The sequence below is a fragment of the Gymnogyps californianus genome, chromosome 1, assembly GCF_018139145.2.
Source record: "Gymnogyps californianus isolate 813 chromosome 1, ASM1813914v2, whole genome shotgun sequence".
Classification (NCBI taxonomy): Eukaryota; Metazoa; Chordata; class Aves; order Accipitriformes; family Cathartidae; genus Gymnogyps; species Gymnogyps californianus.
The window spans coordinates 168,711,141-168,999,498 of record NC_059471.1 but is presented as its reverse complement, the minus strand read 5'-3'; the positions used below and the strand labels follow the sequence as shown (position 1 = coordinate 168,999,498).

The window sequence follows — 288,358 nt, the reverse complement described above, 5'->3', positions numbered from 1 at the left end:
GAGACTTAAGTGGTAACTAATCTAAACAATGTATGTACCACTGATTTACTCATCTAATTTTATGTTAATTCAAGTGAAAAATGACCTTAGCAAGTGTGTCAGATGAAGCAGGTCTGATTAGTATTCTGTAAAAACTAGAAATAAGTTGTCTTAATTTAAACACTGATCTAATTTGTTGGTTCTTCTTATTGTTTTATACTTACAGACTCCATCCAGGGTAGAATAAAAGGAACATATGGATAATCAAAGCACAAAAAGCTGAAAAAGCCTGGTTTTATACATATATATATATATTTATATCTATATTCTCCTACTGGGAGATGCAAAATCACAAATTAAATTATGTATGTGATACAATTCTGCAACTTCATCATTTGTTTATAATAATGCAGAAGGCTTTACTGAACACGAAAAAAGAAACCCCAAGTCAATCACAGAAGTGTACTGAGCGAGGAAATGCTCTTGATCAGAGCAGTGGCACACAGAGACTGTTTCCTGCTGTAGCGTGTGCTACTAAGCACTAATCTGTTCCTGTGGAGATGAAAACTGAGGATGAAGGGCAAAGCCGATCCTGCCTAGATTTTGACCTATGGCTCTAGGGAGATTAGTCATTTTAAACAGGAAAAGCACCCAAACAATACTACTATTCAGTATCTTTTTTCTGTGTTTATGTGTAAAATCTTTTTTCCCCCCTGAATAAAATGCTTATTCACCAATTTACCCCATGTCTGGTGTTCATGGGGAAACATTCTTGTCTTTCAAAAATCAAAGAGCGTCTTGCTGTGTAAGTGCAGTATTTTGAGTATGTACTTAAAAATTTATTTAACCTGTTTGCACCCACAGCATGAGAGTTAACTCTTATTCCTACTACCCAGTTTTCTTATACCTACCCTACGCTACATTAATCCTATTGCTTAAGACCAAGGTGGGAACAGAGAGGAGGACTCAATTGTTTGTTGCATCTTTCAGATTATACAGACCTATATCCGATTTTTGTGATGCGCAGACAGGCACGTCCTCTCTACCACTTTACATACAGTCCTCTCCCTCCTCATCCAGTCTTTCTTGACAAAAAACTGGCTCCAGCAACTGAGCTAGGGAGGAATATGGGCCTGTTGCTCTAATAAGGCAGTGGACCTACTTACATTTGATGTGATGAACCTCAGTTTACCCAGACGCAGAAACAGGCGCTGGAGTGCTAGCCTTAAGCGCCACCCAAAACCCATCACTGCCAAAGTCCTTTATCAGCAGAGGTAGAACCAGCCGAGCACTTCCCCTGCTTCTCTTGGCTTGTTACTGAGTCTGTAAACATGGGTCAGCTGGACGTACCAGTGCCCTGCAAAATGTCATACAGGGCAGCTGCTCCAGTTCAGGCTTGCTGGAGCCTGTGCCCAAACCTCAGTGATGTTATTTGTCTTTCTGAAGGCTCATGGGGATGTTTTGGGGAGCTTGTAGCTACCTGGTGGAAAGTGCCCAAGTCATGACACAGTACAACCCTATCTCAATGAGAACCTCACTTGGCCACAGCCTTACCCCCCAAATTCTTGTAGTCTGCCAAAGGTGCAAGCTGCTGCTAAGGTCCAGGGCAGAGAATAAATGCAAAGCTGTTCCAGGCAAAGCCGCAACAGATTAGGGTGAGCTACGGAACAGTGTTTTCCAATGGAAATCCCTCATATTTTTAACCCTCCGTTCTTGCAAATGCCTTCTTCATTTTGCCTTAAGCTTTCTGGAAAAAATAGAATCAGATCTGTGAAATTCAGCAGATTTTGTTAGTTAGCTAGAAGTGAAGGATGAGCCAAAATCAGGCATGAAATTGAAAACTGTTCTCTCAGTGATAAGGAAATAAGCTGTCAGAAGCCTTGAATGGAATACTTGACCTAGCAGCCTTTCCATCTCTAATTTCATTGATTAAAGTGATCATTAGCAGTTTTCTTAATTATGCATAACATTTCCAGTTTTCTGTAGTCCTTGTTTTGTCCCCATCAAGTTCTTGCAGATCGATTTCATCTTTCCTTAGTTTATTGCTAGGTTTTAATATAAGAGATTAAAGAGTTAATTAACTTCATTGCATGTCTGTAGAGCACCAGCCTCCAAATTTGCCTTCAATCCACATGAAACTAACTGTAATTTTTTTATAGTATCTCCAACTTCACCTCCACTAATTGTTTCATTCAACATCACAGCATTTGAAAAGACACATTAATATAAGTAATATTATTGGCAAATGCAGAGGATGAGTGAACTGATCCTGCTAGATTTTTCTGACCTTGGTAGCCCGAAAGGATTGGACAGGTGTACAGCTCATAAATGTTCTTTTTACAGTTACTGGTCAGGGAAGACAAGGGCTGAACAACCATGGCTATCAAGACCAGGGAAGACGGTGTGGTGCAGAGATCCCCAAGCCAACACTGACCTGAGTCCTTAGGCTCATGCACAATGGCCACTGATACTCAAAGCTATTATTCTTCCTACAGTCTACAAGCCTCAAGCCAATGCTGCACTGCCTCGGTTGCAGGGGTCTCTCCAGGCCTCTGCTTCTGCGGCATGGTCTCTTCAAAAGTTGCAAGGACAGGTAGGGCAGAGGGCAGGAAGGAAGGGCAACTAAACTCAGCTGAAAACTGGGGCCAAGCATTAAGAAGCAGTCTTTCCTAGAGAACAGATAAAATAAATAGCATTTTTTAAATAAATAAAATTAATAAATTAACTGGTAGTGTGGGGAAGTTTGCCATACCCAATTTATAAATTTCCACAGGGTTAACAGACTTTTGCATCAAGGCCATCCTTTGTTAGCCTTTGTATTTGCCTAGATAAAGTAATGGGACTTCTTCTGACCCACCTACTCAATTAAAATTAATTTTAGATATGTTTTAGACCTGAATGCATTTTAGTCCTCAAAATCCCCACAGTGGGTATATAGCATGAATCCCATGTGCCATGCTTGTTTTACCTAGAACAGCTGGTCTGCTATATAGGGATATGTTTCTTAAGGTGGATGCTAGTGCTGAGCCACATTGTTTTTATAATTAAACAAGGTATAAACTAATCACTGTGCAGTCAACTCCCTATGAGATAAAATCCATTAACAGCTCTCTACTCACAGTTCAGAAAACTGTGAACTGGCACCTGAAATCAATGCATGTATCCTGGTACAAAGATCATTCTTCTGCCTACATTTCTCCATTCTACCCACAGTTTTACCTCTACTTTCAGGTGGAATTCCACCTTATTACATCTTACTTTTCTTAGCACAGTGATAAGTGTCAGTGTTAAGATATGAGGATTTTCCACATACAAATCAAAAGCAACATTAAAATCCCTAGGGAATTTCAGGGTCACTGCCACTTTGCCATCTTTGAGGCTGAAATTCTGCTTGGACTAGGGATTTTTGGAAAATATAGATTTAGGAATAAATGTGAGATTATGACTGTCATATAGGACATAAATGATTTACAATGCATGCTAAAATGTGATCAGCATTTGGATTTGCATGATCTCCAAGGCCAGGCCATTCCATAGTGAACCATTCTTTCTCCACCCCCTTCTTCTTCCAAACAGATAAGTCTTTATATTTGGGATTTGTAATCTCCTGAGCTGTCACAGAAATTTGGTCTTTTATGTAGGTGAGACTCAATCCATTAATTGCTTTGTAAGCTAGGACAAGAGCTGTAAACTGGCATCAACAGCTGACCTAAGTAGCTGGAAGACTTCTCTAAAGACCTGTTATGTTCACACTGGGCTGAGCCGTCGGATACATGCCATCAGCCTTCCACCTAACATTTTTTGCTCAGCTTTGGTGATTCCTTTGGGGAAGTTTATATTCATGGATGGATACAATGATGCCTTAAATGTATGTTTGCTAGACTTCTGTTCACTCTTATCTTGCTATTTAGAAAACAACGTTAGCTGTTCATACCAATTTCATCAGCAGATAAACACAACTCCCTCATCTTCCCAAGGCTTTGTCACATGTTGACAAACAGGTATATACCTTCAACGGGGAGGCTGAGATGATATTCAACCAACATTTTATTTCAGTTCACTGACAGCATCACTTCAGTTTTGCCCAGCTATTTTTCATCCAAAATCTGCATAATCATGTTCATCCTGCCATTTTCCTGATGTGAAGACATTGGTTTTAGCAAAATGCCTTCCCCATTCTCTTGGCAGCTAAGCCTATAACATGACATCGTTTCCTCCCGGATCATAAACAAAGACCATATTTTATCCTATGACCTCCTCATTTATCCTATGACATCCTCATATCCTATGACATCCTAATTTTTGATCTGAACTTTTAGTTGATATTTTGAGCAATATTATTAAAATATTAAACACCACAATGAAGGGTGTGGCTTCCCTTTTCATGGTATTGCTCCCCTCTGAATACTGCTACTGTACCTGCAGTGGAAAAGAATTACTTGTCCTTGGGCCGCCTTAAGATACAATGTTAGTAAGAAAATAAGTGACATGAAATTTAATACAAAGATTTGAAAGTGTTTCTGGGTAAATATTTTGCTTTTAAAATGTGCCAGATTGCACCAGCTGTCAGGAATTTCGATATAATTTTCTAAGGAAGGACCTCCTAGCCTCTCTAGTTCTTCACAGGCCATCTGACATAGTAAAAATTGACACTGTACTGTTCCACCAATACATTAGGTTTAACTTTCAGGAGCAAAGTATAAGTCATCCCAGAAAAATCTACATTTTGAAAGTCTATTTGCAGAGTGGCATCACCCTGTAGAGCAGATGTGAAAAAGAGAAAGATTTTGCGTAATGAAGATTCCTCTTCTTCCTCTTTTTGCAAGTGTAAGGCCTGTGGGGTACAGAACACCTTAAGGACCTTGAACTGCAGAAATATATGCCTGTGCTGCTGAGTAAAGGTCCTAAACACTTCAAGACTGGGATCTCAGAAGAAAACCTTTGGGGGAATCCTTTATTAACTTAGTATGTCAGTATTTTCTGCTTGATCTGCAGTTCTTTGTAGTTTTATCCCCCCCCCCCCCCCCCTTCTCTGTTGCTAGTAATGAAGAGAAATATAGATGATAATAAGGAGAATGGATGCTGGCACTACAATAAAGACAAAACTGGAAATGCTGCAAGAATGGCAGCTATAGCAAGGATTTTTTTAATGTAATTGCCATGCTATAATTGCCTATTCACCTTTTCTTTTAACCTGGTCTTAAAAAGTACTAAAAAATTCCATCCATTCCATCATAAAGCAGAAATCAGATATGAGAAAGTAAATGAAAATGAAAAAGTAGCTTGCCACTCTTGAGTTAACCTCTCATAGAAATAAATAGGTGCATTCTCAGGTTCAGCAAAGAGGAAGATAATGGGCAAGGGAAAACCATTCTTTTTCATTGTGCTTCTTGGTATCAAAGCCTAAGTTTCTTGTCAAAGAAGAATAAAGATGGAGACTACCTAAGGAGAAAAATGGTAATCTCCCAGCATACTCAATATGCTTCTAAAATAAGACCCTCCCTACAAGCCACTCTGCACTGGTACATCACTTTGCTCACAAATAGCCTGGGAGACATCAATCATGCAGAAGTCTAACATGGTGGAGGCAAGGGGTACGGTTTGCCTTGTCCTGGCCCACTGAATCCCAGATGAGGTAAATCCAGGGGAAAGGATGTTTTTCTCCACTTTTCAGAGAAAAAAAAACCCACTAAGACTGTTATCACTAGCCTACTTTATAAGACATCCCTGAAATCCATGATCTCTTACATTCAGTTGCTTACTTGGACCTGAGACACATCAGTTATTTGTATTTAAACATTTTTGTGGTTATTTGCCACTGAATCAAACACATTAATCAACATGGCTGACCAACTCCAGTTTCAAATGGTAATGTCTTTCCGAAAGTGTCAGCTATAGAGTCATAGATACGGTGTAAGACCCTAGCTTAACACTGCTCACCTCAGTAACTGTGGAAGTCAAAACCCGTATTTTAGTCTCATCTCAATCATTTACTCATTGAGTGGCCTTGGCAACTGATTATCTCCTTTTCTTATGGTGTCCATCCTTGAAGGAAATAACAAACAGCCAAACTTCAAAATAAACAGCTCAGCTTTATAAAACAAGAAAAAAATAAGCCAAGTATTAAATGCTACCATGCTCTACTGAGGTGTTGCTAAGCCTCCTTCTCAATCTGTTCTGATACACACCAAACAGCACTTATCTTCACTATCATCTACCACGTACTTGCTTAGTAATAGTGCATCTTTATCACCATTTACAACTGTAACCTGTAGAAATGTTACTGAGAACAAACCTAATTGCTCATCAGTAGTAACAGAAAAAGGCAGCTTAATTTTCAAGGTTTTATTTATGCTATTTGGGGATTTACTGAGACTTAAATGCATATCTGCATTTAAGCTTAGCACTCCAATTTCTACACACAAACAACTGTGCAGCAGAAGAGGGAAGCTAGGACACTGCATCAGCTTGTTTGCTAAGAAGCAAAAATTTCCAGGGACTTCAACTGGGAAAAGAACTGTAAATGACAGCCATGAGAGACAGCTAGAGCAGTAGCTCCCTGCCTCCCTCATTTCAGCTGGAGCAGCTGAGATTGAACTGCCCTTGGAGAAACCTGTGTGAGCATGTGCTGTAAGACTGAGATTATCAGGAGAAAAACAGAAACTGAATGCACTCAGCACTAAAAGAAATTCAGAGACCACTTGTGAAATGGCTACTTCAGAGTGGCATGTGCTGCTCTCTGCTGAATTTAATGGAGCCACCCTACAAAAAGACTGAGGCTGGGAAATCTGCCAAGTGAGGCTTGAAGAAGACTAAACTATTATTATGAAAGAAACTAAGAAAAGGGCTATCATAAAGGGATTCAAATTTTACTTATAGTTAGTTTACAACTCGCATGTTGCAAGTAGATATTGCAAATTATCCTACATAGAGAATAATCAAAGTAGGATTTTTTTCTCAGCTTTTCAGACTAGAGGTTTTCTACATTAGGAAAGCGTAATGTCAGACAATTCAGCACTCTTATTTCTTTCATCAGCTATTTTTCTCTTGATGCTCTGTTCCTCGGGCATATGTAGCCTAATGTGGGCTTTTCCTGCAAGGATGCATCACACGTTAACTGGTCAAATCTGTTATGGAAGAGGCAATTCTCCACAAAGGAACAGGAGCACCAAGACAAGGAAACCTCTCAAAATTTATCAGTCTCTTCCCATGAACACGTGAACACATAATTTAAAACAGGTGATAAACCAGAATTTAAATGGGTAAACAAAACATATACGGAGCTTCATTGATAGTGGATATTGGAGAAACATAGATGTTTACAATGAGATATATGCTTAAGAGTGTTTCTGAATCAAAGAGGTGCCTGGAAGTGGGCTCAAGAGTAAGTGAAATTACTCTGTCTTTTCTAAACCAGGGAAAAAGCAAGATTACGCAGCTGCCAAACCTGGACTATATTAGAAGCAAGGCTATTTACATCTGATTAATCAACACTTCAGAGTTCACTGAAGGAGCATTTGTCTACCTTTGGCTGCAGTCTATTGTTCTTCATCAATTGTTTTGCATTTATTTTTGGATTGGGTTGAAAAAATTTCTAATTTCCTGTAATTTGGGAAAAAGCGCATCTTGCAAAGGATCATAAGCTTGATGGGAAGGACAGGATGCATTATTTATTCTCTTTCTTCCTCCCTGTCACTGTGATCTCAGGTCACATACATAGGCATCTGAGAAGATAATTCATAGGCTTCCCTGTATCCAAGCCTTCCAACCATGGGGCTGTCGGCCGCACTTTCTCCCAACAGGCAGTGTAACTGCTGTCACTTTTACATCCGTAGCATCTCACAAATGCCTCTCTACTTTTGTCACACTATTCTCCATGTTTTCATAACCTTCCTCCTGTTTCATTAGTAATTTCATACCTCCTGACCTGCCTTCCTTGTCAGTGCAGCCAAGATGCTGCCTTGACACTGCTTGGCTTCTTTTTCCAATCTACCCAGGTGACTCACATAAATCCACAATCTTTTCCTTAGAAATCAGCACAATGGCTTCACTCCTGTTGCATCACTTGCAAATCTCTTGCTTTTAAATCTCCACAGAATTTATGTTACCTCCTGCCATTCCTGTGTGGAGACCCTTAACTTGTTCATTCCTTTCATACACACTTCAGACCTTTCTCCCACAAATCCTGGTGTGACCAAGGTGTGCTTGAAATGAGACCCCAGTTCTGCAAACAAGGTGGCTTCCCCTGTCCATGTCTCACCAAGGAACCCATTCCTTTCAACTGTTACCTTATTCTTTCACCTCCATTCCTGTACTATTTCACTTTTATCTCATGAGATGTTTAGTAGATAAATTCATTGAAGAAAAGAAAGCATGCAAAATAAAAATTAGATCACTGTGGAAAAATCAGACTTCAGTAAAATTTCTCCAAAAATCCTGTAGAAGTTCCACCAGGCATTGTTCCACATATGTGATAATCTCTTCAGCACAAGTGTTGGTTCTTTTAGATGATTAGTATATACCAAAAAATCCTCAGCCTCTGTATAAACATAAATCAACAGCATTATAAAACATAAATTATAGGTATTAGAGGAAGGAAAAGTTGCAGCCTAAGTAATGGTCTGAGATTCAAGGGGTTTCAAATCAATTCAGGTTTTACCTGGATGTAAAACCCTCTATATTTCATGTTTCCATGGCTCTCTGTAGAACAACAACATTGAGTTTCCCTGGGACCTCTGTTCTGCCATCTCTACCATTAGCACTGTAAACTCCTCAGGGCAGAGTCCCCCTTGCTACACATACAAATGATGCCTGCAGCAAAGAAACCCCAAACTCATCTGGGCTTCTAGGTTTTAACATGTTATAAACACTTCATTAAGAGTTTATTATTAATATAGCAGTTACTGGTAATGCTGAAAAATGCTTTTCTCTATTTTTTTCTCTCTCACAAAGACACAGGCACACACACACCATTCACACAGGCTTTCTTTGGCTGCTATCACCACCACACACTGACCTTTGAAATATGGAAATAAAAGTGCTCAGAAATAAAGCTGGCAGCAACAGCAGCCCGACTGTCGTCATTTAGAATCTGAAACAAGTGGGGCCATAGTTTGCAAGCTGTCTTCATAATTACTTGAAGCAGTTGTCACTCTGGCTCTAGTTTGTTCATTACACCCCAAACAAACAGCTGATATTTGTTAAAGCACATAAGCCACTTTGTTGAGGCAGGGTTCTTTATTGTGAGGAACCTTGCAGCTGCGAGTCACATGCAGTTCATAGTATTTCCTGATTTCCTTTGCTTTATTTGCTTCCCTGCATTCCCTTTACAGCAATGTCTTTTTTACCAGAGAGAGAGAGAGTAAAAAAAAATACAATAAGGTAAACATTAGCTAACATAAAGCTTGATAGGCTTAAGGTTTATGACCCAAATCTGGTTACCATTAAACAAATACTTTTGCTGTGGTAAAGAATGCTTAGCAATAAGAAAGTCATGGATGGAATTTGAGGCTGCTGCACTCCAGTGAAACGACTGCTGCTTACAGTTCAGCGCCTTCCCTCTGCAGTAGCCTGAAGGGGAAGCGAATGGACGGCATCAATCTGAGCCGAGTCAGGAGGTTTCTGGGAAGGTCCTTTCTTTGCTCCCTTACGTCCTGAAAATTGAGAGTTTGGCAAGTGTTCTGTAGTATTCCACGTAAGAATGGTCAACTGGCTGATGGTTGTGGTCTTCTCTGATGAACCACTGGGTGGTTGCATAGGAAAAGATCCCCTTTCAGTCTGCAGTTGGCAGGTCTCCATGACTGCTGGTGGAGATGAAGGAAGGAATGGAGAAGGTTTGCAGAAAGCAGAGCTGGTTTCATCTGGGCTATACGAGGGGAAAAAATCCTGTTTGATGAGACTTTTTTCAAGCCTACTCTGGCAACATGAGTTTGAAAGAATAAAGACAAAAAAAGAGCTCAGTAGGCCAAAGAAGTTGACACAGTCTTGTACAAGACTAAACTGTTAAATAAGCTCTAGATGTGTGAACAGAGATCTCAGCCTGATCAGCTTCACAGCAACAATCGCTGAAAGAAATAATGTAATTTCTTTTAAAGTAAAGATACAGAAGAAAAAAACACAATGAAAGCATTTAAAATGTAGCGTATTTCATTTTGATAGCATCCCTTATTCCCTTTCCCATTACAAAATGCAGGGAATTTTTATGTGTGAAAAACCCTGTTTGGCAATCTTTCAGATGATATGAAAGATGTTACTGGTTGTCCTTGTTGGAGGGGAAGAATCAACTGAGGTGTTGTTACTGCAACTCTTTAAAATGTGCATAAGGCAAACAGTCAAGGTGAGAAAAGACCAGTAAAGGGAGAAAATGTGGTTTATTTCTATCCTGTTGAGTTGTAGCTCCAAGCTCATTGTTGTGGAAACATGAGTCCAGCACATTGTCTTGTCTGACATCTGCACATCCAGCAAACTTGTACCAGTGCTGAGCTATTTGAGATAATGGTTTTATATACAGCAACGGACAAAAGATACACTCCTAGACTGCTAATCAGTCTTCCCGTTAAACATGAAACAGTGAGAAAGAAAGAAGGAAAGTGAGATGCAGTACAGGGAGATACCGGGCGGTCTCACAGGTGGGGATGGTAAGGCCATGTATTATTTAAGAACTTCAGGAAATCCAGGGAAGGAGGTAAAAACTTGTGGGTTCTTCTCTCAGGAAAGGGGTCAAAAAAGGAAAGCCCAATGGCATGAAAGCGGGTAGGAGGTGAAACCCATTACATGCAGTTCACTCTTTTCCATTCAGTCACTTCCAGTCTTCTGCAGAAAATCTATAAAACTGCAGTATGTAGAACAAGTTACCTTTTCATTATTCATAATTTAGGCCTTTAATTTCTCATTCTCTTTCCTACATGGTGGCATCTATAGCTTGCTCTTGATAGACCTACCTTGTCTTTCTGCTCTTGTCTGTGTCTGACTTTTATACTTTGCATGTAAGAGGCCAAGTTAGACCTCTGCTATTTTGTGAAGCACAGGAGAAACCAAGGGTCCAGAGAAAAAGGGAATGGACAATCCATAATCTCAGCACAGAGTATTTGCCACACCGATCTCAGTTGAGGTATGTCTATAATACATCCTTACAGGAGGAGGTAGGAGAACTTCCCAGGTCACAGCTCTCGGCTCTGACCTGTATTCTGGTCACTTCCTTACTCCGTACTGAGATGAGTGCCAAGATGTGAAATCCCATCCTTCCATGCCTGCACTTTCAGGGGAAGAAAAGGGAAGCATGAGGCAAGAAGAGAAGCTGCGAGGTGTACAGCCAATTCCCAGTCTAAACCATCAGGGACAGGACTGCAGGGAGTGTCCTTGTGTGCGCCTGGTCCACAGGCTGGACATAGTCACTGTGACCTTGTCCCTCTGATGGCACCAAGCCAGTGCTGCTGTGGGTTATCTGCCAGTACAGTCAGAGACAAATTGCTTTTGTCCTGATGGCAGTTTGCTGTGATTCTGGCTCAGCTGAAAGAGTTTTTTTCCATTTTTATATGTAAAACCATGCCCAACACTAACCACACTGTAAGGATGCAGAATTAGCAATAACATCATGGGGCAAACTTGCAAAACTATTTTATTTGTTTGCTGATTTCCTCCCAAACAGACGTGAATTGTTTGCATGAAGGCTGAGGTAGAAACGTGATGCTTCAGTATATAACCCAAGTTGGGTCATTTATACAGGGCATGTGCCTCCACCTGCATCCACCCTGTGCTTCCTGGTTTACCTATGTGCATAAATAAAGCAAGTTTCACTGGAGCTTTGGCAAGCCTGGCTTTCCCAGCAGAAGCTTTTCATATTATTTTCCCTGGCACCCCTGCCAGTAAGTGCACCCACTGAAAAGATAACAGAATGTTTATAAGGAAAGGGTGACAGCAGAGTAGCAGTCTCCTAATATACCTCTCCAAACATGCACTTCAATGACCAGAAAACTTTTTATGCTGGGAAATTTTAAAAGAAGAGGATGCAGCTAACAAAGATCAGAGGCGACATGCCAGTGTAAAGGACTGTCAGAGCAGAGAGGTACTGGGCGTTGAACTGATGACCAAGCTGAATCTTCTATAGAAAGTTTAAGATTTATTGATTAAAAAACTCTGAGGCAGTACTAGGATGATATAGAAATAAATGTTAAAAGGTAATGCTGAGCAGTGTAAAAGGCTATATATCTCAGCTGGGAAGTAATCTTTCTAGTAAAGGCTGTCAAATTTCTTTCCTTTCAGTAGGTGTTTCCTTTGTCTCATTTACTGAGCAGAAATGTCTGCCCATACGGAGACAAGCACCATCAAGCGTGTTGCTACTGCTAGATGGACTGGGGTTAGTCAAAACCCAAAGTGGAAAGCATCTTAATAAAACAATAATGCAACCAGTATGTATTGAACTCTTAGTATCTGGTTTGTTGTACCACAAAATATATTTTAGGAGGCCAAGTTTGAAAAGCAAGTATCTAACAAGGGATTTTTTTTTTCCCTCCTTTTCTCACTTTCCTTCTGTTTCCTGAATGTATTCTATTATTTAAATATTTTACAAGATAGGCAGCGTTCTCCCTCAATTTAAACCCTGGTGAAAGAGCATTAGAAAAAGTGACAAGACTATCATTCAAAGGAGAGGGTCACACTAGTGGCTTGTTACTTCATTTTCATGACAAAGATTGCATCTGACATTTAATACCCAACATCTTTCAAGAAATATAGTGAAGTGCTCCACCATTTTGACCTTTTCTTGGATCTTTATTTCTGATTGGCCCATCCATTCCACTCTTTCCTAGGCATTATAGCCCTATCAATCAAGGGAATAGAGATTACAGTCCACTGTGATACAATACACATTTAAAGGAGGCACCATTAAGGTTTTTAGGCCCCACATCTTCTGCAGCTTAGAATTGTTACAAATGGATCACTAGAAACTATTTTCCTTTTTTTATTATTCTCCAGCCTCTTGCAACGAATTAAGAAAATAATAAAGCCTTCAGGATTGGCAAAGATACTGTGACCACAGCACCTAACAACATCCCTAGGCAACGGGTTTGCATGAGGAACAGATTTGGCACGACTAACTGAGGATGCTCATTGAGAGGCAGAGGGTTTTGCTCACTTCCAGATCAACCTTTGTGCTAAAGCAGCTTTGTTTCTCTCTCTCTTGTTCTCACTCTCTTTCTGCCCTCTCTGTGTATATTTTGGGGGGAGGGCAGGTGAAATTTAATAACACTTTAAAAGTGTCCACCTGTAAAAAACATTAATCAGTAACACCCAGTTCTTCAGTGGCACATTTCAACTGCAGATCTCCAAGCACTTCCCAGAAGTGGGAAGGGGTTTTTTTAGGAATGCCCTGTGTTTGATCCAGAGGCCACTGTGGAGCCAGGAGTGGAATCCAGTGTTCCCCATTCCCCATGCTGAGTGCTCCTCCCTAGGAACCAAAAGCATTACTGAAAATGCACGGGTAAAGACACACTTTTGGGCTTGCAGGAAGGTAACAGAAAGAAAAGGGGAACACTATAGGGCACCATCGGCATGTCCTTTATTTACTGTTGCTGTATTTTCTCACAAAAGAAACAGTGATTTGTATACTGCAATTCACAGCAATGACAAATAGATCAAGGAGTTTATGGCCACTAGTGACTGACATCAGCTCTGAATTATGTCCTGCAGTGACCAAACTCTTAGCCATGTTACTGAAGATATAGTGAAGCACTATTGAAGTTGCCATATAGCTAATGCAACAGCAGACAGTACACTGTTCAAGCAGCTCAGCAAACGAAATGGATTACATTCATACATGGAAGGAAAGTAAAATAACGAAGATACAAAATAGACAAATAAGAACTTCAGGGAAGGTGTTTTCAAAAATGCACAGACAGCTATAGAGAGAGCCTGACTGAAAAACATCAATCTGAAATGGAAAAAAAAAGAAACCCCATGCTTTTCATTGTTGCTGACACAGAGTCAGTAGCATGTACATGCCATGGATACAGTTTTGCAGTGAGGGCTTTATTTGCTCTGAAGTGTAATCATCTATTACATGTTCCATTCAAACATCTTGTGAGGTTTAAGGAAGCAGAGTAAGTTGTATGAGCAGACTGCAACATTGCATTAGAATTGGATGCAGTCATGATGAGGGGAGGACTGAGTGAGTGAAGGGGGAGTTATTTCTCCTCAGCACTCCCCATGTCAGTAAGTCTTTGCGAGTCTCGTAACACAATAGTCACAAGCTCTTCCAGAAAAGGCCAATACTGCTTATTGTATCTGTTTTCCTATTGAGCTAGGGTGAAAGTTCATTAAGAATTATTTTTAAAACTTGAATTTTATTAGAAATCTAGTTCTTCAAAACTGATCTGTTTATGGAAACTTATTGGTGTGGATGAAATTTTCAGCAGGAAAAAAATTGTAGAGTTCAAGTTTTTGAGAGTTCAAGAGTTTCAAGTGTTCAACAGCCACAATATTCTGCATAGAGCACTCAGCTGAGATCTTGGAGATATTAGCTCAAGGGTGTTAGCCCTGCTCCAAAAATAGAGTCTTTAACTTAAATTATGGAGTACAGGCTAATCCACGGTGATATGTTCTGCTCCCCTTATCCTTCTCCACCAAAAAAATAAACAACCAAACCCCAAGAAATCAAACCCAAAAATAATTGTACAAAAAACTTGATTTCGTCTCTGTGAGGAATGGAAGGAAAAAACAAATGTGCAAAAAATGTTATGGGATGAGAATTCCCAGGCCCATTTTGTAGAGGAGGAAATCGAAGCAGGTGAGAAAAGCAGCTTTGCCAGAGCTGCAGTGCAAGCTCCTGACAGATGGAGGGTTAAAAAACTAGGAGCTTTTACTAATACTCACAGCACAGGGCTCATTTTTCTGGGGAATGTATTTACTGTCAGTCAGCCCAGTGTTTGCACCAGAGCTTTTCTCACAGAACATTTATACAGATAAACCTCCCATTTCCCCTAGAGCTCCCTCTGACCCCTCTGCCTGTGGTGGGAGTCCCACTGGGAACGGGATGTCAGAGGGACACTAGGCTCCCAGCCCCAAGCAATGAGGACAGGGAGTAGACACAGTACTTGTGTACCCTCTTCAAGCTGTGCACATTGGCAGGAACAAATGGGGTGGCACTCTGGCTGGGATGTGACAGGACCTCAACGCATGCTCTGGCCAGGCCCCACAGATGAGGGTTGTGTAGGCTGCTGAAGTTCCCTCTGCCCCCTCTTTCTGCCTGGTGCTTTCTGCTGCTGTTCTCCCTCCTGACATTTCACAGGGCTTTTTTTAATCAATTGCTTTGCATTTCATTATGCCAGAAACACATATTCCTGGAAATTTGTCTTGCCATCTACCAACTGGAGAACTGCTCATATGCTAGTACTCGCTCCTGCTCATGTCCCCAGTTTGTAATTGGAGCTAACAGTCTCCAATTTTAATGTCAGATTTATGCTGATTTTCTCTGTCTTTCTGACTCCCACCTTCTTTCTCTCTCTTTGGCGTCTGTGGGTTTCCCTCCCCTTCCAGCTTGGACTTGTGGTACTGGTGGCTTAAACCTGAAGGGATCTTGTCCTGACTGAAAGGCATCCCTTTGAAATTCATATGACCCAGGAAGAACTGAGACATTTCAAAAAATTTATTCATTGAGCAACACCTTTACTCTGATCTGGAGTGAATTTTGAAGCTTTAAGAAGTATTGGTAATTAGATGGGAAAATGTGCTTGAAAGGCTCGTCTTACGGAGTAGCTTTGTTTTAAGTTGGTGGTGTCAGGAAAACCTCTGTAGGTTCTAGGCTTTGTCAAAAGCTATACGTTATTCACATTAACTTTGTGTGAACTAAATATATTGGCAAATGTAGGCAGTTTGGGGAGTGCTTGCTTTGTTTCTAGATTCTTTTGCTTCAGCATTAGAAAGAAAAAGATACTTAATCTGTATTTGATGAGAATTTTAAATGTTGTTTGGGAGGGCTATTTCATTAAGATCAGATTCTGATACATTCGGTGCTGCTCAATGGCACCTTATTCTCCATTCGTTTCAGTCCTACCATGTGGCTATTGTTGCTGTCTGATTTTCATGGCCATTAAGGGAACTTTTTTGTGCACGTTCTGATTGTTTACTCGCTCCTCAAAGTGAGGGCAAATGTCTTCTGAAGTTCCAAAAAACATCACAACCTTCAACTCCCAACCCTTTCTGTCTTCTCTCTCTCTCGCTGCTTTACCTCCAAGGGCTAACTTTTTATTATTATATTGCTTACTGTTCCCCAGGGTAATAATATCTTAGTCCCTTCCATGTAAAATCAGAAGAGATGTTAAAACTTCTCTTGACCTTTAGAAAGGTCTGCCTCTTTCTTTTTCAATTAAAATTCTGCCCAAGCGATGCTTTGTTTTCTGTGGTATATTTGTTTGTTCATTGTTGCTTTTGTATTTTCTGTGTTTCTTTGTTTGGTTGAGTTGTTTGCTGTAGGTGGTTTTCAGAGCGTTTTTTTCAGAGTGGGTAAAGAAAGTAATAGATGTTGTGAGTGACATCCTTGTCATGAAAAGGTTTTTCTCAGAGGAAGGTTTATGTGGCCTTCACTAGAGATGGGACTTAGTCTAACAGTGAGATGCAAGTTAGTCACAAACTTTGGTTAGAAACTCAGGTAATCTCTATGGGAATTTATTCAGTAACTGCATCCCCTCACCCAAGCGTGTTTGTTATCAGCTATCATCTGTTTCACTCTGTGCTTTTTGAACCGCAGCTATAGTGAGCTCAAATATCCCAGCATTCACCCTGCAGCCAAGTTCAAGTCCATGATTCAGCCTTTTTAGGCCTCATGCTCCCTGCATCTTGGGTACCATAGCTCCTGGAGAAGTGTCCTGGGCAAGGGAAAGGCTTGGCATTGGGAAGCAGCAGTGTGCCTAGCCACCCCCGGAGCAGGGACAGTGGGAGCTTTTCCCAAAACACCATACAGGAACAGATGCTGAACCTCCTCTGACGACTCCAACAGCCACTACTAACCCATCAAGTCCCAAGGGAGGATGCTGCCTGAGCTTTCAGGTGGTGGTCTCTGTAGAGCACAGACCGACATTTTTTTTCTTTCCCCTAGTTTGGGTTTTGGTTTGGGGGGTTGTTTTTTTTTTTTTCTTTTTTTTTTTAAAACTACAACGTAATTTATGTGAAATGCTCTGGGACTTGATAACACTCAGCCTTCAGGCTCATGCCTGAGAATGCACCTAAGCATAAATTATTGCACAATAATTCAAGCCCTGTCTGGTCTTATTGCTTAATAAAATTAACATTGTGATATGAACCAAAATGTCTTGAAGTGAAATTGCACTTTTTCAAGAGTTCAATTGAAAGGAAAAAAAAAACACCCAACAAAGGAACAAACAGGTTTTTATAAGTGAGGTAAAATAGAACTCTCTTTCATCTCAAGACTTTCTTTTTCCTTTTTACAAGCCAGCAACTTAGTTGCTTTTTGTTCTCTAAGTAATGTGAGATGCCTTTTTATACATACTCTGAGTTGTTTCATCATTCAGAAGCAAAGCAAAACCAGAAAGTTGCATGTGTTCCTGGATTTTATCTTTAATGAAAAATACCTTTTCTCCATTTTTTTGTCATGCCAGCAGTAAAAGGAATAGTACAGTGCTCTGAAGAAAATACCTAGGAGACAGGAACTTCTCTGTCACTCTCTTCTTAAAAAGTTCACAAAGTAAAAGTGATGCAGGAGTTCCTCAGTGCTGTCTTGGTGACAAATCAGGGCATCTCTGCTCTTCTTACTTTAAAATGTGTAAAAATACACACCAGCACATAAGGAAACACTAAGCTTAAGATCGTAGTGACAAGGAGCGTGAGGAAGACTGACCGAAGATACAGAGCCATGCAATATCAGTTAGACTGACAGGAAAGCTTGAGAATTAAAGGTGGTAAAGCACTTGTGGCAGACAGCTTATTTGCTCTTTTATGTCTGTAGGAATGTGGACAAGCTGGCCTTTTACTGGAGAAGTCAGCCTGTCACAGGGTCCAAGTATACAGCCTTCTGCAGCTCAAGAAATTGTATTGGCTACACAGAGACAAGCCACAGATCAAGCAAACACTTTTCCATATGTATAACTTGCAACTGAAGTTACAGAACTTAATTTCTGTATAACTTGCAGTTAGTTTTAGGTCTTTGCCTATGCTATGGAAAAGATGCAATTTATTCCTAGCCTAAAACTCCAAATGCATGTTCATAGTTTTGGGTGTTTTTATTTCTTGAATGGAATGATCCTCTCTCTCCCCCAGACAAACAGTGATTACACTGCTCATACCAATTCTTGTCAAGACAGGAAGATTGTTTAAAACAGTCTATGTGATGGTTAGTACACCAAGCCCATGAGTGGTGCCATGGAGATTATTTTGCAAATGCACAAAATCTCCTTACAAGAAAAAGTCTGAGTCTGAAAGCAGATATTTATTAAGGTAGTCCCAAGGAACCACAATGTAGTAACTGCTGGGAAACACAGAACAAAAAAGAGATAGAGGTCTAGAAGTGCAACTGAATGAAACAAAAACCAAGGGTAGCCTTTTGTCAACCTCCTATATGTGCTGGAATGAAAAAAGTGAATTTGAATCAAAATCAAAGACAGAGAAACTGCTGGGTCTGCTCTCTACATGCCTTTGAACTGGCCTAAGCATGCCTCAGTCTAGGCTGGGAAACGTGCATGCACTAGTTTGAGGATTTCACAATTATGAAAACTAAGGAGTCTTTTGTTTTTATATTTTGTTTAGTTAAATATAGCACCATACACATCTTGTCAAAAAGGGTTTTGAGCAAGTCTTTATGTGCTTTTAAAAGGCAAGTAAACAGACAGAGAGACACTGACTGGTTTATCTCTCCAGCCAACATGCTAGGAAAGCAAACTTACTTTCTTCTAGGTACTACTTTTTAACTGGGTTCTTCCCAGTGTAAACTCTACAAGAAGATCTTCATGTGGGCTTGCAAGAACTCCCTTAGGTGGGTCCAGTAGAAGGTCTTGGTCACCATCTGTGGGAGATGCCATGCTACAGAAGTCATCTGCTGTACGTTCTCCTTTCTGCATTATCAGTAGCCACCCTCAGGCCTGGGGACAGAGGAGCAACAGGGCAGTCAATGCAACTATCCCAGAGTGCTAGTACAAAGTGGAAATAAAAGGCACAATTTCCACAATGGGGAAGAATAGCTTGGAAAAAATCAAAAACCTCGGACAGAATGAAGAAAAGAATTAGGTCACTGACTCTGAGCCAGGAAAAAATACATACAAAAGGAAATTAGAACAGCAGAAGTATTTCATATTAGCTCACCCAAAGATTTAACGTGCATGGGCAGCAGTATGTTCTGTCTTCTGGAAAACTATTATGGGCAGGAAAGATTGTTAGGAATTTCTATGCCATCTCCACAATATAACCAGTCCTACCCAACAAATTACATATGTGGCAGTATACATATGATATGAGATATCCCTTAAGCCTGAAAGACAAATGCTGGACTCACCCTAATGAGAAACAGCACAAAGCCTGCTTGTTAACCCTTTTGTACTGTACATTACACACACATTGCCAGAATATCATCAAGGTTGCAAAGAAGCACCCTACATTGTTATTCTCCGCACTGCACATGTGGATATTTAATTACATGTTAACATTTTTTCACATTAAAGTCACTGCCTCAGAGGCTGGAAGGAAGCTACTGTTGTTTCCAAGGCTTCATTTTTTGCAGAAGGTGGATACAGTGTAGGACATGATAAGTAACAGCTTGTAGAAACCATTCCCTGGTGCATGAAGGGTAATAAATGATTGGAAACAATCTGCACAGAATTACCAAAGGAGAACTGTGTTTGTCCAACCCGATTGCCGTCCACAATGGAAGACTGTGGATAAGGGGACAGCAGTAAAGATCATTTACCTTGATTTCAGTAAGGCTTTTGACATACTCTGCCACAGTGTCCTCATAACTGAGGATATGTGAACTAGATGGATGGACACAAGGTTGGTGGGAAAAACTGCTGGACTCTTGGGCTTGAAGGGTTGTACTCAATGGTCTGAAGTCCAGCTGGTGGCCAGTTATGAGTGTGTTCCTTGAGTCAATACTGGGGTAATATGTCTAACATCTTTATCAGGAACCCAAGCGATGGGAGGAAAGGCACCCTTAGCAACCTCGTGGATGACACCAAACTGGAGGAAGCAGCTGACACACTGGAGGGCAGGCCTGTCATTCAAAGGGACCCAAAGTCTGGAGAAATGAGCCAGACGGAAAGTCATGAAGCTGAATAAAGGCAAACACAAAGTCCTGCACCTGGGATGGAATAACCTCATGCAATAACAGAGGTCGGGAACTGTTTGGTTGGATAGCAGCTCTGCAGAAAATATTCTGGAGGGTCATGGTGGACAAGCTGAACATGAATGAGCAGATTATTATTGCAGCGATGAAGGCTAACCATATATAGCAAGAAGATAACCAGCAAATCAAAAGCAGTGTTTATTTCCCTTTACTTATCACTCATGAGCTCTTATCTGGAATATTCTGTACAGTTTGGGACCCTTCCATACAAGGCAAAGTGGAGAGAGTCCTCTGGAGGGCCAATGAGAGGATAACGGGTCTAAAGCATAGAAGAGGAGAGGCTAAAGGAACTGCATTTATTTAGCTGGAGAAAAGAGGCCTAAGGGGACCATCCTCCACTGCCTGAAGGGGATCATAGAGAGCAGTTCTCAGAGGTGCACAGTAAAAGGACAAAATGCAGTGAGCAATCACACACTTCAGAAAGGGACATTTCAATAAGGGTAGTGAAGGATTGGAAGAGGGGCCCTGAGAAGTAGTGGGATCTCCTTCCTTTGAGATCCAAAGAACTCACCTGTACAAGGCCCTGAGCAACCTGACCTAACTTAGGATGTTGGCCCTACCCTGAGTGGGGATATGGACTAGGTGATTGCCTTCTGACTTAAATTTTTCTGTGGTTCTGTGATTCAAAATACCATGTGCCTGAAGAGCCTAAAGTCCATATCCTATATGAATTCAGCCTCTCTGGCCTGATAGGTGTGGGACACAGTAGATGATAGCCTCTGCCTACAGCTAGTATCTGGTGATCACTGGAATGTCCATGCTTTTGGAAAAAGCAACACCTACGAAGTGGTTGTAGCATTTCAAAGGCACTTTGAATTCACAACTCTTATCTTGCAGGAAATATTCTAGCCCCTGAGCAACTCACCCCAGTTCAAAAGAGAGTTGTTCTGCAATTCATTTTCTGAAGCCTGTGTTGGAACAAGCGAACGTACAGGAAAAAAAGTAAGAATTGTATGGTCAAGAGAACAAGCAAGTAGGGACTGACTCTACAGTCAATTGATTAAGGCATTGAAGTAAGTGCAAAAGAACTGGTGACAATTAGAAAAGGGGAAGATCAGAAGGTCTCTGCTCCCCAGCATATTCACATGTTTTACATGTGAGAATCATCAACTAAATTATCCAGGGAGAACAGAAAAATACCTATGTCTCCTCTTCTAGTTGAGATCATTTTTGCATCTGCTCCCCAGTCAATAATACAGGAAAGAATAAGAGAAAGAAAGTGAGAACTTACACTGAAGAGACTGGAGAATTGAATTCTGTCCCTTTTTCAGCCATAGACTGTCAATGTGATACAAGGCCAGTCCCTCAAACCACCATTTCACAGGCAGTAAGCCATAACAGCAGTCCTTTGCTTGACACTCTGAGATCTAATACAGAGAACACTGGTACACTTCCAAGTGTAATTGGAGCCAGTGTGAGCTGTGGTATGAATATACAGGCTACACTATTTAATGTTCCCAGGACCACTCACTGCTCCCAGGACCAACTGCATGGAGCGCCTCTGCCCATATTGTTCAGCTCAGCTTCCAAAACAGCATGGACATCTCCACAGTGTCTGCTGAGACTAGTTCCTGGCCTGGCTCGACTCCTATGCTCAGGAATTGTCAGAGGAGAATTGGAATGAGCCAAAAGCATGTCAGGAACTGTTCTAACAATTCAGAACAGGGTTTGAGTGATCACCAGAGCATAAGGCTTACGGCTACACGTGGAACAATGAGAAAAAGTAAGATATTGAATAAATGGTTGTGACGCAAATGCTGTCCTCCTCACTTAGTAAACATAGCTTTCCTGTGCTACCCTTCCAAATTAGCCCTTCAAATCTTGCCTCTTTCCTTTCTTTTCTGGGCTGTTGAGTAGGCATGCAAGATAAGATCTCAGTGTGCTACTGATCAAAATCAGCAAGATCCCCCATTAATCCTCCTGCCTGTCTTTATCTGTTGTGGCATTTTAAACTGCTATTCCAAACTCTATGTGTAAGGAAGGGCTCACTTCATCTCATATTTTATAGCATGAAATCCAGTCAGGACCCAACCCAGGCTAGAACTGCTTTGTAATAAATAATAAAGATTGTCAAAAATGATAACAATGTTTTTGAACAACTGTGTTTGTTTTTAAGATATGTGTGTTGCTTTAAATTATTCCATTCTTTAATTTACACTTGGCTTTGTCTCTCAGTTCAGGAAGTCTAAGTTAAATATTTTTAATGCTGATTTAGATCATCAAATAGGAAAAATCTTGCAGTTCCCTAGTTGAGGGGATTTAGGTCTGAATAGTGATTGAGGTATCTCTAAGAAGTCTCTAATTTGTACCATTTTAGAAACAATTCCTTGAGGCAAAAGGAGAGGTCCAGAAACACCAGCTTCTGAGTGTCAGGCTAACAGACCTCAAGCCTTTATACTGCCTCCAGTTTTTCCTAGAACATACTCTTGGAGTTGGCACAGGCCCTGGTACAATGGACTACTTTATGACTGCGTTACATCTCCTTTGTGCTAACCTGCAATGAGTAAGCTGATAGGTTAAACGTATGTTGAATAAAGGGGTGTCATTTCTTTGTAAAAGTCATATTTTGACTGTAACTGTAGACCTGTCAAAACTCCGACATTGAGCATCCTTGGTCATGCTCCACAATTTCACACACCAACTAGGAGGCCTAAGAGACCAGTGACACAGATTCCCAGTGCCTGGTGTACCACAATGGAAGTGCATTCTTCACTCAGTCAGAAATGCCCCATTCTGAAAGAAGAATCTTGCATGTGGATGGCATAATGGAAAATCCTTTAGTCATGAAAAAATGCCAACCTTTTGCCGAAAGGAATTTTCAAAAAATGTTTTTGGGAAAATAGAAGTAAATCTCTACAAAATCTTAATCATCCAGGCTGCCAGCTGCTGGGGAGCCAAAGGCGTTGCGAGCCAAGTAGCTGGGGAGCCATCAATTCAGAGAGATAGGAATGTGTCAGCCTCAGAAGCTGGGCATACCAGGGAGCCCTTGAGCAGGAGAAGCCAGGCAGCTCAGCAGGTCTAGCTGGCAGAAAGCATCGGCTTCTTTATCATCAACATTTTTTTCAGTAGAAAATACCTTTCAGCATATTTTCAACAGAATCTAATTCTCAGAAACCCCAACAGTGACACTACTAAATCACCATAACTCTGCCAGATGTGAACGTCAGTCAGAGGATGGTATTCAACTTCATAAATAAAGGGGCAGCAGAAGGCTGGGGGAACTCCCGTGTCTCTAAGAAAGCAAGGTACCGCGTCTTTGCTACTTATACTATAGCAGAGAAATCACTTCTCAGTAGCAGATAATTTTTTCACAGGGACTAAAAGGACCACAATAGAACAAGGGATGACCTACCCTGTTCTATTTGGCAGCCCAGGCCAGAACGGTCCCCTCCAGGAGGAGCGAAGCCAGCACCTCCTACGAGGTCAGAGGCACTTTGCAGATCATGCTGCACTGATCTGTGAGGTGGCCTCACTGCAGAAGTTTAGGGCATTCACAACTCAGGGTAGAGCTGAATGAACTGGTGCAGAACAGCTGAGTAATTGTAGCTTTATTCAGATTATATCCTGTTGCCGAGCTTGTGAGTTCCTATGTCCTTCTTTCCTTAATAGAAGTTCCCTTGCTTTACATGTTGACTCAGAGCTGTTACAAGGTCAAAGCACTCTTTAGGCCTATGGACAGTGAGTGCCTGATAAGAGTGACTGCAGGAGGGTATTTTTTTCTCAGCTCGGACAGAGGCCAAACCAGTTTTGTTGGAATCCTAGACCCACTGAATCCAAACTTTGTTGTTATCATAAATTGCCAAGACGACAGACTACTCATGGCATTGCTTCAGTGGGATAGGACACAGATTTACCACATATGACCACAACATGAGCAAGTCCTTTGAGGCTTGACCTCACATCCCTTCCTTCTATTTGACCCTTCATCCTGCTTTCTCCTCTCTCCCTGGCCCCTGATTCTCTCTAGACATCATCTTCTACTCCAAGAACAGATCTTTATCTCCATCTCACACTGTCTCTGTTCTTTCTATGGTTGCAATCTCTCTGAATTCACATTATCCCCCATTTTAGGCCAAAGGAAGGCCTGAAGCTCAAAAATCAATAGGGAAGTGCAAGAAAAGTGGCACAATCCAGACCTAGCCACAGGCAGCTCCTTTTATCTTCCTGAGATGAAATGTCATTTCTGTAGCAAGTGCCTTTTCATGTGGAATCCATCTTTTCAATGATGAAATAACACTTCTGAAAGCACCACATCAGAAAGGATGGTTCTTTGGGGATACAGTGATAATAAGCATAGCAAGTGACAGAGGATAATCTCAGCAAGCATTTAGTAAGGTAGGAAGCACAATACCTATTCAACCTTTGATTAGGTAGAAAACTTCAAACTGGGATTAAGCCAAATCTCTAGTATCCATGACATCTCTGAAAAAGGCAACCAGCTGCTGGGGCAAAGAGCTACCATCAGAAATTCAGAGACTCCAAAAGGCTCTGGACTTTTTTGCTCCAAAAAGACTTATCCAGGACAAAATATTAGTATGCAATCAATTTTAATTATTTTCCTCAGAGTTAGTAGCTTCCCATTTCCAAATCCAAGTCAAAAAGATCTCTATTCTTTCAATCAGTAAGATCTCACTCTTGGCCTTTCATCTTTCTGAAGGATCCCATGACAGTACTGCCGTCCACAGACTTAAATTCTTTGAATTCAAGTGGCTTTGCCCCAAAGGGCATATAATCCTGCAGTTGTCATTAACACGATGAGTCACAATAAGGACCTAAAATTTTGGAAAACCAAAATTCCACTTTTTTGACCTTTCTTAAATAAATAGGAGGAGCACAGCTAAAAATAAAAGGAATTAAAAAGAGTTTTACTGTAAAAGAGCAGTTCTGCCTCAGCTACCATCAAGCATTATGTTTCATTGCCAGAGTCATGTAGCACACCTGGGTGACTTATGTTTCCTTTTAATTTGTGCAATTCCTGGAAAATAAAATGCCTCATTATGTTCTGCAATACCGTAGCATTTCTGTAAGGTGCCCCAAAGTATCTAATTATCACAATACTTTCATTTTATTTCACTAAAATGAACAGACAGGCTCAGAAGATATTTAGCTTTTGGCTTTTAAAGGAACAGTTGGCATTCACAATTTAAAGTATTTCTATTATTTCAGCTAAGATGATTAATAGAAAACAACTGTTGTCTGGCAGATTGCATTTAAAACTGTACTATTGAACACATCCCAAATTACTATGAAACAAGCAATGTACAAAGAATATATCATTAAATACATTTCAGGCAGGGAAACAGCTGCTAAAATTTAAGACAGGTAATTGTGTAAAGTTCAAATAATACTGGCAGAAAATCCACCCATTTTGCTAAATCCATCACTTTTTGAAAATAGAAATGCTTTTCTCTCATAGTAGAATAGATCTAAAAGTAAAATAAAAAATACACTTAGCCTTTCTTTGTGTGCTGTGGAAAAAAGATATGCTTTGAGATCAAGTTTGGAAAACAACAGGAAAACTGTTTAAATACTGGTTTAACCATCAGAAAGACAAATTACAGATATGAATATGAATATGATTGTATCCATTGTTCTTGGATTTATAGTTTCATTTACCATGAACACAACTTACACTGAAACAGAATGCAAGCACAATTTACGCCTTTATTTAAAACGAGGTCTGGAGTGCCGCAGACTTGTCAGCTGCTCCCACATGGAAAGAGCGGGGGTCCTGTGAATGGGGAACCAAGCCAGGAGATTTGCAAAGCAGAGGTGGTCAGTGCTGCATTACATTCTCTGTTTGTGTCCGGTGTCGTGTGTCTTAATTTTATCATTTGCACCTCCCTCGGCCCCATGACCTCCTACTTTCAATACGTAAAAGCAGGTGAAAATGTAAAGAACGGGTGCAGCCTGCTGCTCCCTGTGGGTCTGGGGAAAGCTGGCTCTGGGCAGTCATTGCACCGTGTGTATTTCAGCTGCACCTAGGGACAAGCAGCATCATGGAGCCATGTTGTGGGGCTGTGCTGTACATTATTATGTAAGAGAGGCCTTCAGCTTCAAATGCACCGCAATTAGCATGAATTTAAATAAGACACTGAAGAGAATTAGCTGCAGAAAATTAATGCCAGGCGAGCCCATTCTAAACACAACATGCCCAAACCCCTTGTCTGAAAAACAATAAAGCTGAAAGTGGATATTCATAATGTTAAATTACATGCTTGCATGCATGGTTTCTGCACTCAGCACATGCAAGCTGTCTCTAGTCATCACACACAGGCATGCATACACTCACATGCACACATACACACACACAGAGTCATGCAGTTCAAACGAACACGTAAAAGCATTCTGCTCACTTTTCCCTCATCACACATGTTAAATAGGTCAAAATAATGAAAGCACAGACATGAGAATGCACATGAACAGCTGTGCGTGCCAGATATAGAACAAGCATATGAGTGTGAAGATGAAGCACGAGTCTGGATTACCACAAAACCAAACAAAAATGCAAAGAAATTGCACTTAGGATTTCACAATTTATCAATTGATATTCCAGCTCCATAAGCTCATTCTTCTTTTTTTCGTGTGGTTAGAGACATTTTTAAATACCCCAGATCATATTTGCCCCATAGATATCATATTTTAGTGATCTTCTACTCAATCTATATTTCGATTTATAGTGATACTTCTTTAACAAGAAAAGCAATGTATGTCACTGCTAGCATTAGTAAGGTAGTCTGTACAAAATCTAGTTGCCCATATAATAAACAAAATTTCTAAGTCAAAAGTTTCTGTTGTTGCATTGCAATCAAGGTGAAAACTAATGCACTACGATAGGTATAAGAGGTGTAACCAGAATCACTAGGTATGCATACTGATTGACAAGCTATGGTAAGAAAAGCTGTGCTTTGCATAGGTTTATAAGGAATTTAAGAATTGGAATTTCAATCCAGAAAATGGGAATTCTTAACTGGGATTACTTGTGACAATTTTATAGCCCCAGGTGTAGTGCTAGAACATTAGAACTGACAGAGAAATAATCACCATATTCAAAATCAGTTGAACTTTCTTAGTTTGTTCCTGCTTACCATTTGTGAGCACATCTTCGTAGCTACTCAGTATCCAAACATATTGGAAGAATATCACAGGAGCACAAAGGGCAGATGCTATGATTTATAAACAAAGTATTGAATGTGTGCATGTAGACTCCAAGTTTGAAGATGCATCACTCAAGAATTTTTGTGGGTAGAATTCATGTATACCTCTTAATGTTAAAGCTCAGTACCTGCCATTAGCCAGATTGTGTGTTCAATATATGCTTAGATCAAATTGTGCAGACAAATTCAGCTTTTTGAATTCACCATAAAAGACATGTGTAAGTACAAATAAAATAATGCTCTAGAATTTTAAAATGGTAATTTAATTTCAGGGGTTTTATCATTTTGGCAGAGGACAGAAGGAATGGGTGAGATAGCATTTGATGACAGAATTATTACCCAGATCTACAGTTAAGCTATGTAAATAATTCATCTCCACACCAGATATGTCTTTCTGAAAATCTACTGAATGTCTTCCCTCTGTGACGAATGTGTTACACATCATTATTTCAATGTTAATTGCAGTGGAGACCAGATAGAGGAGCTCAGAGTGCCTACTGTGCAAGTGAAAATTGTTTGCCCTATTCAAAATCAGTAGTGCTTGACGTGGTAAAGGCTAAATACCATGAAGAACAGTGAATGGCTTTCAGTCTTTAGTGCTGATAAACACATTTATTGTTTCTATTGTTTATTTTTAGAATTAAAGCTAACCCATTCCTGTTAAACCTAGATATACGTCAATCAGTTGCTATAGGTAAAGGAAGAAACTGTATGTCAGTTAGACCCACAGGAGAAAAAGACCAAAGAGTATTTAATCCATTTGGCCCTGAAAAGAAGTTGTTCGTTGGACAGGAAAATTATTGAGCAAGCTTAAGGAGCATATCTGAATCTTGTTCGTGATTTTTCCTCTGAGGCAAAGACAAAGAAGAGATTTTGAAATTATTTATTACACTAGAGATTTATTTGGGATTGCTGAAAGCAAAGTGCTAAGTAAGAGCTGGAGAGACAGGCCTCCTTTCATCTAGGTACAGAAGAGACCTGGAGAGCAGCACTTCATATTTGCTGTCAGCTGTATAAGGACAATAAACCAGATCTGCAGGCAGACTGAAATGAAAAAGCCACAGTCTTTGGTTTGACACAACCCAAGAATGGAGACTCAAATGTAACACAGAACCCACAGTGAATGAGAGTGATGGTCAGATGCCTCTGCCTTTCTGAAGGAAACACATTACTGTATTGCTTAAGAATTAAGCAAGAAAAAAATTATTTTTATGATCTTGGTCTATCTGTTGTAGTCCAGTTACAAAATCAAGTGGGCACCAAATTTGTACAGCCCTGTAGACAACTTCGGAAAGACACAAGACACATTTGAGAGGTATAAAGCTAAATGAATTCACCACTTGAAGATCAGGACTGCTGTTTAGCAAAACCACTCATTTTTAATCAACCCTTGAATACTCCTATACCGGTATCCCAGCCCCAGCTTCACCATTTCTCAAAGGAGTCCTGGAGCCTTTCTCTGCCCTTGCCTCTCTGCTCCTGATTTCTGCTCCAGAACACACAGATGAATACACATACACAGGCATGTTCCTTTTCCAAATACTATTCAATGAAATTTATTTCTTTCTGGTCACCCTAATAGACTACTAAATACCCTTTTCCCCGCCTCAAAACCTCCCATCTTTTTTTCTGTGTGACACCCTAATCAGCATCGTCACACAATTAAAGTCTTTTGTCCACAGCCCATCGTTGCTGGAGATGCTGGTTTGGGCGCTGGTTTGTCATCCAGGTTGCCATCTCTTTGTACACATGGGCTGCCACGTGAGTTGGTGATCATCCCCCCCCTTTGAATTTCCGTCCCCTCTTAATGTGAAAAGCAGAGAAGGCAAATGATACTCAGAGCTGAAAAGGAGGCTGCAACTTGCAGCAGCTGCACACAATAGAGATCCTAATAGCAAATAGAAATCATAGAAATAACCATCATCTCATCATTGCTACAGTACAACAATAGGGAGCGATTCAGTTTGGGATACATTAACAGAATGTGAATAGCGCTGTTACAGCAGTGTCATACACACTGTTCCTGCCTCAGCTATGTTATGAAAATACTGTCATGCTTGTGAAGCCCCTGTGAGGTGTTAGCTAATTTTCTCAGTGCAAAGGAAGAACTAACTGATCTCCAGAGGTATTTGCTAGGGTTATCCTCCCCACAAAAATATATTAGAGGAGGCAGGTTATTTTTCAGTCTATGCGTCACTACAAATCCGAAGACAAAACCAACCAGCCTAACTGGGGCCAGAACACAAAATCTGGATTTCAGGGAATTTGAAACTTGAAGTTCTAAAACCCCAGGAAATTCTGAATTCTGGGCAAGTCCCTTTTCAGTTCTTAGATGTGGGGATTTCACAGCAGCGGCAAGAAATAGCCAGGCCTGTTATTTATATGTACAGTTCCCTCTGAGCTAGGATGGGTGCTTTCGGACCGAGTTTGCATCCATCAGTTGCATATTAAAACTGGGGGATTTTCCTGAATTACCACCAGTATGTTATGTGTATTCATAGGTGACTCCCATAAAGTCACTGCTTACTTTTAAATTACATACTGTGTTCAAGATTGTAATCAAGGCCTCATACTCCTGCCATTCCTGTCTTACAGGTCATTAGGAAGGTCTTTCGCTCACCCCCACACACTAGCTTCTGTGTTATGAGTCTTATGCTTCCTTACCACTTACATACTTCATTTCAAATTCTACAGGGACCCTTTAATACACGGTTTGTATTCCATAACGTTACAGGACATTTCTTTTCAACTTTTATTTTCCAGCTGGAGAGCATTTTCAATAGGATTGTTTGTAATTTTGTTTTCAGTTTACACATATCAAGACATCATGACACATCTGCACTTCATACTTCTCAGCAAGTGTTTTAATGGAAATAAACATGATATCCTACAAGTGAAAGTCCTAGGGAAATGAGACAACAAAGAACAGCTGTGTCCTGGATGAAAAACTTCTCATCCAAAGGATGGAATTCTTTCTGCAGCCTGCTGTCTCCTTTAACAGTCTTTGGGCAACTCCCCTCAACTGGACCCCTAGGCTTTGTTTCTCTAATACCTCAACTCTAACGCTAGGTGTGGACTGGGCCTTACCAAAGGACCTCCAGCTCTGGCCAAGATGAACAACAGGCCAGGCGAAAATTCTTTTCATTGCCCAAACCTTCCCTCTACAGGCCCTTTACAACCCCACCACAACCAGACCCCTTGGCTTTGCACCTCTGCTAACCCTAACTGTAAACGTGTCCCAAAGAGTGATCAGGCTTCTCAGGGGAGAATACCTTTGGTTGCCCAAACCTTCTCTTGGCAGCCCCTTTGCAGCACTTCTTAACTGGATTCATAGGCTTTGTCATTCTCCTAACCCTAAAAGTGGCCAAAGCTTTAAACCCAGACAACCCTTGCCCTGGCCAAAACAAAAAATTCTTAGGGGAGATTAATTTCTGTTGCCCAAACCTTCTGTGGGTAGCCCCTTGGCAGCCCGTCTCCAACTGGATCCCTTAGGTCTATCTTCCTCCTAACCATCATATCCCAATCCTAAACCTAGACATTCACTAAGCCTTAGACCAAGATCCCAAGCCACAAAAAAACATGAATTGGTTTGGCAGCCTAATCGCTATTGTCCTTCTGGGGCAGACCTAGGTATTTTCTCTCTCCTAACTTCAGTCCCAACCATAACCACAACCCAGACAAGGGCTAAGCTGCAAATTCTCCCCTGAGATGGTCTTCACCCTGGGCTACACCTGGGTTTATTTTCTAATACACAGGACACACCTATGGTAGGCTTGAGGTTAGGAGAGAGATAAAGCCCAGGGCTTCAGCTGTGTTGGCATTGCAGGGAGGCTACCAAGGAAAGGCTTGGACAACAAAAATAAGTCTCTTCTGAGAAATTTTCTGTCTGGGATGTCACTTGGAGTCTTGGACTAATGCTTAGCCCTAACGCCTAGGGTTAGGGTAAGAAGAGGGACAAAGCCTAGGGGTCCAGTTGGAGTACAGCTGCGAAGGGGCTGCCTAGGGGAAATTTGGGCAACAAAAGAATTCTCTCATGATTTTTTTTGTTTGTTTTGGCCACAGCTAGGTTTGTCTGGGGTTAGTTCTGTGGCCACTTCTAGGGAAGAGAGTTAGGAAAGACACAAAACCTTGTGATACAGTTGGGATGGGGTTGCAAAGAGGGTGCCAAGGGAAAGTTTGGGCAACAAAAACAATTTTCGCCTTTTCATTTTGTCAGTGGGAAGGGTGGTCTGGGGTAAAGGCTTCAGCCACTTTTAGGGTTACAGCTAATGCAAGATGTGAGACAAAGCCTAAAGGTCCAGTTGGAGCAGGGGGCTGCAAAGGGGCTGCCTACAGAAGGTTTGGGTAAAGAAAGGGCTAAGGCTGGAGGTCCTTATGTAAAGCTTAGCCCTTGGCTACGGATAGGGTTAGGATTAGGGTTAGGCTTAGGAGAAAGACAAACACTCAGGTCCCGTTGTGGTGGGGTCACAAAGACGTTGCCAAGGGGAGAGCTGAGCAACAGAAAGACTTCTCGCCTGAGAGCTTTTCCACCTGGGCCATTGCTTGGGGTCTTGTGCTAGATCTCAGCCAATAGCAAGGTTTAGCTTTTATGTTATATGTTTAGAAGTGTGAAAACTAAAAAGAAAGATGTGTGACAAAAAAGTGACAAAAAGACTCAGCAGATCTTAACATAAATACATCAAAATAACTATCCATCTTCAAGAGAAATATAAACCTTGTAGCATCTTCCCTGTGGTTAAAAAATAAAAGTTACTTCCAAGATATCCATATTATGGCTAGAGCTGGTAGTGCACTTCAGGGTAATTTCACTGACTTAGGAAGGATCAGGACCATCCTTGCAAGGGTTCGTTTGAGGCCTTCTCTTATAGACAGCTCTCACTGAGAAAACTAACTTAGGGAAAACTTCAGTCTCAAATGATTTTGCTCCGCAGGGGCTGAAAATCAGCATTTTTACACTCTGGGTGCCACCAGATGAGACTGACCTCGGTGCTCAACAAAGCTTGCTGCCACGGAATGGAGATGGCCCCATCGCTTCGCTCTCCACATCTCCTGGCAGCACTGACCTACCTACTGCTCTCCAGTACTCCTTCTGCTGCCTTTCCAGTCCTCCCCTGAGTTGGACCAACTCAAAGACCCAGCAGAAATGCAGCCCAGCAAAAAACAGTGTAGGACTTTCTGCTGGATAAGTCAGTTGAACTGGCTCACGTGGGGTGAAACAAGAGACGAAGCTGAGGAGCAGGAGGGAGATTTGGTATTGCAGCCGTGACAGCAGGGAGGAAAGAGAGACAAGCACAGAGAGAAGGGCAGCATGGAGGAGCAGAACCGTTACTTTAGGATAGAGCAAACAATTTCAGCCACCTCATCCAGCTGCACATTAGGGGTGGCCTGTGCCAGTCCAAGAACAGCCCCGCTCTCCTCCCAGCTCCTGATACCCCCTTCCTATGCTTCTATCACTTCTGGGCCATTGCAGCCTCCTAACAACAAAAAGGGAGAGTTGTTTTCTACAGGTTAGAGAGTGAGACAGCATAGTGCAAGGCCAGAGTAAAACTGACGTGTCCCATGGAAGAGGGCAGCACGGCGAGGCCCAGGATACAGGATCATGGCTGTTTTCCGTCAGCTCAGCACAGTGGTGTGTGAGGCCAGAGATCCCGACCCAGGAACTCCCGTAGCAGTCCGCCTGCTACTCATGCCATTTCTCACTCTCCGTTCTGTCAGCTGGAGAGATTACTAATTGCTGGGTTGTTTTGGAGTCCTCTAGCAGAGCTGAGCTCTTCTTGGGCTGCACAGCGACTTCATAAGCCTCCACCTGATAAAAGACCCCAGAGCCTCAGCCAGAAGCAGTTATAGCTAGGGCTGGAAAGAAGATGACTGGAAAATGTGATTTCTATCTCCTGAAAATGTCATGTTTGAGGAAAAAGGATCATCTGGGCAAGGCACACAAGGCAAAAACAAAATTATGTCATGGGGAAAGAATTCTGAAAAAAAAATCAATTTGGGAATTGGAGCCCTTCTCCTTGCTGAGAGGGGTATTTGCATGTTCGCTTTCCCCTTCTTGGCAATGTCTTTTCAGACCAGCTACAGGGATCTATCCATCTGTCATCTCCATTTTCCTGGAGGAAAATAGGGTTTGCTTTTTCCCTTGGGGAAACTCCCACTTTCACCTTTGCACAGAGGACAGTTTCTGCCGAAGGACCACTGCCATGGGCAGCCATGCGTCTCTGCCCTTAGAGGGGGCTGCCCTGGCACACAGCTGTCTCTGGCCATGCTGCCGCTGCTCTGCACCGCTGGCCCACCCCCAGGTTCCTTGCTGCAGGGAACAGCTTATATAGGGGAAAAAGGGGAGAAGAGGGGGATGAGGAGAAAGAGGAATAAGAAAGCTTGCCTGCTTAAGTTTTAACCTGGTACAAAGTTGCGACCATGGGGCTAGAAACTCTTCTCGGATCCAGCAATACAGACCTAGGCAAAAAGTATTAACAACTTCGATGGTGAGGCTCCCATGTTAATAGACTGACTGCCTCCTGAACTGCACTCTGCCTCTCTCCACAGCTCTCACCACCTGATGACGACAGCCTTGACCCCTTTCATCTGAAGTTGTTTACAAGGAGCAATGATATTTGGACAGTATTTATATACTTCTTGTAGAGTATCTCAGCAGCTGGCAATAAGGGGCCACAACATGTGACCAATGAATCCATAATAAATACTCCCTTGGACAACGGTTAAAAAATTCTGGTTTATGGCATTTTGGAAGCAACTTTATCTAGTAAGAAAAACATTAAAGGTGACTTAAACAGTTCACAGTTCTCTGGAACATCTGGGCTTGTAGTCATTTAGCACATAAACTATGAATAAGGCCAAATGAACTAAAAGACCTTCTGTTTTCCTTTAGCTTTATATATAGCTTTTTCCACTGGAAGAATACACTGCAGGCCCTTAATCACTTCTACAATATCACAGGGTGTCAGCTTTATTTAGCAAAGCAATACATATTTCAGCAACAAGGCTATGTGGACACATTTACATTTTATTTTTCTGTTTAACTAGGTGGGTTTTTTTAATCCTGAGGGTTTCTTGATGGATGAAGATTTTTTATTTGGAGGCTAATACTGATTTTTTGGGTAGTGACCAGCTAGCTCTGCTGGAATGCATTTTTAAACTTATCTCTTTTTATAGAAGTTACTTTTTGTTTGTTAACAGCTGTTTATGCATTGTAATGATTATCCTGTGCACTGAATCCTGTGGACAAAGACCACACTGCTATGTAACTAAAAAACTGTATCATAACACATACAAGCAAAGGGTTGATTACAGCTTCAGGGGAAGCGATTGTTTTGACATTTCCTAGCTTCTCACTTCCTCTGTTTGCAATCTTGAATAACATCTCTGTTAACAGAGGAGTTTTTAATATAATTTCCTAAATTTGCCTTTTCTGTTCAATTGGAAGGTAGAACAAGTTGTACTGCATGCAATGATCTCTTCTTCCCAATGTATATTGCCATCAGAGATGAAATCCTGTTTTTCAGCCCTGCAAGCAGAGACCTCCACCACTTCATCTACAGGACTAAGTATGTCGCTGGGTATCCTGGCCTCAGGGTGAACTGTGCCTTTCCCTTCCTTTTGTGCACACCCTTGAGACATGACAGGCTGAGTTTCCTTTACATCTATAGCTGTGGCAACCAGCACTTTAGACTGGATCTCTGGATGAATATATTACAACCTCTGATGAAACCTTCCTGTGTTTTACAGTGACTGATGTGGCAGGGCCAGCTGTGTTTGCCACACAGAAGAAATTTTCCTTTTGCCATCCCAGACCAGCAACAGCCTAGCACATGGAGAAAATCTGGGAATTAGAGCCACTCCTCTGCTGCACCAAAAGCTCCCCAGACTCTCAAGTGCTGCTCCCAGGTCTCCACATGCACCAGTGACCTGCTGGGACCTACACAGTCCCCCACCCTGCTCACAAGCCAGTTGGGACTGACCTGCTCTCTCCAGAAGTGAACTGAGATCCCACCAACTAACCAAACCCCGCTTCCACCAGTGACCTGGGAATCTATTGCATCTCCCCACACCACCCCTTGCCCCTTTCAGAAAACTCTGCCTATAGATGTGATCACAAGCTGCTGATTTAAACAACTCAACTTCTTACAGAGAAACTCAGTAGTAATTCTGCCACAGGCACATGGAGAGCAGAACAAAAAAGCCGTGCAAGCTTGGTACTCATATTCAGTTTGCTATTCCTCGCACCCCTTGGGGCAGCCTAGCTGTCGACCCACTATGTAAGGCCCGTTTTGATCACCTCTACTGTATGAAGCTGCTGCCTCCCAAGCTCTCCCTCTCCCCGACTCTTCTCCAGACTTTCTAAAGTGAAAGTTTTAACTGATAAATGTTTGGTTTTGATCTTTAGCCTTAGCAAGTAGCCTATGCAACTCTGCTTAGAACCTAGAATTAACATTTCCCCAGTCAATTGCTTGACCATTGTTTAACTTTTTGACGTTATACCCAAAGATGCCTTATCTCCTTGCCATTGTTTCACTTCCTCCTTGACAGTACTTGCAGTTCCTTTTGATTCAAGTCCATTTTGGCAGGCAGAATTACATCCCAAAAGTGAAATGAGGCATGCAATCCAACTCACCTAACCAAACTGTTTAAGTTCCATATTCAGTCAGCAAAGAAAGCAAGATGCCTTTGGAGGTGTGCTGAAGGGTATCGAGGTCCATCTTATTCAGGCACATCTAAAGGGCAGTGTAGTTCACCAAATCATACATGGACTGGTAGGAAAGTGGCAAGCGCCTCTATGTAGCTGCCTAGTCCACTTCTGAAGTGGGACACCGAGAGGTACAGAGAAGGAGATGCCACTTACTTACCCCTTACCAGATAGGGCAGTGTGAGGACAGTCACTCAGGAAGCAGGAGGCCTCTGCCCTAGCTTCTGCTCTGCTTGCACATCATATCATGTGCCTGACGGCAGTGTTTTAGTGATAAGCTATTGCACGGACACCACGTAAAGGCAATTTTTTTACACTCCTGTGTAAAGAGATTTTAATTTCTTCTTTACAAGCCGAGCCACCATGAAGCCAGACACGTAGGAGTCCTGCAGCCAGCTGGAAAACACGTACAAGTGATCTTAGTTTTATGCTAGTAACTAGGACAGTCTTCAGGCTGATATGGATAACGCTGAACCTTGACAGAAAAGCAGCTAAATCCTTTAACCTTAGATTTCCTTTCTAAATGTTAAAACCATAGGTAAGACCATTATACAAAAAACTGGACTGCCACCACTGCCTGCGGTGTGGTTTGTTACACTGCTGACCACACCTCATCTCCTTCAGGCTTCCTCTGGGATCTTAGGAAGACTTTGTGTGCCCATCTACACTTACACCTGGATCACAGCAGGGCACACACAGCGAGACTGACTTCCATCTTTGCAATGTGCGCTTCACAGCACATAGGGACAGGCACAATGAAGTGCCAAGGGAAAGAGGCAGGCACCTGACGAATTTAGGTGCCTACAGGGGTAGGCAGTCCATTGAAGCAGGCAGGCTGGATTACTGTCTAGACTTTGGCTGGGCTGCAGGTCACCATGAATACAAGATTCAGGCAGACAGGATCACACCTATGTAATCCATAAAATATTGCAGATAGCTGCTTTGTCCTATGCATTTGGCAACAAAGGAGTTATTGTCTCAAAATATGGGAACGGACTGCTATAACCAGTGCTGAATCTTTTCAGCTGGGTTTCTGAGGGGCAGAAAAAAAATTTTCATAAGCTGGTCTGTTTCCAGTTATCTTCCTGAGGCTGTCAGCCTGCGGTTTCCAGGCAGCTGCTGCTGCTGCTGCTTTTCCTTTGGTGGTATTTTTTAATCCAGCTATTTAAAATGTTTATGTGCACTTATTTTGTGCAGACTCTTAACATTTCTCTGAAGAACACAAGTATGAGGCAAGAAATGGTGATTTCTAGCAGCTTATATCTGTGCTGAACTTCTGTGGAATTGCATGGGAGCAAGAAAAGACACATCTCTAGCCCAAGGCCCTCTCCCTTCTGAACTTCAAAGCCTGTCATAAACAATAAAAGCATTAAGACTTTTTTTTAATGAAAAGGTGAGTGAATACTTTATAATTGAGAGTATAAGGCAATATGTATGTATATGTTATGTGTATATTACCACATACACACACAGGTTATCAGTATCCGCTGTAAAGCTTCAGATTTCTGAACTTTATTGACTAAGTGCATTCGACAAAAGTTTGGCAGGAAAGCAATGAGTTATGAGTTGGCCAGTTATCTTTTAAGGGCTAAATAGACTCCAAGAAAAGTCGGAGATCACTACAGTAGTGCAAGCAGAACTAAAAATAAACTATTAGGTCACAAACACAAAAATGCTGAGAGTCAATAGCCTGAGGTAGGCAGCGGGATGCAGAACACCAACCACTGTACATGAAACACACTAATAGCTGCAGAGAAGCTGTCCAATAAGATAGACCAGTGGCTCAGGGTCCAGGAGATTCAATCTGACACCATTCCAGGGATATCAGCATATGACTTCAAACACTGCATTAAGAGACGGAAAGCTTAATAGCTGCTTTCTGGTTTAGTACAATGCCCAGTGATAATATTCCTGAATTTAGAACTCATAAAATATTTTTCGCCTCCAGCAGCAATATCTCAGTGCTTTACTGAGATCAAATCCTTTAGTGAAGTGTGTCAAATAGGTCAGAGGCAGATGACAGTACATGAGAAGGGGCACTGCCTCCATAAGAACATTTATAAGAGAATATATAAGGCCAGAAGACATATATGGGAACACAGATATTCATGACTTCCAAAGACATTTTCAAGCCTTCTGATTCTCCAGTCATATATTCAATGCAATACTTTCAGAAATTAAAGTGAAAACCAGACTGTCAAACATAGGCAGATGAGGAAAGCTCAATAAACCTGCCAAGAATATAGGAAAAAATGGGTTGCCACTGATTTGGATCTACTACCTTGGCTTGGTGAAACGGTCAGGCAGTAAAGAGGGGCTCACTGGCCAGCTCCTCAAGACTGGCTTTTTTGACCAGGGCAATTTCCTAGTAGAGCAAGCGAGCTGATTTCACTTCCAGATCTTTTTTCCTTCAGGTCCTATGCAGTAGCAAACAAGCAATTCAAGTAACAGTACTCCTTTATCTTGGACACCAAAACCTTTATCTAAAAAAAATTTGAGATTATTAACCTTTGGAGCCTGAGCACCTGCTAGAAAGTATTTTTCTGATTCATTTTGCTTTACTGGCCATCTTTGTATGAAAATTACTTAGGAGTTGAATATTCACAGCAGTAGTGGCCTTTGAAGTTTAGTCCTTAAAGGCATTAAGTTATGAAAAATGGTTACCCTGAAAAAATGAGAACGATGGACCTTACTTATTCATTCTGTATGTTCTGTCTAATAACTCAGGGCTAAACCTCACCCAGCTGTGTTTGACTGAGGTCAAATGCAATAAAAGACTGATAATAAATATTGAATTGCAATAGGAGGATCCTAGCTGATGGCCGTCTTGCATGAATAAACTGAAATCAAGACTACACTTTGCACTAAGCTTGTAGAATTTGGAAGTAGAATGTTGAGAGATCTGTGGAGATTAATCTGTTATAATTCAACAATCTTCTATATTTTTAAACAAGACTCTACAAAACAAGGTCACAAAGGACATTCCTCATTGTTCATTAAAGCTACTGTTTCCTTGTATATGGTACTGCAGGGTGGAGTACAATTATTTTCTGCAAATCAGCTGAAAAAGCTATTAGAATACAATAAAATTCAAATGTGTATTCTTATCAGATCCTTCCCTAAGAGCTAAATATTTGCATTATAACTGCATTATGTCAGGTAATTTAATTCTAAGGACAAAATTCTTCTCCTCAGTATTCACTATGGATCTTGACGCCAAGTAGTCTGCTTTTCTGCCATGCTCATATTGTATTCAGTATTGAAACTCTGGGATATGCTACCAGTTTTTTGTTACTCAATAAACTACACATGAAATTATGTTAACTCACCAGTAGCTTAGCTGGCTATGCTAGGTTTAGGGCTCTGCTCGGTTTATAGTTTTGCTTTGTCAGAATAGACCACAGCAGCAAGAGGTGGGACTAGCTTTAGGCCAAAGCAAAATAGGAGTTGCTTAGGGTAGCAACCTTCCTACTTTTGCTTCTCCAGCCAGAAGAGTGACTGCTCTGGAAACACAAGCTGGAACAGCCAGTTTCTGACTCCCACCTGCACCCTCCAGCCTGCTGCTCCTGAGGGACAGGCAGAAGCAGTAACCACTTACACTAGACCACTGGTTTCCTCCCTGCGCACATCCCAAACCCAGACTCCTCAAAAACTCGTAGACCCTTTCTAGCCATTTTCACAACTCTTACTTTGCTGTAACTTCCCTGTCTCCCCACTTGCCTAGACCAGCTCCCTTGACCTCTGCTGATTTTCCCAGCCCTTGCGCCATTAACTTCCCTCTAAGCCTGAGCTGGTCACCCCAGATATAACAAGGAGGACAGAGTAAAATTCATTCTAAGCTGCTGAGAAGATTTAAGATAGCCTTGGCTAGACTGACCCCAGGCGATATGGTCTGTAAATGCAATCTGGACATTTTCTACCCCAACAGTCACATGAATTCTGTGGAAAGGAATGCACAGATACTTCTGAATGTGACTAAACTTAAATTTCTTTTTTTTTTTTTTTAACTAAATCAATTTAATTATCATGCTATTAATTACAGAGCTGCCTCAACATATATTTCCCAAGTTGCCACACTGTGAGTGATAGCAGCATAGAAAAAGCAGTTAGTGGGTTATGACCATACTCATTATGAGATGTGTGGGCCAGGGCAGGTGACTTCAGTGAGGCATGGAGGGAGATGTGATTTACTTGAAAGAGTGAATTGAAAATAATGATATGGGTTCATGAAATTTCCAGGAAGCCAATTTAATCCTTTTCTAAATTATTTTTATGAAAAAGTTAGAGATGGAAAGGTTTTAAAGGTTATTCAGTCCCTTTGTCAAAATTTTTTTCCTACAGTTTATTATTTAGTAACTTGTCTTGTTTCATTGCAAACGTCTTAAGCAATGAGGTTGCTACCACTTCCCTTAGAGAAATATTCCATAACTTGCAATTTCTCACTTGTCAGGAAATTTTCTCACACCAGCTTGCATGTTTCCTGTACTAATTTTTTCCAGTTGTGCTAGCAGTATCCTCATCTACTACTTTTAGCAAGAGCAGCAATGAGTATTGTTGTTACTATTCTTACACTATTCCAGCAGCTATGGGACGCCCCTGTGTAGCAGGTGCTATATAACAAAGGTTCCTGCTCCAAAGCGGTAAAACTCTAAGCATTTCTTTCCGAAGTGAATTAACATTTTGGCAATCATCTCATGAGAATTCTTTTCACATGAAACTTTTCCTCTGTTTTTCAGTGACACATAGACGCAGCCAATATTTATATTTTGAAATGCAAAAGTAGTATACCTTTTGTTTTTAAGCCATTGGTGGATTTGGGCTTCAATATTCCAGAAGGCTATTGGAGTGAGTTTTCCTGGATATGCTCTGTTTATCTGCAAGGCAAAGGCAGCCAGTGTCAGTTTATTCCCCCTTTTGAAGTTCTGGTACTTTTTCTTCAGCGTAAAATGGAGGTTTCACTTTTTGGGTCAAGAATGAAGAGCAGCTTCCTTGTCTGACTAGTCCTTGGGCAATTTGGTGAGTCTAACACTTTACATAAAGTGTGGAAACTCAACTAAGAAAATCAGAGTTTACCAAGCCACAAAGTAGCTGTAAGTGGTAAGGCTGACAGTTGCAGCTGAACTTTGGTGAACACGGCATCAGCTGTGAAAGGCAAGATATTGCAAATGGTCAAAACTGAGCAATATAATTCCACTGGGATTTCTATTATCTTAGCAACACATTTCAGTTCTGAATTTTAAAACATGAAAATTCTGAATTTTCCTTAAAAAGAATGTTATGGAAAACTTGTCAAATGGAATTGGAACAGTCTCATTTGCTAAAGCCAAAAATTTTTGTTCTGAGTTAGTTTCTTTTTTTTTTCTTGCTGTAATGTTGTGATTTATAATGCTGTGTATTGATTTTAAAGTTTTATTTTAATTTCAAAACAAAAATCTAAATTACTTCATATTTTTAATCTATTTTATTTAAGTATGGACATGTCTCAATCCAAGGTTTCACTTTCAGTGTAATAGCATTTCCCTACAGGAGCATACTCTATTGGAAATTTTTCAACTAGCTCTTTTTAATGCATAAGCCATTCTCCTTCTTTATAAACTTAACATTTCAAGATTAACAGGAATAGAGCATGTTTGTTGTTTTCCTGAAGTAGAAATTTTGCTTAAATTGTCCATTGCTCAAGTGTGTGATTCAGTGCCTAGAACTACAAATAACCTAGGTGATTTTTTTGCATAACTTGAACAGTTTGCCAATAACTTGGGTGTGAACTATTAAAGAAATCCATTCACTCCCTGTACGTGCTGGAGACATTAATCCTGACGGGTGTGTACTATGCATTCTTTTCAAATATATGGGATGCAAAATCATGAATCCTTGAGTAATATTTTTCAGGTAGCTTGTTTTGACCACACTTTCCATTGTGTAATTTAATCTTAAAAGTTTGTACCATGTGATGTGATTCAGAATTTAGCAAATAATAACTCTTAAGCAAAACTTTTAAGGGTGTTTCTTTATCTGCTATTAGTTGTTCAAAGCATAACAATTCTGAATAGTGTAGGACAGAATCCAGAAGCTAACCACAGAAATGTAGTGGCCAGTTGCTGTGTATGGAGATCTTCAATCTGGCTTGATTAAGAATCTTTACTGTATTTTTGCATTAAACCTTTACAAGGTTAGAGCTTGGGGAATTTGTATATCAAGCTTATACTGAAAGTCTGATCTCATTTCTTTTTTTTTTTTTTAAGATGTAGATGGTATTTTGAAAGAGGGCTGTGGAATTACACCAAGGAGTGTACTTGGTGTAACTGCTTATCTAACCTGCATCTAGGCGAGTGGCAGAGACTGCAGATTTTGAAGTGGAACCATTAAGGCTGAAAAAAGCAAAATGATTGTCAGAACGATGTGATACTATCCTAACATTAAATACTGCCAATCATGGGAAAAAATCTAGTCAGTTCAGTCCAACTTTGGTCACTGCATTTCTGCAGAGGGCCTGCCCCAGCGCTGCATGCAGAGTACAAGCCTGACTAGACTTCTTCAAAGAGATCCTTATGTAGGATGGGGCTTCCACTGCTGGGTTGCAATCACCTTCTGAATTACCTCACCCTGAGAGCATTCATCTGAAATAGTATGATTACAAGAAAAGTTGCTCCAGGAATACTGGGTTTCCTGGATTTTCCTAAGGGCAGATTTTTAAGATGAAACTGTAAAACAGTAAAAGGATATCAAGTAGTAAAAGATTATGGAAATCTACACTGTCAAAAATAAACCAGTTTCAAAATACCTTACTAGTTCTTTTACTCAAAGACATAATAGATATGAGTCCTCTTCTAGATGTCTTTGTCTGGGTAGCACATGCTTTGTAAACTTTCAGCTGGACTAGATTAATGTGAATGGAAATGGAGGGCAAATTCTTGTCTCTGATTCAGCAGAATGCTCACGTATGTTTAATCCCAAACACCTGATTCCCTCTAATTCAAACCTTAAAGCATGAAGGATCAACTAGTCCCTTCATGACTGACTGTTACTAGTAATTCTGCAAAACAGGCAGCTTTCATGTCATGTAAGTAGCACGTATCCCTTAGATATACCAGTGACTTTAAGTGAAGAGCTTGGGTTTTTTGATGCCCTGCTACCTCATGAAACTAAAAGGTGAGAGTATGGTGCATGGTGACACTGAGCATCCACCTGGAATGGCACTGCAACGTCAAATAGATACCAGGATGTTTACAGCCAAAAATGATAATGAAAAGAGAGAATGTTTACATTTGCAAATAATGTGGAAAGCACAAATCAGTAACTTTAATGTAAGAAAAAAACAGGGAAGATATGGCAAAATCCAGAGAAAACCAAAGCCACAAGCAAGAAGGTCAGAGGAAATAATTAAATTGTATATGTGTGACCTTTTTTTCCAGCATGTTTTGGAAACAGTAAACTGTGGGTACTGGAGAAAATGTTGAGCCAGGTATTAATTGAACAAGCCAGACAGAAATTTGGAAAATTCCTGGGTGATGAAATGTATCAATGACTTGAAAAGGAAACTGTCAACACATCTATGAAATCAATAAGAGAGATCAGAAGTCTCACAGACAGACATGGAAGAGATAACACTTCAGGGCAGGAAAAGGTGACATGCTACAAAGATGACCTGAGAGGAGGACAATAATAGAAAACCCAAAGAAGTCACATGTTATCCCAAAACCACCAAGGCTCTAATGCACTGTCCTGAGTCCAAGTCCTCTCTAGACATATGACACAGAGCCAGGGAGGATTGCTGACATACAGCACTCACAAAGCTGAGGAAAACTTCATCCCAGTGCAGAAGTCTGTCTTTGAGGCTAAATTTCTTCTTAGCTCTGTCTCCAGAAAAAGACAAGAGTGTTCCAGTTTCAGTCTTTCCTTCACTATGTGGTTGTCCAGAATAATGTCAGAAGTGGTGGCTGTACCAGAGGAGCTCTCAGTTGGGTGTATTATGCTGATTTTAAACATCCCATTATTCATTCTGTGATCACATCATGAGTAAGTGAAATCTTGTTTACAACAATTTTATTACAGTGTGAATTTTGAATGTGTGGCTTCATAGGGTGAAATTCATCCATCCGTATTAGGATGCCTAAAATACAGATGCCTGTCTCTATAGCTGGTAACATAGACTCCTTTTTGACCAGGGAAAGAAATAAGCAATTCTAAAGAATCATTCATTTCATCTACTTCAGACATCTCTAGAAGAGATAAGACATACCCCACATGTGTCAACGATGCTCCATTAACTACAAACAGGGCTGTAGGTGACTACCTCAGATGGAGCTCGCTGTGCTGCAGGTGTCTCTCACTTTGAATGGAAGTAGCTTAGATCTTAGAACAGCACCAGCACTATGTGATTTAAGTGAATTTTCTAACAAACACTGCTTCATTACAAGAAAATTAAATGTGAATTGCCTGCAAGTAACCTGGGGGGCAATCAGATTTCATCCCAAGTACCAAAAAATTGGAAGGGGAGTACAACGTAACTGAATTCATTGACTGAGAGCTGGAAAGGCTGTTTATAAGTCTATGTGTTAAGGATTGCTTATCAGGTTGATATCAAGTATGAAAACGTTGTTCTTCAGATATGATCACTGTTTTTCACAAAGAAACAGAGATCAGAAACAATTTGAATTGAAAAAAGGAGGTAAAACTGCAAGGACAGAAATCCTGGCCCAAGCAGTGCAGCACTGACACGTGAGGGTATGCAGCCCAAGCCAGGCGGGTGATGAGGGGCCTCCCTTAGCCAGAATCTACCCAAGGTCCATTTAAGTATCATAACATTTCCAATGCAATTTTCAGTTTGCATTGACCTGTGTGTCATTCTGAAGCAGTTATTTCACTCCCCTGAATGCCTTCTCTCCACTTGCCAGTCCTCACAGGTCAGACTAGGAGCTTTGTAGGACTGAACCTGACCCTGTCCAAAGTAGAATAACTATCAGAGACCTCCTCCAGTTACTGCTTCTGCAGCTACTACTATATTTACCAAAATTAATAGAACTAGTAGTCTAGTGTCTAACAAATGGTATATCATAGTTTGGTACAATGGTACATCATAATGGAAGTTTCAGATTTCTAACCCAAATGCCATGAATTGTGTGATGAGTTTCATCAAGAGCAAAAAAGGTTTAGAGGCATGCTTCAAAGAAATTTGGGAAAAAGTACAATATTTTGTGTGATCACATATGGTGACGAGCAAGGTCCATGTTTTAATCCTCTCCCCCCTCTTTCCACTCTCTTGTTAAAAGGAAAAAGAAAAAAGAGGAAGAGAAGAAGAGAGGGAGAAAAAAAAAAGACTTAATGCCAGAAAGTCTTTTTGAAGTATTTGTTCTCTTGATTAAGAGTTCTCAGTTTGGCAAGACCTAAATCAAGATACATCAAAGAGGGTTCAAAATAAAGAGCAGCTGAATGAAAATGTATGAGATGACAGAAGGAATAAACAATAATAACTGTGCATATGTTTAAGTCATCTGAAAGTGATTGCAGCAATGTGTAAAATATCCGGAAATAGACATTAAAATGACATCTTAATTCCCTAAGGGAAAAAAATCTGCTTAAATCTTAAGTAAATCCTGTTTAAACTAAACTGCATCCATTCTCCCCTTTGCATTATGACTTCAGGAGCTTTCCCATCCTCTCTGTTTGGTTATGTATAATGTGGAAACCACTACTGTTCCTGCTGAGATTTTCTGCCATGGTAGTGGACTTCGGGAGGTAAATATACTGGCAACATAGCCAAAACAAGAACCTCTCCACCACTTATAACTCATGTGGAGGGGATGAAGAAGCAAGGGCTTATGCATGCTTTCTGTTTGCTGGCATTTAATTCTCCCCAGTTAAAAAGGTTTTTTTCAATAGAAGCTTGTGTGGAGAGCGTGATTAAAGGTATGAGGGAAACAATTCACATTTCACTGCATGATGGCTTGAGGGTTGAAGAAAAGGCCAATAGAAACAGATGAAAAGGGAAATACAGGACAAAACTCAGGAAGATAATAGGCAGCAGAAGGCAACACTAGATTAATAACATGATGGCATCAGTTTTGGTTTCCATTTTTCAAATTCTCCCCATTCTGTTACCTATGGAAATAATCTAAAACCATCTAACAATGAGGCATCTCTAACAAAGTTACCACAGATTTTAACTCAGGATCATATCTCAGCTTTAAAATAGCCCTATATCGCATATTCCATTTATTTTCTTTCAGTTGAAAACCTTGAAAATTAATTAAAAGTTATTAAAAGTGAGCTAGCTTTCTGCAGTACCGTGACTTTGCACTGCCTGTATTTCCATTGTGACATTGTAGACACTTCTGAACAGCACCACCATAGTCATATTTTAACAAGGTGACAGAACAATGGGCTTTTCTCTGTTGAATTTTTTCAAGCATGCAAACTTTAGGAACCCTTGCAGTAAATGGTTTATAGCTAACAAGTGGAGATTAACTTTTGGCTCTGGTATTATCTGACAGGCTATCATTATCAGTCACTAATGTCTTTCATGAAGTGGATAAAAGGTCCAGGATATCACTCATGTGGCTCTTTTAGAATGCCCTGAGGTTTTCTGTTTTGTTTTGTTTTTGTTTTATCTCCATCTGAGTGTGACAAAATGTGGCAGACAGGAGGGCACCACAGAATACTTCTGAATCATTTCACATATGTTGAACACAAGGTGTTTAAAGATAAGGTTGTGGAAATCAATGCATATATAGATGCTTTTGCCTTACCCTATGCCAGATAGTGTAGCACACTTACTAATGCTGCAAGTCTACACAGGCAGCCAAGTGCAGATTATTTGATCCTGTATTTAAATTGCTGTAGTTTATAAGGAAGCATACTGGACATATTTGAAAACATGAGATGAGGATTTTGATATGAGGGCCAATTTTTCTTTCTGCACTCAAACAAGCAAAAGGGAGTTGTAAGTAAGTGTGGAATATAGCACTGTCTGTATTGGTGTACGATGCTTGATAATGTACCATGTGCCTCCAAGCTAAAATATACCCTCCTTTTCTCCTCATTTAGTCGCAAACAATGAAAAGCTCATGAAGCAAAGGATGGGGTGCTATAGGCTGCCTGAAATTAGATCATATCTTGTGTTCTCTCTCCTTTTACTCTCATGTACTTCTAACCTAGCAATTTTTATAAAATGGAGGTGGGATCAGGCACCTGTTGCCTCCAGTTATAAACCATCTCTTTTTGCTTACACTGTACTGCTAGAAGACCTTCAGTCATCTCCAGTTCAAGACAAAAGAATCGGTGGCCTGAGACTGGCTGAAGAAGCGAAGACTCCTAATTAAGTAGCCAGCTAATCCCTTTTCTCATCTTTCTGCATATCCACTAGAGACAAACCTAATGATCAGTTGTAGGATAATGGGGTCTGCTTTTATTTGTTGTCTGTTGCTAGTAGATTAGACTGCCTACTATAATATGAAGGAGCTCCTGATGAGTAGCCCTATAGATGGTCAAGCACATGTACCCCAGCAGACCGGGAATGCAGCCAAATGAAGAAGTATCTTCCCACAGCTGGCAAATAACCTAATGGCCAAAGCAACTGCAACTCAGTTAAAGCAGTACTGGCTCCTATCTATGAGTCTTCCCAGCCATGATCACTAACTGGAACACCTTGGCACTAATTTTCTACTTAGTCTGCCACTCATCTGCAAGTTCTGCAAAGTCCTGCTTCTCCTTGCCATGTTCACAGGTGTGCTCTTGACCCTTCTGAGCTTTGCAAAGCTCTTTTTCCAGCTTCTCCTCCATTCAGCGTTCCCTTTCTCCCTGCCCTGCAATGCAGCCAGAGCCTCCCAGGAGTGTCCCAACACCTCTTGGATCAGTGTTCTTTTTCCAGAGAATTTCTGCCCCCTCCTTGTATTGCCGACGGTGGCGATGTGTCTGTCTCAGCCTGGTCTGCCAGGCCAAAGCTTATCTGGGAGAAGATAGTTGGAAAAAACAGTTTCTTGTTTAAACAACTCATCACAATACTTAGGAAAATAGGCTCATTACTCTCATTTCCAAAGCTGATCATAGAGTTCCTACTGCCTTGAAACTGCAACAGCCTAGTGTTTACCAATTACCTGTTTGCCCTAAACACGTTTCACTCATGGCTGTGGTCTCTTCACCTCAGCTCCATCCTCCCCTGCCCTTCTCACTGCCTTCTCCCTGCTCGGTGCAGCCTCTTGTCCTCAGTGCCCTCAGGATTTCCTTCTTGCTAGTTTATTCCCCTTCCTAACCCAACCTCAGCCTCTCTGACACAGAACAAAACCAAACCTAAAAAAACTCTCCAACCCCATTGCAGCACAGGGATCCCATCCTCCATTTGTGGCCATTCTGGTGTTATGCCCCTTCTTCCTCCATCCACCAACTCTGTGCGCATGCGGGGCATGGCTGCAGAGGAATGTTCCTCTGGGAGAGGATTGTCATGTGCCTGGTTAAGCCACTATAACTACAGCAGCACAATCAACCTACTGTAGCTGTACTGGGAATTTCACCAGTTTCAACAAGCTCTTAGCTGGTAAGATCTTCAGGGCATGGACTGTCTACTCTGTTTGTACAGCATCTAGCACAGAGGAGCCCTCAGGCATTGTAGGACCAAAAGTAATTCGTATGGGTAATTCCTTTAGATATATCCATGTAGAGCATTAAAATCACCTTCCTAGGTTTCTGAAAGTCTAAAGGGAGACAATTAGTTAACAAAAGGACTTCCCCTCTGGCTCAGCCTGTATATACAATAACTTCCATATTATTCTGTTAAAGAAAAAGACCTCTTCTTGCAAGATGTGTGCATATGTTTATGAGTAGTTTCCTTCCTTCTGTGGGACTAGTCACATTCATAAAGCTAAAAATGGGTGAATGTCTCTTCAGCATCAATATCGATGCCTTCAGATAATATACATTTAAAGATTGTATTAATATTCTCAGCACTGCAGCCAAATGTTGTCCTACATGTTTATGTTAAATATTTGTTTTTATTGTCTGAGTTTTAATGAATTAATTCAAATACTAGAAGAGAAATACTTATTATTTTTTTGGAAACTGGAAAAGTATTTTGGAAACGTTCTCATACAGTAACAGTAGTCCCAAAATGTATCTGGTAGGATGCCAAGGTATGAACAGTGTTACTGAATATAAAGTAATCATGAAGAAGGTTAAGCTTGTATAGCTGAGAATGGTTTTGGAAGAAAAATTAACTTTTCAAGTTTGTATTCTGTCAGAAAGCAATTTTTTCCCCAAAAATTGTGATTCTGAGTGTCAAGAGACCAGCATTATGTGTAAAGAGGAACCCATCAAGTACAGTGCATGCAGCTGTGAATACTAATGCTGGATGAATGACCATACACATAGCTAGTAAGTCTCACTGGACTCATCACAATGTTCCCTATTTGTAATAGTAAATCAAATTCTTTGTCCAAAAAGAGTCACCACTTACCGCTAAATGGAGTCATATGATTGTTCCTTAGCCACATGATATTGACTTCTGTTCACTAAATGGCTGACCTACATTCTGGAGACACGCCTGAGAAAATCACTGCACTTCACATTCCACAATGAAAATCAACGAGAAAGCATTTTAAGAAGAGAGTGTGAGAGAGCAAGCTTATTCATGAAGAAATGTAAGACACTTGAGATAATTTTTGCCAAGTTTTACATCAAAAGAAAAGTGCCATGTATTTGATTAAATGGTTGTAGACATCAAATTTTTAAGCTGTTGGCTTCTCCTTCTCCCTATTTACAGAAACAGAGGGAGAGATTTGTCAGTTCTTCAATCTTTTACATTCAATTTTCTCTTCTTAAATAAGCAACTCACCAGCCCTTTTTCTCTGGGACTTTACAGCCTCCTTTCCTCCCCTTTCTAACAAATGGCCTATCGGAGAAGTACTTCTCTTTCCTAGGATTTGCTCCATGACATTACACTTACATACCTCAAGACAGTCTTCATATCATCAGCTCTGTGCAGAGAAGTTCCTGGAGTGCAGTGATGATCTTGGACCTGAAATATATTTAAAACATCTCCAGGTAAAAAGCAATTTTGTCATTAACACACACTTTCCTTTGTGCAATACGGTTTCTATAAGGTTGACCAAAAGCAGGCCAAAATACTATGCAGCAATACATTATTGCAGACATACTTCACCTGACACAGATTTTCAACTGTTATACTCCTCATAATCTACAAATGAATATTTCCATACCCCTTTTCCAGTTCCCTGAATCAGTCACTCCCCCAGAAGTGCAGGTCCTCCACACGTCCATTCAGCCTCCCTCTTCAGCAGTGGCTTTAGTTGCTCAGCCAGAATCTCTTGCTGCTGACTTAGCAGATGTTCTTTTCTGAAGTTTTACTTTATCATACCAGGAATAGAAAAAATTGTAAGTAGGATGCACAGCTTCAAAACAGACCAAAAATCACTGTTTTTCTACATGATTAACCACTAAGAGTACGATAATCTATAATCTCTCATTTTTGAGAACTGCCAGCTGTAACAAATCTGATGAGCTAATTAGATTAATATCAGAAATGTTATTTTGCTTTAAAATATTTGTGAATATATGAGGATGATAGATGTGCTCATTCAATGTTCTGTAAAACAAAGGGGGTTTTAAGAAGTTGCAATACCAAAGAAAACTGAAGCCTATTAATCTGGAATAGAACAGAACAGAAAACCAGGAGCCAGGACATGTCAGGATGGAAACTTGTGCATTAAACACACCAACTAGGTAAATATGTCTTTGGAAGTGCAATAAATTGAAAGTGGAATGTCTATGTTTAATAAACATAGCAATGAGCTAGAATTTGAAATTTTCATTCTCAAATTATTGTCGTAGAATGAACAAAAAAATAACCATCAGTGTGCTAACCCATGTATGGGAACAATTTGGGTACTCTGAGACTAATAGTTTTCTCCCTAACTACAAAAGATCTCTGAAGTCGGGGAAAAAAAACTCAAAAAACCCTGCTTATAAGAAGATCTACAGAAGGAAGAAAACAGGGACTGGTGGATGATACAGAAATAATGGTGTTAAACTTGAAAACTCTTTAGGTGTTTACTGATAGCTGACGTACAGACAGACATGTAGAAAAGACCAGACTGAGGCACCAGGCAGATGAGACACATTTTACTACCTTCCTGCAGAATACTGTAAACCACAAGTTTATTCTGCTGTTCCCAGATTAAATACTCAGACTGCCATGATGTATGTTTACTGAAATAACTGAAATAATTAATAAGATACATACCAGAGCAGCTTAGAAATTCAGTAGAGCTATAGCAGCTGGGAACATGCAGCACTCTTTTAAAAACCTATCATTTGATATTTGCCATCGTACGTAATGGCTTCCCCTTGCCATCTATTATTGTAGCACTCCCTCTATTATTGACTCCCACTGTTTCTGATTCATACAGCACTTTGTTTCCTGAAAGATAACTCTTTTTTTCGCTTTCTGAACATCTTTTTCAGTCCAGCTACATTCTCCATCTGCTTCTCATCTCTGGCATCATATAGGTGTCCCCTTGAAAGGCTCTGTTTACTTCAATAACCCATTCCTTCTTCCACCGAGGTGCTTCCACCATTCTTGAAATATCCACCAAAGTGGTGTTGCAAAATGAAACCTTCCCAATGAGATTTCAAAGCCATTGTAAACATACCCAAATATATTGCCAATTTTTTTGTTTTAAAGTCTATATTCAAACTAAGAAAAAAGTTAAAAAACCCTCTGCCTCTTAGTTGTTTGTAAGCACAATTTATTTCTAAGTGGATAACTGTGAATCTACATGCTGTTCCACCTCTATTCGCTAATCCCAGGCTGTGTCCCACTTGTGTCAACAACTTAAGATGGGAAAATTTGCTTGAACTGCAATTCAGATTGCTCACTTTCATACATACTTGTAGATTTATTCCCATGTATTACAGGTAGAATGAGAAGAAACTTTAACAAAGGTAAATAAAGCTGCTTCTTCCTTGTTTCTGATAGTCCTAGAGAGTACTACTGGTGGGATTTTAAATGCCATGTATACTGAGCTCTCAAGCCTTTCCCCAATATTTCCATTCTCATTTCCACATTTTGAAGGACTACGTAATCTTGTCCTATCCCTTTCAAAAGCTTTCTTCTGCTAGGGGATTTCCTTGTTTGTGTGGTGAATTTCACTGAAGTCCTGTAAAAAATATTTCTGACTGTTTCTTAAGGGTAAATGAATTTCAGGGAACTAAGAGGAGAGTGTTTCAGCTTGACATCTTGTGGATCACTTATACTGAACTGTGTAAGTTTCTAAGAAGTTACAAGTGATCCATCTTCTTGTATATGCTAATTTGCATTATCTTTAAGACAAATTTTAAAATCACTCCATTATATGTAGACAGTAGGTATTTGCTGTATACTTTACACTTGGATATAGTAGCAAGTGAAGCTGTAGTAGTCCTGGTAGTCAGGACTTCACACTCCATTGAATTCTGTGGAAGTTTTGCAGTTTGTCTTATTGCCCTCCCCCAAGTGGCACACATGCATATATATGTGTGTATATGTATTATATGTGTACATAGAAACACTGCAAACTGCATTGTGCATTTTATTCAAAACAGCTTCATACAGATTACAGGCCAGGAGCATGAGGCTCTCAACATAATCTCAGAAACAGAATTTTTCTTGCTGTTTCATTTTCTTGAAATTCTATAGGCAGAAAACCCAGCAAAGAATGTGATAATGGAAAATGAAAGTCAGATTGGTTTTCACTGTAAGATAGTTCCTATCATAAATAGCTCTGTTAACCACCTTAAGCACTACTGAAATTTTTAAATAACCTATAATGGAGACCATACACTGTAAAAAGACTATACGCATATAAGCAATTGACTTCTTAACTGCATATAACACTAATGAAAGCCAATCAGGCATTCACCCATTTTCTGATAATTAGCAGCTGTTATCTGACAGATGCCATTTCCTACACATGCTTTTGCTCAGGGTTAGTATGAGAAAAGTTTGCTGAAGGCAAGACTATTTTTGGCCCAGCAACACTTATGTTGCTATGTGCTCTCAGATTACTGGGCAGATAGGCACACAATGAAGTCAAACAGCTGATCTGCAAAACTGAGAACACTGTGCGGTTTCCTCCACTGGTGCTTGTTTGTGTATAAATATGCACATGTGCACAAAGTACGGGTAATGAAAGGTTGTTTTTCTCTAGATACGCTTGTCAAAGAAAAAGGCCACATCCTGCATCCTGTTAAAACTCTCTGTTAAAATGCAGTCAGAACCCTTTAGCAAGCTCTGTGAAATCACTTCTTAAAGTCGTGCCTGTGACAGTTTGTACCTTCTGTTTCACTGAGTAATTTAAAGTTGATCTTAGTTAAGATAGAAGGACCATGTGCCAGTGCTGCTGCAAACATTGCTTCTTTCAGTTGGTTGATAATGGCAATGTTGAGAGCCTTTGATCATTGCCATCACAGCAAAGCTTGTGATGGCTGCAAATATGGTATCACTTTCAATTCAGGTCAGATGGGGGATTCTTCCAAGGTCATTCGTAAAATCTAGCCGCTACCTTCTGTATAAGGCTGGACTCAGTACCTTTCACCTCTCCTCTCTTTCCCTTCGGCCATTGTACTGGGCGCCTGGTGAAATACAAGCCTAGCTGTCTCTGTAGGTTAGTTAGAAGAAGCACCCAAACTTGAGCCCATGTATTTTATTAATGAATGTAGCACCCCCTTAGGCAATGAAACTCACCAATAAGCATGATGGGCTCTTGAAAGGAGGCTGTGATACATAGGTGCATTGGCCTATGCCATCGATATGTAGATCTGCAGCTTTTACCACAGTAGACAGTTGTCATGGTTTAACCCCAGCTGGCAACTAAGCACCACGCAGCCACTCGCTCACTCCCCCCACCCAGTGGGATGGGGACAGAATCGAAGAAAAAACCTCATGGGTTGAGATAAAGACAGTTTAATAGGACAGAAAGGAAGGAAAACAATGATAATGATGATGATGATAATAATAATAATAATAATAATAATAATAAAATGACAATAATACTACTAAAAGAATTAGAATTTACAAAACAAGTGATGCACAATACAATTGCTCACCACTCACCGACCGATGCCCAGTTAGTTCCCGAGCAGCGATCCGCCCCTCCTGGCCAACTCCCCCCAGTTTATATACTGGGCATGACATCATATGGTATGGAATATCCCTTTGGCCAGTTTGGGTCAGCTGTCCTGGCTGTGTCCCCTCCTCACTTCTTGTGCCCCTCCAGCCTTCTTGCTGGCTGGGCATGAGAAGCTGAAAAATCCTTGACTTAGTATAAACACTACTTAGCAACAACTAAAAACATCAGTGTGTTATCAACATTATTTTCCTACCAAATCCAAAACACAGCACTATATCAGCTACTAGGAAGAAAATTAACTCTATCCCAGCTGAAACCAGGACAGCAGTATAAGATTCTCTGTAAACAGTACACACAGAAATGACAAAATACCCTGTATTAGATGTTGATATAGGTTTGTTTTCTTGACCACATGCCTGCCTTATGATTAATTTGCTGTTTTAGTTATCCACCACTAATGTGGATAAAAGTTTACGTCCTGTCTCAGTTACAGCCACAGTTACAGAATTAAATGTCTTTCTCTGTGTTTTCACCTAACGCAAGGATCCTATGGGAGCAGGTGCCACTGGTCTCCATGCTGCACTCCCCAAAGCCGCTTCTGCGGAGAGGGCAGGAAAGCCATGTGAATCACTGTGTGTTGGGAACACTGCCTGCAGTGCTCTCGCACTAGTGGGACTGATGGAGACAATCAGCTCTGGCTTTCCGTTTGCCCTTTCCTGTTCTGCTGGGATATTTGGGACAGCACTGGCACTGATAAGATTGTTTTGCATTCTGCTAGAGGTAGCTTTTTGTAGTGTGTGGGTGAAGGTAAATTGTGTGAAGGCATGTCAGGAGGGCGTCTGGGGTACATAAGACTCCAAACCCAGCCAAGGTCTGTCCCACCACATGTGAGGGGATGACCCATTAGTGTCCACCTTTCTCCCATAGACACCTTCCCAGTAGGAGCCTGCTGGGCACTAGCAAACAGCAACATCGAGCAACAGCGATGCTGTCAAGTATCTGGCACCCCACCCACCATGTCGTGGCCTCATGTGACAATAGAGATGTCCCCCTCCAGACACAGGGATGCGGAAGAGTGGAAACCCGCTCCACTTCTCTAGTGACAACAAAGATTCTTCAGTCTGGTACATTGTGCCCTTTCCAAAACCCTGGTAGAGGAATGAACACAGCTATGATCCCACTTTCTCCGTAACTCCTTTGGGATGCATAGTTTGCCTATGTATGCATTCCTCCTCTGGATTAGACCATCCCATTTAGTAACTGTTCTAATTTGCTTTGAGTTTTGTAATGGATTTTTAAGACCTTTTTTTTTCAAAGATCTTACTTCAGAATGGATGTGCGACGATAAACTTTAGTTCTGCTGCAACACAGTGTTTCACTTTTTCTTCCTGCAGATTAATGAGGTCAAATAAAATCAGGGAAAGAACATAAGTTTCAGGTTCTTTTTTCCAATGAATCTAATCTAAGCAATGGCATATGATTTAATTCAGTGAAGCCCTTCATGTTATAACTGAACTCACCCTGGCAGGAGAGTCCCCTGAAGAGATCCTTTACTGAAGAAGATGAGTGGGTGCCTCTGAGAGAAGAAGACACTAGTCTTCATTTCAGAGGCATGTACCTTGCTTTTTGGTAGTGTTGGGATGTATTAGTTCCCAGCCGAAACCAGGAAAGGGACATATCTCATATATCAGTTAAGACTGGAAATGCTATGATTTTATTGAGGGTGGGAAAGTAAAAATCCCAGCTTTGAAAATCTTCATTACTCAAACATATCTCTTCAGCATATTAAAAAAAAAGTCTTAGTTCAGACTTGAAACAGGAGGGGAAATCCCTGAGAAGACAGAAAAGGAGAACCTGACATTTACTTAGGACTCTACAACTGAGCTAATTCTCAGGAGAGTGCTATTTAAGTTGGAGAACCATAGGGTTCAGTACCAGTTGCAGATTACCAAGGGCAGTTGCATGACCTATATCTGTCTGCAAGTCTCTAACTTCAGGCATCTTTTGGAAATTTGCTAATAAACCCTTGCAGCTTCCTTTTTTCTTTTCCTCCCCCTGCCCTTTCTAGATTTTTAAATCCTCTTCAGTGTTGTTCATAGAAGTGAACAACTGAAGACAGCAATTCCACCATACAAAAACCACCTTTCCTTTCTGCAGGGTTAAACAAGCCCAGTGGGAGAAAGCAATTATCAGGGACTTGCTACTGCAGTAAGCAAATATCAGTCAGTAGAGAAAATGAAAATATTATAGAGTAGAAAACAGATCACCAAAAGCAGATGGGCCTAAGGGAGAAAAATACCACTTTGATCTAATATACTCTTTAATGTCAGCTATATCCAAATGTGAAGAAAGAGTTTGGTCTCTGACCATCTTTTTATTATGTTTCAGTTAAAGATATGGGAATACAAGTCTACTCAGGTATGTGCTAAACAAAGACAACACTTAGGTTAAAAACCGAAAAATCCCAAAGAGAAGAGATATATACATTTTATTTTAATGATTACACTTCATATAAATTTTTTCATTAGTTGGTGTCAGGGAAACTAGTGATGGGCTAGAAAAATTCCCTGATAACATGAATCTCAGAGGTGTTGGAAACGTAGGAAGAATTTTGATATTATGTAAGAAATTCTGGATGACTTTGAGGAATGAAGTAGTATAAATGGAAAGAAATTTAGCAGTAGAAGCTGTGGCTTTGGTGTACAGAGCAATCACCAGCTACCCAAATACCAGCACTGTCCTTTGGCCATAATGAGGCAAATGAAGCTGTAGGAAGCATTAGGCAAAATGATGTTAGTTGGAACAGCAGTGGGGAAAAGTAACCCACCTGGCTTTGAGAAGAGTTAGATCATTGTATGAAAGGGATTACATGATATGGTCGCCTGCAATAGCAGGGGCTTGTGTTCCAGGCAGCCTGGATCTGTTCGTGGAAATCAAAGCAAAAACAAGATCAAGAAGTGCTACTTAAGTTACTGAAAATACACCTTGCAGCAATACGTGAATTATTATGTTTGCAGTAACCTGAAAACTATTATTTGTTCAGCTTTTTCATGAAATCAGGAAGCAAGGACTCGGAGAGTCGTCTTTTTTATCTGTACACAGCAGCTTTGCTTCATTTTCTGTAATCATTGAGAAGCTTTACCAGCAATGAATTAGAAGGTTTAGAAACAGGGAGAAAAAAAGATATTTGCTTGCTTTGTTGGTAACTGGATAAAGCAAAAAAGGATACTTGTGAGATAGGGTGGTAAAAGGATCACCGACAGGCCTGAAATTATCTAGAAGCAGTGGGCGCTGGCAAGGCAAATGTAACTTGTTTATCGCAAAGCTGTGCACTTTCAAGCATGATCCGGTGATAAGTCAATGTTATCGCAGTAGGTCTGTGTGGCATCTGCTGCAGAGGGACGTACTGCTCTTCAGAGAAATTGCTGCCTGGCAGTATACAGTCAAGTCTTGAGACATATCCTCAAAAGGGATATACCAATTGCCTTGATGGAAAGAAAACAGTTTGCATACATGATTGAACTTTCATGCTATCTGTATAAAGGGCCTGGGGAGTGTGAAATGACTCATGGGTAGCTTCTTTTTTAGAAGACTGCTGAATAAGTTATTAGACAGGCAACTACCCTCGGGCCAGGATATTGGGCTGGGGGAATAGGTAAACACAGAAAGAAAGAAGGAAGAAATAAAGCGTGTGAGAGAGAGGGCAGTTGCTCGTACAATACTGTCCTGCTTCCAGGCAAATACACTTTCTAGTGTCTTAAATTTCTTTCTGTAGTAACAGACTGAGGGCTGTACTGAACTTTAAAGGCCTTCATTAGTTGCTAAGTTATGCTGAGACCAACCACAGTGCAGCTATTCAATAAAGATATTTCATTATTTTGTTACTAGACTGCTTAGCATCTCAGTACCAGAAAGAAACAAAAAGCCCCAAAGACCAAGCACAAATTATAGCTGTTAATCTTAAAAGACAGCTGATCTTTCTGAATATTCTGGGACAGACTTCTTTCTCCCTGATACTAGTAGAGATTGGTACATAGAAGAGTCACTCTTGTATAAATGAGAACTTTTTGATTGTTTTCTTTAAATGAGCATTTTTTTTTCATAACCATATCAAGCTCAGCCACATGGAATTAGCTGGCATTTGTTCATTCTTGAGGATTTGCCTCTCCTAGCAAAGATATTCCTGCCCAAGGTTACTGACATAGCCAGCTATGCGGCCATTCAAAAGCATGCAAGAGTTTGTGCAGAGAAAGGGGAGATGTTGGTACACTGAAGTGCCTGTGGGCAGTTGGGAGGTTACATCCATTTAAAAGGACTATGACTGCAGCAAAAAGAGATCTTTTCTTCAGCAGTTTTGTTCAAGCTGCAAAACAGAATGGGATACTCAATGATTTATTTTAAATTAAATAGTATCACTCATGCTTGCACCATATCAGAACTGGTTTGATTTAAATGTGGTCTCTCTCCCAGTCCATGTATGCCTACTCGAGGAAAAACAGCAACAGCATAAGGGAAATTATTATTTCTCTGTTCCACCATTTCCTGTCAGTGTCCATCAACATGAAAACAAAATTGTCATGCAGCATAAATAAGGTAATATGAAAATATGGTCACTGAAAGTAGACTAAGTGGTGCTTTCAACATGCAGGAAGATTCTGCTTTGATAGTATTTGCAGTTGTCAGTTAATAGCTACCTGACAGAGAAAAACACACAGATTTCTCTCTCCCTCCCTCCAAAGCTCTTCCCTCCAATATTTGTTTTACTGAAGTCTCATCAAGTTATAAATGCCAGCTCAGAGCTCTTTTTAATTACTGCCTAAGAACATGACTGCAGTGAATCAGCAAAAGTTAGGTTCATTTTAAAATTTTTGTTTTCAAGCTTATTTGTGGCATGAGAGGGAGATAGGGTATGAAATTGCCACCTGATTGAATTTCACCATGAGAAAGTCTGCAAGGCTATCCAAATAATAAAAAATGCCTCGTTCAATTCCCTATGCACAATATGAGTCTCATCACTGTAACATGTGATATAGCCATGCAACTATTTCCCTAGGTAGATAGAAGCTAAATGTATCTACCTACCAACCTCATAATCAGAGTTGTCAGGTCCACAGCTGAGTGCTCTGGTCTTCACCTCACTTTTTGGGGTGAAATGAGAATCAGGTTACCCTAAAAGGAAAGTAAGAGAGACTGGAAAACAATATGAAGTGATGAAATAGAATGTATCTCAGCGATAAAAATCTATTAATAATAATTATATTCAGTAGTAACTTCTATTGTCCCTCAAGGGTCCGTACTGGGACCAACACTATTTAGTATCTTCATCAACAACATAGTGGGATTGAGTGCACCTTCAGTGAGTTTGCAGATGACACCAAGCTGAATGGTGCAGTTGATTCGCTGGAGGCAAGGGATGCCATCCAGAAGGACCTTGACAGGCTTGAGGAATGGGCCCGTGCAAACCTCATGAAGTTCAACAAGGCCAAGTGCAAGGTCGTGCACCTGGATTGGGGCAATCCCCAGTATCAATACAGATCAGGGGATGAATGGATTGAGAGCAGCCCTGCGGAGAAGGACTTGGGGATAATGGTGGATGAAATATTGGACATGAGCCAGCAATGTGCGCTTGCAGCCCAGAAAGTCAATCATATCCTGGGCTGCATAAAAAGAAATGTGGCCAGCAGGTCGAGGGAGGTGATTCTGCCCCCCTACTCTGCTCTCGTGAGACCCCACCTGGCATACTGCATCCAGCTCTGGGGTCCCCAGTACAAGAAGAACATGGACCTGTTAGAGCAGGTCCAGAGGAGAGCCATGAAAATGATCAGAGGGATGGAACACCTCTCCTATGAAGAAAAGCTGAGAGAGTTGGGGTTGTTCAGCCTAAAGAGAAGGCTCTGGGGAGACCTTATTGCAGCCTTTCAATATATAAAGGCTTATAAGAAAGATGGAGAGACTTTTTACCAAGGCCTGTAGAGACAGGACAACAGGCAACAGTTTTAAACTGAAAGAGGGTAGATTTAGATTGAACATAAGAAAGAAATTTTTTTATTATAAGGGTGGTGAGACACTGGAACAGGTTGCCCAGGGAAGCTGTGAATGACCCATCATTGGAAGTGTTCAAGACCAGGTTGGACGGGGCTTTGAGCAACCTGATCTAGTGAAAGATGTCCCTGCCAGTGGAAGGGGGGTTGGACTAGATGATCTTTAAAGGTCCCTTCCAACCCAAACCATTCTATGATTCTATGATTCTGTTAGTACAGATCGTTTCAAGATCTCAGTCCCTGGTGTGACACCTGACAGACAGGCTGCTATATCTGATTAAGTATCCCACAAGAAGGAACTCCTCACCAAATAACACACTAGAAATTTGTCAAAGATTACTAGTGAAATTCAGTTCAGCTGTGTACCCAGCCATGCCTGAACAAGACTTCTATTCATTATATTTCATTTATTATATTTATTTATTTTCCTATAACCACGTTAGAAATTCAAATAATGTCAGCATGAGCTGAAGAGGTTTGATTAGAAAAAGAAACAGCTAGAACCTTTATTCAGTATCTCAGTCTACTCCATACTTCTACTGAAACTTATTTCTTTCTTCAAACATCATAATTTATTTCTTTTTTATTCTTTTAGCACCTCCACTTTTTATCAATAATCTCACTAGAAATGTTATTGCTTCAGAACTTCCTGCTGAAATCATATTAGGAAGTAATGGGAGTGTCATAGAGGAATATGTTCTCATATTTTCAGTATCACCTTTCTCCTTTTAATTTCCTCTCTATTTGTATGGGAGGAAGGGGAGAGTCCAGAATCCAGTGTCTAAAAGACTTACTAGATTATCTTCCTGTCATTCTCTACTAATACAAGATGCTTCCCTACATGGCATCGGCTAGTGTTTTGCCAAGTCATCAAAGTCCCAAACAGACAAACATTCTTCCCAGGAAGACTCATATCTCACTATTGCAAACGCTTGTTTCATGCTTAGCCAAAACAGTCCTTTTAAAGGCCTTCCATATAGATCTATCAAAAAGTAACACCCAAACTATCTTCCTGCCTTGGAATTTAACAGCCTTCAGTTATACACAGATTTTTGTGAGAAAGCAGTTTGTTCTGTGAGCATCATGAGAAATAGTTACATCATATAGTTAATCCAGAAACCCAGTAAATTTCAGACCCAAAATTTCACACTCCTTGAAGATAACTAAAAAAGCCCTAAAGAACAGAAATGGGCAGGCAGCCTTAGCTATTGGTTTTGATATAAACTTCAGATAGAGTACTTATCAGCTTCACAGGAGTGAAGGGTTGTGAGAGCTTGTATTTGTGCAGACCTTTGAAGATAAAAAGATTGAAAGTTACTTTCTATATATATATGTGATGGCCAGGTAGATGAACAGTGGACAAGAGCCTCTAGGGCTGAGAAGCTACTATCTGAACTTACAGTGCAATAGCTGTTCATTACACAAGGCAGGATTTGAGCGATATCCATTGGGAATTTTTTTTTTGTACGTGTTCCAGTTTGAGTGTGTATATGACATGTATAAAGGCATGTATATGATGTATAAAGGCACACACGCACACATGTATATGCATGTACGAGCATTTCCTACCATTTATTTTCCAAATTTATCTTTCAAAATAAAAGCAATACTAAAATGGAGCTAGTGTTGGGAGCCTATGTAATTTAGTAATTTAGACTGAACAATATTCCAAGAATTCTTTAATTACATTCAAACATTTATTTTTAAATTAATCAATTCAAATTTAAATTCAACACAAAACATGACAAGACATGGAAATACACAATTACAACATAAACAGCCTATGTTTCTTAAACATATTCCTTCTCATATAACTAGAGGGAAGATTAAAATATTTTAAAATCAGTATAGTTAAATTTAGTACTACTAACTCCATATTCCTTCATCATTACTGTAATGATAATAATAATCTCGTCCTTGAAGTGGTGCTTGCCTGCTTGCTTTCTAGCAGCTTTCTAGTAATCTTGATAAATATTTCATACAAAAAACCTGTCCAGGTCTTTCTTTCAAAATTCTGTTATTTTAATTCCTGTTAATATCATAACAGAAGATAAGAGTCAGTTCCTCTTTGGAAGGGTCAATATTTCAGAAGTTAACATTTAGCAAGGCTACTTCCCTTCTCTTCAGCTACTATATGCCCAACAAATTCCTTAATACATTTCTCATTTTATTTTCAAATCAAAACAAATAAGTTTAATGTGGTAATTCCTGTAAAAGGAATGCATTTCTAATATTTTGCAATTTAGTGTATGAGAGAAGAGTAAAAGCTCCTGGTTTGCATCACTCCTATACGTCTGGTAGAAAATTCCCGTTCATGACTCATACGTGGTACAACATAAGCAATCAGCCCACATGATCACTGTGAATATTGACTTGCAGGAACCAAGGAAGCATGGGGCTTTCCAGATCACTACTGCAATGTAAGTAACTTGTTAGAGAGATGAATTATTATTTCTGTCAATTCACTTGCATCAAACCATAGACAGCACAGGGACCGCAGACAGAAACACCCTAAGGAACAGGAGTTTCTGGTGACTGACACAAAGCAGTGCAACGTGCAGACAGAGTGTGAGTGAATAGGGAAGGTGTAAATACCTTAGAAAAATGATAGGATAGACTGCAGCCAGTGAGTTTAGGACTGCTTCAATCCCCTGGCCACAAACCATTGATGTATCAGAAACTATTATAGCTAGGTTTGTGCCCTCTTACAAATTCCCCATTGTAACATTCTTCCCCTTGGAACCGGCATCATCGCTGTCAGGGTGTATGTTTACCCACGTTTACTTGTGCAAGTTAGAACAGATATGCAGTGAAATACCATTTGAGGTAGGCAGGGTACCCTCTGAAGATCATAGAGCTGGCTGAAAATTTTAGGCTGAAATAATGTAATGAGAAAATGCCAATCCACCAAAATCAAAAGGTGTTGCGCAAGGCTGTTGACTTCACAGCCTTCTGGAAAGTGTTGTGTCATGATGACACTAGACAGGCCATTGAGCCTCATGATAGGACTGCCTCAGGGACCTTAGGACTTTCGGAGGTTGTCATGTGCAGCTTTCCAGACTTCTGTACCCTTTCCAATGGCAACAAAGCCCCGGGATCTCAATCCTTCCTGAAGGCTTGGCTTCCCCTGCTGGTGCAGGGAGCCTGGCAACCTTGAAAACCCTGACTGAGGCCAAGGCTCAGAGGTCTGCCTTTCATGCTCATTGATCTTGGCTTTTACATGACGCCAGGGATCCTAACCTCCTGGCTGTCTTATTGACTATGCTTTTATAGCCAAGCCAAGAGCTGCAGTGCTTAGCTTTCCACTCTCACATTCACTATGAGCTTGCTAAGACAGCTGATTTGATACATTTTTAGTTTTCCACAGGTAGGCATCTTCGTTCTTCATTTCAAAATGGAGCATTCTTGGTCAGCAGGTCTGCACTGTTGAGGTGACACCAGTTTAGCTTTATCTTTAGATGTATCTCTGTAAAACCACAAGCTTCTAAGAGCAAAATCAGCTGCTCTGCTCATCTAATCAAACCACCTCCTTCTGTGTTAGAGGCTCTACTAGTAAAAAGATGCTTCTAATAGAAAACATTACATCTATATGTTTTTGCCAAGAAAGGTTGGACCAGATGATCCTTGAGGTCCCTTCCAACCTCGTATTCTATGATTCTATGATTCTGTGATTCTATATGGTTTTCTCTTTGTACTGATATTTCAGAGATGGGGATTTTTTTAGGTCATAATGTTACTGTGCCAGCGAATCTCAATATGCCAGCTAATCTCAATAGACACATGCCTTCTGCACGCTGGAAAGACTTGAGTTAAAGGTTACCCCTATATTCTATTTCAGTTTTGTGGAAAGAAAAGCCCTCAATATGTGACATCTGACACTTAACTGACCAAATATAATGATGGTTTTAGGCTTCAGCAGCAAGAAGCTCAAATGACACTGCTGAGTGGTCTCACAACTTTTCTTTCTCCCTGGCACAAAGCTAACTTGCATCTGCAGTGAGGACTGGGTCAGGGCGGCAGGGGAACAGCTGTTCCCCAATTGTGTGACTGGGAGCACGTGCTGTGGCCAGCAGTCATAACAGCAAAGTTGTATTCCCTAATCCCACTAAATTCACCTGTGAATAGCATACCACAGATATTTTCCATCTCCCCTGCTGGAGCCAAGGGAGCAGACTATGAGAGAGAAATACATAATTATTCATTTTTTAAGATTAAACCAGACAAAATTTGTTGTTTCTCAATTTAAAAGCAAACCTGAAAGAGTTCTGAAAACTTCAGGAACCTGCTCATCTCCAGTAGCCTTGTCTAGCACAAGCCTCACAGCTCTGCTGCAAGGTAGCTGTGGTAACTTATGATTACCACCCTACTGCAGATCACTAAACAAAACGAGTTAGCTTCATATTTCCTTTTTGAGTGATTCTCTTTCGATGCTTAAAATGGCCTGGTCAGACATCCAAAGAGTAGTAACAGAATCCAAAATAACTCAAAGAGAAGTCAAATAGAAAATTGCTAAGGTTGGTTGCAGGTGCTAGTTCTGCACCAGCTCCTCTAGTTATTGTGTTTATTAACTTTAAAATCACATTTCCTATTTTTTTTTATTTGTGTCTTCCCTTTGACTTCAGTGAAGATCAACACAAAGAAAGCAGAAACCTTCACAGGAGCGGACAGACTTTGCATTGTGTTGTTTTTCACACAAAGGTGCACAGAGGCACTCAGATCACACTACTTTAAAACAGTAGCTACCAAGTTTCATGCACAGTAGGGTAAAATATGTTATGCAAATTATATATTACACTAAACTGATTGTATTTTTCCTAATACTGTGCATGTAGATCATAAGCTGAACCATGACATTGAAATCTGTGCCTGCCTTCCACATTGCTTCATACAACACTTTCATTGGTTGGGGTTTCTTGTAAAGAGATTTCAGTGTCCTGTTGAGGCTAAAGAGAAAAGATACAATGAGAAGTTCACAGGAATTGTGTTACCTCAAGTGATTTGTCTCCCAGTACTTAAGTTCTTCATTTTCTCTTTCATATAGTTTCCTTAGAGTTCATTTTATCAGATACATTTTCATGCTGGGATGATGCAATACCAAATTTTTGATAGCTGTGAAAAACAAAACCAGCACTGACATTTCACAAGTAATACAGTCTGCTATTCCTAGATAATAATAGATTAATGACCATTAAATACATTTTCAAGAGCACATTTTGTAGAATTCTTTGCAGGTCCCTGAGGTTTCCCTGTTTTCCTCATACCCATTGAAATGGCTGAAATTTCACACGCGATCTGCCTCTTTGAAAGCGGGATTTCAAATGAAAAATGGATTTTTTGTTTCCATGTGAAAATCTTTCAGGGTCAGTCAGAGGTTCCCTGGATCTGAGTGCACACATACAGCTCCCAGGAGAGCTTCACTCCACCAAGCTGCACTTGGTTCCACCTTGCTCCTCTGCAAGAGATGGGGGGTTTAGAGCCTCTGGAGGGACAATGCGGTTACAGTTCTCTAAGCTGGCCAGTTGTCTCACTAAGGCACACTAAAGTTTTTGCAGAACAAATGTGGGGGTTGGTCTCTTGCCAAAAGAGCTAGACTTCAAGGTCTCCTTTATGGTATTACTCCTAATGCAATACTTTCTTCTTTTTTGGGATATACTGCCTCTTTGTTTAACACCTTATTGCTAGAGACTTAACAGCAGGGAGTTTGGCCCCTTTACGTTTCCAAAAGACAGACAGCAGGGAGCTATAGGAAGCCTAAGCTTTCCTTCCTTGCTCCTAGTCTCCAGAGTACTTTTTTGGATGTATGGCATGTGAGATGAAGCACTCATCCTGCAGCTGACGAGAAGCACCAGGGAACAGATAAGGCAAAGATGCAGCGGAGGGCTGGTTTACACTAACACAGAGGATCATTCCCCTGCGGTCTCCTCCTCCACTTGCTGCTTGTGGCCAATGCACCCCATCTGGGATGGTGCTTACACACCCACAGCAAGGCCATTTTGATAGCTGAGTACCTGCTATGTCTTAAGTGACATACTGCACTTATTTGAATGAGCGCAACATTTTCCTCTGACAGAGGGATATTCTCAAGGTAGCATCCCTTGACTTCTGATAGTTTCCTTCTTACACTTTTTTGGTGGTAGCATTGCAGAGAAAGCTCATGTATACTCTAATACTATGTCCAACACAAGTTCAGTTCTTTCTAGGACTACAGCTTGCCTGGTCAGTACTGGATACTTATCCTCATTGAATTCAGTCAGAGCTTTGCCCAGACCTTGGCTGGAACAATAACATCAGAGAAAGGACCACCAGTGGTCTGTCATACATATCAAATACTGCTATAAGAATATTTTGAGACAAATAAGAAGGTCCAGACTAGATTATCTTCATGGCCAGGCTCTCCAACGTGAACACCACTGTTAGCATTAGTGATGGCAAGCAGCAGACAGGCCACACACAGGGGGAGAGAACCAAGGCAGGTCAACACAGAAGTTCATGTCCCAAATATCACCCTCATTTCCAGTAGTCAGAGGCTGAATAAATCTTTGCTCTCTTTTTTTTTTCTGATATTATAATAATTCTGGAAATTCTTGCCGCTAATATTTTTTTTTCTTAATTCTTTCTAAACTCCTCTGTGACATCCTCTGCCAGCCAATATTTACTTATATATTTTGGAAAGAGCATATCCTTTTGATTTACTGTCTCTTAATCTCACTTAAGGTCTCTCTGGTTTTGTGGTGCTGGGCTGGGAGACAAAAGGCTTCAGTCCTGCCTTCCTACATGCCCATCTGGAAGTTGGTGTGGTCCAGCTTACAGCTAAGAGCCTGGACCACGGTCCACAAGGCACTTCCATCCAACCTACTTCTTCACCCCAAGGAGCAAGGAACAACTTGCACATGCAGCAAACACAGCTGTATGCCTCCTCCTGTGCCTGTGATTGATACCCCAGCACAAAGCACCAAATTCTTCCTACTACCAGCCTGTTAGAAAGGGTGAAGGGCAGTAGTTGCTGCTGAGTGGGAAGGGAGAGGAAAAGATGAAGGAAACACTGATCTAACCTAAAGGCACGATTTAATCCATGCTAGACGGTGTGAAGTATGGAAAGTATGTTTCAACAGAGCACCAAGACAGAACAAGCAGTAATTAGTTCATCTGAACTCATGTAAAATTCCCCATCTTCTCAGAAGGTCTTTGTTTGAGACAGCCCTGACCTAATAAAATCAATGGGCATTTGTGAGACACACTCCTTATGCAGTAAAAATTTCAAGGCTCCACGTGCTGTCCAAGCATGATCAAAATAGATCAATATTGCAAATACTGTCTCCCAAATTGCCATCATTGTTTACATCTGACTCTGATATACCCTCAGAAATACACCAAGTTGTAATAACCATCTTTTTGATGTCAATGATTTCCCAGTCTGATGTGAGATATTATGCTGACACATGTATCTGTCTTCCTGTTATGTACTAGGCAGAGTATTTTGTAAAAAAGGACGCTGCAGCAGTGAGAGTAGTCAATAATTCTCTTGGCCTACCAGACTCTATTAATTTTAAATTTCTGTCATATAACCAATTGCTTGGCACTTATATTGGCTTTCAATAAGTCACTTCAGCTAACTTAGAGGATCCTTTAGATTTCAAAGATGATATGAAATTCCTGCTGAATACACATAGCCATTTTATAACTATCAAGCAAAATTGTTATAGATGGTTACCCACAAAATACTATGCTCTTTCAAAACCAGTAATTTACTGACTGCTCTGCTACTAAATTCCTTAACTTGTCCCACTTAAGTAGGTCCTTTTGCATTAGTTTTTGATGTGCTTAGCATTACCTTGGCATTATTTTTCCTCATTTCCTATTTATGGAAATAAAAATATATTGTCTGCAATTTTCTTAAATGCAAAGAATCTGATATAATAAAATGCTCTTGCATTGAATCTAATAGAAGAAAAAGGTTTTTGTCAAAGAAACATAAGGGTCTGCCTTGAGTTTTAAGTATATTACTATTACTAAATTATGCTCCCTACTGAGACGCATGTGATCTTGGGTGCCTTTCTCTTTTGGTTCCTTTGATGAAGGCCAGCCTACAACTTTACTTGAATTCACTGGAACTACTACTATACTTAGTCTTAAGTACATAGTTACGTGCTTGACAGGAGTGAGGATTTTGTTACTAGTATCTTTTACCATTAGGGCAAGAAAAGAATGGCTGATACTCTCTGCTAAACTCCAGAATCTAACCGAGGACGTGGCCGAATGAGTTGTGTGATTAGCTACAGAAAGACCACCCATACTCACAGCTATTGACTGAATCCCAGCAGCAGACACCAGAACATATATGCAGCTCCTTTGCAAGGCAAGAGTAAGCTTCAGAAAATTACAGCTATATGTAGCAAGGCATCTAAAATCGGTTTTTATTGTGAAGTACCTCCGCGCACACTGAAGACAAAGAAAGAAAAAAAAGCTGTTTAGTGATATGAGTCAAAGGCAAAGTTTTTCCACGGCAAGCGGGCAGATGTAGAATCTTCCCACTCTATTCCTCCCGCAGCATGAGCCTTAAGTGAATTAAGTGCAGGCAGGGGAAGGGTTACTGCTTTCCCAGCTGTTCACACAAAAGGAGACTTTGCACCTGTTCCCAGTGAATGAAAGTTTGCTTTGTGTAAAAGCAGTTCATCACCCCAGCGTTGGCATCGGGGCGGTGGAGCAGGGAGAGCCCAGGCGAGTTCTGGCTGGAACCAGCGCGCTACCGAGGAAGAGGGAGGCTGAAGGGCAGGTCCATTGCAATCAAGCTTCATTAGCTTTAACGTGTAAACATGCCCCCACCTGAAGGTTGATGTCACAGCAAATGCACACAGCAGGGATGGTCAGCTAAGCGTAAGCAAGAGAATGTGTATTTTTCACTTTAATCCCAGTTCTATTCAGTTTACTGTATTTGCTTAAGGCTGGCATACTTTTCATATCTACCAGCAAGCTATTATTCAGAAAAACCTGTGCTACACTGCCCCTGTATAATTACAAAACAATGTACTCCATGATTCCTTTGATGTTCTCTTAGATCTACATCTCCTAAATTGTGATTTATCTATCATCTCAGACATTGCCATCAGGTTTGTGCCAGGCCCTCAGGTGGGGTAAATGAGTGTAGGTCTGTGGGATCTCAGGGGAGCCCCAGAAGTTCACACCAGCGGAGAGCATCTGGGCTGTCTTGGAAAAGTCAGTTCTCAGGTGACACAGTCATGGCAAAGGCATGGACTGTGGTCAGAGCTGAGAAAACATGAGGAGCTAGGCAAGTGTTTCTATATTAAAAAATAAAAAGAAAAAGACAATTAAAAACAAAATCCCATAACTAAAGTAGGAGCTTGTCCTTCTCTCATGTCAACAGGTGACCTACCAGTTTAAATGGTTCTCCTCTTCAGCACAGGGGTCACAAACAGGGCACATGGGCCATCCGTCTGGGCCAGCGCGGCAGCAGTGGGATAGACCCAGATTTCACCCCTCTGACCTTCAGAATACATCACCTTCCATCCCCACTTTAGTCCTGGGGTCTTTACTTTGGAGCTTATAATAAATCAATAGACAGTAAAAGAAAATTCCTGTGGGAGCAGCAATTGTGGCCCTATTATAAAAGCTTAAATTCCCCACCTGCCACTTGACCAGCAAAAAGCTTGGATTCCCCACTCCAGTCCAGATTATGTAAAACTATTCAAATCCTGAGTGACAGTATTTATGAAGACAGCTGTTGGGCTCTCCAACTGGGGGAGGCAGGGGCAAATGCTGTGGAGTCCAGTAAGAGCTGTCGTGCTATTCACCCTGCCAGAGATCCTTACAATGCCTTTTTTTTCTTTTTTTTTTTTGGTCCAGGTGGAGGGAAATGAATAATCAGTCAGAGAAATGAAAAATTCCCAACCCAAAAGTTCTCAGAAATGCCCTTTAAGAACAGAGACTCATTCAGAGACTGTTCTCCTCACACTCCCTTCTCCCTCCCCCTTTCTCTGCCCACCATTTTTGGGTTGTGTTATTCGTCACAGAAAGTGGCAGAAGGTGATGGGGTGAGATGCCTTGTGAACTGGTCATTTGTCAACACCATTCAGCTTGATACATTTCTGGGAAGATTACACTAGAAAGATGCTATCATGTTTTCAGGCAATCAAATGTTTAACCACTCCCCTTCATCTCACTGAAGCTCTGCCATTGCCAAGTATTGCCATTCTTGGTGGTATTTCAAACTACTGTTTAGCAGCAGGAGGTTGAAATTCAGTAAAACAAAGCGGTTTCCCATGGCAGTGGTTACTGTGCATTGGGGAAGGCTAGAGCAAGAATCTCAGCCACTCACCATTACAGTCAATTGTGAAAGCCCTGTTGACTTCCCTGTGTTCATTGAGTTCTGAATGCCCATGCCATAATTACAGGAGTAATTGGAGAAGCCTGTCTGTTTACACCTCTTTTTTTCAAAGACTGGGCTTCCACAGAAGTCAATAAGGAATGTTTTTTTACTGGGAGGTGGATCAGGCCACCGAATGTGCAATGTTCATTTGACCTGCATCTCATCTGAGATCAGCTCTAACAATATGATGTATCAGCATTTGATAAAACCTCCAAGATGCATAACAAAAACATACACATAACACGCCTATTGCACGATGACTGTAATCTTTTCAACTTTGTCTTTAGTTCTGATCAGGAGCTTATTTCTTATCTTTGTTGCATTTGTACAGTTACATTTTTCATGTACAGACCCTGGCCTTTAATTTGTTTGGTTTGGTAACACAGAGATGCCATAAAACTGTACCAAGAGGAAAGCTGGAAATTCCCTTGCACAGAGGCTGTCCTGTTGCAGTCAGGTGAAACTCAGACCCTCTCCTCCTGGCACCTTCCAGGCTGACGGGCAGTGTAGGGCATGGCCATAGCCCTTGCACTCCCACTGCTCCTAAACCAGGATCGGGTTTGTCTCATGTAACATCAGTCATCAAAAAGGTAGGTGCATAACCCCCTCCCAACCTAGCTTTCTGAAAGAGGTTGGATGAATTGCCGGCTGGGGCTGCCCTATCTACATAGACTACAGAGGGCTAGCTGAGCCCGAATGACTTTTATATGGCTAAGAGTAGGTAAAGCCAGTCTAGACCTAAGGGGTCATTACACCCCCAAAGTTCATGTCAGGATTTCAATCTGCCACAGAACTGAAAAAATGGAGAATTAGTTTTCTTTAGTGTGCTTTATACTGTTAGCATCCAAAATACAAGCCAGTGCATTCACAGTTGCAAATCTCCCTGCCAAAAAGTTACGCTTCTGAATGAAACTTTTACAGATGAGAGGGCAAAAAAATAAAAGCAATGGCAAATACGAATTCTGATGTAAAGAGAATTGTTGTGCAAAGTCTTTCATTTAACAAAATAAAGTTATATGATTAATTTTAAACACCAGAATTCATGTCACTATATTACCATTTACTTAATAATGAATACTTCTTTCTGACTGGTTATTGTCTATGAATTTTGAGGTAGTGGATGGGCAAGCAGAACACATATACCCCCTAAAATGAACTGGACACTCTTGATCCAGAGAGACCATCCTTTGCAGGAGTGAGGAGCATTCAGTGCAAGTGAAGTTGAAATGAGAATGGAAGGCACACAATCCTTCAAAGAAAAAGTTCTTATATATGCTGCTATATTGCATTTACAGCTAATTATTTGACCATGTGAACAGCTCATAGATGCAGGTTTCAATTATAAATATTTTTGCACATGGCAAAAAAATAGCAGTTAGAAAATGTTTATCGTTCCCTGATTTGCCTTGTCAAAACATACACATTCATTTCTTTCTTTGCCTTTTTTTCCTGACAAACATCACTGTAATGTATTAAAAAGCTTCACAGCAGAAAGGGATCAGGAGTCACCATCAGGTTCCAGCTCTGCACCACTATTTGCCACCAAAGAACATACTCTAATGAGGCCGGGACAAGGAGAGAGAAAAGCTAAAGTCTAATTTGAGAAAGGGATCTTTGAAAGAGTAATTTCCTTACTGGAGTTCAAAGTACTCGGGTTTTTCTCTGCCTCGGGGAGACTCGGCAGCAGTTTCCCAGTGGTGCTGCCAATGGGCATGTTCTGGATAAACACTGCAGTTGTTCTTACCACACACATTCGGGACATGGAGGCCCCCCCCCCGCCTCCCCTGACGTCAAGAGACTGTCCCAGGCACCTGGCACATCCTGGGATCATGCTCAAACCACTTGTTAACCCAGCAGATATGGTAAATGGAGTGAACTTGGCAGTTTAAGGTCAGTTCCCAGAGATAACATTATCAGAAGAGCCATTTGTTTCCAGTGGGAGCAAACACGGGCATCTATTAGACTCCTCCTTTCCACAGCTCTTGCCAGAACCTGATAGGAAAAAAAACCACCAGAACTTCAGGAATCAGAGTTCTTGCTACCCTTACTTATTGACAGTGTTTTGTTTGATTTTATGATATATCCAGCTATCTGGGCTGTAGCACTAGCAAGGTAGCAACAGCTTTAACCAGAGGAGCCTCAGGAAAAACCCAAATCATATATGTAATGTTTCCCTTTCATGCTGCAACAGCATTCAGATCTGGCTGTGCCAGCATGGCAATGCAGGCACCATTACCCAGAACATGAAGCTATACAGTTTTCGTCTTTATCAATTCCTTCATTCTTTCCTTTTGAACTATTCCAGACTTCAACACACACCGGGTTCAGAGAGAGTTCAAGCTCGCTGCTTACACCAGGAGGGCTGAAATCTTCGGTTTCTATTTCACAGGGATCGTTGCAGGTTCACAGAGCAGGTAAAAGGCGACACCTAATATTTGTGCCAGCCTGGCACTCACTCCGTGCTGCTCAGCCTCCTAGTTCTGCTCCTCGCAGAGCTGGGATGGAAATCCATTTGCAGCTAGAAAGGCTTGGCACATCAAAGGGATGCTGTCAAAGTGGTAGGCCTAAAATGTTATATGTCCTCTCTTGTCTATATTTGTTTGCAAAATCCACATTATCTTTTCAATATCGAAGTGTTTTATTTCCAGGCACAGCTTGGAGTGAATACTTTTCTAGGTCAGTATCAATGTCAGAATCAGTAACAGTCCTGGTCCGGTGAGTATGCAAGGGAAAAACAAAACAAAGTACCCACACACAAAAAAGGGGGAGAGGGTGAAGACATCTTAGGAAAGGAACAACTTTGTTTGGACTTGCAGAACATTATCAGAAATGACTGTGAGAAAAAGCAGATTTTTGAAAGTTAGGGAAATGATATGCCATGCACCTTCTCAAATGTAGGCTTCAGATCTTATATTTAAAAGAAGGCACAATGTATTGTTTTAGCTTGTGGTCTGTGATAAACAATGCATCATATAACAGACATCATCCATTACACTACAGTGCATACTAAGCGGGGAGGGAAAGAAGGAAATACTGCATTCCTACAAATGGAAATGTTTGTGATAAATGGAAGATGAGAGAATTGTCACTGAACAGTGTGTTGCCAATATTAAAAAGTGCAACACTTTTTTAATCTTCTTTTGAGTCCTACTGAGATATTTGCTTCAAAAAGAAACTGGTGGTAGCAAAAATAACAGAGTACTGCTGCTGAATTAACACACTATTTCATTTGCTGCTTTAAAATATGTTGTACCATTTAATGTTATCCCTTTGGTTTTAACAGATTAGGTCGCTGATCTTTATCACACCGGTGTAAGTAGGAGCATGTCCCTTTGTGTTTGCTCAGAGAGCAGGTTCCAGCATGGGGCATGCAGGCCATGGCAGAAGGCCTGTTTGTGGGAGGGCTGGGGTGACTTTCACCCTACGGAGGGTACAGCACTTGCTTCTGGACTTGCAGGTGCTCCCAGCCTGACAGTGTGAAGGTTTGCCCTTTGCCGGCTACAGACAGTGCTACAGGTAAGCAGCCAGCAGTTTGCCTAGACCTTTTGTTCACTCTCGTTGGCTCTGACCAGTGCAACGTGGTCACTTGCTCCTCATCATGCTGCAAATAGCAAATGAAACCTGCCTTGACATTCCTTCATCCCATGCCTTCCCTCCAAATCAAATGGGTCTTGTAAGTACCTTTGGGTGGCAGGTTTGCAAAATTGTAGGCTCCCTAAGGCAGAGTCAGTGTCATCTGATTTGCCTGCACAGGACCCAGCAAAATGAGGCCCTAAACCTAATTTTTCAGCCTCTAGGCACTACAGTAATATCACTAATTTGGTACAAATGACAATGAGAGGAAGGGGCATGCTATTCACAATACTGACTTCTTCCCATCCACAGATGCTTGGCATGACTTCAGATCTGCATTTAGGGAGCGTGTAGGCTTTGCTGAAACGGCCGTTCTTTGTACAAAAATGCCCCCAAGCAGCAATAAAAAGAAACAGATGCAGATTAACACTAATAAATCACATACCCACTGCACTATGCATGTAACCTAATGTATGTGAATAGTCCTACTGGCTTTACATCTGTTACAGAAGCACAGCCTTGTTGAAGGCATTGTCCTCTCTCACAGCATCAGCTCTCCCCAAAAGTGAGGAGTTTGAAGGCAAAGGGAACAGCACCCACACAGAAACTGGGGGACACCAGAGAAGGGCAAAGTGGAGTAGAGCCACCTTCACTTTGCCTAACAAGCTTTAAGGATTTGAGACATCTTGTGAAAACTTGCTATCTCAGCTCCCTCTGCTCCCCATGGGGAGATAGAGGGGGTGGGCTGATTCATCCATCCCAAAACCTAAGGGGCCTGTTATGAATCAAGGTGGTTGGAGCAGAGGGGGAGCCTGGATGACCTATTTACACTGATCTCCCAATTTTTAGATGACTAACATTGGGTGAAATAAATCTCACTTTGATGGCTGACTGCCTTATCCTGCCTACCACAGCGTCAAAAGTGAAGTGAGAGACGAGTAAGTACATCCCCTGCTGTCTGGGGCAGCCAGAGCTCAGTCACAGTGGAAAAGGTAGTTGTGATCTGTAGGCGAGCAAACCACCTACAGTAGGTGCCTAACTTTGGTATCATGTCTCCTTCCCTCCACTGACCGCACAGAGACAGAGCCTGGCAGCCCCAGCTACAACAAGGCTCAAAGGACTTACCGTTCTCTTGATCTTAGTGTCTTATGACACTATCATAGATGTGACAACAAAATCATTCACCCAGATGAGATGACCCAGAATCTCCAACAGTTCTCATAAAAGTTACAGATTACCATGACACTATGCATTTTGGAGAAGCCAAAGGAACTAAATCCCTAAATAAATCTATTTTAGCCCCAAATGGATCAAATCTGATTGCAAAATTCTGTAGATAAAGCCCTTTTAAAAAAAAAAAAAAAAAGAAAAAGAAAACTGTGGTATTTGGAGTGTGTGTTTGTTTGTCTGTATACCTATGGCTTTCTGTAGGAAGTCCCAGAACCTTGCTGCTTCTTCCTGTTTTTGAGCTGCCCTCTTGTGTCTTGTGATCAGGTGGTTTTGACTTGTATGAATTCACACCACCATTCGTCTGCATCCTCTTGGCATGTACAGAGACTGAGAGTCAATGACCTTCCACACTACCTCCACTGCTCCTCTCAAAGGATCTATTATGTGGCTCACTGGAAGAGCACAAGCCTGGTTCTGTTTGAGTCAGCATGACTCTTACAGTATAAACACTGAAAAAACCCTCTAGCCTCATTTTGCATTAGTCAGGAAAGGTCAAGGCAAAATTGGAGTCAGGATAAAATTGGTCAGTGTTTGGAATCAGTCCCACTTGAGCTTGATTTCCTGTTTCTGAAAAAAACCAAACACCGCAGTGCCTGCCATTATCTGAATACAAAGTTTAGTGAATGTTGCTATACATGCCACATGAACACATTTTACATATAGTAATTCCTTGAGTGCCTCAAGAAACTATCAGCGTGAGTAAGGAGGCTCTGCAGCTACCAAGAACCAGAACAAATGTGAAGCCTGGAGTTTATATTCTTTCCATCTCTATTTATATTATAGGGTTGGTTTATTCAGAGAATTGCCTCTAAAATTAGTGGCAATCCCTTCTAGAAATACACCCAGGCCAACAGAAGAAACCAAACTGGCAGCTTCCCGCTTAGTACCCAGACCCACTGTTGTGGATTCAAGAGTAATCAAAACAGCCTGAATTTCAAACTGGAAAAAGGGAGACAAAGCTGGCTTGATATTTTATTTTTTTGCTAATCGGGCTAGAAAAATGAAAGTACAGCATACCTACTTTATCTGAACTAAAATAATTAAAATATCAGTCTGTAGAGAGAGTAATTAGATGCATTATTGATTAAATAGCAGAAGAAAATGACAGTTTGTTAGCTGTCTGTTTTTAATGGTATATCTGTCAAAGTTAGAAAGTCGATCTCCCCATTCCCTTCAGCCCCGTCCTTCCATCTGGCAGCAAATCCTCATGGAAGAACCAAAAAACAACATGAGACAGACGATGAAATAACCTTCAAGTTTTATGGATTTGGGCGTCCAGGAAGCACAAGAAAGCACTTCACATTAGTGTTCCAGCATTGTAGATGCCCAATAGATACCCAGTAGTATCCCAGAGAAGACATCTTCTTCGGTAGCATTAACTGGCAATGATTTTCTTGCTCTGTGTTATTCCAGCCTCAGTAATTTCTGTTAGCTGTCTGCATCCCCATCTTGACTACCAAAAGTATAGTGTTTTCTGAAAGATTAGAGAGAGGAGGATTTAGGGTTTGAGGTTTTTGTTTTGGTTTGTTTTTTTTTTCCTTCCCACAGCAGCTCACTGTCCTCTCCTTTCTGCTGGACTATTTCTGGAATGGAAAAAAATAATCTCTGCTTACCATAGATAGATATGACCTTCTCAATTTTCTTCTGAATATAAATTCTTTAGTACATATTAAAATGGAGATTTCTGCAACACTAACCTACTTTTCTCTGGCTGAAATGAAGGGTCATCGTGGCTCACATCTTTCCAGTGATGGTGAAGGTGTGAAATCTTTCAGAAATGCAATGCATTATAGGTTCCATGAGTCAACCATGGACCTCTTTATCAATGCTTCATAAGAAGTGCTGTGTTCCTCTTCACAGGGACAGACGATGCAGGCAGGAAGAAGACTTAAAACTAAGCCATTTTATTCCAGACAATACCTTTGTTGCTCCCCGATTCACAGCCACATAACCTTTCATCTTCAACTTCCTCAATTCCCCACTGCCATCCTTTGATTTCCTATCTCCAGATACCCAAATCATGACTCCAGCTCTATTTCCCCCAACAACTCTGAGCGTATGTCAGTACAACTGGTGTCTTCTCCCACTCTCTACCATACACTTTCTACTCCTTGTTGCCAGCTTCCTAAAGCTGTTCATCTTGTTTTCTCACCAGCATTTACTCTGGCACAGTTCAGTCACTGCACAGAGCCTTGCAGTACCTAGCAGGGCAGACACAATTTGTGCAGTAACACATTCCTGCACATGAGTATCTCACTGCCCGTGAATGAGCTGTTACTCTAGAGCAACAGGGAAGATATAACTTGGTGGGCAGAGAGCTAAAAAGTTCAGAAGCCAAGGTCCCTGTCCCAGGAGGAAAAATTTTGCCTGTCCAGACTGATCCCATCCCAGGTCTTTCCTCCCAGCCTGAGCTGTTCTGCCCCTCCATGACTGGGCATGGCCCCCTCACAGCCTGGCTTGACCCCAAGAATCATAGAATCATAGAATCATGAAGGATTGGAAGGGACCTTTAAATGTCATTTAGTCCAACCTCCCTGCAATGAGCAGGGACATTTTCAACTAGATCAGATTGCTCAGAGCCCCATCCAACCTGACCTTGAATGTTTCCAGGGATGGAACATCTACCACCTCTCTGGGCAACCTGTTCCAGTGTTTCACCACCCTCATCATAAAACATTTCTTCCTTATATCTAGTCTGAATCTGCTCTCTTTTAGTTTAAAACCCTTACCCCTTGTCCTATCACTACAGGCCCTATTAAAAAGTCTGTCCCCATCAACAAGAGGGGAATGATAGTCAGCATGACAATGGCCATGAGGGATGGAGGGGGAAACACGTCTGAAAAGTCTCCCTGCTGCCTTGCTCAACCTTAATCTCCGGTGTACTGAGTCACAGATTAAATGAAAGAACAAGCGCTGGGACTTCCTGGTAGAACTGCTGCCTCAGCTCCTATATCACACCCACTTACAACATCAAGCACAGACTGATTGCACTTAGCAAAGTGTAAAGAGATCATGCAAAGGAAGGGCAGCAAGCAGAGTGAGGCCAGCAAAAAATCTTACAACTGGTTTATTTGCTCTGGGCATTGTATATACAATGACAAAGGTTATGTTGCTCCTAGGCTGAAGTAATAGGGATATGAATGACACAAGCTAGACAACCAACAGTGGTGATCGCTCCTCCTCAGTACTGGCAATACTTCCCAGCTCTGTGTTGAGACCTCAGGGAAACTAGTGCTGATCTCTGTGCTGACTGCTCTGGGGTGTGAGAACAAGGAAGCAAAGGATGTGCATTGTAGCCTTTTACTATTGACCAGGAATCAGTTTGCCAGCCGTTAATTATAAGCCAGTCAGCTTACACAAACGGAGTAATGTATAGGCAGATGTCTCTCATTGCCCACCTGCTGGAAGACCCATCTCATTGTTGGCAGATGTGACACAACACTAGGAAATGACATGGCCAAGCCAAGCAACAAGGACACACTTCAGCCAGGGCAGCATGCACACCACCCCAGGGAAGTCTGAGAAGTTGCTCCAGAGCTTGCAAATAACACTTCAGAACAGCACTGTTGCTTGAACATATATGTCTTTAGTTTAAAAATAATAGACTGAACTAAATAAATAGACTCCACAGTGAATGCAGCAGAAGGTGTAGGAATGTATGCATTTGCCCCTCAGACAAGGGCACATTTGCCTTCAGGCAAACTTTGTCTGAAGTTTTGGACACAAGTGTTATTTCTTCTAAGCCCAGGCATAACAGGACCGTTATTTGCATCATCACCGTGAAACAGCAGGGAGACCCAGGAAGGACGCATCCAAGAGCAGAAATGGAAAGGGAAATGACCTATAATGATACAATGATTCAAAATCTGTGCAGAGGCCAGCAACTAGAGCTTGAAATGAATCATAAAACAAAGATAAGACTTTGAAGTGTTGAATGTGATCTGAAAAGGTAGTGGATTGTTAAGACACAGTAGTATGATGTGGATAGAGTGAATGTCAAAGAACAGCTTGGCACCATGTATAGCATGGAACATAGATAATTTTTCTGTTTTCTTGGTCTGCTTCCTCACAAACTCTAGAAACTTATGCTAAGGCAAATAGTTCCAGCTCCAGGAGAATAATTTCCTCACTTCTGCACAAGAGTTCATTACTCAACAGGTGAGAAAAATAGGAAAAAAAACCAACCACAAAACCCTCTCAGCAATAGAATGCTACTTATAAGAAGAGCTATACCATTTTTTAGAAATTAGGAATAAGTAGGACAAAACAAATCTTTCTGCATATTTTGTGAGGGATTTCTGAAAATGGATCTTAGAGCACTCTAACAAAAACTCCTATACACATGCCAACATGATGGCTTTTAATAATGAAAAGCTAATTCAACTGATTTCTTACAGTGCAAAATAGAAAACTTGCTAACAATTTATTATCAGGAGCTTTACTTCTGTTGCTTCTTTTAATGTAAGTTGCTGAGCTATTTAAACAATCTACCTCACAATCTTTAAGGAGTTTAGTTCACAAACTCACACACAATTGTCCTACTAATTTAACATCTGACTTCAGAACACAACCTAAAATCATTAACACTTCGCTTCCTCGTTTTATTCTGTCTTTTTCTAAAGCAATACATACATACAGGCAGTTCTGTGTGTAGCTGCCTAACAACCATATTTAAATTCTTTCATCATGGTGTTCATCTTAGCATATTATCATTACTTTGGAAGTATGCGTGGTCTGACAACAGAAGATACTCTATTGTAAAGTATTCCTAATACACATATATATAAAAGCAATTTCATTGGCCAGGAGAATTTTTTTAAAAATGTAAATTCTTTGTCAGTACAGAGGCATAAACATCATGAAAAGGACTTAGCAGACAGAATTTGGATCAGGGAATCTAGATTTACCCCTCCACAATTTTCCTATATACAGCAGTGGAGTCTAGTGGACAAGTAAGACTGTCAAGTAATATCTCCTTTTAAAGGCTACTGTAAAGCATAAATCTGTGTGCTTTAAAACACACATGATCTTATAGCATATTTAAAAGAAGATTTAAGAGATTCTCTGTCTTGTCCCTTAAATTTTTGATGCAGAAATACATACACACAATTCTGCTTTCAAATACCACTGAGAAATGCCATACAAAGAAATTTTACAAGCTTAAATAGAATAAACTAAAGCCAAGGTACTGTACCTAAATTTGTTTTAAGGAGAGTAGATAAACTGTGTCTTTGGCATTCAGTTAGGTTCAAGGATGGCAAGCCTCTTGTTTATGTTGCAAAGTACTAGGCTGATTTGTCCAGCACAAATAAAAACTGCAAGTTCAGCGAAGTTCTTCTTCAGCAAAGAGGAAGGAACATGATAAATGAAGAAAGCACCCCAGCCAAGGGAGTCTGTGCTCAACCCCCTGCCATTCTCTTGTGCACAGGCAGTATTTGCAGTTTCAGCCATATTCAGCAGTAAACTCCACCTATTCTGTATATCAATAACACAAGGCGTTTGAGAACTTGGCTTAACTAATGAGTCTGGTCTCCATCAAAATGGATTATTTCAAATGTAATGAGATAGGGCTCCAAAAGTACAGTCTGATATTTAGACCCCAATATTTAAGTCTGCAGATGTCTGCTAAACCTCTAAGCAATGGAGCATCATAATAGTCAAGGCAAGTGCTCATTTCTGTTGCTCACACATGCCCTAGGACATCCAAGATATCCGCACAGGCTGGCAGATGTGGCACAGAGCCTGTATTAGATCCATCTCTTTCTGAAGCCCCGGCAGGTTATCCCAGCGCACCTCCAATGTACCAGATGCTTGTGTGTGCAGGCAACTTGATCAAGTCTGTAGACAATAGAGCCAGTAAAGCTAAAGAGCTGCTCAGGTCACAAGCCAGGGGAGCTCAGTTCAGCTGTGTGAGACTCGCTTCTTTCTAGGTCAGGCTGGGTGGGATGCCCTACTACATCTGAAAAAAACTCCAAAACTATGGTTAGGCATCCAAATTGAGCCTTAGGTCTATCTTAGGCTGGGAAGAATCACTTTCTAGGCTCTTCTGGCTGCATTGAGCCAATTTCTATTGACTGTAGAGGGAGCCTATACATCTGCCATGCATGCAGCCACTTTTCTGTAGAAAGCAAATTTAGTTTTGATCCTGCATTGAATCCCATCCTTTAAAACTGGCAAGGAACAGACGCAGAAATCAAACTCTTCCATTGTCAGCAACTCACTATTGTTAATACCTGAGAAAACAGAGGCAATGAATAGATCATCCAGAGATTTAATTTGAGAGAGAAAGCAAATTTTAGTCTAAGGTATGAAGCTGGAACCAAGGCATCTCAGGGGTTTGAATTAGATATAAGTCTGGGGCAGAGTTACATAGCTGAGGAGTAGAACATTTCCCCATACCCAAGCAAAACACTTATATTCCATTCTTTTCTCTGTTGGAGAGGATTTGAGCCTGTATTTTTTACTACTGGAATACTGTCCTAAGAATCAAGCCATCACGTGTGCTGTTCTTCCTCTTTCCTCCCAGAGTCACCGCTCTCTGTATGGATGCATTAAATGTTTACTGACCCTAAGAGAAAGAGAAGGATTACATTTAACAGTGCTTGGGGCACTCAGTTAGCAAACGAAAGGCCTCTGCTCCAGTTCCTGTGCTGTATCAAGAGGAAAACAGATTTGAACTTAACTCGACAGACAGAGAGCAGAAAATTTTGGTTTGGTTTGATTTTTTTTGAAAAAATGGATATCAGATTTATAGATAACACAAATCAGTTTGATTGAAACTGCAGACAACACGTTATGAATGTGACCTATTCATCCTCACTTTGACCTGCTGTTTTTTCAAATGCATTTGGCTTAGCTCAGTTACCATGAAAAAGCAGTGGAAGCAAAATTAGGAGAAAATGCAAATGAAATTCTCTACTGGCTGCTGACAGCTGTGTAGTCAACAGGGAGTACTATATGTTAGTGAGATCTCCCATATAAAGGCTCAATTCACACACAGAGTGAATTATAAAACATATTTTTAAAAGTTCCTTTTAAGCCAGCAAGAAGGTAGTCTCATCAGTCTGGGATAAAAGATTTCTGAGAAAAACACTAAGAAAACAGTAGAAGCACCCACTTTCCAGGATACCCACAAGATTTATTATGACTGATCTGGCAACTATGTATCTTTTAAAGATAAGATCCTACTCAAATTAATGGGACTCTTTATCTCCTCAAGATATCAATACAATATCTAGAAAACGTAGTGAGCTCTTTTTCTATACATATACAGTGCTGCAAAACCATGGTAAGTAATTTGTAAAGCAAATGAAAAGAGACATGGCTATTGTGTGCAAGACCAGTATCTTAATTTAAGACATCACACACTAAATGATATATTGCCCACAAATATGAGTTATTCTCACACAAGTGAGAGCCTTCCACCAGAAAACTGTCCTTACAATTTCTATATTCAGCAGATGCCAGGAGAAGTACATTTGTCCTTCAGAAGGAACTAGTGAAAACTATTGAGAAGCTATTGAAAAGCTCAGAAGGAACTACGGGAAAGCACTGCAAAAGGGATGTTTTCAGTGTCACCAAAAACTGACTTAGTTCTTGTCTCTTTGTTCTACTGGTTGAACAATGAATATTCAGTATAGACGTGCAATGTGTAGGGAAAGAGTAAAGATGCAGATCAAGTGCTGGGTGGAAATCCCAGGAACAGATCTGAAATGAATAGCTCCTGAGCTCTGTCACCAAGTCCCATTAGTTGGGAGTAGTTTTCCTGGACACTATTGGATTGTTCTTGGACTTTATTAGTTCCTGACGAACATTTACATATTGATGTATGATGCATTGAAGACGTAAAGTGTCATTGCATAGCATTCTTGCAAATGAGATTGCTCATTACCCTGGCTTGTTGATGGAGGCTTGCAGCATAGTTTGTAAGGGCTTTGTTCCCAGTTTTACTCTATTACAGTACAAGTGATTTCTCTAATTGGAATCCTCTTTCTTTAATTGAACGTAATTGTGAGAACAGTTGCTGCGATGATCTAGAGAGTTGTGCAAAGTTTAGGATACTGATTACACTTTTGGCTTTTCAGCAAAGAGTTCAGATGAAGTTGTTTTTACTGCGGAAAAGGAAGAAAAATAAAGAAATCCAGCCTTTGAAATAAGAAAGAAACATTCAACTTTTCAAGGTCAAGTGCATATGTGGGAAGCCAGTGAAGGTTCTGCTTTTCATGCCCGTTGGCCCCTTTTATGAAATTACTGCTTTGCATTTGCCCTCTCCTTTTGATGTCTTCCCCTCGATGTTTTGGCTGAAAGCAGGAAGTAGAGCAGTGGGTGAAAGCTCACACACAGAGGGAAAAAAAAGTTAAAACATTTTCCATCGTCAGACGGGGTTGGGGTTTGCACAGAGGACAGAGAAATGTTTAATTTAAAATGTGGTGAATCCAAAACCGGTTGTGCCCACCTCTAGGCGTAACCAAAACAGAGCAGGCACATTAAGTTCAGTTCCACTGAAAACACAGACCAAGCACAAAATGGAAAGGGGCAACACAGGATGGTGAGGGCTTCAAGTGATGCGGAGAGAAAATTCCACAGGAAAGTATTAGTGTGAACATAAGCCAGCTGTGTTATTTAATGATGGGAGGCAGGTCCTCTGTGTGCCCAACTTTTTATATGTTTTCTTGTAATGGCCAAGCATTCCATTCGGGCAATATTCACAGTTTGCAGAGCCACTCGTAAGGCTGCAGATTTTCAGTGAAAAGCCATTAAAGCAATGCGGTTCTCGCTTTGCAATAAGCACGGCTGTTCTTTGTTTCTTGTTTGCTTGCACTGTACGTCTCTGTTGCAGTTTCATATTCTTTTAATTTTGATAGATTCTGATTAACCACGAAACTTAAGAAATATGGCTGGAACTGAGATTCAACTCGTTTTGATACCTCAAATCCCCTTGACACTCAACAGGCCTGCAGAAACTCCTAAAAGAGTCATCTTCTGAGGAAAAATACTGCCCAGCGGCCCACAGATACTGTCCAGACTCCATCCTCCTCTCTCTTCCATTTGCAACACTTAGCATGTACAAAGACCAGAAACCAGACACATCCCCCAGCTAGGATCACCTTCTCCAAAGAGAAATCGCTGGCTCTGATGGCATTGCTCTCAGTTTCCCTACCACCTTCCCTCTGCTGCCTGATAAAGAGAAAGGTTCAGCTGTAGGCTGATAAACATGTGAGAACATAGAGAAATCTCATAATTTGGGGATGTCAGGCCTTCAGCTGCGGTGAATTAGTGCACATGCTTGCTTCAGTCATGATCTGTCTGCTCCCTACAGCCGTGAACCTGGGGTGCTATGGCTCACTCTACGGTGTTTAGGCAGACAGGAAAGGTATGACCTGTCCTAGTTTAAGTTCACCTATGAACATGGCACTGTATGTTTTCACACCAGGTGAATACCGTGGTAATCATAGCCTGAGCAGGAAAAAAACCTACTGTGCGGCTGCAAACCTGCTTTCTGTTACAATCTCTTGTTTTCAGGTGCTTGTATCTGTGACAAACAGCTGCCCACGGGTTGAGTTTTTCCAGAGAAAGTCATTGCTCAAAAGGTAAGCAGTTATTTTCAAAACTAGGTGCAAAAGCGCTGCAGAATTATTATCTGAGAGGTGAGAGGAGTTGTAAATAGCCCTTTCTCACGATAAAAAATTATCTGGTCTCCCTTTGACTAATTCTATAGCTAGGCTGGCTGATGTTTGGCACTCAGTATGTTTAGCTTATACATACTTAAGCCCCTAAACTGTACCTCAGGAAGGCTAAGGTACACTTTGAAAGGAAATATTTATGGACTGTATACTGGCAACAGCAAGAACATAGATACCAAGAGAAGAGCTCTGATAAAGCAGCAGGCATGGTACTCTGCTAAATATGCTCCTGGTATAGCTACCCAGTCCATACTGGGACACAAACCAGTGACCACCAGTAAGCATTTGGCAGTGCCTGACAACACCAAAGTCCAAGTCTGTGCATGTATTGGATCGGGACTGCAGCAAAACTGGTAGAAATTAATATGTATATGGAGCTGCGATGCTGATCAAAGCCGGCAGAACGCTTTTAATTTATTACATATGTGATACTACATGTGCCATGATCCTTATGTGAGGCGGACATGCTGTAAGGCTCACACAGCTGGTTTAAGTTAGAAGGTCAGTCTGTGAACTGCAGAGGTTAAGGGAGAGGCACCCCTCGGCTGGGGCACCCCCTGCCCCAGAGATGGTAACCCCCAGCAGAATAGCGGGCAGGCACTCCCAAGGGTGGAGACATGCTCAAGCACTCCAGCAGGGTTTGCACTGGTTGTTTTAAGGTACACCCAGAAGTATGGTACACAATATTTCTCCAATTATTTTTAAATGAAATGTCGAAATACCTTTGACAACACAGTGGTGGGGATGAAAAAAGCAACAGAAAATAAATATGGGCCCCAAAGAGCTCTCAATAGCTAGGAGGCACGTGGAAGGCGGCTCATTCAGCTCCCAAGTTTGAGAGGAATAGTTCAACCAGCATTCAGGAACAATTTTGTGTGTGTGCATGTGGCATTATAACCTGACACATGAAACCTGTATTTTTCTCTTTAATATCATATAATCAACTTTCCACTCTAAAAGTTACAGGATGTTGCGTCTGCGTGCCAGTGAAGAAGCCTAACTATTCATGCATGCAGGTTGGAGTGCATGCATGCTGGAAACATTAGAGAATTGCTGAGGATCTGACAAGTTTAGGGAACTTTAACCAACCTAATTAGGTACAATACCACCCTCCCTTCCCCGCTCCTTTTTATTTCTTCTCCAAGGAGACATCACCTCAGGGAAAGTTCTCTGATAAGTTCTCTCAACTTCAGAGATACAGAGATTGTATTTCCAGCTGAAAGCTTGAGTTACTAGGGAGGCTGGAACTGAAACTTGTTTCAGCCTGTAAATCACAGGACCCCATGTGCCATGGGCCAAGCTCTGTTTTGATTTGGTACAGCGTAAAGAGATTCCTATCAGAGTGCCCCATATAAATATAAAAAAAAGATCACGTTTCTAACCCCACAGCAAGGAGCAGATGTAATTTTCCATGATTCATTTACGGGTTAAAAAAGTCAATAGAAGTGTTACAAAATGTTCAGTTCACGTCAAAAATGACTACTAGCTATACATTAAGCAACCCTCCAAATACATGATAACTTCTGGGAAAGTCAACCAAAGAGTGTACAGACTGGTTGGTAAATTGCCCCTGTGTCAAAAATAACCAGTGTGTTTGTTGAGCAAGGTCATTACAGTAGTTCAAAACTTGTGGTCGGCAGCAGTATGCTGGATGTTGCTGAGTCTGCAATTTCGTGGCAATACAAATATCAACAGACTGGCCAAGCAGTGCAGAGTCAGTTTTTGTAACTGAGCACTGCAGGATGTGTTCAAGACTCTGATTTATTAGAAACTTCATCAACAGTTGAGTTAGGATTTCCCCATTATAGCCTTTTGAAGTGCAAATGTGAACAAAATTACACCACATTGCAAAACCAATATGTTCTATCCAAAGCTTTGCATATGATTTTGATTTAAAAATGCACAAGTCTGAACATGTTCTTTGGAATGTTTGTTTTTTCCAGCTGGAGATACACTCAGATCCAAGTACATCAAATGATAAAGTAGCTTTGCTAAAGTTTCTCCGGGGAAAAGACCTAGTAATTCCAACTATTGAGAGAAACTGGTAATTAACATGAGATGAGGTGTATTTGGCAGCAGCAAAGTACATTTCTTGCCCTCTGTCATCTCTGTATATCTCATAGTCGTTGCTGAACTTTATTATTACAAGAGTCTCATGAAGAATGGCCTTATTTTTCTAGTACAGTGTGTATTTTATGTGTATAGGAACTGATAAAAAGGTCTCAAAAATTAGTTTTGGGGGTGGTGAAGGAATTCGGCATCTTCCCATGGTTAATTCCATGTGCAGAAAAGAACAGAATCTGCTCAATTACTTATTGCGAACTATTCACCCAGCTGCAGCTAAATAGCAGTAAAAATATCAAAAGTCTTACATCTAGCCAGGAATCATCACAGGACCATCTTTCTAACATCTCTACCCTTTGCTTCCTTGATCTTCTGGAAAAATCCAGAAGACTTTTTTAACAAGATGTAGAATTAAACAGTGTTTTCTCTATAATCTAGTTATAACTGTCTATAAAATGATTTAAAATGAAACAATATACTTTAGGTAAATGTCATTTCTATGGTAATCTTTTGAAGTTTCTGTAGAATCCTATTAGTTTCCATTCTATTTTGATTGTTCCACAGAAGCACGCCCAGCCCCAAATACCAAACACCCCTATTTCCATAAAATGTACGTTCCTGACATTCATTACTGCAACATCACTGTCTCGCTCAAGCAGCAAAGTGACTAATATCTTTCCTTTCACTTCCTCACTCCACTGGCTCCCTGTTCCAGATTTCTTAACCGCCTAAGCTTATTTTATTAGGTTCTCAAATGAACAGGTACCCTGATAAACGTTCTGTGCAAGTGAAAATGTAAGTGCAGTATGCCTTCCCGCGTGCTCTTTAACATGAGCTTTTGAAGGCTTGAGGGGTGGCAGGGAAGGGATGAAGGGCAGATGAGAGACGGGGGGGAGTCTCTGCGTGCGGGTGATGTGAGCTGGTAGGGACGTCAGTCCTGCTCATGGGACCTACACTCACAGCAGCAATGTACCATTGTCTATTCAGCTTGGATTATTTAGCTTACTAAGTAAAACTGCCAGACAAGATTTGTTCGTTTTTTTCTGCCAGCATGTAGAGGATAACTCTGTCCTCACTGAACCACAAATAGTACGACCCAAGGACGATGCCGAGGAAATATGATATATAGGAAGAAAAACAGAATGCTCAAGGATTTTAATTTGGGGCTGAGACAAGTTTCAGCAGTATGAATTACCACTTAGTTAAGAAGGGAGCAGGAAACAAAAAGAGAGCAATGGTTGAAACAAAAATGTCATTCTAACATTGCTATTAGTTTACGGGCTTGAGGTGGGTTTTTTTTTTTTTTCCTTTTAAAAGTTAAACATGAAAGTTCTTCTTCAAACAGTCAGCCATCTGGCCCTTACTGGATTTTAATGCAGCTCCTGAAATCTGATCTGAATTCATATAGGCAATAGTGTCCTTTGAAGTTGGCAAGCACATAAACACAAAAGCTTTATCAGTAGGGCCATTCATACAGCAGTAAGTGATTGTAGAGTAAATTCATCCAGTCACAGCCTGTCCCAGCACAAAAACCATTCCCAACAAAGCATTTAATTTTGAGGATGGGATCCCACTCCTTGAGCACACACAGTCTCCAGTTACTCATGTGATGTGTCGGGCACTAAATAGGAACAAGAGTGGGATTGACCCCGTGACCTGTAGGACAAGCTGCAGGGCTGTTACACAGGCGTCTTGCAGCCTGAGTCACTCACTGATTGTATAGTAACAACAGTGTGCTGAAGCTTTAAAAAGATCTAAAACCAAGGTTCTTCTTGTGTCGTTCAATAGCTACACAGTGCCAAAGAGCCTGGCAGGGTCCGCTTCACAGGATGGCGCAGGTCAAACTGATCTGTGGTCTGTAATTTTAGCCCTCTGCCCAGCACAACGTAGCAACAGCCTCTTCTTGCTGGCTCTTCTGAGAGACCTCCTACCCACAACTTCCTTCCTACAGCCCAAATTAACAACAGTTTCTATCAACATTAACATAGTTCAGAATGTCTACATAATAATATAGAGTAATATAGACCACTACAGAACAATATAGAATGTCGGGAAGTGTCCAATTAAACTCTGGAGTGTCCTACACCATCAGGAAAACCTGCAGGCTTCCTCTAAGTCATCAGGACGTTGTTAGGCTGCGGAACGTCCCTCAGCTTCACTTGCCTCATCTCCCTCCTCCCATTTAGCCTGTCAGGATTGTCGCCTGCCAGAGACATTCTCAGATGAAGCAATTAGCTCAGCATCCTTATTTCCATCCCCATCTCCATTTTTCCAGCTATACCTCCACCTCTGGAGACGTCACCGTGTAAAGAATAGAGTCACGACTTCATTAAACCACAAAGCCAATTAGATACCTGCTGTCTGTGAACAATATTTCCTATTATGGCCAGGCATGGCACAATTTACATGAAATTGTGGCAGCTCCAGGATCACAGCATGTTGGGTTTTCATACAGCTTTGTTTGTCTTTCTGTATAATTGCAATTCCCCAGCAATTGCAATATAAGTTTCTAACATGGCAGGCATTCTTATCTTCAGGTTTCTCCTGAAAAATTGTCAGCAGGTGATAACTCATGACTCATTAGTGCTGTTCTGCAGTTTTGCTGTTCCCATCTCAAATCACAGTCTGATTCAGCAATCTTCTTCTATAAGGCACTTTATTATTTTGATAATATTTTCCAACTGCTTGATGGGAAATAATAGGAACTAGTGGTTACTCATCTAAAGCTGTATTTCCTTCCACATTACCTAAACTCAATCTCATGTCAGACATGAACTTTTCCTGAAAACTCTGTCTAGCTACCTAAAATTGGATATGCATGGCAACATCTCCTCTTAGTAGTATCTCAGGAAACTGGGAACAGTTTAGGACAACTCCAACATTCATTTTATCTCTAGCTAACGAACAAATTGGTAATTACTTTTTTTTCAATAGATCAATAGTTCCTTTGCCAACAAAAAGGCCCCTTTGCTTTATTTGGACTATATTTCTGTCATAGACAGCATATAAATAGTTTCCAGGCTCTCACTGTAATTTTGAAACCAATATAAAATATATCCAGCCCTGCACATGGCTTTTTCCTATTATGAAATGATTTTCATATGACACGTTAACATATTTTACTGTCGCATAGTGGGAATTACAAGACGCAAAAAAAAGAAAGTCATGTCTAGGATTAACACGCAAGTGATCAAAAGATCTCGGAATACACTGACCTGGGTAGTTTTTTCACAAAGAACTTTGTCTCAATAGCGTCTCATATAATCATTTGTCTGAGACTTGAAGGGGAATTTATAAACTTGACATGGTCAAAATATAACTCAGGAGTTTCCCCAAGGCACTTCAATACATTTATCTGCTGAAATCAAGTCTCTCTCAAGTTTGTATTCAGTTCACAGTTGAAAAAAACCGAACCTCTGTATCCATGGAAGAGGCTTACCAGACCCTTTTGGCAAAGGCGAAAGAGGCTTGTAGATATTTTTAGCTAAAGTAGACCTCTTAACAAAACAAGTAAACAAAAAGTGACATTTTCACATCTGTGGATTTAGGCCCCAAGCAAAAAGCTTGCCTTTTTTTTGTTGGAGGTTTGGTGGTTTGGTTTCTTTTGGCAATAGCTCTTTCAGAGCAATGCATCAATATTCTCCTTTGAGTTGTCCAGGGACAAGTTCTTCTTTTTATTATCATTCCTTATTGCCCCCTTTCTGTAAAGTCTTGAATGCACTCCTTCAGTTTCTCAAAACCTACCCACTGAAGAACTATGCCTCACATATTGATTAGATACCTTTGCACAATAGTGCTTTCAGGTCACTGATTTGGGCAACTGCATAGACATAAATGTTCCCATATTCTGCTCCAAAGAACTGTTGTGTCCCTTCCTGTCTGCTGGGGCAAGTATGAGGTGCTAGCTTCAGCTTCACAGTGATGTCCTTGTACTCTGTGGTATGTTAGTTTTTCTTCTAGGTACCTTATTTTTGCTACAGAGTATGTACATTTTTGTTTGTCTAGGTTTAGTCCAGCCAATTTGGTTCTTTCCAGAGCTGCTCAGAGCCTCTGGTCATGCTCTTCCACTATTTTTTCATCAATCAAAATCTCTCCTTAGACCATCAAGACTAGTTGCATTTTCTACTGAAACAACTCAAGTGCCTAAGCCAACCCAAACAGGAGCTTGAGGAACCTGTGCCTCCCCAAAGGGGTGCTGAATGTGAAAACCCTCTGCTCTGTTTCCCTCATGGCACCTGCCAGCATCCTCCTTGACCATCAAGCATATGAAAATATTTAGCATCAGCCTTTTTTTAAAAAATCTTTTCCTTTGTAGGTAGAGGTAAAATGTCCTCTTTCTTATGTGTTTGTTTAAGTATTTGATCCTATAAATAAGGAGCTGTTTCGATCTTCCCTTCCCCAAGTTATCTCTTCATTGAAGATACATCCAGAAATTTCAGACACTGGTGAAGTACACACCACACGGATAAATGGTTCTCCTTCTACTCTCTATTCCATCACAAATACTTAACTGTACAAAGAACTGCCTTTAAGGACTGGAGCTTATGGAGCCTAGTGACCCTGCTCTTACCTCCCAGGTGTTTTTCATTAGCTGGTACTCTTACAATATTGGAGTCTCCCTACACTACTTTGCAAATTTGCTTCCTTGCAAAAGCCAACCCTCACACATACTCCTCACAAGATCTTGACCTTGCCATTGATCATCATTAAATAAAGTCTGCTCTGTTTGGAAGGAGTAATGTCAAGTATTACAGTTACCTTCTCCTCCCACCAAGGACTGGTTTGAGTGAGAGAAAGAGGTGAAGTCTGGACTGAGGGACCCACAGAGGCTTCTGAGCTGTTGGCTGCAGCCAGGTATCGACTTCATTTTAGGTGAAGTCCAAATGTGCACCCAGCTGTCCCCTCCCTCCAGCATTGCCAGCACTCTGGTTTTACAGGAAGGCAACCCGGACACGTACGCTGAGCCAGTGTATCTGTGTGGTATTTCCTTAAGGGAGACAGGCGCTCTTGAATCAGGGCTGCAAGAGCACTGAGGCCGTATGGCTCTCCTTCTCCCAAAGGACATGTCTTCCCCCAGCAAGGTGACTCCACAGTCACTCACCTGAGGTCCTGCGCCTGCGAGCCACAGCCGGCCTTGAGGAGCACTGAGCGAGGCAGGAGGGAGAGCTGTCTGCCAGCCTTGCAGCTCGCTGTCTGGTGGCAGCAGCCTTTCGCCCACCTTTTCCACTAAAAAACTGGGACGTAAGATATTTCTGCTCAGGACATGGGTCCTGGCTCTTTTTTCACGTTCAGTGACATTATAGGGAGCCAGAGCCCAAGCTGTGGATTTGCACCAAGTGAGCCAGAGACTTCTATGTGGGGAGGCAAGATAGTTTATGGTATTTCTGGATTTTGACAGAAGGCTCAGCTGTTATACAAACGCAGACAATATTTCTCAGATGTTGGCCCTCTGGGCCATGGAATATATCCTGACCTGTGTTTGTGGGGAGCTCAGCATGAGAAGGGTCTCTGTGCAAGCCAAGGCTTCAGGACAGTACCATAACAAACACAGAAACAGATAGTGATCACGGCGCGTTAGGGCATTTTCCTCACCGCTGCAAGAAACATGTGCACTTTGTGATGGTTAAAATCAATTGTTACAAGATTAGAAACAGGAGAGTTGCCCGTGATGCTGGCTGAGCTGTCATCGTGCAAGGGGTGGGGAGAAAGGAGCAGTTGCTGCTCCTTTTTCCAGTTAGGCAGTGGACTTTGCATTCAGCATGCCTCCCTGGTCATTTATAAAAGCTTTGTGTAAACAGGACCAACAGATTTTCTGATAATCTCCACTGAAAATTATTTCTTCCTTTTCTGCATTTGTTGTAAGGAGATATGCGCTCCCCTGAGCAACTCATGCTACCAAGAAGTAAAAGCTGTTTATTGGGTATGTAAAACTTTCCAAAGAAGAAATACCCATCAAGTCCAGCCACAGTCCTGGCCACTGGTATATGACAAATTAATTCTCTTCTGCCTTGAAAGTCCTTTATATTTGTGTGAATTTCCAAAGGCAGGCCATGAATGATGTTAGACAGCAAAGCCAGGTACAGAGTTTTCTTCTCGGAGATAATTCAGAGTGGGTCTTATCATTGCAAGTGTATTTTTGCTGATTTCTGTGTTTCAGTCCCTAGGCAAGGGCATGGCCAAAGCTCAGTCACTCCAGTAGCTCCCCAGAGAACACCATAGACAAAACACTTGCTGGACACAGCCCATAATGTTGGCAGAACAAGCAGAAACGAAAGCAGACAACTACCACTATTTCATCTGCTTTGTCTTTTCCTCTGATGAGTGTGTGTGGGGTGTGTGCATACATGCATATTTGCATGTGTGGACATTTAGAGGCCCCTGTGAGCAGGGGGACACAGCCAGCTGCTTTCATATGGGCCACCGGGGTGTCCCTGCCAGCAGCAGCTCCCCAGAGCAGGGGGGTAGGAGAAGTCAGTGGGCCCCTGACTTGGGCACTCCTGCCCTGGGGCCGCAGCCTGCCTACGAATGGGGCCAGACTCGCAGAGAGGTTTCCTCTTCTGTTATCTCTGGGGTTTGTTTCCTGTTGTTCATCAGCCAGCAGTGTCCAGGACCAGGACAGCCTCACGGAAGGCAAGCCCACATGTAAACATTCACCAACAATTAGTTCAGAGGTGGATTGACATCAAATACAAACACCTCGATTCCTTACCATGTATTATTATGGACTTAACACCATCAGTTCTTATTGATGCATGTGACCAAAGCAGGACTTAACAGTCCAGCCTGAAACTGCCTACCAAGGAGACCGTCTCAGTACTGCACTTGGGAGATGCTTATTTGCGGACTCCTGGGAGCGCAGGAACAGTGGTCCTTGCTCTGGCACCAGACCCACTCACACAGACCACCCAGGCCGTGCAGGAGCATTTGAGGGTAGCAGTGTGACACAGCAGAACATAGCACTTGTTTCTTCCCTAGCACAGATCAACATTAGACGCATGCCAAAACAGCTGGTTGTCTAGTTGGATCATTGCAGTCACGCCCCTCTTGTAAGCACTCTTTTCTCTAGAAGGGGGATACTAGCTCACTCATACAACAACACCTAATTGCAGAGTCCTGTCATCATCTTTTCCTGAATAACTGATTGGAAGATATTTGTGACAATCCCCTTCATCAGGATTCAGAGGTGAGGGCTAAGGAAGAGCAAAGTCAGTCGTGCCATAAACCAATGCAAATCTATTAGGTGGTAGAGAAGACTGTGAGGAAGATTTGGCAAAAGCAACCAGACCTTCCAAACTAAACGGTCAAAACACAACATATACACTGGTATTAAATGAAAATGCCTCAGAATCTTGTGTAAGGGCTATTATAGCTGCTACAGATATAAGGACATAAGACTTTGATTGATATATTTAGGGACTGATCATTAGATACCTAGTAAACAACCTACAATAGTGCCTTAAAATTTAGAGTCAAGTCTGCAGGCCCATGAAGTTGTTTACAGGTTTTAAATGGCCTTCTGAAAAATCAGTGCTGATGAATGCTGTGATCCTTGTGACTGAAACAAAAACAAGGCATTTCAAAGGTTTTTGGAACGCCCTAATGTTGCCAGTATGCCATGTAACTTCATTTTTGAGATAATATTGATCTTTCAGTCTACACTTACGGAGCTAGAAATGGAATTTATATATGATGGAAAAGATTTGCTGTTGAATTCCCCTTGACTAAAAATCTAGTCAACACGTATTTCAGGAAAATCCTGAACAAATGACAGAGAGAGTCTGCTATGCTTGATAGCTATTGCCACTATTAATCAAGACTGTATTCTTCTAGATAAGTAGTACAGAGGGTATAAGAAGCATACATGGCAATGAAGAGGTAGCTGTAAAAAGCCGTGTCTGATTGCGAAAGCAGAATAACTCCAAGCACTCTGTGTTCCTGTAACAGAGTAACACCTCCCAGATTTTGGCCAGCCTTGGATTCCAGTACCCGGGTATAACACATTCATTTTGATCCTCTGATTGCACATTTTCCCCAGTGGCTATGTTAGCCTACAATAGCTTTATTTTCCTGTTTTTAAGGATATGTTTTCAGACTCCATTGTGAATTTATCAGTAGGAGTTGCTCATTTTCAATGCCACTTAAGATGAACAGCTTTCCCTTCTCATGTCCTTTCAACAATTGTACTTTTTTCCAAATGAAGCACAGCTATGACCCAACTTATAGCCCTAGGTAGTTTTTCTGGTATTGTGGTGCTCTTCCAGAAACACGCGGGCTCATAAGTTTATATGCTATGTGTTTCCTCACATTAGGATGCAACTGTGTTGTCAGAATAGCATCATTTCTGCACTTATTTTTTGTGCTCTCATGTTTACATTGGAGATGGTTCAAATTTCTCCTGCAAGGAGGTGTTCTTCAATGTTCCTTTCCAATCCTTCACTAAATATACAGAACTGTGAATGGTGTATTTCCAGTTGTGTAGCCTATTGTTGCATTTTTTAAAGTAGTTGCATTGTTACAAGAAACTTCTTTCTGTGATTTCAGTCTAACAATGGCTGTGATGTATCTGGGTTGCGGATGCCTTGTGTTTGAGTGTGTTTAACAGTTCATCACTTCTTTTGATGTCTAGTCGGTTGGACATGTACAATAAGCAGATACAGATGCTTACATTAGCTACTCTAAGGCATTTAGAATGGGTCAACATCTTTGATTCAGGCTGGTGCCCAGTTCCTTGCATGTGCTGATCTTTCTCACTCTCTCTATCCCAAGTAAACTGTATTACAACAGTCATACCTACTCCACCTTACATAAAGCTATTTAGTGAACATGCAGTTCTAGAACGAGAGAGACATGGTTTGGGTTTGTTGTGGGTTTTTTACAAATTTTTTCATGATTGATCTTTTATCTAATAATGGCGGAGGTGAGAGAGCACTGATCACCTCTGAACAACCGAAATGCGGGCTGAACATGTTGTAGCCCACAGAACCAACAACTTCAAAACATATTCCCTCAAATGGCTAGGTAAATCTTCATTAAACTGTATCTTTTCCCATTCCTCTACAAAAAAAAAGGGAAATAATAATCAGGTATTGCCACACTGCACTAATTGTATTAGCTGAAAGAAACCACAGTATGTTGGATGTCTTCAGAGACTTGGTCTGAAAGAAGTCTAACAGATGAATTGATGCTTCCTATTAAGTATATAGAAAGTTTAATTGTTGCCTTGCCAAGTGCTTATACTAATGAATCACTAAACTGTAATTTACCTGTTTTGTTATTATCTTGAATTTGCCAGATTAGAGTTTGATTTTGTCAGACAGTCTAAATCTAATGTTCTCTAATCCAAGGACCTATGTTAAGATTAAAAGATGCAGAGTAGGGATCATTACAACTTCTCTTCACATTCTTTGTCTCCAGTTCATCACAAGCTGTCAAAAAGATGAACCTTGTTTTTATTTCAGAAAATCAGCAAACTAATTGCCAGATATTTATGATCTATATCGATACAAATCTTTATGAAATATAGTGTCAGCTTGGAAGGTTCTCTGTTCATGGTTGATTTACAGTGCATAGTTAATGCCTAATTATTTCATTGTGCCTTTTGCCAGGGTATGAATAATTCATGATCCTTCTTTAACAAAACCAAGAACAGGTTGATTCATGATCTTGATCCACAGCCAGAATTATGAAAAGCACATGAATATTGGAACAGTTCAGGATTTGGAAAGAAGGGAGGAAGACCAGGCTTTGCATTCTATCTAGATTATCCACATCAGCACCCAGAGGTTATATGGTAAGAACTATGCTGAGTAAGAGGTGGAAAGTATATGCAACTTATTACTTGCAAAACACTGCAGAAACCTGACCATTTAGGCATTCCATCAGCCTCGTGACCTGGCCACGGTTTATCTTCATGGTATCATTGCTCAGGCGTTGACTGTGGACTGACTTTAGTTGGTGAGTCAGAAAGGTGACCGTGATCCAAGGAGACAATGCCTAGAAGATAAATTTATTGCTCACATTGCACCCTCTACTGTCTAACTCCTGTAACAGCTCTGGGCAAACACATCTGACTCCTGGTTGGTCTGTGTTACAGTGGACAGGCAAGTAATCCAAGGAAAAAATGCTACAGTAAAGGAAAAGACCACATAGGTAACAAGCAAATCTGCACGAGAAGATCAGAAATGAGGGACTACATTTTCATCAAATGGCTGATTGATGAATTGTTAAGCCCAAATCTTTAATCCTGACTGCATTACAACTCTGAGTTCAATGGGAGACCCTCTTTAATGAAGTCAGCAGGACACTGCCTGTAGAATGTGGGCCACAGGATTAAGAAGTCCATCTGCTTTCCTAGACCATTAGATACATTTGAGGTTCAGATGCTAAAAGTCCATCAAACTGTCAAAGCAGCTCTGTGGAGTACAAGGGCAATAGCTGTCTTTAATTAGACATGGCATCTCACTGACTATCACAGGCAAAAACACTCAAGCTGCCAGGTCAGGAAGATGGGTATAAGCACTGGAATGGGCTGGATAGTGGCCAGTTTGTTACCTTACATTACATCCCAGCCAGGAGCACCCTGTGATAGAGTATATCATTGCCCTACACTGTCCTGTTAATCATCCTGTCAACATGTCAACCAGCTGCTGTCAGGCTTTCCTATGTTCCACCACTGAGTGTTACTGAATACAGCCCCCATCTTAAAAAAGCTCAGCCTGCTTCTAAATTCCTACCCAAAATGAGTTACTGATGACCCAAGAGACAGAGGACTTCCCACTTGCCCAGAGCTAGCTTACCTGGTAGACCCCAAAGAGGAATCTAGAGAGTGATACTAAAATTTGGAGCCTGATCTCAAGCATCTGAAGATATGCTACACAATACAAAGAGAAATCCACCTCTAGAGAGGGGAGTCTGCCCATCCTCACTGAGACATGTAAGACAGGTGGGATGGCCCATCCTTGCTGGTATCTGTCGTTCTTGACTGACTAGAGAGGGAACCTAAATAATAAGTTTAGACTAGATGCTTAACTTTAAGGCAGCTCACCTGGGGAAGAATTAATCCTACCCATAAGGCCCTACCCTGCAAGGCTTACAATCCAGAGAGACATGCTAGCACAAGCATGCTAGCACATGTCATAAGGAGAAAAGGCACCAGAAAAAGAATGGAAGAAAGACCAGATCTGTATACAATTATGTTACTTACAGATGTAGCTGATGATTGATAGGAAACAAAAACAGATAAAATATGAGAGAGATTAAGTCCATGGTGATAACGGTAATTACTCAGTATCATGAGAGAAAGAGGCATTTCAATCTTTACTTCAATTAAAAGAAGAAAAAAAAATAAAGAACATTACCAAAGGTTCTTCTGATCCCACTTTAATTAGTATAAATATGGCACTATTCTATACATGCCAATAGAGAAAAGTAGATATTTACTGCAGTGGGAGAACATGGCTTTCAATGTCAATCTCCAGACAGCATTAGAGAGGACTCAGCACTCCCAGCACTTCCAGGGCAGTGCTGAGGAGGTTATCAGAAGACAGTGGGTGGCAGCCTGCATAATCCTGTTTGCAACTGTGCCCTCAGTCAGCTTTCCACAAGAAAGGGCTTAAAACAGGAGCTGATTCAGGCTTTCTTTTATTGCAGCCAGACATAGTAAATAAAACCAAAAGTTTGGCTCTCTCAGAAACTGAGCAAAGGGGCAGATCTGTCACAGTTATTTCAGAAGTGTATCTCAGGAGAGCTGTTAGTTTTGCATCATGCTCTGCTGTTGCTCAGGGATACTGTGGTCATAGGGACCAGCAAAGGAACAATTTCCTTCAGCTGCACTCTGAGGGAGGAGACATGAAATTCAATTAAATACCAGGTCTTCATTAAAGCTTGAGACACCAGTGTCCATTACACTGTAAGGAGCAGTTTATCCCACTTTCTTTTTTAAACCCTCAATATGATCTGCTTTCCTTTTAAGCATTTACTGGGAGGAGCATGTGGAAGTATTATAACAGCTAAGCAAGGAGTTGGTTGTCAGCTGAGATTTTTTAAAGAGAAGACTTGTCTCTCAAAAGACTTAGCAAGAGTGAGAGACTTTAAAAAGCAGTCTGCACAAAGCACCGGACAGCGTGGAGCAGGAGACAACTCTGCTGTGCTTGGTCTTGACAAGCAACCTTTTCCCTCTTTGACTTCTGTTATTTTAGGACAGTAATCTGCTACTCTCAGACCGCTGTCCTTGGCAGAGACTGAAGCACGGCCAACACATGGATATCCTTGCTTATAACTGAAACACAGGGTAGGAATGAAAACTCAGAGCCTAAATTAGGTGGAGCTCACTGCAAAAAATATCCTCTTCTCTCATATTATCCTCTCTGCTTCACAGCATTTGGCATCAACCTCAGCCTTTCTTGATTATGAGTGCTGAATGTGTTAAAGATAAGGGAGAGCTCACAGTCAGTTAAAGGTATCTGAAGTGTTTTTCTTTCCTGTTGGAAAAAGGTTAAACTTTGACTTAGAAACAGCTATGTAGAGTTCTTGTCTTGGTAAGAGCTTCTAAAGGTGGCTACAAATGGTTCTTCTTTAGCGTGGTTCATGCCAGTTGAAATGTAGTGCAAATAGACATTTGACAGGAAAGTCATGGATTGCAGACATCGGGTGAACAAAATACAAGTGTGCATGTAATCTGTTCACTTAGGTACTATGATGTCTGACGCAAACTGACATTAAAAAAAAACAGCAATCTAAAAGGGAATGCAATTTACATGTATGGATAAGATGTCTTCTAACAAAGCAGGTAGTTCATGCCTTCCCCAGGAAAACATTCACCCACATGTATGGTGTCTTCTACAAGTTGGTCCAAGATAGGCATGAAATCAAATTTGCCAGCTGTCCTGACAGGAATGGACTTGAGACAAGGCATTGGTTGCCTGCATGTATTGCAGTGGCATCTCCTGTCTAAGCTTGTGCAGATTGTATTGTCCAGGAGCCCCACTAATGCCCACTACAGGATCAGAAGGGGTTTGTACATAGTTTGAATCTGTGAGGAAACGGGGATGTTTGGGGCTGGTCTCAGGAACACGTCTGCTACCTGATGCACAGCAGCCCCAGGTGCCACAGGTAAATCCAGAGAGGACCACAGCAAAATTCAGAGCTTAAACCCTGGCCATCTCACTGCATGAAAAGGACACATATCTACAGTGGTTTGACCAAGGCTGGGGATATACATCCTGCATTAGGAAGGGTTCTATATCAGGGAATCAAGCTGCTTTTTTGTGTAGGGAAAATTCAGCAAGTTAAATAAGTACCGTCATCACAAAGCATAAAAATAAATTATTCTCCTCAAACTGCGTCGCTTAGTAAATCAGCACAGCAGAGCCCAGAAACACAAAACGAGTGTTGTTTCAGTAGAGCGAAGTGACAGGGCCAACAGCAGATGCATTTCTTGGCACTGAGCGCTGCAAATTTTGTAAGCAGCAGGGACAAACCTGTATCACCAAAGATTAAGTCTACACAAAAGCATCGCATTCAGCATTGGGAAAGAGGCTCATCTATTGTCCTGGCAAGCAGCAGCAAATATACAGTACCCTGGAGACAAAATGTGAGGCTAGTTGGAAACACACTTGCCAACCTGAGAAGAAAGAGAGGCAGCACAATGGTAACTAGTGAAGAAACAGCTGGGCATGGTGGCACCAGGCTGTGTCTTTCAAGCCATGTTATCAACACTTGTTCATATAGCCAGCGTGTTGTGAAGAAGCGCTTGTCGCTTTCCATTTGGTGACAGGGAGATGAATAGGGCCCAGTGTCAAAGGAGGCAGGTTAGGGGCTTTGATTTGTTTTCTTTTAATACTCAACAATATTGGAAAGGGTATAGTTAAATGGTAAGGCTGGCCATGTGCAAATTTATATCACAGTAGTGACTTATTGCTGACATTTGAGAAATGCCAAGAAGACTCAAGTAGATTTTGGAAAAATACAGGCCATCATCAGCACAACTTGTAAGAAACACGCTTCTATGCTTCACACTCATGCCAAATTCAAGGGCAGGGAAGTGTGGCTGTTGGCCAATTCCAGTGTACAGCATCCATCATATGGGTAGTGGTCAATCCCATCCAGTTCAAAATTTCACCCTATGGAAAAGCTGGTGCCTAGCATCAATTCCTTCACTCATTTTAATCTCCTTTTCACTATTTATGGCAGAAGCTCACTTCTGCAGCTGTATTGAGAAAAACAAATCGGCTATAAAATGTTCCATTGTATGAGTTACGTGCAAGTTTCAAGCTCAAGGAAAAATGTGAGTACTTCTGTGAAAAATGTGGATGCCTCTGCTCCAAGTTATCTGAGAAAAAAATGCTCATAATCTTTCTTTCTCCTGTTTGGATTCCCCTCAAAAAGAATCTAAGAAAGTCCTCTTAATGGCAGTGGATGAAAAGCCCTTACAATGGCCAATGGCTTTTTGAAAAACTTCATTTTTTTGGTTTAAAAAGTGCTCCTAAGGCACATACTATTTTAATGATCACAGCAAATTGTAGCCTTTTAAATACACTTCCTCGGACTTTTTCCTAGGAGGAAATCAGGAGCTGTAAATAATCCAAAGATAATAACTCATTACAGCAGAGGCTGGCTGCTGGGGAAGTGAGTAGCTGGACTGTCAAGAGTTTGCTTGTTTTCCAGAAGACCTGTGTTGAAATGAAGCTATGTCCATGGACCATATCAGCACTGTGGGGTCAGTATTCTCAAACAGCAAACACATGAGGTGGAATTTCTGACCCGTTCTGATTTTGACTCATCATTTCAGATGCAGTGTATTCAGGAGTCACCCAAGCTTTCATCCCCTAGAACAGTACGTTTTACATCCTGCACCCCAGGGAAGTTGCTTCACTGTGCTGCTTCCCAGTTCTTGAGCCACATCGCAAAGCAAATACAATCAGAGTAAACCAGGATTTGTGCCAGCAGATTGTGAGCATGCAAGGAGTTGGTTTACTCATACAAAGAGCTAACATAGCCAGACTTCAGTGCAAGGGACTCTTCTCCACCCCAGAGGTTAGTAGAGACTATGAAGGCAGAGAAAGCTGTCTTACACATAGAAGACTGGTTGCTTTTTGTTAGGACTCGGTAGTTTTAGGGTTTCCTTACTACTCTGAATCAAAATAGCTGATTTCAGGGCATGCTGCAAGGTTCAGTCCTTCTCCTATACTCCCAAAAATTTTAAAATGAACAAAAAATATTACAGAAATGAGGTAACTCTAGTGTTTAGTTTGCCTGTCTTGAAGCCACTGGAGAATACTGCCGCAGGTTCTGTTTTCTTATTTCGGAATGTATCTGTTTCATCATGACCCACAAAAACTATTGCAAGGCACATATCTCCTTTCTCACCCCTTTGATGTGGAAATATGCATTACTGAAATGTTCCAAGGTTAGAAGTAAATGACTCTAGTTCACAAGGCTGAAGTAGCTCCATCTAAATTTATGTCTTAGAAAAACAAACCAAGCCCACTTCCAAAAAAAATTCCTGGTCGTCCTGAAAATGTATCTATACATAAATTTCAGATAATTCCCCCCCAATGCCCTAAGAAGACTAGCTGAGTTCTTTCTTTCATTTAAGCTTTTAACTGTGATACAATGACTATTTTTCCAGTGTCTCCATACAGGCTTTAGGTATTTTTGTCTGGTCTAAGAGGGAACTTTTTTCCATGCCTTTTCAGGGAAGTAGCAGCAACTAGTTCTGTTAAACTGAAGGTCAGATAATGTTTTCAATATGGTCATTTTCCAGTGGTTTCAAGTTGACCCTCATATATATAGATAAACGCCTTTAAAACTGCTTCCTTGTACAGTAGGCCTGTGAGGTCACTGCCAGAAAGAGAGAACAAAGTTTTTTCTAACATACCATAAAAATAAAAAAGAAAATAAAACTGCGAGAAGCTCTTAATGATGAGCTTTTTAATGAAAACTTTCAGTAAAAGAAAAGTCTCTTATAACATTTCTTCTGAATATAATGAAACCTAGTCGATAGTTTTGGAAAGAAGATGCTACATATATACCTTTTTTTTTTAACATCAAAAATATCTGTGACAGGTAAGAGGTGTACCCTATGACCCATGTATCGCAGCAAACTGCATAAGTTTCCCGACTGTCCAAGCTGACTACAAGAAGTTTGAGGGGTATAAGAGCCACAGCACCTTCCACCCCACTTTCTCCTGAATCAGGATCCAGCCTAGACCCTGATTTCTGAGTGCCAATCCCTGACCCATGCCTTCAGCTAGGGCCCATCCCTGGTTGATATTGTGAGAAAGGTACTGGGAGCTGTGCCGACGGCAAGGCATGTGCAGGACTACTGTGAGCTGCTGGCTTCTACAAGAGCGAGTGGCTCATGCATCTGGTCCTACCAGAGGGAGCAGACCCTGGATCTCGTGCCTGCTCACATTATTTCTTCTATAAGGTGCAGACAGAGCTGAGCTCTTTTCCACATGACCAACAACTATGCTGAAATCTCTGTGGTTGGGAGACAAAGTGTGCATCCAGTAAGTGAGCTGCACCTCAACTCATGGTGACTTGCCTGTGGTCCATGAGATGTCAGCACCAAGGCTTCAGCAGTCTGGACCCTAATGAGCACACTGCAGCCAGGCACAGCCCTAGACCTACTGCCTCACTACAGGATCAGCTTTTCCTGCCCACTCCTTGTTCCAAGTTTTTTCAGAAGGTTTAATTAGTCTAAATAGTTAATCAATAGATGGCCACATCACACAGTTGCCAAACAGGTCACTCAGTACTGCACCCATAGCTTCATGTTACCTATGTGTTACCAATATGTATTTGCCATTGATGGTCTAAAAGTTGCACTATCACCCAACCCAGTGCTTGTTACAGAAACCCAGCTCATGGACAATGCAATCCAAATGCTCACTCATTTAGGGTATGTCTACTGTGCTAAATACTGCAGGGTCAGGTAAAGAGCTGTACTTTCTTTGGCATCTCTGTGTCTGCATCATAGACCAGAGAGTAGGCCAAGTACAAGTGAAAGAGCCAGTACATTCCCAAATGTGTTGAAGTGCAAGTCTCATCACAAAGAAACTCTCAAAGTCCTGGGGATGGGTTATCTATAGACTTTAAAAGTATGAAAGCACCTCAAGAGATTTATCCTAGCTGTCATTGTATGGAAAAATGCAAGGATTATTGTCTTGCTAGTTTCTAATATCTCATCCTTTTACGTTAGGCTTAATTTCTAAGCACATGTGGTGCTGTTGTAAGACTAAGAGTGGGCATTAGACACATAAGAATAACTTCTCCCACTCTCACTCCCAGACATTTTTAATTAGTTTCAGGGAGCCCTTCAATACAGTACCCACATGCACCCCCTCCCAGAGTGTCATAGATCACACCTTTACCTTTCACTTCACTGACAGATATTAATCAAACAGACTTCAGAGCAGACATTTGAGTAAAGAGAGTGGATTTTTAGCTGACAATAAAGATTTCAACTTGGGTACTGCAATGTATTGAGACAGAAATCTTTCAGCCTAACTCACCAGCCAAAATCTTCCTGTATTAAAGACTCTGTAACATGATCTTGCTATAGGTGAAATACGCCTGTGTATCAGGAAACGCACAGAGACTGAAGAGGGAATAGGAATAGAGGTTTTCTTTTATTGTTCTTTACAAAAGTTGGTTTCATTCTTTTCTCTCAGATGTTTTTTCCAAGAACACTGTTTTTAGTGACATTCATATGAGATGGCTAATAGGTACATATAATTGGAAATTTTTCTCACAGTCATTACTGGAAAGTTTCTATTTCCTCTTGAAGTGTTGCTTATTTCTTTCATTTTCTAAGATTATTTCACACTGACAAACAGCAGAAAAAAACATCAGGAAAAGGTAAAGATATCTTAGTAACATCTTAAGGCAAATTAGATGAAATGCAAGATTTTACTTAGTGTTAAAAATATTTTGGCCACACTTAAAAAAACAGTATATAAAGATTCATCAAATAAAAAGATATCATACATCTACTTAATATTTTGTTTTTCTTGTTGAGGTTAGCAAATATACATAAATACAAATATTTGCTGCTAATCAGCCCTTTTTCCCTCACTGATCCACATATGATATTAACAATGCTATGAACTTTTCAGCCAAAGTGCTCAAAGCATTTCATAAAAGCATTAAAAATCATTATCCTTATTTTACAGACAGTGCCACAGAGGCGATGCAATGTTTGCAAAATTACTCCATAAATCTGTTGCAGAGTCAAGAGCAGAACCCACACCTCTTTGATCGCATCTCCCTGTCCCAGTCATTTTTTTCACCATGAAAGAGGAAGACAGTGATGATGTACGAAGCTTCACCAAATAAATCAAAGATCACCTCACCCACACTCTGTGTATAACAGATCTTCTCCTACAAACCCCAAGAACAGCAAAATAAAGGTGAGTTAATTTTGTTAAAGGGGAAAAAAAATGCCTCTGAACATCATGGTGCTGAGGTTTGTGTACAGTTGCATATGCAAAGGCTGATCTCAGAGGTAGCCACCCAAGGCTAATTAGAATTGGAGGCATTTATAATTATAACATTCTCTAATTATAGAAAGGATAGCACTTCCACTTATGCACAAATGCATGGCTAATTGTTCAGTGATGATGGGAAGGAAAAGAAAGAAAAGCACTATGACTATTTAATGGTTTCTGAAAACATATTACATTATTTAAAGTGTATTTAAGTGCAACTAAGTCTTGTTAAATTGCCACTCTTCGCTGCACTTTTCATACTAGGGAAGCGTGTGGCCTTGGGCTGAGTGCTGGCCATGCTGGAGGCTGGGTGGTGGCCTAAGCTCTTTGCCCAGATGGAGGCAGGTGATGAGAAGCTGTGGATTGATGTCTTTATGAAAGGCTCAATGCTTATGGTAGGCGTCATGCTATCTAAGGCAGACAGGAATGAAGAAGAGGGGTGCCTGCACGTGTAGGTGCAAGTCCCAGCAGAATTTTTTTTCTCCTGACAGAGAAGTTGCTCTCCTTTGAGGAGATGACCAGCAAGAACCACCCAGTGCCTCGGGGACATGCGACAGCCACCGTGGAAGAACGGCTGTGCCTTCTAGCAAACGCAGCCGCACTGTGGTTCAGGAGCCTTGGTCTTGTTCAGCGGAGAAACTCCGTTCATCAGAGATACACATCTCACACACTGCCTCGGTGCTCTTGCACCAGCCGGCATGTCAATGGGATTGTTACTTGTTTCATAACCAGATGTTAACTAAGTGCTCAGCTGTCTACCTGGACACATAGGCTGTCATCAAAGGCATTGACGGCCATAAGTCTGTTGCCATTCAGAGCAGCTGAGCATTAGTCCCCACGTATTTTTACCTAGAAAAATTGCTTGTGCCGGTACCCACTGCCAAAAGCACACTTTGAAACCACCAGCAACCCTGACAGGGACAGAGACTGGGAGTGGGGACAGAGGCATCAAGATCTGAGACTGGCAGACAGGGAGAGATAGAAAGGAACTAGCTACCAGGAGCTTTAGCAGCACAGCTCCCAAGGGGCAATCACACCAGAAAGGAGCAGAGCTCTGCCGAACCGGTTTTAGCTGTGGAGCTGGGACCCAGCTGTGCTGTTAACAGCTAGCTCTGCTAAAGCAGACCTCAGCAGCCTCAGCACAGCCCTCTCCATCACTCCTTTGCACTTCAGAAATGCAGAATCTGCTGAAAGCTGCTTTCCCTGAGACTCTTCCTCCAGCAGGATATCAGTGAACTGGCATCTCATCTAGACATTAACACCCCGAGTGGGCAGTGATGAGGAAAGAGAGAGCCAAGATATTCCTGTTAAGTAACAGTTTTTCCATGTAATACATGTAGACCATGAAGTTTCCATGACAGTGAATATTATCAGAACTGATGCTTGATCATCCTTCACTGGAAAATTCTTTCTAGCTGTATCTGAGTGGTCTTGTTTTAACAGAGATGTGAGACACCAGGCCCAACCTTCATTTGTTAAAAAATGCACAGGCAAGCAGAGGAACGGCTAGCAACACCTTACAATGGAAAATACAGAAATATAACACAAATTGGTTTACATTTTTCTAGACCGGGTTAATGGAAAAAGTTGTCGCTTAACTGTTTACATTCATCACCATAAATTTACACAGGTTTTATTTAGGCTATAAGATCCAGCTGGGACATATTTGCTCATTTCAGAAACAGTCATTCCATTTGCAAGACAAAGGAAAAGGCTAAGGTTTGAACTGACCCCCCCTCTCCACAAGGAAAGCAATTAAAAAAAAAAAAAATCCCACAACCATGTTAAGCTCCTGTGTAGAAAAGATTCATATGTTAGCATTAGGCTTAGCGCTCTTGAGTGTTTTTTCAAAGTAGCCTTGAACATATGGTTCTATGTGCTTTATTTAAAAGAATTTTCTTTAAAAAATCCTGCCAGATACTAATTCCTTTTGGCATCTGAAACACAGCTCATGAGGACTGCTTGGCTGCTTGTGAAAAAAACACTTGTTTAGAGGCAAATCTGAGGTCTGACTCTTTTGAAAGGAGGGCATTAAGATACTTTGCACAGGATATGCTACAAGGCATTTTTAAAAGAAGCGGCTGGTTCCTTCCAACCTGGGCAGGAGGCAGACAGAATTTCCTTTGTTTTTAATAGATTTTAAACTAACCCTATTGTTTAGGGAAGAACTGTGAGCTACCAAATGCCTGAGCAATATTATGTCTTGTCTGTGTTACACCATCTGCCTTTGCAAAGCTACTGCAATATTAGAAGTTTTCCTGTATGGCATTTCATGTTTTACATATGCTGTGATATCTTTTCATAGTATTAACTTAAATATTTCAATACTGTCTCCAGGCTTAAAGAAAAATTCTCCCCTCTCCCCCCACTTCCCATCAACAGACATTATTATGTTCACTGGAATTCAGTAATTCTAGCAGGGGGTAGGGGCTTCCTATAGTCCGCTTGTAGGGCTTTTTCCTGATAGTGTATATAGAATATAGCTTTACATGTCAGGCAGACCAATGGACATAACTAAACTTCCGGCAGTGCCTTGCTGGCTGACAGATGGCAGGACAGACATTCTCTCTCATCAGGCGTCTCCCATGTGTTTCATGGGGTGAGGGAAAAATGGGCAGAAATAAAAGATTTGTCATGGAAATGCAAATAATAGTTCTAAATCAACAGAAAGAGCAGGGATATGAAGTCACATAAAACTCTAAAAGAGTGACAAAGTTAGATTATCTAGGCAAACTCCAGAAAATCTTCCAGTTCACTGGATTTTACTGAATAAAGAATATAGGGACTGGAATTCTAAATGTATCCATAGTTAACTTAAAATCAGAAGTGATCATGAAATATGGTACTAGGTATAGCCTGCCTCTGCCAAACCCCAGACTACACACCTAGGACAACAGAAATATGTTTTAAGAGAAGGGCAGAAAAATCACTTTCTTTCCCCATTCTGAGAGGGATAAGACAGAAACTCAAGAGTTTTAAACTGTAGTTGAATGAATGGAGACTTCAATGATGCTTAGCTATGGCTCAAGAAAAATTACAAACTATTTACAGATAGCTGTAACTTGCATGAGTGCTTGACAACACATAAAGCGAGTCTGAGGTTGATCTCCATACATATTTGAACACGTAAGAGCCACCAGAAGGTGCCTCAGGACAAGCTAGCAGTTTGATTTCCAAATCAAACTGGCCTTCTTGAATAGTTCCTCTATTTGGCCATCAAGAGAGTCAAAAAGTCCTATTAGAGTGAAGAGGAACCTTGACTAGGAGACTGCCCACATCAATGTGCATCATCCAAATAACTTGGAATCAGACCACAGTTTCTCCTTTAGATTGTTCCTGTAGATATGCAGAAGCCTTGGAAACATCAGGGTTAGCACTAAATTCTCCCTTATTCTTACTACCAAGGACTGCATCAGCCAAGCTTCTGAAACACCTTCCTCAGGAAAACAAAAAGAAACCAAGTTCCTTCTCTTTGGCTTAATTTTCCACCCTATGTATTAGAGGTGGCAGACAGGCTTGGAAAGAGGGTTGCTTTTAGGGGGCTGATGGACACAGAATGACAGACCTAAGAGACCACAAAAAAGATAAACAAGCCAATGTAATTTCAATATGCCACCAAACATCATCTCTAACATACAGTAAAAATTAGAATCTGCAGAAATTTGTGGGACTATCTAGAGCTATGCATTAACTAACTTTCTGACACAGATCATGTTTTTCATTTTGTATCACTTGGCATAATCATTTCTAATTAATTAAGTTGCCTGGCTTGGTGAAGGTAGAATGTAAGTCATTGACTTCAGTAATTGTTATAGTACCTACCCCAGTACTGAGATCAACAGAAAAATTATTTTGAGCAAATGACAATAAAAATGTGTAATTTTAGAGCTTTGCAATTCAACATTTTAATACCATTTGTATTGCTCTTAATATTAGCCTGTCATTTCAGAGGCAACTATGGGGTTTTTTTTCATTTCTCAAGGCAGTAATCCAGTTCCACAGGAGATGTAATTATCTACACCAAAGGGATGTAGATTATTACACATGAGAAATCAGTGTGAATGGATGGCTAGTCCAGCAGGATTTTTTTTTAATTGAGAAGTTGTAAAGGCCATAGGCACTGCAATCTGATGGAGACCAGCTTTCTTTTGTAGGTTTGCCTTCACATTCGCCTTTTGAACATGAAATAGAATATTTTTTCCATGGAGAGGAAAGGTAGCTATTCTGCAAGCTTTTTCATTAATGAGGAGCTGCTCTGTATGAACAATTAAACCAAAAATAAATAAAGCCTACTTCTATCTGGGAGCACAATCGAGTTAAACACCAAACACATAGTCAAAACAATGGTCTTTGAAGGCTGGCATAACTCCAGAAAAAGCTACAAAGCAAAGGATGTCCAGTTTTGAAATGTGTTAAACAAAGTAGAAAATAAAAAGCTCTTGAATTCGTATAATGGATTTGTTTGTTTTGATCTGAACTTTTTCAACCTCAACTCAAAAGTAAAGGTTTGTTGGAAATAGAGTGATGGCACAAGGGAGTTACAAAGAAGCAACTGAGAGGTGTCACTGATATTGTTCAGAAGAATCTTTCCAGTTATCAGGAATGAACAGAGTGGAAGAAATAAATATGATCATCTGAAATCACTCAAGCTTCCATGTTTACCATTCACGATAAAGCTTAGAGAACATATGATGTATACAAAGGAACTGATTTCTCTGTTACTGCACAATAACCAAAATAAAACCTAAAGACTAAGAAAGGAAGAGGAAAAGAGGGAAAAAACCCCTTTTTTTTAACAAAAGAAGTATGTAAAAACAGTTAATCATTCCTTTAAATCCAAGGTTCCAAAGTTCAGGAAGAATGGGCTCCTGTATATCTAAAAAGCAGTTTCAGAATTTGTCATACTCTGCTTATTAAATTCCTCTCCCAGTAGATCTTCCAAGAGTTCATGTGAATTCCAGCTGCAAAACAGCTGCCCATGAACAGCTAAATGACCAGCCATGGCTGGTTTTATATGCCCTGTTTGGTTCTTTCTCCACTAGGGTGGAAACAGAAAGGAAGTTTAGCAAGGACACAGCTAAGGCTGTGGACACTATACAGCTTAACGCATGTCAAGTTCAAGTTTGCTGATGTTCCCCCGATACACAGGTTGAGTTTTCTTTTTAAGTTAGATGAGGATAATGACAGGTCTCTGTAAGAAGAAGAGTCTGACCTCTGAGATGCTCAAGGAAATTCCTAGCCTGAAGAACTTACCAAGTGACAATATCTTTCAGGTCGCCAGCACTTCAATGCTGATGTTATAAAGGTCTCTGCTGAGGTATCATACATGATATAGTGTTACAGCTAATGTGCAACCATTGGCTGACATATGACAGATCTACAAAGTCATAAAAGTTTTTATTCACATTAGCGGCACCACTAAATTTTACTCAAATTCTGATTAAGTTTGAGAAACACTGTCACTCTGGAATATTATCATCTGCTAAGGGAGGGTGTACACTGCAAGATATTGCAAGAAATAAGTTCTTGGTTGTCAATTTTAGTAGTTGCCCTAGCAGACACTGGAAAGGCCATGACTGAAATTTATTACAAACAAATAATTACATACGCAAATTCCTGGGATATTTGAAAATATTTTTTACCTCTTTTTGAGGTCATGTGTGACTGAAAACCTAAAAACTGATACTTATGTTGGAGCGTATAGAAGACAAACCCAGATACTAGGGTAAAAGACTGAAAAGCTGTAATAATTTTGTAAATAGAATTGTATATTAGATTTAGATTTCTGAACATCCATCTATTCACGGCCTTATGTAATCTTCCCCTAACCAACTTATCTTTCCTCCAGTTTACCAATATCACCATATTTTCCCAGTGCCAGCTTCCTTGGGAGCTTCTTGAGCAGCATGGCATGAACACATAAATAGGAATAAAGTGGACTCTGAATATTTAATGGCTACAAATTTACATTAAGAGACCTACCTTGCAGAGCTGACACTGTGCTTGGCCACTGCCCACCTCTCACTGCACCACACTTTTGCCCACAAGCTCAATGGCTTCTTCTGGAAGTTTGATGAGTTTGCTGAGGATTTGAAGTAAATCTTTTATCAGCTAAAGATTAACTTTCAAGGAAAAAAATTATGAGAAAAGCTCCTCTAGTAAGAGCCTCAGGATTTCTCAGGAACTTCATGCCTAAATTCTGTAAAAAGTCAGAAGTCTTTGTAGTGCAATAGTTTATTGGTCTGTTATGACATTATTTTGTTAATTAAAAATACACCCATTGCTATCACTCACCGAAAATGAAACCTTGTGTTGTAATCTACCTGCTGATAAAACGACTTACATATTGTCTGCTTCTGTCCTTCAGCGTGGTGGCCAGGTGCCTTTGCAATGCGCTTAGCAGAAGGACTCTATACTACCTCATCTTGTAGCTCCACACAATGGGGCTCTGAGACTGAGCAAGCATAGGATGTGGGAAATGGGTTTGCCTGTGAAGAGGCATTTCAACTGTGTTGCAAAAGGATATCAACAATGGAAGTACTGTTTTGAGCCATGTCAGGATTTGTGGGAATCTGTATTCCCTCAATCTCAAATCATACATTGCGTTATAGAACTGCAAAGATAGATCATTCTGTCCTGGTGGTGTGAGCAAGGGGAAAAGCTAACACCCCAGCTAGAGAACATGTTAAACAGCACTGGATAATAAACAACAGTGGGCTTATATTTACATTGAGGAGCAGAAGATGCATACTAGAGAATGCCTTGATTTTTCATTTCCTTGGGGCCAAGTGCAAAACTCAAAGCAAACTCCTAGAATGGGTCCCCGGAAACTATACTTTGTCCTTGAACTCAGTGATGTTACTAGGAGCGAGTAGACACATTTCTTTGCTTAGTGTAGATCTATATCCTTGCCATTCCTGTCCTGCAGCAAATGCCCAGAGGAAGATGAGGTTCTTTCATGATTTTAGAGAAGAGAGCCTGAGGTCTGCATAAAATAATATTCCTGATTGATCCAAGCTGATATTAAGATTTTAAGCATCTGGGAGTACTACATGTGCATGTAAACAGAAGATGCTCTGCACATGTGCAGGGCTTCAGGCTCTCTCCTCTGCATGTGATATTGAATCTCTGGTATACACACAAGCGCACAGTTGTGAGACACATCTTCAGTAGATCTGACATGTCTGGCATCCAGCTCTTGAGGCACTCTTTATACAAGGGACTCAGGGAGCAGGTCTATGGATCCTCTCCTCTGGCAGCATTTGGACGTTTCATCACTGCTCCCAGCACAGCTCTCTTATGCTACCAGAGATCCCTCCACTGCTTGAAATGCACTATGAAAATAAGGGCAGCACTGCTGGGAAAGCACTCTGCCTGACTGCTTAGGCTGCCGGGTTGGCTGGCTATTTACAGCTCTCACCACAAACAGGCACTCTCATAGGGCTTTAATTTTAGATCCCAATTTTTAAATTGTACAGTTTGTAGTTCTTTAGGTAAAACACACCTGAAGAGCCTACTTGACTTTGACAATTCCTTGTCTACACCACAGTTTACCAGCCTAGCTAGCCTGCTCAGAGCACTGCAAATTCATGCTGCTCCTGGGTGCTTCCAGCCCAGGGAAACCTGAGCATGGGGCAATGAGAGGAGAGGGCAGCAGGAGAGAGCCTGCGCCTGCTCAGTTTACATCATTCAGGAAGATAAGAAAGACAAGCAGAGGTCCCTCCATCAGCATGCAGTCACCTGCACTGGGAAACTACCAACTGCCTCAAGTGTCTGAGACACAGTGTTGACCAGGGCTCATTTTACCTGTCTTTTAGCTTCTGCATAATCTCCCATTCTCTGCTTGTTTAGACTGTAAACTACTCTGAGCAGGGAATTTCTCCTACTGAAAATACAATAGAGTATAATATGAGGACTTTGGTTTCAGCCAAAAGGTCTCAGCTTTGAAGTTATAAGGGCTACATAAGTTACAGAGCTACAGGCTACATGAACACACATGTGTATATAAGTGTGTGCATATATAGATATTTATACATGCATAGACACAGATTCATACGTACACATACAATACATATTTTTTGACATGACATATGTACACAATAAGAAATTTCACTTAGATTTAGACATCTAAATCTAGACTTATCACACCTGACTCCCTTCATGAGCAAAGGGGAGAAATAAGAAATGCTCCAGCACTAAACCCCATCCAGCAGCATTACACTATAGACTGTTTTATGCTAATACCATATTTCAAAAACTGAAGCAGTCTGGAGAGAGGAAAGGTAGACTGCAATGAATCATATTCAATTTGTAACAAAAACAGAAACAGCCCCAAGACTTTTCAGCATGATGCTGCACCTTTACTGAATCTGCTCGATTTCAAAATTCATCACAGCAGACTGTCACTAACACTGTATAGGGCTATTGCTTCAGTATTCCCATAAGAGGTAATAATTTCCCACATGTTGGAGATATTAATGTAAAAATACTTTCTGCATAAAAAAAAGCCGTGTGCATTTGACTTCAAAGAGTAAAAACAGTCAGAAAATGAGTTTTTGTCTCAGTTTCTTTATCAGTGTGTATGTATCATTAATGGAGACTTGCTTAGTTGCATTACCAACAAAGGATGTTTCTAAGAAGCCTTGAACTAGAGGTTGCCACTGGGAGGAGTTCAGGGCTTGGAGAAGTGCCCTCAGATGCAAAGAAGCTCTGAGGAAATCTGATTTGCAAATGTGCATGGGAGAGAGGATGGGAGGGAGGAAAGAGAGAAAAATAACTTTGGCGATCAGGGAAAAGATTCTTTTAGCTAATATTTCTGCCAAAAGGGACTCCTTCTGTTTCACTTGCTAACACTCCCTTTATTGAAAAGAACCCTGGCAAATTTTCTTAAAATCTAAAGCAAGCAAGGTTCACGCCAGAAAGATTTGTATGTACAGGAAAAGTAAATTTCTTTCCCTGATACCAGTCACAGTGTGGACATTCCTTTTCCAGTATTACAGTGCTTTCTTTGGTTATTAATTCCTTCCAAGCTGATATAAACTGCCCTGAAGAACATAAAATGCTCTTATTCTGGACTAGTGGCCCTGAGGAAGCTAAGTGCAGTGGTTTACCATATTGGCAGTCCCCAGCTCCCTGCTCTGCCTCTCTGCTTGAGGTAAATGCACAGTAGGAAAGACAAAAAGCAGGGCCTGGTTTGCACTAGTTCACAGTACAGCACAGGAGCTTTCGTGGCCAAATATTAAGATGTCAGCTCATGAAAGGGAAGAGGGGGCCAGGGCTGGAAAAGGGATGGCAACATCCTAAAGGACTGCACTGGCTGCTTGGTGAACACAGGCAAGAGCCTTAGCAACATGCACATGCCAGCACCGTATGAGTGAGTCTATGTGGTTCTGCTTCCCACCTTATCATATGTCCTGGATGCGTTGCTGGGCTGGCAGGCTCTTGGACATCCCCCCCTCCTCGTAACCAAGTCTGAGTTCACTCAGGGAAGTGTCTCCTATGGCCACCTAGGAAAGAGATCTGCTAGTACCTGTAAGAGGAGGAATAGCCTTAAATCAGAGGAAAACCTCCATGTACTGACAGGTTAGCTTCATGGTACAGCTCTCCTAACTCCTCCCTAAAAGCAGAGATTATGGCACAAAGGTGCAAGAAACAGCAAGGAGTGGTAACTGGGATAATCAGAAGAAATGCTGCAGAGCGAGATGATCTGCATAGAAATGCTTGCAAATATGTTGCAAACTCTGGAGCGCCTTTTGGGTCCTCAGGGCTTTTAGTGAAGTAAAGTGTTCATGACCTTGCCATAGCAAATGATCCAAAGTAGATCAGACCTGCCAGGCATAGCAGCTTTGAAACTCACTGCAGCCTGAATTCCAGACTGTTAATTCCACTTGGAAAGCCTTACCATCTAAGACCAAGGATTAGGGTGAAAAAGGGTGGTTTAATGGCTTCCATCTACCCGGACAGAATGAAGAGGCAATGACCACCTGGAGCCCAGACCCCAAAGGGCAGGTTGCAGTGTTGCTGGGAGCAGGCCAGCGAGTGCTGCAGAGGGCTGAGGTGGAGCAAGATGCGTAGCCTACTCACTGCTGAGAACAACTATGGCAACGTTACAGACCAGCTGGGGTCTGTGGGCAGGACAAAGTCTTAATTCAGAAGGTTGTTAGGAGGGCATAAATTAAACAAATACTTATACATACTCACAAATAAGACCAAAGGCAAAGGGAGCAAAGTGAAAGGCAGAGACAGTCACCAACATCCAGGAACCTAGCTCTGAGGAGACTGTTCAGCCCTGGGGATCGTGTTTCATCATCAACCAAAAAGTCAAGTATTTTAGTCAGAAAAACATACTCATGGCAAGTTGCCTAATATTTCCTTCGGGAAAGCGATTCTAAATGAGTTTTGAATTATCTCATGACAACCAGAACTTTTTTTGGAAAACTAACAGAGAAATTTAGCACTCTAATCCTTTCTAGATTCTTTTACCATGCATCCCTACTTTAAAGGAAATTTAGCGTTGATACAGCTGATTACTGCTTTACAAGTATTTCATTACAGCTTTGGCAGATGGACCTGCAACAGCTAATACAGAGTTCGGTGCATTCCTTGTCTTTCCCTTTCCTCTTCTCCCCCCAAAGCACTAAACAGGATTTTCCAAGCTGGTTTATAAAACATACCCTGCAAACACTGAGATATTTTCTATCCAGCTGTTCCACATGAGTGAAGATTTGTTTCTTAGTATTGGGCAATGCTATTATAAAATAACACCTGACCCAATGATTAATGTTGAAGAAACTGCTGTCAAGAATGTGGGTGTTTCCTGAATCAGTAAAACCTTCCACAGAGCCCGGTAAATCTTAGTTAACAGTTTTCTAGTACAAGTGAGAAAACAAAGTAACTTCCCATTTGCTTTTATCATGAGTGAAGCTGAGGTAGCAGTGGGTGGGTGGGCAGGCTGGTTTCTGAGAGCTGAATTCCCACTCAAATTCAGGGCTCACTTTTTGGTTCACAGGCTGGGAAGGTAAGGAAGGCAGCAAGGGAAATTAAAGTCCTCCCTCTTCCCCCCTGCTTCTTCCGCGTGCGCCAGCTTCTTCAGGACAGGTAAGCATTAGGGCAGAGTAAAAGAGACTTAGGGGTGTTCGTTGTAGCTGAGGCTGTGAAAAGGTCCTGGCAATGCACTTTGCTAAGCTGCTGCACAGGGCTCCTTTTGGATGCTCTTGTAATGGTCAGTGAGCCTGGGCTGAGCGCCAGAGCAAGAGGGTAGGGATTATTCAGGCAGCCCTGAGGTCCAGCCAGCCCCTATGAATTACTGCTCTATCTAGGGAGACTTCTACAGCTGCCCTCACACACACAGAAACCTGTCTGAGAGGGCATCATGGTGGTTTGACTCCCTCTATATGACTCTCCCACACACATGCAGTTTTCCTCTGTGTTTCTTATTCTGTGCTACATCTTTAAGAGAGGCAATAGGGAACCTCATCTTGAAAGGATGGGAAGGAAAGGAAAATGTAACTGAAATGTAAGTCCAATACATATGTGACATCTACCAGACACTCATTTTTGCTGGTCTCAGTTACAGTATATAATGACATAGGTTCCATGTTTGTCAAAAGAGAGAGAGAGAGAGAAAAGTAGCCTGTTTTTCTAGATAGAATTAGCCTTGAGCTTAAATTACATAATAGAAGAGTTTGAAACTTAGGCTATGGTTGTGAAGCAAAAAATAGATCTGCTGGAGAGGTTTGCAAAACCTCACACCACCAGGTTCACCCATCTCTAATTGAAACCTTTCCCCTAGCTCCAAGGGGGAAAAATTATGTGTCCTAGAAGTGCCTTCCCTCCCACTGCTTGGTAAGTGGATTGCCTTCCTGCCTCAGGCAGCTTTTGGATTATATCCACTGTCAAACAAAGAAGCTCGTCTGGCACTAGAGCTTGACTATTCGTATTCTTCAAGTGGTCTAAAGCTTTTCTCATCTGGAGTTTTTCCGCTCTGTTCTGTAACATCTGAAGATATTTTTTCCTTCCCTCTGTACCATATGTCACCCTGGAATCAAGATGCCAATGTAACAAAGACATTTTGACCAATGTTACATAAATGCCAATATGGGGAATTTCTAGTTTAGTGGCACCAGTCAGGGCATGATTTACACGTGGAGGGATTGATTTCACTGGAACTTAATGGACTAAGCCAGGAACAAAATCCTCTCCCTTCATGGTAAGGAAAGTAGCTTCCTTGGTTTTAAAAAATTAATTACACCTCCTTAAACAATTCCAGGCTTAGACAAAAACTTCGTTAAATTAACCAAAATTATTCCTGCACTGGAAATATAAAGCATTAGCTTTGAAAAATAAACTAACTGAAAGGTTCTCTCAGGGAAAAAAAAACTTCCTAATTTGTCTATTGTTAAAAGACCAGCTATATTTATTTAAAATGTTTAATTAAACACACTCATTGAATACATTCAATATGGTTTAATTTTCCTGTTCCTATCTATTCAAGGCTTGGTACAACTTATACACTCTCGTAACTATTTCTGTAAGCATTACCGCAAGAGAATTAATGCCACAAATAAAACTACAAATTTAGTTTTTAGTTTGTAGCCTCCCATTCAGATGAAACAGTCTTTGTACATGAAAATGAACAAAGATAGGAAGTAAGCATGAAATTACGGGGGGAAGGCAAATGGAAAAGATTCAGCATGCTCCTTACAGTAGGATCCTGCAGCTGTGGCAATAGGGACAGACAAATTGAAGTTTGAAGGAGGGAAGACTTGTAAAAAGCCTCAAAGCAGCGTGTTTGGGTGTTCATGTGAGATATATTTTCCAACTTTGGGAACATTTCTGTAAATAGCTGCCTAAGAGAAAGCCAGCTTATAGTTTGTTATGAACAACATCCTTTCTTGTTATTGCCTGGCAGATAGTCCATAAAACAGCAGTTTGGTCATTTTATGTTATTTTGTTCTTTTTTGCTGTTGTTTCTCAGACTTCATCCATCGCTGCTTTTAGCTTTAATGAGCCTAATTCTGCTACCTCTGCCTTGCCATACATGCTCTCACTCCCATCGTCTTTAAATGGACTACGTGCCACTATGTGCAACGCACAGACAGAAATGAAGCCCACCCCACCATGTGAGATGCAAGGAGGTGCTGGCCCAGCCCTACATCAGCCAGACACCCTGCAAAAGCTGGGTCTGCTCCTGCTCTGCGGCTGCCACTTGCCAGCATGGATAGCAACAGGTGAGTGCTGGTGATTTACACCTGCCTCAGCCTCCTGATCTGCAATGAAGACGTCGGTCTTCATCTTTGCAGTGCCTGCCCAAGAGGGCCCAGGTGCCCATGCGGGACCTCTGGGTGTTACTGCACGCACGTAGCTGGGCATGCATCCTGCCTCCTTCCCCTGGCCACAACCCAAAAAGGAGGAATCCAGCTTCAGGGTGGAGCTGGGCTCCTGGGAGAGCGCTGGAGGCAGACTTCCCAGAGCAACAAGGTGCTCCAGACACTTTTCCTTCAGCCAGCCAGGCAGAGCAGCAAGAATGGTCTTGCCTCGCCCATGGCATAAGACAAACAAGAACGCCGTCCCAGCGTGGTGTCCCCGTGGGGAGAGAGCCAGACACCAACGATGTGCGCTGCCACAATTCCCTCTTTCTATTCGGCAGGCAGGCAGCGGAAAAACACCACAAAGTCTTGCTGGTGAGAAGGATGTAATAGCTGGATGTAAGTCAGGTAAATGCAGTTTTGCTGCTAATGGATCAGCAGGGGAGCTGCAGTGAGGTGTTTTTACCTCTGCTTTGCCTTTGATGAAATCACAACTGGGAAAGCAATGTTCTCACTGATTCATAAGCTGCAGATACTGTGGAAATACAGATTTACTCCCATCACTCAAATATTTATTAAGTTAATAAGTTTCTGAAGAATGCAATATAATAACAACGAGAGTTTATCTTCCTGAGCTAGCCCTCTTCCTTTTAACTTCTAAGAAAGGAGTGGCTTTTCTGTTTATCTTCATTTCAGCTTCAAGCACTCGCTCTAGTGAAAAAGAAATATTTCCTTACTAAACTTGCAGGAACTCAAGAAGGTGTACACAAGTGTATGTAATGAACTGTATTATTTTGGATAAGCTGGGTACCAACAAGATAAGCTAACATTCAGCCCAAACTCAGCCCAAATGATGCCAGGATAGTCTGGACAGCTGAAAAGGACTTGAGGAAGGAACAAAGCCATCATTTATTTTCTGTTCCTTTCTGAAAAAGGTGATCAAGTTTCTCTTTTGTTTATCCAGAGCCAGGACTTTATGTACAGTTAAAACATAAATTCAGTGATTTCACTTAGATATATTAGATTTACAATGCATACTGAGCTAGTGTTCTAAGCTTTTCTTGATTTTTTGGCAAGTTTGCTTCGTTTCATTTGGTCCTAATTTGGACAATGAGAATTTGTCTCAGTGCTGAACTGAGAATCTGCTTTTTAGGAGGTATGAGCTCCCAATAGCTGAATGAGGCCAACATTTCCTCCACACTTCCTAAAATCAGGCTTTCAGGTTTAGAGGAATCATTTATTCCTTGAAGATTAGCCCAATTCCAATTCACAGTTCGTATGATTTTTCTCTTTTTTCAGTGTTTCCTGCTACTGTGTTGCATAACCCATAATCCAGTTTAAAGTTTTTATTTCCCATGAATACGGTGGGTTTGAAACTGCTGTTTCAATACATCACTCCATCATTATAATGCATTTCTGTCTTTGCCCCATTTTTATCTTCTCATTCCACCAGTAGAATAATTGTTAATGTATAATGAGCCCATGTTCAAATTCCATTATTAATACTAATCAAGTGTTATCTGGCTGGTACATATGTATTTGTCACAGCTCAGGGAAGAGTAAAAATAGGTTCTCCAAATATACCACTGGAGGAGGAAAAAGGAAGAAAAAGTGCCGTCATGATCAAAAAAGATGATGTGAACTTCGTTTATAACTGCAGTTGCCTGTGTAAATATTTACCAACATGCTACCTGTAAGCCAAACTATGTATGGTGCAGGACTCAGAACTAAGGATTCAGCACGAGTTTCCTATCAACTCCTTGCGATGGAAATCAGTTTAATCATTTGTCTTTTCTGGCTTTCTTACACTTACTTCGACACTGTTTACACTGAGATTTAAGGCAGTAAGATAGCTTATCACAGAACCGGGTAGAGAAAGCCAGGGATGTCTGTGCAGCTCAGATCAGAGGAGAGGATAATATTTTAGTGCCACTGGCAGGCAGGCTGTCAGCAGCAGCACCAGGGCTCAGTGCTTGGGCTCTGCCTCCTCACCAAGCCTGCATGGGCTCGCCAGCTCTCTCATGCAGCCACTGGCACCGGCCGAGGACAGACGTCCACCTTGAGGTGCTGTAGGGCACGGGGATGGACCACAGGCACACCTACACAAACAGCTCCATCTCAACTCTGCTGGAGCTCTACCCCAGCAGCTCACAGACCAACTCCCCTTCAGCAGCTCCTTAGCCACATAAGGAACAAAATATATCCTGACAAGTGGCTCACTCCAAGATAAGGGAGGAAAAAGGATGCAATATGATCTTGCCATAGTTAAACACCCTGAAACTAATCAAAAGACAGCAGAGCTGAGAAGTATAAATGTGAGCTGGGTGGATAAACTTGAAAAGAAAAAAGGATATGGTACAGTTTGGTGCTATTTAAGGTTCAAGGTCTATGTTGGGATCTGTGTTTCTGTAATGTACCTAGATGACTTACACTTTATTGTTAATAAAGGTAATAATAGAGAGGTTCAAGTGAATGAAGCAAGTGCATTTAAAGATAAAACAATGAAATAGTACAGTTAGCGGGAAGATGATTAGTATTTCAGGACATTTCTTGCCTTGAAATCTGATCCTTAACAAGGCTGCAAAAAGCCCTGTAGGCAGCAACAGGGGTGGTGGACTCGATACTGTTCTACATTCCCTCTGCTTCTGTGAGAGTACCGTATGGATTCATGCAAGGAGTGGGAGACAGTCACTGCCCCGTCACCATATTTATAGACCTCCCCAAATAGTCAGGGATTTGTGAGTGACCACTGGTGAACATGGCAAGTCTGTTCTGCTTTCAAATCATAAGGTCATGAACATATAGTTCAAGAGCACTGCGATGACTTCTACTTTATTGATCCATTTTTTAGATCTGTTTTATTAGTGCTATTTATTAGATTTATGAGTGCTATTTGATTACAGCCTCTGGACCCTGCCATGTAGAGCTTTACTTTATCAAGCAGAGAGACTATAAGGTACACCAAGGAAATCTGGTGATAGGCAGAAAACAATTTCTCATTAATATTGTTGTTTCCCATTTGCAAGAGTTTTTCGTTTTGGAAGGGATAAGCAGAGAGGGAATTTTCAGTAGTTTGGGGTACATGAAAGCATTATAAACTTCAAGCTATTTTTCTCAAATTTTCTGAAAGAGTGACCACCCCCACCCTGCTTTTTGGTTCTTCTTTTTCTGTCTCAGATGCCTTCCTGTGAACCTCCTCTTGTCCCTGTGCTCCCCCTGAGTTGGCAGAAACTCAGTTCCTTCAGGTCAGGAAAGGAAGAACAGGCTGTCATTACTGGATGCAAGCATAAGCATTCATTTCCTCACCCAGCGAAGTACCAAGCTGCTGCCAACTACCTCTACATCTTCCAGTATTTTGCAGTCTCCTCTGAATCTTTTCATGACTTCCTTCAAATCTTTTCATGACTCCTTACCGATTGTGACCACAGTTGGAAAAAGGCTGATGCAGAGTAAAAGTGAGAAGCAACGGTGCACAGATATCAGTGTGAAGGATGCTTACGACTTGGCAGAAGAGAGCAAGTTCAAAGGCACAGGTGGCAGCACAAGTGAAAGGGTTCACAGGTGCCAACAGCTCCGCATGAAGAGTATCCGGGCACACAGGGCACAGCCAGGCAATGCTACAGCCTGATTCGCAGAACTCCAAGAAATAGTGTGAGTAATTGCAGAGGAAAGGTTATACTTTTACAGAGCAATAAGGCGGTCTAGAGCAAGTTTACAAAAAGATCAGATTCATCAAGAGACTAACACCTGGAAAAGTGCATTAAAACAGCTCTTCAGTACGCTGGAAAGCTGGACGTATCATTTACTCATCAGCCTTATTCTGTGCAGTTTCATTCTTTGGTCTTCTGCCTCTAACACAATACTGACCTAGGGATCTCATTAACAATAACTAAAAATAAAATATTAAACCTGTATTGCCTTTTTCATGTGGTAAGACTTCTACAAGGTCATAATAACTTATTATTGGCAGGTAGTTCTCACAAGACCTATTAAACAGGTCAGTCTGTGAGCTGAAAACAAGCTATTTATTTAAGGTTTTCTGCTTGCAATGAGTGCCTTTTCACCTCATTATATGGTGGTGTTTCTGACCCTGGTTTAGAGTTTTATAGAGAACAGCATGGGCTCAAAGGCAAATAAAACAATGACTGCATTGGTACACTCCTGTGTAAATAGTTCTTTCGTTAGGAGGCGGCTACTAAAACTTGACAATCTTTATCATATAAAAGTAAGCATATGGAAGCAAAGCAAAATATATAGGCCAAGGAAAAGTAACTTCTTGCACCCAATGTTTTTCCTGACTCACACATTTTTGCTAGAGAAAAAGAAGGAAGGGACAGTCTCAGACAACTTGAACTGCCTTTTGAACAAGTGTTTCATAAACTGAAAGAAATGGTGCAACATTTTCCTAGTGTTGGACTAAGGGCACTGATCCAACAAGCACAGGGCTCTTTCCATTCAGCAGGTAGGGAGGGAGTGCTTGTTATACATGTCATCTTTTTACCAAAAAAATATGTATTCTGAATTAGTAGGTAAGAGAGAACTTTTGGAGGCATACCTGAAGTTTCAGAATAATTGCCAAGACACTTTCTAATGTATGGCCCTGAAACTGAAGGCATAGCAAAGAAATTCTCCTAAGTTGGCATGCTGTCTGCTTGTTTTCCCTGCTTTGTAACTGATGTACTGTTCTCTTACAGGTGGCACTGTGTCATCACCTCCTCTGCTTCTGACGTGTTCTTGCATCTTGAACCTAGTCTGAGTATTTTGTCCCTGGGGTTTTTTTAATGCTGTGGGGACTGTTAAAGGAAAAACAAACTCTCTAATTAGGACATTTTCCAGCTGGAGAAAGCAAAGTTCCAAAACCATGTATTGAAAGAAGGGAGAACTTCCCCAAATGTCAGTGGCTGCAATAATAGGTCACGCATTGTACAAGTGTTGTACTTTAAGCTTTTAAATGGAGCCATTAGAAACTGAAGCTTTTAGCGCTGACTGTACTGTAATGTGCAGAATGCTTTGTATCCTTGAGAGTGTAAGCAATACAATGTCATTTTATATATTTTTCATCCTTAAATCATCAACCTATTTACACTGGGGCTAAGGGTTATTATCTCCATTTACTATGTATGTGATGAACTGTGATGAAAACAGGCTAGGTGCCTCATTGAAGGGCACAGAGCAGTCAGTGAGAAAGTCAGGACTACTGGCAACTGGGTACCTATGCTGCACTTCCTACAGTGTATATTTGTTGCCACTGACCAGCTCTTGTTCTTCACCAGAGATTCTGTGTTTGAGTAGGCATTCTGCAGAGAAAAAGATCTGGCAGCATGAAATATTGCTCGCTTTTCTGTGTATGCTGAATAAAAATACACGTGTATATGATATGGACAAGTAGAGATATGTCAATACATAGATTAAAATGAATAGTGTAATTGCAAATTTAGTCTCCATTTGCTTGCTGAAGTATTGCCTGATCCTCTTTTGTGAAATCAATGTAAAGTACCATAGCTGAAGTCATTATTTACTTCTCATTTATTTTGAATTCTTACCAATGGCCTAGAATGGGGACCTTCAGCCTTGAAGCTTCAGCCCCTATGAGCTGATTGCCAGATCATTGCAACCTTTGCGTCGAAACAGCTGAGCCAGCAGCATGCCAGCAGAAGTCAAAGTGGTGACACTTTTAATGGCGAAGCGTTCCTCTGGGGAGGAAACAGGGCACACCTGTGATTATTCTGTGGCCATGACAAAGGACACTGCACAAACACTAGGAATCTGTGTGCTGAGTTTCTTGTGAACGTGAATACTGAAACCCAGATCCATCAGGAGCAAGAGGTCTTTAGCAATTAGGAGATCTACAGTGGTGCAGCACAGCTAAGGCGAGGAAAGATTATTCAGGCAGCTGTAGGTCACAGCAGAGAAGTATCTTTGAGTTATTGGAAGAACAATGTCCCTGCCAAAACTATCTGCCATTTTGCATAATTTCTTCTGCAGCTGAAGCTAGACCGCCCTCAGCTGAAGGTACCAGGTTTCTGGGTTGGCATATATGGGCCACAGGAACTGACAGGGAGGAGGAGAAGGTAAGGGAACATGACTGGAAACAGGGCAGGGGGCAAAAGGCAAATCAAGATGTGAGAGAATGTGGTACAACAAGGAAGGAAGCGACCTGGTGGGAGATGAAGCAGAGAGTCAAAAATGGAAGAAGAAATGTGCCAGTCTAACAGCTTGCTGCTGCCAAGGGAGTGGTTCTGCCTCCCAGACTTCCACTTCGGGCAGCACTTCTTCCTCCTTTCTCTGGCACTCGGCACTGTCTCAAGTGAGGCAGTTCAGCTCACTAAACCGTAGTAAAAACAGCCTTTCTTCTTTCCCAGTTTTTTTCCTTACTCTCTTTCTCTCCCCTTCCTCCCCCAGCTAAGTCTGTTCTTGGCTGGACCACCAGGCTCAGATGGGGTAAGATGATTTCACAGGAGCCGGGATTCAGGGCAGTGGATGCAGGAGTGCCGTCTTCCTGAGCACGCGGATTGATTCAGTCGCCTCTTGAAGCTTCACCCTGAGCACAGATCATCCCATTCTCAGGCAGTCGCAGGCATGTTTGCCTGCACATTGAATCTGTACTGAATTCCCATCCAAACTGAGGGAGGAAGCGTAGATGGTTGCTGGCCTGAAGTCTAGAAGCTCATAGGGAGGCAATATTGCATTTAATAGATCTTTCTTTATTCAATCTCATGATTCAGAGGGTCTGAATCAATCTGTTTGCTTGATGTTGCCATTGCTGTGACTTAGGGTGCCTAAAGAAAATTCAATCACAGACTCTGAGATTTTATTTAATCCTTTCAATCAGATCATGCTTGAGCACAAAGTTGTTTAACAAAAGAAAGCTGTTTAGTAAAAAGTGCTATTGTTACATTATATGTGGATACATCCCTCGTGCTGTTATTACAAGATTCTCTTCAGGTTCTGACCTCACAAGCATTTTAATCTCATCCTTTGAGCATTAACCAGCCTTTGCAAATACAGGCTAATGCTTCTATGCCAGAGTGGACACATGGAAGCATATTCCAGCTGCTATTAGGTTACAACTTCTAGTGTTGTGAGGATTCACACAGCCAAATCACAAACAGAAAATCTGAATTAAATGTATCCTTAACTGCTCTGTCCTTTAGGTGCTGTTAAGATGTTGAATTCAGAAGAGGGCTACAAAAATGGCTTGATCTCAAGAAAAATCTGTCTTACAGAGAGGCTGGTAAGCAAAATAGATTGAAATTCTTCAAAGAAAAGGTCAGAGGAGATCTTGCCACGATACATGAGTAACTGTATGGGGAAGAGATTTCCAATAGACTGTCCTTGGTGCCTGCAGTGGCAGAGCAAGATTCAGTGGCTGGAAACTAAAGCTAGAGAATGGCCGTCACTCCCTCCCTCTACCACAGCATCCCACAGCCATCAGTGTGTGGACTACATTTGCAGGAGTCCCCACTGTACCATATCCAGAGTACCACAGGGTGGCTGAAGACAGGGAAGGGGAACCTCAGGAGCATCTGATTCATACAGAGCTACCAATGGCCCCTAAAGCCAGGATGGTCCCAGCCTTGGAGTGCCACTTCTAGAGCACTCGAGGACCCCACACACACCCCCAAGGAACCATGGCATGGATGTCCTCACACATTTTCATGGCATACTTGACAAAAATGAGATAGTTCTGTACTTCACAATATATGATTGTTCCTGTCACCCTGACCCCCTGGTCTCCTAACTGTCACTCTCATCCCTCCCCTTGTCTTTCCCCTTCATTCCCTGACGATATTACCTTCCCCTGATCCATGCCTCTGGGAGAGAGGTCTCTGTGCATGCTTGTGTATGAGGCTGGTAGCATTTCACAGGAGGTGGAAGGGGAATTGCAGTGGTAAAACACAAGTCTTCCCTCCACTGGTGAGAGGAAGCCGGGATAAAAGAAGATTTGGGGTTGTTTGCTTGTTTTCATGTAAAGGGCTCCTTATAGTGTGGCAAGTCAGGTACATCTGTCATAGGCTGACTATCTGCTAGTGACTGTAGTGGCAAGAAAGGGAAGAGACTCTGCCTCAAGAGAAGAAGATGAGGGTTTAAGGAGGAGAGAAGAAAGTTATCTGAAAGACAGGGAAATTAGAAAGGGGAGGGATGAAAGAAGAGCTGAGAATTTCAAGGGGAGGCAGAGGCATTGTTGCTAAAAGCCATAACATCTGCTGGAGGCACTGTCATGTGGCTTGGTAGGTGAGGGGAAAGCAGTGGATATTGTCTACCTTGTAGTTCAGTAAGGCTTTCAACACTGTCTCTCCTAAGATCCTCATTGAGAAGCTGATGAAGTATGGGCTGCATGAGCAGACAGTGAGGTGGATTGAAAACTGGCTGAATGGCCTGGCCCGGGGGGTGGTGATCAGCGGCACGAAGTCTAGTTGGAGACCAGTAACTAGCGGTGTACCCCAGGGGTCAATACTGGGTCCAATCATCTCTTCATTTAAAAAGCACTTTTTGCCTCAGGGACATGAATCCTAATTCACTACAATACACCACACCACCCAGCTTTACTACTGATCACCTTGTTAATATGTAATATGAACAGATTACAAAAAATATTTTGTAAATACTGCTAAAAGCCTCTCACAGTTTTCCAAAGTCTCCCACAGTTTTCCAAGGAAGGTAAGTGTCATGGTTTAAGCCCAGCCGGCAACAAAGTACCATGCAGCCGCTCGCTCACCTCTCCCCCCAGCGGGATGGGGAGGAGAAAATACAGCAAAAAAGCTCGTGGGTCAAGACAAGGACAGGGAGGGATCACTCACCACTTATGGTCACAGGCAAAACAGACTCGATTTTGGGAAAAAATAAACCAATTTAATTTGTTAACAACCAAATCAGAGTAGAATGATGAGAAATAGAATCATATCTTAAAAACACACCTTCCCCCTGCCCCTCCTTTCTTCCTGGGCTCAGCTTTGCTCCCCATACCTCTACCTCCTCCCCCGCAGCGGCGCAGGGGGGTGGGAATGGGGGTTGCGGTCAGTTCGTCCCACATTGTCTCTGCCGCTCCTTCCTCCTCAGGGGGAGGACTCCTCACACTCTTCCCCTGTTCCAGCGTGGGGTCCCTCTCACAGGGGTCAGCCCTCCATGAGTTTCTCCAATTCAAGTCCTTTCCACGCACTGCAGTCCTCCGCAAACTGCTCCAGCATGGGCTCTCCAACAGAGTCGCAGCCTCTTCCAGGCCCAGGCACCTGCTCCGGTGTGGGGTCCTCCACGGGCTGCAGGGGAATCTCTGCTCCGGCGCACCTCCTCCCTCTCCTTCTTCACTGACCTCGGTGTCTGCATGGTTGTTTCTCTCACATCCCACTCCTCTCCTCACTGGAGCTCCTCTTCTTCTTCTTCCATCTTCTTCTTCTCCTCCTCCTCCTCTTTTTTTACTGTAGCTCTACTTCTTCTTCTTCCTCCTCCTCCATCTTGCTCTCTCCCCTTTCTTCCAGGAGTCTTTTTTTCCCCTTCTTGAATATGCTATCACGGAGGCGCTGCCACCGTTGCTGATTGGCTCGGCCTTGGCCAGAGGTGGGTCCAGGCTGGAGCCAGGGAGGCTTCTAGAAGCTTCTCACAGGATCCACCCCTATAGCCCCTCCCCCACTACACAAACCCAACACAGCAAGAAATTTGACAAGTTTTCATAAAAACATGCATCAGTCTAGCTGATCTATCTGTACCATATTCAATTGATAAAATCCATCATAAAGTGCTTTCCTACTCAGCTCAACAGTGTTATCATTGTGGTTTAATGCATTTATACTGCAGCAAGATAGACATTTGCATTTTATTTCCATTTTAATATGAAAGCCTGAATCAAGGACTGTACTGCTTCCACTGTTTCTTCGGTATTGCATATTGCTCACTAGTCTTATCAGAAAACATAAGACACTTGAGCTGATATTGTGAAGTGCCTCATATAAGAGAAAGCATTTTAAAAAAACTCTCTTTCATGTGGTTCTCAGCAGCACTTCATATGCAAAGAGCTTGAGCTGACCCTCAACACTGTTGTTGCAGAAAGGAAAAGATGTTCTCATTCTCAGAGGCTTTAAGATCTCCCTGCAGATGGGATCATCTTTGCCTGGTACATTTGTACATCATCTAGCATAACAGAAGCACATTTTGAGACAAACAACTTCAGTAGTGATATAACATAATCATATTTTGGAGTGAGCGAGGTAGCCCTGCCAGAGTAACATTCATTTGCACGTTAGTTTTCCACCCTGTGAGTCTACAGGGAATTGGAGCTGTAAGGGTTTCTGCTGATTGCAAGCATATTTTAGTTTCTTCTCAACAGAAAAAAAGTGAAGCATCCTACCAGCAGAACCTCCATTTTGTAAATCCAGCCATGAGAGATTCAGGGTGCCTGATTCAGAGAAGTAACCTGATTAATGCAAAGAATAAGACTGCACTTTTCTTCCAAGGTCTGTTTTTGAGTTAGAGTTTGACACAGGAAATGTTTCTGCAACTCTGGCACTCCTTGGCTAAGGCATTTGGTTTTTTTCTTCTTTCCTCTTTCAAGGGTTGGTACCAGCTCAATGCTGTGGAGACACAGTGGCCATTACCCCAGGACCTGCAGATGGCCAGCACCCAGCTTGACCAGCAGCCGGACCAGAAGGGCTGACCAGGTTGTTTGACATCCATGGAGCTAAACAAAAACCCCTTTACCTCTTCTGTCAATTCAGATGTACAAGCTAGATATTACAACAGCTACTGTTTAGACAGTGGGTCTCCACTGTGGTTCTAGAACCCACAGTTTACTGTTCATGTCCCCAGTATAAGGTATGGGGAGCATTAGAGGTTAGAGAACCAGAAGACCCCCTTTCTGTGTAGTGAAAGATGCAGAGCTGGGCAACTGGAAATGGTAGGTACTGGTGTCCCTCTGAAATCACATCCCTTATTACTTTGAAACTTGCACTTTAAATCTGACATAACTACGTTTTCTCTGTTTGTTTTTAATGTATGAAATGTGATAAATCAGTATTTTTAACTCATTGCCTAGTAGTATCATTTCCCCAGGGGAGGCTTTTAACATTCCTTCCAGCCAAGAAAAAAGCAAACTTTTGAACCAGGGCTTCAAACTATTCAGAGTACTGACAACAAAACTACACATTCATATTGTTCGGTGAAGCCTACTACAGACAAGTTTTGTTGCAGTGACCCACCTAGAGTAATCACAAGGACTCACGTGGTGTTTCTGTGGTCTCTCTAGCACCAATAATAACTGCAAAATTCTGTATGCTACCACTACTGAAGTCTCAATAATATAAAAAATCTTTGAAGCTTTAGAAAACTTAAAGATTCTGCTTTGGCCAGCTTTTTAATGTTTTTTTTTTAATAACTGTAAACGAGCCAGAATTAAAGGTAGAGTTCTGGGGCACCGCTGCCAGGGGAGACAAGAACTCCATGCTGCTTTGTTCTCTAGCATGGAGGTAACACCCACGTGTACCTGGAAAATTAACAGGTTGAGTGGGTGGGGTTTTATAGGAGGCCCTAGTTCTTTCTCTCTGTTTTCTTGGTTTATTTAAAACCACGACTTTCAACTTGTGGGTATGGCCTTTATGTAAAGCCAACAAAAACTCTTTAACAATAGTGTGATGCAAAAGAGCAAACTTCATGACTTCTGCCTACTAAAAAAAATACAACTGAAAAATTGTATGGAGTCACTGGCACATGGACAGAAAACAAATTAATGGCAGTCATTAATTTCTGGAGAAAGAACCAAATATGGAAAAATGCTTACCTGAACATGTAATGAGCTGCTTAATGAACTAGATCATAGACTGATTTGTTCTGTAGCACAGAAATTTTAGTCCCAGATTTGGGCATCTCATATAAAATATTGGGCTCCATATAAAATATTAATTGCGACCTCGGTCAAATCTAGTATTAATTTTCCTCCCCTGCCACAAATAAACCTTTCTCCTCATATACCTGATTCTCTATCAAAGAGTCAAAGGCAGGAAAAGGTGAGAAAATACCATCTCTTTAGCCAGGTCCCAAACCAAATTTCTTCTGTCCTCTGTGTCAAGCAAACTTTACAATCATCTTGATCATTACGTGAAATCAAATGCAAAGTTTCACTTACTTGGTCTCAGGCAAACAAACATATCAAACCTTTTTCCTCAGAACTCAGTAACACTTTCTTGCATTTCAAAACAGAGATACTGAAAGATGAAGCATGCCTATGATCCAGACCAAAACCAGAAATTCCCTTGGCATCTGGGAAAATGCCTCAGTCATCCATCTGGAGTCATTCACATTTTGTCTTCTCTCTCCTTCTCTGCTGCAAGAAATCTAACTTTTAGAAACCCGATAACAGAGAAGCAACAGGGTTAGGTGTCCACGGCCCCAGAGCAGCTTTGGAGTCTGGTTCTTCCCTCACAGAGGCATTGGTCTGGCCTTGCAGGTAGGCATCTAAATCTGTTAGCTAGACAAGGCATACCAGCACCTCTAACTTCAGCATTTCCTATGGTTACTTTAAGCATTTTTCTTTGCTCTCCTGCACTTCCTATGCTCTTTCCAAACCCCAGTTGGAAATACCTGAATCTCCACTTTTGTGTATAGCAATTACTGGCTTCTAAGATGGAGGTGTCAGTGCCAGACCAGGGGCCAAGCAAGAGACAGAGATGGTGGAAGTGTCACCATTGCACAAGCCACGCTTGTGAATCTTGGAGAACCTGTTCTGTGGTTCTGAACTGGGTATTTGCTAGATGGTGCTACCAACACACTTGTACAAGAATATTTATGTAGTTAGGAAAAAAACCAAACATTTTATAGGATAAGACACATGATCTAACCTTAAAATAGTTTATTCTTAAAAACAAAGGAACAGGAATCTAATTCTCTTACTTTGTGGCCAGAGTCAAGATGACTATCAATGACAAGATAGAAATGGCACTCAGTGCTGATCTAAGATTTTTCTGCTATGAAATCAGAAAGAATATATTTCATGTACTTGGCTGCTCTCAAAATACGTGGAATGAACATTGCAGAGAAAATGAGGAGTCCAGCTTTCAAGGATGAGAAATGAGCTTATGAATGACTGATGATGTAAGAGGAGCACGCAGTTCATAGTATGCTAAATTTTTACAATTCATTTGCAAAGTCCCTTTTGTTATCCTGGGATGACAAATCCCAGGATCTGCATTGCTCCAAAGTCTGTGTCTTTCTCCACTTATTTGGGCTTTATTTGGCTTCATGACCTACTGTAAGAAGAAAAACTCATCACAATCTCTCCAACTTCCATTTAAGATATACTTAAAATTTTAATGCTTTTCTATCCATGAAAGCATGGAGAACTTGTGAGTAAAGCTTGAATCTGTAACACCTGGGTCCTTTTTGTTTTCCAGGATTATAAAACAGAATAGTGACTATATGCCAAAAAGTGCAGCCATCCCACTATTTAGCTTCTTGTTGTCCACAATCCTGACTTCCGAAAGAGAAGTCCTGCCCCTGTGCACAAGAGGTGAATGTCACAGCAAATATAGCAGGCATACTCTAGTCCAGATTTTGTGCCACACAATAAGTTACTTAATTGGATACTCGAAAAAGAAAGAGGTATACTTTTTATGTGGTCCCAGAAATTGCCAGTATTTAAGACAGAAATCCTTTCAGACTGGTTTGCCTTAAACTGCACAGCAACTCTTAACGACAGATGCTCGAGTCTGAACTCAGCTGTAATCAGTGGTTACTGTACTGGCTTTAATAGGGGTGGGAAAAGAGTTGGAAATCATGTGTTTGTATGAAAAAGACATGACTGAGTGTATCAGTTAGAAGCAGAAAGCAAGAAATACTTCAGAACAGACAGAATGGCCTTGTTTATGTAGACAACTTAACTTGCTCTCAAATTCCTCAAGGTATCTTTAACCCTGAGGTTATCCTGCTTCTCAGCAGAGATCACATTGTTTCTCATGTGCGTACAAAACATGGTTCATGCCAGACAACTGTCCACTGTGTGGAGATGCTTAAAGAATGAGAACCTGTCTGCTGTGTATGTGAACAAGGCAAGCAAGCCTACAAGCAGCATGGCAAGTCCATTCAGATAGAGCCTGTCCTGGCATCTCATCTATGCTTTCTTGTACAAAAAGCCTTCAAGAAAAGGAACACTTCTGAGTGCTGTCCACACCCACAAACAGATGTAGAAGTGGGAAGCTAATACAGCAGTTGGCCATGATAAACTCTCAAGAGAGATTTTGTAACCCACAATTGGCCAGAATAATCCCAGCCACGTAGTTTGTCTCCCATGAAAACTGTTTGACCTCAGATTTCTTTCTTGGAGCGTGCAGCTGGTTTTTTTTCCATGTCCATCCCTTGGGCATTCAATGGAATAGCTCTGTTTACTAGTGTTTCAGCCATTCCAAGTATAATATGAGGGTGTCAAAAATGTAATGTTATTTCAGGTTTGCAAACTTAAATTAATGGCATGGTCGGTGGCAAGTGATTAAAATAATGTGAAAACTTCAAAGGAATGTTACCAGATACTAAACACTCTTAGAAAGTGAGTCCTCACAATTTCTTGGAGATTTTCAGAGGAGGTTCCTTTATAGAAGAATCTCCGTTTTACATTTAGAATAGTCACATTTTGAACAGTCTCAGATTTGTTGGAGTTCCATCCAAGGCAATTGCAGGTATATATCAAAGCAGAAGCCCTGATTCTCTGTGAATAAATATCACATAATAGCAAAGTATTGGAGCATTTGTTATCTTTAGTCCTATAAAAAGAAGACACCCAACTTGTTAGTTCAGCACCTCAGGTTCTAATAATAGCAATTCTTCAACATTTTTCTGATTTTACGGTGCTCTCAAAATCGTGAAACCGACACAAAACATTTAGCAGAGTTCTTGGACAATAGCTGAATCCTAAGATTCCCAGAAGAGTCCTTCTGACTCTCGATTGTATTATTATCTCAAGGAATCATACATAGTCAATCAAGCTGATGAGTTTTACAGTATGTCATTTTCTTACTCCAAACCCTATGTTCATGCATGAATCACACATTGAGAATAGTGAGAACACCAGTTTAAAGGTGCTCTGTATGGGCTATTCTTCATGACGAAAGCCATTGGTATAAAATCAAGATCATAGAGTTGGGAATTTTCTTTCTGAAAACTGTATTATTTTGCATAGTCTCAAAGCCCATAATTGATCTCCAGGTGGCAAGTATTCAAGGGCAAAACTGTAAGGGGTAAGCAAGGGAAGAAGTAGGTCTACATTGTTGTCTAACAGTATTTTGACATCAGAAAACTACTATATTTTTCACAGATACTAAGGGATGCTTATTCCAAGTTGTGTGTATGATTCACAAGCACAGGAGTTCACAGTATCAACAGTGGTATTGTATTTTAGAAGCTATAAGTAAATCATTCTGATGGAAAACAAAATAACATGATCTCTGCCAACCAGTTCTTGGAAAACAAACCACACGTGTATAACTTGTGAAACAAGGAGGCAGAGTTTCCGTTAAATCAGCTTGTCTGAAACATCTATAATTTTTGTTTGGTACTCAACAAGTATGTTAGTGTGTACAGAGGCTACAGACAAACCGAGTCACTGCTGGGAGGTTAGGGTCATCCTGCTGAAATTCCATTTCAGGTGAAGAGCTAGCCAAACACATGATGCATAAATGCTTCATAGTATTCTTGAAAGCTGGGAGTCAGATGGACCTAAAACACCATAAACTGTCCCACAAGGATGAATTTTAATCATATTAGCATGTTCAGTAGCCCAGCCATGCTTTGAATCTGCTTTGGGCCTGCTGGAATATGGGTATGAATAATAAAAGCAACAGCAGCTACATTTGCAACTTGCTGGTCTGCACTCAGGATTGTTACCATATGATCTCTACCCACCCAGAACAAGAAAAAAACCCTCTCTTAACATTGCCAGTGGAACACTCTGGCACATCTCTCTGCATTCCTCCCTCCCACTGCATTTGAAAAGGAGTTTATCACTGTAGGTACTATTCAATGCACTGACACTGAGGTGTTTTCTAGACAACAAAGAACTGAGGTAGAAAGCTTTGTCCTTTCCAAAATGCGGAATCTCAACCAATATTGGGAATATCTCTAAATTAAAACTTGAAAACCTGGTAAATTTCCACATTTGCACTGAGCAGCCTTTATTTAATGTGTAAATCCTAAGGAAACAATAACAACACAAGGAGAAAAGAGAGAGAAATACAACATTTTGTGATACTGTCCAGAGTATTATACAACATGGCTTACTATAATGTAATAAATCATTTGAGATCTTATCTGGAGTATTTTCTTTATCTGTGCATCTTTCTAAACTGTTCTTATTACAAACTCTTTTGCTTTCAATGCTCATTCATCAGGAGGGCTTTTGTTATCTGAAGGCTAAGTAAACAGGAGGGAAAACAAGCAGCCCAAGCTATTGTATGTCACTGGGCAATGTCTTACTGCCACCTTGTGTTGAGCAAAAAATATGAATAGCTCATATTTCACAGAGATTTAAACCAAAAAAAAGCTGTTCAGAAAATAAACAAGAAGGAAAACTTTCAAGAAGGTATGTGTGAATACGTGAATACATATATAACATTACAAAAATGGTTTAAGAGTTCATAAAAAGAGGAAAATGTTTTATTTTCATTTCATATTTGTCTTCACAAGTAAGTGGCAAATGTCCACTAATGGTTAACAGCCTTTTGGCTGTTAAAAGCTGAAAAAAGGGTAATTTTTTTTCCTGGGGAAACTTAATGCACATTTATGATTTTATTCCCCATGTAGATTTTTTTTTTACAGTTTCATCATGAATAATGGGATTTCTTGAGAAGCTAGAGAGATTTTTATCCTACTCTTGGGCTATTTTTCAAACATTGCAAACAACACTTTGCACACATCAGTACATCCAAGTAATGAAAAATTCCTATAGTGCTGTAGCTTCTTACAGTTCAGAATAAATCCGCATGCTGCAGACAACTTTCGCACCCACCAGATAAATCATATACAACGACAGGATTGGTCCTTGCACTTTAACAACTTACAAAATCATCACTTAAAGAAAATCTGTCCTCTGGTAGCTCCACAGAGATTAGTTTTCCTTGTGAAGCAATCACTGCATAGCAACACATACACTCACACATGCACAAGCACGCACAGACAAAGCCAAGAGATGGCAAACTCTTCTGCAGCAAACATTTGACCTTGCAGAACGATGATAAAAGAACATAGTTAATCAAGTATGTATTAAAGATGCTACCATTGCTACGGGCTTGCTCTCCATCCATCATTACTAGATAATGCTGTCTGTACCGTGATGGCTCACTGAACACCATCCTTTATGCTTGAAATCAGTTGTTTTCAACTTGTAGTTTGCAGACCCCTCAAAGTCCTGTGGACTATTTCCAAGGTGCCTGCAAAACTAGATTTTTAAAAAGAGTACATTTTTAAAAGAGAGCATATCTTTTGTAATTAACTATATATGCAAAGTTTTCAAAAGGCTTTACTTCTCCATTGGCCAAAATTTAAAGATCCACAAACTGAAAGAGCTAGGAAAGCACTGAGTTAAAGCTCAGACTTGATCTCAGAACTTCGGGGGCCACTCACAATCGCAACATTTTCTTTAGGACACCATATACTTTTATCTTCAAACCTGTTGAAACCAGTAAAATATTACTATCAGCTTAACTGCTTAGTATAATGCCAAGCATCAGTTATAAACTGCTTGAGGCTTTTCAAGGTTGTTGTGCTACCATGGCCATGGATTTCTTTAGCACAGTAGATAACACGATTATTAGACAAGTCTTCAGTAAATCAGAAAGTATCTTGGGGTGGTAATAATGGTTAGTGAGAAGTGGTTCCACTAATTCCGTCATCATCAAATGGTTCATATGAGCATTACAAAATGGTAAAGGACTAAAGGTATGCAAGTTTCACCTCCCAGAAAGTCAGTGCCTGTGATGCCATTAGTCCCAGCACAAAAGAACAGAAGTTCTATGGCTTTGTGCAGTATGATAAACGGATGAACTAGTTACTTAATTTTGTGTGGATGATAAAGACTCTTTTCAGACATTTTTGACCGTTGCTAACCCCAAGTCATAAAAATGATCTTGTTTAATGTACTTGATGGAGGCACGATGCTGTCTCTCGAGGGTTCACTGACTTCAGTCACTGCAGTCTGTCCTCAAGGCATTATTTGCAGGGTTGGTGAAAGTCCTTCTAAAGCAATAAAAAAATTAAAATAAAACAATGATAATTAAATACATATAATATGAATTACCACTTAGGTTTTGATGTCTGTAACTAGAATAAGTCTTCCCACTCCCATATTAATTCCTTGCTCATTATAAGAAACTTTTATCTGCTACTATTATTTCTAACTAGGAAAATCTGTGCTTTAGGCAGTCATGGGAACATATTAACAAGGTCTAGATGTAGTGAGTTGCAGAAGATGTTATGGCACAGCTTGAGAGGCCCAAAACAGGGGATTGCTTCATATCCAAGCGAACAACCCAAGTCACACTGCTTGTGACTGCTGAACAGACAAGATTAAAAAAAAAAAAACAAAACAAAAAACAGATAGCTCAAAGACAGGAATAGAGATGAGAGAATCAGAAAAGGGGCAGAAAACACATTATTTGTGCCCCAAATCCTCCTTCCTGTTAAAAACTTTTCTGAGAGAGGAATTTTCAAACCCTATGACTCATAGTCTTGAGTGATCTGTTATAGTACCCATGTTGGGCTCCCACTAGGTTCCACAGCAATGCTTCTACTGCCCCAAACCCTCCTTTCTTCCTAGCCATCTCTGTTTCCTCAGGAGTCCTTCAAGCTTTGACAACAGAGTCATATCATCCTGTCTCAGTTCTGCTGGTCAAGGAGAGGTTAGAAGGCAGCTCTTCTCTTACTACTGCTGTATTTGTTACTGGCCTTGCCTTCTTTCATTTCATTTCCTTTCTTCATCTTTCTCCTCTGCTCTGTACCTTCCCTTTTGTTACAAAAAGAAGCAGCAAGATATACCCCTTTTTCAGTCCCAAAAGTGCTCAAGGTCATCTAAGTCAGAGACCCCTCCTGGCTATAAGAAAGAAAGATGACAGTAACGGGGAATTTCTCAGACTTTGTTACCCAAGACAGCTTCCATTCTGTCACTCTTTAAGTCTCAGTCGATTGTAGGGTGCCTAAATATGAAATACAGTAACATGTTTCTATGAGTCTCTCCCAGTCTGCATAACCTACTCCATGTATACATTCACAGAAGCGCCTCATGGTCTCATTCTAGATCCTGCAAAAAACACACTTGTGTTTAGTGTGCCTGCCTGTAAACACAAAGATCTGTGAGGCCAAATACCAGGAACTGATTAGAGATTTGTGCATTTAAATCTTTTTAAGAGTAAAGGAGAAGTAATTGAGCCGGTCTTTTCTGTTGCAGCATCGTCGAATTACCAGTGCTTATCCAGAGCATGCTTTCCTCTGGCAGGATGTGGGTGTAAGTAAAACCTACTAACAAATGGTTGCTTAAGACTGAAGACGTCCCTTTCTTCCACATTGCAGGGAGAAAACTCACCCATATCCACAGGTGCAATACCCATCAATATCAAGGCTGCACAGTATGGATTGGGATTACAAATCCACAGGAAATCTAACTGCTGGCATCTGATCCCAGCAAACCCTTGAACGTGTCACAGCCTTGAAGGTGTTCAGTTGGAAAAGCTTGGCTGGAAGCCCCAGTATGTGAACTATGCCTTTGGTGGTCTTTGAATCAGACTTGTTTGATGGCAGCCATTGGTGACTTTCAGCAGACTAGTATTTTCTCCTCCTGGTCTGTAAAACCAGGTTAGAAGTCATTCATTTCATTATGAGAATGAGGTTCAGCTGCTTTTTCTTACAAGAGTTTGAAGGATTTCTTTGTTAAATTCTTAATTCCTTGCTGAGGGTTTGTGACTGAAATAGCTCTATATTGTTTTAACTTGCCCGTGATAAAGAAAACACAAGAGAAAATGTATGCTTACACAGCAGCCCATTGTGCTGTGTAGATTTACCCACACCATCATGGACAATGGCTGCTCAGCTGCCAGTATTTAACAATAAACAAACATCAATAAATAAAAATGTTTGACAATAAATTTCATTATGGTTGGGGGGGAGTTGTTTTTTTGTCTTACATAACACCAAGGAAGAACTTGCTCAGGAAGGACAGTCAGTATTTCAAGCAGAGGAGCTATGCAAGTAAATCATCGATGGAAAGAGAGCCCTGCATCTGGGACAGAGGATAAAAGGGAGCTAAGCAGCCAGCAGGATGCAAAATGACAGCTGTTTAAACCACATTTCTAACTGCTGTGGCCAATGGTTTGATATCTCTGAGGAACAAGCAGGCAGCCATGGCAGGGTGGGACACAGAAAAACAGAAAAGATCAGCATATTATTATTTCTATTGTGACTAGACTGTCTGTTCCTGTCCAACTCCTATAATAGCTAAGTAGCAACTGCCAGAGTTTACCCCATTGAAACATCTGGTTATCCAGGCCCTGCTTTCCTCTCTAAAGCTTTAATGAATTTTAACATGTTTGAAAGAGCATTTCCCTCTGGCTTACTGAGATAAAACAAGATATAAACAGTCCCCTTGGGCCTGGTACATCCTCTGCTCAGTAGTGTTCCCAAAATGGCTTATTCCCCTATCCTTCCAGGCAATTTATTTGCCCCCAGATCTCCTAGCTCCTGACTTGCTGAAAAAAACATCTGGTGAAGTACACAAAAGCCCTATGCCTTATGAGAAGGACCATTCCCCCACTCTGTCCAGGAGCAAGAATAAAGCTGCTGAAGAGGGTACTTCTTACCACCAAATACTGTGATGAGGCTTTGCAGCAATGGAGGATGGTACCTCCTGGGTCTGACACTTCCTCTGCACGCTGCCTCCATACGTGACGGAGCACACCTCTCATCTGCAGGAGCCGGTCTGTGAATGCTTCCAGCCCTCGACTATATTTTTATACTGCTTGCATCAACCAGACCTCCACAATTGTCTCTAGTGAGAGTCTTACTGAGCATGACCCACCATCTCTAAAACACATGGATTTCATGTTAAATCTGTCTGACAGGAGGAGGTTGGGAATACAGGTGGCAGTCCAAGTAACTGCCATCAAAACCAACCTTCTAGGAAAACATAGAGTCCTACATGGCAGTGTGAAAGGATGAAAGGAAGGAAGGTGGGGGAAACTGACCCGATACTCCAGTAATTCCTGGAATTACTGCAAACATGCTTCACAAGTTTCCCATTGAACCAAACACCTGTGTGCTTTCACATGATACATCACTTATTTGCTCATCCAACTTCTTATTCTGAGCATCCAGAATACCTCACAGGCATGCAAACTGTGTTTGATCCAGTAACTTTGTATTGTCAGCAGCTGGAAGACAGAAAGAATTGTGCCAGTGAAAGTTTCCATCCAAATTTCAGTAAGGTACTTCTACGCTGCTTTGGGAAGTCTTATTCAGCTGTTCATTCACGTTAGCTTACACTGAAACCAGTTACATGAATGAAAAATCTGGCTGTGGTACCATATACAGAGAATGATGGTAAACAATATATTAAGTTTGACAAGGTGTCTGGTGAGAAGTCATAGGGTACTGGATGAAGCTATGCAGTTTTTTCCCGTTTGCACAGAACTACCACATTGGAGGAAGAGAAAGGTGATAGTATTTCTTTACACAGCCCTGTAAGCCTACTGCTATATCCACTCAATCCTCTCTCTATTAAAGACACTGACAATAAGGAAATTCAGAAAAGAAGGGAGAATGAGTACATGGCTGAAGGATGGATTTTTTTGCAGCCACTTGCTTCAGAGCACGGATGATTACCACAGCTACTGCTCCTACTGGTTCCTGTTTCTCCTAGTTCCCAGTCTATTTATTGCTATTATCTCCCCTGCCTTCTCACTACAACTGCCCTACAAAATGTCTCAGCTACCTCCCTCTACCACCTCCCAGGTGCTGTTGCATATGCATCTCAGCTGTTCCTGCTCCCCAAGCATGCTTCACTGCAGACCCAGCTATGAGAAACAAGCCTGAGGAGAGCAGAAAGCTTGTGACTTACACCACCACACGTTAGGGGAGCTCCTTCCCCATTCCAGGGCTCCCAACACCCCATGAACCCCCTGCAAATCCCTGAAAATCCCTTCCACTTTGACCTGACCAGAATGAGAAGAGATGAAAAGGGCACAACAGGGATGGTCCTATGGACAGTTTCTAGCATCCAAAAAGAATTTAGACTGTATAGATAGAAAGCATAGCTAGAAATTACATCACATACTGGGACAATATAACTGTTGATTAAAACACAGCAGCCATTTTGCTTTGTTCTTTAGTCAGGCAACAGTACAAAGCAGCAAGTAAAGCAGAATTTTGTGTCTAACTCCAACATTCATTTTAGAAATGAGGGCATATCTGTCACTTTACCTGTAAAGTCATGGGAAGAAGAGATTTGTCCCTTTTGACTTGGGAAGTTAACCAATTTCATTTTCCTTTCCCCCTTCCACATCCCTGAGATAATCCCTTGTTCTCCTAGGAGGGCTGTCTTTTCCTGGCATTTTCTCTTCGTTTTTTGGATTTTTTCCATACACATGCACATACACACTGAAAATGTTGCTGCTATAGTTTGTTGTCTGAGTCTTGTAGCTCAGGTTTTGGGAGAGCTTATCAGAGAAAAGGGACAGATGAGAGATTTGGCTCAGTGAACCTTCTGCAGCCTGCCAAAATCAAATGTGACAGCAAGAGACCAGCATAGCAGGAGGTGTCGATGACGGCTGCAAGACTAGAGACAAAGACCTGTGTCACAGGTGAACATTATCTCTAAATCTCACGCGTCGTCTCAGCTGGAGGCCACCTCTGAAACCTCAACTACTGGTCTCTGTTTGAGGCAGGATCTCATGGTTGCATGTCATGTTCATTTCTGACTTCAATTTTCTAAGAAAAGCAATGCACTAACTTGCAGTGTCCAGAGATTTTTTTTTTTTATACTCCTTCACAGGAACATACAGGTTGTATTCCATATTTTGTCTGGAGATCCCCTTACAGAGGTCTTTGTGGCATTTGAGACAATGGAGCTTTGACTTTTATTTTACTGGAGTTTCAGTCCTCTTAGTCATTATTTGAATGCATTCTTATATCCACCTCATATCCACAATTTGTCACTGGCTACTGACACATCAGTGAGGAATACTGAACACACGCATAGGTTTATATCTGTGTGGGGCCATTATATCTGATAGATTCTGTCTGAGGGACTTTAGGCATCTGTGTAATCAGCCTGTGAGATAATGCACATGAAAAAGCAGCAGCACAATTACACAGCCAGACTGAACTGTGGCATTTCCTGATGTTTAGTGGTTAACTGTGTAAATGTACTCTTGAGTTAATGTCAACTTCTGTATTTGATTCCCCTTTGATTTGTTGTTTGTTTGTGATTTTCCTTTGAGGATAACATTTCAAAAGGCTAATCCCTACTGCTTCGAAGCTATACTGCTTAGACAATAATTACACAGCAACCATGCAAACATTGCTGGTGTTTGACTCGACACTAGTCCAATCCTATCATTTTACTCTATTTCCCTGTAACCAAGATGCCTTTAAAGTAATATACAAGTGAATTGTGAATACCATCTTTCATTACTCCCTGGACTCACATAGCTTTTTTTTTTTTTTAAATTATGTCCTGTCTAGTTTGTAATCGTTTTGGAGTTCAGGGAGCTCGGCTTATACTATGCAAGCACAGACTACTTTCAAAATAGCAACTTTTTTTTTTCTAGTGACATGCTTTCCAAATGCTTATATTTTAATCAATTAAAACCTGATTTTCTTTGCAAAAATACAGTGCCTTGCAGTCTAGGGAGGGTTATTTCCGTATCAGTTCCAATATTTAATTTTTAGCTTTTGTTATGCTTAAAAATAATGTACCTTTTCCATTGTAAATCTGTGGGGTTTTTTTACTCCATCCAGTATCACTAGCTGAACTAATGTTTCCAAAACCTTTCAAAGGCAATTGCCTTTCTATAGAAAACTCCAGGGAGGGGGTTAGACAGTAAAATGGTTATCTCCATGCTGGGGTCCCTAAAAGCAAGGAGAGCAAGAGGGATCTTGATTAAAAAAAATAAACGTATAACTCTTGTGCTGGTCTGTATTACTTTTTGTATTGCTGCATGGCAGTTTAATACTGTGTTTTATCTTGCACGTACCTAAATGCCTCATGGATAAATGCACCAGTGACCCAAGGTAAATGCATGACACTGGCTTTCTTTACATGTGGATGATTTACAACATACTGAACGTTGCTTCTCTCTGCTATCTCAGAATTTAAGGCTCAAGGCAAATTGCCCTCCTTTTCCTATGTGTTGGTCTCCTGCTCTATAAACTGTGCAATAAATATGATGGTCAGATAAATGGGACTTGGGAACTTCTCCCAGATGCATGGGAGATGCACAGGAATGGGGAAAAAGACTGATTTCACTATCCCAAGAATAGCGGTGATATAGTATAGTCATTCAAGCACCGGAACAGTTTATCCAGAGTCTGTGCAGTCTCCATCCTTGGACATTTCATGACCCAACAGGATGAAGCTCTGAGCAACCTGGTCTGACTTTAGAGCCAACCTGGCTTTGAGCAGGGTTTGGACTAGAGACCTCCTGAGGTCACCTGCAGCCTGAATTACTCTGTGACTCTATGTCGCCCCTCATCCTTACAGCCACAATGACATTTCTAAAGCAAAAACCCACCCCAGAGGTTGCTGGATTTGAACAGGTTCAGAAACTGATAGAGCAATTACTTCTACCCAACTTCTGGCGCAGAATTATGGCAGAGGTGTAACTTCTGTATTACAGGTATGAGGTGCTGGGACTACTGCAAGAAGCAATGCCTGGCATTAGTGGTACTTGAGTAGTAGTGATGAGGGATCTCACAAGGCTGAGGCTTCAGTGGTGTACCGCAATGTATCTACTGACAGTGTTTGACAGAAAAATGAAATGAACAGTAGGCACTAACCCAAAGGTTTTAGCAGCACATCTTTCAAGTGAAACCGTTTCACACCTGAACAGATTGATCAGTGAGAACCAAAGTGTCTGAATGGGATGTTTTATGAAATTAATTAAAAGCAGAACTTTTTGAGAGGTTGAGAGAACAGCCTGTAAGTGGAGGGCACACACCAAATAAACGGTAGTCTGGAATAAATCTTCTCCTATGAAAGTGCCTGACCATTAGGCTATTTGCTATGTTGGAGCCTGGGTTCTGGAGTGGTTTTTCTTCTTTTTTACTATTATGATATTTTGGGGGTTAAAGAAACTTTGGACTCCTTCCTGGCCAGTGAATGATCTCTAGGCAAGAATTTCTCAGGCAAGAATTCATGTCCTTCTCCATTCAGGCTAGGAATGGAGACCCTAAAATTCACTGTGATCATCCTAAGAAGCCTCAGTTTAAGCCAAGGCATGACAACTTTCTGTTTCCTGGCAATACAAGCTGAGTTAGTGGGTGACCAACAAGTTAACTCAAAGCACAGTATTATTTCTTTAGGAGAAATGCATCAAAGAGAAAAGATATTATAAAACAGTAAACTCTGTATGAATGCCAAGTTAACAAAATAAAAGTATTGTCCACAATCTGAACAGCTACATGGCTCAGAAAAGTCTTTTTATTGTGGGGCAGGTTTTTAGGGATGATCCCCCAAACAAACTTTAGTGTCTCTATAAGCAACGCAGAAAGAAACATCTCCATCTCATTTTGCTATGACATAAAAAGTAAGTATGTGCAACTGACTGGGGGGAAAAAGACCAACATTTCTTTAAATAAAAACTTCAACTCTTCTTTAACTGTGGAGCTACAGCCAGCTCCTTCATTAATTGTATTCCATAATACTCAGTTTTATAAGACATTGTTGCTGAATCTTAACCATGAAGTCATTTGAAATGGTGACCCATAACTTGGAAAGGATACCCAGTGACAGAGCTAATTAGGACCACTGAATACAGTTTGATTACTGGAAATTACTCTCTTATTATAATGATAACAACATACTTCTGGCCATAAAATGTTGCTAGTCTTTATAGTACATATCCATAGATACACACAAATACACACACAGAGAAAACTGTGGATGTGTACATGGATATTGCTAACCTGGGTTTTGCCTCCAGAGCACTCACAAAATTTCCACTGTCATGTATATATGAAATAGTTGCATCCCGCAGACTTGTGATCATTTGGCTTTTGGGTCAATACACCTGCTTGCTTTATAAGCCACTGCTAAAATTACCTATATAGCCAAATTATAGGAAATGGAGAAAAGGCTTGAGGGCCAATAAATACAAGAGAATAAAAGGGAACAAGGATTTTAACTAAAAAGGTAAAATCCTCTTCCACTGTAGTCAAAGCTACCAGTTTCAATAGACTGGATTTCACTACACCTTTTTTTAAAACGAAGGTTTCAAACAGCTTGTCTACATATTACTCCATAACTTCTTTTATTTTAAAGTGCAGTTATTGTGATTGTGTGTTCTAGCCACTCCTTTCTCGCAAAAGGAGTTGTCTCCTTCTGTTTTCTCCATTAGAAGAGAAGGAATTGTTCTTACTTTTGCTCTCTTCCCCCAGCACTTCCTCCACCCTTTCTACCCTTGTGTGGCTATTCAGTGAAGTTTTTTTTCATTAACGTATATATTTCTCCTGTGCCCACCAATGCATGCATAGTCTCTGCACAGACACTTTGAGGGGGTCATGAACTTTACTGGGTAGAATGGTAAGAGTTGAATTGTCCATATCACAAGGCAGAATGAGCATGGGATACGTAATACTCCTTGATCTAAGTCAATATTGGTTTATTTTAACATTTAGCAAGGGTTTGGATCAGCTAATTTCCAAGTGTGTCTTTCAACCTCAGTTATTCTTCAATTCTAGAAGTTTAAAATGTTCCAGGACAAACTCTTCCATCATTCTTCACATGGCAGCTTGTTGTACAAGAAAGTCCATCCTTTTATACAATAAGCTACTCTGTTACTGACAGCTTCTTGCAAACTCCTCAAAGCAGGGTGGATGGGATTTTTTTTAAATGGAAAAAGTATGATACAGCACAAAGGAAGAGAGAATTGATGTCTATTTTACAGAGATGTACAGATCAAGTGGCTCATCCAGATCACAAAGAAAGTTCAGCGCAGACTCAAGCAACCTCTGACCAAGCAAGTTCCGATCCAAACCATTGACTACACCACATCTTGCAAGTCCTATACTACTCTGAGAAATGCTCTGAAGCAGAAGAGAGAACTGACTTGTCAGATGTTCCAGTGCTGTTTCCACATAGAGGCTATGTCCCACAACAACCATAACCTAAATATCCATATTGTGAGTGCAAGCAAACCAGTAAAAGCATGGGAGACTGGCATTGACAGCTCATCCTGAGACCCGGCTATGCTTCAGGTGCCACTATGGAGCAGTGGGATCCCTGAAAGTGTGATGTTTTCTCCCATTTGTGAGCTACTTTCATATGTGATCTTTCCTGAATATGAGCCTCTCTTTGCTCTTTGTGGTATGAGATATGTGTCTTCTGGCTTGGTGTACCTGCAAAGGTCCAGAAGGCTGGCTGTGTTCCTCTGGATTTAATCCTAAATAAAATGGAACTTAATATTATGCCCCTGTTTAGGTTAAAAGCAGCTTTTCCTTGAATTCAGTGGATTTCAAGGATTCCATCCAACTTTCAAGCACAATGCCATTTCACCAGTTTTAAATAAATGCAGTGGTTTTAATGCAGCAGATTGTCTAAACAGGATAGTGTAATATGTACATACACTAGTAGGTAGGCCTTTTAATAATATGTCATATTATTTATTATCCTTTCCATTATGAGATTAACTGATTATTTTTGCAGTTTAAATAGATTTGCTTTTCTTTTCCAGGGATGAAAATGGTGCTGGCATGCTGCAGATGGCATCATTTGCTGACTAGAAAGTTTATTCATGAGATAAACTAGAACTGAACAGTGTTTCAAACAACTTTCAGGCACAGTTAGATAAGCATTGAGTCTATTTTATGGAGATAATTTCAAATACCATTTAGGCAATATTTAAAGAAAACAAAAAGGCCACATCAAACAATTTTCCTATTAAAGAAGACAGAAATATGACATGGATTAAGTTACTAAAGGCTGTTGTCTTGCCACCCTCTTCAAGTGAAGTACTTAGTTTTTGCAGAAGAAAGGTTTTCTTTGGAAGGAAAATTTCACAAGAATTTCTTTAGATTATCGTAACTTTTTAGAGATGGATTTCTTCAGAAATGACCCACTCAGGAGATTTTTCCATCTGTTTTCTATATTGAAAGGCTCCTCATACTATAGAAATAAAGAGGTATGTAGGAAGAACTGTTTAAGAAGATAGACAAAGCAGAAATATTTTGTGAAAATAATACTCTTGTATCCCATGATATTTAATAACTGGCTCTGGCCTCTGAAAACTTAAGGCACTTAAAGATATTTCTCAGAATTCCTAATTTCAGTCCTAAACATGAAAAATCATTTCCTTCGGCCAAAATTTTTATTGGTTCGCATTATGTGTTAAAAGCTAACATGCTGAAAGAGCAAGTATGAAATAAGTATGGTATAACTGGAAGCTACAGGATGCAATGATCTGCAGACACTGCCATAAGAAATTCTAGTGACTCATACATTAGCAATAAGCTGGGCTAAGGAGCCTCCAGCCTGGCAGCTCTGCGGAGCCAGGATCATTCTCCCACAGAAATGAAGCCCAAGGTCTAGACTCCTTCGGATCATACAAACCCAGCCAATGTGTGGTGCTACATCTCAGGAAAAGCAGAAAATCCCAGAAATGAGTAGTCAGTAATCTCTCATTAGCCCCAAATTCAGTGTTCCAGCCTTGGCACAAAGCAAGGTACCTTTTGGAAGCAATGACTGACAGGCTCCCCAAAGAGGTCTTATTTAGCAGATGGCGGAAGTGAACACCATCTGGTACATATAAAAGTTATGTTACACTGGCAAGGCCATATTGTGAGCCCAAAATCTCAGAGCTCACTGATTTTGATGACAGAACCACTGCCACCATCACTGAAACAACGATTTCACCCCTTTTGTATAGCGGAAATCAATCACTTTTGTCATATAGGGGATCTGAAAATAGCCCATGAGACAATTGGTACCTAATCAATATATAAAAAGGGAGAACTCAGTAACTGTCAGATTAATTTATCAGAATACTTCAAATTTTAAAATAAATGGAAAATTCTTATCCTTTTTTTTTTAATAAAGATCTACCCACAGCAGCTTGTCACTTTTCACTTTATTGTGAGTTCTATTTTTTCTCTCTCTGACCAGATACACAAAACTCCAACTGGAAATAAAGGTAACATTTCTTTCTTAGTATTACAACTGTCCTCTTGAGGTATTATTCTTTTGAAAAATAATAATTAAATATTAAAGATAAACACTTTGTAAGTATGGATATCTCATCAACTGAGTTCTATTTGCCATTTCAATAAGTGATTGTAAACTTGCTTACTGAAAGTACTTATTTTTCACACAAACTGTTGTCTTCAGTGCTGCCCAATACCTTCCATCAGGGAACATACCCATCTGTATCTGTATTGGTTTTCTGCTGATATCTTTGGACATTTTCACCAAGTAGTTTTTTTCTCAGCATGAGTCCAGCTGGCAAACTCCAACCTTCACTAAAGAGTTGTGGAATACTTTTTGTAACTGCCACAACTTCTGAAGAAAAAAAAAAAATCAAGAGTAAAAGCAAAACCACTCAATGCACTTACGCTGTTGTTTTCCCATTTAGGAAATTACATTCTGAGCTCTGAATAATTTCATTCTTCCTGCAAGTGAAGAGAATAGAGTTGTCACTATACTAATCTTTAGACTGTGACTCTATTAATCCTTCTTTTAGATTAACATGTGTCTGAGGAGGTGGGTGCAATTCTGGTCTAAGCAACACAGCTAAAATTCCAAGCCTTATTCCTAAAAGAGATGTATAAATCACTTAGATGTGTTGATTACAGAAATAGCTGACATCAAGTCCATGGAGACTACTATTCATAGTAGTTTGTAGCTGTAACTGCATGTTACCACAGTGTGCTATCAAAGGATCTAAAATACAGAAGTGTGTATGAATATCCTGTTGTGATGATGAATCTGTGGATTTTTTCCACTGTAGTGGAAAATCATTAACTATTTCTTAGTATCAAAGGCACAGCACCGAAGAAAACAAGCAAGCTACTTCCAGCTCTAGGGAAATTGTTGCCTGTTTTTGTGATGCTCTTAGCTAGTCAGCAGCACCTCTGGATTTGTTCTTCAGGATGCATGGATGCAGACCGGAGATTTTTAGAGGTGTTCACACAATAAACTGTTCATGTTGTAAATGAAATAGCTCTTTTAATGACTTAGTCAAAGGGTGCTCTGCTTTATATTGAGAATGAATGCAACAAAAAGCTGCCTTCTTTTGCTTGTCTTTGTATTATGTTGCAATCACTAGGGAACTAATAATCTAATTGCTGCCTACTGGCTGTCAAGACTAAAACAACCTCTGAAGTCAGTTGTATTGTAATAACTTCCCAGGTGTTTTTAAGTAGCTACAAAAAGGATGGTAAGAAAATTACCATGTGGCAGAAAGACAAACTACCACAACTATTTTATGTTTACCTCTGTTTTCATTATAAGAAATACCATCTCTATTTTCCTCCATTATCATTTCTCCTTAAGCTAACGCTAAAAGAAACAGACCATAGGAGTGGGTGTAGTCATGGTAATTCATAGTAGATGAATTCTCTGATCGATTCATGGTAGAGATAAATTTTCCCTCATCCCCATGAACATCTGTAGGAAAAAGTGATCCATGCTTCCTTAATTGAAAAAAAAATGTTGTCAATAACCATTTAAATTCATTTAAAAACCAAAGCAATGTTTCCCAGCTTGGAGGATGGTCAATCACATCGTACTTAGATAATACTATATAGGGTTGAGTCAGCCAAATAAACAGGACAAATTCTTAGCCAGGATAACTCAGGGTAATTCAAGTGATTTTGCTGAACTGAACTGACTACATCACTTGAACACCCAGTCTTAGAGGGGTACAAGAGCAGTGCTAGCTTTATGGTGAGCTTCATACCTTCTATTTCCATCATAAGATAGCATTTCACATACATTTTTTTGCTAATATCCAACCATCATCTCTTAAGGTTTCAAATGCCACTATTAAAAAAGAATGATCCACTGTCTGCATATCCAAACAGTGAACTGATATGTGCTACCAAAATCAAAAAGCTCTTTGCCCAGCTAATACTAACAGCAACATCTGGCAACCAGGTAAGTGCAGCAAAAATTCCCTTTAACTTGCCCTTCTATTGTCTTAATACGCTCTTCAGTTAGAAAATAGGTGTAGTTTATTGAATTTAGATAATAAATTTGAATGAACTTGATGAGACTAGATACGAGTTTATAACTTTCCAAACTATTGGGGTTTTTTGTTCTAAAGTAATCTCCTTTCACAGTACATTAGGTCCTAAAAAGCATACGCAGAATAGAAAAACATTTGTAGATATTTGATGGGAATCCTGTCATTTTCATGACTATGATTATCACGTGGGAAGCCACTGATGAGCAAACAGAAACAGATGTCATTCTGTACAACATGTCTTGTCTTGGCAGTACTACTGTATCCACTAAATCCAGCTGTCTGGATAAACCAATGCCAAAGTATAACAGTGTAGGGGGGATTCAAAACTTTTTCTTCCCAATGTTACATGTTTCCTGGTGGTATGCCATACAGAGCTGGCCAGGAAAAAATAAACATCCTTAAGGCTAGAATAGAGGCTAACTAAACTGAAAGTTAAAGCTGTAGGTGAAAAATCATGGTTTTACGTTAACTTGTGATTTATCCCATAGCTGGCCAATCAATATCTGTCATAACAGCTTTATATAGTGCTCATGGTGATGAGGATGCCAGGTTCTTCTGATTCAGTGTTACTCTTCTGCCTACAGCTTTTACATTGAGCTGTGAAAAAGATGGTTATGAGAGTCATTGGGAGAAAACCTCTGCAACTTTCAATTTAATGACAGCTGTCCTGGGAACCACATTAAAGTAAAAGAATCAGTCTCATTTATCAACACTCAAGCACACAGATTTCAGCTCTGTATTTCTGATTGATGATTTGCCAGCTGATTCCTTTCTCCTTTTCAAAGTCGCTTTGCCTTCAGCTGGAAAACTACAGTTCTTTCCTTCATTACACCTCTATTCCTGCAATAATTAACTTGCAGAGAGGAGAATATCACTGTCTGAAACCAAGTGCACAGACAGTGCAGCTGCACAGAAGACACTGGTTTGGAGGTCTGGAATCCAGGGTTGAAGATGTCTGACAAAGTCTCATTGAATCGTTGCTGGTTTGTTTATTTTCTTTTTCTCTCAGTTTGCCACTTGTGAAATGAGATAAAATATTTTGCAAGACCCTTAAAATGCTCTGAGAAAAAAAGGATGTTCACACATCACCCAGATTATGTCAGGGCCCGCAAGTGCACCAACAAGCTCTGTAACTTCTTGCCCCCTCCTTGGGCACATTACTGGTTGTGTGTACCGTGTTATAGCTGGCCTATGTAACACAGCATATCCTTGTCTTAGCTGGAGCCACTTTCAGCCAGGGGAAGTTCTTGTAGGTCTTCTCCTTGCCGACAAGAGCCCTCAAATACTGCAGAGTTTTCTGCCAGCAGGGCAGCAGTAGAGGGACCAGGCTCCATCAGTCATGCCTGTTGATCAGAACACAAGATCAAGATAAGGCACAGTTTATCACTCCTTACTGAACAGACAAGGTTAGGCAACCTCTATGCAAACTTCATGCATCTGAGCATCATGCTTAACGCTCAGGCCAGTAAACATGCTCATTAGTAGCTGGGTCCAGACAGCTTGAAGACCACGGAAAGGATTCATGTAAGATGGATAGATAAATCTGGAATAGTCACACTTAAAGCCACTAAGGAGAAATAGTAACATCTACTGGGGATCCTAAAATGGGTGCCTAATATAGGTCGGAGGAATTATCCCCTGAAGCACACTGCATGCGTAATAGGCTTTATCACCAGCTACAGAGGGACTGGAGAATGGTTGCTTTAGATGCATGCCTGTCTAAACGTGGATGAGATGAATCCCTCTCCTAAATAACTTGAAGTGACATTGGAGAAAGCAGGCCAGCAGCTCTCTGATCTGCCAGGTGAGATTCAGACCTGATTGCTTGGCCATTGTCTGCTAACTCTGCTTCAGCATTCTGTTTTGCATGACACCATGTGTTTTTAGGTGCTGAGAGATGAAAACCAGGCACAGCATCTGACAGGAAAGGCAATCACCTAGATCAGTAAGAGCTATCAATGTTGTGATCGAGATGCTAAAGTTCAAGCTGACACCCAAGGAATTCATAAAGAAACTCTCAGAATAGAAGAGGAATCATAAAAGGGAGTACAAATAAAGCTGAATAAAGTCTTCTTAAAAAGAGTAGGTTTGTTGAATTATGTAGTTTGGAAGTAACTCATGTTATGTGTAATAATACTCAACAAATGCTTTCTTCTAAATATATTTTTTGGAAGTAACTCTTCAAATGGAAAGGTTTCAACTCTTTGTGAGTGACCTATTTTTAACATTAAAAGCATTACCTACCCAAAACAATGCTTCATTAGACCCAGAGCAAAGTTAGATAGAGGCAAGTTTTGCCAAGACAGTCAAGTCATTTCTGTTTTACTTCAGCCCAAAACAAAGCTACTCCTTCATTATTACTTTACATATCATTACTCTAATACAAATACCTACAGATGATTGCAAACCAAATAGACAGTTTTATACAAAAATTGGTAAGCGTTTGAGAAATAACAACTCTGTTCCTCCTCTGCCTTTTATCCCCTTTGGGTATTAGTTACACTGTAGATGTCACTGATTTCTGAATGGAAACAGGCCTTTTTCCATACAGTTTGGGATACGCAGAAAAATGACCATTGAAGTTCCACAGAAGTTGGTTCTGAAGAACAGAAGAGGTCTCTGTTTTTCATAGCATTTTAGAAAGTTTTTCTATTAATAGTGGGGGTTTTTTTTAATTTTGGCTTTTTGTTTTTGTCTATAAATCATATTTTCATTTGCTCCAGAGGAAGTTCAAAAATAAATGCTTCATACAGAAATCATTGTGTAAAAGTGGGAATGCATGCTGCATCACTTGTAGAATTCTGTAGAAGTATTACTGTCTACTGATTTAAAAAAAAAACAAAAACCACTGTTATTATTAAAGGCAGAACTGGCAGTACATGTTAAAAATCATCCAATACTTGCTCTCATTATTATTAAATTCCCATTTGCTTTGCCAGATTTTAACCATTTGGCAGAGATTTCATACAATAGGTGTCTGCCATTAGCTGAAGTTTTTGAAACTTCTCAGGCAAAAACGTTCTGTATTTTTGAGGGCAAATCTAGTGGATAAAAATGTCCTGTTTGTGCCATAATAACAAAATGGGAATTTCTTCTTTTGTAAGTCTAGCTTTGGATTAGTCACTTGAAATGTTGCTGGCAAAGAGAAAAATGGTTTTTGTGTAATTTATGTTGGTCCCATGAAATCTGCCAAAATTTGTCTAAGGTAAAGCCTTGGAAAAATGGCAAACAGTGCCTCCCCGACTAAATTTCAAAAGGTTTCTGTCCACACTTACTGAAAGGATCAGCTGAACTTGCATGCTCTGTGGCTGCAGCTCTGGGACAAGCCAAGACTTTCCTCTCTAACTGAAAACAGGAAGCTTCCTTTTTTTTTTTTCTTTAATTAGGGATGGGAGAGGGAGGCTGTAAGCCTTTAGAAGACCAATGTTTTGGTTGCAAAGCTACGCACCCAGAAATGAGAAAGTTCCAGAGCATAAATCCCCTTTGGTACCTTTTTTGGTCTCTTTGGGGAAGGACCCAGTTCAGATGATGGAGTAATGGTTGCACAACCTGCACAGCCCTCTGCCCCATTTCATCCAGTTCTGGCATTAGGATGGGTCTTAATCACACATGCATGCTGTGTGTTGGATGAGACCCTTCCTCAGGATACAGGATGTCCTAGCTCTGAGAATGAATCAGCACTAAGGCATGTAGGAGACCACTCTTTGGACCAGTGCTCTTTATTTGTTCAAAAGCTGAGAAGCATGAGGTGACTGAGGCTGGCATTCATAGGGAGAGAAACAGGAGTTCTCATGTGAACATTTCCCCAGAAAAATAGATTTTATCTCTTCATCTTTGTGGTGCTGCCCAAGCTATTTAAACTGAACTTTTCACAGGAGTCACTAAGTGCATGCTCTTTATTCTCTGGGTACTTGACTTGAGACCTGAGGTCTGATTGCCAAGGGAGCTGAACACTTATAGCTGCAGCTGATGTCAGTAGCATCTGTGCTCTGAGAGTTATTCAGAGCTAAGTATATGGAAAGCGGGATCTCAGATGTTTTGATTTGGACAGCAAGAAAGAGTTATTTTTGCCAAGTTACTTTTAATTGGTGTGGCTACCTCTACCCTGTCTTGTGAAAGCATCCATGCTGAGACCACATCTGCCAGCTTTCTCACCACAGAAATGCTCCTAGAGGAATCTCACCGATAGACCAAGAGATAAGACTCCAAGTGTGTTCTGAAGTTTTAAGCCCTCATTAGGATGCACACACAGTGTAGACAATCTGACCTTAGGACCAACTCTTACCTGGCTTGCCCTGCAGCTCTCGGCACTGACTTGCATTCTAGCTAGAAACCCATAACCTCACACCATGCCCCAGTACTGGTAACCCACTGTGCTTGGTCCGTTCCTACAAGAGTGCAGAAAATGAGGTGGGATACACAGCCTGATTTTTAAGGCCAGGTCATACCGCAAAGGTGCCACAGACCCCACAGGGCTGTTATCAGGACTGCAAAGACATACCATTTGCTTCTCTTGTTTTGGAAGGGCTGTCAAGCAGCCATAAACAGGTCATATGAACTCTGAAGCAAGCATCTATTCAAGGGACTAACCTGGGAGCAGCACTCAGAGAGCATAATAGCTAGATGAGTACGTTCAGGATAACCTCCAGAATTTGGTGTATTTGAAATGGGACACAGTAAAGCCCATTTCCAAACAGCTCCACCAATGGAGGATTGGAGGAAGAAGAGTGGAGCAGAGAAAGCTTTTTACCTCAATGTAGAGAACATGCGAGATTTTGAGGACAAAGAGCCAAAAGGTTAGGGGCATTGTAATAGAAGGCCCCTTTGGCTGATACACAGAGACCTTTCAAGAGGTAACAGATAATCAGCAACCTGACATTTTCTGGTAAGTGGAAAATACAGCACAGATCCATCTATGAGCCTATCCTATGACCTGGATGCAACCCAGGCCCCTAGCCAGCCAGGTATAGCCAAGATGTTGTTTGTCCTTGCCAATGTGTGAAAGACCTTCTAAACTGGTCAGCAGTAGGAGACAAGTTGCGTCTGACACATGATCTGATACAGAACAAGAGAGAGACCTCAGGGAAACACAAGAAAGAACAAATGTAACAAATGATGCTTGAAAACCCAGGAAGAAAGTTGAGGACTTTTCCAGCCAGCTCTGATAACCTACATATCTCTGAAGGACCTACAGGGACATTGCTGGAGGTACATAATCCTGGACCACATTATTTTATTTCTGGACCTTCCACCCTATAGAGATTGTCAGTAGCCAAAAGGCGAGCTAGGCGTGTTACAGCTAGAGGGAGATCCATGACAGAGCTGTGAGGCACTTCTAGACAATGCTGCACTCATTTATTTCTCTGCCCTGAGACTAAGTTTCACTTGTGCTCTAGAGACCTATTTAGAAAGACAAGCCTGAAGGCTACAGCTCAGCCTGAGTTTTGGGTTAGATAAGGTAGAAAACTATAAACCATAAGAGTTGCTTAGCTCTTAAGAGGCAAGGCAGCAAAGCTGAGAACAAGTTTGGTCCACCTGGCTATAGTTAGTCCTCTGGCAAACAAATGAGGCTACCCTAATGTTAAGGCTAAACCAAATGAGAGGATACGGAGTTGTACAGACAGAACCTGGGGATCTCCTACATTAAGGAGTGACTTGCCAGGTGAAAAAGAGAGAGGGCTGGCTGGAGCAGCAATTGGTCTACATTGCCGAGGTAACATGAAGCATAAGGTTTCAGCACACAGAGGCTTAGTAGCATGATTAATATGTGAGTTCAGAAGGTGACTGCAGAGGCTGGTGAGGACATCTGGCTGTGTGTATTTCTGGAACAACCAGGGAAGTAGGGCTAGAGAAAACGCTTAGGATAGACGTGGTTATGTTCAAAGTTAGCAGAGATCATTGACCTGAAGTATCGTTTTGATCCATAAGGGGGCATAGGTCTAACTTGGAGATAAACCCTGGGAGGAGTCACCCGGCAAACCCTGCAGCTGTTTGAAAGACCGTGGCTAAGGCTGATGGCAGCATTACAGTCTAGGTCAGCAAAGGCAAATGAACTGAGGCACTGGCTGTGATCAAAGGAGACTACCGGGAAAAGATGCATAAAAGACAACTGATTAACTTCAGCTTCAGACTGGAGGTGTATTTCAGAGTAAAGTTAGTTGACAGAAAGCTGAGATTTGAGCATGAATGTTAGGATTTACACCAGAAAAGGCCATTCATGTAACGTAATTATTTATTTTAGAAAGCGCACACAAGGTAACTGGATCTCAGTCAGTTAAACGACTTGGCTACATTTGCTTCTGAAGATGAAAATTACAGTTCACAGAATTAATGCTATGGCAAAGGTTTGTCTAGGACTGAGTTTATAGTTGCAGCTAGGATGATACTTGTTTGGAAAGGTAGTAGCTTATGTAACTTGAGAAGAGGTGGTGATAGGAACCAGTTAAGTATACATACATAGTCCAGGCTGAGGGGTACTTGCTTTATCACAAATTAGGACTAAGAGGCAAGTTAGGCAGTGCAAGTGAATTCTGGGCAAAATGAGGGCAATTATGATTTCACCTACATCCAAAAATAGCCCCCCCAAGTTAAGGCAGAGAAGTGCTTAAACCTTTAAGAATATTTTTAATTCTAGGTAAAGGAAGTTAGAGATAGTTTTCAATTTACAGCACCAGCAAATGGGAAGGAAATAGAATAACTTCTTTTTATATAATTGCTACCAGGTTAATATAAGTATACTGATCACATTAACGATAAGTCTCAGCTAGAATTAAAAAAAAAAAATACACCAAAAAAACAAACCAAAACAAAAAACCTCCAGGTCTCAGTCAGAACTAATTGATCAAAAATGGTCTTAAAACAAAGTTTCTGCCTGGCTACACCCAAAGCCACCTATAACCAGTCCCAGCACTACATGTCAGAGAGTAGTTCACACCAGCCCTGATCTCAGGCTAGCACTCTAACTTCTTTCTTTTACTAATATTCACCCAACTGTCTCTTTCAAAAATGATCCCACATGGCAGCTATCGAGGCCCAGGTATGGGTATTGGCATCTGAGAAATGCACAACAGCCTTCTTTCTAGCCCAGCCATCTCTGTCATCCTCTGAAGTGCATGCAGGCAAACAGAATATCGGTATTTGAATGTTTAGACATTCAGAAGTTGGGGTTAGATTTCGATTTAGGATGAGGCTTCCATGACCTGAAGAGCAGGAGTAAGGTCTGGTCTGGCAGACCCTGTACTAATTTGGGGACTGGTGCTTGCAAAGGGCCACCTAGATACTTTTATATAAGAAGTTGTGGAGGTAAAATCACAGTAGCAGCTTTGAAGCACATTCAGAAGATTTCAGTTAGGCAGCAGAAGAGCCTGTTTATGCACTACACAAAAATGTAAAGAGTGCCAGGAGCACAGGGCATAGCTCTCAGCTCTCCCCACCACAGAGGTGGTCTTCTCCCCCAGGAAGGGCATGGCTTCGCTTGCTGACTTCCCATTGAGACTGTACTTCTTCCTGGAGACCCTCACCGCCCTAGCCTGCCCAGCTGCAGTGCACCTAGGTCTCTCCTGTGGGGCTGGAAAGGACAGCTTTGAACACTGTAAAATCTCCAGACATTTGCATATTTCATCAGGCAACAAGGTCTGTTCCATTTCATCTGATCCTAATATCACCCTGAGAGCAGCATAAGGAGTCAAAAAAAAAAAAAAAAGTCTTATGTTCCTAAAAGTCCTGCTTAAAGTAAATAAACTTGTACTATCAACCATCAGATAGTGTAAGCACTTTTCTTTTTTTAACTTACCTCTTTTTCTTAGAAGCCAAATTGGATTAATGCTAAAAAAAATACTGTAATACTGTCACAGTCTTGCAAATAAAGTCTTTGAGTTTGTTTTCTTATTTCATTCTCTTTGAATAATCCTCCCTCAATCCACAGTCACATCCAATGCTAAGCAAAATCAAAGGCACTTACTTATACCAGTTTTGGGGTATCATGTTTTGGTTTGTGGATGAGTTTTGGAAAAAATCTTTACAGAAAATGAAAACATCATACTGCAAAGGTTGTCTGCATTTGCAAGTGTTCACTCAGCCCTCTGAAAATGTGTGTTAATTACACAATAGATTTGAACATTTGTGGAGGTTAGTGCTTCCTCACAAGTTATCTACCAAATAAACCATCTTTTACCAAGTTTCACTTTCAATTCACCCAACCACAGAATGCCTAAATCAATTCTGATGGTTTCCAATCAGTTCTGCAACACGACAAAATAGTGAATTATTGACGTTTGGATGAATTCTCAAATACTCCGATACTAAAATCTGTCTGTGTTCAGAACTACTCAGACAGTTAGCACACTTGTTAAAATTAAAATCTAATTGTAAATTATGTAACCAAGGGATATATCACTACTATTCTTCCATGAAGGATGAACAATGCATAGTTAGATACAGCCGAATGAATCAAGACAAGCAAAAAAAAAAAAAAAAAAAAAAAAAGGATTGTTGGACGGGTGGAGGCATTTCATCTGCTCTTGCACCTTATTATATACTTGACTGAGATCTTTCTTGCCAAACTTTATCAATGTGAAAAGTACAAAAAAAAAATTATAAAAGGAATGAAGTTTAATAAAATGTATGAATCATGTTACCTTTTGTAAATGGGCATTGATCCTGAAGCCACTTCCGTCTGACCTGATAAACAAATCCCCTAGAAACAAATCTACAAGAAGAAAAACTAGTTCCCTATACCAGCATTCAGTAAGGAGGCTTTAAAAGAAAACGCTGCTGCTAAGCCTAGTATCAGTTAATCAAGCACTTATTGAAAATTTGACTTAATTGCATATGAAAAGGATGTAACATACTGGAAGTTCATAGATCTTCACCTGGCTACCTTGGTAAGTTTAATCATATACACTATTTTTTCTGCAGATGTGTGGTATACTTCTGCACTTTTTTAAAGAATATATTTTCTTTACAAATATTTTGCTGCTGAGAGATTCTAATCATAAAAGTAACTCATAAGTACTCATAAACTCATAAGTTTCGACTTATTCAAAAAAAAGCTTGGTAAACTGAAAAGCAAAAAAAATCATATTTTTAATATAATATTTCCATGAAAAGATGTCTTTAATCTTTTCTACTTCTGCAACAGAACACTATTCACATGAATATCTGGAAGCTCCATGCCGATTTGCAAAATTCTGCATGGAGAAGAGGTGGTTATTAGGAAAAAAAAAATAAATAAAAAAGCAAAGAGAATGCCTGCCAAACAATGATCAGTTAGATGTGATTGCACTTCACAAAATAAAAGTCTTGAAAGATTAAAAAGCAATAACAGCAAATCTCAGAGCCATGGTATGCAATCATATCTTTGCTCAGAAGTGGAAAATAGTAATAATTTGTCATTATTGTCATTCATGATATATCTTGAATGTGATTTTTAGTGCTTGTCCATTTTAATAAGCATATGCATTAATTAGACCTTATCTATTAAAGAGGAATGAATAGATGCTAATATATTTGTGGCTATTCACCACAGTTGTGAAAGAAGCCATTTCCATTATAAAGATATGTTTTTTCTTCCTGTAAGTATCTGAATGATTGCCTTCTAACGGCTGAAGAGTTTGTAAAAAGCAACACTTTGAACTAGCAAACTTGATGAAATAATGTTTCTAATCACTTTATAAATCAATCTGATTGGACTGTATCATTAGACAAAAATTATATTTAACGTGTGATATTCAATAGCTCAAGAAAAAAGTCAACGTATGTTTGAATAAACTCATTCTAATAAATAAAAGTGCCCAAAAGAAGCCAGCAATCATGAACAGGTTTAAGATTCCTCTTAGCAAACAAAGAAGCTGAATTAAAGAAGAGGTTGAAGAAGTTGAATTAATAATCTTCAATTATAACTTGAAATGTCAGTCCAGTTTTAGAGACTAGTCATCAAAATACCTTAAAATAGAGCTTCATGAATCACAGAACATAAGATAGTTTACTGATAAATCAACAGATAAATTACTTTGATAAATTGCTGTCTTCATTATTTGATTACAACATATACCTAATGTTTACTACGAAATACTTTTCCTGCTGAAAAGAAAAGCAAGAGTGATTAGACTCACCTTACATAAATGTTAAATTGTATTTGCTTAAGCATTCAGCAATTAATTAGTGTTTGTACATAAACGATTTTGCAACAAGTAGGAGGCCTGAGAGCTAGTGACTTCATTTTTATCCCATGTACAGCAGTGTCACAATCTCACTCACTGATGGGGGAGTGGCAACAGAAAATTGGGCGGCTGCAGTACCAGATGAGCAGAGTTCCTAATTACACAGTTAGTCTTCACCATCTAATTAGTTCTACTGACTGATGCTGACACTGCTTGCGCACTCAAAGTTAGCAGCTGTTTAAACAGCTTGCAGAAATTGGGTCCTGAAACTGTTGAAACCTGCAGTTAAGCAGGATTCAAAGTGCAGGCAATTGTTTCTGTACTAGTGCACATATCTACATCATTTTGTTTAGATTTTTTTTCCATTTGCATGTTTTCCCATATAAAGATTCATTTCTAAGAACCTTTTCCAATAGTGTTTCCTAGGTACACGCAGCTATAATTCTTCATGCTGCAAATAAAGAATGCAGCAACCAAGCTCTGATCATTCTCCAGATCTGGTCAAAGAAACCGGCATCAGCATGGAAATTCTAAACAGGGAAGCTGATCCTCATAAAGAAAGTGTTGCTTTGTCTGGAAGCAGCAGTCCAGAAGATGTCTTCAGTTCCTGTGAAACGCATGCAGTATCAGTTTGTATGGACACCACCACGCCTCCAGGTGACTACATTCGAAGACGAGGTTATACAGAGTCTTCACTTCTGAAGCTTTCCGCAGAGGAGTGCATTGGGAGCCACCATGCACCTTTCCAGTTTGACCGGCATGCTCTGGGCAGAATTTCCACTTCTCCAACTTTAAGGCGTCTAAGGATGGCCTCTGCCTCACAAGCACTGTCATTTCAGGACTGCTTTGACACAGCTCAGCTTGTGAATCAAAAGGAATACAGCAGCGCTCTCCACCACATTTGTAAGAGTCCACCTCGGTGCACTACAACTTCCTCATTGTCGCTGCCTTCTTGTGTCCATGCAGAATTACTGTCCTCCAAAGCCAGGTCTGAGACAACTATAGCAGATCTGGAGTCTGCCAGCACCAAATCAAAGCTGCCAAGCCAAAAAGATCCTCTCAGCAATAGCAGTCCCAATGAGACACTCCAAAACTCTCGGAGAGCCAACTCTGCTACGCTGTCTAGGAGACTCCCCTGCCCCAGCCCTACACCACAGGAGAGTTTCCAGGTAAGAGGAATAGGATGATGCAACCTCCTTTTCAGTCTTGCATATTCAATGTTGGTCCACCATGTCCCAGTGCATAAACAAAACCACGGTTCTTAACCTGAACTGCAATCTGGCCCATGTTCCTTTGATACAACAGACCAACTTCTACACTCATCAGGAAGGGAGATTTTTCCTTCTAAATCAGCGAGAGACAACGGTTCCAGCCTTGTCTCTTGGTGATCAGTTGGCCTAGTCCACTCCTGCACGTGGCCACTCTTTCCCACCTCTGTCCATTCACCCTGGTGGGCCAGTATAACTGTTTGTGGGGCTATGAAAGAACAAGACTAAGTAATTTATCCAGTTCTGGTTTGGGTTTTAGAAGATTATTTTCTTCCCAGGGTTCTTCAGCAGGGTTCTTTCTAAGCCAGGGCAGTTCTCTATTCTGTTTTACTGAATAGCATTACTAACCCCAACAAAACCAAGAATGAAGTCATTCAAGATGGTTGAGCCAAAGTTAATGTTTGCTACTACCAAAGGAAGAGGCCCCATTCCCTTTTTGTTTCCACTTAACTAGCTCTGCCACTCACTGGCCCCCTCCATTTTTATGTTCAGCTCCATAAATGAGCAGGCAATTGTGCAATCTTTTCTGAAAAAAAGAAACACTTGTCCAGTGAGTGCCAGCGTCAGTAAAGAGAAATAAGCAAGGGAGGAGCTAGCCCTCCATCTTTCCCGGGCAGCAAACTACCATTCAGCTAGCCCCCATAAATTCATCCCAAGGAGAAAAGGAGAGGCACTGCGTAAGCCCAGTTTGCTACCAGATCTGCTCTCAAAGACCTTGCATTACTTGCACAAGCAGTTAAATTCGGACACATGCTTGACTCCATCCTTATGCAAAGCACACACACACACATTTCACTGAACGTGGATGGTGTCAAATAGGTGTATAGCTTGTTACTAACCAGTTAGTTTTGTGCCACAGACCGAAAGCTATCTTTCCTCCCTTAAATATAGAAAACATTCTGGATATCAAATGAGTTCTCCTCCTATCTCCACAACAGTGAAAATAATTAACCGATGCCTAAGTCTATGTAGTACATTTCTCTTACCAAATGAGTACTTTTTTCACAAAATCAGATTGATTGATTGCTTTCTGACCAAGTAACAAGAATATCTCACTTTCTTTCAGAAGAGTGGATTGCCTATACAAAGGTATGCATGTATTTGTTTTATCTTATTCTAAGCTTCACTTATCTACATTTTTAATTAATCCACTTCACTCTAAGACAAAACTGAACAGTGAGGCATGTATATGTAACTCAACTTTAATTTGTGGATTTGCTTTGCGAAATGCCTGTCACCAGCTTGTTAAACTAAACTTTTTAATGAGATTTTCTTTCAAAGGTGGCCCTCTCCCCAGCACATTTAGCTATATTTCACGCAATACTTCAGCTGGACCATCGGAGAGCTCTGCACTAGGAACTAACTGCCAAAAGGTCTGGCTGTTTGGATTAGCAGTGTCAAATTTCAGCTTGAAGAATGTGAAACATCTCATAATCTTGAGACACATTCTTCAAAACTTTGTGGGAGGGAAAAGGGAGCAAAGAAGCTAGCAGAACAGCTCAATATTGTTCTCGTACATGAGCAAAGTAGATCTAGGACTGCTACTGGATGGGGGGGACTGTTAATCCTACAAACTAAGAAGAATATTTGAAGTTTATAAATTAGTGCAGGCAAGATAAGGTGCTGCGTACCATAGATCTGTGCAGTGAATTGCATCAAGCTCCTATAAGCAATTATCAGAAAGTAAAAGCTTGATTAGAAATCAGTTTGATTCAGCCATGTTTGTTTCCTTAAGATGTTCAAATGTTTACAGAAGGGAAACAAAGTTTATTTTCTCCCCACACAACAAGGAAGTAGGAACTAGTACCTCCCTTAATAACCGTACCTCTCTCACTGATGGTGCAGTGCTCACTTTACTGCATGATCCCCTTGAAGATTGCAAGTGGGGCATGCAGGTGAGTGAGGTATATTAAAAGCACCAGCACTGGTGAGCAAGTCTTGGCAAAGACAGAAGTAGCCTCACAACAAACAGCAATACACTGCTTCTGTGACTTTACCATAACATGTTTCACTGGTTCAGGCAGCAGACATCATTAGTTGAGCTGTGTCTCCCATTCTTCCTAATGTTTACTCATTTTTCAGGTAAAAGCTCTGTTATAACCTGCAGTTTACAAACAGGTCTGTGTTTCAGGTACATTTATGTTTGGGACTGTGTGGGCTGGAGCAGGCTGATACAGTCTATGAGTCATTACATAATGCAGTTCCCTAGACAAGGCTTAACAGATGTGTGTGTGAATCTGAAATCAGATGTTCACTGTAGAAGAGGCCTCCTAGATTTTCTGAATTGTTGCAATTGCCAACCCACTCTTTAGCATTTTGAATTTACAATGGAGATGGAGAGAGGAGGGGAGGGAGACATCTTTGCATCTCGGTGTGAGAACAGGTGATCTGTACCTATTATGGGAAGGGTCTGCTCTGATCCAACTCAAAACTGCAATACATAAGCATATCTCACTGACAGGGTGAAGAATTGTGTGATCTGTAGCAAACTTCAGGGGAGAATTTGAAGAATACTGAATGCAAATTGATAAACAGGAGAACACTGAACATTTAATGTACACTTCTTCTCTTGGTGCCACTTGCCTGGCAGCTTCAGAGGGAAGCCACTATTTGCCAGCTAGGATATTGGCTGTGGACTTCTATCCAGACACATTTTAAAATCAAGAAATCACACAAGGAACAACACAAGCTTTGTTCCATAGCCACCAGCAGGAAAGACTGACAAAAGGAGGTTTGGATGATGTATTATGATTTCTATTTTTTTCATCTTGACCAATATTAGAATGTGCAGAAATATAAAACAAAAAGTACCAGTTTCTGCTTTCAACTTCTTTTGTCATGTTGAATTTGGTCCAAGGTCTGGGCAAGGGTTGTATTCAGCTCCTCCTTTATCCAAATCATTAGTCTAACTCTTTAACAGCTAATCCCTTCTTATCAAAGCCAGAGAAAACTGCTAAAATGTCAGATTATCCTCTCCTTCTAAAAGCACGTCCAAGACTGACTTACATATCATCCAGGGTAAAAACGTAGCTCCATCCTTCAGTTTTACTGAATATCTCTTCTCCCTGCTCCCAGGCTGTACTTTCAAAAGCCTTTCTTAAAGCAGCAATGCTCATTTTAAACAGCCTTCTCCCACACAGCCCTCAGGCAGGAATGCCAGTACCTCTCTGTCGGCATGGCAACATGCTGAACTGATGCTGATTAAAAATAATCAGCCAAAATAAATAAACAAAAAGGACAAGAGGGGCAGCACAGAGAGAGGTATGTGTGGTGGAGACAAGGTGAGATGCTAAAGCCAACACTGCCGTGGAAGGAAATGTTGATAAAACAAAACCTTTAGTTTATTCTGAGCTCATTTTCTCCTTGCACTGTTCAGCATATCAGAGACTGGGTGGAAAACTGGATTGCACTATTTCCTAAAGATAACCAACTAATGAAGAGTCTTCTCAGTAACTGCCAAGGCAGCTTATTTTCAATGAATTGAGGGAGCTGGGCTCATCTATCTTGAGGTGCTCCTCTTCACAGTATCATAGAATGGTTTGGGTTGGAAGGAACCTTAAAGATCACCCAGTTCCAACCCCCTTGCCATGGGCAGGGACACCTTCCACTAGATCAGGTTGCTCAAAGCCCCATCCAACCTGGCCTTGAACACTTCCAGGGATAGGGCATCTACATTCCTCTTTTAGTGTCTTGTATGCTCGTAAAGTGTCATGCTAACTCTTTGAATCAGGGAGTCCAAATACCCTCCGAGTGGCTTGGCTAAAATTGTCATCACCTGGCAGCTATCTCAGTACTGTGACCACCCTATAATGTTGACCTTTGTAACCTCTTCAGTTGCTTTTGTTCTCATCTAGTGGGTATTCCTTTAAATAACATATCTGTTATTTAAGTAAGGTCATTTATACAGATGTCTGTTCCCTGGGACAGCTGGTTATGCTAAGATTATGGACATATAAAGATACAGACCTCTAAAAAGCAATCAGCTGAAACTCTGCATGCCCTAGAAACAACTATATACACAGAATATTTATTTTTCCAGACCATGAGCTGCTTCAGTGTCTTTAATAATTTTCCATAACTTTGTAATGCAAAGCTGTGACATTTTCTTGTTTCACAAAACAAGTAGATTTAAAGGAGGAATTATTGCAGATGATATCTCCTCAGGTGCTTGAGTTCATCCCTAAAGTACAAGCGTTTCTTTCACTCAAACACTTCAGTCCTCTGCCCCAGTAAGAAAAACAAACAAAAACTAAAGAAAAAGGCAAAGCCACGGGGTCTGCAGGCATGAAAAGATGCTAAAATATTGCATACAGACTCAAAAACTGGTAAATTGCATTACACAGCACTTCAGTAGTTTAATTTCTCCAGTTAAACCAACAAAAGCATCTAATCTGTCTAATACGTCTACAGGCATCAGACCAGGTGATCACAGATACCTGTACCTTCATCTGTGAAGCATGAGTACATAATTTAGACATCTAAGTCATTAATCAGCCCAGGCATGTCAGATTGCTATGGTATATTGTAGATACACATGCAAGTGACCTTGGCATGCTCCCACACATCACAGGCTTGCATACCTATGTGAAGAGCTTGTTTACACATATGTGTGTCTGAAGTTCAAGGCCTTTTTGAGCCGGGGAAATAACACCATTTAACTCAGTTACAATGAAACTATGCTTCCCATTACTAATCTTCATAAGCCACTAGCCTCCAACTTCAAAATATATTCTGAAATTAAAGTAGGCTAGATACTTTAAAAATCAATAATACATTGGTAAAATTTTACTGAGAATCCAACCTGAAATAAATCTCCAGAATTTCCTAGTACAAGAGTGACAACTTTAAGAATTATCCTTGTATTATATTGCAGCATCTGGCTTGTATAATAACCCAGCTGCCCAAGAGACCGCATCGTGGAATCATTAGAGGTTTCAGAAGAACCTTAATACAATTGTTACCAACACTTAAAATTTGCACTGGGTAGCACTCAGCGGACCTCATCAGGAAGCGGTCTCCCTTGCACTGGTATGGGCTTGCAGACAACCAAGAAACAGACCCCATCCATAAAAGTTCTCAAACCATGTCTTAGGTTCAATTTCATGAGAAACCTCAGAGTTTCATTGTAAATCCCTAAAGTTAAATAAACAGATCCTCTGTTCCTCATTCAGTAGGACTACCAGAAAAGGAAAAGCTTTTAGAGAACTTGTACGTTACACATTGTAAACTCCTCAACACATAGTTTTCAAGTCCTAACATGTCCATGTTTCAAGTGTTAAAGTCCCAGACCTGGCCCTCCTGATAGCCTACAGCCCTCTCTGTTGTTAGGAGCAGTCTTTCCTTTCATCTATACAATTCAATTGGTTTAGCTAAGGCAACTGCAAGCAATCTCACTGTCAGATCATAACAAAAAGCATAATCTCCATGTCCTGCTATACATATCAAATCCCAGTTCTCTACCTCAGAGCTCATCTGCCAGTTGATAAGTTGTCAAGTGACTACTCATGCACTTAAGGGGAAAAATAGACCTGCCGGATTTCACATCTGGTGTTGGCAAATGGCTAGATATTCACAGTAAGGTATCTGCCTAGGCAAAAAAAGCAATAAGAATTATACTTAACTGACCAAAAATACCATACACAATAAATGGTGACTGAAAAAGATAATTTTTATATATGTACACACACTTCATGCCTTCTCCCTCAGCTACTTATTTACTGACCCTTTGAACTCTAATGCAGCCTTCATGCATCAGTCAATTGAAGACAGCACAACAGCAGCTGTAGACACCAGTCACTTTGCAACAGTATACTAACACAATTAATTAGGTATCGGTGAGAGTTATTAGCAAAATCCAAAAAGGTTTTTGATGTGCCCCAATAGTTTCTGTATTTGAGTGCAAGCAGCATCTGGCACAAACACACTGTTGGATACAGAATGCCTGTGTCACTTCACTTGATGGATCTACATCCTGGACAATGCCCTCTGTTTGTAACAACAATAGTTGGAAAGAGACATTTGTTTTCGATCAGCAGGGCTGCTAAGTTATATTATATTCAAAATACAAAATATTTGAATTAGCAGAAAAAATGCCAAAAAGATTTAGAAAGAAAATAGCACAAACTAGCCGAAAGGTTAAATATTAAAAAAAAAAAAAAAGAAAAAAAAAAAGAAAAACATTTTAACTGTTTCACTAGTAGAAATCACCTGAGGTATATGAAGGTTAAAAGTAACGACAACTCACATATCAGCTAGGGACATGGTATTTAACTGCTCCTTTGGACTCCAGTGCCAAAACATAGATTCTGAAATCTCCGCTCACTTTTTGCCTAATCTCAGAAGAACCCAGGAATTTCCAATATTTAAATTCTCTAAGTACGTATTATCTGAGGCAAGCCATGGCCATAAGCACCTTGATCTCAGCAACAACATGGAGTTGGAAAGATAATTAGATATTTGCTGTCAATCACTGAAATTTTCTACTCATTGTTCCTTTAACACATTATGTCGTAGTTGCTGTGATTAGGTTTCTTAGCTCATTTCCTCCTGTATCAGCAAGGAGCACTTCAGAAGTTTCCTCTGCAGCCACAAGCGGAGAGAGATGACGTGTGTTGTTGTTGCATCTCACAGATCAGCCGAGCGCAGGCGTAGCTCCGTGGTAGTGAGTCTGCTGGGACTCGAGGTGTTCCCTGGAGACCTCCTGGTGACAGACAGTGCCATGGACTACCTGCCCCATGCGGCCCTCCTGCTAAGCGCAGGTCAGACACAGGGTGAGGTTTGCTTGTCTGAGCCCAGCAAAAGCCACGACTAAAACGCGTGCACGTGTGGGATGGGGAGGGAGGATTGGTGCAATGACGACACGCGAGGCAGCGCAGCCTGCATGGGGGATCCTGTTATCCCACACCAAAGCGACTGCATCGCTCATTTTAAAATTCCCCTCAATTTATTTTTTTTTGCCTGCATTTCATTGTTGAATGCAAAAGGTAAGAGGTAGATGAGGGGGGCAGGACATGGATCACCTCCCTCCTCCACAGGCTAGGAGCAACCAGAGCCCAGGCCAGGATCTCCATCTGCAAGCAGTTGAGTTACAGATTCCTACCTGCACAGCTTCAAGCAGAGGGAAGAGAGTGGCCCATGCCACCCTTTCCGGTAGTGCTCTAATCACGAGGGTAGCAGACCCAGCTCATGGCTAGAGGTTGCTCACAAGACCTTCCAACACTGAAATGTAGACCTGCAAGCAATTTCCACAAATATCTATTGTGGAATATAGTATAGTGTGCAGTGTGATCGCCAGAGACCAGAAGATGCTGGTGACCATAGATCAAAATTTGCTCAGAAAATAAGTAAGTCAAGGTCACAACCAGCAGTTTCATGAAAGCAAACAAGCCAGCCATCCCCAGAAAGAATGACCAAGGCACTGGTTCAAAATCCAAAAGGAGAAAGTTTAGACTTGATTCCCAGTCACACACAGGCCTGAAGGTAGGTGCCACATATAGAAAACTCTTTCAAATTTCTTGCTGAACAAACACAGGCATTCCTCACCTCTCACCAGTGCATTCCTACATCTAGATCCCCAGCTTTCCCTGTGCCTCACTAAGGACCATGAATTACAGCCTGCACCACTGTGCCAGCCCCATGACAGATCTGAGCCTTAGTGTTCGTAGGATTGTTTATTCACAGGAGTTTTAAATACCTGCATAGCTCCAAAATATCACCAATGAGCAGACATAGCCTAATTATTGCTTCAAAACAATGAATATCTTCAAGAATTGGCTTGAGGTATGATGTGTTTTCCCCATGTAAAGAATTGGCAATCACATACTGATCATCTGCGGCAAGTGGGAGTGTTTAGCATCATCCAAGATCCCATCACAGATAGACATTCTTGCTGGGAGGAACCCAACAGGCTTAATGGGTTTTAAGTCTGGTGCACAAACTGCCTAAACACAAGTATTAAATCTGAGCCAACTAGAGTATAGTATATCAGGCTTCATCTAAAAAAAAAAATTAAAATTAAAAAACCATATATATAAAAATAAGAGTTTTATTTTTAGATATTTGTTTCTTTACTGATAACACATTTGTTTTACCCATTAGAGTCCAAAAAGCCAAGGTGGCCATTTGCCAAAAGAGGAGTTGTGAGTATTTCACCGTGGTTTTTTTCCTTGCACTGACCTTGCCTTCTCCCACAACTAACCTGGGTAATAAAGGGTTTCTTTACTGCCCTTGGAGAAAGGTAGCCATCAGGTGAGCTGAACTCAGAGGTCTCAGCCCACCCTGGGACTGCTTGGACATTAATCTGCAATGAAGGTCAGGCGGCTCCAGCACAGCCACCAGTGCCACTGCACATGATGCACATGAAAACACAGTCAGAGCCACTGCTCCCCATCCCCATGAGTGGTGGGAGGAGAGGTGCCCTTGGCACCAGGAGGGCAGAGCGGGGCGGGCAACGCAGGAGCTCTCATTCAAGGTGTTTAGGGGTGGCAGCAGGTCCAGTGCAGCTCCCCAGGGTAAGAGAGCACAGGGTGGGTAAGTCAGTCGCAGTGTTGCTTTGACCACAGTGTGTCCTGTATTTTCTGCATGTCAACCTAGACCTTAGTGCCTTAGGGATCTGGAGTATCTGCTTAACTCCCACTCACATGGAAGGGATCTAGGCTTTACCTATCAAAGTAGCTTTTTAGATGCTTTCTTAGGCCTTTCCTGTCCTCATGGGCACCCTCACACTCACCAGTAAAAGCATACACACCAACACACTTCAATTAATTTCCTTGTCTAACACATTTCCTTGTCTTTTCTAGTTATGAAAATTTTTGCTTATTATGGTATTCAAATTTCCTTTCTGAGTGTTGTTCATCGTTCAAAAAATCATCTACAAGCATCTTGATAACTTTGCACCCCTAAGCATGTAATTGTGAACAGTCCCTTCCTAATATTTTTTGCATTTTATCTTCTAAATCTCGACTATCAAAGAAGAGTTTGTGCAAGTGAAACCAATGCAAGTACTCAGATTAGCATGTACAAGAGTTCCCACTTCATTTGATAACATTCCGATAGCATTTGAAAGAGCATGGCTTAAAACTGAGAATTTTTAAATTCAGCAAAATATTTGAAATTTGCAATAAAATGCATTTGACATTTAGCCAAAAGTGATTTCTGAGACCATTAAATGCCATAAAATTTAATTTATGAAGATTCATTTGCTGGTGCATTGGTTAACCGTGTGTATATATAATTCCATTATTGTTTCTGCTCCATTTCAAGCTATCTTTCAAAATTAAGAGTTGAGGTTAAACTCTGGATTTCAAATATTGTAATCAAACACATATTTCAAAATTGGCTTGAGTTCAGTGCCTAAAGTTCAGACAATAGAAATTCATGAATTATGAGTACACTGTTCCAGAGAGCAGATAAAACTTAAGCAAACACCTTATAAGTCTATGCTCGTAGCACTAAATTAGAGTTCATAAATATTGGTTAAACTTTTTACATGGCACTGTCGGCCTGAAAAACAAAGCCAAACCAAAAGCAATTGTTTTTATTTCATGATCCCTCACACAGACAAACTCCTTCTGCTCTTTAAGCTTTCTAAAAGCTCATTTTATAGACACTAGTCTGCAGCTGACCAAAGGAGTTTTTTTCAATATGTAGCTCAAATAAAAAAAATTTTAAAAATAAATAAGTAAACAAACACACAAGCTTTGTATACCTATGGCAGGAGGATGATTTCAACTATGAGTTTGTTGTCCCCTACTTCAGACAGTGCTGAAGGAAGCAAAATATTTTATTTGTTCTGTCTTCCGAGGGTAGCCCATTGTCTGTTGCCATACCAATGATTTTCCCTGCCAAAGACTTCTATGTTACATAAATAGGATCTTACACACCCACACCTAAGCCACCTACACACCCCACCCATAGCTACAAATAAACCTGCCATCACTGCCTCACCTCTGTGTAGGAGAACCTGGAAATATAAGGAAATCACTCAGTTAAGGACAAGCTCCTTACAGATCAGAGCAAGGTTACTGAGCTGGGTAAATTTCTTAACGGTCTTTAAAACGTTGTATGAATCAGGGATGGTTTTTTGTCATTCAACAGGGTAAAGACAAACAGAAGCAAGCATCTGATCTGGAAAACTGTCTTTCAACTGTTAGGATGATAGACTGCAGCACATACGAGTTTTTCTGCTTTAAGGTATCAAAATACTCAGTACACTGTACCAAGGATACTTAAATATGGGGATAAAAATTTTGTGTTCTTTTCAAGTTACCATTTTTCACTACATTAATCTGGATATGAGACCTTTCTGCAAAATTAATGCATAAGCATAAGGTATATTTTTGTTGTTTGAAATGGAGGGGCGAGGGGGAAACTGAGTGTTGTAGAAGGTTAGCAAGGGCTCTCAGAACCACCTGGATTTTGCCAGGCTTCTGGACTGCCCTAGATCAGGGAGGTACCACCTTCAGAAAAAGGCATCAAGACAACCCTTTCAGCAGTGCCTGCAGATCTGGGGAAAGAAATTGCAGCATCACAGAGATGCCAAATGGGGCACGGTCACCCCCACTGCTGCCTTAGGGGTGCGTTCAGAGGTGGCCATGTAGAGGTTAGCACCAACACCAAGGTTCAGCTGCAGAAATCCCACCAAAGCCTGTCTGCCAGACAAACAAGGCTCCTGGCCTCTGGGGCCCCGTAGACATAGAAACACCAAGCTTGGGCTACCAGGGTGATATTCAGATAACCCACACCTAACACCATCTCCCCTCCAAAGCAAACCTTTTACTTCTCACAGCAGGCTGTTATATGCAGTTCCCCATAGACTTGGTTGTTGAGGACTCCTGTCAGTGCCTGACTTACATGTGAACATCTGACTTTGGAGCAGGTCGGTACAGTGATAGTGGCCACCTTAGGACTAAACAAAACAATGTCCAAGTACCTATGAAGACCTAGTCCTTCGGTACCTTGATTTTACCATCTGGAAAACAGGAAGCTATCACCCATCCCTGCTTTCCAGCAGCAGCAACAGCACAACAGATTAAATGCCTTAGCATTTGCAAGCTGTCCACTATTTTTTGATACAGTGTCCTACGAACATAGACTATCATACTGTGTTACTTTCAAATTCAGTGTGTTTATATTATAAATATTTTGGAAGAAAATGTCAGGTTTTTAAATCTTTTTAAAAGAATCTTTAAGCTTTCAGATGAAGAATCACTAATACCGGCAGTCAGGCTCTTTACACGGGCAAATAGATCACAGATGCTTTTCATAAGGTCTGAAGCAGTTGATGCAACAGTTGGTGCTTTTCTTTCTTCTTAAATCAATAGAGTAAATCTTGGCATGAATTCATAAAGGCACAACAGACTGAGCAGAAAGATGTCAACAGCCGGTTAGAAGTGAAAAAAGAAGCAGCAGTGTGGGAACTTTTCACAAGTGAATGCACTTACTTTCTGGATCATTTGCTGGTTCTCAAGATGGTAACTTCAGATTTCATTTCTCAGAAATAATGAAACATTATTTGCCCTGCTGTCAGCATGGCAGACATAAAGCCACTTGTAACCTCTCATTGAGCGTCTATGGGGCAACGACTTCAGCGCTTGGGTTTTCTCCCATCTTGCCTGCTCATCCTGTTTCCACAGTTCCCTTTGGTTTTTATCTTCTTGATGGCATCTCTTCTTCTGGACATCACTTTCTAGTGCTTTGCAAACACCATCTGATTGCAGATCCTTCCAGTGATTTCAGCTGGTATTCCACTATTCCTCTCACTAACGCCAAACTGAAGCCGCTCTCCAACTGACTATACTGGATATTTCTCTACCGCTAGTCTGTAACGTTATACTCTTCATTTAACTTCATATAGAGCTGTGGTTAGATTATCCTGACTAGAGCATGAAAACCTCAGAATTCAGCAGACTTGTAGTTCTAATATTACAAGAAAACAAGCAAACTAAAAAACAACTCCCCTCCCAAAAACTCCAAATTACCTCCATGATGGTGAATTTTAAGAGCTTTGAAATATGGACAAGTATATTACACACTGTTACAAGAATAGCTGCACTATTTACATTCATCATACATCAAAAGTTAGCGTATCCATTTAAAAGAATGGAAACTTCCCTAAATATCTTCTTATCATTTTTCTCTTATTCTGCACAGACAATTTCTGTTTTCTTATTAGTCAAAGGAAAAAGATTAGTGATACATTTTCCATGTTACTGAAAAGTTAGCCTAGGCAGTACAAGAAGTACTGCAAAGTAAAGGGAATAAATAGAGGAGTGGGCTGAATTCCTCCTTGGTGGGGCAGAACAGGAAGGGAGAGGAAAGGGGATGACAGGACCAGCTATTGGTCCAGGCAAGATGGAAGCGTCCTTCCTTCTATACACTTTGTTCAGAGATCTGAGAAGATTAAAAACAGGTGAATCCTGGGAAGGATGGGGATAACAGGAGACGTGTAGGCCCCTTGGTGAGACTGATGTAGGAACCCACAAACAAGCCTTAGCCAGCCCTGCGTGACACATGAATGATAAACTATTCAGTCCATGCCAGCTTCCCAAACTCTCCTGCCGAAGAAAGAACCCATTGAATTTGGATAGCCAGTTTTACAGATACCTGCTACTCTAAGTACTTCCCAGTATAGAAATATTCCACTGCTTTTAATGAATCTCCACAGGCAGCTTTAAGATCACCGTAAATCCCCTTTAAGCTCTCAGGTCAACTGTTCATGGCAACCGAAGAATTACACAAGGCTAAGCAAACACTCTCAGTGCTTGTTCTTCAGTCTTGGCACCTAGGTGATGGTTTTTTTCATTAATGCTTTTCACACATATATGTAGATTACTGAGTAGAATTTTTTTAATTTTAAGCCTTTTTCAGATTTAGGTCAGATTCAGCACAGCTCCAAGATCACCATCAGAGCTTAAATAATATAAAATCTTAAACAGCCAATAAATACACATGCAGTTTTCTCTCAATATAGGTTAATAAAACAATCCAAAGAGATGAAAAACCTTCATGAGCCCTCTACTTATGCTATTCCAACTTTTTTTTTTTCCCATAGTAACTCTAAACAACTTATATAGCAGCAGACACATGGGGTAGGAAGGAAAGCATTTAGAAAGGTCATAGAAATCTGTAACCATGACTCTGATGTTATTAATTCCTTCACACGGATCTGCAGGGGGCTCAGTTGCCCCTCTTCTGCCAGAGAGCACAGCAGGGACATAGCTGCCTCTGTGGCAGCCACAGAGACACTCCAGAGACATCACTCATACCCTCCTCCTCACACAAAGCCCAATATTAAGCCTTCAGGCAGGTCAGGAAAAGTTTCTCAGAGTGTATTCTTCTGCCCTCCCCAAATCAAATGATAATTTCATGAGAATTACAGTGCAAACATGTTCTTTTCAGGAAAAAAAAAAAAAAAAAAAAGAGAGAGATATTGAATTGGCACAAACAGTAAATAACATGGATTTGTTTTGTTTTCAAAGATATTTATGAACACTCTAAAATACCTCCAGAGTAATGAATTCCTCTTGGATGTGGATTTGTGGAGACTTTTTGCAAACTTAGAGGTGTTAAACAAGGTAAGTTAAAAAAAAAAAAAAAAGTCTTACGGAGATCAGAAATCAACCAGCCCAATAAAAGGAGATGAGAATCCATCCATAAAGCTTCTATTCAGATTCAATGCTCACATTTGGAACTTAGTTCAAATAATTAGTCTTTCCTTCACTTCTATTTGGTATATCAGTGGGGGTCAAATTTCACCAGTGCAAATTATTCTCATGTGCCTCCAGCAAAAGCTAAACAGGCATTTGAACATGGAGGAGAGCTCATTTGGCAGTTTTTTCTAAAGTAAACACGAGTTTGCGGCTAACTCTCAAAAGCAGCATCCTTTTAAAAGGATTTGTGAAGATAAACTCCGACTGCACAATCCTTACAGCAAAACAGTACAAATGGCAAAATAACTACAATAAGAAGTTTCCTTTTGCAAACAGATGGGCACAAAGACTTTGCTATCTATTATGCCACTCCAGTAGAGCAAGTTAAAACAAAATGATGGCCACCCCTCTCCAGCTGGGGTTTCCCTTCATGTGGGTGGAAGGATATCTCCCACACAGACTGGATGCTCTGTGTTCATGTGCTACTTACCCTCCAGCTTCCAGAAGGAGGGAGACCACAAGGCTTGGCTGTGATGTGCTCTAGCTCTTTGCTGCTTGTGGCCAGTTGCTGGAAGACCATTTTCAGCTCCTGAAAGTTAAAAGAACCCTTAAGCCCAAAATAGCTTTTACATAACTTTAGAAGCAAAACAGAAGTTTTCTTAGCTTGAGAGCTCTTTTACAGGACACCTCACCCTTAATAGCAAAGTGAATTTTGGAAGGGGCTCTTCAGCTGCATAAGTTGAATGACTGCTCAGAATCACATCACATGCCCTAAACCAGTTGCTTACTTCACATTCTTTCCCTTATTGCAATTCCCCTGCCTTAACAGTTAACATCTCCCTTTTTAGCCAAAACAAGAAAAGCAGGAAAGCTCTTCAGAGTAGGGACAATTAGCCGGAGCTCAAACACATGAGCAAGTCCCCTCTGCTCAGTGACTGACCACATACCAGGTGAGCTGCTATGAGTGACCACCTGAGCAGGTTTGGAGATACAAGGAAAGAGGGTTTTAGCCAATGTGTTTCACCTTGCGCTTATTGTGGGCTAAGACCATATATGCAGCTAACTACTAAAGTTCAGTTGATGTGTGGTTGCTGATTCCTTCATTCTTGTTCAAAGAAGGGAGTGGGGTATATTGCTGTGTGCCATCTAGTGATCACAAAAGCTTTGAACTTGGCTGGAGCTTGGTCAACTCTTCAGAGAATTATCTTTAATACTTTTTCTATTTTGTTTTCTAATTTTGCTGTCCTTATTAATGAGAATGATAAATGATCATCTATTATCCATACTTGTATATAAAAGAGTGATCCAATGTAGGAGAAAGTAGCTGCTTTCAATGCTTTTTATGCATTTTTTCATGCACTTTACAGCATGCATTTCTTCTTGACAGCAGGCTGAATCCATGAAAAAATACATGCTGTAAAAGGTGTAAAATGCACCTTTGTCAAAATAAAAGAATAAGCATCATCCTATAAGCAACCCTGCCCCCATAAACACAGCAAAGCAGTGTGTGCAGCTACAACAGCAGTTCATAGCAGTATCACAGAGGATGATATTCCCTTCTGGCCTAAAATTTGGCCTAAAGCTGAGCTTTGTCATGAATTTGCATGCAAATACTGTGTTCAGGAGGCAAGTGCGGGCTTAGGAGCAGGCTCCCACCCACATCTGACTGACAGTGTGGGCACCCTTGAATCCAGTGCAAACATACAGTTAACTTATGGGGAATATGTGACTTTTTATAGCATTTTATAGAAATTTCTCTCATCTCCAGTAGCATGGAACAAACTATGGAAGATGATATCTTCTTCAAATGACCATGAAGACTTCCTTAATTGTCACAGCTCTGTCATACACAATCAGTGTTTTCCAGTAGATACCATTCAGCCATTGTAATTTTTCATGTCAATTCATGTTAAACACAACTGCTACCCTAAAATAAGCTTAAATGGAATAACTAATCTTGTTTCAAAGCTTTTGTCATATATCATTATCATGACCTAAGTGGGTATCTGTATAGATTTGGTTTAGCTTCTAATTAAAGCATTCTGGGAGTAATTCTGAAGCTAATTCTGGCAATGTCGGGGAGATAAGTGTAGGCACCCCATTAGGCTTAGAGCCTTTGAAGAGACCAGCGATAGGAAATAAAGTTGTTTTAAACTTAACTTCAGAAGAACACTGATGCTAATTTCTCTTTTTTTCCCCTTACTTAGATAAGTCTCAGTTTTCTGAAAACTTTTTTTGAAACTGTGAAGGAGCATGTCAGCAAGTCAGACTCTCCTATGGATTTCAGCTCCATACTCAGAAAGGTAACATAATTAGAAGTATTCTTGCTTAATATCAGCAGGTCCTTGCAGCAGACCATTTATCATAGCATGCAGGTGCTTTAGAGCAATCAAGTCAGTCAAGGACATGCCATCTGCCACAGGCAGTTTGGTCTCAGCCTCAAGCACCTCCTGTCAGCAGGATGTTTTTCTTTTTATTCATTGGCGTGTTTGAGGTGGCTGTGGAAAGGTGCTCTGCATGTGGAACAAAGTGTGGAAAGATTCTCCCTTCCTGGGGAACAGTAGCCCAGACTTTGAGGAGACTTTGCCACCGGCAGAGGCAAGCTTCTCACTCTATGGAAGATGTTTCCCTGAGGCCAGACCCCAGCCCCATTGCTGGATGTTCCCTGCCTCCTTCCACTCCATCGCATAGATCCTTCCTTTACTCCATGGACCAGATACACAAGTGTATTTAAGTGCTCAATTAAGAGCTCAATGGGACTGAAATACCTCTTGCACTTTGGCCTGTGTCTGCTAAGCAAGAGAGAGGCACAGACACAGCTGTCCCACCGCTGCCAAGCACTGCCCTGCAACCCTTTCGGGCAGTCTGCATGGTAAACAAGGCAGTTGTCCAAACAGCAGTCTCCAGGGGCTCTACTTCCTGCACAACTTCCCTATGACTGAAAAGCTGGAAATACTAATGCAGACAGAAAATCAATTCATGGACCCGAACTTTCCCTAGCAGTAGAGGCCATTAGAAGACTTCTGGGAAAATGCTGAAACAGACCCTACCTCAGGGTTAGGATTTTAAAAAGGGAAAGGGAGGCTAGAGCTTGGCTTCTCACCCCCACTACCTCTGACTTCAGGCATTCTTATCGATAATGTTTGTGTGAGACAGACAAAACCCCAGACAAAACTGAGTTTTATCACAGATGGCATTCAATGTTTCTAAGAGCTAACACACTCAGATATCAAGTGACGTGCTATTTAAGGCCATGTAAAGCTGTTGCATAGATAGTGGTTTTTATCTTCAGCTTCTACATGAATTTCACATCATTTATGTCTAATGAGAACAAAGTCTAAGAATGCTTCACACCTCTGCAGAGCTGTTAGAACTGTGCTCCCATGCATTGCTTGAGCACTGTTGTGGTTTTTTCCCTACTTTACCACTTTTACTACATTTTAAATTGCCCTTTACTTTTTTAAGTTACCCTTTCCCTCTTCCCCTGTTTTCCTAGGTACGAGGAAATCTCAGGTAAAATGCACATTACAAAACCAAAACTGTTGTTCCTCCCTTTGTCATGACATTTTTCTTTCTTGCTAAGTTTCCAAGTCTTTTCTGCAGTTTTTCCAGGGTGACCTCTGCCAGACACACCAGATTTATTGCCTTAATTATACCTCCGCTGTCTTCTACTTGGAAAACCTGAGACAGAGAGAAGATTTTGGCATCTACTTGAAAGTAAAGTGATGGTTTTGTTGTTGTTGTTGTTGTTGTTGTCTTCAGCCTTCCTGCCTTATGACAGGATTTTAACAGCAGACTAGGAAAGTTCATTGGAAGCAAAACTCTGTAGATAGATAGATAGAATTTTACACAGATTTTTTGAACGGGAGAGGGTAGGGTATCATAGATAGGAAGTCACCCTTCTGAGTGTATGTTCCCCTGCAAATGTGAAAGTCCATACTTGTAATTTAGAACAGGCAAGAGGGGGAAGGCAAAAGGGAACAACTGGCTGCATTTTTGCAGGCAGAAAATATGAACTGCCAGCCTCTATCATTCAGATGTTTCACACATAATCCCTTGACTTGATGACCTCCACCTTAACAAAGTGAAATGGTTACAGAAAAAGAGAAACAAAAATCAAGCCACATCATTGTAAAATTTCTCTCAAGTGTTTTACTTTGATACATGTCCTGCCTATCAGCTTGGTTTAGGTGTTGGGTGGGAACACAGTATGTAGGGTATTATGTGCTTTAGCAGATGACAGGGCTCACATTCCCCAACTACAAAACAGCCCCTAGCCTCTATGCTATGCCACATCAGCAGTGACACACACAAACCTCAAAACTGGAGAAGTGTGTGATGGCTTCCTTCTGCTTACGGAAAGGGGTATATGATACAAGCCAAAACACGGGGAATAGAAACCCAGAAGCAAGTCAGTGCTCTCATGTTTCTTGGGAGCCCGCAATGAGAGAGCGGGGTGGGTTTTGGCTGAGCCCTGACAAGAAAGCCAGGCTGCTTTCCTCACTCAAGGGTATTCACTGAGCCATGTGCCCGCAGGGAGGAAGCAACATCCTGGACAGAACAGCAACCAACCCCTCTGCAATGGCAGTGTTTTAGCACCTCTGACAGGTTTTGCTTGACCATAGATAAAGCAAATGTAGAACTTGGTATCAAAACACTACCAGTAAGTGAGCATTTACCTCGCTCTAAGGCTGGAAAGAGCTATCAGTGATGTCTTCGTAAAGTTACAGCACTAGAGCAGGTTCTGTCTTTGCCAACACTGCACCTGCCTGAAGCCAGAACTCCAGCCAGGGTAGTGGTGGGGCCCCCAGGGAGAGGTCTCTGCTCTTTCTGACTTACCCTTAGCAGGCCAGTGTGTCCTGTAAATAGTTAAGATTGATCTTCAACATTACAGGCTTAGAAAGAGAAACCTGAAGAAGTGGGCTTTTCTCACAGGCAGCCTAAAACTGGGAGGACACCTCTTTGTAGCAGCCAAACTCTGAAGCTTTTAGGGCCTGGGAGTTTCACATCGCTTGCTCACTGACAAGGATTTCATACACTCATGCCTAGGAAAAAGTTCCCCAGTGGGAAGTAGCAGGTGACCTTAAAACATAAGGTGGCCCTCAAATGTAACTGAGGTTTTCCTGATGAAATTAAAAAGGGCAGATAAATAAGAACACTGCTTGATCTACTAGCATGGCCACAGCATCTGAAATGGGAAGCAGCAATGCAGAAAGTGTATCTGGAGGAGCGATGCAATTCCCCCTGCAGAAAGCCTTTATGCCGCCCTTGCTCTCGCTGTGTGAGAAGTTCATCTTTAATTAGTCCCTGTCTCATTACAGTCAGCTGATGATGCAGAAAACTGTTTGCTGCCTCCCTGCCAGGGAGCAAGCTGAGGCCTAAGGCAGGTTTTCCTTGTCTTCAGCAGTGGTGTGAACAGAACGCACAGTGCAAGAGGCTGCATCTGCCGGAGCTGCTGGTCGCTCCTTTGCATCGACTGACGCGCTATCCCCTCCTCCTTAACAACATCTGGAAGAGGAGCACTCATGAAACAGAGAAAGGCTTTATCTGGTCACTTAAACAGAAGGTGGAAAAGTCCATACGTAAGTAGCTAAGGTTAAAAGTCAAGTGTGCAATTAACAATTAGCAAGTTGTGTGGCCTTTTTGTGCATGTTCTTTGAGTGTGAATGGGTCCAGTCTCCCTGCAGAGATGCAATGAGGATGTGCATGCCTTTCTACAACCCTGAGCCCTTCCTCATTCTGTAGGAAATGATTGGTGCCACCCTTGTGCTGTCAAAGCCTCTCTGAGCAAGGTCACAGGACTCCCAAATCAGTGAGTCACTTGTATTTGCTCAGATTCATCTGCAGTGACATGCAAACAATTAAGAGCAGATCACAAATTGGAACAAATCAAGAAAGAGCTCAAACAAAGAAGTCTTTGAGTTGGATTTATGTCTAGGGAGGATTTGTTGGGGCTAATCCTTAATAGGATAAAATTGCACTCACAAGGGGAATATTATGTCAGTGACCTTTCACTAAATGACAGGGTCCTACCATGTAAAGTGGCTGAAGAGCTATCTCGGCTACACATTTTCTCTAGCTATTGTGGAAAAAGAAGGGGTTGGTCCAGGAATATTTTTTTTTCCCTGCATTTTAAGTAAATAACTTATTAATTCTAAATAATTTATTAATTCAGTCTTGTTCAGGAAGCTATAAATGCATCTCTAAGTGTCTTATGGTCATGTAGTACATCAGCAGACAGGTTTATTCCCCAAAGGCCTCATGCAGCCTCCACTGAAATAGAAAACAAGACGGCGCATCAGCAAAACACCCTGCCAATCTTGGCAGGGAGAGGTGCCAGGCAGCGCTTCATCCTCACCAGCAGCACATCAGGGCCTTGAGCCACCCAGCATGGTGGTTCGCTCTCTGCTTGAACATCTCCTTGGGAAAAGAGGCAGAGAGAGACTTAACGTCTTCTAGAGATAGATAAATCTGGGGCTCCTTCTTCTTGGGTAAATACTCCAGCGACAGCACTACCACCTAAAAGAGAGGCTCAGGTTCTTTCTCTTCTTGCCAAGTCTTATGAGGAGTCTAGCCTAATGGCCACACAAGGAGCACACTTTTCAACACAGAACAGGTCCCATAGGAAAATAAGATGATTTTGTCACTAGCCTGGGGACTTCTGCTGGGAGGACAGCAGTTTTAGGTACGGTCCCAAAAGACCATGGGATATCCGGGGAATATTACTGGCAAAGAAATAGGTCCTTCCAGAGTTTAGATACCTCTGGGCCAAGGAAACCAAAGATAGATGGGTTAGCCCTCTTTACTCACAGACACCTGACAAAGATCTGCCTTCATTTTTTGATCAGTGAATCAGTCACATAAGGAAAAGTTTCAGTCCCAGCATTCCCCTTCTGGTGTGTATGCGTGTGTGTATGTGTGTGAAACCATTATTTGCAATATCACTCAAAACAAAAACTTGGAATTTAAGTTGCAGGTCCATTAAACTTTTCTCCATAACGGCCTTGAATCAACAAAGACTTAGTCCCCATTTTTAACATTCTGAGACGCCCCCATCCCAGTTAAATACTTCAGTCACTTCTTGCACTGCTTCCCCTGAAATTAATTCTCATTAATTTCAACAGTCTTTGGATCAGGCAGTATATAACGAAAATTATTTTTCTCTCACTATCCCAGACAGCTTAGAAAGGCAGGATTTTTTTTAAAGAACTTTTTAAGATTATAGTTTAATTGAGTTTTATATGATTCCCCCTGTTCCCCAGTCAGATTAGTAAACACAACCTTTTCATTTAGCAGTGAATTTAAGCATGTTTGAATGCATGGTTTGAAATTCTGGCTCTGCTGACCTAAGAAGAGTTTAGGCACTTTTTACAACGAGGCCAAGATTTCATGTGGGGCTTCACATGTGAAGCGCTTTGGCTTCCACTGGAGAAAAATCAGTACTCAGCATCTTCTAGAAACAGGACTAGTTTTGCCAGCCTTGGCAGTAACTGATGTTTCACATATTTCAGGGGATCTGGAAGGTAAAGTCAAGTGGTTGGACAACTTTCAGAAGTTCAGGCAGCTGCAAGAGGTCATAATTTGGCCTCAGGTCTGGGATCGTGACAAGAGATTCTTTGTCCCAGAGGTAAGCAGTTTTTTAAAGGGCATTTTTCCTTGAGGAAGGTTTAGTTTCCTATCTGTCTTTATCGTGTGGTCTAAAGTTGGCTGGTTGTCTGTATTCTAGTTACTGGGGATGGCTCTGCTCTGACAGGAGCAGCTGCAGCCTGAGCACTGCAAACACTGTAGCTGAACACGCAGGCTGTGCACAGTGCCTTGGATGGCAGCATGGGTTGCTCTCAGCTAGCATCCAAGAGAGTATGATCGTATGATCCAGGAGGACTCTCCAGTGTTTGCTTTTAGGGGGCAGAATGAAAGGGGATAGATACATTACTACCTTTTTATAAGGATACAAAGTAGAATTTATTTGCCTCACTCCTCAAGCTGAGCCAAAGAAACTTCTATTTACATTTAAATAGCATTACAAAAAATTACACAGCATACCTGGGAACATGTGCACCTTTCTGCTGTGGTTACCCCCTTACCCAGACAGACACACTTTAAGCAGCATTACAGTAACATCATCAAGTGGGTCTCGCCTCAAGGATTATGTCTGTTCACATGCAGGGCTGCAAAAAACATTAAATTCACTCCAGAAAAGAAAAACCCAGCTTAACATTTCAAAAGCGTAAACACATTTAAGCAATAGCACTGCTGAAGAAACACAGCCATGCTCAGTTATTAGCTGTGTGATTTATTTAGCCTGAGATAAGACCACACATGTGCTCAGTTCGTTTAACTGCTGGTTGCCTCCCAGTTCATCATCAGATATGCAAGATTCCCCATTCTCTCTCTCTCTGTCTCTTTTGGGTCAAGTGTTTGAAGCAAAGCTTAAGAGAAAACAGCAGTGAAAACATTTTGTCTTCAGCGAACAGACTTCTTCTTCATGAAGGGAGGCTAACACTAGCAGGTAACATCCCTAAATGTCCTGGTATCGGGAGTTAGCCTAACAGAATCATATGTTGTTATGGCAGGTCCAGAATGAACCTCTGCAACAGTATTTGGGCAGGTGCAGGAAAGAAAAAGCAAATGTACAGCTTGTCAGAGAGAGACTGAGAAACAGCCAAACCACCAAAAGGATGAGTAATCTGCATGATTGTTTATTGTCACATCTGGATATTCAGTCTGCCAGGTGCTGAAGAAATCAGCTTGACTGGCCAATGCCTGCTACTCAAAGGGAGCATTTCACTGTCACATTCAAGAACGTGGCAATAGGAAAACAGGAAGTTTAGGCTGTCCTGCACAAGGTGTCCCACGTGCCCAGGGACCGATGTCAACATACCTCACCTCTCTGGCACCATATCCGCTATATGTTTCATTGAAAATTACTGAAAAGTCCAGAGGTTTTTCCTATTTTTATTTCATACCTCATCTCTGCTAAGACTGCTGTTGTGATGGATACCTTGGAACAAGAAGGTGTTATCCTGCCGGGTGGCTTCCCTTTTATGAACAGAGCACTTATACAACATGCAATTAACTCCACAGGTAGCACAGTGGTCCCACGCAAGCATGTTGATTTCTACAACACTGCTCACAGCTGTCTATCACCCTGGCAGAGCAAAGACTCACGTCTCCAGACACACAGGCACCATTTTGTAGCAGGGCACAGGTTGCTTGCTGGGGAGCTGCTTCAGAATCTCTACCTGCGCAGGAGAGGAGGATTTCTTCCTTGCATGAGCAGGAAGCAGAGCCTGGGCAGTTTGGAGAAGACCATCATTTGAAAGGATGCTGGAAGCTGCATGCCATGGTGGCTGCAGGGCTGTAGCAACGGTCTGACAGGAATGAGCACAGACCATGTCTTACATTTCCTTCACCACCTCCTCAGGAGCAGAGGTGAAGAGAGTAAGCACGCAACACTTTATGTCTCCCACCACCATTATTACTGTTATAAAGGGAGCAGCAAAAGGGACACAGTCCATTTTTCAGTGTTTTTGTTTTCCTTCCCACGTGAGGAGAATTATAGTAGCAGAGGAGAAGGCACAAGATCAGGGAAATGGAGAGCAGAAGAAAAGGTTACTGCTGATGTTTAGGGGGTGGTGGGCAGAGGAGAAAGAAAGCCACTGAGTCATCTCCTGTCAATGCCTCCCTCTGCACTCATTGCACTCTTGATGAGACATCAGCCCCCAGTGCAGGAGGTAAGGGTGGCCATCGGGTGTCCACATCTCTTTCTGCAATATGTAATTAGAAAATGGAGAAGGAGGTATGAGCATAACTCCTACCCACCAAGACAGCCAGCTGCCTGCAATCTGCAATATAAAAGTGCCTGGCATTTGGCCACTTGTCTGAATGAAATATCTTTCAAGACAAAAATGAAATCGCAAGTCAAATATAGTGCCACGCAACAGAAAGAAGCATGTCCTAAAGTCACCACTCTGAACAGACTCACACAAATTTGGTCTTAAGGTGAACTGTGCTTGTTTGAATTAAACTGAGATCACTGAGACCATAGTTGCATGACTTTTCTGTAATCCTGTAATTGAGAATAGTAGCAGCTGAGAGAAGTGGGTTTGTTCAGATGTAGGAAGAGAAGGCTCAGGGAACACTTTACTGTTTTCTTCAACTGCCTAATGGTTAGTTTAAGGCAGATGGAGCTAAAGGCATCTTGGAGTTGCACAGAGAAAGGATGAGACATAACAATGCAAGTTGCAGCATGGGGTATTCCCCCATTAGATATTTGGAAAAACTTGTTAACAATTAAGGTGGTCAAATATTGGTACAGGGTACCAGAGAGGTTGCAGAGTCTCCTTTCTTGGACATATCCAAAACTTGACTGAACAACCTGCTCTAGCTTGGCCTGCTTGGAGCAGCGGGTTGCACCAGAGACCTCCAGAAGTTCCTTCCAACTGATGCCATTCAATGACTCTGTGAACACCATATAAATCAAAGAAAGAGAACAGTTTGTCCACAGCAGTAGACAGAGTTTACAACAAATAATTCTTTCCTGTGTAACACCCACAAAAGCCTACTGCTGTACAAGAGATGCTGTGGAGAACCCTCTACAAAGTTTTTGACTTCACAGAAACTTACAGAACGGTAGTTTTTATAAGATGTCTAGTACACATTAACTTGCTTGTTTGTAGTCTTCTGAATTGCCAGTGGCACATAAGAAGGTCCTCATGGTAGTTTCTTTATTCTCCATGCAGCTGGTGGATCCATGACCCAGTTAGAATTTTAATTTTCAGTAGTTACTGATGTTGCTTTGTGCAACAGTAATGAGACAAGAAGTTTTCAAGCCAAACCTTTCAGAACCAAACAGCCAAGAAAGTATTTTAGGATCCTGCAAGATTGCCTGGAAGCTATAGCTCTGACCAACCCCATTTGCTGTGAAGAGTGGCTGGGCATTTCATGCCTACTTTTCATGCCCAGAGATGCCCTGTTGGTACAGAGTAGCCAGAGGACAGATTATAAAGGATAAAGCCTGCAGCAGAGAAAGGAGGTGATTCTGGAAGTGAAATAAGACAGCAAGTTGGGACCAAAAAGGGAAAGGAAAGAAAGACTCATGGAAAGGGATAGAAGGAGCCATAAACAAGGAAGAGGTCAAAGGACCAAACTCTGCAAATCCAGTAGAGAGTCCAGGTTTCCTGCAGGAACTTGCTTAAAAAATTACTCTTCCTTTTGTTAAATTGCTCCCTATTATTTATTATAATAATGCCTGTGTTTTCAACATGGCTTGGAGATCAACCTGAAAGACTTTGAAGCATTCTCACGGACGTTCGTTGTTATATTCCTCACATCCTCACGACCTCTAAGCTAGGACGAAAAGATAAGCCAACACTATTTTGTGCGGTTTTTGAAAGGCTTTTGTGATGCTATCAATTAACATTTCATTGCTGCAAAAGCCTGTGAAGAGGGCAGCATACCAGTATTTAAAGGTACCAGGAAAAGGTGGCATTTCCCTATGTCTTTCTCTCTGACATTTTCAGAAGGTTCACTGTTTACCAGGTAGGATTTGCTAATTTATAGCATGCTGATTATTGTATTTGTAGGTACTCCAGGTGATCCAGGTCACTTTTCCTAGCAGGAAAGCAGTTGTTTTTTCATAATGAGGTAGCTGCTACAAGGTACAAGTATTAGCAGCCAAAATCATCAAGAGACATATGATTTAAGCACTGCATTTGAGAGTGCAGACTAGAGGATGAGTAGTTGTGTACTATGTTGGAAACCATGCTTCTTTGTTAAAAGCATTTTGTAAGATGCAGTGATTCATAGATGTGCCTCATCTTAGAAGTAGGAATTCCTTAAAATAATCACACCATCAAATTGATTTTTTTGTTTTCCTCCTCAGAAAGCACAAGACTCCTTGACGTCTACCTGTTCCTATTTGATGATTTCCTATTAATTACCAAAATTAAACGTAACAAAAAGGTAATAATGGATAGAGATATACATGGTTGCGGTTGTTATGTTTTTTAGCTTGGTAAATATTTTGAATGTACTTTGGAAGACTGATCTAACAATAAAAATATGAGATGACTAATCGGCATGAAGGACAGGTGATACTTCCTTATGCTAATAGCAAACCATAACACTGATTCAAAACCCTGCTTCTAGGCTCAGTATGTTACAGGAATACTACGACAGGCAGAATTTACATTACAAGACCTTAATATTTTCCTGCTGTTGTTCTGATATGCTGGATTCCTAAAGCTCAGAAAATTTTCAAGAATGTAAGAAGTTTTCTAATGCTCCCCTCATGACTCAGTCCAGCAACCTCAGAAATTTTTGTCCCAGAGATATGAGAACTGTTGGAAGGAAGTAAAAAAAAAAAAGGGGGGGGGGGGGAGGAGAAAACAGGGAAATGCTAAAATAGATGGAAGGTTGGCTTTATTCTCAGTTCCAACACAGCCTGTTGTACGTGTCCTCTCTTTGCCTTGATTTCTCCTAGTTTAAAATGGAGATATAATGACTCTTCTTAAGAAAATTTTTATTGATGAAAGATGCTATAGAGAGAGTTCTATAGATGATAAATATCTGTATTTAGCCACCAAAAAAAGGCACTGGATGACCAGAAATTCCTAAATCTTCAGTGTAGGAGTATATCTAGTTAATTAACTTTATGAAGATGATGTAAATTAAGGCTATGAAGATGATGTACATTAAGGCTCAGTGGACTTACGCTAAATCTCAAGAAGTTTGTGTCTGATTTAAAGACTTCCTGGGTTTTTTTTAAAGAAGCACCTGTTCTGCCTTTGTAGGAGATAGAGGAGGCCTGCAGTGAGAGACAGTAGAAGAGCAGCTCCATCCCATAGCACAGGGGGGAATGAAGGGAGCAGGGATTCAAGGGGCCTGGTGTCCACAGGCAAGTCTCTTTGAGGGCTGCCCCACATACATGTGTTGGTGAACCTTCTGTGAGGGGCTGCAACCCATCTGGAGGCCCAGCAATTGTGCGTTCTGCAAGTATGCAAGGGGAGATGGGGAAACGCACCTCCAAGGAACAGAGGAAAAGTCCTGCTATTAAAAGAAGGAGGAGGGGTGGGGGGAAGTGGAAAAAAAAAGACCTTTGAACACCTTGGATTGACTGTTTTCTGCCTGTGGACTTATATTGTGTTTCTATAGTGGTTTTTTAGTACAAGGTGTGACCTTGCAGGAGAACTCCAGGTACCAGTGAGTTTTTCTGAGGTTCCCCAGGCAAATAAGCTGTCTGAGTACCTTTGATAAGAAAAAACACATAATTTTGGGCTGTTTAGTGCCTATGCTTCATGAGCAGATGGCAGACAACCAGCTAACCAACTTCATTTTCTATTCCCAGAAATACGGGGGCTCAGACACCAGCTTAATCTCCGTCTGTCCTTCCCTCACTCCTGAGCTGCAGTCCTTCATAAGAGAGGGTGGATTTTGCACAGTCCTAGACCAGCCCATCCCGCTAGACAGACTGATACTGAAAAATGTTGACCCCGTCCACGTTACAGGTACGTGCCCACATGCATTTGAACGTCTTCATAAATAGCACTTCAATGCATTGTGTATGTGGCAGTATAAGGAGAATATGCTGTTTGCCCACAAACCACCCCCAGATGCCTGAAGTCCAAACACCGGTGCCCCAGCACTGTTTGGCTTCACAGATCCGCTCTTACTGCGAGGCATGAGCTACTAACACAGACATTACACCCCACGTCCCCCTGCCTCTAACAGTGACTTTCACGTACACATCAGCAACTGTCAGATATTATCCATTCATCCCAAAGGAGGTATCAAGACTCCAATGACTTCTTTCTCATGAGCCAAGTATTTCCTTACCCTAACTGTCCTAACGCTCTCTCTCAAATGCTGGGCCTCTTTCCCAAGTACATTTTCAATTCCATTCTAGTTATGTAGCGTTTTTTCAGTTGTCCCACTGCCCACCCGACTGCACTGCTCTCCTGGGTGTCCTCACACGTGCACAGCAGCAATTCTCGAGGAGGCTGGAGAGGACATTTACCTCCTGCTCCTACTCATCTCCCCACCAGCTCTTGAGAGGATGGAAGTCACCCACCATACGTCAATGCTTCCTTGCTCACAGACATCCAAATGCATCGTCGGGGGAAATTGCCCCACTAACATCTGCAGCTGTGTCCTTGGGTGAGGAGGGGAGGAGGACTAACCTCCACAGACAGTGACCAGCCTTACTCTGCCAAAACAACATCCCTGGAGTCACCAAATCAGAGCTTGGGTGAGGGAGCAGGCATGAAAAATCAGCGCCCCCCCCCTCCCCGGTCAGAGCTGCTTGTGCAGGCTCTCACACACCTCAGTCTAACACTGCCCAGATCCCAGGAGCCTCCTATATCAAAGAGAAAAAAAGAGAAATGCAAATCTCTGGGATCCAGGGCCTGCCAGCCATCCTAATCCTAAAGACTGGGAGGAAAAGCTCAGGGAGCTAGAGTGCTCTGTAGGAAATCAACAGATATGGAAAACAAACCTAGAGCCTATAAAATTTATGGTAACTTTGAAATCTATTCACCCAGAGTAATTAGCATTCAGCATCAATGCTGACAGGAAATAAAGGTAGGCAATAAAAGGCAAATGACTAAAGATGAGATAAGGGGATGAACACAGAGAAGAATAACCTTTTTTTAAACGTGCTCCAGGCACTGTCTGTCTGCCTAACGAGCCTCCCTACCAACCCAGCAGAAATGAAGCAAACGCAGCAGCCTCCTCTTGCTTGCAGGGTGGAGGGGAGGGCAGCCCCACGTTCCTGCCTAAGCCCAGACTAGGTGCTAAGTCGACAGTTTCTGGGTGCTGGAGAGGATGGTGCAGCCACCCTCCAGTTTGCACATACGAGATTGGGCATAAAAGCCATAATGGAGATGGCAATAGGAGTTTTGGAATTTTTTGCAAAGTCAGCATTTCCTACATTCAGAGATTTCTAACCAGGGTCCTTCTATCCCCGTGATCCAGCTGCAAGCAGCAGAATAGACAAAGTTACCTGCTGCATCCCAGCTCAGGCTCTGACCACTGGTTATGTCCCTTCCCTGCACTCTGGACCTCATTGCCTGACTTCTTTGCCATATATTCCTACCAACTTTATTACAGCTGTAGCTATGGCAGTCTCTGTTACTTACCTGTAGTCTTGTAACACCTTGGAAGCCCCATCCTCATACAGGACCCCTTGGAGTGGGGTACAATAAAAATAGTGAGAAAAGTGACTATAGGGAGCTTACAGTTCAGATTTCCACCATTTTGTGTAAAAAAACAAGCAAAACTTCCAGTGTCAATGGAAAATGTCCCTTTGCAGGGGGGAAGAAAAGATTAAATATTGTCAGGAATGTGTGACCTTGGGGAATGTGGCCAATTTATTTGCAGTCTCAAGGAGACTTTTACTACTGGTGGCAGTAAAAGATTAGTTAGCATGTTCTCAGAAACGGCAGCATGCGACTTGCAGTGATCCATCACGTTAATCAAAAATGAACCTGATTTTTGATCTAACATGTACTTTTGCATCCATTAGTTTGCTGGGGGTTGATCTCACTTTGGAAAGAAACGTACCACAATATAAGGACTAGAAATATATATATATATATTGCAATATCATAGAAATACCCTTTTGGCAGCAGGCAGGAGGCTGATAATTATGCAGGATAATTCTAGCCTAAAGCCTGCTACGTATCAGTGAAGGGATAAGAGATATAATGGTGTGCTCATAACACTGGGAAGCTACCCTAAAAGCAGAACTATCTGCAAATGCCAGGACCTTGTACACGAGATGTAACTTTACATGTAAGTGTAATAGAAGGAGCCCATCTCTGAAGATTGTAAGCAGCAACATACTTTCTGATTAGGAAATTGCTTTCCTTTTAACATTCTGCTCTGGATTTAATCTTTGCAATTACTTATTATTGCTCCACTAACAATGCTTTACAGTAAGTTTGAAGGAGCCAGACCCACTGCTATTTCACTATGTCAAAGACTGGTAATCTTTATAGCCACAGAATTTCTTTTAGAAAACATTACTAAGAGCCTGATGCCGAGCATTGCCCAGAAACTTCATTTTTAGAACTGTAAAGTTGTATTTGCCGTTGACCACAGACAGACAGAAGGCATGAGTTCAGAAACATACCCCCTCTGCTGCTACAAATTTCCACTGCTAACTGATTTGCTGGAGTAATTTAACCAGTCTGTGTTCCACTTTCCTTTTCTATAAAATTAGGATTATAGGACACTTTATCTTCCAGAAACTTTTTGAGGTCTGACTGTAGAGCACTTGGAAATGCTTGGACAAGAAGCATTACACAGCAGCAAATTATTCTACATAGTACAAGGCTTCAGAGCAAACTATATGAACTGGATAAGTTTATCAAAAAGATATGTCAACTGTAGCAGACTCAGAAAAATGCTGCCTTATCTTGGCAGCTCAAGATCTGCGCTCTCCTCGGGCTGTGTGGGTTCAGGAGCAGGGCCCCGCTTAGGGCCACCGCTCGCAGGGAGGCAATCCTGCACCTCGCTCACCGTTGCTTCGTTCACAGCAATGTCAACTCCAGCTAAAAAAAGCAACGCCACGTGAATCCAGTGCATTATAACAGGTTACTGTGCCCTCCTCCCTGCCACAACCAGCCCACCCAAGCACGCCTGCCATCTGCCGCAGGATTTTGGCTACCTGAAGATGCTTTCCCCTCCTTTTCCCCCCAAGCTTGCTTCATAGCAGACTTAAGCCACCCCTTCACTCCAGACATGCGACTTTGGTGCTGATTTGTCCCCTTGCAGGGAAGTGTGCCCCATAATGCCCAGAGTCATCTGCAGGACCCAGGAGATGCTGCTGTCACACCCAGAGTCACACCGATTAACTTCTGCAGAAGTTTGGCAGGAACCGAAGGGCTGCTGGCAACATGCCCGGCCCTGCCAGACATTGCTGCCGGCAGCCGACTGGGGACACCCCGGGCAGCAGCACCGGCTCATGCACATGCCCCAGGGAGAGCCCAAACCCACCATCAGCCCGAGCGCAGCCACTTCCCTACATAGCAGCTGGCGTACGGACCTGTCTGAAATGAAATAAAAATGGGGCTTTTCTCTTTAATTTTTCATATTTGGTTTTCTCTAACTTCAGTTATGATTTAGCCCACTTTGAATGGAAACTTCTCTTAATGATCATCAGCTAGACTCAATGATAAAGTAATTAAAAATAAAACAAATGCAAGCAGAATTAACTTTTTGAAATAACAAAGCTTCCCGCACGACAAAAAACTAACCCTATCAGGGTGCATTGCCCTATTAAGAATCAGAAAATATGATTGCATATATAATTTCTTCAATCATAAACAGACAATGTGATATAAAATTGGACTGACAGCTGCATGAGGGAATTTATATCACTCCTTTATATTTTTCCACAGTCTTCAGCCTGCGAAATGCTTTCCTAATACAGCATGAAAATAGGTATCGTCAATGCATAGCAGTCTTCTTGCTACAAGCTCAGACAGAGACTGCCAAGGTAAGTAGCACACTTTTTTTTTTTCCTTCTCTAATTACACAACTACGCTTTCCCTGAAAGAAGATCACAGCCTAAGAGAGGCCATGCTGTGATAAGAATCTATTACAGTTGTGACATTTGACCAAAATCAAACCAAAACAAAATAACACCCTAGTGCTCTGGCTCACACATTTGCTACAGAATTTTTGCTGTTGAACATGTACCAATTTTATATCAGGGTTGATAGCAGGTTGTATTCTTGTTGAAAAACATTATCATTTCTGATTGCCAAAAAAAACCCCGCCATTTTTTGTGTCACAGAAATGAAGACGGTCAGGCCCTCCAGAGAAGTCAACACCAAAACACCACCCCCCCACCCAACTCATATGCAGTAGTACTCGGATCAGAAAACTGTATCATGCTCATCTATGCACGACACACATCTTGCAATTTCAGATTGAACAGATGGTATGAGTAATTCCACTGTTATATAAATTTACCCCTCATTTTCACACCACATCACATTTCTAGTAACAGCGCTGTATATAACATCTGAAAGTGTAGTAGGCACTTCACAGAAGTATTTCTTTTCCTCCTCTAAGTTGAATTTCATTCTCTAATACCTAATGGACAGAAATTTGACTACCACTAATACTAATTCTTAAAAGTAAATCGCAGTAGATCGACTTTTTCAGGGAAAAGCAATGAGTGAATTCTTCCCATTTTCAAGTCACTGGTTGGTACTTGGAATAGGTATCTACTCAAGAAGTTGTTACCTTCTCCTGTTATTGAAATATTACCGTTCCCTTCCAAAGCTGCCTTCACACCAGGTGGCTACCATCTCAACGTCTCCCAAGTCTAGTTTATCAAAGGAGAAAACCCTGCAGTGAAAGGTTCTTTTCACTTGGATGTGGTGGCATTACCGCATTTTGTTGACTTTGGGCGCTCTGAGCCCTAGGAAAGGTAGACTTTCCAGCACCAGTTGAATGAAGTGAACTACCTTATTTCAGCTCCCAAGAAGCCCATTCTCAGCATGATCAATATATTTTTTAAAGAAACTTTGCTAGCCAAGATGAGCTGATGGGTTTAGCTGACGTGATTCTGCAAGGCAGAAAGGAAGATGATCTGGGTAAGATTGATACTGGTGAGGACTGTCAGACCAGGGCCTTGAGCTAGCTAATCTAGATCAAAAGGGAGACAGCAAACTGAATGAAGCCGTATGTGTCATATTCCTGTTGACTTGTCCCAAGCAGAGGGCTGTTACATTGCGAGCTGCCTCTTAGACCTCCTGATTTTTGTGAAGTGCCTACCTCAGCTCCCGGCTCCCTTGCGAGGCGCAGGCTCATCCTGCCCGCCTGCCTCTCGCGGCCATACTGCGCTCTACCGACTGCACGGGGAGCACACGCAACGCATTGAGCGCAGATGCAGTGAACCCCTTGCCCTGCTCCCACCTCTCTCTCAGAGACCCAATACTCAGCAGACACATGAAAACACAGACCTGAAATACGCTGCTGCTGCTCATCCCACCCATACCACTGTCCAGCCCTCTGTTCTCTTCCCCCATCCCCTGCTCTCCTCCCTGAGCCTTCAAAAGCTCAACAGTTTAAATCCTGCCTTCTACGGGTCCACTACTGCCTGGCAAACCCCTGCGTAACCACCACCACCACCACCACCACCACCACCACCACACTGCACATTGGGCCCTCCGCCGCCAGCAGCTCCAGAGGGGCCAGAGCAACCACCCCATGCCAAAGCTGGGCTCTGGGCTCTGCCAGGCACATACAGCTTCCACATGCAGACTCTTCTCACGTCCTCTGCTGGGACTCCTTAGACCTGTAGGTCATCCAGTTTATCTCTCCAGCTTTCTACTTTTCAAAGCAATGTTTTTAACTCATTCAGGGTGTAAACACACACAAGAAACAACCAGATGGGTCGATAACAAAATTTATGAATCCCAGCGTAGCACGCAGTAGAACAGGCTGCCCCTTCTCATGCATTTCTACTTTTTGCACCAAAGCTCAGTGTCTCTACATGCCTTACAGCAGGGAGAGCAGCTCCTGACTGGGCAAAATAAAAACCCTGGGGTGGGAGAAGCACAGCTAGACCTTAAGCTCGTATTGCTGCCAACTAATTTGTAATGTCTAATCATAGCAATTCAAAGACAACTCAGCTTCTGCAACACAGACCATCTGGACTAGCACAGAGAGACGGAAGTTACATATTTTAAATCTATCTCTCCAGCTATCACTCCCTGCCCTCATACCTGGATGACAGCAGATAGAGAGCTGAATGCTGTCAGCGTGATGCTAGAAACTGAAATTCATGTGGCAGCACATGACAGATCTCAGACAGGGGACAGAACTTGTGATGCTGGTAGCACTGGAGCTGTCTTAATCAGAGGAACAGGGAGCCCAAACTGCAGGGACAGCACTAAACTAATAAATATTACACAAAAACAGGTGAAATAATAGCCTGCAGCAAACTTCACCATTACAAGCAAACAGAGCATTAAAAATCCTACCTTCCAACCAAAAAGGAAACCTTCACTGGAAATCTCTGGCCCCAGACACAGGCCCCAGCGGCACGTTAGTGGCCTGAGCAACTGCGAGAGTCTCGGTTCTGGGATAATTCCTGTTCACTTCAGGAATTAGGAGCATGGGCCTGAAGAAAGACTAAATAAAACTAAAGGCTCTGAGTGTTTATATATCTGAACCACTGGAACTTTTTTAGATTGTCTTGGTTTACAAATTATTTTTTCTCATTACAGAAAACATGGATGTCACAGATAGAAACAGCAATCTCCAACTATACCACGCAACATGAAACCAAGAAAAACACTGCTTTCTGCTTCCCAGCTGAATCCTCTGAAATTTAACAATGTCAGCACAGCACTGACACAGCCAGTGGAAGACAATTATGGTGATAACACAGTTATTTCTTCCAGGATGCCTTAAGTTTCTGAAGCTAACAGATTTCTGACTTGACTAGACAGAAGTGAGGAGTTTTGACCACAGGATGTAGGAATAAATGGGAGGGGGAAAATGAGCCATGCAATAACATATCGCTCTTAGATGCTCCTTTGCATCAGCTAGGGGAAGGCTCCTAAAGCTTCCAGGGAAGCTTTAATACAGCTTGTCATTTCCTAGAAAGCGGGACAGGGGAAAAAACTTTTGTTGGTGAGGAGAACTCATTCACCAGAAAAGTCTAGAAGGATTATTCTGAGATCATTCAAACTGTGTTAATAAATTTCATGAAATTAAAATTGTGTAGCCATAGCTCCCGATAGTTATGCCTCTCTACCTACTGAACTATAATATTACAAGATGGTTTTTGCATTAACATTGAGTTTGTGGAGGCAGATCAGTAAAAGCATATATTGTGTTGACTCCCTATTAATTTTTAAAATGAGATTATTTAAGCTTCTTTGAAAAAGGTCATAACATTCAGTTAAACTAGAGATACTACAGAATATATAAAGAACAGAAGTTCAATGGTGCCCTGCTTTATTGGGATTTTTTTATTTTACCTGAGGTTTTTCACCACTTTATTAACAGCAGATCTGTCGTTATACATTGTTTACACCCATTGCAGTCTTTAAAGTTCAAGTTTGCTTCACAAACTCGAGTGTTCCTTTTGCGTTAAACCATTCAATACTTCACTGCTATCCCAGATCTGTGGTCCACATAGCAGAAGTGTGCCTCTGTTCATCACTTTATTTTTCCCTCTTTTTGAGGTACTGGAAGATACCCACAGAACAGCCTGAAACTGCTTGCCACAACATTCATGCGGGTTACTACCACAGAGGGAGGGTGCTCTCACAAGATTAGCCATAGTCAAGAGAGAAAGGGAGACTTCCCTGAAGCCACTCTAAGTGACTCTGTCACTTCTCCCACTTTCTGTCCCCAATCAGCTAGTCTCCCTCAGCAGAAAAGTTAGCCCTCAGAATACCCCCTCAGTGTCAGAAATTACTTCAGGGGGAAATGAACAGAGAAGCCACACAGATGAGGACTATGCTGAAGAACATAGGAGTGCCATTCCCGTTGTTCACGTTATTCACGAGGAAGTCGGCGTTCACTTTGCATTCACCTCTACTCCACAATCAAATTAGTCATGAGTTCAAGCGTTGCCCTTAACCCTGCTCCTCCCCAGCTCCACCCATGAGGATGCGGTGGTACATTTTATCCACTTGAGCTGGTTCACCTGTACATACAAGCTGTGGTCTGGAGGCTGTATGTATGTATGTATGTACTTACCTGGTTCAGCACCCTCCAGATGCCTAGGCCACTGCGGTACACATTCCTGCTCTTCCCCCTGTGCTTGTGATGGGTAAGTTTTTGTCACCGCTTCCTGGGAAAGGAACAGCCACTCAGGCTCCATGCCAAGTGGTGAACGCGTAAGGCGGGAGAGCAGAACAGAGTGGAGACAGCAGATCCACTCCAGGACACCACGCAAGCTGCAACCACTTAGCCACGACTTGGCTTACAGAGCTGCGCTCAGTCTCCCCGATCCCAAGCTCAGCTGCACAGTGTCACACCCTCCCCCTTCCACCCCTGGTGCCTCATCAGAACCTCACAGTATCTTGAAACCAATGCTGATAGGACAGAAAGATATTTCAAGGCCAGAGAAGTCATACCTCACAGACTAAGCTCTGTGGTTTGTGCACTGGCAGAAGTGAGGGGGTGTTTTGCATCTCTATGTATTTTTGCCAAAACGACCTTAAGCCAGGTCTGCTCAGTTTACCAGACAACTAAGTAGTCCCAGAGATTCAGTATTTCCAGGAGGCCACCACATCTCCAAGGAGGACACCCCAGGGGAAGGAAGTATTCACACGCAGGGTGTCTTTAGGGAGACATACGCTCAACAGGCTCTTCTGTGGTCTGGAGATAAAGACGCCTCAGAAAGCAGTTGAGGCAGAAAATAACTTCCCAACTCGAATTGCCTTTCAGAGGAGACCTCTTCTCGCCGTCTTTCTCCACGGTCTACACAGAGCCCCTAGGAAGATCTGCTTCAATAGCTAAACACATTGTTTTGTGAATGTCTCCACAATTCAACAGTGGCTTTGCCACGGGACTTACCACACACACATTAATCACCTGGCTTCTCTCTGCAATGCAGCTCCACCCTGAAAGGTTTCCATTTGACAAGCAAGCCCTTCATCAGTCTAAAGAACTAAAACAAGTGCTACTTCCGAGTCTTCCAGTTATGCCAGTTGACTGACTGCATCGAATGTGATGCCTGAACACAGCCAGTGACAGAAGGACTTTAATTGAATGCGGGATACCCAGCAGCCTTGTGCAGTTATTGGGAATGGAAAAACTACTCTGAATTTAACCTGCGAAAAAACAGATTTGAAAAACTGCTTCCTCAAGTCATTATCACTGCTTCCTCAGGAATGTGAAAGCTTTTGTTGCAGCTCCCCACAAGTTTAAGAAACTGGAGCGTTTAGCTTGTTCTTAGATGTGTGGCTTCCCAATGGTTCATGTGTGAAAAGATATATCCCCCATTTCAAAGTAGCTTTGCTGTCTGAAATGGGGCAAGGTAGTTTTGAATGACAGAACTGGTCTATTACAAAGGTCTAATTTTTTTTTTTATTGTCATTAATCATTCCTTTAACAGGTTAGAAAACAAAAATGACATTTCAATAACATTTCATCATAGTTTATACAGAACCGGTTGATGCATGGTGTCATCTTCTCATCCAAATCCCACAGCCGCCTTCCAAATCGCAGAGTTTAGGAATTACAGTGCACGCTGGACTAAATTCTTTCACAATGTAAGGCACAACTACATGATCACAAGTAGTAAACACAAACACTGAAAACAGAACTTAAGAGAATTGAACTTCAATTAAAAAGAAACAAAACCAAAACACACTCATGCAAAAAGTCTATCTACACCTACCAAGATGGTATGATCCAGTTTAAAAGAAGTGCAGTACTCTGTAGGTAAAACTGCAACATAAGGTTATTATAATACATTACCTCTAAATACTGGGTAAGAACTTAAAACTTTTTCCATTTATATTTTATACAATTATACAGAAATTAAGCTGTATGAGCAATATTCACATCTGCAATAATAAACTCATCATTAAAATTCAGAAAAGAGGCAAACAAGACAATGTAATTTGTGGCACACATCCATTACAGAATACCATTCATCAAGTTCACATCTCGAGTACTGAAGAAAAAAAGACGACTAAATTAATGGTACATTTGGTGAATGAGGCTCTCTATAGCCAAATGACAAAGCTGCATACAAAATTGTTTTTACCCAGCAGACTGTGATTATGAAAGCTTGTGGTTATGATTTATTTCCTGTCCAGCAGCTAGAGTTTGCAAGACTGAAGCTACACAAGTTAAAAGAATACAACGGAGTTTACAATAGCTTGAAACTATTGGATACTTTCAAACACATAAAAAAGAGACTTAACTTTTTTCCTTTTTGGTGATAAACTTTTGCAATTTTGGCATTCACTATAACTTTTACATAACATAGCAGTGAGCAAACCTTATTAAACTTACCTAATGTTTGAATTTCACGCTGAGAGGTAGTTTAAATGAAATCTTATGTAACGGCATCAAATGGTGGGGTTTTATGATTTGTGTGATTTTTTTTTTTTTTTCTTTTCTTACAAAAGTGACAAATCCTATACAAGCAGCATTTTGGACACATTACTATAAAAAGTTCTGGTATTTGCTAACCCAGCGAGACATTCTTTCAAACATCCCTTTTGTGCCAGGAATCAAGCTTTAGCGTGATACAACGGAGTACTTTGCCATAAAGCCAACAGCAGGAGCCTGGACCTGCCAGGACTGGCCTGTTGACATATAACGACGAACACTCTTCCCCAGCCCTCTTTACCCAAAAAAGGCAGGAAATACAGATGAATTTGTTTTCAGTTTAGGTCATAGGGGGAGGAAAAATTGGAAAACATGCCTACCAGGCTTCTGCTTTCATAGTAACATTGATCCAAAAGGGTTAGCAGGGCTTCAGTAATCTTCAAATGAGCAGATACTCCTGTATCTGCTGCACAGTGAGTGCATAGTATGTGGTGAGCTACAGATAAAAGGCAGAGTTTATTACATTAACTAGTACCTATCCTCTTCATTATTGTGATCTTAAGTGGCATCTAATGTCCTCTCTAAAGATGCAAACGTCTTTATTCAGTGCCCCTTAAAAAAAAAAAAAAAAACACCACAAAAAAAATACCCCCAAAACTGAGTTTCTGTGGCAGGACTTTACTATCCAATTATTGCTGTTTTTGAAAAGTACACCTTTTGAAAAGTACTGCTTTTGGAGAGGCTGTGGTTGGACAATAATTTTAAACTTATCCTAGAAGGGATGCTGAGATCAAGACTTCAAAAATTAAGAATTGGACAACTGTCAAGACCCTTGAAAATACATAAAATTCACGTTTTCTCACTTTCTAATCTTAAAATGAAGTTCTACAAAGACAACGTGTGCGTGACTACATGGTTTTTGTTGTTACATGTGCTCTCAGATGATGATTGCATTTTTGGTACAAAGGAATTATGAGTGCAATTCTCCTTACATAGCAAGGGGCCAAATGTGTAATACAGTGAAAAGTCCAGCTGAAGATAAACCTTCTGTCCATTGATTACAGCTAACACATGCAATGCAAATTATGCCATTCCACTTACTGTAGATTATATTCAGTTAGACAGCAAAAAGTGCGTAGTGCAAATGACAGTGTTGTTTCCTAGTCCTCCAAGAATATCAGAGTGGGAGGGGTGGTACTTCGAGGAGTAATTTATCAGTTTCAACATACTCAAACCATGGCATCATTCTTCTTGGCATAGTTTATATTCTGTTTGAACTTAAGCTCCAGCAGTTTTTTATCTGCCACTGAGTACTGGTCATAAATTTTTTAAGTTTTGCAACAAGCATTTGTTCCCACTTCGCATTTAACTGACATTTGACAATCCAGAAAAGTACTTGAGTTTTCCAGGTCCCTTCTTTAGGAACGTCACTTCTCCTACACCTAGCATGACAGACTCAATTGTTCTTGCTAATGTAATACAAACACAGCAAGGTTACTTCATGCTTCTGCTCCCAAATCCCTTCATGCTTCACTAAGAAAGCTTTTCCAGTGAGGATTCACACATAATCCTAATCGTTCCAAACCCAACAAAAATAGTTATTCGTTGTTCTTGTGTACCTAGCGCTCCACACTCCATGGCAACTTGGTTACTTGATACCTTCCAAAAACAGAGGAAGAAACCCACACTGTACCCTAGAGCCTCGGACTCTTGTGCCAGAGAGTGAAGCCAGCTGAAAAACAAGATCCCTCTAAACCTCTTGCCTCTGTTGGAAGCTGCAGCAGAAAATGCCTTTTGTCTCTTCATCTGCAGACAGCAACTTTTCCCACTGTGACTCATTAGCTTTATCCTCTTTGTTCAACCTTTGCAGAAAGGAGAAGATTACTGGAGGGAAGGAACACATGGGGAGAAGAAATAAGTAACAGTGAAGCACAGCCAGCTAAGATCAAAAGCCTGCCACTGACCTCTGCAACACTACCTGCCTCCAGAAGGGTTACAGGACAGAAGTATGAAGTATGTATTGCTGACATGAGGCTGGAGTAGAACAGTAGGATTTGGCATTTTGGAGGCAACAACGCAAGGGACTGTGGCTCTTCGACTGGGAAGAGAGGTGATGTCTCCAGGAAGTTAAAAAACCTCTCCCCACCCGTAACAAGACTATCCTTTACGCTCTTCCGATTGCCTCCGTAGCTTGTCGTAGCCCACGTAGCAGCTGGTCTCTCATATTCTGCTCCCCCAGCAATTCTGAATGTGGATGGAGTGTCCTGCAGAGGGGACAGTTTCAGGAACAAACCCCACACTTCACTGGCCCATTCCTGATGCCATGCTAATGGCTAGTAATCAAAGGCAGCTTGAGGATCCCACACACTACTGGTTTGAGCGCTGGTTTTACCATTAGTTCCACCTCTTGCTCTATAATGGCCTCTCCTCAGTGAATCAGAGCCATCTGGTTCTTGCTAGAGGCTGTTAAAATACATCACTGTGCATCCTCCAGTTCCAAGGCTCTAGTCTCTTCTGCTATTTTATTAGGCTTTCCCTCTGTTCCTGTGTTTCCAGGCTGAAAAATCAGTGCATTAAACTATTTTGTCTGGAATCCTTTAACTCAGCGTGGTAAAAGTTACCAGGCTTTTTACTAGGTTTTCCTATTATTTATATTTTAAAGCAGTGCAACAAAAAAACCCACGTTCCTACTGAAACATGCCCATCAAAACAGTCAGACTCTGCAAGCAGATTTATAAATACAAAGCTTATCAGCTTCCAGTTTCCCTTATTATGTATCTCATACGTCATTTTACTGAGCTTGAGCACAACTTCCAACCTGGCAGTGAGGCCAAGAGCATTATAGGGTCTAGTATACCATCAACTTGTCAACAAATACATACCAGCACTAAGAATCATAAGCACAAAAGAAGAAGCATAAGATTTAGCAATGGAGTCATAAATTTACTCCAGTGAAAAGCTGTAGAAATCCTGACCTATTGCTGCAGACTCAAAGCTCAAGCATGAAAGCTTCTACCACACCACCGTTCCTCCAGATTTTAACAATCCCTCTTTCTACAAATGTGTACTTGAAAAGCATTTCCATCCCCTTGAAAAGTTGGTCATATAAACTGGTCAGCAAAAAGCAACCTTCAGAAATTGAGCTGGTTTTGCCCCTGAAGCTGAGGAGCTCCAGACCAAGGTCTGATCTGAGGCCAACCAACTGCACTGCTTCAGCAGCCAGCTGAGTGAGGTGACTCTGCCTGTCTCTACACAAAGGCATCCCAAAAGGCTGAATTAAGAACAACCCTACTAGAGCTTCTACCACTTCCTCTTTACTGCAGAGCTCTCTCCTCAGCTTTCACACATTCCCATTCAAAAGCAAAATGCCTGAACACGACTGAGTCTTTTAACCACTTTCCTAGCTCCCCCTGAAAGATTTCCATCTTCCTCCGCCTCATGCATTTTGTCCTTGTGCAGTTGCGGGAAGCTTCTCTCTTCCCTCTCAAAATCCCTTCTGCTCCACATGGTCGTCCTTCACCCTGAGAGCAGCACAAGGCTCCGTGTGTTACACAGGAGGGCAGAGCGCATCTAGGCTGGAGCACAACTGTCACATCTTTACTTCTCCCACATTTCTGAAGTCACACGTCAGACAAAGAAAGGCTTGAAAGCAAACTCTTCGGGTTCTCTCAATAAATAAATAAGTAGAAAAAAAAATTCCCAGAGGCAGAGATTCTGTTCATATTTTCTATTCAAAAGATTCTTATGCCAAACAGTTATGCTGACAAGGAGAAACAGTGAGTCCAGAGGCTCTGTTCATAAGGAATCGCTGCAGCAATTGTTTCTTTTGAGCAAGCAACTCTCAAGTTCAAACCAGAAAAGCAGGTCAGTATTTCACATAAACCACGGTTATATCCCAAACCCTTTTACAGCGAGGAGAACCAGTTAAATAATTCAGCTGGCTTTTGGGAAACAAGAATTTAATTTTAAGAAAACTCCTTGAGGAAGACTCCTTGAGGCTGCAAATGTAGAACTAGACAGGTAAGCTAAGAAGGGATATGAAACATATAGATCACTACTTCTGGAGAAGAGGGATTAAGAAGTTTTTTCACTTGAGAGTTTATCGGGACTAGACATTTTTCATAAAAGAGACTCTTCTTCATTCACATATAGAGCTGCTAATAGATAAAAGCAAACCAACCTGCCTAACGATGGCTAAGCTTCCATCATTGTGACAGAATTTGATTCCTTACCTCAGGCAAGAAGCAGAGGAATTCAGGACACAGTCCTTTTCTCTGAACAGCTGGCAAAATTTTGTGAGACACAGAAGGGCTTGGGGTGTGGGAATTCATTATGATATTTAACACAAAGGGTCTCTAAATATTGGAAGGCATAACCACCGCTTGGAAGAAATAACCTTAACGGTTTTGAAATACCAGATACAAAGGGAAGAAAAGCTAGAGACAGGCAGGCAAGAATGAACAGGTGTAAATAAAATCACAACAAAAAAGAAGTTTGGAGCCTACATGAACTCTACAAGAAACCTCTGTTGCAAGTACAGAAAAGAAAATATGAATAAATATCTAAAGACATCTATATTAGCCTCTTACTTAGAGCTGTTTGGTTTATAACTAAGCCAGTAGCAGGAGATTCACACCACCGTTCTGGGCAGACTAAATCATATAACTAACGTAACATTTAAGACCCCCCGGTAATGGGGGTCAGATGGAGCAATGGAAAACTGAGGTTTGTTAGGTATAGCAGGAGTTCAGCTTCTTCCACCAAAAGCCGACAGAAGGAACAGAAGAAAAGGTCAGATAAACTGCAGCAGTCTCAAAAAAGACTTTTTCTTAGTAGGATACCTAGCATGGAAGGTCTGGATGTCCCTTAGAACCACAAGGACCTCTCAGGGCTTCCAGGGTACGGGCAGGGCAAGAGATGCACTACAGGCTACTACCAGTATTGTTTGTTTGCTTTTTAAAACCCACATATCGGGGTTTCTGGAAAATTAAAATCCATCCACCAAATATGTAAAAGTGAAATCAATCAATACGAGATGGAATATTGTAATGTATCACGTAATATTCCTACAATGCCAGCTGAACTTTGTCTCATCATTTGTTCACACCTACTCTCTCTCAGACACACATACACACAATGCAATACAGTATGTGTAAAGATGTTCCAGTATCTGAGCGCTCTAGTTGGATAAGGACTTGGGTGCTGATACTACAACAAGTTCTAAGTAGGCAAATAAAACTGAGTTGGAGTCAAGTCCAGCCATTACCCTCAGTGTGGAGTCTGAACTTTAGAGAGAAAAGTCCAAGAACCAGAGAGAGAGAAAGAAAACAAAATCACAATGGGTTATAAAGAACATCAGATATGCAATCAAATGCAACAATTAGTTATGCTTTTACAGTGACATTTGATACATAAAATCCTCACAAGTTTTTGCATCTTCCTTTTTCTTTGAAGGAAACAAGAATAAACTGCAATATCACATAAACGCTGTTTCTCTTGAACAAAAAAATAAAAGATAAAAAAATACATTGTTACTCCTCTGTTTAAACTTTATTTACAAATAACTGGGTATTTCTAATCTAGACATAGAAGCTCTTTCCAGGATAAATGGCAATAAGCTATGGATGATCTGAGCCCATGTCTCACAAAAAATACAATAGTTTTACTTGGTATCAATAAACATTTTAAAATATACTAGATTTTGCCAAGTGTTACAATCATTGTCCAAACTGAATAGTAGTCTGAGTGCTGAACGAAGTGCATCAACAGAAATTATAAATTTTAGTGTAACATTTCTTTGTCACTCACGATAGCCAGTTATCCTTGCAAGTCATTAAAGCAAGTATCACAGACTCGGACAGGCTTCTTAGAAGAAGGGGTTAAGGCATTCTTTGCTGAGCACTCGGCACAAAAGATATTTCCACACTGTCTACAGTGATGCTGTGAAAGAGAAGAAACATACATGCTGAACACCAATGACAGGACATCGATCACTAATAGAGATCACTATCATGTCAAGTCAACTCTCATGTTTCACAAGTTAGTTTGAATTTTTAAATAGTAGTTACATAGCACACAGAAGGGAATAGAAGTAAATCCTTTCTAAAGGGTATAGGAGTAAAATATTCAGAAGCGCGTCACTGAGCTGGGAGACTACACCAGTTTCGGAAATGAACTGGTTGAAGTTCATCCTCCTCTTGAATTTCTCCTCTTGAACTTGTTCTGGTCACACAAAACATCTTCTTCTTACATGGAACTACCTGCTTTCACATTGAGAAGTACCCTTGAATCAAAGGATCCAGCAGCCTTTGTTCAAAGACTACCCAAAGAACATCACTGAAATAATGCAGGACAGGGAGAGCCACCTAAGACCAAGTCAGGAAGTGCTGCAAAACGAACCTTATGAGTATCCCTCATCTACTTCATTGCCGAGTCACTTGTTGCAGGGATGGTAATCTCTGGATGAAGGGCAGACCCTGCTAATTGAGGGATGCTAACACCTTAGCTGACCACAGCTGTTTTTACAAAGAAGGTCTGACTACAGACCTAAAACACATCCCGTTGTTTCTTCTGTTCCATGTCTAGTTAGTGTTCAGAAATACAGAGTCACAAAGCACCAGATCATGTTGATGCCTCATATTTTCACATATATCTAATTTCAACAAATTTACATTCCTTTTATACCTGTAAATCCAGTTCAGACTGCTTATACATAAGTTTACTGTAAATACCCTTACAACAGTGTAATTTTGCTTGCTCGCTTAGGGGATTGAGCTATTTTAACACTGTTTATAAACTGATGCTGCTAAAATGGCAAAAGAACCATGAATAAAGTAAGCTCCACAAACTTTATTTTTAATATTTAGGCACTGCATGCAATAACTGTATTCTGAGATGTCCTGAGTATCACAGCACTATTAAGGCCATTTTCTGAAGTTCGTATCCCATCTAAGAGTTTGAAAACAATAAAAAAAGAAAATCCCCACAGACACACAGTAAAACACACCTACCCTTCTCACTGTCACCGAAAAGCCTTTTCCACAGGCCATACAATTCTGTACCTCATTGTCTTCTGCCCACTTCCTGTTGAGAGCTTGGGTGTGTTTGATCTATATAGAAGATATTAAAAAAGCAGGGTTTTTTTTAAAACGCATGTCTAATTCCTACTAATTTCCTCTATTTTCACTGCACACACTACCCAGTGCAGTATAAAACCACCAATTCTGCCATGATACTGAGAGCTTATATTTGTTCAGAGAGAAAATCTTCCAAGTTTGTCGTGGTTTAACCCCAGTCAGCAACTAAGCACCACACAGCCGCTTCCCGCTTCCCCCTTCCCCCTCCCAGTGGGGTGAGGAGGAGGAAAGAGAAAAAAAGTAAAAACTCATGGGTTGAGATAAGAACAGTTTAATAACTGAAGTAAAATATAATACTAACAATAGTAATAATGAAATATAATAATAATAATAGTAATGAAAAGGAATATAACAAAAAAGGAAGGGGGGGAAGGGAAAAAAAAACCAGTGATGCACAAAGCAATTGCTCACCACCCGCTGACCGATGCCCAGTTAGTTCCCAAGCTGCGATCCGTGCCACCCAGCCAACTCCCCCCTGTTTATATACCGGGCATGACGTTCCATGGTATGGAATATCCCTTTGGCTAGTTCAGGTCAGCTGCCCCAGCTATGCTCCCTCCCAGCTTCTTGCACACCTGCTTGCTGGCAGAGCATGGGAGACTGAAAAGTCCTTGGCTTAAGATAAGCGCTACTTAGCAACAACTAAAACATCGGAGTGTTATCAACATCATTCTCACACTAAATCCAAAACACAGCACTGTACCAGCTACTAAAAAGAAAGTTAACTCTGTCCAAGCCGAAACCAGGACAAAGTTTCAAAACTATGTGCAGATTTAAGAACCCACAGACAGCAATATGGCCCTCATACACCACAAGCATAACATCTTAATCACCCTAGAAAGGTAACTCACCACCAATCTGACACAAACTTGAAATTCTCATAAGTTCCCACACAGAGAATCAACAGGTTTAATTGCTTCAAATCAAATTATACCTGTAATGACTGGTTTTCTCGGCCAAGTTCCTGCATTGCAGCAGTAGTGTTGTCCAGCTTTTTCTTCATTTCTACAAGTTTGGCTTGAAGCTTTTCAATTTCTCCCTCACTTTTTATACACCTGAGGAAAAATAGTAAATAGTCAGCTCAAAGTATATGAGGCAACGTACGCTGCCTCCTTTGGGCAGGTTGTCATGTCTGAGAAGTTACTCCCATAAAATCCAGCCAAAAATACTCTTGCTATGAAAAGTTCTGGGATGCCTTGACTGGAAAAATGTTCTTTTGTAACAATCAGTTTAAGACTATCTGGCATTGCTCCCAAACATCTGTGGCTTATTAATACCTGGAGTTACTCCCAAAACCAGTGACAGTACTGAATGCAGCCCATCAACAGCAAGCCCCAATAAGCGCCCCTGTGCAACAGGACACTCTCATGAACCAGCTGCAGCAGATCAGGTCAGACAACGGAGCAGAAAAGAAACCTTTTTCTTTTAGCAAGGCCACCTCCCATCAGCTGAAATTCAGTTAACCGTTGAAAGCCAAATTTCAAAGGGTGTCTTTCTGCCAAGCTGTAAACGGCTACTGGATGAGTTCAGCACAGTATGGCAAGGGATTGCCAAACAAAGAGGATCTCACTTGAATTGATCCCATCCTTTCCCAAGGTCTACTGCTCAAAAACCAAATCAGCAAGCTTGACAGTATCGAAAAAAGTTTTCCACTCTGCCTTCACCAAAAACATCAGGAAATAAGGACGAAAAAAAGTTTCCTGTCTCACAGGTGTTTCTTCTACCCTTGTAATCGCTGCTTTCAGGCAACTCCTGCTGCCTTGCATGCCTCCTGCTGCCTGAAGGAAAGGCGCTCTGCTTACCTAAGATTTAAATATATTGTGGAGACAATAGCAGAACTGGAGAAAAGACGACTGTAGGTTTTCAGGACTAAGAAAATGCCTCCTGTGTGAACCTTAGCCTATCTAGTCCAATTACACGTTCAACCTCCTAACATTGAGCAGTGGGCATACCTGGAAGTCCCTAAGCAAATTCTATGTTACTGGAGGCACTAAGGAATCTCTTCCAGGCTTCTGGATGACGAGTGCATCTACTCTGATTAAGTCAAGGCAGGGGAGCCTCAGAGTGATGGAGGACAGTTAACTCCGGTAAGAGAAGCTCTCTCTGCCAGGCCTTGCAAGGTAAACACAACAGATGAGATGAGAAGCCACAACCTACACGCCTCAAAGTTCAGAGGAGCCCAATGGATTTAGAAGGCTCTTACGGTTGGGCATAAATCTTGGAGCACAAGCACAGAGCTGTGGCTCTGGTGATAAGTACGGTCCTGATAAGCCTGCCTGATTTTCTACAAAACGGTCACCTTGTCAAAGCCCACAAAGAGCACAGTTTGTTCCCAACACTCCTTGCTGTGCTTTGGCAGGGACGACAGAAGGCTGCACTCTGGAAACTGCACCCACAGCCCAGGCACTAGGAACAAACACGGATTTAAATAAAGTATGCACAAGGAATCCTGAATCAACTGGAACAAGTTTTCAGTGTGAGGTTATCCATTTCCCAAACTACGCTTCCACGTGGTCATGACCTCAGCTTACCTCTCCAGTAATGCTCTTCTCTCATCCTGATTATTCTGCACTGTTGCTTCCAAGACAGCAATGTCCCCACGTAAATCATCCGTCTGTTTCTCCAGCTCGCTCACTCGCCTCTGACTGCTTTGCCACTCTTTCTTCATGGTAGCCAGGTTTTCATTCAGGGCTGTGACCTGCATGGTGAGCTTGGTCTCCTTTTCCTCATGTTTCCGGTTTTCTTCCTCTTTCTCTTTTTTCTCTGTGTGCTAAGAAAACAATGGAACAATGAAAAACAACTTTCCAAGTATTCTTTCCCTATCCCCTACATTTAATTGAGGCAAAGAATCTTGGTGTACTAGAATCACTACTTTTAATCAACAAACTCTATTAGACAAGGCTGTCATCTCACTGAATTTTCCTACACCATTAAATGCGTCAAAGATTTCTGACCTTGTAATTTAAAAATTTACGTCATGTGAAACTAAAGTCAACTCTTTGCTTCCTCTCTGTCCCTGAAAGAATCCAAAGGCGTGTTCACAAAACAAGTCTTATACTCTCTAACATACTAACCAGTTTAGCTTCAATTTCAGCACATTCTTTCTTCAGCTCCTCTTCTCTCTTTTTCAGCTGATCTTTGACAGCTTGATGGGTTTTTTTCTCCTGTTCCAGAGCTGAATTCATATTATCTATTTTGCTCTGCAGCTCTAATTTCTGTTGAATCAATAGCTGTTTTGCATCCTTGAGATTTGCCACCTCCTGTTAGGATACAGAGCTCAAAGTTAAAGTAGCAACATTGAAAATGTAAATTATTTAAATCCAAAATTACTGTAATTCTTTCCAAGGAGAGGACAGCAATAATTTTTAGTTTTACCACTGGAGGAAAGGATGATTTTATAGCACAAAGTATCCGTGATATTCATGATCAAAGATTTTAAACTTATACCTAATATTATGAATTTTTAAAATAAATTTAGTGTATGTTTCTACTAAAGTAGTGGAAGCTCTGTTGGATTATTTTCTACAGTTCTTTGAAAAGATACGTCCATTGTCATTTTCTAGAGTCTGTTCTAAAATTTACTTCACATTGCTCTCCGGTTGCAATAATGAGGTTAAAAGCGTCGTAATGACAATGTAAAAACCAAACACTGATGGAAGAAAGCTAGTTTCTATTAGTCTTAAATGTATAAATAATTACCCTATGTTTTAAGGAAGTAGGATGATACATTTGGTTTTAAATATTAGTTTTACTTGTTCTTCTGTAATAAAACAAAAAATCCTGAAGTAGAATAGTTAGTTAAATTTATAGGAATCATTTTCCTTAAAATTACACAGCCAAGCATGCAGGTACTAACAGACTAATAGGGGTTGCCAGTTTTCCATAAATCAAAATTTGCATCACAAAATAAAACTAAACCAAAGACAGCAAGAGAACGTATCCTGAGGACAGGGGGATGCCCTATAGATGCATATCTATCCATTCCTTAGTAGGAGATGGGAAACAGAGTATAAGCCTTTAGGAGACAATTTCTGTTTTAGTCTGATTGCTTGTAGGGAGATCGAGTGATGAATATTAAGCTGCCATTGGTGTACACACATTTTATATACATCTTTATAAATTTTCTTCTTTAGAATAGAGATTTTAGGAACGACGAGAATTACAATGACGTTTCCCCAAAATCCAAGAAAGTACTGGGCATAGACTGCTTGACAGAAACAAAGTACAGACTTCTATCTAAAAATAAGAGACCATTTTCTAAACACTGGAGAACAAAAGAACATCTGAAACTCATAGGATATCACATTACTTTATTTTTATTAGCATATAGGGACTGTACCTGCATTTATACTGTGTGCTTAACAGATGCAAATACAACTACTAATAGTATAATACGGAAAACACAAACTACAGCCTTTTAGGAGTGTTTGTTTCTACAGAGACTAAAAAATGAAATACGTAGAATGTGGCAAGAAATAGTCAGTTTTACTGAAGACTAAAAATTATGTAATTAAAGCCTCCAAACTTTTACCCTTTAGAGAGCTCATTTGATTGTTATGATTTTGGAAGAGAGTAAGTCTTTTATGAGGCTCCTGACATTGTTTCTTCCCCGACTGTGACTTTTTAAGACATTTTAAGAAACACAAGCACATCAAGGGAGTTTCAATTCTACCACACATCCTTGAGAAGTACCAGATGTGCCTAGAATATCTGGGAAACTTCACATTCATGACACTTTTGGACATCTTTTCTGCACTTCAGAATAGTCAAGCAAGGGTACGCACAGTGAATCTACAGTGGAACAGAAGAAAAGCCAGGACATACAACCCATCCTGAAGCTAAGACAAGTTATGTGGTCCACCTGGCCAAGAACACTGGGCACCGGTGCTCCAGGATTATCACTAATCAAGTCAGCATTGCTCAGGAACCTCAACGAAATCTGTGCTTTGGTTCCCTTACCTGTAATACTGATATTTACAGCAACCACCTTTGCAAAGCCATTCCAGACAACATCTACTGAGTAGGCACATATTTCTTATCAGATAACCAACCACATGAAGACTCAGTTTGTCTCAATATACCTTCTCAAACTCTTGCTTGCAGGCTCTAAGCTCTTCACCCAGCTTGGCACTTTCTTTTTCAAGTCTACTCCTTATTTCCTGGAGCTCTGTTGTTTTACATTTTTCATTAGCCAAGTCTTTTTCTTTCAAAATCTTGAAGAAAAATAACAAGTGCTAGAAAAGGTACTTCTTCCAAGTTCACAAAATAAAAAAACCCAAACAAACAAAAAACCATCCAGGGCCCAAAACCTACTTGGAGGCTTTGCAATTAAGGGGAAATAACTGCCATATATCTCTAGCCACAGTTCGTAGTGCAAACAATTAGCAGTGCAAACAATTAGCAGCATGCTTGCAGTTTTAGATTTAAAACTAACATTTTTCCACCTGTCTAGCCACTTAGAACAAATTAACAGCCTATTTCAAACCAAATTCACTTCAACTGTCTGTTAAAAGTCTTTGCACCAGAGGTTCAGTAAAACTGCCACTGCTATGCACTACAACAGTGCTATGCCCTCAAAATATCCCTCGTTTAGAGATGTAACAGAAATTAATAAAGGGTGCCTGCGTGGGGTGGATGTGTCTATGTGAAGATTTCAAAAGACAGAGGCATTTACCCTGTCATTCTGAAGATCCTGTAACATTTTGGTCTTCTCGCCCAGCTGCTGCTCCTTCTTTGATGCATCCTGCTCCAGTGTAGACTTTGCTTTCTTCAGTTCCTGAATCTGCTGATTATTGCTAGCAATTCGATTTCTGCTGGAAACTAATTCTTCTTGAGCCAGAGCAAGTTTTTCTTCTGTGGACTAATTACAAAGAGAGTTCTGCAAATTATCTGTCAGTATAAAAGCTTCAGATACTCAACAGTCACTTAAACATTTTGCACATGGAAAAATTGTTATCTAGCGTGCAACATTTAGCTTCAAATGTTGACAAAGCATAGTTACAGAAAATTCTAGGTTACGAGGTTACCATAAGTAAAAGAAACTACCCCAGTACCATTTCCAGCAGCAATACCTTACTGTACATATTCCAGCTTGCATCCTTCCACAGAGAAAATGGTGAAAACATACAAAAGGGCAGAGAATGAAAGGTGGCTGATGAAAAGAGAATGAACTTGAATTTGCTCACACAAATTTATTTTATTCTCTGGGCAAATCAGCTGCTCTGTAACTCTAGACAGCTGTTACTTAAGAGGCAGTGAAGCTATACTGTGAAGATTTCAATAGTCATTCAATGCTATTTTTTACCAGTGATTTAATGAAGCTAGTGCTAGGACAACTGTAAAATTTTTGAAAATCTTCAAGTGAAATGTACAAGCTAAAAATGCTAGTATCAGGGCAAAATGTTTCACAGTCTCTGCTGCATCAGCATTTTAAACACAAAATTTAAACTTCCATTCAAAATCTACTACAGATTATATTTTACTTTGCCTCCAACTCTCCCCATTACCTAGAAAAAGAACTTGGATGTATCTCTCTACAACAGGTCGCAAAAAACGAAGAAACAACCTAAAACTTGCACACAAGGCTCATTCTATTTGTTCACAGCAAAGTCAAACTTTGGGGTTCTTCCTGACTTAGTATTCTGGAGGTTATTTTTTTTAAAGCTTTCGGCTTAGGCAAGGACTAGCTCCACTTAGAAGCATTTTCCTTCACAAGGAACCAATGAGAAAGAAAAATACCAAACTTATCCTCCACTCCTCCAAAATATTGGTATTTTATGGAAAATTTTGACGCTAAGACACAGAATGTGAGGTGAGGAGATTTATTATTAGTAATAAGTTTATTACCTTCAGTGCACCAGTAACGATTTAAATTCTTTCAAGATAAACTAAATTGTTTTTGAAGCTCTCACTTAAATCCTAATCAAACCTCTTGTTGAAGGTTAGTGATTTTAAAAGGAACAATAAGCACAACTTTGACTTCACTTAATTATGCATATGCTTTAGCCAGTCCCGTGTTGATTTAAAAACAAATTGATTTCTGATGCCTCTTAACCCTCCCTTGTAATGTCTAAAGTATTTTGCCTGTAGAGTCAGACTTAGTTTGAAACACCAATGATGGAACACTGCTGATTCAATAGCATTTTCAACCACCCCAGTGGCTCTTAAAAAGCTCACACTGGCTTTCAAAATTAATTTGCAGACAAATTATTTTATTTGCTTTCTGAACTATTAGAGTTTACTACTTAGCACTTCACAAGGTGTTAACTTAGAAATTTTTTAAAGCAAAATAGGAGGTGCTTTTGCAATTTCAAGCTTTCAGCAGGGCGGGTCTTTCAGAAAGCCAAATTATCCCTCTCTGCTCTGCTGTGGGCAGTGGAGTACCATATTTTCTTAACAATGAGAAAGGATGGGAAGTGTAGCATCATCATATAACATCTTCACAGGAAAACCCAATAGACTCTGCAGTTTTAGAAAGAAACATAATGAAGCCACAGCTTTTATTCAAATTTGTTTCCAGTAGAAGAAACGTGGTTACATCCAATTTGTTAGCACAGGATGATGAAATTTGATGAAGTGGATAGTGACACCCAAATTAAAAGCCTCACACAGGGGATACTCCTCTCTCAACACCCCCCCACCAAAGTGTCTACACTGGACAGGTTATCTCATTGTGTCTACACCTAGGCTAGGACAATGTAAATGTTTTTATAAGGGGAGCCAGTATTCAGCCTACTCTGCACTGTATTATGCACAAACACGTCTATAATTCAGTAGTTTGTAATATAAGAGACTCTGAATTTTGCCTACAATTTAGCATACTATAGCTTACATATACAAGTGCCTCCTAATTGTGCTGTGATTAATAATGATGCTACCTACCTTAACTGGGAAACCATTCGATATAATTTTAACAGTAAATCAACCTTCTATCTATTCATGCCTTTCTTTCTGCTTTGCTCCCAAGTCCCTCACAGCATCCTTTGGAAATGAGCAGAAATCTTCTGGCACATGGTTAAACATTCCAGTTATTATCCTTGCTCCTGGCTCAGTCTCCACTGAGACCGTAATTCAGCCAGATTCTTTTGGACTGCTGAGGAGCTCACATCTTTAACATAAAATCACCTCTCAAAACATCTGATGCCATTTACCTTATTTAATTACCATTGTTCCCAGAATATGATAGGTGTTCTCCCAACAAGATACCCTCAGTCATGAGATTGCTCTTTAGGATGACAAACAAAACTGAATGCAAGGAAAAGGTACAGAACAGAAGATGCCAATCTGTACTTATTTTTGTAAATAAAAACAGATGCTAGGATGACTGGCATAGAGTTTAAGTAAATAAATAAAAAGAAGATATCACAGTCTGATTCACTACAGCTTGGGCTGTTGCAGTGCAAATCACAGTGCCAAGAGCAGAACTGGTCCTAGCTGGGTGGTAGGGCCTGGATTCATTCCACCTAAGTGAGGTGCACAAATAAGCATTTTAGTCTGTGTGCTCCCTGATCCCAGTCCACAAGGAGAGACATTAAATTATTCACAGATGCTAATCTGATGTCTCTTCACTTCCTAAGAAGAAGGGTTAGACTGACTAGGCAACTTAGGCTCCTGACTTACAGACCTGAGGTTTGGCAGCATGAATATTGTCCCAGAACGTCCACTGAAGGTACACTGACAGTGATGCCAATATTGGAGGCAAAGAAACATTCTTTTGAGAACACAGAGGAAACCAGGACTGACTACAAAAAGCACAAATGCCAAGACTGAAGGATACTTGGCAGAGCTCAGGAGAGCAGGATTCACACAAAGTATGTTTGCACTAACTCAAAATCAAGGCAAAAATAACAGTTCTGCATTTTTATTAACTCTTCTATATAAAAAAATGCCTTTTCCACAAAAAAAACCCAACCATCAAATATTTTGTGTATGTGTGTACACAAAAAGTATTTATATCTTATATATACACACATATATTTGTATATATGTGTGTGTAGATATGTATACAAAAATATTTAGTGGTATTCTTTATTATATATATTCTTTTTATCAAAAACTATAGCTTTTACAAGCACTCAAATCCTACCCAATTTCCTTTTCCAGTCACAGAGACAAAAACGCATGAGTGTAGTTACTGTCATAGACAGTGCATTTTTAAACTAAAGTACATTTGCAGCAAATAGTATCCATAAAATCGTTAACGTTCTCACTTCCGATTTTGTTACAACACTTCTCACTTTTCCTCTGCAAGACTTAGAGCTTCAAAGTTTGCATCTGGCTACAGCTACATAGCTAGGATCTTCTGTTATTGAACCAGAAGGTAGGATTCAGCCATGCTGATGGCACTGCAGAGAGCAGCTGCCCGCTCTGCGGCTCTCTCTCATGCAATGCTGTATCTCCAACTGCAAAATTTCACAGAAGCATCTGCTCACTTTTCAGTCACACCTTAGCCTCCCAGCCGGAGATGAGCCAGGGATCCCAGCAGTGATATTCCGAACAGATGCCAGCAGATGGTGCTCTGTGTACGGCCCAACTCCTGCCTTCGTCTCCCAGGAACTAGACCTACCGCCCTACTCATGTCACCCATACGTTGTACGGCCTTTTATGATCTATCCCCACGCCTGAAACCTTGGCCTCACCGATAGCACGGTGCTACACCACGTGAGAATATTTAACTTCTCCCTTGTAGTATTTTTAACTAAAGAAAACCTAGCATTGCTAGGATCTCACGATAGGGCCTGGCCATGCCTGTCCTGGGCAATGCTGGGCTTCAAACTGTGCTGAGTCAACACCAGCTGTGCAGGGAGTTCATATCTCTACTAAAAACCGTGCACTGAAAGACACCCAAGCTCACCTTACATACACATTTTAAGAACTTCTACTACTGCCTACTAATAAGATTAAGACCAGTCCAAACCCCAGCCCACCCATCAGCTTTGGTTCCAAACTTTAATCAAAATCCATAGCTCTGGCTCAAATTATCTACTTTTATTAAGTAACTCACCCAAGACAAAACATAATCCAGACAACTGACTTTGAATTGGACTGTGAAACTCTACCATAAAGTTCTTCTGACTTGAGTGGCATTTTGATATTCAGCTCTCAAGACTAACATTATCATGCTGAGGCTTTCTGAATGTGCTTTTTCCTTTGCAGTCTTCTAAGACAAGTTATCACTGCCTCTTCAGGTTAACATTGAAATGAGGCAGCACATCCACATCGGCTCCCCACCTTTTCCCTCTTCTACATGTTACAGAAAAAAGTGGTGGCAAGCAGACCTCACTAATCCTAATTAAAGTACGTTTTTAAAAAAATTTTTTGAATTGAGCAAACAGCCTCCAAGTTGGTCCATCACTTCAGTACTGACAACCCCAATCTTCCTCAGGCTCTCCAGGCTCCACAGAGATTTACATAATAATTCAAGTTACCTGATTGCTCATCTTGAAAATCTTGTTTTCCCATTGCCATCACTTTATTTTACCTTTTTTCATGGATGTTCTCTCTCTTTCGCTACCATCCCCATTAAGGTTTAAAAGCATGCGGGATGCCTACTGTCCTATTTTATACTTGCCAGAACTAGAAGTCATCAAGCTGGTTTAATAATACTTATTCAGAGCTATTTTTGCAACAAGCGATACTTAAATGAAAACTATACCAAGAAACCCGGTTACTGAGCACATCCAATGCTTTTACAGGTCATTGCATTACCAAATGTTGATCCAAATGCATTGCAGGAAATTAACTCACAGAGGTACATGTGCTATAGTAACTAACCATAAGAAAGAGTGTGTTTAAACCACTGTTGCTTGTTAATCGTGCTGAAGTTCTTCACAATTTAACATAGCGATTCAACGAAGCTGCACTGAAAGTAAAGCTTCTGTAACCCGCTGGGAAATATGGCAGGTAATCTAATGCTACAGAGGAGGAGTAAGATTAATAAAACTCCAGTGGCCTATATGTAAAGGAGCTATTTCTCTTTTTCTTAAAATAACCCTGAACCTGGAGTTTGGCTAGGGCTCCACAGCTCGCATGGGCCTATCTGAAACAGCCACAAGACCTTTAACGATTTCAGTGGTGGGACTGAAAGGCCTCCACTGGGACAGGTGAAAGGGAGTGATGAAATCTAAGCAGTCACCAAAGGCTCCCTTTATACCTAACGAAGCAAATGGAAGCTGACATCTAAAACAGATCAGATGATCTGTCCTCCCAAAGTGCCTGTTTCTCTCCATAAACTTCAGAAGCGCCTAGAACAACAGTGTCAGACAGGCACAGACAAAGCTGCAGTGGGATTCATCTGAAGTGAAGAGTGCCAAAGCTACACATCCTGCAGCAGCAGACAGCCAGTCTCTGCAGCACAGTATGTCCTGGGACCAACTGGAGCATTGGCTTAGCACTGACATGAAGGAGGAGGGCAGAAAAAAGGACAAAAAACACCTTTGCTGACTGACTCAACTCCCAGCAATACCTCTTTGAAGGCACTACACCCTAACACCAAATGAGATAAATTCAGCTTAGGAATAGCAAAAACTTCAAGGACTAAGTTCGGACACTTGTATTCCGGGCAGGTCCCTAAACCTACTGTTTCTATTAGTTTGACATCTCTTAACGTCTACAATCAGCCAGGAAGAAGCAGAAGGGGGAAAGACATGGGAAAAGACTGACAACTAAAATTCTAGTTAAATCATCTAGAAGATAGTGGTTACTCACATGCTGGCAGAGACTTTGCCCTAATTAGCTATGCTGTTTAAATTAGCTGAAAGCTACAATATATAACAAGAAAAAGCAACACAAAAAATTAACTCTTAAAAGAATACAAAAATAAATCATCTTTCACTTTGCTGCTGCACAAATGCAAGGGTATTTCGGGTAAATTGGCAAATATCTTTGGCTTTAAATTAGTTTCAGCATGTCCTTTGTCTCAGGGGAAGGGACTGAACAGCACCAAATTCTATATATAGCAGAAGAGCTTTTTTCCGCCTATACAGTTCTTGCACTGTTTCTTGGTCTTCAAAAAGGATATAAACAGATCTACTAAGTCACATATAACATTAAAATGACTGTAAGTACCTTAAGGTCTTGCCTGGTTGCCAGCAGCTCAGACTCTTTCCCATAAAGGTCAAGCTGCAGCTTCTCCACGTTTTCCTTATGTTTTTCATGGGTCTTCTGTAAGTCTGCTAGCTTGACTTTCTCTGCTTTAAGCTCCTGTGCTGACAAAATAGACTGCTGTTGCAGTTTATTCTCCAGTTCTGCCTGAAACATAAGCATAGGAAGTTTCAATTAAAGTTACACACAGTAAAGTAAGCTTAATCATTTCAATAAACTGCATTTCTACTGCAAGACGAGATTTTTTTTCCCACTTACGAAATAGCAGTTCAGTAATCTGATGTTTGTGATTTTACAGTAATATTTTGTAACTAACAACAAAATTTAATTCATGTCAAAAGACTAAGTGAAACACATTAAGATCAAACATTAAAAATCTAAATAATGTTTCCAAGTCCTAAAGTTTCCACAGACTGACTAAAGCACAAATATCATCATGCAGCACAGGGCAGCCAAAGCTGGAGCAACATTTAACAGTGCATGGCACACAACACAACATTCCCTAATGTTGTAAGACATTTGAACTCTTTCCATTATGGTTTATGAGTTTCATACTGTCACTCAGATAAATTCTTTTGGTATAATAAGAGAAGACTTGGTTTAAAACTGCCATGGACATTCCAAAACACTGCAGAGTTTGTCTAAACTACTCTCACAAAATTCTACTGCTTTACAAGAAAATGGCAGCTCTTGCCTCATAGCATGCTCCTGAAGCAAAATAAACACATTCAACCTAGCCATTTTTATCACTTTATTGAAACTCAATTCCTACAGAATTCGTATTTCAGCACTGGTTCTTTTTACTTTATTATTATTGTTGCTCATGTTGTTGTTTCTATCTCCAACAGCAACTGAAGACCTTGTTTCCACATCCTGACCTTATCATTTCCAACAAGACTACAGCAAACAGCTGTTTATCACAAAGATATTGACATAAAAGCTGCAGCATTTATCAGAGAAATTTACATTAATTTTCTTAAAGGAGTAAGAGAGGCCAGTCTTACCTTTTCTAAAAGGGCAGTTTTTAATTCAGCTTGCAGTGTCTCACTATGTTTTTTCTTCTGCTCAAAAGATTCCTTTAACTCTCTCAGCTTTCCCTGGAGATGTTGCTCGCTTTTTTCTTTCTCCTTCAGAAGACCCTGAATTTCCAGTATTTGTGCTCGTGCTGAATCAAGTTCTATCGACAACTGCTTAGAAATCTATATTCAAAAATATTAAATAACTGTATATAATTTTAACTTAAATCACTATTTGTACATGCTGTAGTATGTGAAACTGCCTATTGAACTGTGCGGATGACAGATTATGTACTTCAAAAAGCAAACAGACAATTTTACAGATGAAAAACTGGTCAAAGCTGTTAAAGCTTCAAGAAATCAGCTCCCAAAAGACTGCTAGAAGCTGAGGAGAATCCCCTGATTGTAGGAATCTGAAAGGCTTGCCCTACTCTACTTTTGTAGCATCTGCTACTTTCCTCTGCCAGAGACCAGATACCAAGCTATACCTTTCCTGTGATCCAGTATGCACATGTTTACATTTTTACGAAGTGTTGGAGATTATTTGAAGGAAACAGTTTCCAAGTATGTTACTGTTATTTCTTGTACACAGAACCAGACCATCCCGCAGTGCCGCTGCTGCTACCTGCTGCTTCAGAGCTAGGTGGTCGAACACTGGCAAGTAGATTTTAAGAGCTACCACAACACATTAAAATCATCTGTTATTCCCAATTTCCTACCCTTAGAGGAACTGCAGTCTTTTTTCACCATTCAAAATTAAGAGCAGGCAACTTTTCTCAAGCCAGCAGTGGTCTGGACTCTCCTGCTGCCAACTGCAGCCGGTACCAAACTCATCCTCCTGCACTTGCCACAGAGCACCATAGTGCTTCTGCTGAACGAGAGAGGAGCCAGAGGAGTAGCAGCAGTAGTCACAAAGCAATTATCATCACACCTGCACATCCACAAACCCTCTTTCAGGCAGTAAGAGCCCATCACAGTCCATCAAACTGTGTCCACTGATCATATCTTTTCTGATTCCTTTAGGAAACAGCTGTCAGCTTGGGTAAAGAAATCCATGAAAGCGGATTTGGCCTTCAGGCTGCCAGCTGGACTACATGATTTTGCAGTCTGAATGCTCATCTTTAAAAAAGAAGTACATTTGGTCCTTATGTAGTCACAGGCAAGTGACTTACACAAGTTTGGAAAAGCAACTAAATCCTTCAAGGCTATCTGAAAATGTCCTGTCAACCACACAGAGAACATACTGATTAGGCCTGAGACTAAAACAGATCTAAGGATACAAGATAACAACATTTATTGTATGAAAGTATGAAAAAAAATGAGAACATGGTAATACCAAGTAAATTTCACTAACGAAAAAACCTGAAGGGCTAAAATGCCCCACTAAGGTATGTGGGGCACAGAAAGGTAGGAGTAAAACTTGTATTTTAAAGCTTCATTTTAACATCTAGTAAATTTTTAGTACCACCTTATTTCAGTGCCACAGGTAGGTTACAATTTGAGAACTGCAACCTCTTTATCTCTCATCAGTCTCAGCATGTGAGACTGAAAACGAATCTTCTAAACATTTATTACTATTATTGGTTTCTAGATTTTTGAAACTAAGCGGACAGCTTACCCCCTCCTTTTTTTCCAGTGAGTTTTTCAATTCATTCCTCTCTTTAGCTACAGACTCTGTTTGTACCTGGAGCTGGTGTTTTACTTCTTGGCAAGATTTTTCCTAAAAAACATAAGACAAGGAAATATTCCTGTGAGCTTCTAAGACCGGGTACCAGGTACTTTTGCAGGATCTACAAAGCCTTGAAAAATAATGCTTTCCTTTTCAGTTAAAAAGCTTTCCTTCTCAGCTGCAGACATATTTTCAGCTCAAAACTTCTCAAAACTTTAACAGTGCTAAACCTAAGCTGAACACAGCTGATACCCTGTACTAACAAATACAGCCCTGTGCCAAAGAGTTTTTCTGATTAGGGATAGTCTCCCTGCTTGAAGCTGATGTTGGCAGCCCTCCTCCTTCTCGTGGGAAGCAGTAGGCTCATCGCTTTCCTCAGGATCCAAGATTTCTTGATGTTCTAAAACTCACAAGCAAGTACATTTGCGGGACTTGTATGCAGACACAACTACATTTTAAGCCCGAATACTATACACTTAAGACAGTGGCGAGCCTCCAAATGACTACAGAATTAGAAGCAGAATCTGGACTCCTATCTTTAAGTCTAAACTGGGGAGAAAATCCTTCAAGTTTTTAGGAGAAACAAATATTTAAACAGCAGTAACTAAGTAAAGCAAACAAAAAGGCTTATCTTAAAAAGCTGAAAGAGTAAAGGAAAAAATGGTATTTTTAACTAGGAGCAGAATTTTTTTTAGATCAGAATAAAAGCAGCTCTGAACGGGTTCTGGGAAATGGTGACATGTAAGATGAGAAGGGAATAAGAAAGACACCCCTACCATGTCTGAGGCAGGTGTGTCAGAACAACTGTATAAGAAAATCTATAAAACATGTATTCATATAGTGCCCATTCATATCACCAACAAAGCAAAAGAGGGAAGAAAAAGGTGTATTTTAAGACTAGTGAGAGTTCACTTTCTTTACCATAATAGGTTGCTCTGGTGGCCAAGCACTTGTTGTTACACTGCCACTTCAGACCTTTCTGAAACTCAAATAGTTCTAGTGCTCTGAAAATACCTTAAGCTAGGTATCTGCCCAAACAACAGACAATGTTACTCTGCCTGCAGTACGCAGCCTTCCAGCATGTCCAGACAAGCGCACAGAAAGGTTCTATACACAAAGACTCCAGAAAGGAAACTAAAACGGCCTCAGAAAAATAATGTCTTCTTCAATAGGGTGCCACTTTAGCAACGGGTTTATAACTTTGTGTTGTTATAAGGCTGATGTATTTTTAAAAAGGCATAGATTTTCCATCAAACTGTTTCACCAATTGTCTCCATTTAGTTTCTTCACCATATTAAAGGCATGCAGCAAGAAAAAGGGATCCTGTTGTGTGGTATGATTGATGTTTACTACTTTAAACATCCAGACAAAAATTTAAGGTAGGATACATATACGAACTACTAAAAATCACAATTTGTTTTTCCTTAAGGCAATTAAATTCCATGCATTGTCATTGTATGTACACTGTTTTCAGACAGAAAGCAAAGTCATTTTTTCAGACTGTAAATACACCAAACTTAATGTCTAATGAATGAAACTACTAACCATTTCTGCCACAGCTGCTTTTTCTTTTTGTATTTCTTTTTCTAATTCCTCTTTTCTTTTTTTGAAGGATTCAGAACTTTTTGAGAGCTTGTCTTTGGTAGCTGTAAGGTCCTTTAATAGAGTATCCTTCTCTAATTTCACTTGTTGGAGCTCTGATGTTGCTGCTTGCATTTTACAATCTAATTCCTTGAGTTGTTTACTTGTATCTTGATTTGATTTCTCAAGGTTTTGTTTGAGGCTGGCCTTTTCCTCCTCCTGCTTTGAAATTTGCCGTTTTGCTTGTTCAAGGGCCTCAGATTTCTTCTGCAAATCCAATTTAGCATTAGACATCCTTCAAATACAAAGAGAAAAATAGGGGGTATTTTTAATTCTTCTTCACAGGTTCTTTTGTATCATTAAATGTCTCTACTGTTTAATATATTAACTGTAGAACTACTTCAAAGCATAGCTTTTTCATCCAGAGCATGGGCATTTTGTCTCTCCAATGAAGACATACCAGCAACTCTAAAAACTATCTTGATATGGATTTTTCTTCCTCAACTATAATGATCAGAAACTACCCCTTTGCTGCTTATGCATAAACTGCAAATTAGTCTTTGAAAACAGTTACAGAGCTATCGATATTTAAAGATGGACCTCACTACATCAAACTCTTCAGATATTTAGTTGACAAGCACAGAGAATAAACTGAAGAAGTGTATTGAATCACAGCAGTCAGTGATTCACATGAGACAACATGGCAGATGGAGTCTGCACGGCATATAGAGTGAAAGAAAACAGGTGGGATAAAACTCAATTCTCGTAGCAGGAGGGAACACATCACTTATCTATGATTTTAAGAAATCACAGGAGAGAAGAACAAAATTTCAACTCTAGTTCAAACCACTCTAGTTTTATGTCTGACTTAAAAGTACTATAACGCAGGAAATGCATACGCTTCTCTTGCTGCTTCAAGTTGTTTACTCAGTTCTGCTGTTCGGAGGTCTAATTCCGTAGATTGCTGTTGCTGCTGCTGTAACTCCTGAAGAGCTTGTTCTTTGCTTGCTTTAGCATCAAGAATGTCAGCTTCAAGTTTCTGAGACAGACAGAAAAATAAAAAGTTAGAGACATCAGAACACAACCAACAAAATAAAAATAACAACAAAAAGCAGAAGTCATCTAGTCTGTGAGTAGCATTTACTGTAGAAAGTCTTTGCTGTAGAAAGCAGTCATGATTCTCACACATCATCTACCTATTTCATTAGTTTGCTATTTATCTTTCATTATTTAGTTCCTGCAAATCTCTTCCTCCTCCAGAACCGAACTATTTTGGTAAAACATTCTGAAATCATCTTTAAATTAAAGGCCAAGCAGCCATTTTACTGCAAAGTAATAGATAAAAACCAGAAATCTTTAAAGAGCCTATCCAAAAGACCTATACAAAAAAGGCCATACATAGCGTTCAGTTTTGGGGCCGGGTTCTCAGCCACCACCGAGTAGTTTCATCAGTTTCAAATGACTGCTGATTTACATATCCCAAGAACTCTGCCATTCTTTATAACAAAAACAAAGACACAAACTACAGCCATGAAGAAATCCTATGCTCGCCCGGAAGAGGTTTTTCTTGGGTTTTTTTCCGAAGGTTCTTGTTCATTTACATGGAGTATACAGAGCACAGGAGTCTTCAGCAAATGGGCACTGCTCAGGCTCTTCAACACACTGGCTGTTTTACAGGCACTTCTACTTTCACGCAGTGGCCATAAAACAAAATGGCCAAGTTTCTCCGAGAAAATTCCCCAGGGCTTTTTGTTTTCTATTTTTTTTTCTATTTTTTTTAAATACCATGCATTCAACTGGAATAATCCCAAAGAATGGTGATGACGCCAAGATTTTACACAGAACTGCATTCCTGTTGACAGCATCAATAATCCTGCTCAGTTTCACACTTCAGCTACCAGGAACCTCATAAAATCTTGTGCAAGCAAGCACTGTATTCCTCCCAAGCATTTGTGTCTGTTGGTTACTTGTGAACTTTAGCAAAAGGATGAAAAATAAAAACACAAATCAAAGTGGGCAGAAAAAAAAACTGCAAAGGAAGAGAGAAATGGAAGCACAAAATAATTATGCTGACAATACAAATGTATGACAGCTTCATTTTTTAATAGCATTGGATTTAAAATTTCATACAGGGAAAACAATCTTCCTTCTCTTCTATAGAGCACACAAGCTAGGAAAAACACTCAACTCAGTCTTGAGCATAAAGACTGATAATCTCCCTCAAAACAGACAGACAACACTGTAAAACCAATTCTGCATTGCTCCTAAGATCCCTGTATCATATGCTTTTATGTATTGTGAATTTTGACTACCAAGAATTTTGAACAAATATTAAACAAAGGTTAAAGCCCAAATTTAAAAGCTCTCAAGCATTAGGACTAATTCAGATCCTTAACTGAAAATACTAGTATCTCAAAACACCAAAAGTTTCTGCAAACCGTCTGCCAGAATTATGTGCAGTTTAAAAGAAAAACTGATTCCAGAACTGGAATGCAAAACTCAGGATCAAGTTAGAGGAAAAACATTGATAAATAAATCTTGATTAAAAGCCTCTGCAGAAGCCTACTGAAAGGCTTTAGAAATAAATTAAACCAGACAGGTAGTGTTAACTTGGGCTAACCAATGTAACACATATTCCCTGCTACCATGTGTAAAGTGTATAAACTTGAAGATTCTAATTTTGGGACGTATTCATGTCCCCTTTCATAAGACTTTCCAGGTAGCACAGACGTTGGTAGAAGCACACATACAGGAAAATGACAGTATAGTGGCAATGTCCTAAGCCTATCTTCTTAGTGTGATATGCTAGCATGGAAGAAGAGGAGAATAGGATTAAATGGTGGATCAAGAAGCACTAGTGAAAAAGAAAACCTACAAAAGTAGTATTGGTATAATCCTTCCCCCATAATTTGAGCACAGCTTTTATCACATACTATCAAACAGCAGAGATCAGTTTCTGTAAGCTCAGATACTGTGTTCAATACAAACCTTAAGCTGTCCCTCTAGCTCTTCAGTTTTCTGTTCTAAATAAAGACATTTCTCTTTGTACTCCTTAAGACTGGCTTCCAGCTGAGCACAGTATTCCTGCTTGTCATTCAGCTTAGCTGTAACCTGATCCAACTGAAGGCTGACCTTATTTAACTCCTGAGGTAAAATAAAAATACAAGGGTTGTTAGTTTTTAAATAACTTCCAAAAATGACTAATGTCATATGTGCTTTAAATGATCTAACGTGTTCAAATTAAAAAGGGAACTAATGTTTCTTTTCTATTCTGAGGTGCAGGAAATTGAGAGGGGAAACACAAACGTGCACAAATTCTCTCTGTTAAACTGATGAAATTTCTTTTAAAGTCTCAATATTCCTCTCAAACTTTACAGGCTGTGGGCTAAATCTTAACAAAGGTGTTTTAAGTTATAAATGGAAGAGGAATTGTAGGTAACAAGCGCACTAGATCCTGCAGTTAGTACAACAGTAACTAGAAAGTAACACTACAAAACCTTAGAGAAAATTTTTGCTGTCTTCATGAAATCAAGCACCACCAAAGAGGAAAGCCAATACCATGGAAACAGTCAGTTCTCCACATACCAGAGATTATTTCAAACCATTTGGTTCAACACAAAACAATGTAAATTCTGCAAGAGACATGAACACATTCACCTAGTAACCACTATGATCACAGCTACATCAAAGCTCATTGCTCTCCAACCAAGCTGATTTATTTAATTATTAATTAATTATTTAATAGTTGCAAAAAGAGGTCTTCTGTTTATAGCAATTAATTACATTTGCACGCTAAAAAATGGTGCTATGTTAGCATCTGCTGGATGTTTCCATGAAGACCACAGCAGCACTGATTCTAACAACGCAGATATTTGATTCAGCAGCCGGTGGAATGCTTCACTAGGATTAACACACATTAAAACATGCAATTTTAACAAGTCTTTTGGTTTTTTGTGTCAGTTGGCACACAGATAATTGTTTCTGAATACATACATCTGATTCTGAATTTATCTGAATCTGCAATAAGAGTTAAGAGTTTTCACTTGTACCCAGTGCATTCTACAATCTTTTCTTCATAACATACAGGTGAGAATTGAATTGAACCCCAATAGGACAGCTCAGATTCTGAAACATAATCCTACAGCAAGGAATGGATTTCCAAGTAAATTCTTTATACTGCAAAATATATCCGGTCCAGATTACAGCAAAAAGAACTGAATACATATCACATGGTTGAAATATCCTAAATGATGATTTCCAAATGCATATTCACATGTGTTTAGTTTGTAAACAGACTATTCTTAGGTTTTTAAGTAGTTTTTTAGGTAACATAGAAACTTTATGTTTATATGTTGCTTATAACCTGTTGCTTATCTTGCAGTGCATGCTGGGCAGTGTCCAGATGATTCTGAAGATCTGCTCTTTGAGCAGCTTTCGATGCTTCTGCTGAAAGCAGCAATTCAGTCTTTGCTTTTACCTGAAAGACAAGTTGTATTTCACTAAAACATCTATTTTTACCGTAGCTCATTTTAATTTTCTTATACTCATCAGTAAGTTTAATAGTAAAATCAATAGCTTTCATGTGCTAGCGTAAAGAAAAAAGGAAGAAAGATTTTCAGATTTTCAAGGTTTAGACAAATATCAGGCTTTTAAGCCACAGTCAGTTCCTACTTTGAGCTAAAAAACCAGACAAAACAAAAAAAAACCCCACCAGTCCCACTCATCATCTATTCTAGGAAAATATTTTTACTTACTAACAAGGAACAATGGAATATACTTACTGCATTCACACCCATGCATACCTTGATAACCTCAGACTACATGCACATTTAAGGGCCTCCAAAATTTTTAAAAGCAAAAAGAATAAGAAACAACAAAAATATGCTTCCACATGCCTACTATCTTTTTCTGCTCCTACCTGCCTGTTAGGGAGCAACCTCCCTTCCTTCCAAAACACCCAGCAAACAAAATTTAGAAGGTGGGTATGAATGGTGTTGGTGCAGAGTGGCAATATTGAGGGTCACCTGCTATTGTGGTTTACTGTTTTTCTCCCTAATAGAAAAGCTATTTCTCTGAAGACTGTAAGGAAGCTCACATTGCCTTAAAAAGCAGTTGCAACAGTCCACAGATTATTCAGTTCTAGCTCTAATGTCTTGGTGAAAAAACAGCCCAGATGATAGATAGTGTAGCGAAGCCCAGTAAAAACATCACGAAGCTACATCCAAAGAAGTTCCTAGACCTATTTGGAAACTGAGTAACACTAATTCAAAAGACACCACAGGGTATTAATCCAACAACAACAGTACTAGCTGCTCGAAGTGTACCAGTGCAAGAACTTCTGATCAAATGTTATTTATTCTTTAGGATAGCTGAACATAATTAGCAGCTTTTAGCTTAAGCAGCACTTAATAGCAGGAGAGTCCACGTTGAGTCCATACTGGGGAATTTCCTTGTTTAGTAAATTAAATTGACAACAAGGTGGCCCGCAGCTTTTTTTTGTTTTGTTTTTGACAAAAGACACCAGCATAGGAAATTTCTAGGCAACAACATCTTAGTGACTTGACAGACTTTCACTCTGGTGCACAGAATCCAGGACTGAGAAGAGCAGGGTTTTGGATGGCTAATCATTACAAATACAATAAGAGGTGCTTGAGGACAGATCGTCCCAACTCAGTTATGAACTTTGGGGGTTTTTTTAATTTAAAACAAAAAAAAACAAAAAACAAAAAACAAAACAGACAAAAAAAAACCCACAACAAAAAACCCAACACTTGCCATCTATTGCTGTTCTGAATCCACTTACACTTTCCTCAATTTTATCCGCCTTATTCTACTTCATTCATCTGTTAATAGAAACATGCAATTTTTCCCAAATTGCTTTGTACGTTCTCTGGAGAGAATACAGAAATCACAAGCAGGATTTATCATCACCAGACAATACAGAATTCCATTACCTGTACATCAAGTTGTGATACTTTCTCTTTACTTTCATTTAGCTGGCTGGTTAGTTCAGTGATGTTTGCTTCCAGGGAAAGCACACGGTCTTGAGCAGCTCTTAGATGTGCCTTTTGCTCCTGCACTTGCTCATGCAAATTCTCTTGGGCTTGTTTATGACTTTCTGATTGGTTCTTCAGCTTCTCTGTCAGCTGAGTTACCTGCAGTGAAAAAAAAGGAGGTAAGTAGAAGAGAAGGCTGGAACAGCATGTCCAAGGAAGTAATAAATCTTTTGAATTTTAGCGTGTCTTATCATGGCTCTGGAGACTCAACACTATCACATTTCTTCTTCCGAACTATTACAGTAAAGCTATATTGTACACAATACCAGAGTTTAAATAGGTTACCAGTTGAAAATGGAAGCAAAAGGGAATCGTCGATTTGGCCCTACTATAGCAAAAACAAAATACTAAGGAGACAACAGATGCAGGCTAAACTGAATTTTGGTGTTGAAAGCGGGAATTAAACCTCTTTTTAAAATAAGAGAAACAAACATGTATATGTATCCAAAAATTATTTTTAAGCACATATTACTAGCATATGCACATAGGAAACATCTAGGAATTCCTTCCCCTATGCTGATAACAAGGAAGTCACCAAAACACAAGCTCTGTGAAATTTACAGTAAGATCTTTAAAGTAAGTATCAAAGAAACAGCAAAGTAAAGACTAGTGTCATATCTGATGAGACAGGAAAAAAGGAAACAAGATTCAATAATGAGAACGAAAGAAAAGAAACAAGTCTCCGAGTTCTTACCTGTATTTGCAATGCATGGTTTTTCTCTTGTAGCTGGTTAAGAACTGCAGTTTCTCCTTCCCCAGCTTGAATTTTTGCATATAAGTCTTCTCTTTCCTTTTCTAGCAGAGAGATGTTTTCCTTGCTTTTTTGAAGCAGAGCCTCAAGATTTTGAATTTTTTGGTCCTTATCTCCAATTTGTCGTAGTACTTGCTCCAAATCATTCTAGAAAATCGCATAATAGCTTCCTTAATTATAAGGACCTTAGAAGTTATTCCTAATGCATAAAATGTTGGATAAATTTATTAAACACTTTCTATACTGTTCTAGATTTACAAGTTAATTTATTGAAACTAGTATAAGTCATGCAAGCCACTTTTACAGAGAAAACATATTTAAAATAATGAAATCCTGAAATACACTTTCTCATGAGGATACATAACTATGTTACCTGGGCTTCTCGTAGTTTTGCTGTAGTATTTTGCTGAAGTGTCTGCTGTTCCTGGTGCTGCTGTTTTGCCTTATCTAATTGATGTTGCAATTCTGTGGAATTTGCTGCTTTTTCCTTTAGCTGAAAAAAAACAAAAACCAACCAACCAACCAAACCAGACTAATGAGTGAACAAGCACCATTAAGTATGCCAATAGTGTTCCATGTTCATTCTAATGCTAAAAGATTTTAGTCTAAACATGAATATTTGAAAACCGGTATAAAAATAAAGGTGTGTAATGACAGTTAAAGAATCAAAATCTAACCAAAGCATACATTACTATTAATAGGTGAGATTCTATATCACAAGCGAGAACTATAAAACAACTATCAGACATGTATCTATTTTAGCTCTCAAAAATCTAAAACATAAGAGATTTTTAGTATGTTTTTTCCAACAGTTGTTAAGATGTAACATGACTGATAATATAGATACCTGTAAAACAACATTATTATTACTATTATTAGCAGTTTTAGTAGCAACTTCAGTTTAGCAGTCTCTCCACTTCTATACTGGTCAAGGCTTTGCAAATTAGCTACAGAAACGCTTTGAAGCTTTGACAACGTACCACTCAGATATTTGGCCAATCCCCATACAGGCAGCAGAAAATCAGCAACATATACAAGATGCTCATTAAAACAAATAAAAATTAATAAAACAAGTGTTTTCTGCCCATCCACCCCACACAGGTTATTAACTATAAATGACCTGCTGTGCCATGTTCACTTTTTCTTCATGTAGGGCTTTATCACACAAAAATGTCTACACACAAAACTTTACCCATATGGGCTTAGGTGCACCTAAGTCTTTTTTTCATAAGATCCTTAGACAAAGCTCGTAAGTGCAAAGTGCACATCTTTTGTTCATCTGTAAAGCACCATGAACATACATGCATCCGAGGAGCATTTAGCCTTACAAAAATCTGTAATACAAGTGGCATTTAGGCAGATTTGGACAATTTTACCCTAAGACTTTAACAGTATTAGTCAAATGAAATTCCCATAAGGACAAACTTTATAAACTGTAACATCACCACAAGTGTATATACAGGTTACTACCAGAACCAGAACAAACCAGAGTCTGCATAAAAGCCCCTACCTGCTCTTCAGCACGAGAAAGTTTTAATTGCAGATCAGCCACCTGCTGCTCTTTGTCCATCAGTTTCTCACCAGACAGCTGCCTCTGTTCCTTGAGCCGCCCGTGCGCTTCCCCTAGCTGGCGCTCTGTTTCTAGAAGTTTACTGTGCAACTGCAAACAAACAAACAAGTCATCCATTTTTTTAGTCATTCTTTAGCCAACAGCACTGTATTTTAGACTCACTTAGGGCAATGTTTACCCTAAGTTTTCATAACCCAGAGTAAAACAACGACATGAGCTCCTGAAGTCATGTATGTACATCATACACCTCAGAAACACAGATCATGTTAAAGAACAGCATCAACTGCACAAGCACGAACAAATATTTTAAAAAGTAGGTTGGAGGGACTCAGAAACATCCTCATTTATCTACAGAAGCCCTTCAATATGAGTTACAGAGATTTAACAGAAACACAAAGAGGGCAATCCTTCAAAGGCATAAGGACTATCATGTAAAATAGTGATGCTTAGAGCAATCTCATCTTACACAGTGCACACCCTCACTCCTGTAGATCCAGTGGCTGAAGCACCATGCCTTTACCTGCTCCGCTGGCTCCCACAATATACTGTTGTGCGTTGCTAGACTAGCAAGAGCGTAATTTTTAGCTCGACCTGGCTACATCAATGGCATTCATTCTCTGCAGAGAAGAGATACATGAACCTTCAATGTAGGGTATACAGTAACTTTGGTGGCGTATAGTCCAGCATCTCGCAGCAGCAGAGAGTAAGCAGGGCGATGCACTCTTCCAGCTGGACATAAGCCTGCCTCATTTTTTTTCAGTCATCAAAAGCAGTACTGCACCATCTTCAAAGTGCAAGGATGGCCTTTTACTATTCACTGTTATAAAAAGCTCTCTCCATAAAATCAGCTGTTCTTCTATTTGAAACTGTCACTATAGGTCCTGGGTTACCTCCTGCCTACTTCTACATGAACACAGTCACGGATACAAAAATGAACTTTCAACTCAATGCAAAAACGGAGAATGGATCAGGCTTTGCAGCACAGCAAGAACTTTCTACAGGTATCAGGATGAATGAAGCTTGCTTCCCTATGAATTTATGTCCGAGGCCCTTGAGCCATTCACCTTTTAACTCCAGGTCCTCCCTTCAATATCCCTAAAACACATCCTGAGATCCAGCAGCTTGTTCAGGTTTTCTTGCTTAGACTGCCTTCCTTCCCAATGGTATCACCAGAGAATGTGTGATGCTTCCATTTCCTTTCATAGGAATCCATTCAGCAATGCTTTATTCACCTTCCTCCTCCTTCATTTTCCAACCCCAAAAATCCTTCCTGAAAATGCCCTCTCAGGCTGCAGCCAGATTTCAGCTCAACCTCTTGGCTATGCTTCTGAAGCTTGCATACATGTTGCCTAGGCAGACTGAGGCAGTTTTACCAAGTGAGGATTCCTAAGCAGATAACTAATACAATTATCTCCCCTCCCCTTGACAGAAGACTGATGAGAGAAGGAAAGTCATTCTGGGGATGTAATACATACATAAATGAAGTTTTGCCAAGCCACAGTTCTTCCAAGATAAACTATAGACATACAGCTTGCAACTTAATCTATTTCAGACTTGACAAAGGGTTGAAAATTGAGAAACACTCACTTTAAAATGATAAAGCTTTAGCGAGAGATTAAAAAGAAGTATGTCATACTAACAAAAACCAAAAAACCAGATTATTTTTTCCATCTTAGGACTGGACAGGATTCCTCATGCACAAATATTTCTCCAGTCTAACCTATTACTCCCCAAGACACTAGATAAAACAGAGTTCAACCAGCTTCAAATTTCAGTATGCTCAATGTTATATGAAAGTCTTGCTTCCATAACTCATTGGACTCAGCAGAACAATATGTAAATGGTGGGGGGACGTAAGCTCTGGGTGTTATCATAGCTACCAGCAACATAAAGAGAAGGTGTTTGTGGAGAGACACAGAGGAAGTAATATTAAGACTTCACATTATCCCTGCTTTTCACACTAAGTATTCCCTACTGTATTCGCTATTCAATTTTAAAGCAAGTCAAGCATTGTTCAGTTCTAATGTAAAATGAAGACTCACTTTTCTCAAATTTCCTATAAAGTAGTAAAATAACTACTAGAAGTGAAGCTACTTCTGATACTCTACCTGAATTTTTCTCATAACCTGAATGCATTATAGCTGCAACTACCGTACTGAACCAGAATAAATAAACTTGCTGACTTCTTAGGATTTGTCTATTACCATATTTGTCATGGAAACTCTATATTCTGGGTTGCCTTCTCATTTGACAATACTTCCCTTATTTCTGGGAATGCATCAACAAAAAAAGGGAGGGGAAAAATTGCAGGATGAAAGAAGAGTTCATTTAACACTGTAAGAGAAAAAGAGTGGATAAAAAGCCTGTCTCAGATCAGCTAAAGCCTTTTTTATTCACGTACAAAAAAAAGTCAAATCAGAACATGAGAAATAAGCTACAAAGTTTACGCTCATTCAATCTTAATCTTCAAAACTGAAATTATAAAGATAGTTTTAAGAAGAGCTCCAGATAGAACAGAATTAGTAAGATGTTTCCCTTTCAGAAGAAGGGGAATTAGACTACAGATAGACAGATATTACATTAGCCTTCTCAGAAATAAAAATGTGGAAAGGTGGTTATAACTGTAGATCTTGCTGACTTTTGATTGTGACACAAGGGCTACAACTATCCTCATTTATCCCTGGCGAGTTTGGACCTACTAAAAAGATTCAGACGTAACGACAAACAAATACCAAAGAACTTCTGCACTCTTATTACGGCCTCTTCTTTTTGCCTGTTTTCTTTACTTCTCTAAGGGGAAGAGGTGATTGTATTTCATTCTCTGCAGTGTTAGAAAGAATGCTTTATATTTATTCAAATACCAGCTAGCTTTATATTTATTCAAATACACATACTGGTTAGTTGCTCCCCTTCAATAAGGAATGCAAATGCACGTGCATGAAAAATATGCATGCACAGTTTAAAAAACACTGATGGGATGGTTTAAGGAACCATTCCAATAGGCTGGTCTAGGATGCTTAAGGAACCTTACCTGACTGAGCTCGCTTTGGAGTTGCAGGCCATGCTGCTCTTTTTCCTCCCTCTGCTGCTGGAGCTGTTTACATTCAGCCTTGAGATGCTGGTACTTTGTTTCTACTTCGGACAACTCTTCTTTAAGTTTCTGGCTTGCTTCCCCCTTCTCACCTAGCTCTGTCTGTAATCTCTGTATCGAGGCTTCAGATGCAGACAGCTTTGCCTGAAGCTGTTGGCAGTCCAGGTCTTTCTGGTGAAAGCTTGCCTGCACGTTCTTCTTACTCACAGATACTTCATTGTGTTTTTCTTCTAGCTGGGTGTAATCCTGTTCCTTCTTCAGCAGCTTCTCAATCAGACTCTATGAAGAGAGTTACACAGCAATTCAAGTGCAATTCTGCTTACAGCTGTTCAATGCATTATTCAAATTTCTTCTCAAGTGTTGATGCTCAACAGTGATGACCTTGCTCAAAAACATTATTAAAGAAAATATTGACCTCTACTTCATATTACATAAGTTAATTCTGGAGCCCATACAGCACACAGTTTCAACTGGAAATACTGTTTTTCATATTCTCACATAAATCCACCTCCTCTTACTGAGACCACACAAACTCTATTTCTGTATCCTGAAGACTAATTTGCTTTCCCTGAATGTTCAAATTCTAGGTTATTACAACGGCATTTGCTTGGGGAAAAGTTGAAATAGTAATCCGAGTTATTAGTATACAGAAAAAGTTTTCAAGTATCACTGTCCTTCACATAACTCCCTAGGCAACAACATCTGTGGTTTAATTCCTGTCTAATCCTGTGCAGTCATCATGCTGGTCATTTTTAGAAGTATCCTAATTTTGCCCTGTCACTATACTTACAGCATGATCTGCTATCCAAATTATGGAAGAGAACCTGTGACAACTAATAAAATCTGTGATGTTGATAAATCATAGAATGAAACACTCATGATTTAACCTTCATTTTAGAAGATTATGTTTTTATATTTTAATTCATACCATCTAATTTCCTTGCTTACAAATCAGCTCAAAGAGGATGGTTGCTTTGAGTTTGAAAACACTAAAAATTGAGATTCCCTAAAGGAAAGACATGAACATGGCTGAGTGTCAGATTTTAATTACCACATTAACAACAGTAAATATTGCAGAGTCTAAGGTCATACTATCATATTTACACGCTGAGCCAAATACTGGAAAAAAAAATATTTACAGATAATTTTCAGCTATTACATAATGCTTTTTATCAAATTTCATGAACTAATCAAAACTATATTCAGATACAAACTAAATATCTTAATGGACAAGATTAACCCAGAAAGTCTGGGTTTTCCCCCAAGCTTAGCTGAGGCACTAACTAGAATTTCAGAGATCTCCAAGCAGGACAAAGAAGCCATGAGAACCATTTCTATTTTCCAGTGGCACTTTTTGAAGCACAGCAATACAGTTGCAGTCATCATCCAACCTAGGTAATTCATTCCATCTTCTTGAAATGTACCAGCAGGTTCCATTTATTGCAGCATCTTACTGATATCTATCTCAGTGGAGCATTACTATGCACACCTTTTAAATGCTTGTGTTCTTCCTGCAGTTTCAGTGACTACTATATTCTCTAGTGACCCTTGCAATTAAAATACAGAAAAATAAAGAACACTTCTAGCACGTCAGCCTGAAAAAATGCCAACATTGAGGTCAGTCTTACATATCAAAACTTCAGACAGTCCTGCAACTTTGGAATAACACTGTTCCAAAGATAAGACAGACAGTGCTGCAATTCTAGCTATGCTGGGCATCTTAAAAGCACACTTCTGCACAGTATCCAGAGACGAAACCTGTTTTTCCAGAAGAAAAAGCTGTAAAATTATTCAAATAAGTTGAACAGTTTTGTTCTTTACAGATTTCAACAAATGATGACTGTATCAATCGTTATAAACCATACACAGACACTTCTATTTTACAACCATGATAAAATAAACAGAACCACCTGTAAAAAGAAGAGAGGTTAGAAAACAAGCAATCTTGCAAATGACAACTCTAGCAGTCCAGCAACCCATGTGAGAACAAATATAGTTAATGCCTTACGTGTCCATTTAAAAAAAATATACTTTGTAAAGCATACAACTTAGCCAAAAATTCTGGCTCAAGACTAAAGTTTGGCTATTGAATTCTAGCCCTGAAGTAGTATATTTTGAAATGTTTCTTGAAAAATAAAACACCTTGTTGCTGTTACAGCTATACAAAAGTTTTTATATATGCATATATAAAATGCAAGAATAGAGCACATAAAGAGCATACTGAGGCCAGGTGCTATCTTTACCCTCCTGAAGTCAGTGGCAAGGCTCCCACTGCTTTTAGAATATATTTCACCCTCAGAATATAAAATAAAGTTGCAATTCCCTTTTCATTAAAGAGAAGAGACCAGGCAGGATCATTAACACTCGTACTGAGTACTGTTCCTGAAATACCAACACACCACAGAACCTTTTTCATTATAGCTGGGCAAGTTAGAGCTAAGGTATTAATCTAACTGCTACTTCATAACTAGATCCACATGTAGAACTGCTATGAGCCACTTTATGAAGAGTCAGTGCAGGGCACTAACTTAAAGTTTCAAGTAAAGGGGGCGGGGCGGGGAGAAAGAAACAGTTACTGTTGTCTTGAAGCAGACAGAGACTCTGGGAAGCTTTCAGGAATGCTACGTGTGCTGGTTTTGGCTGGGGTAGAGTTAATTTTCTTCACAGTAGCTAGTATGGGGCTATGTTTTGGATTTGTGCTGAAAACAGTGTTGATAATACAGGCATGTTTTCGTTATTGCTGAGCAGTGCTTACACAGAGCCAAGGCCTTTTCTGCTTCTCACACCACCCCACCAGCGAGGAGGCTGGGGGTGCACAAGAAGTTGGGAAGGGACACAGCTGGGACAGCTGGCCCCAACTGACCAAAGGGGTGTTCCATACCATATGACGTCATGCTCAGCAATAAAAAGCTGGCGGAAGAAGAAGGAAGGGGGGACGTTTGGAGTGATGGCGTTTGTCTTCCCAAGTAACCATTACGTGTGATGGAGCCCTGCTTTCCTGGAGATGGCTGAACACCTGCCTGCTGATGGGAAGTGGTGAATGAATTCCTTGCTTTGCTTTGCTTGCGTGCACGGCTTTCACTTTACTTATTAAACTGTCTTTCTCTCAACCCATGAGTTTTCTCACTTTTACCCTTCCGATTCTCTCCCCTATAGTGCCATGGGGGGAGTGAGCGAGCGGCCGTATGGTGCTTAGCTCCGGCTCGGGTTAAACCACGACACTACGTAAAACAAAAAAGCAGCAAAGCCTCTTCACCATCACGTTACAAGCTATCCAAAGGACAGCCAAGAGCAGCAGCTACACACGTTTGGAGATGCTGCTCCACATCCTGCACTACTCTTCTCTCCTCCTCCCTGGTCTGATGATCAATACAGCAATGAATATCAGTGTTTAAAGCCACTGCCCCTGACAGCTGAACACCCTCTGCAGTCACGAATGGCCAGACAGAGCCACAAACAGCTACTGCTGCTTTCATGAGAGAAGAGCTGGGTTTGTCCGACAGTCTGCTACCTCCATGCGTGACTGAAGCCCACAAGCAGACTCGAGGCCACAGAGCTGCCAAGCTATGGTCATTCAGGTTACATCAGTGGACCCAGCAGTGTTTCCTACCTGGGTGCATGTCCCAGCTGCATCCCAGATATATAAAGGGATATGTGGGCACACACAAGGCACCTCTCTTCCCCAAGCCTTGATTTCCACAGAAAAGAAAGAGGGAATGACAGTATGTTGCAGCACTCAACAAAGAGCCCCAAGCCTTCAAAGCTCACAAGATGCAAGGGGCAACACCGCACTGATCCCTTCTTTTATAACTGCTCCTTGGAAAAATCCATGTAATACATGTTAGTAGTGACAGTGGCTAGGCATTAAAGAACAAACTCTGTGGTCACTGATCGAATTTCAGAATAGTTACGTCAGTAGAAGGTTAGAAACCAAGCGTTTTCCCCTGTAAATAATGCATCACAATTTTCCTAAAAGAAAACAAACAAAAAAACCCACATGCAATGGGTTTAGAATTACAGCAAGTCTTATACTTCAGGGAATACGCTGTTTTTTCACATCAGGTCTCTTCTGGGCTACAGGCCATTACTGGCTTCTGCACGGCAAGTCAAGCCCCATAATTACAGTGCTTTATAAATGAAGGAGAGGCAGTTCCTGCTCATCTCAGAGAACTGATCTTATCTACTTGTCATCTGCTCTTCTCGTATAGCTCCTGAAAATATAAGAAACAGCTTGCTTGCTACAGGTTGTACATGAGCTTGAAAAACTCTGCGTCAATGCACAGAAATATCTTCCCACATTGCAATGGAATTATAAATGGACGTACATATCAAAATGCAATACACTCTGTCCCACATTAATGGCTCCTCCCTCCTCCCGGACAGCTTCTTCAAGAACAGCAAACTGTTCAAAGTGGGAACAATTTCTGTTATTTGGGAAGCTAGTCTCACCTTTTCCAACTCTAGGTCCAAGACCTCCAGGGCCAAGATTCCTTGGCTAGCATACCATTCTTATGGATATCACCTTTCAAAAAGCTGCATAAAGAGGTGGCTGTAAACTGCTTTAAGTCACAGAAACTGAAAGAGGAAAAGCAGCTCGCTGCCACTTCTCTTCTTCCTATTCCTCAAGTGGTGTTTGGCATTAACCTGACATAGCAGAGGACTCTCTCTTAAAGTATGGTTATCTTATGAATCAATCTGTTTCACTCCACGTTGTTAATGGAATAGCAATATATTCAGGCAAAGGCTCTATAATGTATAGCAATAATTTTGCCAAAAGCTTGATTCACTGTTACGTTTCCACAGACCAGCACAGCATGACAATCCTCACCATCTCAGTTCTGCACCTGATTTAATGAGCCAAACCAAGAGTCATCCTACTAAAGGCAAGTTTAATTTACCAAATTTTAATTGCACCTTCTTATAGTCTTTGCAAATGCTGTTTTAATATTAGATTATCATCACGGAATCATAGAATGGTTTGGGTTGGAAGGGACCTTAAAGATCATCTAGTTCCAGCCCCCCTGCCATCGGCAGGGACACCTTCCACTAGACCAGGTTGCTCAAAGCCCCATCCAACCTGGCCTTGAACACTTCCAGGGAGGGGGCATCCACAGCCTCTCTGGGCAACCTGTTCCAGTGCCTCACCACCCTCACAGGGAGGAACTTCTTCCCTACATCTAGTCTAAATCTACCCTCTTTCAGTTTAAAGCCATTACCCCTGGTCCTATCACTACATGCCCTTGTAAAAAGTCCCTCTCCAGCTTTCTTGTAGGCCCCCTTTAGGTACTGGCAGGCTGCTGTAAGGTCTCCCCGGAGCCTTCTCTTCTCCAGGCTGAACAACCTCAACTCTCTCAGCCCTTCTTCACAGGAGAGGTGCTCCAGCCCTCTGATCATCGTCGTGGTCCTCCTCTGGACTCGCTCCAACAGGTCCATGTCCTTCTTATGATGGGGGCCCCAGAGCTGAGCGCAGTACTCCAGGTGGGGTCTCACAGGAGCGGAGTAGAGGGGGAGAATCACCTCCCTCGACCTGCTGGTCATGCTTCTTTTGATGCAGCCCAGGATATGGTTGGCTTTCCGGGCTGCAAATGCACATCGCCGGGTCATGTTGAGCTTCTCATCAACCAACACCCCCAAGTCCTTCTCAGGGCTGCTCTCAATTCACTCATCACCCAGCCTGTATTTGTGCTTGGGATTGCCCCAACCCATGTGCAGGACCTTGCACTTGGCCTTGTTGAACTTCATGAGGTTTGCACAGGCCCACCTCTCAAGCCTGTCAAGGTCCTTCTGGATGGCATCCCTTCCCTCCAGTGTGTTGACCGCACCACACAGCTTGGTGTCATCAGCAAACTTGCTGAGGGTGCACTCAATCCCACTTGTCCATGTCGCCAACAAAGATGTTAAACAGCACCAGTCCCAATACCGATTACATTAAATACACACTGTTTGGTCTCTGTCCTTTCTTATTTTCCAAGATTGACAAGGTTGTTGGTAAATACACATATGTAATGTGTACAATTCCTATACAATGTTACATATACACACAATAAAAAGCAGCATGCCTCTTTCTCCTTGTCTCCTTTCCTCCCTTACCTCCATTTATTACCCCACAACACATGCTTTCTTAATGCAAATACAAAACACAGCAAGCTCAAAGGGCTTTAATAAAAGCTCTCATGGAATACTTAAAAGCTGAGAAGCTTCTGGAGTTTATTTCCATTTTCTACCATTCATGACTATGATAAATGGCCAGAAAATATGACAGGAGTACAATCTAAAAGCTAAGAAACTGGAAAACCAATGAAGAGAGCTCAAAATGTCTTCTGAATTATGATTTTTAGGCAAACATTGTAATATTTCAAAGGGTACTGCTTTTTTATGTGTGAGATGGCAATACTGCTTAATGATAGGTAAGCATAAACTGCAGCAATTAGAAATCTGCAATCATAACAACCCTGAGGACTTCAGTTATAACATACTGATGATCATTAAAATATAGTGTTTGCTTGTACATTACGATATCCCTCATGTTAAGCAAAATGGCAAAGGAATTCTCAACTTCTGCAACACCAAGAAGTGTTTTGTTACAGTTTTCAGTGCTTCCCAAGGCAATGTGTGATGTGTTTCTATTTTAATGTGAGCTGACAAGCATAGGAAATAACAGCATTCTCACCTGGTTTTTCTGTTCTAGCTCTTTGACTGAACTTTGAAGTTTTTGCAGCTCCTGAACATACACAGCTACCTCCTGAGGTCCTTTGGCAAGTTCAGCTCTTAACTGATTAATGGTAGCCTGAACAGACAAATAGAAAAATCCACATTTAAAACAAAGCTTTGCATGCATAACCCAACAAAAGCAAGATGTCTGGTAGCAAAATAAAAAGCATCTTGTATACAAATAAACAGCTTAAGAAAAAAATCACCTGCAAACTAATCTCAGAGCACCATCCGCTACAGAAGTACCACTGAGCATAATTTCCCAGCTGAGATTCATTCATGTCCTATTTCAGAAAACAAAAATTGGCCCCAGTCCAATAGAAAATGCCAGGTTGAGCCCACAACTGATGAAAATCACAACAGATTATCCATTAATCATTATCACAGCTCTAGCTCAAGGTGAAACCCTCCCAAGTCATTCCAGTTACATGGCCAAAATCTTTGCCTCCCTGGTAAGGAAAATGAACTGGAAAAGGCACTAGAAGCGAATCTGGCATCTGATGCAACTCGGTGTGTGACTTTTGGACACATCAACCCTGCAGGTCAGCATAATCAGGGGAACAATACTACCCCATTAAACAGGATTGGTACAAAACAGAATATATCAATGACTGCACAGTATTTGAATACAGTAATGGAAGCAAACAAGAAAAGCACTTTAGACGGGTAACAATGGCTGCCCTAAAGCATGCTGTGTATGAATGCACTCACTTTGAATACACTATATAACAGTGACCTTTTTAAAGAAGTTTTCTTTCCTATTGTTCTCATAACCACAGATTTCAGCACAAATGTATAAATACCGAATTCAAGAATGAACTAAAGCAGAACAGAAGTAGTAGACAATAAACATACTATTTACAACCTTCCTACAGAAAAAGGAAGACCAAAGAGAACATATGAACACATTATATGACTACATATAGTTATTAATTCTGACCTTCTGTAATGCTGTGCTTTACAAGGCTGTTTCGTAACAGAGCTGTTAGCTAAAACACATCCTGGGATCTGTCTTTGGCAGACAAACATTCCAGGATGTTCTCAGAAAACAGAGTATGAATATTTCACTACTGAGAGAATGTAATGCAGAAAACGTGCAGAAGCTTGCTAAGGACACCACTGCAGCCTTTCAAACTAGAATGGTAATTTATATACATAAAGATACATTTCTCCCATTCACAATTTAATAAGCCCATCCCACATTTCATTCTTAACGTGGAAATATATCATGAATGAATATTCATTCCTGATATTGTCTGGCTGATATGTCTGTATGATTAATGAACCAATAAGCAAACAGGAATATATCTATTTAACAACCTCTTGAAATTATCTTGATACAATAGAAATCTACTACAAGAATAAAAAGCTTTCAAAAAAATTTACCTCAAATTTAAGTGTCTCCGTTAGAAAGCAGAAAAAATAAAATGGATGGATGAAAGATGGAAATAAGCAGTCACAAAAGCTGTTAGTAGACACACTTCCTCACATATTTTTTCAAATATTCTAGTGTTTTTAATGCCTTTGCTTAGTGGGAAAAAACCTAGCCCTGCCTTTATTAAATTTACCCATAATTTAATCTACTAATCTTGTTTAATTCTGTGGGCACTCAAGTTAACAATCAAGCCTAGGCCCTGTATTTTATGAAGATTTATCAGATACTGAAACAAATCCCAGTCTGCAGAGATTCATAGAAATGCTTAGCTCCACAGCAGTGCAGCTGTTTTCATAATGTGTTTGCTATGCAGGAGTCACTATAGTGAAAAACTAAACAGGGAAGGAGTAGCTCAAAATGAACATTCATCTGAGAGATCTAGACACCAGAGTTTCAGGTGCAACTCTGAAATAAGGCATAAACACACAACAACAACAACAACAAAAAAAGAAAGGACAGCAATGAATACATTTAGGCAACAATTGTAGAGCTATACTATTCTTCACGTCCCTTTCCTGCAGCATTTGAAGATGCTCATATAGGGTTAAGAAGATCTTTGTTATTCTCTTCACCCACGCCATAAATTTAACTTATTTTAAAGACATCTCACTTTGGAAACCAATATTAATATACGTATCCTCAGCCAGCTTGGCAAAATAGTCAAGGATGGCATAAGAATCACTTTACACTTTCACTCCTTGAGGTGGTTTTAAAGAGCAAAGCTGAGATGAAACATGGCCAAAGTTTTATGACCAGAACTGTACCCATTCTGCCAATGAAGGACTTCCATTTCTTGTTTTCTTACGGCTAACACTTTTCACAATTGTGTTTTTTAAAGAAAAGTAGAAAAGTTTTCACCACTATGACTTTAAGTAATTTTTATTTTTTTAAAAAGTCTGATCTGTCACTTTACATCGACAGAAAAGCTTTTATTTTGAACACATCTTGGGCTATTCTTGCCATATGTTGGAATTAAGCAGAGAAGACAGTAACACTTCTGAGAAGAACCAGACTGCCACTGCTTACCATGTTCTGCCACGCAGCAACTCAGTCTTCTCTGGTTCAGCCTACATACTGATGATCCTACACAGACATCTGATATTATTATAATTGCTGCAATGTAGTTTATAATCCTTCCATACACCTAAGACTTCTTATATGAACACATCATAACAGCTAGGGGCATCATGCAGCCTTCTCCCCGATCTGCCACTACTTCCAGGAGGACTGAAAAAACCTTCTTGTCTTTTTTCCTGTTAAAGGCTGCACTTTAAAGCTACATTTTAAAATGGCTAGTTATGTTAAAACTTAAACATACCTAATTTGGGGAAACAGAAGCAATTCATGCTTCTGTGAGAATGTTTTAAGATGAAAGATTTTTACGTTACGCCCATGTCACTATGTCATTTTATCTTCACATGAAAACCAAATATCTAAAACCACAAAAGACAACAGAGACAGTACTTTGAAACGAAATTTAAATTCTGCAGCATAGTTGTGGGATCTCACAGTTAAAACCAAATTACAATTATGCAGCAACTTACATGGCCACATAACCACATTATATTCATAACTCCAACTGTGATATTCCTTTTTTCACGTCTGATGAAGCTCTTGGCATACATAATTTTAACTTGAAAACAATGGTAGATTCATGTTTAGTACAATACTGTACCCTTGTACAATTCCTGGAGCTCAACATATCTGTTGGGGGGTGAGGCAGGAGGGAAAGCCCTAAGGAGTTTAGAATAATGCCGGGCAGCACTTCTCTAAAGCTCTGCAGTGCAAATGAAGAAAGTTAAAACTGCACTTCTGAAATCTAGGGCACATGAAACCCCAGAATAAAAAGATGTCAGAAAACCTTCACATCCACAAATCTCAAATGGACAGAGGATACTAGGAGTCCTACAGAAACCCTAGGCATTTCCTCATGTAAGCTGGGGAATTCTGCAAGGACCCCACTTCACTAGGGACCACAGCTCTGCGTTGACAAGTTTTGCTGGCATTGCTGCATTGGTGGGGGACAATAGAAAAGAGGGAGGGCAAAATTAAAAGGTCTCAAATACAGCTGACAGTCTTCAGTGAAGGCTGTTACACTGCCAAGTCATTCACTAGTAAAACTATACCAATCAACCCACCAGTGAGGTGCAACAACACCCAGCAAGAGAATTCTTCTGCAGGTATGGATTTACCAACTCCTCAGTAGAATAAATTATATGCTAGACAATAGCCTTTTTGGTGATACTGTATTTTTATCAGGATTTCTTGCCATTATCTTGGTCAGAGATTTCCCTCACTGTCACGGTAAACAACATCAAACTCGCTTTAGCCAGGAGTGATCTGAGACAGTTTGAGGAGTAAGGTTCCCTCTTAAAGATCCAAGTCAGAGCTGTTGCATCCCTTTTTCTCCATCTTGTATGGAAGTGGAAGTGTTCACTGGTGGAAAAGCAGAGGAACCAAAACCAAGAAAACTGAATATTTGCTATGGGAGAGGCAGTTAGCTTTGCTTCCTTAAACACAGAGTTATCATCAATTCTATATGCAAGAACAACAAAAATGGACAAATGTTTTCAAATCTCCCATCAGCAATTTAAAACTTCTTCCACCGACTCAGTCAAAGCAGGGCAAGCCTTCACAAAGTACTTCTGAAGAAACCAGCATATTCTGCAACTCAAGTAGACAGTGAGGTCTCTCTTAAATGAGATGAATTTTAAAAGTTCAAATCCAGGAAAATATGGAGAAAAAATGTAAAACAAAATAAAAAAACAACTAACATGAGAACAATATATTTTATTTTATACTTTAGATTGCAGCAACAAAGAGAGGAAAACTAAGGTGGTGTTGCCTGGAAACAGATTACAGGTGACATCCTGACATCTTGACCTTAAGACATGGTGAGGCCTGGCAGTCACTCACTTTCTGCTCTAGTCGATAACAGGCAATATTTGCAGGCCATTATGCAGTGGATTGGGGGCAGTATGTGTGCAGAACAGATTTGCACCTTACACACAAAATATTCCTACAATAAAGAGTAGGTGTAAAAAGGCCTCCCATTTGACAGTAAAAACTAGAAAAAACAAAAATGAAAACCAGTTTACAATACCCATTGAGATTTTTAAATCTTGTGTAAGTTCAAGAATTATATACGTCCTATACGAATACTGAAATTCTTATCTACCTTGTATTAATCATTTCTTTTTATGTATTTTAAAGCTAAGCATCCCCTCTAGCATCCATTTTCAGGCACATCAACTCAAACATTAACCAAAACCATCATTTTCAGTAACAACTGTTTTTATCTACATGTAGCTCAATAAGAGAAACAAGTCTTTGAATCACACAGGTATTGCTCTATTTCTCTCTCCCACTAGAAAGAGCACAGCTCTGCCAGAAGGTTTTTTCCTCTGCTATTGGGCTCCTGTAATAACTTTTTATGCCAAGAAAAGGTTTTGCAACAAAAGGCATAGGGGCTTTTGGAGGACAACTATTGACAGAATTATGCAATTTACTGTAATGAAGAAATTACATGTCTGTTAGGTAAGTTACAAGATTCAGTTAAGAAAGAGTCTTTTTCATTATGATGATTCATATTTTCCATTTTCATCTGAAAATCATGGCAAAGCTAGCACACACATCTTTAGGTATGATTATTACCTCCGAGTTAGCCTGCTCTGCCTGCAAGTGCTTGCACTCATCTTTCAGCTTTTCAGATTCTCTCTCACGTTCCAGCGTCATTTTGTCCATCAGCGTCTGAACTTGGACCAGCTCCTTTTTCAGGACAGCCACATCTTCCACACCAGGCCTTTGCAGCTGAAAAGTAGAAGAGCAGCAGTGAGCAATACACTGTTGGCAGACATGCTTCCAGTGTCAATGTCATCTCTAAAAGTCTTTCAAATCATCAATTTATAGACAAGGTGACATATACAGTATTACAGCTGTGCAAAAAAAAAAAAAAAAAAAAAAAGAGAGAGAGAATGAAAAACCCCAAAAAAACCAAAACCACAGCAAAGTACTTATTATTCCCAAAGGAAACAGGATTTAATGGCTGGCTGTCAGTTCTTGCCTGCTAAACTTTGAACTTGTTGATTGATTTCAACCAAATCTCACAAATGGGAAAAGGTCTCAAAGATTAAATGTCTTTAATTTTTATGTAGGTAGATGGCTAGGTACAGGAGAGAGACCTTCCCTGGGAGAAAACACTGAAGTGACAGGGAATCCATGCAAGAAATTTATCTGAAGTCACAATTCTCTGAGAAGTAGGCTGTATTGACTCCACTACTCTACAGAACGGATTACCGTATATACTTTGCTGCTGTAATACTCACAAGCCCATCTCAGGGCTGAGACACATAACAATCCAGCGCTACACAGACTTTAATAAGGACACTGCCTCTGTCTTCAAGAACTATTTCAGAAAACCACAAGAACAGACAAAAAAAGGGCAGCTGAAGGAAATGTCTTGAAGGTACCGTCAGACATGCCTCATATCAGACGCATAGGTAAAATCTGTTGGTAATTACATCTAAAGCACCGTAACATCCCTCAAAATGAAAAGCTACGGAGGGAAGGGAGAGGGAATGCAATAGTGGGCACCAAAGAAAGCAGAGAAAAGGAGTGCTGGCATCCAGAAGAGAAAAGGTACAGGAAAAGGGTAAGAATGCAGGAGAAAGGAAGACAAGAAACCACTAAACAGAGAGGAATGGATAGTCCAGTGGCTAGGCAGGGCCCAAGAGGGACTCATGAGCCTTTCAGCGCAGCCGACTACAGGGAAGAAGGGGGATAAACAAGTCCTACTTTCCTCCAGAGTCTAAGCAGTGGTTGAGTGGGAGAAACTAGGAAGTCCCCTTCACTACTGCTTTAGAAGTGGCACAACTGCTGAGTCATTGGGACTGCTCCCTGGAGCCATGGCTGTATATAAAAGTCACCAGGAGCCAAAATCCTGGAATACACACACATTGGTATTATCAGACAAGCGCAAGAGGGACATTATTAACATAGGCATGGTGCTGACAGCCACCAGCCTTTCAGCCACCACGTCACAAAACACCTCTCTGAGCACTTCTTATGAATGTAGCTGTCCAGGGACAGTCAGAGCGTAACACCTCATGGAAAAAGGGTGATCTAAAGACAGCTGGGGAAGTCAGCAATGGCGCGCTCCAAGTACAGGCCTGCACAGCACATCTATATGTGTAACACCCTGCAAAATTCCTGAAGGGTAGAGCATCAAACAAGCAGACTATAATACAATGTAGGGTAAATTTTAATATATGTCAGAAACAACATACATTTCCTCACTGAAAAACACTGAAAATGTAGGTCAGTGAAACAGATCAGAAACAATGGTGTTCTGAACGTTTTCAGCCCACAAGCAGATGTCTCCAAGTTCAACAGAGTTTGACTGCTTTAAAACTGCATTTGCAAGCATTTAAGTATATCCCCCCTTGGCTTGAAAATAACAAAAACATTCGTGTGATGTGAATACCAGCTCTGTCTTTAAGTCTTCTACTGTACTTCTCTCCTGCTGCAGTTCTTGTGTCAGGTTTGTCACTTTCTGTTCTGCACCTTCCCGAAGGCTGATTTCTTCATCATACTTTGATTTAAGATCTAATAAGAAGGAAGTTGAATAAATGATCACTTGTGTAAGTTGCACAAGTAGAGAACAGAATCAGACCTCATGTTAATATACTTACCCACAATTTCAGTGGCCAGTTGTGCCGCTTTTTGCTCAAATAAGTCTTTCATTTGCTTAATGTTAAAATTTTCTATTTGGATCTCTTCTAGTTGCCGTTCTAATGATTCTATTTCCATAAAAAGAACAGTATTATTTTCTGGAAGAACTAGGACAATACAGTTACTCACACCCATGACGAACCACAGCAGGTAAATAAGTAATCCAAATTCACTTAACATCCAATTAGCTTAGCAAAGTGAACAACTTTACTGAAGTTAAATATCTACAAGCATGATGCTGGAACCTGTCACTAGTTGAGTACTCTGCAGGATTAAGTACACATTGGTATTCACTGGTCACAAATAGCCCTTCAGATCACTGCAACACGCTGCTGAATTCCGAGCCCCGAACTGCAATTAAAAGCTCTTTAATCATGATCAGATACTTTATGCACACATAAGGAAAATTTTATTCCATGAGTGCCTCACGGAGAAAAACACAGAGCAAAAATTATTGGTCTGCAAAACAAAAAAACAAACAAAAAATTCATTGTTTTCTTTGCTAGCAATGAGTACAGAAAAACACTAAATAAAACCAGCCCTGACAAATGCTATAGTTTAAATATCAACAATCACTGTCTTTCTCAGCAAAAGACTTGTACTGAATGCTTGAACATATGAAATGATTAAAAACATGTTCAAAACTACTCATGAGAACGGCTTTCAGAGTCAGGAGAACTCCTGTCACACTTCTAGAAATTACAAACCCTGAGCCTCTGGAACATTTCCCCAGACTATAGCTATCAAGAGCTATCTATCTTAAGCACTTACAATGAACTTTTTTCCCAGTAATTGTACCATTCCAGCTTCCTAGCTCTTTAATTTACCAGAAGTGCTTTTTCATAAACCTAAAAGCTACACCGAAAAAAAATTCAGAAATTCCAGAACAGTGCAGAAATTAATATAATAAAATGTTAGCCACCTGTAGATGTAGCCGTTGTCAATCCATCAGACTTAGAATCCTTAAAAAAACAGAATAAATGCATCATTAGACAGTAGGAATAAAAACTACTACTTCCAAAGTTCATCCCATTTTTGGAAAAGACAAGGAAATAGACCTCTGTGCTCCAATACCACACAGCAATATAAAAATACCTGATTTCAAACAGTTATATCTGGAAGACTGGAAAAGGCCAAGATGATTTTCCATTTCATGTATCACTACACTATCAGGCTTCCAGACTTGCAAGACTCCAGTAACAATCCCCTCCCCCTTCCTTTCCTCAATATTGAAATCTGCCTTAAAAACAGAGGTTACAGACATCATTAAACACATTCTGAGACGGCATTCTGTCAGAAAGCCATTTCTGAGGTTTCTAACAATCCAGTATCTAAGTAGCTCATAGTAATAAAAGAAGTAAGAGCTTCCTTAGGGCACAACACACTACAATTTGCCTTGCCTTGTTTGTTCAGTTCTTCTGGACATCTGTGAAATCACGCTACTGTTCTCCAAAAGTTCTTACAAGAAAGACCCCATCGCCCTTTCTCATAACAGATGAAACGCCACATTCGAATTATTTTCTTTAATAAACTGAGTTCTGAATAAGCCCAACAAAAGGAAATGTCTGAACTGAACCTGCAGTGAGTGGTATGCAAGAATCATTATCTATTCTGACTTTGTTCTTCAGATTTAAATATACAGTTACATTGTGGAGAGATAACTAGCTTTGTTTTCAAGAACATGTCAATATTCAAATTATGGAACTAACTAAATCAGGCCACGTGCCTTACAAAAAAGGTATTAATCTTCAATGTCAATGCTGATGATAAACCTGCTTCAAGTATTTTAAAGCAATTACTTGCTGCCGCTGCCCCTGCAATTTCTCTAGTTCCTTCTTCAGCTCTTCTGAATACCACCTCTCCTCCTGGGGAGGGAAGAAAAAAAAAAAAAGGAGATGGGGGAGAGAGAACTGTAAATTTGGTTGCTTAAGACAGTCAAATACTTTGTAATTTGAAAGAAAGAACCAAGTGCAAGTAAAATACATTTCCAACCTTCAGCGAAGCTTGCAAGTCTTGGACTTCTTGTCGGAGCAGTGATACTTCATCTCTGAATAAATATATCCACGGAGTGGAGAAAATGAATACGTAGTGGTTATATTTTGTCAAGTACATACAGGTTATAATGTGTATTAAATAACTGGAGTGATAGCCGTGTACTATATAAATATAACTTACATAATTATAAAGAGTTATTTTTAGTTTTTTTGAAATTTGGAACAAACTGGACTAATAGATACTTATTAGTTCACTTTGCACATCACTTGAAAAATGCTAAACATATTAATTGGATAAGTAAAGAAATAGATATGCAAAAAGTCTCATGAAAACAGAATGTAAATCTAAATCGGTGCATCAGCTCAACTACATGAGTTCAGAATGGCAAAGCTGTGCATTGGGACATTTAACTGTTTTGCACGCTTTTTTATGAAAAGGACAGGTTTATTCTCCTTCACTTCCCATATCACATAAAGGAACACTGCTAAGAGACAGCATGCTATCTTACTCCTTTTGAAATATGCAGTTATATAATTTTTCATCCACACAGCAATTTGGTATGCCCCACCGACACACTCACTTAATGGTCTGAATGTTTAAAGCCTTGGGATTTTAAATTCTCAAATTTCATGCTCAAGCCTCCAGCCATGCAAGAACACAAGATCCAAGGCTACAACTGTTACTAATTGATTTAGACAGCACCCTTCTAAATCGCAGGTCTCCTTACAGAATTGCACAACTATACATACAAGGATAATGTTGCATTACTGAGATAGTCACTCCAAATCTAGAATACACAGGTCATTAAAATAATCCAAACATACCCTTTCTTATTGATTGTACAGTGGCAACACTGAGGAGTACAAAGAATGTATGTGTGTGGGTGCCAATGCCAACAAATTCTCTCAGTTTCATACCATACAATTTTATTGCTGCTGTGCTACCTTATCCCCTCCTCCACAGATGTGCTTTTAAATTATCTCATACTTGGGAGGAAAAAAAAGACCAAAGCAAGCTATTCCTTAGCTAAACTGGGAAGAAATAGATTCAATCTACATTAGTATACTGGTAGTATATCAGGTCAGGATCGTCAAGAAGCAAGTGAAACACATGCACTTGAACCAGTGAAGCAAGAACTCCAAGGTGGACCAATTTTAATGGCAAAAAAAAAAGGGGGATATTGGGAGGCTAATTTTTTTCAGAAGATTTTCTGCTATTTACACATTATTCTGCCTGTGTGAGACATTCACTGGAGGTTTGCAAATACAAGTTTACCGAGGCAGGTGTAGCTGTAATCCAAACCCCATACATTGGTTGTGGGTGGCGAAGAGGGAGTAGCTCTCTCACCAGTATAAGTAAATCAGCTAATATTCACACCTAAGATTATAAACGAAATCCCAGGCAGGTGAAACAGTTAACTATATTGAAGTTCGGCTGAACATATACCAGATCTGCAATACTAAAGCATTTAAGATGCTCTGGTCTTCGTAGCAGATAAAAGCTGTCTAAAAATAGTTTGTAGTAGAGGGGAAGGAGGAGGGGAGGAGAAGAAGAGAGAGAGTTTGTAATGTAAGGACCCTTCTACAGTACTTGCCTCGATATTCCCAATGCAGTTTTGCTTGACAGTTTTAAGATGAAACCTAAATTCAGTTTAACTGACCAGTGGAAAATGAATGGGGGGAAAAAAGTGTAAGGGATCACTGTAGACACTGTAATTTTGTTTTTCTTACTGCCATCCAAATCCTCACCAAATCTCCCTTTCTGCTAGGGCTGCTACAATCCCTTCCTCTTCTCAGCACATTTCAGCCTCACCATCTGGCAAATCCTTACTACCTTTTCCTTATGCTCCGCTCCATTCCCCACCTGTAATGCCAGTGCCTTCATCCTAGCACCGAGTACCAATGGCCTCGCTGAATCGCACTGGTGAGAGTTACATGATTTACCCTTGGCACTTAATCATGGTAGTTTATTGGGGGGTGGGAGGAAGAGGACAAAATGTAATTCATATTGCCTAGCTTTCTCTATCAACTAAATAAGGAACTTCACCTGCCAATCTTGGTCCTATGAATTACATGTAAGCTTCACTCCTAGGTGGCTAACAGAGTGGCTCCCTGCTGCAGGCTGCAATATTTCTTTAATACAGTATTCCAAGCCTTGGAAAAACATGTTTATGTTGAATGAGAGTTCTCAGGCAAGCATGCAACTGAGAAACATTAAAGAATGTCACACTAATAGGAAGAAATAGCTCATGTGTTACACAACAGCTCTCATCAGACTCCCCTCACTCCATCCAAACTCTCTGACCTTGTCCACTTTTTCAATTATATGAGAGAAAACAAAACCACTTGTCCTTAAACTGTCAAGAGCCAGGAAAAAAAAAAATTCACCAGCCAACATCTGGTTGACATTGGAAACTTGCAGGCATAAAAATAAACATTTCATAAACTATATAAACAATAAAGTTACGACCAATAATTCCCCCATGTGAATACTATTATAACTTAGACCTGAAATGATACTCTTAGTAGAATATCACTCCGAAAAGGCTTAAATCAGACAGAGAAGAAATACTCATTCTTGAATAAATGTGCACATAGGAAACCCAATATAACTCCACAAGTACCCTACCACTTTCTCCTACATAAAGCCCTAATTTTGATTTCTTTTGTTGCAGCAGCTGGGAGAGAAGGCAGCTGTCCACAAGGAAGGGCTCGTCCGTGCATGAAGACAAGACCTCTGCTAATGCTGGCTCTTACTGGCTTGCCAGCTCTGCACAATAGTGGGGAGATACGGATCTTCATTCAGATAACAACTGCAATATGTTGCCTTCCACACTCTCTTGTCACTGAAGAACCACCCTCTCTTGATTTAGTTACATAAATATATGTATTTCTTTCAATGTAATTATTTATCATTTTGGGTCACATTTCTACTAGAGACAAAACATTTGAACAATTTACTTCCCAGCATCGGCTGAAGCCAGCTCCGTTAGCAGGTGACCACCCGTGGGGTCGTGCAGTGTGTACCTCTTGTTTGCTGAATGAGGCCACAGGCAGCTGCTCACTCTGACACTGCTGTGTACAAACCAAGGGAGTTTGGGGGAGTGCGACAAAACAGCAGCGTGGACTGTCATTTACAACAGTCCAAAATAAACACTGAACAGAAAAAGAACTAACAGGAAGCAACAGGAAACCTACGTAAATTTTACCCCTAAGAAAAAGCTTCACAAACTAACACAGGCAGACTACTTACTTAGTTAAACTTTTCTAAAGAAAGTTTCACATTATCAGTTCCTGCTACATACCACTGCTCTCAAAAATAAAACAAATTTGATATGTTTCCTAGGAATATATTTAACAATAGAGTTTTGACCAAACAGTTAAATAAAATAAATTAGAGAAGATTTCTGAACATCAGCATGGAGTTTCTGGAACACTGAAGAATTAGTGACACAGACAGAAACTTCTCAGATTTGCAAATAACTAGGTAATATGGGAACCCATTTAGGCAAATACTGATGTTATAATTACCCAGTAAGTACCTAACTACCCAGGGACAAAATCAGGTTTCTTCTCTGTCTTCAGGGTTGTTCTCCCCCACCCTCAAAAGATGAAATTTCAGCTCTATGCCGGAAATTAGGAGGAATCTGTATTTTTTCTGCCACACTCCTAAAAACCATTCCAGTCTGTAATATTGCATTGTCAGCTGCATGAGAAACAGGTGACTTAATTAACAATATAAACATGTGTATCTGATTTTCATTTATTGTCAGATCAATATCAGCCAATGTAAGTTTCAAGCTGCTTTTTAATTCTAGTTGGAAATGGAGCATGAACATTTAAATACTGCACTACATAATTAAGTGTTCAAATTAATACAGCCTTCAGTGTAATTAGAAGCAGCTCAACACTGACACAAAAGCGTATGCACAAATGAGTACTGTTGCACCTTTCCGGTGACAGATGACCTTCCCCTCCATGAGTTGAATCAATGCCAGAATTATGAACTGCTTCATAGTGCTTGAACAGCTCCTCAGCTGATCCATGAGACTTCATACAGAGAGGACAAATAAAGCCCTATTATAAAAAGGAAAAGAAAAAAAAAAAAAGAGGTGAGAAGTAAAATTTTATTTTTTTCCGTCTTATTTTTACACAGAATTCCATATTTTGTTTGCGCATCTAAAAGGTAGCAAATACAATTGTTAAGATTCATACTAATTATTTCATGCTCTGATGACAGTTTTGGCAATTAAAAAGTTAGAAAATGCCTACAAAAGTCATATTCCATTATTCAGTGTGTTTTTTCCCCAACAGCATTACATACTAGCAACAAAACTTTTGTTTAGAAAAATAAGAAGTCATTTCAGAAGAACTGCTCTGCAATTTCTTCCCCCTCAAGAAAAGAATTTTCCATACAACTTTTCATAAAATCAGATTCTTCTTCGAAAGAGGAGGTAGGGTTTGAAGTTTGGTCTTAACAAAAGGAGATACAAAAACCCACTCTAAAGCACAGCTATTCATACACCTATTACCACCATATTTAGGCTACTGATTTTAATATGGGCCAGAGGATTAAGAACTACTTTTTACCTTGCATATAATTAATCAGTAAATGCAATTCAGAGAAACACTACCTCAAGAAAATCAGATCTCTACAGCCTAAAGAATCAGAAATCATCCATTTTCATTCCAGCATATTTACTGCAAGCTTACCAGAGTGAAAATTTAGCAGAGCGATGCCCTCATTCTACCCATTAGCCCACAGACAAATGAAAACAGTAAATATTATGTACCACTAAACGTTTATGGAGTGTCCAAACTGCCATTTATCAGAGGTACCATCCATCTCATTTTCTCTAGCAACCTATAACACCTGCTTTTAAGTGCTGGACTTTATATTGGTTCTTCACTCATTTAGTTATCATGCTAACTCCAAGCCCAATTCCCATTTACGCTACAGCCCATAAGCACCATGGTGGCAAAACAGAGACATTTCAGAGTGAGAGGAAACAATTTAGTATCACGTTAAAGGCTCCCTGTAATTCCAAGCTGTACAGAGAGGACCTCGTGTAAGTGAGATTACGGCCCCTTGTTTCTTAAATTCATTTCAAATATGCTTTTGGATATTTACATGTTACCCTTAAGTCCCTTATGCCAGTACAAATTGTAGTGCACTCCAACACTAAACCAAGGTTCTCCAGTATCCAAGATGAGAGTACTCCTGTGGGATTATCACACTTCACTTAACATATGCTTCTGTACAATTTCTAAAGGACATATGAAGAGTTTTGACACTCCTTTTCTTCTCTTAACTTTGTGTTTGGATGTTACAAGACAAGCCACAAAACTTTAAATATTAGCACAAAATAACATACTGAATGTGTATGTTGATAACCACAATAGCACTCATTTTCTAACTTGACATTCACAGTATTTTGTTTCACTAGTCACTAAGAATTCAACAACCAAACACTTACACGGATTTAACCCAGGAGAACCATCACATTCAGCTACTCAAACACGGCCGGAGCTCCAGAGCACTGAATAGGGACTGCGTAACTGCTATTACTTGTTTGGTGTTTCAGAAATAAATAACTAAATACAGTTGCTTGTCAAACCCACCACATATCATATTGAAGACTAATTTTGGCACAACTAGATCAAACAAAAGAGTATACTCCTTCCTAAGCAGACAACGGGCATTCACCCTAAACAACCATTTATTTATTTCCAGAATTGATCAGCACAGTTTCACTCCAGATTAAACCAAGTTAACTCATATGTATGCATACATGCCAAAATGGGTACAGAAAATTGGTTAAACTACTAGGTTCCCAGTAATGTTTATCTGATACAATTAGCATATAATTATATGATGGCAGGGACAGTCACTCTGAGCAAAAGAACCAGAGGGAAATTCCTGGCAAATAGCAATGGCAATGAACTATAGGAGCGGTCAAAAAGCAAGGGATTTATTTTTCCTAGTAGGTGAAAGTAGTCAGTCTCATACAATGACAGTGCAACAGCATCCTTTTGGGATGAAATGCTACCAAGCAGTTCTCAGCGTTGTGTTTAGTTTCCCAGTGGTGGGAAGGTCTGCTGTTCACAGAGAAAAGCAAATGTTTCTCGTAGCACCAGTAAGTGCATCTAGAGAGAACGAGTGTAGAAAACTGCTCTGGCCTCTCCTTCCTTTTGCTCTTTATTTCTTTCCATTTAAACAGCAAATCTGTTTCTTTGCTTATTTTTTTGTGGTTTTTTTGTGGTTGGGTTTTATTCTGTGGAAAGAGGAGCCCTGGAGAAGAGGAAAGAATAGATTACATGTGCAATTAGCCCAAGGGGACAGCAATCATTCATCTCAATTATTAGGCAAAGCCAGCCCAAGATTTCCCAAGCAGGCAGGCAGGCAGGCAGGTCTGAAGGCAGTGGCTGCAAGGACGAGGGGCCAGAGGCAGAGCAAAGCTGCCGAGCCAAGGGAACGTGCTGCAGCTGAGAGCCCGCGGAGTGGATGGGAGCTCTGGGGAGGCAGGCGTGCTATCACCAGCAGAGGGGGGAAGCATGGACAAAACCTGCTCTTTATGGTAGAAACCCCCTTCCTCTCACACAGGCAGAGATAAAGAGTGCATCACCCACCAGCCCCAGCCTCTCCACCAGCACTGCCGTAACCATGGCTGGTCTCGCTTTTGGGGGACCTGGCGCTGTTGGACTCAGTGCTGGGTTACAGCTCTCACACGCACCCTTACTCTAATGCAGCGTTTCCTAGAGGTCTGACACGCAAGCTCTAACAGAGTAAGATGTCACCCTTCTGCAACGGGGCATCCTTGCCACGGAAAATGTCATCCTTCCTGTGCAGAGCTGGGGTGAGCAGGAACCCCAGCTCCTACAGCTGCAGGCACCACCACTCGCACATCAGAGCCTTGAACTGCACAAACCCAGGACCCAGCTGCGTCTCGCAGGCTGATAATATTCTGATGTCAACTCTGATGTCAGCAGCGTTAATTCAGTTCTCTTTAGAGTAAGAAAATCAGAATCATCACGATCTTCCTGGGTACCAGACAGTAACAGACAGAAGTGTAAAGGTTTCCTAGGCCACAACTATTAGCCCCAGGTGACAATCTTGTTCAGGGACTTGGGTTGGTGGGTCTCTCGCTTTAGCTCCTTTTTTAAAAAAATTTTAAATACAGTCATAAAATTATCTCTCGAGATGAATTTTGAAAATATATGCAAAACTGTATTCTACTAATCTAAAGACAAATGTGTGAGAAGAAGGAAGAGGGGAAGAAACCTGATGGTCTGAGATGCTTAAATCTTGTAAGCAATTTTGTTAGTTTGCAAGAGTTTATATCAAGTGCAAGATATTCGTATATTGGGACCATGCCTGCCCTGGATAAAGAGGAGATTGCGCAGTTACAACCATGAGATGTAACACTGGTCACTGCAACTTGGGGGAGCTGAGATGTCCCTTCCAGTAAGTCTGCACTTGGCTCCCTTAACTAACAGACTCCTTTACAGAAGCAGCAAGTATGAGCGCAACGTTCTTGTATTTGAAGAAGGAAGCTACCACATAAAACATGCACAGTTATACTTTTCAAAAGGCTGTATTTGCCAAGAGACACTTGGTAGGTTTCATTTTAAAATGCATTTAGGAGTTACTCTGCATAAAGCACAGCCACAGAGAAGTGAAAGGCAATTCATATTCTTCATTTAATAAAAGCAAAGACATCACTTACAGCCCCTGCAGCACTGCATCGTAAGTCATAACTCCCTAATTGATGTTTCTAATCGGGCTTTATCTTTCGCTTTACACAGGGAGAAAAGAGCCCAAAAGAAGTTAGAAGATGATTAGTGGGGTCTTGTTTTTATAAATACAGAATCCTTCCACCAGGAAATGACAATTTATTGAATCCAAAGCTTTTTGCAGACGCCTATCAGTTAACGGAAAATAAAAATAAAACCACAACCACCACATGCACAAATTTTTATCAGGAAAGAGTTCTTAAGATCACCACAAAATTGCTGAAGCAAGACAGAGCAAGAACGCTAAAAAAAAAAAGGGAGTCCGAACCAAAACCCCATATACATGCACAAACAAGTCACCAGGAGTCAGCACACAATTTACAGCTCAAAATAGTCCCTGGCCCAGCGGTCAAGGCATTCCACTGAGAACAAGAGGGGTGCTAAACTTCAAATCCCAATTTTCTGATCTCAAGGAAAATGCTTCTCTGTCAGGTGGACACCTGTGAGCCAGGCCTAGCACCCAGCACCTCCACAGCACCACGCTGTTCACGGTGGGGCAGGCCTTCCTCGGTGCACAGACGCCAAAGCACACTGGTTTCACTTGGACCAGAACAGAAATTGCTACACAGAAGTTTTGTAGGAAAGCATCTTGCCTCAGCTTGAGTTATAATGCCAAATTTCACCAAAGATCTCGGACTCTGTGAGGCTTCTTTACCTGCCTTTCTCAAGGCAGACTTATGAATAAGCCTGTAGAAGAATGTTTGTAGCTGTTTTTCCCCTCTAATAGTTAAGATTTACTTTCAGGCCTGATGATAAAGTTAAGCTTCTCAGTGCTCTCTCTCCTAAAAGGCATACGAGGTAAATGATTCCTTTCGGGTAACATTAATATTCGTACGAATCATTAATACAGTATTCTTCGGGAAGTACGCCAGGATGCTAAAAACAACACTGGAAGGAAACTCTCGCCACAAGAACTACCGTATTTATTTTTATTGTACCAATGTAATTTACAGGGCTATTAACTGTTGGAAGAACTTTGGCCTCCCACATCAAAACACACTGCCCAGCAAGAGCAGGGGCACAGACCCACAGGCACATGGCACACAGCCAGGCTGACTGCAGGCTACCATAGGGCCCTCCTAATCTTCAGACTATTTTAAAACTGATGCAGAAACAGTTTACGTAACAGAAAAATTAAGGTATAGGACTGAATGGATTCTGTTTCTCTGACTTCTCCTCGTATTACTCTGTAGGACTGGGAGGGTGTAGGGTAGTGGTATAAAAATATGTTTCTGAAAATTTCAGCCTTCTCAGAATAGTGTCTTACTTGTAATGGTTTTTTCTTCACCATTCTGCACAAACCTGATCTAATGAAGTTGTGCAGTGTGACAAGACATTTTGAAAAGCAGTATTTTCCTTACTCACTAGCAAAGAAAATTGAAGATTTTCAAAGATATTCCCTCAACAGGCTGAAGGCTCCCACTTGAGCTTTAAAAAATAACCAAACATTTACATGTAGATGTCTACTCCCCAATCACTACCAATGGAAAGCTATTCAACACAGTTAACGGAGGAAGAAACTAGTCAGCTGACCAAATAAATGTGTATACCATATGTAGGGTCAGCATAACAGCTCCCCTGGCTCCATCATCAATAACTGGAGCTTGAGACACCTACATATACATGCATTAAATTTGTCTTCATCTGCCAACTGCTCTTTTTTCCACAGAACTTTAATGAAATGGTCTTTGTAGAGGTAATATGAAATCTTGTCTTAAGTAATTAATGAGGGAAAGCACAGCTTACTTTATTCAAAGCTCCTTTTTCACAAATTTACACTGGAGTTATATGACAGAAAGAACATGACACATCTTGAAGGACAGTCCCATGGGCAAAACAGTTTTTACAGGATGGAATTCGGATTTGCTCATCTAGTTGGAGTCCAAGAAAAAAAGGTACCTTATTTAAGTTTGAAAGTCACAGCCATAGCTACCCAGCTTCCTTAGCATTTTCTTGAAAAATCTGATGACTATCTAGTCTATTCTCCAAGCCCATTTTAATACTGCATAGAACTGAACAAGTGGTGTCATTTAGGCTGCTACGATTGCTGCTGATCTACAGCTGTATGTGGTAGAGAGCCATACAGCAACAATAGTGCATACAGAGCTCTATTTGCTAATACAGAGCTTCTGCAACATCTTGAATTTTTATTCCAGCAATTATGTCATGAGTCAAGCTTAAAGAAGCAAGGCACTTCGCTGTTTTCCACTGAGAAGTCAGTTTTATTCCACAAACACTCTTCTCGGAAAATATTTAAGTACTGTGGTGAAAAAAAAAAAAAAAAAAAACCAAAAAAAACCCACACCCCTCCCCGCCCCCCCTCCCCCCAAAAAACCCACAACCCACAAAATCAAAAACACAAACAAACACCAAACCCCACAGAATTTCAGTATAATTGATACTTTTACCATACGGAAAAGATTAGTGACTATTCTACCATATACATGCTATAGGACAGCTTAGCCCAATCCAGTATGCACTTTAACATGCTTGGCATTCACATCACCAGGCTTTAAGTTTAAATAAATGTGAGTTTCTGGGCTTCATCTTTGACCTTTCAGAAATACTGGGCCAGCACTCAAGCCTACAGCCTGTTTCCAGTGAGCCACATGAACAAAAAGCAATAGCTGTGATTCAAGCCCAGAGCTGTAACACCTTCCAGCCATGACCTATGTTTGCCCATGTCTCAGAATCCAGACTTACATTAACAACTCTTTCACAACTGTATTGGTATGATAAGCTGTATGCTGTCAATAAAGTCCAGTGTGTTTAAAAACTGAAAGTAAGTTCAAGAGCTGTATGGCACGTTCACGTGCTCGGAGGCATAAACACTTTCCTTGGAGTTGATTTTAGTTTTTGTGTGTCATGAATATTTGAAAAAATTCTAAATTCACCATTCATGTTTTTCCACCACAGGTGAACCTCCACAACCTTCTCTGATACAAGATACACATCTTCACCAGCATTTAAACAGTAAGTCTAAGCTAAAACTCAGATATTCTCCAGTTACACAGTGATTTAAAGGCTGAAACATTTTACATGACAGAAGATTAGGAACTGTATATACTCAGGGCCAGAGGACAGAAACGTACTGATGTTTCAGAGCTGAAAGATGTATCAAGTAGTTTCTAGGTTTTATTTCCCAAATATATATCGAAGCGATTAACTGAATCCTCAGGAAGTTCTCAGAGGCAGATTAAACTGTCTGCCTAGACAGCAAGGGCAAGACCACATTTCATAATTTATTTCAGAAGTCTTACATACTGATAAAAAAAAAAAAGAGATGTTTTAAGTTAAAGAATAAATAAATTAGGTCACTCCCTTTATAAATTGTTAAAAGGAAAATACAGTTGACATTTTTTCCATGCCTTCCACCAGAAAGAGCCCTTTCCCCTGTGTTTACCTAAACAGTAAGATGACAGTGGCTTCCTCAGACAACATCTCTATTTAATCATTAGAAAAGTAGGTAAAAAAGTCATGTTTTATATAATTAAGACCTGCAGTCCACTTCCATTTTACAAGTAAGTATTTAACTTTCTGGACAAAAAGAAAAAAGGTCTCTCGCTACAGTTTATTTTATACCAGACTGCAGACTCTTGTCTTCCTGGAAAAGAAGCTGGATTCTTCCTGAGAATAGAACCAACATAATTTCTAGTTCAGTTCTCTTCTGTTTTTATTACTATTGATGAGTAAGACTACAATTCTGTCACAACCTACAAGACTACAATTTTGTCACGAATTAGAAATTCTAATCCAGTGGATTCTCTGTTTCTTAAAGAAGTTGCATCACATGGCCAAGTCAAATCAAACCAGTATCTCTAATTCTTCATTCTCTTAGTATTGTTCAGATGTGGCAGCAAATTAATGTCCTAATGTAGCTCAACCAATGATTTTTGTTCCTGTGCAAAGCAGGCAAGTACCGCTGAGGTGAAAGCAGCTGCCACAACCTAATTTGAGAAGCAACTGAAAGAGCAGCCAAAGAGAATAAAGTATCAGCATTAAAGCATTGACATGATGTTCTGTGCAAAACCAGTCTGCAACATTCCAAGGGCATCCATAAAAACAGAAGATGTAATTGACTGCATCTACAATAAGAGACAAGTAGGAAAAAAAACACTGTAAAGAATAAGGTCTTTTCAAAGACAGACAAAAAAACCCACATTTTTGCACAACTAGTATGCCAATTTACACTCTAGGCAATCCTGCTACGAAAAGCCTATTCAGAAAACATCAGGGTCGTATCTTGCTTGTATTAGCTAAGAAATACATGTTTAGTAAACATCTGGAAAGTTATGAAGACTACCCAAAAGAACTGTTTACAAATTGCCTTAGATTTAGCCTAGTTGTAGATAAGACAATAGATATTAACAGCCACTATGTTCTAAACATTGCAGGAGTACCCTACAGTGGTTTTTTTGGATGCCTCAGGAAAAACCAGGAAGTCTGAAACTAAGCCTCTCTAACTGACTCACTGTTCAGATGTCCTGAACGTACAACAGAAACAGTCAGGAAATGCTGGACACGGTTTAGAAATGTATCATTCCTTTAGGAAAAAGAAAACAAAACAGAAGAAGCCACACAGCTTTTGTTAGTGACACCACTGTATACATGAAAGTTGGGGAACAATGTCCCTGTTTGGGAACGTGGCGATGCGTGTGACTTCCATATGGCATTTGTTTGCCTGAGTTGGCTATATATGGACAGAGACACTTGCCAACATTTTGGTGGTTGTTCCTGCAGCTGAATAAGCCTTTGTCTTTTAAGGTAAGGCTTCATCAGTGCTTAGGGGCAGGGGAAAGTATTTCACTGTCATTTTCACCAGTTATCATATGGTGCAATCCCTAGTTTGAAAAATGAGGGCTGCACAGAGAGCTGTTTAAGAGGCAGACCATAAATAAGGCTGTAGGCGAGTGGTGAGGATCCTTTCCCACAACACGACATCAGGCACCTTTGGAAACTGCAGGTGTGAACACCTGTGACTGAAGAACAAGACCAACTCTCACTGCATGGAGGACAGAGAGGAGGAAAGGGCAAGGAGAACAGAAGGGCAAATGACCTGACTTACTAAAATTTTCATAAGCAGGGAGGGTATATCAGTGGAAGACAGGTTAGTGAAGAAAGCTATAGGCAAAATTAAAAGCAAGGTACTAATGCTTTTGTCAACCAAGTGACAAGTTTTCAGGTCTCACAAAGTGTGACCGCACACTGGCCTTGCAACACGTCCTATCTCCATGTTTGAGAAGAATGCACTGGCAAAAAAACTGAACTTGGGAGCTTCTTCAGCATTGTGTCCAACAAAATGTATTTGAACTTTTCACAGTAGTATCCACAAGCAATAGAAAGCCAAACACCAGTTTAAGTAAGCCAAACTCAGCAATGTTTCATAAGTCTGCTATATAAGATGACATTGATAACATTATATTATTCTTATAATGCTGTCCCAGGAATGGCAAAGATTGAATGAAGGGTGACAACCTGGTTGTGTTGCTGTTTCAGGATCACAATGTGCTTGTTGCAAATGCAAACCAGCATTTTCCATCAACAAATGCGAACCATCAGCTCCTCAGTAGTCAAGTATTTTAAACTTTACGTACTAGTATTGATGATAGCGATTAACAGATTCCCCCACTTTTTCAATGCCTCTATGCATGCTGATATAATAAAAGATCAAACTGAAAAAAAAAAAAAAACCATCTATATTTGCATTCTTTGTTTCTCACCTCTTCCAGATATTTACTGAATCACTGAACCAAGAAATACAGCTTTAGCAATAGGAAACAGCAACAGCTAGAAACAACTGAATTCGCATTTCATGTGCTACACTCAATACACAAGTTTTATCAAGTTAAAAAGTTGTAATCAGCTATTGACAAGTAAAAAGTACTGACAAGTAACTGATGGTAGAAAAACAAAAACTCAAAGTGGGCAAGAATGTGCAGTCAGCTCCATGAAACTATGTTAAACACAACCCAGCTTAAATAAAAGAGTAACTTCTTCAGGTAACCAAACCACCTCTGACAGCTCACATCCCACAATCTACTGATACCATCGCATCAGGAATGACACAATCTGTCACTGGTAAGTCACAGCTTATTCAAGTATGGTACTTGCATTGTGACCAGCTAATAAAATAAAAAGCTGACTTGACCACGAACAGACCACTACAGATGGTCCCTGCTTCAACACGAGGCAGTGAGGAGTCAATCAAAAGCCAGTCCCCAGTTGTCCTGGCTCTGAGGAGGTCCCCCAGCACTCCAGAACAGTAGTACAGGCCAGTTTTACCACAGATCCTGCTCACTTTAACAGGTGACACTTCACCCTTGAAAAGAGATCTCAGGTAACTCTAGGATAATCAGTGTATTGATGGCTTTCATCATCTTTGGGAATAACATCCCACAATTTGAAGTTTTCCCTTCAAAAATAAAGTGTAAATACACAGAGTGCAGGGAAGGAAAAAAGCACTACTTAGCAAATGCATACAGCAACAAACACAATAAAATCATATCGCTTACACAGCCTAGAATAAACATTGATTCCAAAACTCAACAAAAGTAACATTGGCAGAAAGAACGCAAAACTTCACCTCAGTACAAACCCATTTTGTGCGTGGCAAGCTGCCTGCCCCCAGAAGTCAAACCTACTCTCTGAAGGTTCACAGCAGAAAAAATTCAGATAGCCCTGTGCAGCTAGAGGCTGTTACCTTACAGAATCTAAATTCTTCCAATTCAGGAGTGTAAAACTGCACACTTTGTTTTAATTGTGCAGTTTTACACTCCACAATTGGAAGAATTTAGAAATGCACTACTATTTATAATGTCTATTAACTGAAACAGCCTGTGCATTTTGTTGGGGGCATAAAAAAATTCCAATAAAATTCTATATTAAAAAATTGGTTTTATACTTACTTTTATAATGTTGCCGCAACACATAAGGCTCTTAAACATGTTGAAGAAGAGAAGCTTCTAAATTTTTTATATTCTTGTTCTCTGTTCCATCTTTTACCCAATATACCTATCTCCCACTAGAAATCTCCTTTAAAAATAGTTAGCTAATAGGAGCTCAAAACATTTCTCTTCACAAAGGATGTACCAGATCCAATACTGTGTTTATCACTATACTGAGTCAGCAAAAGCTGTTCAAAAAGAATACATCGGTGACTGCAAGTCTCCCACTACCGCAAATGTTTCATGTGAGAGACAACTGCAAACGAGAAAGGTAGACGTAGATTAATTCTTCTGCTGAATGTACACTTTGGAATCATGCATAAGAGACCAAATTATGTTTCAGCAAGGAATCAAAAGAAACAATTTTAAAAGCTGACACCCAAGCCACGAGAAAAGATACATGTTCATTTAAAGCCGCCCGTTACCAAAGCTATTGAAACAAAATAAACAAGACCCACAGTAACAGCTGGGAGGTCACGCAGCTCCTGTCTTCCTTCTGTCCCAGTGTGCTCATTCTGGTAATGTTCAGACAGATCAGTGGGAGTTACACACACTTTCATACATAGTGGACAGATGAAGCCCTGTGAAATGTATATTTGTTTTTAAGAAACTAATAAAGACAAAAAAACCAGATTTGGAATCAAATGCTGTTCAAATTCTTACTCTGAAGGTTCTCTACAATCACCAAAAGCTGCATAACAAATTGTGAACGGACCATTATAAGGCATCATGTCAGATTCATCACGCAGTTTCCCATAAGGGTGTTCAGATGTTTCAGAGAAAGAGACAAGGGTGGTGCAGTGAGATTGCAGAAATACTCCTGTAAATTAATAAGCAAGTTTGTGATAGCAGGAGAGGCCTAAGCACCAGCACAGCTGCACACCTGGCTGGCATGCTCACTTAGGGAAAAATATGCACCTCCCTTGGTAGAATTTAAAAAAACAACCTCAGCATGCTCACCAGAGATTTACCAAAGCCAAAAGTTAAAACGGTTTCTGAAGAACAACAGTTTTACATCTTCAAGACACATGCTACATGCTTAAACACCTAGAAAAAGCAGGGTGGAGAGTAAAGTGCTCTGGACCTCTGTCCACACTGCTGGCTGGAGGATGCCTGCACCTCGGTGGCAGAGCACTACAGAGGCAGCCAGAACAGACTGAACACAAGCCTCCACGTGTGCATGGAAAGGTTAAGGCCCTTCCAAAAAGGGATGTCTGTGGCAAACCTGTCTAGCTAACGCAGCCACATTACACTAATGAAAGCGTAAGCGTGCTGGTGGACTCACTGCAAGCATGGAATATTTAGCAACCCTGTACTGCAGACAGAGTTGCACTGGGACCTAAGCTACAAAGGTAGGATAGGCTCAAACGTTTCCTCCTTGGGCAGATTGCACAGTGAACAAAAGATGTATCTAGACTTGATTACAGGTCTATGTGTGATCTGAAGTGCTGATGTGGCCACAGACAGGGATTAAAACAGATTTTCACCTCTCCTTGAGCAAGGAACAGTTTGATTTCAGACTTCCCCACTCCTTTTGTTTCATACTACAATGCTCAAAAAATCAGGATTGATTTCAACCAGGCTTGAGGAGGTAGGAAACATGAGAATTTGCACAGATTTAATAATTATTCTCCATTTGAATCTTGCAGCAATACAAATTAGAAAATCTAGCTGAGAAACTGGAGTGAAAATAAGTCAACTGGATTTCTGACTTTACATAATACTGGAGAACCAGGTGGAAACATAATGATAAAACGGAGAGCAAACATTCTGCAAAAGTCTGGCTACGGTGCTCCTGGAGAGAAGCTCTCAGACAGACACCACCTCAGGCCAGCTGCGCAGGAAAAGGAAGACCAACAGAAAGGCTCGAGTTGCGTGCTGTTAACGCATGAATCTCAGGAGAATAAAAACCCATCACCAGCTTCGGAGTTCGAACAGATTTTGAAATTATATGCTAAAGAAAACACCCCACTTGTAACTAATACAACAGATGGTGGAATTATTGACAACTAAAAGATACTTTTTCATGTTATACAGTATCAGCCAAAAGTGACACGGCAGCCTGCAGTCTGACCCAGTCTTGACTCAGTAGCAAGAAAAGCCAATGGTGCAATAGTGCAGGCACACCACCACTTTGAAAGCTCGTCCTGGGTCAAGAAAATACTACTACATTAGTATTGAGGTACCTTGTGACACCCACTAGCTGTACAGTCAGTGATATTGCACTCATGTTAACAGAATTGTGCAATTTTAGCCAAACTTTGGAAAGAAGCAATTATCTCATTGCACATTTTTTATGCCTTAATTAACTACAAAAGTAATGAGATTTTGGTCTGCAATTTAAGAATATTTGCTTCAGGGACAGTGTAAATATGCATACAAAACAGATCTGGACTCACAAATGTGTGACATGTATAACATGCAGCAAAATATTAAGGAATGTCCGATTATACTGACTGTAATAAGGCTTCAAGAAATAAATAAGTAGATGCACAGATGGAAGGCAATTCGGATTTTAAACAGCAGAGTGAAAGTTTCTCTTATCTCTTACCATAGCAGACATAGGAGTATTTGAATCATCATACACTTTATTCAGTGTAAGAAAGGGCACTTTGCTCCCTTTAATGCTGTAATAGGAGTAATTAACCTTGCACTGCATTTGTATGCTAAGCTTGAAACATTTTCAAGCTAGGTAATCAGGCTACATTAGCACAAACTAGCTTCAACAGCCAGTGAAGTCAGTTTGCATTTTTCAGAGTTAATATTTGACAACACTGTAAATCCAAAGACATTGTAATATGGGATTGAAGCAAGAATAACAACTTATTCTGCTGGTTAAGCATTGCATACAGCACATAAAAAATGGATAGAATTTACAAGTGGTAGATTTGTACACCAACACCAAACAAAAACCAACACATTTGATATTTCAAAAGGAGGAGGAGGTTTCCAGTATACATTATAGCTTAGCAGAAGCAAGGTGAAAAGGGAGTACAAGTGTGATAAAATGTTAAGCCTCGTTTTTCAGAACTCTCATAAAAGATTTATTAACAAGGAGTCTTATGCTTATGTCCCATTGCTTTTAATTCTAATAATTCATCTCTAGGATTACAGGAAAGATTGCTTGTGACCATTTAGATAGATAAGCGTAATTAACAGTTACATATAAATATGGCCTAGCCTTCCTTTTTCTATTTAAATAACAACCAATTCTTAGAAGATGACACTTCTGAGTATTTGTTCAGTACAGCTGTTATTTAGGTAGGGCATGAAAAGTTAGTCCCAACAGCTTCATGGGTCAGAGAAACAGCACCCAAGGTTTAAGACTCCAGTCCCATGTACAGTGTACAGTACCTCGGAAGAGCCTTCATTGTTCACTTCCACAGCATTTCCTGGTGTGGCAGATGAATCCGAATCCGAGCTCTGAGACCCACCTCTACCCGGAGTCTGAAACAGAGCGGGGAGAGAAAAATGAGTGTCTACAGACTGTATTTAATAAAGCATGGTACGTATCCTATGCAAAGGCCTCCCTTCTACTTGCTGGAATACAGAAGTATTTTCTCTCCACAACAGTGATGAAGTGAACAAGCTAACAAGCAATTATATAATTTTCAGTGCAACACTTCAACAAACGCTTTTATCCAAGACTCTCCATGCATCAAAGAACAAGCAAACACCAGAAGCAAAGGCCAGGATTTTAAACCACTTCCTCTCGTGAACACTCAACACAAAACAAAGAATTAGGCTAAACTCTGCCCTTGTATCACTCACTCTGATGTTAAATTAGGTCTCTATATCCAATAGGAAAACACTAGAAATTACAATCTAAACAGTTTCAGAAGTAGTAAACTAGTATCATACCACTTTCTTGATAACTTGTCTACAGTCTGAACAAGCCTTTAAATATTTGCAAGACAGAGAACAAAAGAGTGAGGACCCTGCTGATACAATAAGCACACAAGCAGGTACACTGCCTGGATTTGGAAAAAATATAAATAAAGATCAAGCCTGTGGTAAAGTTAAAACATGTTAATCAGTAAGACAACCTATAAAAATAAACTCCTATGAACATGTTGAAAATCAAAACAACAGTACTGATTTGAAACTACAGATTTAGAGAAAATAAGCAAATAAATTTGAACTACTACATGATTCAAAATCTGGATAGATGGATCACAGCTTATAATGCTTATTTAACTATAACTTTGATTTAAATTTGATTTAACTTCTCTTACTCATCTCCAGAACACCACTGCTTGACTGATGGCAGAAGAGTTAGCATTCTCAAAGCAAACATCGATAAAGAAATTATCTTAATACTGATATGCAATCCTAGTTTCAACAAAAAATAGAAGTTCATTATCCATTTCCATGATGACAATTGCAAATGGGGTGAAGTAATGTTACTGCTGTATTTTAGCCCATCTGGAAATACTTGTAGTGTTACAAAGGATTTTCTAATATAATACAGGGGGATTGAAGATACAGAATTTTAAATATATAGATGGAAATCTACAGAGAGAGGGACAGAAGCAGACAAATAGTTTTAGTTTCTAGATCTTGGTGTCTCCAAAATCTTATTTGTTTTAGAATTTTCTTGCTCAAATATATCCTCTTTTTTTTCCAGACAAATCAGCTATATAACCTTTTATAAGATATCTGCAGCATGCATGCTTTTCCATACTTTGAAAATTAAGTACATTTTCCTACTTTGTTTTGTAAAGAATGTTCTGTTTCCAACTTTCATAAAGATAACAGCCTTTTATTACTAATCAAATAAAAAAATATGTAATAAAAAGGTCAAGTTTACTGATTAAGGACTTAATTCCCAGTGAGATACAGTTCAATTTTAGAAAGGCTCCAAAGACTGCCCAAGAAGTGAGGAGGAGTGAAGTAGCAAGCTATCATCGGGGCTGTTGACAGTAAGTGAAGGAAAGGACCATCCCTCCTCATTCCAGCCTTCTCTGGGGGTCATCAGTTAAGTGATCAACATACGCTGGTTTTCCTACTCCCGTGTCTTTTTCATTTTAGCTGTTTTATGTTTCTAAAGAAAGTAAGAACACAATATAGTTTCCTTCTAGTACAGCTTACAAAAGCAATAAGCAAGGTGACGCAAGCTCTCCAAGTTAATAATAGGAGAGGCAAAAAAGGGTGTAAGCAAAGAATATGATGCACATGCAAAGCACCTCAAGGTGAAAGCATTAGTACTTCTCCTCCAGGTCACTGATACAGACAGTAAACACGTCACATCCCAGCATGGATCACAGGTGCACGCTCATCAAGTTTTCCTATGACATCAAACTGGGAGGACCAGTTGATACACTGAAGGTCAGGGCTGCCATTCGGACGGACCTAGATGGGCTGGAGGAATGGGCCAACGGGAACCTCGTGCAATTCAATAGGGACAAATGCGGAGTCCTGTGCCTGGGAAGGAAAACCCCTGGCAGCAACACAGGCCTCTCTGCTGAACAGGACCCAGGGCTTGCATCAGACAGCAAGCCGAACAGGAGCCAGCAGCATGCCCTGGCAGCACAGGGGGCCACCAGCACCCTGGGTTGTATTAATAGGAGCCCAGCCAACTGACCAAGGGAAGTAATCACCCCCCACTGGCCAGCACCCATTAGACCACATTGAGATACTGCATCCAGTTTTGGCTCTCCCAGTCCACGGAGGACACTGATAAACCAGAGTGAGTTCAAGACAGCTGGGGCTGGAGCACCTATGCTGTGGGGAGAGGCTGAGGGAACAGGGCTGGCTCAGCCTGGCGCAGAGACAGCTTTGGGAAGGCCTAACAGCAGCCCCACCACCACCTATGAGGAGGTCATCAAAAAGAGGAGGCCAGGCTGCTCCCAGCAGTGCACAGTGTGAGGACAAGACACAAAAACTGAAACAAGAGAGGTTGCCACTGGACGTAAGGAAAAGCTTCTCCAGCGTGAGGCCCAGCCTGAGGAGCCTTCTCCTGACCTCCGAGCTGGTCCTGCTCGCAGCACGAGCTCAGACTAGAGAGCTCCTGAGCTCCCTTCCCACCCAAATTGTTCTGTGATCTCTGAAGTGCTGCCCTGCGGAAACACATGTCCCGCAAGACAGTTCTGGAACGCAAGTTTAGTAACTCCATTAACGAAGACGTGGATTGTGTGCATTGACAGTCAGAGGAATAGTATCTAAAACAATTGGTAAGGTGTAGCCAAGTTTCTCAGTAAGACAGATAAGTTAGAGTATTGCATCTAATGTTACAAACAGTTTTCTTCGGTTTATATAGTTCAGAAGTTCCTTTCCATGCAATCCATAAACCACAATCATGCAACCCAGAGGCAAGGCTCACTTGTGAATCCATTTTGTGGAAGAACAAAGAATCCGAAGATGATGTATATACACGTCTACATAAGGGAAGATGAAGAGGCCAGGTGTCAAAGCTTTCTTCCATAAAGGAGCTGAACTTTCACCATACAAGAATCAATTTCTTATTGAGAGGAATTTTTAAAAAGGTTTCAGAAATCTGAACGTGATAAAAAGGCTTTTATATGGCAGTCAGCCATGGCGGCTGTTCTGTTCTAGAAAGTCTGAGAACTTGGACCCCTATCTGTCCCAGTGTCTACATCCACAAGTAGAAATGGGATGTTTTGAAATGGAGAAAGTGTCAGCATTAATGGATATGCACGTCTTTACTAACGCTTTACAAGAAATGGAAGCCTTTTGTTCCATTCTTCAGCTTCAAAAACTGAAGAATGTGCCTTCACGTAGCCTTGGGCAGAAATACACAAGAGCAGAGGGAGAACATGAACAAAACTTGATAGCCTGGGCAATGGCAATAAGAGATGGTCCAACGGTCTCTTTAGACAGGCAGCATATACCTCCACTTCTGCAATACCTGATCGTATGCTTTCAGCATACCTAATGAATCATTTCATCCCAAACCAAGTGTGTTAATCTGTGACAACTAACACAATGTTTTCTTCACCTATCGTAACTTCTTATACAATGCTACTGTGCATTGTTAATCGCTCATCACATTTCACCCCAGAGCTGACTGCATTTCGCAATGAGATTTGCATATTAAGTTCTGCTAGTTCTAGCACTACAAATGGGAGATTATTACAACCTCCAGGATGAAAGCTCTTATATTAAAAGTACAGTGTTATTACTACGTGGTTGATTAAAGTATTTGCTTTATGAAACACTTCAGACATGCTATAATCACACCAAAAGGCACCGCATGGCATGTCTTATTATGCACAATATACAAGACAGAAATTATTAAACAGTACCTGGTAAAATCCTTTTAACCTTTCAAAAAACAATGTGCTCTCTTTAAAAGAGAAAGCATAATTCCAAGCCAGATTTAGAAAGCTTAGTACAAATAGGTGGCACTTTCTGGTGAGCGGCATGCACAGGGAAGAAGGGTGGGAAGGAAAGAGGTCATTAAGTAACTTTCAAGATCGGGAGAAACATCCCATAGCATCCATTTGCAAAATAATACAGACTAGCAAGAAAAATTTAATACAAATTTGGAAGGATGTTATGGAAACCAAGACCATAAATGCAATTAACTTATCTTTCAAGGCTGTAATATAATTTAAACATCCTACACCAGCCAAATAAAGAATGGGGGATTAGGAATATTTTTTTAATTGATCATTGCATGATCAAATAGGTTCACACACATGTTTAAGCTAGGCTCCCAGACCACCTTTATATCACGTTCCACCCAAAAAAAAAAAAAAAAAAAAAAAAAAAATCACAACACATTGAACAACTCAGACTTCGTGAACTGAGAAAATACTTAGAATGATGCTCATTGTTTTACTCCCTGGACTACACAAGGGAGCAAAAGAATGACTTATGAATCCCATAGGAAAAGAAAATTTTCACACAGGCTTCTGTATATGTATTTTTACAAAATTAACATTTGACCCTTAAAGTCATACCTGGAGTTTTGCCTAAAGCAAAATTAGTCTCTCACCCAGCGTACTTCTTTCCTAGTTGTCAGAGTTATATTTGTTTACTTTGCAGAGAAGCATATGTTTCTACTACTAGCACTAGAGTTGTAGAAGTAATATGCTAAACTTCATAATGTTGTCCTCTGTGTTTTCTCAAAACTGCAAGCTAATATAAAGAAGCATCATTAACAACAAAAAGGACGACAATGATTGCAGCTTGTTTTCTGAAAAGGAATAGAAAATTATATAATGAATGAGTTGAGCTAACACATTAAAGTGATGGAGTATAAATATGGATCGCTACCGTGTCATTTTTGCATAGTCATTTATCCGTCTATAGCTACACTCCATTCAGTTATGATACTCTTTTCAGCAGCTTTAAATTCAGAATAAATTAAACCTTTGAAAAAATATGTTAAGCCTTGAGAAAGTCTGAACAAATACCGATTTATACAGTTTTCCCAGCACAGATTTAAATACTACAGAAGGGTACTATTGTCCAAACATATTAAGGTCCTGAAGCAACAAACAAGATGCAAGAATGAGAAGACAAGAAGGCCAAAGCCCTTGTTATCAAACAACTCTCAGTGCTAGAAACAGAGTACAGTGCGATACAGAACAGTAATATTGTTTACTTCTAAAGAAGTGTGATACTATTTTATGACTCCGTAAAATCAAAGGACTCCTGACTTCAAAGGGCATCAAACCTTTCTTTCCCATCGTGCCATCAGTTCCACGCAAGCAGACCTTGTGCCCAGGAAGAGGCACACGTGCTCCCTTCAACCCCACAGGGAGGGCACGAGCACAGCTGCAGTTCAGCATCCATCTGAGTAAATATGCTATCTAGCGAGCCCTGCCATTATAAACGTAAAAAGAAAATTATAGGTAAGGCACGAGATGCAATGCATCCCAGACAAGTAAATATCTCTGCTCCTGAGCTTGGAGTAAGAGAAAAGGTAACTGTACTACCCAAGCTACAGAAATGCCCGCAAAGCCCTGTTCTCCACCTAGACCCCAAGATCTCAAGACCAAGACCTCAAGCACTGTTAGAAACAGCAATAGGATCTTACCACCCAAACACAGCACAATTGCTAACACTTGTAGACAGCCAGTTAAACACAAAGAATGAAGACAAAAACTAATGTAAACAGTAGTCACACCAGCCCAACGGATGAGTCCTTCACTACAAAACATGAGCGATGGGAAGAAGGCTCAGAAGAGGGTCAAAGTAATCAGTTTTCCACCAGCTGAAAATAAATGCCTCCTCCTTACAAAAAGTGTTTTTTTCTTTTTTTTCAAGTTTTGGTATCTTGCAAATATAAGAAGTGACCTCTGCTTTAACTGATCAGAGGCAACAGCCACTGTCCCACTAGTAGATGAACAACGGAGAGGGGACACAATGGCTACAAAGGCCCTTCAGAGTTGAGCACAATAAAGAAAAGACAGCTCTCTATGCTGACAAAAATCAAAATATCTGGGCAGGAAAGTTGTGTCTCGGACATTCCACACAGACGTCTTTTGGGAATGACTACCTTTTTCTAGATCAGTACGACGAACAGTGCATGAAACTGAAAAGCAGCAAAAATGAATGAAAGGGGGTTTTACAGTGCAAACGTACAGAACATATGGATCCCTGAGATGTCACATTGAAAACATACATAAAATTTAGAAACAGCTTCCAGGGAAAGGACCTGAAACGAGGACCTAGTTGAAGACAGCATGGAGGTACTAACTTCAAAAACTAAATGAGCAATGTTCAGTAGTAGCAAGTATATAATACTTTCTATTTGGAAAATATGCCATTCAAAGTCACCATGAAGATGCTTTTAAAAACAGAAATTACAACTGTGGAAGAAATAAAAAAAGTGATCAGGGAACAGAAGAAGTATAAAAAACAAACAGCTGATGTTTTAAAACTTCAGGAATGAGAATTTCAAATAAGTGACTAAAACTATAAACAGTATCTTTGTAGCTTTTGTCTTCCTCCTTTGCAGCTTGATGGCCAGCTGAGTTACACACAAAAAAAAAAAAAGGAATGTAACAAAGAATTCCTTTATTTTTTTAAACATACTTTCATAACTCAAGTTATATCACCAGTAACGACTGGCCATCCAGCTAGAAAGGATGGCGCCACCCATAATCAAATAATAAACCCAATACACGTACAAGAAACTACGTCTCAGTGACTGGCAGGTGGGGGTTTTTTGCCACCTACATTAATGATGCACAAGAAAAGGGTCAAGAGGAGGTTCCTTGGTCTTCAAATCACTGCCTCAGAGGTGTGAAAGATTTTAATACTTATGCTCTTTATGAAGAAATCTGACAGCAAGCTAAGGCTCACTTTTAACACCATATTACATCAGAAGTCTTTTTCATACTTTGCCAACCACAGATTGTAAGTCAAAAAGGTATGTATGAGGTTGTGCATGCAATCACTACTTTCATAAAAGGCCTAAAGCCCTTTTAATAAGAGGTAGATTTTTAAAAGCATAGTTATTTGCACCAGTTAAAAGATTAACACCTTTAAAAATCTTGGCACTTCTCTATTTTTTGGGCAGGAAGAAGTCTGCTTCACCTTTGTTGGCAATTAGCTCTGCTGTAATCCTGTAATTTTCAGGAGCCACTGGGGAATAGTTATTTGTTTAAACTTTTCAGAGAAGATGGCTGTTTCTAACACACGAAAACTTTTGCACTACCTTTAGATTTTCATAGGAAGTGTTTAGCTGAACTTATACTTAGGGGCAAATTTCCTTTGGCACCGTATCAAGCTTTTTCCTCTATCATAGAAGCTTTCCTTGACTGCCTGTTATTTCTCAGAATCAATAAACACCCAGTTAAATGCTGCCAATATTTAATTAGGTCTGTACTAAGTTTCCCTGCTTGTTAGCAGGGCTTCCCATCAAAATTCAGGAAGGAAGTTCTTCCCTGTAAACACGAAGCTCCAAATAGACCAAGAGCAATCTTCACCTGCTCAGGGTCTATGACCGAAAAACAATTTGAGGCATGCTTTACGCTGAAAAAGTTGGCGGTATGCATACCGATGTACTTTCTTCCCCTCTGCTAACTCTCATTCTTGTAGCAACGCTTCCTTGCGTGGCAGATAAGGAAAGCATGCCCGCATTTCCTATAAAACACCCTTCCACGGAGGCGTTACACAGACAGCACGCTTCGAAAGAAGCACGAAATCAAACACCGAGGGCAGCTGGTCTCCCCTCTGTCCATGAGCGCCTTCTGCATGACACCGACACCGCTCTCTTGCGGTGCGGGATCTGGAGCGCTGCCTTCCCACTGCCGGCGTGACTCAACCCTTTTCGGTGCATCCTCCAGCCGAGCGCCAGCGCTGAAGGACTCCCCGAGCCCGGAGCCACGCTGACACCTGCCCGCCGCCAGCACCTCCCCGACAGCTTCCACCCGAGTCAACGAGCGAACCGCAAGGCGGCTAGCACCGCCGCGGAGACACGCGAGGATTTCGGAAGGCGAGAAGGGTTTCATGAAGGAGTGTCACAACTCGGCTTTTCAAACCAGGCAGAGCTGCCGGAAAAGCCGGTTCCTAAAATACGGGAGACAGCTGGCCGGTGGCTGCCGGGCTGGCTTTCGGCGTTAGGAGCCTGTTCGCCTGCTGGCCCGTGGCTGCCGGGCTGGCTTTCGGCGTTAGGAGCCTGTTCGCCTGCTGGCCCCCAGGGAAATAACCCCAGGTCCCCGCGGCGGCTCTCCCCAGGCTGGGCTTCCCTTGAACCTGCCCTAAGCGCGGGCGGCCCGCAGCCGCGGCGACGAGCGAAGGCGGCGGGCGGAGACGCGGCCACGCTGCGGGAAGAAGGAGCCACGCCGGGGCAGGGCCGCCCCTCGCCCCACCGACAGGCCCCTCGCCCGGCCGCGGGGGCCCGCCCGCCGCCGGCACCCCCGCCCAGCCCGGGGGACGCCGCCCCCAGCCTGGACGCGGCGCGGGATCGCGGGCCCGGCCCGGCCCGCCCCGTCGGGGCTCGGGCCGTCCCCCGCGGCTGGCGAGGGGGCGGCGGCGGACAAGCCCACGGCCTCCGCGGCCGTCACGGGCCTACCCCCTCCCCTGAGCCGCAGGATGGGACGGGCCGGTGGCTCCGGCCCCGCCGCGGGGGAGCCCGGCCCCGAGCCCGGCCGGCACCAGGAAGCGGCACCTCCCCGCCACGCCACGGCACGGCAGGGCAGGGCAGGGCAGGGCACGCCGCCCTCGCCGCCGCCGCTGCCGCCGGGGCGGGTCTCGCTGCCTTACCCGCTGCAGAATCCGCCTGAACATGGTGGCGGAGCCCGGATGCCGCCGGGCGGCCGCGGCCAGGCCAAGGGGGAAGCCACGGGGCCCCGCGCAGCGCCGCCCCCGCCCCGCAGGAGCCCGGCGCGGCCCGCTCGCCCCGTGACAGCAGCCGCGGCCGGGGAGGCGGGGCAGCCGCCGCGCCGGGGCGGGACCGCGCCGCCCCGCCCCGCCTCGGGGAGGGACGGGCCCGCCGGGGACCGGGCTGCCGCCGCCGCCGGCCGGCCGCGGGGAGCCGGGCAGGGGGGGAAGGAAAAACGGGGGAGAGAGGCCTGAGGGCGCCCGGGCGGAGGGCGCCAGGCCGGCGGGCGCTGCCCCTCGGGACGGGGTGGCTGTGGCGGCGCAGGCGCTGCGCCCCGATCGCCTCCGCGGGGGCCCGGGCCGGGCTCCTTGCCGCCGCGCCGGGCCCAGCACCGCAGCTCTCGGTGCGCCGCCTGCTCTCTGTTTTGTGTCTCTGCCGCCCGGGAGACGTCCCGGCTGCTGAGGGCAGGGGCGGGGGAGAAGGGAGGACGGCGGTGTTCTGCTCCCCGGCCCTCGCCCTCCGTCCGCCCGGCCTGCAGTGCCGGCGCAGCCCGCTGGCTGGGAGGAGGCCGAGCGGGTTCCCAGTCCCCCGGCGGCACGGCCATTCTCCCCTCAGGGGCTGCCCCAGGCGCCTGGCAGCTGCAGGGCCCCCTCGCTACTGTCATTTCTGCCGAATCGGGTCCTGGCCAGGGGAAGGAAGGAAACTGTAGTTTGAACGTGCAGCTGAGGGCTCACTGGGTGAGGCAACGCGCAAACGCGGAGCCGTGTTTATTTTGTTAGTCGTGCGGTGTTGAAAGTACCGAGGAATGCACGTTAAAGGAGTATTGTTGCAGCATACTTGTTTGGATAATTAACTGGAAGTATGGGTAATTAACTGGAAGGAAGCAGTTGCTTCCTTCGAGCCCTGAACTGAAAAGGCGACCTTGTGGCATGACCCACTAGGTATTTTTTAAATATCAGAAAAGAACATTTTGCTCGCACAAACACACACCTACCTTCAAAAAAAAGTACAGCCCAAAACCACCAGTTCAACTGAGAAAGAATCTATATCTGTAGGTGCTGAGGCAAAAATCCACGTGAGATGTGGCAGGAGAGTTGCTGGAATACCAGTAGCCTCTGGAATACGTAATTCAGCATGCTACAGTTCCCTGTTCTATTCTAAAGCTGCAACTTTTACATATTGGATGCAAGACAAAGGCTCATGAGTAAAGAATAAAGCTGTTCAATGACTAATTGTGCCAAGTAGAACAAATATCATAGCAGAGCACCAGTTGTGCTGCAAAGATCGAAAACATTTTTCCACTCAAAAGCTGACATTTCTAAGCATTCTAAAACCGTCAGACTTAGCGTGAGTTACGAGCACATGACCAGAAGGATTCGGCTGCAGCAGCTTAAGGCTTGGGGCACAGTAGCGTTATGTGATTGAACTCGGTTTGCTCCAGCTACAGGGTCCAGTGTGTTTCATGCTAATGTCATTTAGTCCACAGCTGTGGCGGGTTAAGGACGCGCATGCAGTTGGTAATGGCTTCAGCTGATGAGCGGTGATGTCTCTGGTCACATCCATTGCATCATTTTCATTTATGTGTCCATAGTATGAAATGGCTTTGAAATGTGGCAGTTAGGTTTGCTTCTGAATTTTGTACGTGGGATTCATAATGGGAATATGATTGTTTTTGTACAGCTGTACAGTTCTTTAAATATCTAGGCAGGCTGTAGACATTTACTCTAACTCTAATCAAAATTTTTGCAAATTTTACTATCTCACTCCCTTTACCAGGTATTTAAACAAGAGCAAGTAACAGCCTAGACAATGACCTGCTGAAGTGCTCAATTTGCCATACCCAGGTAACTTAAGCAGCCCATCTTTGCAACACATTTTTTACTCTCCTAGGTTAGCAATTCCTGAGTGCTCAGAGGAAGATGATAGAGATTTGAGGACGCTAGTTACAAGTCTTACATCAGAGGAGGATTTTCTTAGACAAGTCTTGCAAGGAAATGCATGATCCTTTATTTGTGTGGATGTTTGTGTGAACATATGCATCTGTCTCCCTGTCCACCCATCATTCCCTCAGTAACTTACGAATCTATCGGCTAATTTCAATCAAACACAACAGAGCCAGATAAGGCTCAAAGATAGTAAGTTCCTACAAATTTAAATAGGCGGCCAGGGAGAGGAGAGAGACCCTGTTGATTCCCACCTGTAAAGGAAAGACTGCAGTGTGACTGCCTTTACTAAATACCAGAAAATGCACATAAAAATTCACCCTTGGGGCAGAGATCGAGAAAAAAAAGATTAAATCAGTCCCATTTCCAGTGGAAGTCCTTGGTTTTAACTATTGTGTGTATGGTAATGCCTGTGAATTCATATCATGTGCTGCCCTAATGTTGAAATCTCAGGCTGTTAGAATATAGGTTATGTCCTCAGGCACGGGAGTTGTAAATTTTCATTTCACCCAACCTCATAAACTCTGTGAGCGGTTTGGTGACAGGAGGGTTAAAAGGTGCCTTTCTGTGGAGTCCATTGGTGGCAGAAACTCTCAGACCACAATCACGGCAAAGACTTCCTCGAATCCAGCTGGAAGCAGGTACTTCATCCTCTAAACAGAAGCCAAAGGCTGAAAGTCTGAACTACATCAACCTCCTGCATACCTGCAGAAGCCAGCATACCTTTATTTCAGTAGAGAACTGAAATCAATCTTTTGACTGTACAAGCAGTATTCAGGATGGCCCAGCATGCACCAGCACCTCTCAGACTTTCCAACAGACAACCACCTTTTTTTTTTTTTAAATGGCTATGCATATAGCCAAATAAAAGCCTCACAGGAATCAGTGCCCATGCAATCTTCTGCCATGACTGAGGGCCACAAGGAACCACCATCACTTGGTACAAAATGGCAGGGAAATAATGTGTGATATGTCCACAGCACATATGCTTGCTTAGACTTGTGGCCTATAAATTTGCAAAGATTCTGGGCTGCTGTCCTACATGTTTTCAGTGTTTATACGGATGATTATTTTCAGTGGTGTTAAGTTCCTGACCTCAAAATCTCTTGGTGACAAGCTCCTTGGGTTCATGAGGTGCTGCACTGGAAAAGTATCCCTTTTTTTCAAGATGTTCCTTTTAAGTATCCTATTTATAAAAGGCATCAGCCTCTGGTTGGTTTTTTTTCCCTAGCTCTTTAACTGTACATTTTTGACTGTCACTATATGCTGCTCAGATTTTCAGCAAGTAGCTTTCAAATTTACCCACATCTTTTTCTGAGGCTCTCTCCTTTCAAGTTAAACTCTATGAAACTCAGTTGAACACACTTTGTTTAAAGGATTTGTATGTTAAAAACCATAATAACTAGCAGGTAAAAGTAATATAATGTTAAAAATCCACATCACAAACCACGGAACAGACAAAGAGAAATGGTAAGATTGAAGAGTATTAAAAAGTTGCCAACCATCTGTCTTCAAAGATTAAAACTTTCCATAAACTCCCCTTTACCTCCTCAGCCAAGCTTCTCCAATCAACCCATGTTTGAGGTATTGGAGAAAACTGGCTTCGACACACAATTTAAATATGAACACACACCTCTCAAACCCCAAGAAATGAAACAACTTACCATATGGAAATTATTGATCAAAAGAAGTATTTTATTTTAAAATACTTCATACAGGCGCAGCAAATTTGTTAGCTCTTGGAAATTGTTTATAATATTCGTACAACAACTGCTGTGCGTATTTATGAAATGACAGCCAAGGAGTCAATACAGAGATTAAGATTATGGCCATCAACTCCTGTTCAGTCCTCAATGATTTAGAAAACCTGCCACCTGGAGTTTGGATTCTAAAATGATGGTAGAGTACATAACATTTCATAAAGAGATTAAGTTAGTAAATTTGTGACTAGAAAAAGAAGCAAGCTATTGTAAGTGCAAAGCTGTAATTCATAAGTAAGTAGTACAGCCTAAGTTACAACATTGCTGAAACCAAGAGAAAACATACATCTGGGATTTTCACATTCCTCCGAGTGGCTTATAAGCATGTATTTCATAGAAAATTAGGGATTTGGGTGTTCCTAAATCAAAGCAGCATTTCATCAAAATGCCTATTAGGAATTGTCATTCAAGAAGAACATGGCTGGACAAATGAAAATTGGTGAAGGAAAAACTACCTTGAAGAAGAATGTTTCAGCTATTGATACTCTTGTCCCTCAAAAATATTTGCAAACAAAATATGCAGAGTGCAGTTTGAATTCATGTTTTCTTCATTTTGCTGAGAAACTACAACTGAAACTTGTCATTCTTGGAGGCAGCACCAATAAGCCTGAAGAGGCCAGCAGCAGAAAACACTTGATAAAAGAGAACTTCTTGCTGAAACTAGTGATGTGTAGAAATAAGTGTTAGATGGTTGGGATGAGACATCAGTGAGACTCACCGTACATCAAGAAAAATTAATTTTAAAAGTGACACATAAAGGCAAAAAGTCAAAAGGGTGGCAAAGATTGGAAACCACAGAAATTCCACATTTTGTTTCAATCTTTGTAGACTTAGGAAGACACAAAGTCATAAAAGCATATGACAAAATTTGGAAGCTTTATGAAGTACAGATTTGGGCACAAATGCATTTTCAACTGAAGGCAGGGCTGCTTAGCAGCACAGATGGGCCACTACCATATAATGGGGGTACATGGACCTTGCCAGACAGTGCTAAGGCAGGCAGCTGCCAGTCCCTCCCTGCCTGCCACCTGTATATATAGGGCACATCTGCTCCACAATAGCCGTAGGAGAACTAAGATATCCAATTAAGAACAGCTAAAAGGCTTCTCAGAGTTCTCAAAATATGAAAATCTGTATTTGTTACTGATCTTACTATTTATGTAGGAATATACTTTAAAATGGACAATGGCTAAGTATCAAAATGACAGCATCTATCTTGCCTTCAAAAGAGTTTGACAGTTCAGACTGAACTCTCAGTATTTCATTATTTACCGTCTGGCTCCCCCTCAGATTTATTAGGGGTAACAAATGTGTTTAGCCTGGAAAAATATTTAGGGTGGTTTTAAACTGGTGTTAGCAAATAAAGATTATCCAGTGGTTTGGGCACTAGTCTAAGACTTAGGAGACTGCATATAATTTTGTACTCAGCCCAAAACTAGTCCTCTGAGTAAGACTCCCCACCTATAAAAAAGGAAATACTGGTACCTCTCTGTTGTGAAAAGAAATGGGAATCTTGTGATGAAAAGCATTCTAGAAGAGTCAAATATTACTACTAATGTAAACTTATTGGCAATCAATTAGGTGGTGATAACCAAATGATTTACGAGCAGTGAAAGAAATGAAGTCTAGTTTCCTATGAAGAACATATCCCACAGCTTTGCCTTTACAGAAACACCATCTTCTGTCTCTCCAAGGCCACTCAGGGCCCCCACCACACAGGAGACAGGGTGTGCTGTGGTCAGTTCAGAGCTGCACAGGAGCTCCTGTACATCAGCTTGGCTCGCTGATCTTTCCAGTAGCGTAAATGTGGATCTTTTACCTCTACCCAGTCATCAATTTTGTCAGAAACCCAAGAAATGTAACTACCTTTGAGACATCTACGCCTGTTGCAGTTTAGACTTAAACTGCCCCATGGGTTCAAAAGGTACGTGGTGGGAAGCAGAGGGGAAGGACGTTGAAAGAGACAAGAGGTCACCTCTGCTTCCCTAAGGAGCTAGGCAAAACCCATAGGGTGGTTTTAGTCTATGTTTGAACTAGTCACCAATCGTTCCTGGACCCATTCCCTTCTCACTACAGAGAAAAACAGCAGCTCTTCAATTCTTCACTCGAGGTACTGAAGAGCTTGGCCAGAGCATCAGTACTTCACCCTCCATGTGTTAGGGTAAGTGTGTTTGCTCAGCTACTTTAGAACCAGGCTGGCTCTGTGATGACGTCTGTAACAAAGAGCTGACGACTGGAGGCCAGCTCCTGTGCTACAGAAAGCCTCTTTCAAGTCAGTGCAATTACTTGCATGAGTAACAAGCGTGTGTACTAATAAAGGTTGCATGGCTAGCATTAACACCAAATCCAAGAGCTCGAAGTCATGACTTCTATCTAGTTACAGAACCTGAACATTGTAGGATTTGCACAGCTCCCCCCAGGTAACCCCAATTAAAGACAGAAATAATAGAATTATCTCCCTTAACAGCAAAAAATTGCTCCAGTGACTGATTTTTTTTCCACCCACCCCAAGACTGAATCACTGTGTGGAGTATGCCATGTAGCTTTGCTGGAGTAGCTGGAGAGACAGGCACTGGAACTAGAGAAAGCCCAGCAGCATGCAAGAGAACTTAAGTTATAAATATGTATGAGTTCATGTAAAAAATAAAACTGATATTAATATAACCAAAATCTGAGATGGAGACGATCTGCCACTGAGTCATGCAGAGCACTCTTTGCCAAATGCTCAGCTAAGAAATTATTCTGCATACAGTTGAAAGCCTGCCACAAAACAAACACTTTCAAATTCCACCCTAAAAAGCTGTGGTGATACCATGGCCATTCTGATCCCGTTACTTCAGAGACATTAGCTCTTGCTGGCAAGTTTCCTAGGCACTTTCCAGTAAATGGCACAGAAAATGGGTAAATAGGAACAAGAAAGGGGATTGGTGGAATTCCACTGCAGAGTAAAATTCAAATATTTTAAAGAACACATTCTTTGGGGTTACTTATCTGCTTACTTTGGTATGTGCTAATATACAGATGTAGCTTCTCTTTCTTTGGGTCTTAGACACAAACTTATTCATCTCCATCAGTCTAGGCACGTTTGAGGCTATTTCAAAGACTTTTCAGCAAAAAGTGCTTAAAATGCCAAATGAAATAAGCAGGGGAGCCCTTAGTTATGCAGGTTGTAGGGGATGCCAGTAGTACTGATCATTTAAATTAATCTTGTTAGGACTCTCTTCGTTACAGTAGAAACATAAGATGGATTTTCAATCTCATGTATGAAGGTATAGTGATAATAGTTATGGGCATTGTTTGGATCACCCTTCTGCATAATTGCAAAAAAGCTGAAGGTCTGTGGGGTTTTTCTTTTTTCCAAACACAAAACTAACCAAATGTAATAACAAGCTTTTTTTTTTTTTTAAATATATGGAGGTCCATACAGCACTGATTCAAACACTGTCCTCTCTCTCTGAAAATTAATGCACTATTTGTTCATGGCTTTGTATATAATCAGATGCAATAAATGTTGGCTTTGTTGGGAGTCACTGTGTACATGCTTTGCATCAGCAATTCAGTTAAATATTTTTAAATGGTCAGAATAGAGGCTGCTAAATAAAGAAGACAAATTTTAACTATAAAAGGAGATTGACAGGCTTTCTTAAAACAGTAAACAAATACTCCTGTAGCTTTACAGTAATCACACAATGCTTAATGGCATCTGTTATTATAAACTTAACCTCTCAAAGTCTTCCAGATTTGTATTTTAATGTTAGAAGTTTACTGAATCTAGCATCCAAAATGCTATTTTTAAGCTGTATAGTATTACACTGCTAAATGCCCGGCTGGCCAGCCCTTGATTTTCTTGCAGTACTAGCCAAACCCGTCTATGTAGCAATTGTAGTAATGATTTAGACATGAGGATGAATCCTGGGTATAAGCAAAGGAGGACTAAAAATCTCTCTCAGTTAAGCATGTTTTTTTAAAGTTAAAATGTTCACACTAATAGAATAATGAGTGGGACCTTTCATTCATCATCTTCCTTTCCTGGTATAGAGCAGGTAAGATTTGTAATTTCATAAAATACTAAAGTTTGCAAACAAAAAAAATGCTAATTTATAAATGGAAAATGAAATGTGTATACCAAAGCCTAGGGCAAACGGGCACTGGGAATTAATGAAGGAAAAAGTAACAAATGCATTTCCTGTGGGATGATGAAATGCTACATGGTTACATGGTTCTCGAGAATCAACCCTTCAACAGCTGAGGCTTCTCTTTCATTAATGCCAGCCACATGCATTACTGGGTCAGCTGACAATACGATTTTAATCTGAATCAAATACATGTGCACCACTGTATTTCTGTATCTTCTGAACTAACAAGAGCATGGGATATAGTGTTAAAGCAGTTTTATACTTTCTGTTGACTGTAAGTTGATTGCAGGCAAAAAAAAACCCCATCAAATCCATTATAAAGCTGGCCAGAAGAAAGTTACTGCTTTAAAACAACGTGAACGCATTCTGTTAGGTAGGATAAGTTTGCACCAGACCTGCAATTTTACTATTTGTGCTGGTAACTTTTCTAATCCACCGTTAAGTACTCTGAAGCCAGATTTACCAAGCCATGTAACCACAGCCTGGCCTCTATACCTGTCTTTTCTTTGATGGTTGTTAGCTGTAATGGTAAGAGCAATGCCAGCGATGCATATGCTCAGAAAATAAGTGTTCACTCCTTATTTCCAGCTTGGCATTATAACGATACTGAAATGGCTCGTCCAAAACTGGATATTATATATTGTAGAAGTCTATAGCATCGGCCATCTCTGTCTCAAAAAGCTTTTGAACCAAATAAGCAAGAAAAAGCATCTTCTAAAGAAAAGATCTTTTTAAGGTTAAAGATTACAAAACCGATTAAAACCATCCAACCTGCAAAATGTCTCAGTAGTGGTTTAACTACTTGGCTAGAATACATGTTTAATGCACCAAAATCTCTTGATGAGTTTGCCAGGAGATTTGGATGAGCAAGATATGGAAAATCAGGTGTACTCTTTGAAGTTGGCATATTTTATTCATATTAGTCATTTCTGATCAAATACAGAGATTTCCCATAGTCAATAATGAAGCCTTTTTTGGTAGGCAATTGGACACTTCTGATTCGTATAAAAATCCTTCCTTTTTAAGCCTTTATAGCGTAATCACAGACCCTGACAGTGTAATTGCAAAAATAGAAGGTTAAAAATGTCATTTGTCTTTAGGAAGGAGGCGAGGGTCATCTACTGCTCCAACACATTTTGTTAGGTAGGATAAGTTTGCACCAGACCTGCAATTTTACTATTTGTGCTGGTAACTTTTCTGATCCACCGTTAAGTACTCTGAAGCCAGATTTACCAATCCATGTAACCACAGCCTGGCCTCTATACCTGTCTTTTCTTCGATGGTTGTTAGCTGTCAGCTGCCCAGCAACATGATGTCCACAGCCAATTTGTACAGGACATTCATTTTATAGCCTGGCCCAAGGCAGAAAAAGAAATGAGCAGGCATTCAGTGTTTCATTTCAAGACATTCAAAGAAATCTCCCAATAGGTGTCGGATATTGAAGGCTGGACTCTTGGCTCCCTTGCAGACAGTGGGAGTTTTACTGCTGACCTCAGTGAGGCATTGAAATCAATATTCCAGTCTACACTAATGAAAGAGAAGAACCATTACACACGGTTCACGACTGGGCAGGGCTTTTCTGGTCATCCTGACTTTTGATTCCCGTTAAGGACTGGGGTCTCTGTAAGGCAGAAACACAGCTTGGGACTCTGTTGACATGGAAAGGCGGAGAACGTGTACATGTACCCGTCAGAGAGGTGTGTTGAGGCCACAGCAGTAGACCTGGTTGACTGTGGGAACCAGAGTGAATCCCCCGGCTGCACAATGCAAGGGCCCCGCTCTGGCATCTCACAAGGAGACCTGTGCCTGCCTATAAACATACATGGGATCTAGGAGGAAAAAAAAAATGCATTAAGAGTCACAATCTTATATTTTAAATATTGGGATACTAGATATGGAGCTATCTCAGTCTCACTGGGGGTTTGCAAGGAAGGGCCCTGAAACAGAAAGGGGTTTTGTGAAGTGGTGGGCAATTAGTTGTAATAAGTAATTTACTGAAGTGATCCAAGAGTCTTATGTTTATAAAGGACCCATTGACGTTTAAGTACTATTTTTATGAATGTAACAAACAGTAAATATTAAATGGTACTCTCAGATCTGAGCAGAAATTGATGCTGAATGAGGTTACTAACCTGAAATGTGTTTTGAGAGTATTAAAGAGATTTTAAACTGAAGTTGCAGTCAGGAATTCAAATTGCAGCTTGTTATTAAAGATGTTGGTTTCCTGATGTCTGCTACCCTACTTACAAAGAACAAGTGCTGGCTACTCTATCTATCTCTGCATCGTGAAATCATTTACAGTTGATTATAACAGGTCTGTCCAGTTTTAGTTGCCAAGGGCCAGGTTATTTCCTACCGAGACAAAACTATGTAAAGGCTAGGACTTTATACAGTTACTATTTAGTATTTCTCACTGACCCTTTAGTGCAGAGGATGGCTGGGATTTGCGGCTCTGCGAGTTACACTCCTCTGCATCCGTAGGATCATCACACAAAACCTGAACCCCTCTGACAGCCTGTGGTGGCTGGGGAGGCCTCTGGGGCTTCTCCGCTTTGCTCCAGAGCTATCCCCCAGCAAGGCTCCCTCTTCATCTCTGCTCTCACCAAGTCCTCCCTTGAACCCACCAAATGCAGATTTGCTAGGATCTTTAGCATGTCCTTCTTCCCAAATGTGTTCCTGTCTGTTCTTTCTTTGTGATACCACTGGGAACATCTGCTTCCTCCACAGCAGTTTATGTCTTTCTCTGAGAGCTGAGCTGACACAGGGGCAGATCCCAAGGGCTGTCCCCCCATGGCAGCCTGCCTCCATCAAGTGACGACGTCCATCAAGCAACAACGTCCATCAAGCAACCTGCCAGGGGAGTGAGACTCTGTCACAAAATAAATCCCATTTCCTTTCCATAGACCAAAGGATATTTCTAAGACCCACAGCTGACAGCAATACTTTTTGCAGCAATGGCAGCCCAAGAAACAAAAAGCCAGTCATCCAATGCCAGGCAAAGTTGCTGAAAGAAAACTATTATCATCTGATGGAGCAAATGTGTCCCAGCAGTCCCTGCTAAAGCAGAGGATCTCTGGGCCATCCCACCCTTCCACCT

At 40.9% G+C, this 288,358-nt stretch overlaps 2 protein-coding genes across 3 annotated transcripts; one reads left to right on the top strand and one right to left on the bottom strand.

Annotated features, from left to right (window-relative positions):
* The first annotated feature begins 161,106 nt into the window (after window positions 1–161,106).
* On the top strand, window positions 161,107–195,913 carry PLEKHG7 (pleckstrin homology and RhoGEF domain containing G7). Its single transcript, XM_050902158.1, has 16 exons — window positions 161,107–161,811; window positions 163,786–163,805; window positions 168,541–168,668; window positions 170,008–170,048; window positions 172,006–172,101; window positions 173,232–173,381; window positions 175,389–175,484; window positions 177,767–177,862; window positions 179,163–179,276; window positions 180,967–181,141; window positions 183,071–183,186; window positions 183,975–184,068; window positions 187,444–187,523; window positions 188,908–189,067; window positions 192,962–193,059; window positions 195,806–195,913. Exons 1-16 carry the CDS (start codon window positions 161,107–161,109, stop codon window positions 195,911–195,913), a joined length of 2,277 nt encoding a protein of 758 aa, XP_050758115.1.
* Window positions 195,914–198,612: 2,699 nt separating this feature from the next.
* EEA1 (early endosome antigen 1) lies at window positions 198,613–277,407 on the bottom strand. 2 transcript variants are annotated; one of them, XM_050908909.1, is made up of 30 exons: window positions 277,365–277,407; window positions 268,536–268,628; window positions 265,640–265,762; window positions 254,393–254,520; window positions 250,442–250,496; window positions 250,249–250,314; window positions 249,372–249,411; window positions 248,410–248,517; window positions 248,202–248,323; window positions 246,374–246,529; window positions 241,244–241,360; window positions 234,514–234,852; window positions 231,423–231,572; window positions 230,286–230,405; window positions 229,856–230,059; window positions 229,060–229,260; window positions 227,469–227,582; window positions 226,094–226,249; window positions 224,005–224,144; window positions 223,070–223,400; window positions 221,474–221,575; window positions 219,844–220,038; window positions 218,804–218,986; window positions 212,412–212,597; window positions 211,819–211,950; window positions 209,812–209,997; window positions 209,269–209,507; window positions 207,672–207,792; window positions 206,612–206,710; window positions 198,613–205,541 (listed from the first exon to the last, which is right to left on the bottom strand). In XM_050908909.1, exons 1-30 carry the CDS (start codon window positions 277,386–277,388, stop codon window positions 205,419–205,421), a joined length of 4,353 nt encoding a protein of 1,450 aa, XP_050764866.1. In that variant the 5' UTR covers window positions 277,389–277,407; the 3' UTR covers window positions 198,613–205,418. The 2 variants fall into 2 exon arrangements, with proteins under 2 accessions (XP_050764866.1, XP_050764949.1); XM_050908992.1 differs by lacking the exon at window positions 265,640–265,762.
* Window positions 277,408–288,358: the final 10,951 nt, after the last annotated feature.

Excerpts from the sequence above, each read along its gene's own strand:
- EEA1 (XM_050908909.1), bottom strand. The coding sequence starts at position 277,388 with ATGTTCAGGCGGATTCTGCAGCGG. Across the intron at positions 224,145-226,093 it reads AGCTAGAGGGACAGCTTAAG|AAACTTGAAGCTGACATTCT; the intron begins GTTTGTATTGAA and ends TGTCTGTCTCAG. Across the intron at positions 220,039-221,473 it reads CACTGGAAAAAAAGGAGGGG|ATTTCTAAGCAGTTGTCGAT; the intron begins GTAAGCTGTCCG and ends TTTTGAATATAG.
- PLEKHG7 (XM_050902158.1), top strand. The coding sequence starts at position 161,107 with ATGCAGCAACCAAGCTCTGATCATTCTCCAGATCTGGTCAAAGAAACC. Across the intron at positions 170,049-172,005 it reads CATTTGCCAAAAGAGGAGTT|GGTAAAGACAAACAGAAGCA; the intron begins GTGAGTATTTCA and ends GTCATTCAACAG. Across the intron at positions 181,142-183,070 it reads GAAGGTGGAAAAGTCCATAC|GGGATCTGGAAGGTAAAGTC; the intron begins GTAAGTAGCTAA and ends CACATATTTCAG.